At 44.6% G+C, this 261,346-nt stretch overlaps 22 protein-coding genes, 1 long non-coding RNA gene and 1 other non-coding gene across 58 annotated transcripts; 9 read left to right on the forward strand and 15 right to left on the reverse strand.

Moving 5' to 3' along the window:
* Positions 1–8,048: 8,048 nt before the first annotated feature.
* On the reverse strand, positions 8,049–13,599 carry cpsf2 (cleavage and polyadenylation specific factor 2). Its single transcript, XM_003971784.3, has 15 exons — positions 13,447–13,599; positions 12,821–12,987; positions 12,585–12,744; positions 12,394–12,499; positions 12,191–12,320; positions 11,991–12,106; positions 11,646–11,833; positions 11,269–11,559; positions 11,067–11,167; positions 10,779–10,982; positions 10,521–10,673; positions 10,086–10,308; positions 9,690–10,004; positions 9,265–9,399; positions 8,049–8,427 (listed from the first exon to the last, which is right to left on the reverse strand). Exons 2-15 carry the CDS (start codon positions 12,967–12,969, stop codon positions 8,335–8,337), a joined length of 2,364 nt encoding a protein of 787 aa, XP_003971833.1. The 5' UTR covers positions 12,970–12,987; positions 13,447–13,599; the 3' UTR covers positions 8,049–8,334.
* Positions 13,600–13,770: 171 nt separating this feature from the next.
* ndufb1 (NADH:ubiquinone oxidoreductase subunit B1) lies at positions 13,771–15,039 on the forward strand. The gene is made up of 3 exons (XM_029849699.1): positions 13,771–13,865; positions 14,524–14,668; positions 14,837–15,039. Exons 1-3 carry the CDS (start codon positions 13,784–13,786, stop codon positions 14,871–14,873), a joined length of 264 nt encoding a protein of 87 aa, XP_029705559.1. The 5' UTR covers positions 13,771–13,783; the 3' UTR covers positions 14,874–15,039.
* A 39-nt stretch (positions 15,040–15,078) lies between these two features.
* On the reverse strand, positions 15,079–18,012 carry riox1 (ribosomal oxygenase 1). Of its 4 annotated transcripts, XM_029849698.1 has the most exons (14): positions 17,896–18,012; positions 17,668–17,807; positions 17,480–17,579; positions 17,204–17,317; positions 16,970–17,076; positions 16,790–16,897; positions 16,673–16,707; positions 16,404–16,582; positions 16,148–16,252; positions 15,931–16,072; positions 15,701–15,821; positions 15,478–15,577; positions 15,313–15,399; positions 15,079–15,240 (listed from the first exon to the last, which is right to left on the reverse strand). In XM_029849698.1, the coding sequence occupies exons 2-14, from the start codon at positions 17,763–17,765 to the stop codon at positions 15,181–15,183; spliced, it is 1,356 nt and encodes a 451-aa protein (XP_029705558.1). In that variant the 5' UTR covers positions 17,766–17,807; positions 17,896–18,012; the 3' UTR covers positions 15,079–15,180. The 4 variants fall into 4 exon arrangements, with proteins under 4 accessions (XP_029705558.1, XP_029705557.1, XP_029705556.1 ...); XM_029849697.1 differs by having other exon boundaries at positions 15,080–15,399; XM_029849696.1 differs by having other exon boundaries at positions 15,080–15,240; positions 15,313–15,577.
* A 950-nt stretch (positions 18,013–18,962) lies between these two features.
* Positions 18,963–33,441, forward strand: extl3 (exostosin-like glycosyltransferase 3). Of its 2 annotated transcripts, none has more exons than XM_003971786.3 (6): positions 18,963–19,141; positions 27,420–30,022; positions 30,095–30,222; positions 30,297–30,441; positions 30,532–30,660; positions 30,974–33,441. In XM_003971786.3, exons 2-6 carry the CDS (start codon positions 27,884–27,886, stop codon positions 31,181–31,183), a joined length of 2,751 nt encoding a protein of 916 aa, XP_003971835.2. In that variant the 5' UTR covers positions 18,963–19,141; positions 27,420–27,883; the 3' UTR covers positions 31,184–33,441. The 2 variants fall into 2 exon arrangements, with proteins under 2 accessions (XP_003971835.2, XP_029705187.1); XM_029849327.1 differs by lacking the exon at positions 18,963–19,141 and adding an exon at positions 20,276–23,252.
* Positions 33,442–33,945: 504 nt separating this feature from the next.
* On the reverse strand, positions 33,946–41,965 carry syt14b (synaptotagmin XIVb). Of its 9 annotated transcripts, XM_029849329.1 has the most exons (10): positions 41,915–41,942; positions 40,460–40,507; positions 38,208–38,275; positions 37,104–38,020; positions 36,818–36,949; positions 36,463–36,719; positions 35,951–36,388; positions 35,684–35,864; positions 35,398–35,454; positions 33,946–35,081 (listed from the first exon to the last, which is right to left on the reverse strand). In XM_029849329.1, exons 4-10 carry the CDS (start codon positions 37,912–37,914, stop codon positions 34,765–34,767), a joined length of 2,193 nt encoding a protein of 730 aa, XP_029705189.1. In that variant the 5' UTR covers positions 37,915–38,020; positions 38,208–38,275; positions 40,460–40,507; positions 41,915–41,942; the 3' UTR covers positions 33,946–34,764. The 9 variants fall into 9 exon arrangements, with proteins under 9 accessions (XP_029705189.1, XP_029705195.1, XP_029705197.1 ...); XM_029849335.1 differs by lacking the exon at positions 37,104–38,020 and having other exon boundaries at positions 38,208–38,354; positions 41,915–41,965; XM_029849337.1 differs by lacking the exon at positions 37,104–38,020.
* Positions 41,966–42,378: 413 nt separating this feature from the next.
* On the forward strand, positions 42,379–45,650 carry LOC101069542 (cytosolic 5'-nucleotidase 1A-like). The gene is made up of 6 exons (XM_003971791.3): positions 42,379–42,588; positions 42,729–42,896; positions 43,542–43,671; positions 43,784–43,906; positions 44,274–44,458; positions 44,539–45,650. The coding sequence occupies exons 1-6, from the start codon at positions 42,478–42,480 to the stop codon at positions 44,908–44,910; spliced, it is 1,089 nt and encodes a 362-aa protein (XP_003971840.1). The 5' UTR covers positions 42,379–42,477; the 3' UTR covers positions 44,911–45,650.
* Positions 45,651–50,653: 5,003 nt separating this feature from the next.
* On the forward strand, positions 50,654–67,128 carry LOC101069771 (brain-enriched guanylate kinase-associated protein). Of its 4 annotated transcripts, none has more exons than XM_029849206.1 (8): positions 50,654–50,892; positions 52,446–52,483; positions 57,231–57,436; positions 60,523–60,684; positions 61,037–61,103; positions 62,324–62,431; positions 62,569–62,649; positions 64,835–67,127. In XM_029849206.1, the coding sequence occupies exons 3-8, from the start codon at positions 57,339–57,341 to the stop codon at positions 66,245–66,247; spliced, it is 1,929 nt and encodes a 642-aa protein (XP_029705066.1). In that variant the 5' UTR covers positions 50,654–50,892; positions 52,446–52,483; positions 57,231–57,338; the 3' UTR covers positions 66,248–67,127. The 4 variants fall into 4 exon arrangements, with proteins under 4 accessions (XP_029705066.1, XP_029705065.1, XP_029705067.1 ...); XM_029849207.1 differs by lacking the exons at positions 50,654–50,892; positions 52,446–52,483 and adding an exon at positions 52,586–52,899 and having other exon boundaries at positions 64,835–65,434; positions 65,552–67,128; XM_029849205.1 differs by lacking the exon at positions 50,654–50,892 and having other exon boundaries at positions 52,343–52,483.
* A 440-nt stretch (positions 67,129–67,568) lies between these two features.
* rdh14b (retinol dehydrogenase 14b) lies at positions 67,569–69,923 on the reverse strand. Its single transcript, XM_003971787.3, has 2 exons — positions 69,030–69,923; positions 67,569–68,447 (listed from the first exon to the last, which is right to left on the reverse strand). The coding sequence occupies exons 1-2, from the start codon at positions 69,381–69,383 to the stop codon at positions 67,830–67,832; spliced, it is 972 nt and encodes a 323-aa protein (XP_003971836.2). The 5' UTR covers positions 69,384–69,923; the 3' UTR covers positions 67,569–67,829.
* Positions 69,924–70,777: 854 nt separating this feature from the next.
* trnay-gua (transfer RNA tyrosine (anticodon GUA)) lies at positions 70,778–70,863 on the reverse strand. Its single transcript is given in 2 exon segments — positions 70,778–70,813; positions 70,827–70,863. It is a non-coding gene; the product is annotated as a tRNA-Tyr (tRNA).
* A 1,558-nt stretch (positions 70,864–72,421) lies between these two features.
* On the reverse strand, positions 72,422–90,400 carry LOC101070000 (sushi domain-containing protein 6). Its single transcript, XM_011612176.2, has 7 exons — positions 90,181–90,400; positions 87,106–87,274; positions 76,421–76,615; positions 76,122–76,316; positions 75,906–76,044; positions 74,980–75,446; positions 72,422–74,539 (listed from the first exon to the last, which is right to left on the reverse strand). Exons 2-7 carry the CDS (start codon positions 87,233–87,235, stop codon positions 74,514–74,516), a joined length of 1,152 nt encoding a protein of 383 aa, XP_011610478.1. The 5' UTR covers positions 87,236–87,274; positions 90,181–90,400; the 3' UTR covers positions 72,422–74,513.
* A 956-nt stretch (positions 90,401–91,356) lies between these two features.
* LOC101070226 (acyl-coenzyme A thioesterase 1-like) lies at positions 91,357–94,581 on the forward strand. Of its 6 annotated transcripts, XM_003971794.3 has the most exons (5): positions 91,357–91,455; positions 92,564–93,074; positions 93,147–93,349; positions 93,606–94,176; positions 94,326–94,581. In XM_003971794.3, exons 2-5 carry the CDS (start codon positions 92,618–92,620, stop codon positions 94,340–94,342), a joined length of 1,248 nt encoding a protein of 415 aa, XP_003971843.3. In that variant the 5' UTR covers positions 91,357–91,455; positions 92,564–92,617; the 3' UTR covers positions 94,343–94,581. The 6 variants fall into 6 exon arrangements, with proteins under 6 accessions (XP_003971843.3, XP_011610475.2, XP_011610477.2 ...); XM_011612173.2 differs by having other exon boundaries at positions 93,606–94,581; XM_011612175.2 differs by having other exon boundaries at positions 91,408–91,490; positions 93,606–94,581.
* A 1,925-nt stretch (positions 94,582–96,506) lies between these two features.
* Positions 96,507–102,172, reverse strand: slc35b2 (solute carrier family 35 member B2). 2 transcript variants are annotated; one of them, XM_029849195.1, is made up of 5 exons: positions 101,095–102,172; positions 100,096–100,207; positions 99,060–99,247; positions 98,782–98,942; positions 96,507–98,392 (listed from the first exon to the last, which is right to left on the reverse strand). In XM_029849195.1, the coding sequence occupies exons 3-5, from the start codon at positions 99,229–99,231 to the stop codon at positions 97,463–97,465; spliced, it is 1,263 nt and encodes a 420-aa protein (XP_029705055.1). In that variant the 5' UTR covers positions 99,232–99,247; positions 100,096–100,207; positions 101,095–102,172; the 3' UTR covers positions 96,507–97,462. The 2 variants fall into 2 exon arrangements, with proteins under 2 accessions (XP_029705055.1, XP_011610479.1); XM_011612177.2 differs by lacking the exon at positions 100,096–100,207.
* A 216-nt stretch (positions 102,173–102,388) lies between these two features.
* nfkbie (nuclear factor of kappa light polypeptide gene enhancer in B-cells inhibitor, epsilon) lies at positions 102,389–108,591 on the reverse strand. 2 transcript variants are annotated; one of them, XM_011612178.2, is made up of 7 exons: positions 108,432–108,591; positions 107,803–108,348; positions 105,840–105,942; positions 104,614–104,824; positions 104,452–104,540; positions 103,301–103,549; positions 102,389–102,996 (listed from the first exon to the last, which is right to left on the reverse strand). In XM_011612178.2, exons 2-7 carry the CDS (start codon positions 108,117–108,119, stop codon positions 102,928–102,930), a joined length of 1,038 nt encoding a protein of 345 aa, XP_011610480.1. In that variant the 5' UTR covers positions 108,120–108,348; positions 108,432–108,591; the 3' UTR covers positions 102,389–102,927. The 2 variants fall into 2 exon arrangements, with proteins under 2 accessions (XP_011610480.1, XP_003971845.1); XM_003971796.3 differs by having other exon boundaries at positions 107,803–108,582.
* A 1,567-nt stretch (positions 108,592–110,158) lies between these two features.
* Positions 110,159–114,170, forward strand: tmem151ba (transmembrane protein 151Ba). The gene is made up of 2 exons (XM_003971797.2): positions 110,159–110,630; positions 112,468–114,170. Exons 1-2 carry the CDS (start codon positions 110,541–110,543, stop codon positions 113,902–113,904), a joined length of 1,527 nt encoding a protein of 508 aa, XP_003971846.1. The 5' UTR covers positions 110,159–110,540; the 3' UTR covers positions 113,905–114,170.
* Positions 114,171–116,030: 1,860 nt separating this feature from the next.
* Positions 116,031–119,215, reverse strand: drc5 (dynein regulatory complex subunit 5). The gene is made up of 6 exons (XM_029849194.1): positions 119,154–119,215; positions 118,690–118,786; positions 118,285–118,458; positions 117,583–118,181; positions 116,797–117,246; positions 116,031–116,354 (listed from the first exon to the last, which is right to left on the reverse strand). The coding sequence occupies exons 1-6, from the start codon at positions 119,178–119,180 to the stop codon at positions 116,214–116,216; spliced, it is 1,488 nt and encodes a 495-aa protein (XP_029705054.1). The 5' UTR covers positions 119,181–119,215; the 3' UTR covers positions 116,031–116,213.
* Positions 119,216–120,037: 822 nt separating this feature from the next.
* rnf8 (ring finger protein 8, E3 ubiquitin protein ligase) lies at positions 120,038–123,485 on the reverse strand. Of its 3 annotated transcripts, none has more exons than XM_011612179.2 (9): positions 123,258–123,484; positions 122,938–123,066; positions 122,183–122,622; positions 121,895–122,102; positions 121,742–121,804; positions 121,528–121,617; positions 121,333–121,440; positions 121,051–121,255; positions 120,038–120,581 (listed from the first exon to the last, which is right to left on the reverse strand). In XM_011612179.2, the coding sequence occupies exons 1-9, from the start codon at positions 123,378–123,380 to the stop codon at positions 120,406–120,408; spliced, it is 1,542 nt and encodes a 513-aa protein (XP_011610481.1). In that variant the 5' UTR covers positions 123,381–123,484; the 3' UTR covers positions 120,038–120,405. The 3 variants fall into 3 exon arrangements, with proteins under 3 accessions (XP_011610481.1, XP_011610483.1, XP_029705806.1); XM_011612181.2 differs by having other exon boundaries at positions 120,445–120,581; positions 121,044–121,255; XM_029849946.1 differs by lacking the exon at positions 120,038–120,581 and adding an exon at positions 120,647–120,723 and having other exon boundaries at positions 123,258–123,485.
* A 332-nt stretch (positions 123,486–123,817) lies between these two features.
* Positions 123,818–127,602, forward strand: aida (axin interactor, dorsalization associated). 2 transcript variants are annotated; one of them, XR_003891195.1, is made up of 11 exons: positions 123,818–124,173; positions 124,866–124,929; positions 125,014–125,067; positions 125,295–125,349; positions 125,431–125,494; positions 125,603–125,709; positions 126,067–126,189; positions 126,264–126,386; positions 126,452–126,569; positions 126,649–126,837; positions 126,870–127,602. XR_003891195.1 is itself a non-coding variant. In XM_003971800.3 (10 exons), exons 1-10 carry the CDS (start codon positions 124,067–124,069, stop codon positions 126,746–126,748), a joined length of 915 nt encoding a protein of 304 aa, XP_003971849.1. In that variant the 5' UTR covers positions 123,818–124,066; the 3' UTR covers positions 126,749–127,602. The 2 variants fall into 2 exon arrangements, 1 of the variants encoding a protein (XP_003971849.1); XM_003971800.3 differs by having other exon boundaries at positions 126,649–127,602.
* Positions 127,603–128,111: 509 nt separating this feature from the next.
* mia3 (MIA SH3 domain ER export factor 3) lies at positions 128,112–140,342 on the reverse strand. 6 transcript variants are annotated; one of them, XM_011612182.2, is made up of 28 exons: positions 139,967–140,341; positions 138,972–139,105; positions 138,792–138,878; positions 136,587–138,702; positions 135,526–135,855; positions 135,300–135,409; positions 134,013–134,144; positions 133,895–133,916; positions 133,458–133,546; positions 133,287–133,364; positions 133,078–133,188; positions 132,923–132,994; positions 132,726–132,830; positions 132,509–132,631; positions 132,313–132,400; positions 132,139–132,191; positions 131,937–132,027; positions 131,685–131,823; positions 131,438–131,600; positions 131,318–131,353; positions 131,173–131,240; positions 130,997–131,082; positions 130,694–130,807; positions 130,177–130,230; positions 130,035–130,081; positions 129,892–129,960; positions 129,148–129,505; positions 128,112–128,853 (listed from the first exon to the last, which is right to left on the reverse strand). In XM_011612182.2, exons 1-28 carry the CDS (start codon positions 140,328–140,330, stop codon positions 128,597–128,599), a joined length of 5,496 nt encoding a protein of 1,831 aa, XP_011610484.2. In that variant the 5' UTR covers positions 140,331–140,341; the 3' UTR covers positions 128,112–128,596. The 6 variants fall into 6 exon arrangements, with proteins under 6 accessions (XP_011610484.2, XP_029705070.1, XP_011610485.2 ...); XM_029849210.1 differs by lacking the exon at positions 130,694–130,807 and having other exon boundaries at positions 139,967–140,342; XM_011612183.2 differs by lacking the exon at positions 130,177–130,230 and having other exon boundaries at positions 139,967–140,342.
* Positions 140,343–141,543: 1,201 nt separating this feature from the next.
* On the forward strand, positions 141,544–145,402 carry taf1a (TATA box binding protein (TBP)-associated factor, RNA polymerase I, A). 2 transcript variants are annotated; one of them, XM_029849212.1, is made up of 11 exons: positions 141,546–141,842; positions 142,020–142,183; positions 142,328–142,441; positions 142,517–142,715; positions 142,922–143,043; positions 143,273–143,431; positions 143,527–143,593; positions 143,803–143,926; positions 144,036–144,187; positions 144,283–145,176; positions 145,242–145,402. In XM_029849212.1, exons 1-10 carry the CDS (start codon positions 141,746–141,748, stop codon positions 144,324–144,326), a joined length of 1,242 nt encoding a protein of 413 aa, XP_029705072.1. In that variant the 5' UTR covers positions 141,546–141,745; the 3' UTR covers positions 144,327–145,176; positions 145,242–145,402. The 2 variants fall into 2 exon arrangements, with proteins under 2 accessions (XP_029705073.1, XP_029705072.1); XM_029849213.1 differs by lacking the exons at positions 142,517–142,715; positions 142,922–143,043 and having other exon boundaries at positions 141,544–141,842.
* A 9,766-nt stretch (positions 145,403–155,168) lies between these two features.
* On the forward strand, positions 155,169–164,094 carry dusp10 (dual specificity phosphatase 10). The gene is made up of 4 exons (XM_011612187.2): positions 155,169–155,481; positions 156,433–157,280; positions 160,338–160,706; positions 160,876–164,094. The coding sequence occupies exons 2-4, from the start codon at positions 156,479–156,481 to the stop codon at positions 161,139–161,141; spliced, it is 1,437 nt and encodes a 478-aa protein (XP_011610489.1). The 5' UTR covers positions 155,169–155,481; positions 156,433–156,478; the 3' UTR covers positions 161,142–164,094.
* A 32,865-nt stretch (positions 164,095–196,959) lies between these two features.
* Positions 196,960–200,601, reverse strand: LOC115253011 (uncharacterized). Of its 2 annotated transcripts, none has more exons than XR_003891332.1 (5): positions 200,379–200,601; positions 200,151–200,263; positions 199,919–200,054; positions 197,196–197,343; positions 196,960–197,118 (listed from the first exon to the last, which is right to left on the reverse strand). It is a non-coding gene; the product is annotated as an uncharacterized lncRNA (long non-coding RNA). The 2 variants fall into 2 exon arrangements; XR_003891331.1 differs by having other exon boundaries at positions 200,376–200,601.
* Positions 200,602–217,382: 16,781 nt separating this feature from the next.
* Positions 217,383–220,419, reverse strand: hlx1 (H2.0-like homeo box 1 (Drosophila)). 2 transcript variants are annotated; one of them, XM_003971803.3, is made up of 4 exons: positions 219,823–220,419; positions 219,325–219,516; positions 219,009–219,193; positions 217,383–218,213 (listed from the first exon to the last, which is right to left on the reverse strand). In XM_003971803.3, the coding sequence occupies exons 1-4, from the start codon at positions 220,265–220,267 to the stop codon at positions 217,884–217,886; spliced, it is 1,152 nt and encodes a 383-aa protein (XP_003971852.2). In that variant the 5' UTR covers positions 220,268–220,419; the 3' UTR covers positions 217,383–217,883. The 2 variants fall into 2 exon arrangements, with proteins under 2 accessions (XP_003971852.2, XP_011610490.1); XM_011612188.2 differs by lacking the exon at positions 219,325–219,516.
* A 5,180-nt stretch (positions 220,420–225,599) lies between these two features.
* Positions 225,600–230,027, reverse strand: slc35f6 (solute carrier family 35 member F6). The gene is made up of 6 exons (XM_003971804.3): positions 229,833–230,027; positions 228,450–228,522; positions 228,185–228,356; positions 227,875–228,087; positions 227,688–227,798; positions 225,600–226,792 (listed from the first exon to the last, which is right to left on the reverse strand). Exons 1-6 carry the CDS (start codon positions 229,907–229,909, stop codon positions 226,311–226,313), a joined length of 1,128 nt encoding a protein of 375 aa, XP_003971853.1. The 5' UTR covers positions 229,910–230,027; the 3' UTR covers positions 225,600–226,310.
* An 8,184-nt stretch (positions 230,028–238,211) lies between these two features.
* Positions 238,212–258,671, reverse strand: kcnk3a (potassium channel, subfamily K, member 3a). 2 transcript variants are annotated; one of them, XM_029850040.1, is made up of 2 exons: positions 258,201–258,312; positions 238,212–241,045 (listed from the first exon to the last, which is right to left on the reverse strand). In XM_029850040.1, exons 1-2 carry the CDS (start codon positions 258,244–258,246, stop codon positions 240,126–240,128), a joined length of 966 nt encoding a protein of 321 aa, XP_029705900.1. In that variant the 5' UTR covers positions 258,247–258,312; the 3' UTR covers positions 238,212–240,125. The 2 variants fall into 2 exon arrangements, with proteins under 2 accessions (XP_029705900.1, XP_003971854.1); XM_003971805.3 differs by having other exon boundaries at positions 238,214–241,045; positions 258,274–258,671.
* Between the last annotated feature and the right edge of the window lie 2,675 nt (positions 258,672–261,346).

The raw sequence follows: 261,346 nt of genomic DNA on the forward strand, positions 1-261,346 counted from the left end.
AGCGTCACATGTAGCACAAGAACACGCAGGTCTATGCGAGTCTTTTTATAAATCTGAGAGGGAAAGAGAATCAGCTCATTTACCAAATGTCAAACTACTCCTTCAGCCAATTTCACACAATCCTCACGCGTGTTTTGAGGGAACTTGTGACACTGCTGCGCAGAGGCGGCTCGCGCCGCCTTCAGGCTACTTTCAGGTCACCTTAACTGTCAAGATAACGGATAGGGAGCCGAGCAGAGCGGCACCGCCTGCACGGTGTTCAGCACGTGCAGGTTAAAGAGGGCGAAATCGGCCTTCCAATTTTTACGGCCAACGCTGCCGAGCAAACAAACAAATGGAGGAGTCACAGGCGTTGCGCTCCGATACAATCTTCCACAAACAAAGGTTACGTAACAGAGAGGCTGTCCACGTTGGCACAGCGCGAGGCAGGCCTCCAAACGCTCGCCGTCTCTGAAGGGCGGTCGCATTTCTGTGTCCAGGGTTGTTATTTAAACAGGGGGGAAAAAAACCTTGCAAGTTTCTGCCTCCGCCGCCAGGTCCCTTTCCTTATCCAGCGGTTTGAATCTTCGGCGTAATCACGCGCGCATGGACATGCATGACCAGTCCGTGCCAGAGGATTAGTCGCCTCCAAGCCCCGGTCCATACAGCGGGCGGCCAGTCGGGGAGCACTGCCAGTGCCTGCTTACGAAGATTTAGCCTCTGCTTTACGCTCCGGCGTGGTCAAACACGCACGCGCGGCCTCCCGCGCCGTCTGCTGGACCCTCAGGCACGGCCGCCGATCGGCAGTCAGGATAATGAAGTGTGTGAATTGTTTTTTTAGCTGCAGGGAGATGGTGAGAAATTGGCTTTGTAGGAGCGTTTTAATGCGGGGAGGTGTCACAGGGAGCAGCCAGCGTAATGTAAATGTGTTATTTCAAATAAATATCAAGCATGTTCCATGTCGTCGTGCTGCGGATCACTAATGAGTCCGTGTCAGGGGTGTGAGTGTTGTACAACTGTTGCTGGTTGGACTCAGCACTACACAGTGCACTCGCAGTTCCTAAAAGGGCCGAAATATAGTAGGTTGATGGTGGAACTATTTCTTCTTTTATCTTTCATGTCTTGGATCAGTCACTAATTTGTATCAAGGTTAGCAGGCGTGAAAGCAGACCTAATTTTGCTCTCTGGAACCTTTAAACTTCAAGATTTTCCACCTTCTCTTCTCAGCACCACAAATAACCTATTACTGGAATCTATTTCCGAGCATGTTGTGCCTATTTTTACGTCTGCTTGATCGTTGCTCATTTTTGTTGCAAAGCAACAAATCGTTAACAATGCTGACGTCCATCAGGAAGCTGGTGCATGACGAGGGGCTTTTTTGTTTGCTTGTTGCTTGTTTATTCTCAGAAACCAGATTTTCTACAGTCTGCCAGAGCAAAGTGGGGTTGTTTTCTTGTCACAACTCTCCTTCATGCTTCTGTTTCAAACAAGAATCTTGTAAAAGTAAAGTAAAAAAAAAAATCTTTGACCTCCAAAATCTTTACCTAGTTGCATGTTTGACCTTGACCTTTAACCAGTAAACGTGCTCAGGAGGAAGCAGAGTTGACATCTGTGCACTAAACGAGTTAAATTAAAACTCAAATTCTTCACTTCCAACATGCACTGTCCAATTGAATGTGACCTTTGACCCCCATGGTGCATCGTAGTACAGTTAATCCAACACTTTCCTTTCTCCCTTCATTGCTGATCAAAGCTCTCGTACCCACAAGCTCACATGACAGGGATCTTAAGAGGGCATCTGCATAATTACAAGTACACAAAGCAAAACCTAATTTGAAACCTTTTTTAATTAATACGATATTGAGCTCATTTCCCCTGAGGAGAGCAGTTGATTTGGACCAGACAGGTAGCCAGAAACTTGCCGATGAGCTTTTCCAAGTACTGGGAATGCAACTTGCTGCGTTTACGTAATGCCAATGGGTGACACATGAAATACAGTACGTCCGTGCGCTCCGCTGTGCACTGGGATATCCTATGAATGTGGGGACTTCCTGCTGAGGTGTGGGTTTATGACAAGGTGACGCTGATCTGGCACTCTGTCGGCATCGCTGCTAATATTTGACTAAAACGATCTCCTGCGGACCAGACAGATGGAGGAAGGGACGTCTCCAGCTCTGCAAACTTGTATCTCTAGCAACCTGCCAACTATCACCCAGGCCTCTTCTGCCAGCGTCTGGTACTGAGCGCAGCAGCCCCATCGCACGCTCGCACGCGTGCGCATGAGCATGCGCAGGAAGCGTCCCTGGAGAAATGCTGACTTTTTTTTCTGCTCCTTGCATAACCTCCTCTGCAGGGGGAAATATATATATATATATATATTAATCTTGAATTCCAAGCACTCCGTAGCCGTGCACGCTTGCTCAGGTGTGAAGAGTAAACAGGGCCAAGAGGAGAAACCGGGAGTGTGAACTGTGTCTTCTGGAGGCAGAAGTGGGCTCGTGTACTTATCACCCGCACCGCTGCTAACAACGCCAGACACGACAGGCAGCCGCCATCCATACCAAACACTTGCATCCACAGGGGATATTTACATTAAATGTAGGTAGCAGATGAAATATATACCTTCACTCCTGTTCATTTATGAAATTTTGCTGCAAAGCGGTTACATAACTTTTGTCACTGTGCTGAGTTAGCGTGTAGCGTCTGCCACATTCTTTATGTAACAAATGACAGCGTGGCTGTGGCTTAATTTTACCTTTCCCTCTGTAGGAAAGCTGAAGTTAGCCAACTCAGATATTTATATAGAGCTTTGGTACAAATGTAGTTGATTTTTTTTTTTAAAATTGATTCTAATCATTCCAGCGGTGTAGCTGTGCTGCAGTCATTTCTTCTGCTATTGGCACGTTCTATTTCAGCCTTTCTTCTGTCAAGCCTTGTTTTGCGCCTCATCAGTCACAACATCCTGGTATCAACATAATTAGCCAAAGATTGGGACAGTTTTGATTAACCTCCGCATCAAACGCGCTTGAAAAGGGATTAAGGCTCCGCCGCTCTGGGTCCTCAGCTGCCTACCAACAGGGGAAAAAAATCCAAGAAACCTGGCCTAACTTCATTTGCCCTCTTGTGTCTGCAGAGAAAAGGAAGCTCAGACATGCAAATAGGCCCCCTCAGGCTGACCGCAGAGGTTAGGACTGCAGGAGCGCGTGGTCCATTCATTCCACAAAGATAGCATTACAAGGGCAAAGCCAGGGAAGCCCAGATTAATAAACTCAGTGGCGCTCACTGGCGAGCACGAGCGAGATCTATGCTTTATTCACATGGATGGGAAGCTGCAGTGAAGATCTCATCACCCTGCAAACCTCCCCGCTGGGAACAAAACAAAAGCACTGGGTAGTGGGAGGAAGAGTGGGAGTAGATCATGTCATCATGCTATTATTCATAAACTGGCACAGAAAGTTGGGAGTGTGTGTGTGTGTGTGTGTGTGTGTGTGTGTCAGCCGTGGACCGTGGAAGACTGGGGCAACTGGAGAATAGTCTCCCCCAGCCCTTAAAGCCAAAACATTTGTTTTATATTTCAATTTTTTGGATTTGTATTTTTCCCTTTTAAAAAAAAAAAGTTCTGAATGTCCCAAAAATAAATTGATGAACCAAATTCAATGTAATAATATTAAGCTTCATTAGGCGACAGACCTCTTATTGTCCAAAGCTGTATTTTCTAAGAGCTCACTATCCATAAGCCTTTTCTTGTCCCGCCTCATTTGGGTTCTCGTGAACACAGAACAAAAGCTGTCTGAAGGGTCTTGTGATGCCACAAGGGCCTCGCCTTACGTGGCCACATTAAATGCGGCTAAATTAAACCACTTTATGAAGCTAAACCCCTAAAACCGCTGAGCTAATTTCCTAATCTTTAGAATCCTGCAGCACATACATGTGACAGACAGTCGTCGTTTGTACGCATTGGTGTCCGTGTGTGACTGTCTATAATGCTGTTAAAGCTGAAACAATCACACACACACACACACACACACACACACACACACACACACACACACACACACACACACAAACACCTCTGAAAACTGTAAAACTATAGAGTGATTATAAAGTGGTCCCAGAATAGAACCATGCAAGCACAACAACTGAGGTACAATTAACATGTTCTCACTGACTTTTTGAGTCCTAACCCTAACCCTACCTTACCTACACTACAGTTATAACCTACACTACAGTTATAACCTACACTACAGTTATAACCTACACTACAATTATAACCTACACTACAATTATAACCTACACTACAGTTATAACCTACACTACAGTTATAACCTACACTACAGTTATAACCTACACTACAATTATAACCTACACTACAGTTATAACCTACATTACAGTTATAACCTACATTACAGTTATAACCTACACTACAGTTATAACCTACACTACAATTATAACCTACACTACAATTATAACCTACACTACAGTTATAACCTACACTACAATTATAACCTACACTACAGTTATAACCTACACTACAGTTATAACCTACACTACAGTTATAACCTACATTACAGTTATAACCTACACTACAGTTATAACCTACATTACAGTTATAACCTACACTACAGTTATAACCTACACTACAATTATAACCTACACTACAATTATAACCTACACTACAGTTATAACCTACACTACAGTTATAACCTACACTACAGTTATAACCTACACTACAGTTCTAACCTACACTACAGTTATAACCTACACTACAATTATAACCTACACTACAGTTATAACCTACACTACAGTTATAACCTACACTACAGTTATAACCTACACTACAATTATAACCTACACTACAGTTATAACCTACACTACAATTCTAACCTACACTACAGTTATAACCTACACTACAATTATAACCTACACTACAGTTACAACCTACACTACAGTTATAACCTACACTACAATTATAACCTACACTACAGTTATAACCTACACTACAGTTATATATTAATCCACGTTTAGGCTGCTACTACAATTCAATGTCCCTACGGGGATGCATAAAGTAACTCTTGAATCTTAACTCTAACCCTTATCATACAATTAATAACTCTTTAAAAGGTTCAAATTGACAGACTGGTTAATGGAATCAACAGGCAGAATGTTCCAGTTGCTGCCCATCAGGTTCGAGGGAGCGGCATGATCTGCACGTTTGCCCCTGACAGACGACGGAGCGGAGTCACGTCCGCGGCTTCACACTCCACAGTCGGACCTCTGCCCGTTCCCACGCCCACATCAACCCCTGCTGGTGAATCAACTCGCCTGTTTCAGGGATCCTGACTTGGGAGGGCCGTCTGCAGGAGTAAACACTGACAGCTAAGCCTCATCGTGTTTCCCGTGCTTGGATTCGTCATCGGCAGGGTCCCCTCGCAGCTCTCTGGGCAGTGTCAACCGAGTCACATCAGATGAGGCCAGTTACCTCTGATGTACTTAGCAGAAAGAGCAAGCCAGCCAGGTTGGATTCTGCTGACTGGCTGCAGCCTCGCGTCAGCCCGACTACAGTTTGCTGAGGCTCACATAACCGCCATGTTGCCTAACTGTAGCCACGGCAGGGCGGCAAATTTAGGGAGAGTGTTTGTGTTGCTCTCAGCGAAGAGGAAGAATGTGCCATTTGTACTGAGCCTGAACAAAACAGTCTCATGTGACCTGTCCCGAATATCTCGTCACGTACGCATGATCCCTAAGTCATCCGAATGTCTCTGCCAGGGCGCCAGCCAGGATCAGGCGTAAATGCGTCCAATGGAGCGCATTGTTCCACCCGAAAAGAAAAATGGAAGCGCCGCTGTTGTGGTCAGTGGATAATTGGGCCTCGAGCACGAGGATCACCTCAACAATGCGGTAATTCAAGGTCCGTGCCTCACGATCAGAACCTTTGAGAGAAAACTGGTTCAATTACCAAAGAAGAGGTGGAGGTGGGACTACAATCATTAGAGCTTCATTGGGTGGGCGGCAACTCTAACGAATTTACTGCCAGTCTGGTGAAACAAAAGCACAGAAAGCTGTGGAAGCGGCGTCACGGCGCCCATTGCTCCAGAGCATTTTTGGAGTATCAAGGGATTTCGTGCCTTACGTTATGTTTGAATATTGTCAGGTTTCATAGAAATCCATCCCCTTTTCACGTTATTACATTGATGTCATTGGCATTAAGTGGTCTGCTTAGTGTGTCGGCCGGGAATCCAGAAGGGATTAAGCTCATTCATCCTCCAATCCACACAGATGAATGACTACACACGACCAAGACGCTCCTGCTAGAGTAGCGTTTCCTGACGGTGACGACGGTAAGGAAATACTCTAAAGTTAAGGTATAGTTCAGGATCTCAGGTTTGGATTTACAGACGAGTGGGGCACTTGTTGATGTACGGTCTTCATGCGGCCCCCAGGGGGCAGAGCAGCCTCCAGGGCCCTGCGTTCAATCTGGCCTCTGCTCTGCGCTTAGCCGCTCGTTACATTAAAACAGGGGCTTCTGTGACAGAGTCAGCATTATGAAAGCTAAGAGGATTAGCTGATGGACATTTCTGGCGTTGCCGGTCAATTATCAAAATGAAAAGCAGCGACTCGGGCAGGGCTGGCATGATCTGTGGCGGCGCGCCTCTCTGCAGCTCACAAGTTAGCTGCAAAAAACAAAGGGTCAACCACAAAGAGATAAATAAAAGTCTCAGCCAACCACCAAAGTATTGTGTGTTCGACACAGAGACAGATTTTTTTTTAAATGGAATTTAAAATTTAATGTTTCTAAAGTGCCAAACTATATGTTACGCAACTGTATAAAACAGAGCTGCACATCACATCAGCCAGCCATCCGTGCACAAGTCGACTGCATTCGTGTGTACCATCACCCCCACATACACTCAGCGCACGTAAACCGCGTCCACGTCTACGTCTCTCCCACCGGTGGCGGCCCCTCCCGCGTCCCTTCCACAGTATCAGCAACACACGCGCTCAGCAGCCAAATGTCCAACACAACAGTGCGGATAGTCACACATGCATGGAAAAGATAAGGAAATAGGCCCCCCAAACGCTTCATCCCATTGATTTTGGATCTGACACAAAGAGGGAGGTAGAGTGTGTGTGCGTGTGTGTGTGTAGGGGGGGGGGGCAGCGATTCTTCCGCGGGACCGAGTGATAGTCCCTCTCTGTTATCACTTGAGGGATAATGTCATCCCATCGCTGACTTACAGATGGTCCCGCCGCACGCGCGCACTCGATAGGATCATTTCAGAGGCCCGATAGTTCCAGCTGAAAAATGTCTCCATCTGCTGTTACTACAGCAACTAGTGGAGCGAGCGGGCACGGAGCTAAAGCACGAGGACACTCCACGGTGCCTGGACCCTTCCACTCTTCACACTGGTTCCAGCTGCCTGTGACATGTGAGAATGCACCATGCGGGAGGTGCACAGGCAACATGTCCCCCAACATTATATTGGCTCCTCTTCCTGTTCAGCCCAGTAGCCGACACCACCATGCAGAGCTGCCGTCTTGTGAGTGTACGCAATTACCAGGGCTGTCAAATTTAGCACACTAATTAATTTGCATGGTTAATCAGAGTAAATACTTTAAGGAAACCAGTGCAGAGAACATTAATTGGCAGAATCAACTCGACCATCTGTTGCAAACAACATACAGGCCCGTCTGGGTGGCAAGGCTGAGCACACAACCCCGACAGGAGCAACGCACCCCCACGAAGGAACGCAGGATTCTTCTCCGAGTTTCTACGGCAGCATCTGGCTGGTGCCAAAACACCCTCACAGAATGCGGTGGCTTCTGTATCCACATCTGACTGGCACGGACGCGGTGGTCTGCAGAATGCCTGATGCGGTCAAGAACGCTGGCTTTTTGGCATCTGAATCCCCCCCCATCAAAAAACTGAAATACATTATTAATCATAGCTGGGAATGAGTCAGCAGCCCTGATTAAAATCTTCTGGCGACGGCCCTAATAAGCATTAGTAAACAGGTGCGTGATGAGTTATTGTCCAAACGTGGTGGTGAAAACGGAAACCATCAAGCCCATCTGAAAAAAGGCTGCTTTAATGACAGAATCAGGGGTGAAAACATCCTTGAATCCAACCGCCTGTGGCAGAATGAAGCCCAGGAACAAGAAAGTCTGTTCCCACTGATCAGGCGACCCATCCATCCATCCATCCATCCGGTTGGCTCCATCTTCTTATCTCAGGTGTAAACAAAAATTGATATAAAAGGAACATGTACAGGGTTACAATCAAACAGCTGGAGCTGTCTGATCCATCTCCTCTGGGGAAAGTCTGTGAGTGTCGTCCTCTTCCTGCAGCAGCAGCAGCTACACCACAGCGTACTGCTGATAAAGCAGCTCCCGGATCTTGTAGTAGTCTTCACACAGGCAGCCCTCCAGGCCAATCCGCCCGGCCTCCGTCTGGACGAGGGAGCACAAACGTGCAAAGGGGTCACGGAGGTCCTCATAAAACATTCTGTGCAACATGGCTTCACCTTAAAAGGTTCTAAAAACCAAAACTCTCTTCCTGCTCGTTCCAATAGAGCATTTGCTGGCTGGGGATTTACATGTCTAATGAAGCACCAGCATTGCAGTATTAGAGAGTTTAATAACTCAAGCACACTTTTTATAATGCATCCCTCGCGTTTGATATCATGTTCTGGGTCGCTTCTATTTTAGGCTCTTGTCAATTATACATTCTGCAGCTGTTTTCTTTAAGTTCAGTCCTGGGTTGCCTTTTTTTGTGGGGTATTTTCCAGTGCCTTTTAATTTTGGAACCCGTTTCATTAAAATGTAACTATCCCCCCCGCTGACATCTGAACTCTTCCTCTTCAGAAAATTTAAAAAGGGCTTTAAAAAGCAGAGCTGCCTCGGGCAGCTGAGCGTCTGAAGCCATTTCTGAGGCAGCAGCAGGAGGTGCACCTGCAGGAAGACTACACAGAGGTCTGAGCAGCAAGGTGGGACAGAGACAGTTACAGCCATGTGGCCATAGCCCCGAGGGTCTCACTGTTGTGGTTCTAAATTTAAGGCCTTTAAATATAAAAATTAAGGCCACGTTCAAATGAACAATTTAAATGTCTAGAAACGCTAGGTGTCACCTCCAAACTGAGGTCGTTACGTGGCTTTAAAAATGCTTATCAGCTTGTAAATGAATTGTGACTTTGAAGGTAATGATTTTCATTACAAGCTTAAGGCGAGATCCATATGTCTCCATATGATGAATCGCCTTCTCTCTGTCCTGCTGGGACGGACACTCACCCTGCGGACGGCCACCATATTGTTGCACACCAGCACGCCTCCCACAAACTCGGCCTGGATGCCCTCTCTCAGGAGGACCTGCTTGAAATCCGACAGTCGCGGCTCGTTGATGAACACCGACTGATGACCTGGAACCTGAAGCCGGGGGGATAAAGCGGCAGTGAATGTGCTTTTCGAACATAAAGCCCCGTGAAGGTGGTTAAAATCAGCAGAAATTGTTTTCAATAAAATCACTTGGTCCAAAAATATTTAGACCCAGGTCGGAGAGCGAAGAACGGGATTAAAAGCAGAACGCAAAATTTTCTAATTAGGTTGGAATATGTGCAATTTTAAAGTCCGTCATCAATTTATTCTACAGAAAGTAAAACACTAATGATTGCTGTGATGTTAAAGGCTGTAGCGGTTTTATTGTAAAGCGGTCTGACCTCAGGTGTAGGCAGTGGCTCCAGCGTGGGAATGATGTCGCTCTCTTCAGACAGCTCCTTTTCCTCCTCCCCAAACAGGTTTTTCATGGCCCGCTGTGCCGCCACCGCGATGGCGCTAGGTTCTATACCCAGATCAGGGGTGACCTCCATTGACAGTTCGCTGTCCTCGCCCTCTTCCTTCACGCCGTCCTCCAGCATCACTCCTGTGTCCACTTTCACCACCCGCATGTCCAGCACGCCGTCGATCCAGGCCAGCTCCGTGTCTTTGGCCTTGCAGAACTGCAGAGAGCTGACCAAGGAGTCCTTCAAACGCACCTTTAAAGCAAGCAGACACAATTTATTGATCATAAAGTACAGAAATGAGACATAAAGGAGCAGGCCATTAGTGTAACGGACCTGGTAGATGTGCGTTTCACTCGTGGCGTCGATGGTCTCCTGCAGTTTGGGTGTGTAGACCTTGATGTCCTTGCTGAAGGCCTTACATGACTCGGCCAGGTCAAGGCTGGCTTCTGGGGGCCCGTGAACGATGACTAGCTGTCTGGGTTTCATCTGATTGATGATCTTTTTGATGGAGTCGCCATCAGAGCGGCCCTCATAATCTATGTATGTGACCCTTGCTCTGTAAGAAGAGGGAGGCAGGACAAAGATTTATACAGCCCTTAAAAACATTATTTAACCCAAGCGCAGAGAGGATTTCTAAGCTTTCTCGAGGACTGATGAGGTTTTGCTTCTCTTAGGCAAAACGATTGCTACAGTAGTCATTTCTACCCACACACAACATGCAGCAGCACACTGAGCAACTTTTGTGTTTCTGATTCCCATTTCACTGACCGGATCTCCAGACTTTCTACATTGGAGATGCATTTGGTGGGAAGAACAGAAAGATCCTGATCCATGGGCTCATCCCCGTTGGTCAGCCCTGAATCAAACTTGCTTTTCTCCTCCTCTGTGGCTTGCAATTCTGGAACCAGGAAATCTTCTAGCCTGTAAAAGCCCACAGACTTCTTAGCAGCGACAACATAAACACACCTGCATATTTTCTCAGTATCTCTCCACTAGCTACTCTGGATGCATTCAGTGTTAACGTACCTGATGATTTCCCCATATTCATCCCACTTTATCCTCTCTTCATGTGTCGGGAACATTGGATAAGACTTTTTGGCTTGCTTGAAAAAGCTGCCCTTTCGGCTTCCCTCGGATTTCATCATCAGGTCGTGGTGTTTAGATTTCACGATCGTCGGCTGCTCCAAGTCATCATCAATGTCGCTCTCATCACTGGAGTCCACATCTACTCTATAAAAGATAAATGACATAAGATTCACCAACTCTTCAAATCAACTCACCAAGGTCATCAAAGTTTTAAACAGTCAAGCTTACTCTTTTGCCTGTTCGAGCTTTTTGGCTGCTTCTTTTTTTACTCTGTCCTTTTCGAGGTATTCCTCCAGCTCCCTGCCTTCTAGCTTCACCCGTTTCCTCACCTGTCATGGCCAGAAGAGTGAAGGATGGATCAGAGAGGATTAAAAAAAAAAAAAAAAAAAAAAGAAAAAAGAATGGCACGGAAAGTAGCCGCTGCACTCACCTCCAGATCCAGGTGCTTTTCTCCAGGGTTGTCGATGAGGTATCGGGACAACGTTCCAGGAGTGGTGCGGTACGTGAGGATGATGGAGTTTTTGGCATCTTTGCTCCACTGAATGAAAAGTTCTCTGGAAAATCCAGACTCGAGGTCTGGCTGGCTGCAGAGGACCACTTTAGGGCTGGGCACCCGGGCCAGGTCCGCCAGGCTATGGCACAGGGTAAGGTGACGGAACTGGAACGGGTTGTTTCTCTTGTCTTCAAAACACCTCATGAGCTTATCACTCATCCACTCCACCTACAGGAAAGGGATCCGATATGATTGCTCAAAAGTAACTTTATACAGAGTAAATATTTGCAATTGGGAAACCCCTGAAATGATACCTGGGATTTAGAGAACTCCACTACATTGTAGCTGACATTGTTAAGAAGCGCTAATGGGTAAACCCCAAGTCCAGCATCCTTGGTTCTCCAAATCTGGTCCAGGAGCTGCGCGAGCTCCAGCACACGGCCAGCCGTATCAACAGCGATAAGAACATTGCCGTCACCACGAAGAGTCTCCATCACATTGGCTGTGAGAGAAAGAGAATTTCACAGATATTCAACTAAACAGCTGAAACACAAGGACCAAAGACAGATATTGAGGACCAGAGAGATAATTCAAAGATTAGGAACATTTTGTTAGAATGATTTGGAAAAATACGGTCGAGTCTTACGAAAACAACTTACTAAGCAGCATCTCGTCTCGTTGTTTGCGCCGCGGTTGCACATATGTTGCATTGAAGGAGTCTGTGATAAGTAAGGACGGACGACTGATGCTCTCCAACGTGCAGCCATTAAGGTGGCTAAAAAGGAGGACAGATGTCAAAAATTAAAACTTCACCAAAGTAAAGCAATCATAGCTGAAAAATTATAAAGTGCTTGCTCACATCTCTCTTTTGTGGTTAAAGTCAACAGCATACACAATCTCCTCCTCACCATCCTTCACAATTTTCCAAATAGTTCCTCCGATCATGTGACCAGCAGGAAGCGGAGTGATGGAGAGACCGTGCCCCTTTCCTGGTGCAGAAAAGGCCATTCCACATTTCGGTAGGTTTCACCGAGGTCTTAAAACTTTTTCATGCCCACTCACCTTTCAGATTGACAATCTGAGAATATTTCAGCTGTTGGATCTTATCAAAAGCAGAATCCACATCGTCAAGGGTGAACAGTGTGAAATCTTCACTATTGTTTCGAGACTACAGGAAAAAGAGAGAATAGCTGATGACAAACTCAATCTGTACTACCGTAACTGACATTTCTCACACTCTGCCTTACTCATACCTGGTAAAGATCATACATAAACATCTGACCCATCTTGTACACTGGAATTGTAGCATAGATGGTACAATTTAGACCCAGTTTCCCTACAGCATAAGGCAGGGCACCCAGATGTATTGGGTCAGGATGGGAAAGCAGCACAGCATCAACCTGATGAACATATCTGCAGAGGAAATGAACAGGCGCACTTGAATTTGATATTTTCCACAGTGGACTTGGACCACAAATCGAGAAAATACCGTTTCATCGCGTCGATGATGTCCATGGAGAAGTTTTCATCCCAGCCACAGTCCAGGAGGAAGCGGAATTCATCCACCTGCAGCAGGTAACAGAGCGCAGACTCCTCCTGAACTCCTGACACAGCTGTCAGCTTGATAATAGACGTCATTTTTCTTCACCTACAACGCTGAAAGTACAATATATTAGCATTGATTTAGGTTGTTCATAATACAGGGTGCAATCAAGATGACCGGACAAACGGCATGTCAACGTATTGGTGTTTAAATCTTCATCCAAAACCACTACAAATCTAGAGCAAGAACACATATATTGTTCATTATATTATATGTATTTTCATTGCACGCACCCCCATCTAAAATGATTCATTGATTACTGATTGTCTTGGCGGTATTTCACTTCTGGTTATCCAATTGTTCTCTTAAATGTCTATATATTTGGCTTTCATATAGCGTCGTATTTTGGATGTACATTTTCTACAATAAAATTGAATGCTGTTTAATATTTAACGCGTAAAAACAGTTACAATTGACCCATTGAGTCTAGCTATAGAGTTAGCATGCTAACGACAGTACACATTAGCTCGTAGTCACAAGTGTTTGGGGTGACAAAGGAAAGCGAAACTTACGGTTAAGTTTGAGATGATATGTACATGTGTTTTTTCCCGTTGTGATTAAACGTCAGCGCATAAGTGTACTATAATTTTACGATCAAGACATTTTCCAAGCATTTTAATCACACTAGCAAACACTTTAGCGGCATCCAGGGTGAAAGGTGAAAGGTTTGTACCAAATATCGTGGGGGGGTCGAGAACAACTTCAAAAATGAATTATCATTTTATCGTGTTATACTTTAACAATGGTGTTTTGTGTTTGGGGGAAAACGTTTTAGCAAATATTGAATAAATACAAACAAGGGTTACTGTTCTCAAAACCTATATGGTCTTCATTAGTACTGTGCACGTTATGTTTTCACAGTTGGTACAATCCAATGCCCTCTGTCTGGTGAATGAAGAGTTTAAGGCCACGGTTTTGCTGTCAACAGAAGGTAAAGCTTATTTGTATTACAGAATTGGGTCGTCTTATTGTTTTAAGTGTAGTTTCACGTCTTAACTGCACCAACCACTGGTATCACATGTTAACGCTGGAGAAAAGAAGTAAGATAAGATAACTTGACATAGAGTGCGACTGCTACCTCGTTAGCATAGAGCTAACAGATTGTTAGCAGCAATCCTCCAGTATTTAGTATACGAAGTGTGCCTTTAACGGGATATGTTTAAACATTTTTAGGGGGGCGGGGGTTAATAGCAAATATTTGGTCCTTAATTCAGAGTTCTTGCACTCGTGGTGGAAATAAGCTAACTAGATGACAGGTTTTGATTATAAATTGCTGCACCCAATACAGTATTATTCACTGTTCCTGGCAGTAAAAATAACAAGGACATTGTAATGGTGTTTTGCCCAAATGTCTGTCTGTTGTAATGGTCAGACTGGCTGTTTTCCTCTTTTTCTTGCCCGCTATGTCCCCATTAGTGTCAAGGAAAGGCAGGCAGTGTGTGTTTAAATAAATGTATGTACAGTATGTACACCTTTTAGGAGAGGAATTTAATTTGCTGCTACTTTCAATGATAGTGACGTCACTGATTTAGATGAAAAAGACAATCAGATAAATGCTTAATTCCTATATGTTTTGTTTATTTCTGCAGGAACCATGGTTAACTTTGCAGTGCTTGCTCGAGAGCATTGGATGCACATCTTGGTGCCCATGGGCTTTGTCATCGGATGGTATCTTGACAAACAACAGGACAAGAAGCTGACAGCTTTCAGGAACAAGAGTGCTTTGTACAGCAGGTATGAAACATATAAACTGCATGATTTAAAGGTAAACTACCTCCTGCAATAGTTATATTTCAAACCTCAAATGTGGTGATTGGAAGACACAATTCTCTTAGATTGTACTTGATTTAAACATTGACCTTATTTGAGTTTGATAACATTAGCATCTTAACTTTGTTTTAGGGAGCTGAAGCCCGGTGAGGAGGTGACTTGGAAATAGGAGACCTCTTCATCTCTGTCCAGTCAACTGTGTTGTGAACTAATGGGTGGCCCCTCAATTCAGCATATTCAAGAGGACTTCTATATGTTTCTTTGTGGGATTGACTATTAATCTTTAATATTTTTTGAGTTGTATCAACCGCTAATAAACATGCCCTTTCACCAAACCTGTGACACAAAATTTTAATCAAACAACCAACATAGAAATGGTGTTTCAGACGGTTTAATCAGGTCAAAATTTGTTTGGAAGAAGCAATTCTGAAGGTTGACGTGTGCAAGCTGAAAATACTGGATTCAGTCAGTTTGGACTACAGAGGTTCTGAAGTGTGGATAATCCCCTTTTCAAACAGCTGTTCAGCCAAAGCAATCTGCAGGGGAAAATGTATCTTTAATGATGACAAATCAATCACCGAAATGCATCTGGAACCAAAATAACCTACCCGCTGCGCTGTAGACGTACACGGGAGACTTCCTACTGTGACAAATTTCGGATAGGAATGAATCAGAAACTCGACAGCATCCGTGAGCTGGAAGAAACCACTTATTAGGACGGAAGAACAGAAGAAGCCCCCGTTATATCTATTCCCACAGCTCCTCCAATCTACCTCTGTGTTTACTTCAAAACTCTTAAGTTCCTCTTGGTGGTAAACTCTGGAGTTATCTGTCGTGTAGTAAAGGTGAACAGCTTCTCCATCGCTGCAGAGCCTTGGAAGATAATCCTTATGAGCTGTAGTCCCCATGTAAATATGTTTTTGAAATTTATAATCCTCACCTGTTTTACACCTGCAAATTAGGTGTGAACAGGTGGCAATTTCAAAGCTTTATTACCTGGCACATCCAGCACGCAGAAGTCTGATGCGAGTCCGGGTACTGATGTCTGAACTGTCATCCATCACTTGGTCACACTCCCATCTGGTTCGTGCGCCTTTTACACTGCTCGCCTGTTCAGCTGCAGAAGTTTGGAAGAAATAAAAAAAAAATTCACAATTAGAGCTCATTTCTCCTATTTCATGCCAGTTTAAAGTATGTCCAGTCAAACTGGTGCATCTGTCACACACCAGTCGTGAGCATGGGAGGAAGACAGTCGTGGAGGAAGTCTCTGGCTTTCTGATCCACAGCAGCATCAACTGGGCAGTAGGATGCTAGTTTCTTCATCAAAGTCTCAATTTGTGATAAGAATTTTGGCCTTCTTGGGTCATCCTATATGATACAGACACATATTTTGATTATTTATTTTGAGTTTTTAAAAGCCAATGAGGTAAATGACAGCATTACCAGATCAGAGTTCTGTACACCCATGTACGTCAGGTAGTCGAGAGGTAAACCCCGTCTGAACTCCACATCTTCTTCCATTGCTATTTCCAAGGCGGCAGGAAGCATCTGTTGGATTTTTAGAGTAGGGTGGTCAATGGTTGTTTTCCATGGTAAAATGAAAGTATTTGGACGCAGTATTTCCATAATTGTTCAACAAGCTTTAAGCCAATCAATGCTGGATTATAATGACACATATTAGGCAAACCCGATGAGTTACCCGCTGCAGCAGATCGCCCCAGCTGTTCTTCTGGTAGGAGGAGATGGTGATGTGCAGGGAGTGAGCGTCAGGGAGGCAGTCGCCCTGGTGGATGAACCCTCGGGGGAAATAAAGGAGATCTCCAGCTTCTAGGACCACTTCCAGGATCGGTTCCCCGATTTCCACCTCATCAAAGTTTGCTACAACGGGACGTTCAAAACAGTAATAGCTGATGTCACTGTCACCTGACAGGACAGCCTGTGAACTATCTTGAATATATTGTTACTCACGACTTGAAAGCACAGGCAAGATTTCGTCGTCCACTCTAAAAATATCAGAAAGACAGTTTAACAGTGGTTCCTCCTAAAAATGAACACACTAAAGAAAGGCTCCTCACTCCGTCTCACCTCGGCTTGTACACTCTCCAGTGTTTCTTCCCCTCTAGCTGGACCACAAATGCTTCAATATCATCATAATGTGGAGCAAAGCCTTGAGTTCCCGGTGGTGTCAGATATCTGGTTAAAAATAAAAACACATTTTAGGAGCTTTGAAGAGCCACAACGGTACTGACGTGTGCAAGTACTGACATGTTTGCTCCTGCCATGCTGCCAAAGTTCTCTTGGAGGATGGACAGAACATTCCACACTGTGGCCGAGAAAGCCTGGGGGTTGAGCAAGCGGAGGGAGCAGCCGCTCTGACAACACGAGACGAGGAGGATTAAATGATGCACACGTGTGGCACACCGTTACAAGTAACATATTTAAGACACCGGCTACACTGCATTATCTGTCGTATACAAAACAGCATCGGAGTGGCCTTACCTTATAAAAGCCCCACACAGTGTACGGCAGAGCCCTCCCTGGTGGATTATGAGTCTCCCGAGTGCCGTTAGTGTAACTTGTGACATCCAGGTTAACTCCATACTGAACATCCTCCTTACAATAGTGCACATGTAGTTAAGATTTATGCTAAACAACCAAAAAGACCAAATGACTAATGGACTTGCATATCCCTCACATGCCTTTCAATGAACTATAACGTTCTATAGCAATATGACACAAGTGGATGAGATTATACATTAATAAAGGATGGATTACCCCTCTCAAAATCCGGTCAAACTCAGCTGTGGAGAATAATCCTTTGTAATAATCGGGATTCTTCCGTTGCACAAGAATGGGCTTCTTTTCCCAAGTTTCCCTGTTGAAAGCAGAAAAATATATCCCTGCTCAAAACACACATGTGGCATCATTTGACATGTTTGTTAGGAGTCGCAGTCTGTAAGAACCTGAAGAAGGTCTCGGCAGGAATAGGGCTGATGAGCCATTGGAACAGTTTGCTCGCTCTCTCCCTGCTGTTGTCAACCGTCGCAAGGTCAGCAAGCATCACCGTTAGATCCTCACTGTCTCCATTCTCAGTCTGATTTACCTGCAAATGAATCATAGGTTCGATTAACCACAGTCAAACATGGCGAATGCTGCAATGCCAAAATAATAAATACTGCCAATACACTCACTTCTTCGGTTCCATTGTTCAGACTGTGTTTCTGTGTCTTCTTTTGCGCTTTTTTCTTTGCAGGTTTTAGCTGAGATTTAAGTGCAGTGACCTTTTTGGCACTATTCTCCTTTTTCCCAGGCGCCTACAACATGACACAATACAACACTGAGACAGTTTCGTGCTTGCAGAATTGTGAAATTATTATGTATAAATGAACACCCATGAAAAGCCTTGTTGTTGTTGTTTCTTAGGAGCTCTGGTCGTCTGCTAGATGTTCTACTGGTTTCTCTAATGTTAATCAGTGTAAATCACAGAGACAGTACGCCCTTTTTAATATAATAGTAAAATACCTGTACAAAACTTTTCTTTGAGGGGGGAGGAAGGTCTGCTGAAACCGTTTGGTACAAAGCAAATGCAGACATGTGTTTTCTCTCCATTTTCCCGTGTATACGTCATCACAATGCGACCACTATGTCCCTTCTTTTACAAGGAAATGCGTCTATTTGCGCTCATTTGGGCTCATCACTGCCCCCATACGGTGGTATTTGTACTTGAAAGAGATTTTGGTGTTTTTTTAATATTTGTACTTCACAACACTACAATTCAAAATGTTTTTATGTTTTGTTTTTTAAAAAATAATTTATTTCTTGAAAACTATGAATATTGTCTGCTACGACAAAGTTGCACATAGTAAAATATTAATTGTGTTTTATTGGTAATTAGGATTTGGAGGCGTTTGTGGCAAGATGTTCTATGCTGCTAACGTTTAATAAATTCAACAGCCATGCTTGTGTATACAAATATAGTTTATTTCTGTCTTTTCTTAATGAAAAATTTATATTGTGTGTCTGTGCATTTCTAATTTAGGCTGTTGTGCAAAATAAACTCCAAATAAACTCTACAGTAGATATGTTTAATCTTGACAACACGGGGAAAATGACCTCCCCCTGTGGTAGCGTGTAGTGCTCACATCGACCACTAGATGAGGCTCTACTTCAATACATAAAATAGAAAGGCGCCTAAAAGACCACGTTTCCCAGAGTGCTTTGCGGGCCGCCCGTCGCTGCTGTTTGTCCAGCCGTCGCTTCAACAATGCAGCTTTTAATGGTTCTCTGAGCGCTGCGAGCTGGAAACGCTGCACCACCGTCGGCTCGCCTCAAGCCTGTGGTCGTTCTGAAGAAACGCTGGCATATTTTTTCAGAGTGTGTCAATCCTGTCGGTCCAAGCCGTCTTCGTTTTAAGACGTCCCGGATATTTGTACTGGGGTAAGTAGGAGCTAACATTAGTCTTAAATGCAGTTGAAAACAGTGTGTTTGTTATTACCATCACTGGTTAGCAGGCTAGCTAATTTTCCAGATATGGCCCCCTGTCTTACTCTTAAAATCCTCGGATCCTTTCTCACAAAGCGCCGAGAGCTTTTCTTCTCATTTGGGCCTTTGTGTCTGCTGCAGCTGTCCAGTTGTTCGTAGTTTTGATGAAGCTTTTTTGTGTCCGCGGGGCAAATGTTTTCGGCTTTGACGTCGGCTGAGTCCGGGATTTGCGGTGATCTGGTCCAACAACTCTGCTGGTTCGACTGACAGATTTGGATCCGAGCGCGTTCCAGCTAAAATGATCCAACGCGCAACCATCAGATCTGCTGAGCTTCCGATTGTTGGGACTTTTGCCTCCATTAGAGCAAACCCACCATCTATCTTCGTGCACACTGTTGAGGGAAAATCAGGTTGAATTGTGGAGAGATTAAAACGTCGTGTTGCTCATCAACGTTCATAAATCCAGTATGGGTCGTCTTGGTGACGCGCACGTGTTTGAAGTGCATGAGGGTCAGCTAATCTGCGCAATCAAACACAATTACAGTGTGTGTGTGTCTCCTGGATACACGAGTCAGTCATTAAATCTGCAACAGTCAGATTTAAGGTCCAGACGAAGCTGGTTCTAAAACGCCATATAGTTTATAGCAACTATAACCTATAGATTAACAAATAATCCTCAGTATATGCAGCGTTGGAGGAATTTCCCCTGATCAGGTTTAGTATTTTGGTGTTTTCTGGAGGGCCAAAGGGTGCAAACTTTTCAGAGCAGAAGCTCTGACATATGTTTCCCCTGCATTAATCTGTATTTAAGGCGTTCCTGCAGGTGCATTGAAACATATGATCATAACAGCAGGCTGACGCTGACAATAGGTGTCATTGTACAACTCCAGCATCTCTGTAGAATGAGTGTCCACTGTGGTTTATACCCTCAGATTATGAACTCGGCCGTTTGTCTTCTGTGCTGACCTATAACCCCAAGAACAGTGGGTGTCAGTAACATTGGAGACGTGTTTCACCCGGATGCAACCTGGTTTGGTACAGTGTGGAATATTGGGGCGCGACCCCCATCAAAGGGGCCCCATTTTTCACACTCTTTCGGCCCCGGAGAGGCTGAAGACGTGGCCGGTGTAGAAGGGTCTGAGCTCTGTAGGAAAGGTCGGCCTCGTCAAATACTGACAAGAACTCGTTGAGGACACTTAAAGAGATTTCGAAAGACTCTCTTCCACACTTAGAGCTCGGTGTTTTAGCAAAAACTGCACCACTTTTGGTTCATTCTGGCCTCTCATGATTGTTTTTGATCACAGCAGAGAGGTTCATTCTTTCTGAACCACCTGTTTACCACCAGGCCAAAGAGGCTCATCACTGGAGACCAGCGGGTGCACGTGGGCGATACAGCTAGGATCATTTAGGGGGAGCAAACGATCACAAACGGTGTTGGGGGGAAAATGACCGCAGCTAAAATGTATTTTAAATGCACGTGGGTAAAACAAAATATCTTTTATAAAATGTTTGTTGTTTAGGTTGTGTAAATTCAGCTATACTGTAATGAGTCTTTGAGTCTAGTGTTAGCCAGAGGTGCAGGTTAATGAAAACGGCGCCATGTCTTGTTGTAAATGTGAAACTTTGTGACAAATGCACGTGTTTCGCAATTCAAGACAATGTCCAGAAAGAACATGACTAAACTACATAGCAACCCACAACACAGCTACAAACAACGGAGCGAGCTAAGAGTTCCAAAAAGTTAGCATCGGCTACCACAATGCTACTAATGCTTGCTCAGCAGAAGCAAAATGTGGTTGCTTTTGTCATACTGCACATTTAAGATTTAAGGTTCCATATCCTTTTTTTTCATGTGCGTTCTATCTCAATAGTGTTTTGGAAGAGGGAGGACCTTGAAAATCAGTCTAAAGAGATGAGTAGAATTGTGAAACTTTGACACTGTTCCGTGTTGAATAACAGCAGTAAGACACCGATGCCACAAAGCGAGCAGGATCGATACTGCAGCCCGATGCATTAGTTGTCGTTCCTCGCTGTCAGGGTTCGAGCCGCCGTCCACGTCTTCGCTTGACTTAAAGTAGCGCGAACGGGTCACGGTGCAATCTCTTACGAGGGCGGTGCGTCGCCATATATTCTCCCGTGTCAGAGGCTAATCACCCTGGCTTCCCTCCCACTGTCCATCAGCGTCTGGAGGACGAGGCTTGTGTGGCTCCAGCAGCTGTTGTCAGGTTGAGTTTGCGTGTTCACGTCCACATCAGCCTGCGCAGGAGGGCAGCCGGAGCGGCTGCAGCTGCTGCGCGGTCAAGATAGGAGGAGGATTCATTCGTTTGTCTTTACAAATGGTGCAATCTTGGCCCACAAATATTCATTTTTGCCTGACGCTGGCGGCCAGAAGCCATTTTGTCGGTGGGTTCAGTCAGCCTGGAACTTAAAAATGCCAGATATGATGTGGTGGGCGGAATAGCTTTTCTGTGTTTCTGCACTCTTTTTATGAATTAAATATCTGGGGTTTTTTTTTTTTTGCTGCCACTCAAACTAAGGAAGCCCGCAGGAGATGCCTCTTTGGGGAACGTGTGGGTTCGGCACTTTTATGGAAATTCACTGCCATCCTAAACAGAACAATCGTCTTGTGCATTGAAAGGTTGTTGACTTCCGTCAGCTACGGTTATTTCCAGTCCTTAACTGGAAACCCAAGCCGGCGCTTTCATCAGCGAAGCGGCTCTGTGCCCACAGAGGAGGGACCTGGCACGCAGTGATGGTCGACGCTTGGACTTGGCAGAGGACTCGCAATTAGATTCAGTCAGCACAGAAAATATTTAGTCATGCTCGCGTTCGTGTTCGGAGGGCGCAGCTGTTCCTGTGTTTTCCTTTTTAAAGGAGGAAATTTAGGAAACCCAAGTCGAGAGAAAATGATTGGGGCAGTTGTGTCCTGTACACCGCGAGGTGCGCCTTGGTACACCTTGGGGATACCTGCCCAGAATGGGTCTGTTAATGGCGCCACAGCTTCGGCTGATGGCAGCCAGACACCAGGAGAGTGTGGGAAACTTTCCTTTTGCCCATTAAAGTAGCCTCAAGGGAGCAGGACTAAATATAGAATCGTGCACCAGCTACCAGATGCTAATATTTCCTGACATAACGGGGCTTTATTGAAAGAATCGGTTTCTTAAATGCTCCTGTCAGACTGGTTTGCTTCCGTAGAAGGTGGTGATGGCCGACGCAGGTTTGGATGTGCGGTACGCTCGCAGCTGCTCTCTTCCCGCTCCGTTATTCCCAGTAGAAAGTTGTTTTCCTCCCATCTCTGAGCATCCGTTTCACAGGTGAAGGGGGTATTGGTGGGCGCCATCGCCTCGGGAGGCCTTTGGTCAGCCGGGTTCCTTTGGATGGTCACGGATCAACACACCGTGACCCGATGAGCCCGAGCAACTATTGTGTGCTTATGTAACTTTTTAAAGAGCATTTTTTTTAGTACTATTTGTTTCCTTTTCTTCCTGGGAGGACGGAGGAAACCCGTATTCCAGTTGGACCTTTTATCTCGTGTAAAGTGATTGAGAAGACGCTGGTTCCAGGAGGAGCACGCGGGAGTCTGTAATTAGGTTTTCTGTGGTAATGAATGGGTCAAATGCCAGTGGCAGGCATTCCGACATGGAAAATCCCCATGAAGCGGGGTTTGGCGCTCCATCAGAGGAGCGTAAACATGCCTCGTGTGACCTTCATGCATAGTTTATGAGCTTTGGTTTGCCAAAAATGTACTTTTAATGTCTTCCAGACAACATTATTGTTCAGAACGCACACACAAACACACATGGTTGAAGACATTAGCACATCTCCGAAGCCACCGCCACGGTCGCAAACTCCTTTTGAAGTGACAATTATTCCTGATGGAGCGAAATTTTCACCCGAGAATATCTATTTAAAGCAAAATCGGACCCTTTCGGACCCTTTTAATGAGTATCTGCCGTCGGCCCCGACTCCCTGGATAGGTCACGGTCATCGCCGGTGGATTCATCGCCACCTGGGACGCCTAACGTGCTCGTCTGCATGGCTCAGAAATGAGCTCTCACACCTGCAGGTAGGACCTGCCACTTCGGGGTCGGAGCAAGTTTTATTTTTAACTCGATTAAATTAGCGGGAGTGAATGGGCAAATACTTTAACGTCAAGAGCAATTAGTCGTGAGTGTCGCCTGAAGTCTGCTAGCTGGACTGTTCTCACGCAGTTAAATGCAGTTTAACTGTCTGAAAAAGTTCTCCCTTAATTACACTCTGAGTTTAGACTGGCTCGGATCTAGTTTTACTTTTGAATAGTTATTCGGTCGCTGTTGTGGGGATTTGATGTTACCTCGGTCCAGGATAACGAACAAAGACGAACCTGCTGTTTTTCCTAGCAAATAAGATAAAATGTCAGCGCGTCCCTGCAGAATCTTTTAGAAGTTGGAGCTCATTAGCAGCATAGGAGAGCCGTTTTCTGCTGAAATATTGGGGTGGTGGGGGGGTCGTGCAGGTCTGTGATCGTGCGTGTCTGCTCTGACTCTAATTGGCTGTCACAAACTTGGTTCACCAACACTGCGGGTCTCCTCCTGACTCACTGCCTTTGAAAAACCTCAACAATTCTAAATTCATAGCGCAGACTTTAATTGATTAACCCACGTGCAGATCTGCCAAAGGATGCGCCCGGTTGGCAGCACAGCGCTTCAATAATGACGCAATTGTTTGAAGACGATGGTCCTAATTTTTTATAGCAACTCTGGATGCAGAAAATCAGTATTCAGGCGTTTATTTCGTAGCACCGACCGTAAATAAACCAGTTCTTTGGAAGCTGAGGGAGGCTAATGCGGAGGGAGACATGGGCGCTAGAAGCTAATGGTGCACCGCAGGAGTTCTCAGGCTTTTATTCAGTTGAATTAGACGTCTTTGATCCAAGCAGCGAAACAAGCCGCACGCGTTTTATTACCTTTTTAAGCGCCAGTTGACAGCGCAGCCCTACGGCCACCTCTGCCATTTCCTGGTGAAAAGGGTGCTGGAGATGGCTCAGTCAGCCGTCTGCAGATGAGCTGTGATCCATGGCTGGAACAGCTGCTCCCCTCACACAGCCATATGACTGTTCTACCCCTGCAGCTGCCTCGGGCACTTCCTCTCTCCCATTTCCCTCCACGGGGAGTTCTCTACATCAAGCAAAAAGTCATGATTGGAAGCCAAGCAGAGTCACCCGGAGCCCCTCAAAGGCAGACGGCATCAGGGAAACGCCGAGTGCGTGTGGGGTTCGTCCGAGTGTCACCTTCCCTGACCTGTAGGGACGAGCACGGAAAACTGGGGAAACGCCCGCATCTAAACGTCTCAACGTTTCTGTGGTTGGGCTCCAGACCTTCTCAAGGAGGTGAGATAGGCAGCTCATTCTTGGCACGCCAGCGTGTGAAGCACGGCTGCTGTGGATGATTGGCAGCAGATCAGCCCATACACATTTTAATGGATTTATTTGTCCAAGTGCAGCTGCGTGGCAGAAAATGTTGTCCACATTGAAATAAAATCGGTCATCTGTGTTTTTTTAGCTGCTCCTGTAAATAACTTTGCTGCCCAGAGGCCTTATTAAATATCCAAGCTGTGTGATCTTCCCGTCAGCACTCGCTTCCATCTGTTTGTCTGACTTTGCCTGTCAAGAGTTCTGTCAGATGTCTGGGAAGCCAGCAGAACTCTCCAAATGTGCAGGACGACGCGCTCGCGGCGCCTTATTCACACATGAGCTGTTGGGACTGACAGCTGAGTCTCCTGTTGATGGTGCGCCGCCCTTCCTCTCCCGGTCTCACTTCTTCTTTAAGCAACACCCGCCTGTGTGGTTCTGGAGACCGAGATGTTCTGCCCGGACCTGCTCAGTGGCCATTGTGGCGTAACACCGCCACGAACGTTAGCGGTTTTCGCACTCTTTGATTGGAGGGGACCTGAGAAGTGGGTGCGTGTTACAGCCTGCTTTAGAAGCATCTCGGCTTTTAAAACTTCTCAGTCCAATTAAGAGCTGCTGCCAGATTAGTGCACCACTTGTCAACTGCACACCCCATAATTTGCTGACTAAGTCACTGATTGCAGCGGACACCAAACGTTCTCAGTCGGGGTCATCGGAGCGATTCTGTATTTGTCTGAGAAGCTTCCCACCACTTGATTTAAAAGTGTTTGCCAGAATGAGTAGCGGCAAAAATTCCTCTTTAATATACAGAGATTAGTCTTAATCTGCGAGGAAGTAATTGGACACGGCAAATCCTTCAAAACCACCATGTGCTGGTGTTAGAAGACCCAATGTACTCATGATAGGGCTGCAATGAAGCCGTTAACCAGTGTAATGGCTGATATTACACCTCCATTCCTGCAGGAAAAAATGTCAAGAAATAATCCCAAACTACACAGGAAGCTCTTAACCGAGTCAGTCGAGCTGCACAGTAATTGCAGAAGGAAGTAATCCCACCGCCGGCTGCTGTCAGGCCACATTTTCAGAGTTTTCATCAGCTTTGCCGTGGATGAAGTCTCAGACTCTTCCAATAACTCTCAAACCGAGCAGTCGGCGCCGGCTTTTTACTTTCAACACGTAACGTGGCGTGGGTGGGTGGATGGGTAGGTAGTTAGGTGGGTAGGTAGGTAGTTAGGTGGGTAGGTAGGTAGGTGGATGGGTAGGCAGTTAGGTGGGTGGGTAGATAGGTGGGTGGGTAGGTAGTTAGGTAGGTGGGTGGGTGGTTAGGTAGGTAGGTAGGTGGGTAGGTAGGTAGGTAGTTAGGTGGGTGGGTAGGTAGTTAGGTGGGTGGGTAAGTAGGTGGGTAGGTAGGTGGGTGGTTAAGTAGGTGGGTAGGTAGGTGGGTGGGTGGGTAAGTAGGTGGGTGGGTGGGTAGGTAGGTGGGTAGGTGGGTGAGACCCACTGGCTCAGAGACACCTGCCAAGTGCAGCTGCTGCTGGTGTTGAGCTCTAAACCACCTGCAGTCGTGTTTCCAGTGATTCCCCCAAAGGAATCCGTGCAACATTCAGTCCGTCAGCTGTAGAAGCACCATATTCTGGAGACAGAGGTTTGAGATTACTCCAGTACAGAAGTACAGAAGCTCTTAACCCCAATGTTTTGGGCTCCAGATTAGGCTTAGTGAAAGCTGCTGCCAACATCTGTCTGCCGTTGCCCTGCTGACTCTGCCAGCCATTAATCAGACTGTTTGCTGCTTTGCAACTTCAGACATCACTAACAGAAAGATGACAGTCGGAGGTCAAAGGTCAACGTCCTGAGCCTCTCTGCGCTCTGCCATTTGGATCTTTGCTTTCATCGCACACGGGAACGTGCACTTTACTGGAGGACGACATTAGGTCTGAAGGGGAATGTGGCATCAGTTGGGTGGAGTCGGGCACCTCGTGCCTTGACTGCAGTATCCATCCAGCCCTGGTCTGTACACGTCCTCATTCTTCGAAACAGACACGCACACACTTGCCAACTGTTATTTCAAGAGGCTTTTTTTTTCCTGGGAGCGCTAATGGCCTAAAAACCAGCGATGCCTAATGGAGACAGAAGAGAGCCGATGAGGGTGTGAAAGTTGTTTTTTTTCCCCTCCAAACATTGGATGTATTTATGATCCGGAAAGATTTGGAGTCGGCAGAGCCAAGTTTTCTAACCAGTATTGTTGAGTCTTGTTGGGAAAATGCTGTTAAAGGAGAGCTAGCACAGTCCCACATCTATTTTTGAATCGTTTTTATCAAGATCAAGCATAATTATGAAGTGCTGTAATGCTGAAGAGTTGCCCTGGAAACGGGGTTGCTTTATTCTTAATCTGTCAGAATAATTGGGAACCGTACCCAGAACTCGCTAGTTAAACACATATTTTAGTCCCAGCACAGACGGGAGAGCAGAGCAGCAGGTAGTTTCAGGCAAACCTCGATGGAGTGGAAGCAGCTGGTGAAAGCTTTCGTCATTTTCCACCTCTGAGCTCGTTCCAGTTCTCTCCCGTCACTTTCAGAAGTGTGTGATTACGGATGTTTGGTCATTTGAGTCAGTGGTGAGGTCAGGATGCAGGAGAGCATCTTTAATGAGATTTACCGGCGGTGCCGTCGGCTCCTGTACTGTGTGTAGTCTTTTAGTGATTACTAGATTTTTGCTTCAGCTTTGAGAAAGGAGGAAAAGTTGGATCAGAGAGGTGGTGGTAGTCAGTGTCTTAAATATTTCCTATTGTTTCACCAAGTTCTCTCATGAAGCATTTCTGGTTTTCCTCCCATTGTTCCCTCCTAGGTTTCCAGTCGGTGGAAGACAAGATTCCAGAAGCCTGATGACTTCCTTAGGAAGTTTCCGAACATGAGTCCCAGATAGACGCGGCCCCTCGCACCTCTCGCCAGTCATGCCCTCGTTGCTCTGCGCAGCGGGGGTCAATATGCTCCAGAGGCAGGGTTGTTTTTCCTCATTATAAACATCCCAAAGAAGAAGTGAAAACGAAATGGCATCAGGTATTGCGTGCTATGGCCATTTAAAGTGCGGACTAGATAACAGGTGAGGCTGAACCAGCAGTTGATACCGAAAGGACGCTTCAGAAGATGAAACCCACAAACGACCTTTAGAGGAAAAGTGGAACCCCAGCTTGACATTAATGATTTAGGCTCCGCCTCCATACCTTGCTGACAAGGTCCGACCATGGCTGCTCCTCATCCTCTCATCTACAGTTCTTTGGGGGCTCAAGGAGCCGACTGAGATCGCCAACAATGCAGCGTAGCGGTGGCGGGTTGGGTGCCAGCGGCCAGCCATGGGTGTTGCGGCGCGTGCGTCTGACGTGGCTCAGCTTCATGCTCTTCTTCATCCTGGTCTTTTTCCCCCTCATCGCTCACTACTACCTCACCACCATAGACGAGGCCGGCGGACCCGAGAAGCGCATCTTTGGGCCGCGGCCCGGCGGCGAACTGTGCGAGGCCAAACACGTGCAGGACCTGTGCCGGATCCGAGAGTCGGTCAGCGAGGAGCTGCTGCAGCTGGAGGCCAAGAGGCAGGAGCTGAACGGCGAGATCACCCGCCTCAACCTTCGAATCGAGGCCTGCAAACGCAGCATCGATAGCGCCAAACAGGATCTGCTGCAGCTGAAGAACGTCATCAGCCAGACGGAGCATTCCTATAAGGAACTGATGGCCCAGAACCAGCCTAAACTCTCCCTGCCCGTCAGGCTGCTGCCAGACAAGGAGGACCCGGGACTGCCACCACCAAAGTCCGCGCGCTCGTGTCGACTGCGGTCCTGCTTCGACTACGCTCGATGTCCTCTCACGTCCGGGTTCCCCGTGTATGTGTATGATACAGGTTCCTATACGTGGGGCAACTATATCGACCCGTTGGTGAGGCAGGCCTTTGCTGCAGCAGTAAAGAGCAACATTTACGTCACCGACAACCCGAACATCGCCTGTCTGTATTTGGTTCTGGTCGGAGAACTGCAGGAGTCGTCCTCCTCGGCTGTGCCATCTCCTTCAGAGCTGGAGAAGCAGCTGAAAGCTCTCCCTTACTGGAGGTCCGATGGGCACAATCATGTGCTGGTGCACCTCACCAGAAGGTCCATGACCCAGAACCTCCTTTATAATGTGAGCACGGGACGGGCAGCAGTCGCTCAGTCCACTTTCCTGGAGCAGCAGTACCGCGAGGGCTTCGATCTGGTGGTGTCCCCTCTGGTTCACGCACTCTCAGAACCAAACTTTTTGGAGATACCGCCCCAAGTTCCCGTAAAAAGGAAATACCTCTTCACCTTTCAAGGGGAGAGGGTGGAGTCACTGAAGAGCAGCTTACAGGAAGTTCCCCCTCAGTCTTTTGAAGAGGAAATTGAAGGAAACCCACCAGCAGACTATGATGATCGCATCATTGGTACCTTAAAGGCAGTGCAGGACAGCCATTTGGATCAGGTGCTGGTTGAGTTCACCTGTAAGAACCCTCAGCCAAGTTTACCAACTGAGTGGGCTCTTTGCGGAGAACGGGAGGACAGGATGGAGGTGCTGAAGGTTTCTACTTTTGCCCTGGTTATTTCTCCAGGTGACGGACAGCTGGTGGCCTCTGCGGGCTGTGGGATGAGGCTCTTTGAAGCCATGGAAGTAGGAACCATCCCAGTTGTGTTAGGGGATCACTCCACTCTGCCGTATCACCAGTTCATCCGATGGAGTGAAGCTGCTATTATAGTCCCCAAGCCCCGTGTCACAGAGCTCCACTTCCTGTTGCGCAGTCTGTCTGACAACGACATGCTAGCCATGAGACGGCAAGGCCGCTTCCTGTGGGAAACGTACTTCTCCACCTCGGAGAATGTTCTCAACACACTGTTGGCCAGTATCAGAACCAGCATCCAGGTTCCAGCTGCAGCCATCAAAGAGGAGCCGGCTCATGAGATCCCTCACAAAGCCGGGAAGCTGGCGGGCACAGACGCCAACCTGGCCGACAATGGGGACCTGGATCTGGGTCCTGTGGAGACGGAGCCCCCCTACGCCTCACCTCGCTTTCTCCGTAATTTCACCTACACCGCCGCAGACACGTACCGAGCGTGGAACCACGCCCCGGGCCCCTTTCATCTCTTTCCCCACACGCCTCTCGACCCCGTGTTGCCGTCAGAAGCCAAATTCCTTGGCTCGGGCACTGGCTTCAGGCCCATCGGCGGCGGCACCGGGGGCTCGGGGAAGGAGTTTCAGGCGGCCTTGGGAGGCAACGTGCCCCGAGAACAATTCACCGTGGTCATGCTGACATACGAGCGGGAGGAGGTGCTGATGAACTCTCTGGAGCGGCTCAACGGGCTGCCGTACCTCAACAAGGTCGTGGTGGTGTGGAATTCTCCCAAGCCCCCCTCGGACGACCTGCTGTGGCCTGACATCGGCCTGCCCGTCGTGGTGAGTGCTCATTAAAAACAATCCTCCAACCTGCTCACGCGTCTCTAAAAGCCCCCCGTCGTGTTCCCACAGGTTGTCCGCACGGAGAAAAACAGCCTGAACAACCGCTTCCTTCCCTGGGACGCCGTGGAAACCGAGGCCATCCTGTCAATCGACGACGACGCTCATCTCCGCCACGATGAGATCATGTTCGGATTCAGGTGAGCAACGACTGCAGAATCCGCCCCTCTGTGTGGGATTAATGTCATTGATGGGGCTCTCCGCGCCGTCTCAGAGTGTGGCGGGAGGCCAGAGATCGTATCGTGGGTTTCCCTGGACGCTATCACGCGTGGGACATCAACCATCAGTCCTGGCTGTATAACTCCAACTACTCCTGCGAGCTGTCCATGGTTCTGACAGGAGCGGCTTTCTTCCACAAGGTGAGACGTCGGGGGGCCTCAAACCTCCGTAACGACAACATCCTCATTAACATAACCCGCATATTCGTGTTTTCATCCCCCCCCCCCCAGTATTACGCCTACTTGTACTCGTACGTGATGCCGCAGCCCATCAGGGACATGGTGGATGAGTACATAAACTGCGAGGACATCGCTATGAACTTCCTGGTGTCTCACATCACTCGCAAGCCGCCCATCAAGGTCAGCGACAGCACTTACGCTAGCGCCATCAACGCTGCTCCCCCAACCCCGCATTTATCACCGCCTTTAAACAAATGACCGCGATCGTCTGGAGATTCTGGCGTAGGACGAGAATAATGTGCGATAGAAATGCGTGTTTGCTCTTTACTGATGATCTTTAGTCTCAAAACGCTGTTTTGCACGTCACGCCGGGAACGTATCGGGGCGATCGTTAGCCTCTGCAGCCCCACGCTAGAGAAACGTGTGTTCAAGTCGCGACTCGTACCGCTCGGATGTTGAATATAATGCAGCACGGTGTCTTTTTGTATGTTAGGTAACATCTCGCTGGACTTTCCGCTGCCCTGGCTGCCCTCAGGCTCTCTCGCACGATGACTCGCACTTCCACGAGCGCCACAAGTGCATCAACTTCTTCGTGAAAGTGTACGGCTACATGCCGCTGCTGTACACGCAGTTCCGCGTGGACTCCGTGCTGTTCAAGACCCGCTTGCCCCACGACAAGACCAAGTGCTTCAAATTCATCTAGAACGGGGCTGCGGAGAGCTCCAAAGACGAGCAGCGGGTTGAAGAAAACAGTGATTTAAAGAAAAGCACAGAAGGAGGAGTCGCGGATCAGGATTTGGTCCTTTCTATTTTATTTTTTTTAGAGAATTCTGACGGTTTATGGTCGATCCATAACCACACTGAAGCTGGAAGGAACCACTGCCAGCATGTTTGCCTTTTCAGTGGACACCACTCTGCATTTCACCTTCTTCCATCACTCTGTCATCAACCCCTTAAGATGATATTTGCACCTCTTAATGGCCTGCTGAGAAACAAAGCCCTTGTTACACCACTCACGTTCTCATCCCCTCCATAATGGATCCATCGTTTTCTGAATCACCGACAGGCTGATGTCAGGCTGCCTTCAGCAGCCCGTTCCGTATCCACGCCAGCCAGTGAGAGTGGCACAAATGCTCCTTTATTTTTCTTTCTTTTAGTTACGCGCTGTACTTCTTGTACATGAGAAGCACTGACAGAGGTATTTTATGAACATTCTTTTTTTTAAAACAAAGAACCTTTCAGATATGTACATCTTAATGTCCAATGACATGCTCGTCAGAGCAGGACAGAACCTCACAATCATGTTCCACACATCATAAAGAAGGAAATTGCTTCAACACTCACCATAATGCCTCAAAAAGCATCATTAAAACCAGCCTCCGTTGACATTTTGCTACACTACAGGATGTGAGCTGTTGGGTTTTTAATGCTGTACATTTACATGTTTGTAAAAATTGGTCCGCGTTAAAATATTCATGTTTTAAATGTAATGATATTTAAACAGTTAGTGGGTTGCTATGTAACAACAACCGAGACTCACAGCTGCCAAAACCAGCGATGCCGAAATAATGTTGCAATTCAAACGAAACAAAAAAAAACAACTTTCAGTGAAATTAAATCTGCCGTTAGAACCGTGGGGAATGTTGTAGGTTTAAAGTGAGGAAAAGGAAACGGCCGCTCTGTTTTGGAAGGATTCGCGTCGGCAAATCGTTAGTGAACAGCTAACGAGGCTTAGCTTAGCACAAGCACAGGGAATGGCTCAATTCGGCACAGGAAGGGAGCTCATTGTCTGCCTTTATTGATGCTCCCTAATAAACACAAGATATCTGTTTATTCCACATTAAAAGTGGGGAAAGAAGCTTTTTTCTGTTTTTGTGCTAAGCTAACGAGCTAACCCGGCTGGAGCTTTTGGAGATCCTCTCATCCCGAGAATCTATTTGTTTCAAAATGTTAAACCTGGTAATGTACAGCTGGTGGTTTGGAAGTACTGGACATGTCCTGCCTCCTGTAGAAGACCTTCCCAGCTCGGACTGAAATGTCACTTTAAGTGGAGACCATGTTGGTTTCACTTCTGTCTTTTATTTTTTGTAAAACCATTGCTCTGTGAATGTTTTCTTCACCAAATAGGTACGAGTTCTGCTGCTTTCCAGGCTCATTTCCAGTGCGAATGATTGCTAAAGAGATGCAGTTTGGTGCACCGGCACCGTCTGCCTGGTCCTCTGTTAGACGTCAGTCCATTGAAGCCCGTCACGTATTATAAATCCAAAATATTTTAACCATGTCAGATTTAATCCCCCTCATCTGAGCAGAACAATCTAGAAAATTCATTTGGAATTTTTCTTTTTTCCAAAGACGGTTCCTACTGTGAGGACGCTTTGGAATGACCTCAAATTCCTGGCTCTGTATTTATTGAATATATTAAAGCTTAAAAAAAACCCAACTAAGCAAACAATGACAAAACAATGTAACTATTCATTTCAGTTTGGTCCTGTTTCGAGTTTGTCCCGGCCAGGGAAAACCAGCTCCTGCCACAGAGTCAGATTGACGAGGAGGAAAAAGGGCCGAGCCTTTGGAAGTTTGACCTCCTGCAGACTGTCATAAGCGGAGGCCCTTCAGAGCTCAGCGGGCCTGCATGGACGCGCCTTTGAAACCAAAGCCCGGCCTGCTCCAGGTGTCCCCATGCCTGCGTTACTTTGGGCGGGTTAGCCAGACGCTGACACGTTACCTTCCAGTTGTTATGACCCAGTTTCTAGATCAAATTTGCTTGAACGTGTGGCAGGGCTGGTTTTTCTGTGTCCCAGGACAACTTTCCCCTAGAAGGCTGTAGTTCAGCCAGTTGACTGACTCCCCCCCCCCAGCTTTGGCCATCACTGTTCAAACTGTACCAGACTGACAGCAGAGTGAAGAGATCAACGCAGACCAGGAAAATGACAATAAACACTCACCATTGGGCAAACACGACCTGATTGTCGGCCTCTTGTTTTTCACTTTCAGAACTTTTTCATGTGGCGGGAAAACTGAACCCAGCTGCTAAAGACCGTTCGAACGTGGATGTGGCGGATTAGAGGATTTTAGTTTTTCTGATCTTCAGATAGTTTTAAGTATTCAGGTCATTTAACCTTCTAGTCTTCACTCGCGCCCAAAATATTGCGGCCAAAATGGCGGTCTGTCACATGGTGATTAGCAGGACGTGGTTCGTTATTTCTCGCCATTTTCTTCTGATCCATTTGTCCCCTCCCCCCCCCCACCGTTGAAGGTCAAACATCTCCTTGTAATGAGGACACCTTTACACCGTTACATTTTTATTGAATCTCCATTAACTTGGAACGAGGAATCGATTACCCGGTTACCGTAGCGGCGCTGGCTGTGGCGAAGAGCTGGATTTTTATTGCATACCCCCCCCCCCCCCCTCAGCAGGAAGCTCTGTGGTTCAGCATGAATGGACATGAGAATCTGTCTCACAGGACACATGCACAGTCCTGTCAACAAAACACTTTGATAAGTGACACTAAATGTAAAATGAATGAACAAATCAAGCATGACATCATGCTGGTCGGACCCTCCCCGACTTGTATTCGTCCTGTTTCAAGTAATGGAATTTATTTCTCTTTTTAAAATGCTACAGTAATCCGAATGAAATAAAAGTAATATAAAGTATGAAAAAGTTGTTTTTTTTAAATTAGTCCTACTTTCTTTTAAAGACTTTATTAATCACAGAATTATGACTTTGGGGAGGGGAATTTTTTAATTAAATCTTCAAAATCTCCTTTTGACTAAGAATTATCCCTTTTTACCAACTTCTAAGAAGAAAGACTTTTTTTGTTTTGTTGAACCACCCCCACTTCAATTATTCAAACGTGCACTCTAGTCGGCTGCGTGTAGCCTCGTTAGACTTGTATTCAAACGGAAGCCTTGATCTTGAGCCTTCATATGAATGGAGCAGTTTTGTGGGGGTGGGGGGGGGCTGTTTGGAAGCATAGCTGCAGCGCGTCGTCAGCCCTTAGTAACAGTCTCCGTGGTCTGCTGGTGGCAGCTGAAGCCCAGAAGAGTCTGCTGTTCCAGGATCAGACTTTTCTTTTTGGTCCCAGGAAAAGTGTGGAAGTGTTCTGTAAACGCTTGTGACATGCAGCACGACACAGTCCGACGGACGGCGTTGGTCGTCTCTGCGGGTGGGGTCCATCCATGGCGGGTTAAAGGGTAATCATGCAGCATGGCAGTGGACGCTGTCCTCGCACCTGCGCCCGACACGCTCGCGGTCGCGCGCTGATGTAAACGCTCGCCACCTTATGTGACGGCGAGCGTGTGCCAGTGGCAGACCTGCTGACCCTCGGCCTCCTTCATCTCTGTCCAGTGGGCCTGCTGCTCCTCGCTGGAGCTGTTGAGGCCCAGAGAGACCCAGCCCAGCCTCTCCCTGGGCCTCATGCTGCTGCGGGAGCAGAACACCGTCAGTACCAGCGACACCTCGGAGAGCTGGAAGAGCGCCACCTGGAACACGAACGTCTCCTTGTAGGTGGGGTTGGGCTGGCCGCGGCACACCGCCGTCTTACACTTGGACATCTCTTTGCCTTTGGAGTCCAACATTGTCAGCTTCACATAGGTGTCTGCAAATAAAGGGGACAAATAAAGGGAGATTTAGAGTGCCACCAAGTGGCAGGACGCGGGAACAGCAGCAGACGCTCCATTTTACCACATAAAGTATTTATTCATTTTGACATCAATTAGCATTAGCATGAAATGGACATCAGAATACTCTTATATATCTTAAAATACATTTATTTCGGTTATAGCAAATGAGAATATTTCATATTATCAAATGTGAGGTGCTATGAGATCAGTGCTTGGAATTTGTGCCTTTTTCTCTTAGAATGTGGATATTAACCCAGAAACCCAGTCGTCAGTGGATAATTGCCAACTTACCTCTTATGATATAAAGCTGCCCTCCTACAAAGTGTTTCACACAACAGAAAAGGCCGTCTGGGGCACACAGCACAGCACACAAGGGGGGAAGAGAGAGACGAGACAGGCGGAAAGGAGAAGTGGATTAGAAATGGAGGATTCACAGCAGATTTGCCATGTTTGGGGAAAAGCTGTGAGAGATTCATTTAGGTTTTTCACAGCGGTGACCCTGCAGGGTCTGCTGAAGGCCCCAGAATAAGCTGAGACGTGACACAGAGAAATAAAAACCGAAGCCGTTCGTACGTACTGACGGGTTTATCCGACACCGCTGTTTTGAAGTAGCTTCCCTTGATGACCTCGGCCGACAGCTGCCCGGTGGCGGAGTTGTAGATGAGACCCAGGAGGATTTCTGGTAATGAGGTGTCCTCCGAGGAGCGGTAGGACAGAGCTCCAGCACTGCGAGACACGCTCACCAGTGAGCCGCAACCCTGGCGAGGAAGATATTTGACTAGCTAACAGTGCTGACGCTCCAAAGGTGAAAATCACTATTTGTCATTCATGTTTAGACACTCACTGCCAGTTCTGAGCCCGGCTCCAGGGTCACGGGCAGCGCGATCTTGCCCTGCAGGTTGAGCTTGGTCAGGTAGAAGACCTTCTCACCCAGGACCTTCTCTTTCTTCATTCTCCTGATGCTGTACAGACGAAATCGAACGGCGTAGTCCCCCAGCGCCTCCTGCTCCACCCTGGAGAACTTGAACGTTTCCGTGAAGACGGGACAGGGGCCCTTCTGCACGCCGGTCTTGGCGCGTTGCTTCTTAGTGGGCAGCAGGACCAGGTGCACCTGCCAGGCGATGTTGCCCGTCTGTTTGAGAGCCGGGATGTCCGTGGCCGCCGTGACCGTGACGGCCAAATACTGCTCGCTGGAGTCGTACTCGAAGGCCACGTCCAGGGTGCCGTATTTCCCCAGCGGCTCCGGCTCGTAGGCCGTTGGAAGCTGAAGACCGGAACCATCCTGAGCGACACGCACAAGGTCAGAAGAAAAGAAGCCGAGCTGGAAAATATCAGCGCGCGTTCCACGGATCTGACCTCTGGTCCCACCACAGCCGTGCTGTCGCTGGGGATGTCCTCCTCACAGCCTTTGTTGAGGTAGCTCTCCGCGTCCTGGTCCACGCTGGCGCCGCTGGAGCAGCGCGGGCTGTCGCTGCCACGCGGGGACGACCCCCTCTTGACGCCTCCCCCCGAGCGGGAACGAGAAGCGCGCAGGGCGACGCCATCGTCCTGATAGGGGGGAGGCTGCGACTCATTGAGGGAGGGGCCCTTTCTAGTGGTCCGGATGCTGCTGGCTGATAGTTGTACAGAATTAGCATTAACGTATTGAGTAGTGAAAAATAGATTCAACCAGTAAAGTGAGGACATTTTTGGGAACTTTCTGTGGACTGACCATGCTCGCTGGACGCTTCACTGCTGTAGCCTCCCTGCTCAGCGGACTCCTTGCTGCTCCAGGCTGATGCCATGTCCTGCTGGACCGCAGCCTCGGGACCTTTGTCCTCCTCACTCTCCGACACGAGTCCCTCTGAGCAGAGAACGCAGAGACTTCAATGTTCGTGCACCGTGGAACAATTTAGGCTGCACAGCTGCAGATGCATGAAAGCGGCACGCAGGAAGATGAAGAGTTTAAATATTTGAGGAGGCCCAGATGGGGAAAGTGAAGCAGCACACCCTCTAACCTCTGATGTCCTTCTTCTTCTTACTCTTCTTCTTTCCTTTCCCCTTCTTTTTCTCCACATCAGATGACTCGTCTGACTTCTTTGAGCCCTTCTTCCTCTCTTTCTCCTTCTTCTTTTCTGACTTTTTCTTTTTAGATTTAGAAATCTCTTTGTCATGGTTTCCTCCCCCGGGATGCTTCTTCTTCACTTCCTCCTCCGCCTTCTCCTCCTCTTCATTTTCGGTCCTCTCTTGACATAAACGGTTGTCACTCTCAACACCAGGTGGCTGAGAAGCTTCTCTGCGGTCTCTGTCGTCCCTGCCATCGGTCGTCTCTCTCTCCTGGTCATCTTCACCCGCTGGATCTTCTGGTTGTCCCTCTTGGGATTCCTCTTTTGTTTTCTGTGACATGGCTTCTTTATCCAGCTGCTTCTGCCTCCTTTCTTTTCTCCTTTGCTCTCTCTTCTCCTGAAGCTCCATCTCTTCCTTCTTCCTTCTCTCCTCCTCGGCTAACTCGGCTTCGGTCTTCTTAACTCGCCAGCATCCGTCCCTCCACTCCCACTCCAGCTGACTGGGGGTGTGGTCTGCCTGGGCGCCGTCTTCAGCCGCGGTGGCGGTGCAAACGGCCTCCTGGGCGCCGCTGTGCTCCCCTTCCTCCTCATCTTGCACCTTGTTGATAATGGTGGTGACCTGCTCGGTGAGCTGATCACTGACAGCGTAGGTGACGTCACTGACGGCGTTGGCGAGGTCGTCCACCCGGCTGGAGACCGAGTCCAAGATTGAGGAAATGTTGACTGACGGGAGGTTGTTCTGGAAGCTCTTGAAGAAGGCCATGCCTCAGCAGGGGGCGCTGTCGTCGTGCCAATCAATAGATCGGCTCATCAGAGGCATTAAGACACGTGGGTCTTATGGCGAGTCACACACATCACAGCGCGACACTCTAAACATTATGAAGACAGTGCAGATTACATGATGTTTTATGATGACAGAGATCTCACTCCTCCCTCTTTCAGCACAGATAGCCCCATTGTCCCTGACTGTCACAACATCCTTCACAGTGAATGTATAACTTTCCTAACAGTGGCTTGTGGGTGGGTGTGTGTGGAGCCATGCTGGTGTGTGAGCACCTTGCTGGTTGTTGTTAAAGCTGCTGAGATGTGACAGCTCATCGGGAGTCTCCACTGACAGCTTGTTACTGAGGTAAAGAAAAAACAGAGCCATCAGCGCTATGAAGGCCGCAATGGAGGACAGGACGCCCAGAAGCTCAGGAGAGACTGGGGACGAGAAGAGGGGGAGGGAAGGCAAAAGGGGGAAAGAAAAACAGGTTGTTTTTTTTTTAGACTGGTTTATTTTGACACCAAAAATAACTTCAAATGATGATAGGAACCTTGTTAGAGAGTCAGGGGAACGTGAGCTGACGTGCTTTAAACCGCTGCTCTATTTTTCCATTTCAAAGGCGCACCAGAGAGCAGCGTATTTAGGCCAACCGTACATGCAAGCACGCTGAACTGAGATGATAATGTACTATTTTTATAAAGGCCTTAAAGCGACCGTACATTACTCGGAGGGGCCAAACCGCCCTCGGCAGAGGCCTATGGTTTTTAGAGAGTGTTTCACAGCAACGATGAAGCCAGTTGCCATAATCAGCACCAATATTCTGAGATGGTGGGTTTGCTCAGAAACTACCAGCCATCCTCAGCCTCCATGATCAAATCAGCATTGCACAGCAGCAACCAAATTTCCTGTTTTGACCCGTCAGTTGTGTCTTCCGGGGGGGAAATTTGACAGACCAGCAGTTTAAAATAATTAATGTAATTAATGTATTTCTATGATCTCTGCCTCTCCTCTCCTCTCCTCTCCTCTCCTCTCCTCTCCTCTCCTCTCTACCCAGCCCCCCATCAGCAGGAGGGTCCCCCTACATTAGCCTGGCCCTGCTCAAGGTTTCTTCCTGTTAAAGGGGAGGTTTTCCTTCCCACTGTTGCTTGTTGGGGGTCAGGCCCTGGAATTCTGGAAAGCACCTAGAAACAATTTTGATTGTAATAGACGCTAAATCACTGGGCCTTAGAAGCATTTATTTACCGCAACATTTGACCAAAATCTGACATCCCCTGACTGGAAATCGGCTTTTTTTCTTCTAATTGCTTCTTTGACGTCAGCCTGCACCTGAAAATTAGATTTTTCCTTCTATACCCTATCGTGCCTGTTTTTGTTATATGTGGACCGAGACGCGCATTTTTTTCCAACTGCAAATTCGTTAATTAGCTGATTGATGGTGAATAAATATGTCAGTCTTAAGGAAAGGAAAACATGCAGGGATGGGCAACATAAGCAGCCAACGTGTCTAATGAACCACACATGGGCCAAATGCTGTGACATGTGTTTGTTAGCATGTGTTCATTCTAAAAACAGCCATTGAAGACATGGTGGCTGGTCAGGCTGGTTAGAGGCTTGTAAACTTAGGATAAACGGAGGCGTCGCATCGGGAAGCATCCTGGAAACGGGCAGACTCCCCTGGAGACAACGGCGCCGCCGCCCGCTGCAACCTGCCAAAATGATGAATTCCACAGGACCTCCAAAAGCATAATAGGAAGGAGATAAGGGGAACGGACGAGGAGCAGAGGCTTACCTTCACAGAGCGAATAATCTCTTTCACACATTTAATATTAAAGGTTCTGCAGTAATCCCACATGTGATAAAACCCTTACGATGGATCTCACAGGCCCACGCAGCAACTGCCGACAGCTCGCTGAGCCCGAAGGACCTCTGGGGAAGCCTCGGGTCCAAACGGACAGCTTCAGCGCTCCGAACCTCACGGTGGGACGACACTTCCCTCACGGCGCTGCGTAGTAACTGTCAACACCGGCTGAATAATTCAAACACCTGAAGTAACTGGATCCTTGATCTCCAGACACTGGAGAGAGGAGCCGGCCTTTGAGAGACGGCTCGCTCTGTCTCATTTTAACTTTTCAAAGGAACTTTACATGGAAATCCCAGCCGACTGCCATTTGTAGGGCACGCTCGTTTAAAAAGTAGGTAGGCAATCAGGAAATGTTGCTTACACAAGGACCTCTGATACGCAACAATACCTCCACGCTGAATAAATCATGAACACACGGCTGCCTTCTTTTGCTGAAGTGAACCCAAAACCTGATATGGCGTGCATAATTCATAGGGACATGCTGCAGGTTCTGCAGCCTGCACAGAAACACTTCCTACGTGCCCAAATTCAGTGAACAGTCACAGCGATAATGGAAGTTTTAGTCAGTGCGGTGGAGCGCGTGCCGGTGCACATTTAATCCTGGCTCAAATTCAGGCTATGAAGATGAACAAAAAGGCAGCTATGAGTCCAGGTAGGGGGTCAGTTGTGGCGTGAACTTACCTCGCCTGGCACAGATGAGCTCATGAACACCGCAGTTCCTCCCCCCACCTGGGAGAGACAGAGAAGTTTGCAGTTAAAGTGTGACTCCACATGGTCGGACCTGAGCAGACGGCCAGTCAAACCTCACATGAACGTCAGAAGTTGGTTTTAATATGTGAAAGCATGTTGAGTTGATATGTCTGATATTTACTGGCTCATTCCACACTAGTTTTAAATCCAAAAATTGTTTTATATATATATATATATATATATTACAAGAAACATGTTTTATTAATGGCCATTGTGGGCCCCAGACATCCGATTTACTCCCACTTAAGACAATCTCCCTCTACTTTGGTAATAATATGAAACTCTGTTTAGGGGGAGAAATACTTCAGTCACTGACAACTCTCAACTAAATGCTGTTTTGGATTCTATTTTAAACATGCATACGGTGGCAATTTTTTAAAAAATTAGATATCAAATGAATTGAGTCCTACTGTTTTTAACCGCTCTTAAATTCCCTATTTGCCCTGTGGAGCAGCGACAGCAGCACTTCCCTCTGGAACAGGGTCAGAATATCTCCTGCAGACCCTCCACTCTGGCCCAGCACTACGCTCCCTCTGGTGCTGGTGGTTTCAGATGTTGATTTACACCACCATATGGCTAAAGGTCAGATGGCTGATGAGATGGCTCACATCTAATTGCATACAATGCCATTAAAGCAGCTCTATTCTATACTAGTGCTGCCGACCCGTTACTACGGTTTGTGAGAAGGTTTCATTCTATCTTCCACAATCTGCATAACTTTTCTTTCCCCTCTTAAAACGGAGCCTCCAGGCCGCCTGATGTTGACATCTGCTGCTCACGTCAGCCCACAGAGCCTCGCATCTGCAGCCGCCAGCGCGCGCTCACCGGCTCGTGACACGGCGCACCTTGTCCGCCCTGATGGGACGCCGACAGGGAGGCACGCGCCCCCTCTGCCCGACGTGTTCCGGTTCGTAAACTCGCGCACAGACGCCTTCGTCATCGATGGCTGCCCTGCGCACCGATCGATCACGCATCTGTATTCGCAGCTGGCCAACAATGGAGGCTGTTTCTGACCGTTTCTACTGTCGGTGAATTAAAACACCTGCTCCGCAGGATGGTGCACGCGGGGGCTGCAGCCAGGCTCATATAATTAGATCGATCTCGCGTATGCACGTTCGAATACTCTTACATCGTCGCTTCGGCATCACTTTTCAAAAAAAAGAGCACGTGACGGAATCACAACATTCCCGCATCGGTGCGGGTGTCAGCGTCAGCCCCAGCCCCCTCCACGCCTGGCTGTCCCGCCAACCGGAACACTGCGGTACTCACGGACGCATGAGAAAGGCGGCCCGGACGCCCGCTGAGCACAGGAGGCAAACGGCGGCGTTTTGTGATTCCGTCCGCGGTAAAGTTTCACGCACGTCCCGCAGAAACCCAAGAACTCACCGTCAATCGCCATGATGCTCCGTCCCGGACTCTACCAAGTGTGGGGGGAGGGGGGGTGGAGAGAGAGGTCATTCATGAGCCGGCGTGTGTGTGCTGATATTGACAATTAATTTAGCTTTATTTTATTTATAATCTTTGATGTCTGTACATGGGAATGCGCCATTTAAACTTTATTTTGTTGGTGTGGCGCACTCTACGTATAATACTTTAATTAAAAAGGGCGAAAGGGATCCCGGGGAGTTTATTTTCCTTCATCAAGTCCTAATCAAAAGAACACATTTTAACAATTTTACCGTATTGTACCCACTTAGCATAGTAATGTCTCCTCTCTGCGGACTAATAGAGGGTTCTAGCATCACTTGCGGACAGACATTTCAGTCATTTAATCAGCGACTTATTGACCCTTTAAAATTAAACAACCCGGCGCAACGTCAAGTTCGTTGCCTCTTACGTCACAGTGCGAGGACACGCCCACCAAAGTGGATCCGCGCCACACTTCCGGGAAACTTCAGGTTCTTGGTGTCACGTTCGAAGGCTGGTAAAGGTTTGAAACTTTTAGAAACATGAGCGACATCCAACCAAACGACGCGCCATCCGAAGACAGCGCTGACGAGCAAGACTGGGAGGCGGCCAAAGCTTTTTTCGACAACCTGAAAACACAAAAACCGCGACCCGTGCGTAATTTGCTGAACGCCTCACGTTAAAGTTCATGTGTAGCCGTCGCCTGTACTTTTGTGGTGTTGCGTCTTCTTGTGCACTTGTTTTTCTTTGTTTTATTCACAAGTTGGGCTTTTTTTCCCACACCTTGTTGCAGCCCAAACCCCGTTATGCCGTCACCATCGCCGTCTCGTCGCGCACCCTCTTCAACATGGTGCATGAGAGGAAGATCTATGAGGAAGAGGGGGTGGAGAAGTACGTGGCCTATCAGCTGGAGAATGAAAACGAACCCCTAAAACCAGGGGCCGCTTTCCCTTTCGTCAAGGTAGGACCCCTGAGATTTGGGGCGTGGTCCCTCAAGTATGGATCAGTCGTAACACACCCCAGAGGGAAAACACCCGAAAACACCACGTAGGGACAGGTACAGTGAGATTCAGCACAGTAACACAAAACTCCACTGTGGAAAAACCACAACCCGAAATGTTGACAGTGAAGTCTGGACCTGCTGCCACATATAAGAAATGTATATGATGTTCAAAGATGGCCGACAGGTGGTTGCCACTGCTGACTGGTAGGTTTTTTTGGCAGGTATGCAGTCACACGGGTCACGTGGTCGGTTTAAAAAAAAAAAAAAAATTCAGCAGGGCGCAAATGTGGAAACTCCCGTTAGACCAAACGTACACGCTGATGTTCAGACCTGGTGAGTTTTCAGTGCTGCTGCTTGATGGATGCTTCAAGTTTTTAGTTGTGAAACCGAGCTCAAGCACAGCGAGCAGCCCTCTCACCCCCTGGGGAGGAGCAGCTTCTTGTTCTTTACATTCCGAAGCACGCGTTGGCCCACTTCTCTTCTTTTTCGCTATGAAAACACTAGGAAACGTGTTGCTTCAGCGCGTTGTGCGGTTAGTCCTGCAACACCGCGTCTGAAGGCTCTGGGGCAACGTCCCGTCTTCCGCTCTCTCCTATCAAAAAGGCGCTGATGAACGTCAACACTCGGCTGCGGGAGTTCTACCCAGAGAGCGAGGAGCTGTTTGACATCGTCCTGATGACCAACAATCACGCCCAGGTGGGAGTGCGCCTCATAAACAGCATCAATCACTACGGTACGCCGCGCCAGACGCTCTTAACTGCAGTCGCACTGTGATGTTTCTGCCGTCTAATTAGAAACCATAAACCCAGAGGTTTGTTTTTTTTTGGTTTATTTGTACTTCGCAGATTTGACCATAGAGAGATTTTGTATGACTGGAGGGAAAAGTCCCATAGGTTACCTAAAGGCCTACATGACAAACCTGTACCTGTCCAAAGATTCCCAGAAAGTGACAGAGGCCATCGAGGAAGGTGAGACGCCTCATAAGCCTGCTTTGAAATATCTGGAGCCTCCAGCTGTGTTAACATCTGGCTGTGTTGTGTTTACTGTCTGTGGTTAATGGCACCTTGTTGTCCTTCTTAAGCCATAGAGGAGCACGGTTAATGTGACCATAGTTTAGAGCAGCGCTTCTCAAATAGTGGGGTGATGCCAGGGGGGGCGCGTGTGACCCCGGAGAACATGTTTTTTTGTTTTTTTGCCGTACTAGAATAAAGTGTAATTGCACATTACGCGGGGGGGGGGGGCGCAAAATGTTTTCTTCTTCCTAGGGGGGCGTAACAGAAAATAATTGAGAAGCACTGGTTTAGAGGGAACTAACCAAAGCTCCTGTCGTGTCAGGCATCGCCGCAGCCACGATGTTCATGCCTGAAACGGAGAACGAGCTGAGCGACACGCAGCTGCGCGTGGCCTTCGACGGCGACGCCGTTCTCTTCTCCGACGAGTCAGAGGTCATTGTGAAGCAGCACGGCCTGGACACGTTCTTCGAACACGAGAAGGAGTTTGAGAACAAACCCCTGGCTCAGGTAACTGGTTCGGTCCGGTTCGCTTTCCCTCTTTGTGACCATTGAGCTATTTCACCTGGCTAATTCGTCGGCTCTCTCAGGGCCCTTTAAAGTGTTTCTTGGAGGCTCTGGGGAAACTCCAGAGAAAGTTCTACATGAAAAACGAGCGCATCAACTGTCCCATCCGAACCTTCCTGGTCACGTCCCGCAGCGCCGCCAGTTCCGGCGCTCGCGTCCTGAAGACCCTGCGCAGCTGGGGCCTGGAGATCGACGAGGCGCTTTTCCTGGCCGGGGCTCCAAAGGGGCCTCTGCTGCAGAAGATCAAACCTCACATCTTCTTTGATGATCAGATGTTCCACATCGAGGGGGCCAAAGAGCTGGGAACCATATCTGCTCACGTGCCCTATGGCATCGGACAGAAGTACCATAGGGGGAAACTAATAGAGCAGCCGGCAAAAACAGAAAAAAAGTAGTGAAAATGTTAAAGAAACACTACACATTGCTGCCAATAGGAAATAAACACCACGGTATATAGTAATGTATAGCTTTTTAGGTAATAAATTAGAAATACAATCAAATATTAGCTTTTAATGTATCCGTTTACTTATTCAAGCCTCTATTTCACAGTTATGTTTAACTTTATATCATTTTCTTTACACTTTTTCTACACTAAGTGTGTTGCTCTCGGGGTGAGTTTTGGACACATCAGATGATCGCTGCTGTTTTAGCTGCTAAGTGGCTGAATTAGGTTTTTCACCCAGGAACAGCCTTCGTTTCTAAACTCTTGTGGCTTCTTGGATGCATTTTGCACGTTTGGGTTATACTGCGTGGATGGTTCCAGGCTCTGAAAGGGACATTTTTCACTCCTGTATTTGCCGCTGATGTGCACAAACTATATAACTTCAGAACGTAAATTGCACTGTATTCAAGCTGTTGATGAGGGTCGTCCCGGTTTCATCATATTTACAGACGTGTGCTGCACAAGGATGAGTCTGTATTACGCATGTATTACATTTCTTTACAGTAATTCGTGCCGCTTGCACCGTGTTTCCTGTAGCACATTGCAGCACAAGAATCTGTCATGGTATTTTTATACAATTCCTCTGTATATGTTTGCAGATTGTATTTTATATCACAGGACATTGTGGACATGCCACAGTGGATAACACAGTTTGCAATCATGTGGTAAAACAAATAAAATGTTCAACCCTCACTTCTTTGTTAGATCCCTGTAAATCACTTTTGAGGTACTTTTAAACGTTTCCACGTCTTAACGTTTAAATAGCCTCTCGGCAGTAGATGGCGCTGTTCGCCTGACTTTTTTTTTTTAATATCTTTGCTTTCTGTGTTTCGCGAGTGAACTGGGTGAACTCTAATCGGATGAAGCCCTACGTCAGCTTAACATGTACAAAGAAATCTGCCAGAGCGGCAGAAGGATGCAAAGTGGTGAAGACCCTCCATCGGCCCTAAAGAGGACAGTCTGACAGCGTTTCCTAGCGCTGACCAGCTGCTCCATCCTTGTCCTGCAGCAACGATCTAGCGGTGACCTCTGACCCCGCAGACACGTGCAGCTCCAGCGATCCATCGATCATTCGCACCATCGATCGTCTTCCCTGATATTTCAGAGCCACGACAGGAGCAAAACAGACTGGAAAGGTGCAGGCAACTTCACACTTACATTTCAATATAACAAAAAAAAAAAAGACATTTTAAACCTTTAATTACAACACAGATGACATCAACATCAAAATATGTTGTAATCTGTATACATATGTTGCAGTCATCTTAATGAACCCAATGCAAGCTGATGAGCTTAGTGGCCTGAACCTCACTTGCTTTATGTTTGCAGCAACAAACATAAAGCAAGTGCTTTATGCTTAACGAAGCAACATTCATCTGCTTCGTTAAATCCTGTTTGTGCGGGTTTTTGTGTGTTTTTTTTATTTAATTTTCACCTTATTTTGATATTTATGCTTCTTTCTGCTGTTTTTTGTTGTTGTTGTTGTCTCTGTCTGGCTTTGCAGGCTGCAGCATGTGGATGTGCATCCCTGAGAGTTGGGACCCACTGGCTGTTGCCATGGATACTTGGTGCTGATGCCACAAGAACCATGTAGGTTTGTAGGAAGGTATAATTAATATAGCAAAGGATTAGAGGCAAAGGTAGCATGAGCAATCTCATCACAGAGTTTCTATAATTGGCTGCCACTGGGTGTGTGCACGCGTGTGCATGAAGAAGCTACATAGAAATCTGCCAAAAATAACCATGGAAACTATGGTCTCTCCGCCTCTGCATTCATCTTCATGACACACTATTTGCTCTAAATATGTTTTCTTGCTTAGTGACCAGTAACTTGTAGGTAGACGCTCCCAAAAGTAATTTATTACCAAGTGGGAACCTTCTTTCATGTAATGTGGACATCTCGGGAGCATTTATTAAACATAATGAGATAATTGATATCCAGCTAATTAGCTGTGGCGTTCCACGTGGATGCACCGGAGACGTGTTCCTTCTCAGCTGTACCGTTTTCGTGATTGGCAGTCTAAAACATTTGAATCATAATTAAGAGGCAAATCGGAGTCATGCACAGAATGTTAACCAACATTTTTAAGAGGGAGCCATCTGACAGGCGTGCAGCAGATTTTATCGCTGTTGGCATTCTGAGGTTAGCATTTAACAATAGTTAGAGTAATCATTTAGCCACAACCTTTAATACTATAGGATATATGACAAGCAATTGCTATGTGCTGTTAGAGCGATGGAGAATTTTATAGGAGAATTCAGTTACATTAGTATAAGGAAAAGCTTCTTCTAGTCTTCTTCTAGCTTCTTCTAGTTAGAACCTCCAATTTCTCTCTTAGTGCAGGAAAAAAAACTGATGAACATTGGTCACTGATCATAAATTAGTTATCCCCATTGAAATATCAAAGCATGCAGTTGCTTTGATGTTTGATATTTTCCTGTCATGAGTTCCGGTGGAAGAAGTTTGGCAGACTCCTCCCCCTGTTCCACTGTGAACTCGCTCGCTCGCACAATGTTGCCATTTGCTGCGTGACTGAGCTGCGGTTAGACGCGGCGATGTGACAGGCTCCGTTGAAGAGGAGGCTGCGGTTGGTGCCATGATAATTACATGTATCGAGGTCGGCTGGTCCCCCTCCCCAGTGGGAGAAGCGTTCATGCTCGCTTCAAACACGGAGCTATGGAGTTGCATATTTACTGTACAGCAGTTAAAACAACCTGGATATGTTGTTGCAATAAGACAAAATACAGGAGTGGGTCCATAAACAACAAGTCTGCCACAAATTCACCAAGTTTACACTCTCTTGACCTTGTAGTTTTTCCTGTTTGCATCGTGTCCTTATCTCGGTAGAAAACACAACTTTGGAGTCTCCTCTAGTATCTCCCAGGATTTCTGTGCATTTTTGCTCTGTTGAAAATCCGTATTGGTAAACCCATGATGGCGGTGACTGGGTAGGGTGGAAGAGTACGGCAGCCAAATCCAGAGGGAAATCCAGAGGGAAAACCCATTTTCCCCCACTTGCAAAACCCTCCTGTTATTGATCGGTGCTGTTTCTGTGATAGCTGCCCAAATGGCTGCTCACTCCCTTTAAACCTCTGTGTCCATGAAGCCATGCGGATATACAGTACAGATACACTAAGATGTGATTAGACCAGTCTTTAAACACATCAGAGCAGAGGCGCACAGAGGAATACTTCCTCCTGTACTGAGCTGATCATCAGCATTTGCGCTCTCTTTTCCTCGGGCCTTCTGCAGGGCCTCGGGCCGACCAGCAGAAGCCAGGGAGACAAAGACTGGCGAAACCATTGAGCAAGCGAGCAACACCAATTATCTCCACCTCTGAGCTGGTAGCGTGAATCAATTTCAGCACCATTACCTCTGGCTGGCCGCGGGCTGACAGCCTCCCTTTAGGGTGATAGTTCTAAATTGGCTCCCACCCTTTTGCTCCTCTGGAGATTGAAAAGATATTATTAAACACATATATCATGGAAGAGGCCTGAGCCTCACTGGAAAACAGTGAGAAATGGTGGCACGGTGGAGAAGGGTCTGAAGAAAGTAGAAAAAGTGAACGGAACAAGCAAATTATGCGGAGAGATGGGTTGAAGATTTGGTGCTTTTCCCTGGTACCAGACTGGGTGCTCCCCGAGGGTCCCTGCGAGCCTGCCGGGCATTGGCAGGAAGCTGCATGTGGGGTCGCAAACGCATGCGCACGGCGCGTGGAATCCCTACATAATGGATGCAGCGCTAATGATGCCCCCGGAGACACGAACAGTCTGGCTCCTTTACGACATGATGCATGGACCGGTCTGCCATACCCGGATGATGCAAGTGGAGGGAAAATTCAGGACAAGTTGAAGGTCTCCTCTCCGGTCCTGACGCGCACAGACTTCAAATTAGATCACAATGGCTCGGAATGTTAAGCACATACGGCTGAAACATTTGCAGCAGTGCGTTTCTTTTTAGAACAGCACAGTCTGGAGGACTGGGAAACCAGTAAAATGCTGAATTTAGGGGGTTTCCCCTGATGCATATTCCATCATCCCGGCTTCAAAGGAGTCATCTCATGCGTTAGGATGTGTTGCTGCTGAAACTGTTGCCGCTCACTTACACGCCCGATCTGTTCCACTCCTGCCAGGCACAGACTAAGTACAGTTACGTAACCATCTGAATATTGATGAAGAGAGTTTACAGTTCGGGGTGTGAAAGTGTCTGACAGGCCGTGTGAAGAGAAGAGGGGGAAAAATGCATTTACAGGCAGTGACTGTAGTAAACAAGCTGATTAAACTGGACTGTATCCTTACATAATTCATAGCAATATTTGGAGTCATTTGGTCTGTGTGCCAGCTGCCATGTGGTGCTGGATCAATGCTCTCCTGCAGCCACTGACCCGGAAACAGCAGAAAGATCTTTGCTAGCTCAGCCATCGATACATGGACTAATTAAGAGCTGCGCTCTGAGAGTTAGCTCTGCTCGGCTAACAAAGGCGGTTGTTGGAGTTATTCTAACGCTCCTCTTAACCCAGAACTGACATTTCTGCAGATCAGCGCAGAATTTAGCTGTGCAGGGCAGCGTTTTGCCAACCGTGCTATAGCTTTTATTTTGGATCGATCCGAAGGAAACCACTCGTAGACTGTTCCACGAAGAAAACGAATCACATGAGAGTGTTGCCTCTGATCTATTAATGGTGATTTCTAATCTTTTTTGGAGTCAGCACATTTCTTTGCTAAACATTGCTGATCAAATTAGTGATATATTGACTGTCGGTCCATTTCCATCATTTACTTGATCAAAATTTTAATAAAGGATGTCCTTGTCAGTCCATTTGTCGTGCCTAGAGTGAAAGGTATTGGCTCGGTTCTAGGTCAGGGTCACACAATAATGACACTGGAATGGTGTAGAACTCTTGAAAATGAGGGCTGTTAAATAGACCATGAGTCATCTGCCGGCAGCCACTTTTAGGGAAACACATCCAGGATGGGATGGATGGATGGAACAAACAGCCCCGTGGTGGGTCGGCTGTGGCCAAACCCCTCGTACGGAGCTCCCTGCACCGTGCTGAGTGGTGATCAGGTATGGCTGGAGGAGCTGATAGGCCCTTTGTCTTGCCAGTCGTCCTCCAGCCGTGGTGACCTCAGCTACAGCGCAGGGGGAAACAGAAGCAGCAGCGAGAACAGCTGGAGCTCTGGAGCAACCTCTGTCCTGCACAGCTCCATCAAGCAGCAAAGCCAGAAAGCATTTCAGTCTCATCTCAGAGCGGGCAGATATCGGAGGAAAGCTGGACGTCCGTCTGTAGGACCTCATGCTGAAGCTAAGCCACAGGTGGAGCAGAGAGGAGCCACTGGGAAAAGGCCACTCCACACATGGCCAGAGAGGGTTGGGCTGAGTGATGGGAGGTACTCTGCACCGACACGCAGCAGCAGTAGTGGGGCAAAAGCACAGTGGCTGCTGGAGGGAAAGCTTGACGCCAGACTGAGGTTCTCCAAGTTCCTGGATGAGGTGACGTCCAATGTGTTTGACACAAACAGTTTGCAGGCATTGGGGAAAGCGGTATCTCAGTGCCGATTTATCCCAGGAGGCACAAAGAGGCCAGGAAAGAAGGTTGGAGAGTTGACAGAGTGGAGCCCCGGGCTGCTCTGCTCCATGGCCCTGCAGCCGGCCTCTTTACCTGAGCTGGAGATGACCAAAGAAGAGCAGACCCACCGTCTGCCACCTCAGAAAACGTACCTGGAGACGGATATCGACACTGTGAGGACACACGCCGACCTGGACGGTAAAGCAGAGGCCCCACACCAGCAGGAGAGCGACGAGAGACACATCATTCCACCTCCCCCACAGTTCTATCAAGGGTTCCAAATGAAGAGTCCCTTCCCGGAGTTTCACTGCCACTTCCCCAGATACCCCTACAAATCTGTTTCTCTGCCCCGGGGCATCAACATGGTGAGTAATAAAAGCCTTCCCAGGCAAAACCAGGCCTGGGAACATATGTTACGACCAGAGCAGACATTGCTTCAGCCGGGTAGATTGATGAAGAGATGGAGCCGTCTTTGCTTTCCTGCTCAATTTGTCAAAGCATAAAAAGGTGCCAGAAGAGACGAGAGAGTCTTAACGTTAGAATTCATAAAGTTTTGAGGTGCTCGCAGCACAATCGGTGCAGCTGGAACCTTATTATCAAACGAGCACAGGGGAAATGTTGCAACAGCCAACAAAGTATTGTTTAAAAAAATGCACATTTTTATATGTTTGAACTTTATTATTCTTAAGGAGTCCCAACTGGTGGTTTCTGCAGGCTTGTTTGTCTCGGCAGCAGGGTGGGTTTCGGTGGGTCTGACAGGCCTCAATCAGGGCTCAGTTGGTTAATTATTCCATCACTTTCCGTGCCAGCGTGACCTTCAGCGGCAGTGAGAATCCATCTGGCCTCTCTTCTCCTTCCAGAAATTCCTCAAAAGTATATCACGGAATGATTCGGCTCAGGCTTTGGCTTTCCCCTGGTTAGCGATTGTGCGTTTCCCCGTTGACATTTGCATTCCACCACTGTTTTGCCCTGCACCCAAAATACACCTCCCAGAGCTTTGAAAGCACCGCCGTTGTCATTTAATAATAAAGGAGACGATGACATTCCCTTATTTTATTGTCTGATTAAAATTCAGCCTTTTCCGTCACCCTGGCAACAGCTTGGAAAGAGGTGGGTGGTGAGGGGGCCGAGAGGCAAGCATGTGAGAGCTGTGTGTGTGTGTGAGTGTGTCTGTGTGTCTGTGTGTGTGTACCAAAGTTTTCATTTCCACAATGCCAGTCCTCACAGGCACAAATTGTTCTTCTGTGCTCTCTCTGAAGAGCCATGTTTCCGTGAGCATTAGCTGGCCTGAACACACAGCCCCTGCCCTATAGACCCTTTGCTATATGCTTAAAAAGGATGAGTTTTGTCCCAAATCAATTGGGAATCATGACGGATCTTTTATGTCCGTGCCCCTTAAATCCTGGTGGCTGGCTGAACCTTCTGGTCTGAATGTGAATGAAAACATGCGTAGTTGATTCTTATAAGTGTGTGTGTGGGTGTGTGTGGGTGGGGGGGGGGGGATGAGGGCACAGCTCGGGAGCCGAGATGCTGGATTCAACAGTTTGAACCACCTGTTCCCGTCTCACTTTCTCCCTCCTCTGCTTATCTGTCTCCCTCCCGCTCTGTCGCTTCGATCCGGCCCCTCGCCAAGGATATTGAGCCACCGCCAGAGTCCCCCATAGGGTTTGGGGGTGGGGGGGGGGGTTGCCATCTATCTGCAGTCTTATCTGCAGTCAGAAGGAGCCATGTGCAATGAAGGTTTGTTCAGGGATGGAGGGAGTAGAGAGAGAGAGAGAGAGAGAGCAGAGGGATGAGGAACATAAACAACACCTGAAAGACGAAGCGTGTCTGCTGAATCGTTTCTTTTTCTGGCAAATGTGCGTGTGTGGTCTTGGATAAAATAGGTGGTGGATAATGTGTTGTCATTTCTTTTCAGGTGGCTGATGAGGAGATAAACCACATAGACACCATCAGGTGAGCTGCCACCCCTCTCCCTCTTCTCTCTCTCTCTTTCTCTCTCTCTTTTTGCAAGCATCGTTCGGTGCTCCATCGTCACACCCCCACATTCTTCCTGTCTTCTCGCTTTAAGCTCCGTCCTCCCACTCTTCCTGCTGCTGCTGCTGCTGCTGCTGCTGCTGCTGCTGCTGCTGTCACTGGCGGAGCGGCGTGGTGCTGTTTGGAAGCTGCAGGGGCAGTGGCGGTGGTGGGGCGGCGTGCGTGTGCTGGGGTTTTCTCTGCGCTGGAGCTGGGGTGAGCCAGTCCAGATACTGTAGAGAGAGAGGAGGGAGGGAAGGGGGGGGTTCTCTTCCATCCTTACAGAGCATCGGAGCAGCAGGATCTTTTCTTTTTCTTTGGAATCCCTCTGGAATGGAGCTGTGCGTGAGCACAAGGTACCGTTGCAACCTTTGATGAGTGTGTGTGGGGACGTGTGAGTGTTTGCTCCTGTGATGCGGAGTGTCAGTTCGGCGTTGATGCAGCGCTGTTTGGACGGGGCTGCTTTTATTTTGTATAGGATGTACGGCTTTACTCTCACAGCTTCCTTGTTGAATGATGAATTAACAGGATGTCAGGATGACTGACTGGCTTTAAAATCCCTTCCACCTTTATCATTCGCATGTGTCCGCTTTTGAGGGATTTCTGAGAATCACCTGTCGGAGTGCCCCCACGGTTTTGATGAATTCCTCTGCATGTTAGCACTGCTGTAGCAGTACTCTGGGTCTTTTATACAGGTTTAGATGCTGCAAGCGTGAAGGTCTGGATGGAGACCACCTGTCACTCACAAGCTCATTTAAATGCCTTCACATTTAAATGAGCTCGTTTTCAAATGCACTCAAGTTGCATCACGCGGGAATTACACAAGGAAATCTCCCCCTCCTTCTCTAATTCTCTCTAAGTCATTCTCTTATAGATAATGTGTCTAATGAGCTATTAGGAATTGGCCACAGTTGCAAACACATGCAGCTTTCCCCTTTGTGTTCGATTATTATTACGATTTCAGGCGTATCACAGGCGAGGAGACAGCTAATCTGGTTCCTCCAATATCATCTTCAGCACAGCTTTAATTCAATTAAAGCCACTCTGCTTGGATATTTTCCCCCTTGTGGGGTGGGGGTGCCCTGCGGATTTTCCCATTTGACAGGAAGGAACTTCTCCTGTGGCGAGAGGAAGCTGAATTTGCAGGCCTGACCCAGTCACACTCACATCCTCAGCCTTCCAGGCTCAGTGATGAAATGTCTTGAAATCCCCCCACACACACACACACACACAAACACCATACCACCACCAACAACAGAGGAAGCAGACAAGAGAACAGAGACCTCTCTGTGTGATTAAAAAGCAAATGTCATACATCTTCTGCAGGGCAGACTGGTGCCACTGGATTGAACCAAAGAGCCGCTCCCCATCAGGGCTGATCGACAGTCTGGAAATGGGAATTTTTGTCTCTGACAGGGAGACATGGTTTCCCAGGGTGTGCGGCAAACAGAGTTTGACACAGTTTTCAGGACTGATAATGTATTTATCAATCATCCATAATGAACCCAAACAGGGCTCAGTTTAAAGAAGCCTCATCGTTAGCATCATCCATAGTACATGTTGACAAAATATCCTCAAACGGGTTTAATAACTGCAGCTTTTGATCATATTCTATCAGCTCCACCAGCGGATGAGTTTTCCTTTTTTGCCCGTTTATGAAAATAGAGCCATTTCACAAATCTTGCAAATTTTATTTTCCCATTTTTTCCCATTGAGATGGATACAGACACAGGCTTTTCTAACCATTCACTGCTTGTTGGATGTCAGGACAATCTGTTGCATCCAACATGCCCCCCCACCCCCACCCCCCCTACCCCCCAGATGAGGTCCCCAGCACCTCAGCGCACCAGTTTGGATCGTCGCACACTCACTTTTGCTACTGAGGTCCAACGCAGCAGCAGAGTTGTGAAGAAAAACTGCCCGTTTGATCTTTCCAACGTGTTGAAGTGGCGACGGAGACGAGCTGTCGTCCACAAACGGGAGAGTGATGTGGGAGGGAGGCCAGGCTGAAGAGGCTGGAGCCTCATTCGGAGTACGTCAAGTGGACCGTTCAGGTCTAACATCAATCTGCGGCCCCTCTCTCTCGCTCCGACACACGAGGCACTGACAGCTTCTCTGAAGTTCCCGAAGTCTTACCATCTCGTTCCAGTAGTGCTCGTCACCTTTGACCAGCCAGGCTGCCGCCGTTAGACTCTGACTCCCACTCAATATTTATAATGAGATGGAAACAGACGTCCATATTTTGGAAGGTAAATATAATTGGCTCAAAAAGGCATCAATATGCCACTCAAATGAGCCCGCAGGTCACGTTAACAGGAACCTGTTCGTATTGTATAACATTTTTGGTGGAGACACTTTTTGGTGGATGTAAAATATCATATGTGGCATAAATATGTGTTACTGTGTGAATGGTGGGGCAGAAAATCTGCTTTTTATATTTGTCATACTCGTGTCTTTTTATTAAAAGCTCCATCTCAGAGTTGAAGCTTTTTAGACCGCCTCTGGAGAGTTCCAGATGGAGCTGTGAGTACATCCACTACACGAATACGTGCACGCACGTGCACTTGCGAACACGCACATAGAAAGCGGCAGGATTTCAGTGGAGTAATGGACTGTCCATTTAGGCGCAACTTCAGAACATGCTCAGGCGGAGGTGGGCGGTGTGCTGTGCACGTGCGGGGTCTGTGCAGATGCGCGTCCACGCGTAGCTGCGTTTGAGGGCCCTATTTTAATGAGCCAAAGCGTTTGAAAAAGATCCTTCGTCATCAGTTCGTGTTGCTGCTCATAACTGAGACTGATGAGCGCAGTGTGCTCGTCCAGGTTTGAAATAACGGCATTTTAAATTTCAATTTCAGAAACTTGCATTTATTTCTCACATCCACAACCACAGGGTTGGAAATCATTGTGTTAAGCTCAAGGAAGCAAATTAAGGAGAAAAGAATTGGATTTTTTTTCCCCCTCCAAATGAAATCAAACAAAAAAGCAGCAGCGGCCCCCCTCGCGCAGCTGTTTGTCCGTCTGACCGGTTCTGCTGCAGAACCGTCGCTCTATGATTTGTGTTTGTTTTTGGATTCCAATTAACGTCCATCACCTCCTCCTCTCAATCCCACCCCCTACGGAACGGTGCCGTGATGACCCCCCCCCCCCCCCCCGTGCCGAATCACACCAGTGGCATGTGAAAAGAGCTCGGTGGGTCATTATCACCCCTAATGATTTCGCTGCTCGGTGCGTGAACGCGTTTGCTCGCAAATCCCAAGCGGAGTGAAGTGACGGGCCGCGGGGTTAGCCAGCAGTGGTATTACGCCGGCGTTTGGTGCAGAAAGAGCGTCCTCGCCGCCCCGTGAGGGTGCTGGATGAGTCAGCCACTCGGGGTCCCGTGAGCTGAGGTCTGCGCCTGCGATAAGGACTTTTCCTGTGAGGCTCCGGTGAGCACGGACACGGAAAGGCGAGAGGAAGGCGCATTCATGACTCTCCGCTCTCCAACTTGCAACCCTTCGTGCTTTGCCCCTGAAATAACTTTCCTCCATCTGAACCAGTGTGCACTGAGGAGACACAACCTCAACCGGCACCCCCTTCCCCATTTTTCAGAATTGATTTTATTGCAGAGAGAAGGCGACTCGGCGCAGCATGCAGACACACGAAAAGACACTCTCATACATAAATGCAACACAACCCACATGTTTTAACACACGCATTCCCGAGTGCACTGGAGCCACAGCACCTACACAGAGCTCACACGCGCACACACATGCACACACACTGGCGCTATGACTCAGAGGGGAGCAGCTGGAACGAAGGCCCGGGTGCTGGCGGTGAGCTCGTCACCATCTGGATTAGTGCACGTCTTCCTGCCTCTTCAGCCAGCAGCATAAATCAGCAGGGAGACTTTTGGGTCTTGATTTTTTTTGCTGCAAGCGTTTTGTCACAAAAGGGGTCAGGATAGTAGCCAAAATGTGAGTGTGAATGGAGAAGATGGTGATTCTAGCTGGTGAAAACTCTCCTCCCAGAAAAACAAGAAATTCTGGCTCTTCAACCAAAGAATATCCGCTGGATCCTTGTGTGGGATCACTGCCCCACCCCTCTGTCCACCCCGGCGTGCTGCTTCCCGTCTGCCCGGATGTTCCAGCTCACACCAGACAAAGTGACGTGTTTGACAGATGATTTGGCTGGAAACTGGCCCCTGGTTTGATTGTCCGCTGCGTATTTTGTATTCGGTGGGTGTCGACTCGCGCACACGAATGCAACTCGAATGACGTTTGTAAGACTTTTGGCCGGATTTGAATGAATGAAGTTGGATGTTCCTCGTCTCTGAGTTCTCCGTTTGTTGACTTGTCTTTTTCTGCATTTGATCGGAGGCCCGCGGGTGATTCATCTCCCAGTGTGCAGGGTTTGAGTCCCTCTGGTCACAGTGGAATTTCCTGCCCACGATGTTATTACATCGATTTATTGCACTTGGAATACTGAGGCCAGTGTTTACCGTAAAGCAGCAAACAGCCTCAGGTCAGAGATTGTAAACAGCTGCTCGCATTCATCTGCTCAGGTCTCCTATACTGCAACCTACCACTAGTCGGCTGACTGAGACACCTTTGCTTTCCCCTGTGGAGCCGCCATGTCGGTCATCTTTTTACAGTCTTTTTCTTTTGGGATCACTAACAGTTGCCGACTTCTATGTTTGTTTGTTTGACAGGGTCGACAAAGGCAGAACGCTCAGTCGTTCCACAATCCAGACTTAGCTGGTCTCCTTTCGGGAGCTAATGTGCTTGCCGGCCCCCTGGTGGTCAACTCTTGTAAACACATGAGAGGGAAGGAACATAGACAAACCATGAAAAAGATATACATTGGCAAAACCGCCTTAAAAGTTCCCCGAAATGGTGGCAAACATCCAAAAAAGAGGTAAGGGTGAAACTGTAACCAACCTTTCCCACTCGACCATCCATCCGCCCGTTGTTTTTATCTGTTTGTGCGCCCATCTGCCCCTGCGGTGTCTCCTCTCGCCGCCTCATCACGCCTCGTCATCCCATCCAACCGCGATGAAAGCTCTCATTATGTGCGACTCAGCTGCCAATTGTCGGAGGTCACTAATGGGGGGATTTTTCATCACTGGAGCTACTTTGCGTACCGTCATCCTGCATCATTCGCCAACCATCCGCATTCCAGAATGTCCGCCGTCTCTTTCGCTGACTCAGGAAACGTCTTTGATTAAATTTGAGAATGTATTTGTTTTTGTACCAACAATTTTAACAAATTAAAGATAAAACATGGTGCAAGAAGAACCACTAATACATCCAGGAATATTTATCAGGAGTTTATTTACCTGAGTAAAAAAATTCTTGAAAAATTTGTGGTTCTGCAGCTTTTTCTACGTTCCCAGATTTATTTCATTTCACTCCACTCGCTGTCGGCTTCTCTGCTGACCTCGTCCACTTCTTGTGCTTTTTTGGTTTTGCTCTGGGTTCAAAATGATAAAACCACAAAAGGAAGCTTGTAGAAATTAACCAAAGGCTGCCAGCGTGCAGAATCTCATTTTATGTAGTTTGCCACAGGTAATTTGGGTGGAAATACAATGAAATTTATAAAATCCTGTGTAAATAGTAGAAGCATTTGCAGAGGAAAAGAAGCTGGGTTTAATTATCAAGCACTTGGCGTATTTGCATATGCTGAACAGTATGCAACTCCCACTTGGTCACATATTAAGCCATGGTTTTGTTAACATTACCTAAATATCTTATCTTAGTTTAGTGGTAATTTCTTTGCAGGTGTGCTCATTTAACATGTAAGACTTCAAGTTTATCGTAGAGCTGTTAAAAAGAAGGAACAAGGACCACCTCAGGTACTAAAAAGGCTATTATATACCAAAGCTGAGCCTTCCTGACAAATAAATTTAAAAAAAGTTGACAAATTCCTTAAAAAATATAAAATCAAACCCTTCATATGTTACAGGTTTTTTGTTAGATCCCAGGCAAGTGAGACTGGCTCAGAACGACCAAAAAACTAAAAACAAAAGTGATTTATTCTTCGCTAAATACAAACAATAGGGCTCCACAAACAAAAGAATAACTGGAAAAAGCTAAAGAAGCCCCAAACACGTATCAGAATTTGAGCTTTCTCCACACAGTCCAAACAATGAAAACCCCGTCCTCTCTCTTCCCCATCTGTACCGGACTGGGATCATTCAGCTTATATGTGAGCCAACGCTTCCAGGGAAAGCTGATTATCCTCAAGTGAAATTCCTTTACAGTCTGCCAGAGATTCTCAGATGTAGACAGGTGGCTCACTCATCAGTAGAAACCAGCATCAAAAAACAAAGATCTCCTATAGTGTAAATTCTCCCTCTAATATACAGATATATGATTTAAATTAGGAATTTTAATGCAACGTTTTCTTACCAGGTGGTGATTTAGTATCATTTACTTTAAAGCACTACACAATTCCTCAATTCGACAAGTTTGATGCGTAACATGTTTAAGTGTTAGACTAAGGTGGAAATTTGATTTGCTAGCTTCAAGTGCTATGAGTTATAGTAGCTTTTACACCTCTCAAAGTTACACAGCCAAGCGAGGAGGCAATGCAAAACAGGCATCGATTTATGAAATTCAATTCCAATCTGACTTTTACTGATAGAAAAAAGTGGTCGTGCAAATCGCTGTGCCACTGTGTTTTTACAAAACAGAATAGAATCTGTGTCAGTCCCATGCTTGTTCTTGTCCCAGCACTAAAGTGGGTATTAATAATGAAAATGAATGGTTCTTCTCTGCTCCGGTGCCCTAATAATTCACCAAAGAGTTGGATGAGTTCTATTGTGTCCCATTATAACTGGCCTCCTTGATCTCCCGTTCCCAGATAAACCAGTTATTCCACTCCACCTTGGTAAAGTCGATTATCATCAGATTAAAAACAACCTTCTTGTGCCACTTCACTTTCAGCAGTATCTATTGTTAAACATATAAAATTAGGCGCACTTGCAATTCATCTATTTTCTTTTCTTCTTTAACAATAAATGGTAGTCAATTAAAAGTACAGGTTTTCATATTATGCTGCCTCAGCTTTGTCAAAGGTTACATCAGACCCCACAACGGTGCGATAAGCCATTTTTGGAAGGTATAGAAGTGTTTCATTCTGTCCCCAGTTTGAGATTTCTGCCTACAAATGGACCTTCCTGCAGCATGCATTTGCTCTCTTGCTGCCATGTGAATGAATTCTGCTGCACGAGCAGTTTACGTGGCACTACTTTCCTCACCTGGAGACCTAAAAGACCCCAGAATGGCAGCATTTTATTTAATCAGGAGCTAATTTCTGCATTTGCTTCATATTGCTAGAGACAATGGGACAGAGATTCTCCTCCATGTTAAAGAGCCGAGGGAACCTTTCCCGTCTCCGATGTTTAGATGAAAAGAGATAAAAACAGACATCCACCCACATCTTTACCCTCCTTCCTCCATCAATAGAGGCTCCATTAGGCTGAGCTGTACGCGCTGGTCGTCTTCTAGACAAGCAGACGTTTCCTCTTTTGATACTTGTCCGTTTGCGACCCTGAAGCTAAATAAATGCACTCGCTTTCAATAGTTGTCGCTGTCCTTTCTGGCTCAATTACATGCTGGAGGGTATTGACGACCCTTGACGGCCCATTCAAACGATGCATTGCAGTTTATCGGTGGACATTTCATCAAACGTCCCATTCTCTCTTTTTTGGGCCGGTCTCGCAGATCATTGAGTTGCTATAAGAGGGGTCATAATCAAAGATTCCACTGATGGACGGAGCTCTGTAACCCTGCCTGGCGTCCACGTCTTTGGGTGGAATTATTTCTTCATTCATAGCACTTCCTGGCACAGCTGTCCAGCTGTTATCGCCTCCTCATGATGCTCTCATCACTGTTGCATGGCTGTCTGAGGGCATATCAAAGGCATCTCATTGTGCATGCAAGGATTTGTTCACACCATTCGCTTTGAACACCATCGTGTGTGTGTGTGTGTGTGTGTAGCTCACTTCTGGAGCAGAAGGATGACTTAAGGAAAAGGCTCTCCTACACGACACACAAGCTGGAACTGCTGCAGAGCGAGTTCGACTCCACGCGCCAGTACCTGGAGACGGAGCTGCGGCGGGCCCAGGAGGAGCTGGACAAGTTCACCGATAAACTGCGCAGGTGGGCCAAGCGGTGAAACGGGTGCTCAGGTCACACCATCCACAGGCGAGCGGAGCGAGCAGAGCAGTATGGAATAAACAGGCCGTCATTCCCCAACAAAAGCCGGAGCAAAGAACTAATTTGCCTTCTGAATCACCAAATGTCAAGTTTATATGTGACGACTTCTATCATGGAGTCATGAAACGAAGCGAGTTGTTCAAACAGCCGACGAGTGCATTTCATGTCTGACTCATCACACTGAGCCGCTCCGCTCCGCTCCTCGTTCTCTCACTGAACTGTAGGTCTGTTGGTTTTGATTGTTTGTCTACCTAAATACTGTGATACACAAGTGAGCATGTCCCGTGTTGTCTAGAATACAAAGCAGCTACTCGGCACTGCAGAGGATCAACCAAGATCTGGAGGAAAAGATCCAAAGAGATGTAAGTGTGTGTTGCTTTAGCCTTCGCTTTGCAGATGACGCGCTGCATCAGTGATGATGCACAACATGTAAATAAGCCCAGAATAACATCAATTACCGAATATCTCAAAGGCTTTCTTCTTAAAAAATATTCACAAAGAATGCATGCATGCAAATGGACACACCGTATGTGTATTTTGTTGTGTAGATGTGACACAACAGCAGCGCGCACCGAGTCAGGGGGTGTAGACGCATGAGTTTTGTACTGCTGATGGTAATTGTGGCTTGTTGCCGTTAGCTGTCCTCCTTCCAGTGGCAGAACGAGAGCAGGACCGTTGTTCCTCGCTGCCGCTTGGGTCGGTTTGTCCAGAAATGTCTTCAGTTGGTAGAAAGATGCAATTAATTTGACCTAAAAAAAAAAAATTAAAATCCTTGCTCTAGACAAACCAGGTGGAAATTCCTTTGCTAGCGCTGGAGATCAGAACCGTTGTGGTCTGGAGGCCAATAAAAGGCTGCAGAAAACCCAGCTTTTGTGGCTGGTCATCAGCTTTTATTGATCTGTGTCCGCGGTGCTGAGTAAGACTCTCTAATCGTAGAGCTTGTTTACTCCTGAGGTGCTGAAGGCCCGTCTGACCCCCACGGCCCACCACGACCAGAGAGAGAGTGTAATTACATGCTGGGCAGATATTGATACAGCGATGCAACATAAAGGACGAAGCCCGCTCAAGAGAACCTTTTATTAATAATATAACTAACAAATAGTAAATAATTATGTCCTGCAAAAATGTCTCCCACGTCTGCTAGATGGGAAAAAGTCGGTTCGCTGACATTGTTGCCCATAGTAACCAAAATTTTCAGCTGCAGCCTTCTTTAACCCCCCTTAAACATTATCTCGATGTCACGCTGCGTTTTGTATCTTTAGACGGTCCTCTGTTTATATTTAGAGCCAGCGACTCCTACACAACTCTCACAGAGTCCCACACACACGCACACGGACGTGCAGTTCTTTTTCAGCTCACTATCATCATCCCATCATTTATTATTCAAATGCTTTGATTTTGCATTTAAGCAGAGGAATCTGAGCTGCTTTCTTCATTTGGAATAAGAACTGCCCAAACCTGCTGGTTAGTCCTAATAGACTAGGACAAGTGGGCTGTAGATGCATTCCAGATGGGGTTTGTAGATGTTTCCGAGTCTCCCGGTTGTGCCGAACACTCCTTAAATCTGCTCTCTCTCCATCAGTCTCAGCACCACGAGGATGAGAAGCGCGCGCTGAGCAGAGAGATCATCGTGCTCAACAACCACCTGATGGAGGCCAAGCTCACCATTGAGAAGCTGCAAGAGGACAATGTAGGACCTGTTTATCATTCTGAGCGCTGCTGCCAGTCAACTCACTCACCCATGCAGGCGACTGTCAGCGGTTGCCCGATTTGAGAGCCAAAGTGTTGCTCTGTAACCATAAACGCTATGATGCTGTGCGTCTGCAGGACCTCTACAGGAAGGACTGTAACCTGGCTGCTCAGCTCCTCCACTGTGACAAGTCTCTTTACAGGGCCCAGCTCTCCGAGGTGAGCCCTGAAGTGTCTGCCGCTCCACCAATCAGGATGTGTCTTATTTATTTAATGCTGTTTCTCCTCATACTGCAGCAACTCTCTCTCTCTCACACACACACACACACATACATACACACACATGTATAATAGGCAGCCCACTGCACTGAACAGTTTAATATCTTAAAGTAAAATAAAAGGTAATTTGGCACGTCCTCAGCTGTTTACTGTTTGTAATTGTCCTTCTGTGGCACACTTTCTTTTTCTCTGTTGTCATTTGTGGCACTATTTAACCCTAACCCTAACACCATCTGTTTTCTGCTTCCTAAAGGTCACAGGCAACCAAAGTTTGCTTGGGGGGTGGGGGGGTTGTGTTTATGCTAAGAGACAGATTTAATCAAATCGCTGTGATTTGCAGAAAAAAACTGGGAAATTCTTTTGGAGCTCTGGATTCATGCTTCCGTTGCGAGAGGAGATCAAGACAAGACATGAATCAAAAGACAGATTTGAGCAGAGTTGGGGGGGGGGGGGTTTCAATGGAAATTGCTGTTGGTAGTGGTACACAAGTTATTTCGGTGTCGTTCTGGGTGTCGTTCTGGGTGATTAGAAATTCTTTCCTTGGGTCTTTAAAACAGAAAAAGAACGGGGTTATAGTTTCAGCGTGAAAAAGCTGGCAATAATAACAATAATAATAACAATAAGCTCGTCTATGCTCAATCACCAACAGTGGCTGCAGCAATAAACGATGTCTGATAACTAACAATCCTAAAAATCACATCAGAGGCTAATTCAGCTACCTGTCTGCCTTTAATTGGTTTAAAGACCATAAAGCATTGCAATAGTTTGTTGTTTTTTGCATAGAGCTGGTTGATGAGGTGGAGCTCGAGTACAACTCCTGGAGCCTCTTACTTCCTCTCAGCAGGCAGCCGTAATGATCCTGCACCCGCTTTGACAGTTGTTGAGGAAGGTTTACAAGTGTGCTGCGGTGGTGTCAGCGCAATCACGGCGTTGTCTGAAAGTCATTAAATGCCTCGTGATTTGTGCACGTGACGCTGGGGGGACATCAAATGTGGCAAGTGTCCACGGGGTTAAAGTATGCCGCTCCGTGGTTTGCGTGTATGGCTAAATGGAAATATCAATGGAAAGCCTGGTTGATCCCCTAAGGTTAATGACCCCCCCCCCCCCACCACCACCACCACCACCCCTCCTGCGTGCACGCATACAAACTCAAGCACAACCTTACTCTACAGAATTGGTGGGAGAATGAAAACCCGGTCCTGTTGGCGCGCTGCCAAACATAATAGGGGGGGTCAAAGGTCACACGTGCACTCCATGAGTTTGCCGGTACTGTGGATGGGAGCTAATCGGGGAAGAAAAAAGGAATTGATAAATGGCGCTGCAGCATTTTGCAATGTGCCGCAGCTCTCCAGTGCCCACTGAGCTGCTTTGCTTCGCGGCAAAACAAGCGGAGGGTATGAACAGATCCGCGGATGCTTAAATAACAGGAGAACAGACAGGTGGTAATTCATGAGAAATGCATATTTGGAGATCTTATTTCTTCTTTAACACCAGCATATCCACAGAAAACCGCTCAACTTTAGATTTAGAAGACTGACTGATTACCGTAAGTATTTAGTGGTCGGCGTGCTCTTTTGATCCTGAAGGGTCACCTTTTCCCAACCGCTGCCATAAACCAGCGGCTGGTGCTTAAAATATAAAGTGGTCTAGTGGAAAGTGAAGACAGGCAGCGCGCCGCAGCTAAGGAGGATCACGCCTGGCTCATCGGGGCTGCAGAGGCTTGTCGGAGGTCTTTAGCAGAGCCACAAATGTCCCATTGCCTATATCGGGTTTGATGGTACTCCTCCGTTCTAGAGTTGTGGAGTTCTGAGAGCTACTCTTCCCCAATGTTATAATTAGCTTGACTCTAATTGTCAATTAGGAACAACTGGTTGGATTCCTGTTGATACTGTGCTGGTTTGTGCGTTGCCATGGAGATATTCTTTTTCTCTTTCTCTTTTCCGTGGTTGTTTGTTTACACGCCATTCAGATGATCATAGCACACAGAGTCATGAGATGGGTCAAAACGTGCATCAGCTGCTGTTGGAGTATTCATCTTCAGATCGTGTTTGATCTGATTCTGATTGTTAGTTTCGCTCTAGATTTACAAGAGCGGTGATATTTGTTCTCTCTTCCCCCCTTGTAGCTTCCAGCTGATTTCCAGGAGCGGCTGACCGTGCACATGGAGGAGGCCCCTCTCTGCTACTCGGATGCCGTCCCGGGCTCGCTTATCGGCAAAGTGCTGGAGAAGTCAGATGAGGTCTGCAGCAGCAGTCAAGCTTCCCGCTCCCCCAGCCCCCAGCGTCAGGAGCACACTTTTATTTTGGAGCGCTTGGGTCCAGGGGAGCGGCTGGGGCTCCGTGCAGCCTACAAATCAGACCTCTACAGCAGCGACACGGCCTTGTACTGCCCCGAGGACCGTCAGCGCGAGAGGAGGCCCAGCGTAGACCTTCATGGTCAAAGGCAGCTGCAATACAGGCCTCAAAACTCCACAGACAGCAACCCAGAGGAAGGATCGGTAGGGCTGAGGGCCGGATTTTCCCAGGAATGCTTCCCCAAGTTCCCTGCCACGCTGGGCGCTGGCTCCAGCTCCTACTCCAGCTTCAGCGCAGGGGGCTCAGAAGACAAAGGCAATGACCCGCCCAGCAGTGCAGCTTCTTCCCCACGCCACCACTCGCTCTACATGGACTGGAGGGATGCAGGGGACTATGAAAGAAAGAGTGACTCCTCTTGGGAGAGGGACAGCCCGAGAGGCTTCAGCAACGCCCACCCGTTCCAGCAAACGGAGCTGCGCCACCACCAGAACGGCAGCTCGCCTGTCTACAGCCGCACCATGTCCTCCTGTTTCAGCGAGCCTTACGAGCCGCTTCCGCCATCTTCGTCTCCTAGCGTTGCCTACGGAGACAGTCGTCGTGGCAGCACATTGGCCCCGGATGAAGAGGAGCTGACTGGTCGATGGAGACAGCTTAGCGTGGAGGATTTAAGCGCCCACAGCTACCACAGCCCCGGTCGGGCCTCCCCGTACAGTTTCTCAGAGCAGCACTTTTCTGTCCGCCCTGCCAAGATCAGACTCGGGCCGCTTTACAGTAGCTTCCAGGAGGGGGCCGACTATTATCACCACCACGGGGAGGGCGGCATGGAACAGTTGTGGATGCCTGCGAGCCCCAGTTCTGAATGTAGCCCAGGCCTGCAGCAGGCTCATAGCCAAGCCCATCTGTACAGAGCAGAGGGCAGCCAAGGGTCTGAGCACAGTCTCTACCACTCAGGGAGCTCCAAAGACAGAGAGGGCAATGTGGCGTCCGGTGGGCAGAACGCGGATTACATAGACCCCAGCCCCAACAGCTCCACCGAGTCGCTGAACCAGATCACCCCGGAGATGGCCGCGGAGCTGCAGCACTACCAAGCGGAGATGCACAGCTTGCCTGCACAGGTCTGCCCCTCGCCACCACCTGTCCTGCCTCCGCCCCCTCCGCCGTTCAACCAAAAATTCAGCTCTCTGGGACTTTCCAGGAAGGACAGTCTGACCAAGGCCCAGCTGTATGGAACACTTCTGAACTGACTTTCCAATCAAATCTTTTTTTTTTTTGAAACAAATCTAAAAGAAAAAGCCCCTGCAGATATATCCTCTGTGAACATGAATGGAAGGTGGTTGGAACAAAAGCCAAACAATCCAGTATTGTGAATGTTTATCTACGATTACTTTATATATACAGTATATGTATAAAAGTGGGTGGTACCAGTGTATGAATTTGTGGTATGAAATGAGCTGGCCGTTTAGGAGGGCAAATTACTTTGTAAGACTATTAATATATTCTAATATTTAAAAATGACAAATGTGTATATATCTATGCTTATAACTATATTTGAGTCATATATTTTGTATGTCGATGTAAGCAACAACTCAGAAAATGGAAAAATCAGATACAAATCCCAGTTATCCCAGATGTTGTATATAAATTGGATTTAATTGAGAATTGGTCCTAGTTTAAACTGCAAATCTGTTGGTTTGGGGGTTATTTTCCATTGATGGAAGCAGCATTTCAGGCTGGAGAGACGTCACATAACAGAACATTTGTTTTGAGTTCTGTCGGTTGAATTTGATATTATCACTGGTTGTGTTATATTGTAATGCCTTCATTGTTTTTAGATCTGTCCTGATAGTCTTATTTTGGTCAAGCTCTGCCCCCACCGGCCCCAGTTCTACCTCAGATTCGGACACCCATACCCCAATAAGCACTTGCAATCCTGTTTCTTTGACAAAAAAAAATTGCATGTTTAATATATTTTTGTTGTTTTGTTCATCAAATAAAGCACAAATTAAGCAACAGAGCCTCAAGCCTTTTGTTGCAAATGGATAGACGATAGAGCTGCATCGGAGAGATCCACAATAAAGATCCGGGGAACACTTAAACCTCTGAGGATGATAGAAAGGGCCCCTGTTTACATCAGGTTTAAGAGACTAGTCTGAAGACCAAAGGATGAAGAACCCCGTCCGGAGTGACCTTGGGTCTATCCTCCAGTGAACCCATCACCCTCAGGAGGAGGAACAGGGGTCTGGGTCTGTGTTGTTTCACAGGGAAAATCTAGGATACTGCATCTTAAATACCAGTCTGCAATGAAACCAGGACTCAATCTAATTAATGAGATTGTATTTTACGAGAGTATTTAACCTCCTGTGTGTAAAACCTCACTTCAGCACTCTTACCTATCTGCTGAGGCCTCCCCACCTTTTAAATAATAAATTCCAAGGCAGCCTGCACTGAAAGGTTGATTTTTTTTTTTTAGCTGCCGTTTTGACTAAACTCTAATACGCTGCACGTATGGGCAATTATGTTTACCCACCAGATGAGCCAAAGGGTTTAAGTAGAGATAATGACTGGTTTTCCCAAGATGACACAGAGGCATTTCTTTATTATCAGTTTATTTCATGCATGATGAATGTTTCTCCAATCAAATGGTCATTGTGGATTTCCTGGAAATCCTATAATGAGACCTGGGGGTCCACCCAGGTGATTTACGCACTCCAGGTGCACAATACACAGTATAATCACACCCAAAAAGCGACACGCCGGTGTCTGTGTCGAGTTCTTTATCTACAATATGTACTGCAAGTCCTCCCAGTGCTGTTCACCCAACCGGACTCAGTCAGTGAGTCCCACCATCCTCCTGCTTATGTCCCACAGTCTCTTGGCTGCCTGCTCATCTGTAGCTTTGGGCATCAGCTCCTCCTCCTCACAGTTCGCGAAGCACTTCCCGGACACACCCTCCACCTCTGGTGAGCAAGCCAGGTAGAGAGGAGTCTGTGCACCTTCCAACGGACTCTTGAAGAAGACCAGCGAAGCGAGGTGGAAGAGCGGTTTTGCCAGGAAAGGCATTTGGACATGCCTGCCTAATCTGGTCCTCACTATGCCAGGGGTTAGAGCATTGACGGTGACCCCCGTACCCTCCAGCTGGCGTGCCAGTTCCAGTGTGAACAGCAAGTTGGCCAACTTGCTCTGACTGTAGCAGAAAGCCTTGTCGTAGCTCTTTTCACTATTCAGGTCGTCAAAGTTGATGTCGCCGTACTTGTAAAGCTTAGAGGACACCACAACAATGCGGCTGGGAGACGATGCCTTCAAGAGATCCAGTAACAGGTGAGTCAGGAGGAAGTGACCAAGATGATTCACACCGAACTGCATCTCAAAACCGTCCTCGGTCTTTGAGTAAGGACACTGGTAGATACCAGCATTGTTGATGAGGACGTCGATCTTTTCTTCCTCCTGCAGAGTAAGAGAAATGTAAATAAGTTGTCATTTTAAAAAAGAAGCCATATAAACTTCTATCTGCAAACATCAACGTTTGCGTTATATTTTTTAAATACATTTAATCTGCATAAAGGTTGTGACATGGGCATCGTGCAACTCTGTTATCAGATTGAAATTTCACTACAATACAATTATATTTAGGAGTTACTTAAGAGATCGTAAGCTACTTATCTTTTTTCACTTTAAAATCAAATGAACTGCCAATCACATAAATAGAACGTAGAAAATGTCTCTCAGACAGACAGAATGTGAAGATTTCTAGTGGTAATTGACGGTAAATACGGGCTCATTTCATTTAGGTGTTAAGAAACTTAAACATGCATTTTATCTATATATCTCTCACATATATATAAGGTTCAGTCTTTGGGAGACGGCCAGACTAAAACGTTTGTAAAACTGCCCTTTAAACTGCACAATACGATGTGCGAAACAACTAGAAGTACTTTCTAAAGCTTATGCAACACAATAACAGAGCAGATACAGAAGCTGCCAGTGTCCATTAATGGACACTGACCTTCCAGGAAGGTCTGGACCTACCTCAATGATCTCCTCGCAGAACTTTCGGACCGACCTAAGAGAAGCGAGGTCCAGGTGCTTGATGACCACCTCCCCTTGTTCTGGTCCAGCTTCATTCTTGAGGTCCTGGGCCGCCTCCTGGGCGCTCTGCTGGTCTCTGCAGGCCATGACAACCCGGGCTTGGAGTTTCAGTAATTCCCCAGCCAGGGCTTTCCCGATGCCGCAGTTCGCCCCGGTTACAATGACCGTTTTTCCTCGCATGGTGTCTGCGGGATAACGAAGCAGTTTGACGGCTTTCTGTACCGGGAACAACCGGCGCATGAGGAGCAGGACCCCACCGCCAACAATAGCAGCTATAAGCAACGGAGTGGACATGTAAACCGAGGGAAAATAGCGTCGCAAAGAGTATTATATGTTCATGTTACAGGATTGCCCCAGAAGTACTTACTACATACTACGGAAGTACTTACTACGTACATTAGACAAAAAGAATATTAAAAAAAAATGCAATTTCATTATTGTGAAAAAAATATGGCTCAGATGTGCTAATAAATTAACAAAGGTGTAAAAGAATACACGTTTATACAGTAACAAAACAAGCAGCGCTAATTAACGGCACGAGCTGCAGAACTCATAAACACTTCCGGGGCGTAGTTGCTACATTAGCCGTCAGTCAAAATGTAGCGTTTATTATGTGTGATATACTGTTATTTTAAAAATGATAACGTATAAATGTCAAAAGCAAAACACTAATACTGTATCGATTACGCGTAACAAAAGCGATATGGAACCAGGTTATATTGACAAAAATACAAAAGTGTCCTTCGAGCCGGAACCAGCGACCTAAGGATGTCTGTGTAACCGCTACAGTCCTCCGCTCTACCCACTCCAGCCAGTCGCGTCGCCGATTCAGTAATTCGAAAGCCAATCGTCTGCGCGATTCAATCTTTCAACAGCCAATCGTCTGCGCGATTCAATCTTTCAACAGCCAATCGCCTGCGCTTTTCAATCGTTCAACAGCCAATCGCCTGCGCTTTTCAATCTTTCAACAGCCAATCATATGCGCGATTCAATCTTTCAACAGCCAATCATATGCGCGATTCAATCTTTCAACAGCCAATCGCCTGCGCTTTTCAATCTTTCAAAAGCCAATCGTCTGCGCGATTCAATCTTTCAACAGCCAATCATATGCGCGATTCAATCTTTCGACAGTGTTCCCCGGTTTAAATTAAACTGCGGTCTCAATCTTTGGAAAAGCCAATCGATCCTAGAGTTTATTTAGAATTTAAAAATCTGCCCGCGGTTTATTCGCCCCGGTTACAATGACCGTTTTTCCTCGCATGGTGTCGGCGGGATAACGAAGCAGTTTGACGGCTTTCTGTACCGGGAACAACCGGCGCATGAGGAGCAGGACCCCACCGCCAACAACAGCGGCTATAAGCAACGGAGTGGACATCGATTATTAACAGTGACGCAAATTAACAAAGGTGTAAAAGAATACACGTTTATACAGTAACAAAACAAGCAGCGCTAATTAACGGCACGAGCTGCAGAACTCATAAACACTTCCGGGGCGTAGTTGCTACATTAGCCGTCATTATTATGTGTGATATACTGTTTATTATAAAGAGTAAAAGAACATTTAAGTCCCTCCAGTCCCTGTTATTATCATAACGTATAAATGTCAAAAGCAAAACACTAATACTGTATCAATTACGCGTAACAAAAGCGATATGGAACCAGGCTATGTTGACAAAAATGCAAAAGTATCCTTCGAGCCGGATTTGAACCAGCGACCTAAGGATGCCTGTGTAACCGCTACAGTCCTCCGCTCTACCAACTGAGCTATCGAAGGCTCGACGAGCACCACTACATCGAGTCGCATTTCGAAAATAGAAGGATAAATAGAATAGGTGATTCGTGATTTTTATTTGCCGCAAACGTTGCCCCAAAACTAAACCATGTAAGCGGAACCAATTCACTGAAACGTCTCCTGCGTGTTTTTATTTTCGGACGGCAGCTTATACACATCGTTGCTGCTACCTCCTGGTAGAAGTGAAATGTAGCACAATCTGTCTCCTCAGCTCGCTTTATTAGGTTCTTTATTCACATAGTGCGTTTTTAGAGCAGACTTGTTTCTTTCCCAATAATTCAATCATAACGTTGACGATTTTGTTTTTGTAGAATCCAGGCAGATTAAATATTCTGAATAAATATTTTTATTTGTCGATATACGTCACGAAACATTTTGCAATAAATATTTTCTAGTATAATTTAATCTGGGTGGACATTTAAATTTGGCAAGTAATATTTGAGAGGAAATTTTGTTCATAGGCTTATTAGGCTAAATAAAACAAAATGATGGTCATATTCCAGGCTAAAGAATTTCTAATGGATTTCCAACAACAAAAAATATTTCAGCGGGGGGGAAAAACAAGAAAAGAGAGATTCAACTTCCTTGGAGTTTAAAACGTTCTTTTATACCACATAACAACACAGGTTGCCTTTATCTGGATTTAATATGCGATACAGGTTGTTATGAATAAATTAAACACTCTTATTCAGGTTGACACCCGAACAAAACTGCGCTCTACTGCCATCTGCAGGCAGACTTTAAGCATTACAGCGTTGTTTGCCTAAGACCCACATTGTGTGCGCGTGCGTGCGTGTGTGTATACTGCTAAGAAAGATCGCTACTGCTGTAGGATGATTCCCAGTTTCACCACAAGGTGCCACTCAGTCATTATTATTCAGCAAAAGGCCTCCAACACTTAAGGAGTCCCCAATTTGCCCGCAGTGCCCAGGTAGGGGGACATTTAAGCACCTCCTCAGCTGCTTTCCAGTAGCTCTTGGGCAGGTATGTTTGGTGCAAAGTTAAGCCAACCCACTGGAGAAGCTATCAGAATGGGAATCAGCAGCAGCAGACGATCCTGCCAGTCTCTGGATCAGGAGAGGAGATCCACGGAGCTTAATGCCACCTGAGCAGCCGTTGCAGGGTCATCTGGAAGAGTGTGCAGGAGGGTGCATGAGCTGAAGCACCAATGACAGCAGATTACATCACTGATGAGGTGTTCAGGGCATCCAAGAGACGTGATTTACCAAGCATGAATCTAACTCCGGACCTGTGTTGAGAAAGCCTGTTGCTTGAATGTGAGTCAGAAAAGAATTGCAATGTCCAAACTAAAATAAGTTCACAACTTGCATTTATAACTGGCAGCAGGAGAACAGTAATTAAGCAACCACTCGAGATGACTGACGCTGAAGAACCGACTCTAAAAAAAAGTCTACAAAATTTAAATGTTCCAGGATTTAAAAGGAAGTGAAATCAAAATAAGACTGCTTTAAAAAAAACAGACATGTCACGTGACATTTTTGACTGATACCCTGAAAAAACACACACTTCAATAGAGACATTGTCCACATTCAAAAGAAAACTTTAATTAGAAAGTTATATACACATTGTAAAATTAAATTAAACTTTGTACAAATATTAAATTACTATCTTCACACCCACTGCCATCGAACAGGGGGAAACCAAAAAGCTGAAAGCATTGACAGAAAAGGATCAGGTGTACTTTTTAAAGCCTGTGTTCTCTTTTTTTTGCAGGGAAGCGACACTGTACAACAGTGCTTCTGAACATAATTTAACTTGTTCCTTTCCTGGTGAATTTCAATGCCAGCTTGTAGCAGAAAAAGAAGTAAAGAAAATGAAACATGGGTGGTTGTAGGTTCATCATCGTCACAGTAGCTGGAGAAGCGGGGGGAAGACAGGAGGACGGACATTTGCCTTGTCATGTCCAAGAACACTCACAAAAACAAACATGATAAATAGGTTTATGCATAGGATAGAAAATAAGGCCTTTGGGAAAAAGGAATAATGTAAAGCAACAAATGTGGAGGCTTGAGACTACACATCCAATTAAATAAAAAATGTACAAGTCTAAGGCAACATTCCATTTGCATTATTAATGAAGCCACAGACACCAACAGCCACAAATGGCAAATCAATTGGAAATTTGAAAAGAAATCCGGTCTGCAGGCTTTCTTTTGTTTTTTTATATAAGCCTGTAAACCATTTCTCAGGAAGCCTTTGACTGCCGTTGTTTCCTGGGAAACCAGCTTAAAATTGCGAGGGATCGTTTGAAAGGAAATCACTCCTATGTCTCTTAACATTTGGCATAAAAAAGGCGTGCATGTCGCAGCGTTGTCGACAGAAAGTGGCGAGTCTCACTACAGCGTGAAAGTGGGAGCGACTTGGGGTTTTCCGTCCATTCAACAGAAGATAATTAACATTCTACCTGGAGAACAGATGGGTAATACACACACTGTGAAAAGGGCCCCCTGCCTGAAGTGATGCTACTTTGTTCACGACTCGTTCGGTGCTGGAGTGGTTACATTTCTGGAGGTGACAGACAGAGACAATGTGCAGCCAGACTGATGGGCGGAGAAGCGAATCAGATTGTGTCGAGGCCTACTACAATAGGACATGTCATTTCCTGTCTAGATGCGCGCATACCGAACACACACATGCACTCAGATTCAGCGGCTGAAAGCAGACCGAGCCACCCCACACCAGGCAATAAATACGGCGAGGAAAATACAATTAAACAACCCTTTCACGAGCCCTGTGGATGCGTTTCCCGACAGACCGTGACATCATGTCTCGATGTCGCTGGAATCAGAACGCCCGTCTAACCACACTCGTCGACAGTAGCAGCACCTCCCAGATGTGCTGTGTGCAGCTGGCAGCCCACAAAAAGCAAGTTCCTCCTACAGTTGTGATGTGGTTGTTCTACGACGCGGAGCGCTGCTTTTGGTTCCTTGAAATGATTCTCCATCTCACTCCACATGCAAGATACCATCAGACACAGCACAGCACGTGTGCAAAGGGGGGGGGGGTTCGTCATGCTTCCTACAGATGAGCCACCGTGCTGTGACAAGGAACTAAAAAAGACCCATGCACCATTCACAAAGTGGGCTGCAACGCAAAAAAGGGCCGCCACCGGCGACTTTTCAAGTACGAGTCGGAAGACTGTTCTGATTCTGATGGCATCGGGAGGTCATTTTACAAGTTATTTCATTTTTTTTCCTCAAGTGCTGCCAGCCACAGTTGTTTGAGCTCAATTGTTAAAAAGAAGCCATGAAAAGACAGAACCGCAGCTGGAAGGCAGGTTTATATTAAGACAAAGCCTATAGTACACAACCAGGACTCAGAACATATGTTTAACTCCTATACTTAGATTTGACAAGTTTGTCTGCAGTTTCCTCCAGTTGGGGAGGGGTCGTTTGGTGCCCCATCAGTGACGCGGTGAGCAATGGTCACTGGTTTTGCTCGTGTGACAATGATGTTGAAGATGTTTCATGAGGAATGGTGCAGTTGTAGTCTTTGCTGTGCTGGCCGCTGCTGGGAGGGCATCACTGATGTCAGATGACAGCGATAATCAGTCCAGACCAGCAGAGGAAACACAGAATGGGGCTCTCAAGCTGATAGCAGGCTGGCAGGCTTCATGCTTCCTTTAACAGGGGAATATCTGCAGGTCATAGAACAGACACAGTAAATCAGAGCAAAGTCTCCAGAGTCGGATGCCTACCTATCAACCATTAACACACTCCATTAATTCACCAAACCGGTTTCGGTGGAACTGCTGGGCGTTTCCCGAGCGTCTTTAACGAAATATCAGCAACCATTATCAAATTCTGTTTCTTTTTTCGACTGGATGCAAAGGCAAGAGCTTCAAACATATGAGACATTACTCCTTAGTTAACAGAATGCTAACATGCTACTAGAAATGCTATCTCCGGGAGATTGTCTTCCACGCTACAGTGATGAAACAAAAATGAAACATTCTAGTTAAAATACAGCAAATATGATAAGTTTTCAATGAGGTCATTGGTATCTGTGTTTAAATATTCCTGTACTAACAGGTTACAATCTAAAGGTTTTATTAGAGTAGAATGAGTGTCTTCTTACCGTCAGAAAACTCATCTGTGGAGGTGACAGAAAGCAGACTATGTTGGTCGCTACTCTCAGAGTCTCTACGAAGTGGCAGCGGGGCGGCGCATGCACCACCAGGGTGCTCTCTGGCCCATGCTGATGAAGAGGAGGAGCAGGAGGGGGCCTGATGGACGAGTACTGTCTCTGCGTGATGGTGGGAGGATGATGAGGAGGATGTGGATGGGAGACAGAAGTCTAAGTCTCTGTGATGGCGGGTTCTACTGGGGCCATGGCCCCCCGCAGCCCCTCGAGGAGGCCCCTCAGAGAAAACGATGGGGACGCGGGACTCGGAAGGATCCGGAGGAGGTGGCGGAGCAGGAGGTGGTCCAGAGGATTCCTGTAATCCACTGCTTCCGTATACGGCCTCTTCGTACGACGGCAGCGTCACCCGGATTCCTTCCACCATGACGGAGCTGGGCTGGCCGGAGACTCCCTGCTCCCTCCTGAGGGGACACCAAAGACTGAGTCTGCATTCCCATCAGGGCACTTTCTGCTCAATTCAGTTCATAATTATCTGCGTACACGTCGTCAAAAGACTTGAATGGTACCAGAGACCTCCGGCATTTTGTCATATTTATATAAGGGGCACCAAAAACAACAGCGTAATTTCAAAAATTGTGGAGAAGGAAAGACTGCAATGAGCTGATGGATCTATAGGGAGGAAGACTGAGCTTGTAAACAAGGGGACGCACAACACAGCAGGAACAGCAGTGGTGAGTGACAACCACTTTACAGGAAGTTGCACTTCAGATCAGATCAGATCAGGTCAGATCATTAGTGAGCTGCAACAACGCGCTAAAGACTGTGATGGGATTAGCTTCACTTTCATTTCTTAAGAAAGGCGAGTCAACACAAGAACCGTGCACTACACCAATAGATTACTAAATAACTACATATCTTACCTGCTCAGGTGAAAGGACTTGAGTTTGGGCTGTACAAGTACAAAGAGCACCACTAAAAGCAGGATAAGAGCCACTGAGCTGGCTGTCGATGCCACAATTGACAGAGCCGGTATTCCCAGTGGAGACGACGGCTCCTTGTCTGTGGACAAAGAAAAGAAAATGTCATAAAATGTGACGCGTGTCACCAAATGATGCTTAAGGCTGCGACCAACAGACCTTGTGTAAGTCGACAGGTGATCTGCATGGGACTGTCCCACTCGCCGTTCTGGCAGGTGAGGAACTTGTAATCTGCCTTCAGAGCGTAGCCCTCGTCACAGAAGTACTCGATGACTGTTTTATGGGTGAAGTGGTGACAGGGAGATGGGTGACAGCGGTAGCCCCCGTTCTCCGGTTCAGTGGGTGGCAAACAAGCTGAGATCAATCAAAGCCAAGAATTAATAATGCTACTGCTCGCTGAAGGACGCCATGTGAAAGGCATCTGCGCCATATCACATCCAAACCTTTCATTTACTCACTATTGCTTTTAATGCAGTGAGGAGGTTGATGGGACCAGGCCCCAGAACTAGTACAGATAATGCTGATAGATCCATCTGCAGTGTAGCCAGGGTCACATCCGTACATCAGCAGGGTCCCAGGTGGGAAAGACCCCCGGTTAGCTTCAGTCTGGTTGAGCAACTCTCCGTGCTGCACGCCGGGAGGCTGTCCGCAACCTAAAGACACAAAATTAAAGGTAGTTTTTAAACACGCGGACATCTTAATCTATGATGGCCCTACCAGTAAAACAAGAACAATCCATATGTAACATAAACGCTGTAAGTACCCTGCTAATGGTGCTCATTACCGATGCTTCCTCCCGGCAGCTGTTACAAGTTTCAGAAAAAAATCAGCTCTGATGTCTAATCTCCATTTTACACAGGTGAGAGAACAGCACTGCAGCAAAGGCTGCTGAGAGCCAGAAATCCCTGTGATGCAGCATAGAGAGTCTCTCACGTGCTCAAAGGTGTTCATATTTCTCTGGATTCTCTCCTGTTCATTCAAACCGACTTCATCTGCCAGTCGGACCTGTCTGTAGTGAGGCTCATTTACATGACTGTAACGGCAGATTTTAAGCTCTAAGCCAGCCAGTAAAGAAAGGCTGAAGCAGGAAACATCAAATGAGCAGCTCCACCTTCGTATATCCGCTCTATGGTCATGTGATGTCACGCAGCATTGTTTCCAGGACTAATTCTTGGCAAGATGCCGCAAACTCATACAGAAACATTGTGAGAAACATTGAATGCAGCAGATCTGCCATAACACAACGGCACCTGTGTAAACTGAGACTTGACAGTTGGCGGCTCACTAAGAAAAGCACTGTGAGACGGCTGTTCCCTCTGATCAATGCCACCACTTACACACGAAGCGTGTAGCTTAACAGTTACATATATTCTTAAATTAAATTGAAAAAAACAACAGAAATGACTTTGAGGCATCTAAATATTGCCAAGCCATAATAGTCAAATTACTTTTGCTTTCTGAGCCTTTAAAAAATCGAGAGCTACTTACTACCAGCACCTCTAATTTCCCAGTCATGTTACTCTAAACCGGCAGCTTAAGATTTAATTCAAATGCTCAAACACGTGAGAATATTTCATCTTTACCATTACTATTCCTACTACAAAATAGTATATAGGTAATAAAACTACGGTAATTTGGATAATAGCATATTAGCAATAGCATCAACCCGTCCCTGTCGGCCACATCTGCGATCTTCCCTCCACGTGCAGAAACCCTATCTGCACTTGCATATTTCAGGACGCCATCTGACACTATGACCTGTGCAGTTGTTGGGTTAGCTGCTCCAGGCCAACCAAAGGCCCTCTGTGAAGAAAACGTGTGTTAACGGTGTCCCCAGGCTGGGAGGCTCCAGCACCAGGGAACAGATAACCTATAGGTGGCAGTTGGAAACAATAGGCTGCAGCCAATGGCAACTGCAATGATCCTTTGTGCTGCCTCACACAGTGATCAATACAACTGCATTAAACTGATAAGTGTTAATGGCTTTCAAACTCACTTGGGTTTAAAAAGCTTTCTCGTCCAGATAATTGTCTACTAAATTCATGAATAGTACTTCTAACATTTATAGTTCAGTCTTTGAATTTATAGCATGTTAAGTAATTACGCAACACATTTATCAGACATTTTGTTTCTTGTATGTGGAAATTTTATACTGGAGTGGAAAATTACAGCTGTTGCCAAATGTTACCCGATGAATCACCAAGAATCTATGAAAACAAAGAGCTGGAAATAGAGAGTTCATTGGTGAGTCTAAACACGTCATGTATCTCACGTGAGCACAGGTCTAATGGACTCATGCTACACCAAAAGGTGTGACAGGTAGCATAATGCTAGTAGTATACACTTCCTGGGTACTGGTTTATACAGGTTAAAAGGAAAGCTATGTTGGAGGTTCAAAAAAATAATGGGAAAAGGATCACAAAATCAATGGGTAGCTTGAGAGATAGAGGCCGATGAATCAACAGAGCGTTGGGTAAACCTGAGCACAAGGTCCCTAAAGAGACACGTCACGACAGGTCGACCAAGATATCTGTGTGAGAGGGAAAACCTCTGGATTGCAACAACGGGAAGAAGATTCAGCCACAGGACATACCACAGTTAGGGCTGGCCTAGCACAAACGGAGAGAGGTTGGAGGAAAAAATGACTGTTGGTTTAGGAGCCACAGATGGCAAATATGATATATAACAGCGCTGTACCTCAGCCTCCCATCCTACATTAAATATTGGCAATGAAAACACACAGGGGGAAAAGGCTGATGAGAGAACGAAGCAATAATCGTGTGGATTTTAGCACACCATGTTTTGTGCTTAAGAGGAAGGGAATGAGTCACTGTTAAACACAAGCTGTTCTCCCACTGGTCTGACGTTGACTTTTCACAGGAAAATGGGCTTTTGGAAAATGGTGAAAAAAACATCTGACTCTTGTTTCAAAAGGGCTTAGTTAAAGCCACATGAGCCAAACAGTATACATGCATACAATATACATTACAAACAGTCATTAATCAAGTTCAATGATCATATGAAACGGTTAAATGGTTCTAAATCTCTAAAGCTTAATTACTCAAAGGTTGATGAAGCACTTCATTTAGTAGTAGGACTGGACCAGGACTGATCTTAAATGAGGCTGATCGCTAATCCTGGCATCCTAAAGCTGCGCTGGAGGAGACTCAGGCCGATGGGGGGTGTTAAAATCCTCTGCCTTGCTCTGAGGTGCCTTCCAGGCTGTGAATATCTCCCTTTCTCCATCTGTTGCTGCTGCGCCCCTGCTAAGAGCTGCTAGCTCTCTTAGCTGAGGAAATCAGTTGGAGGAAAACAGGATTTAGTCTTCTTTGTCCAAGCAAATTAAAGTTCCATTTGTCCTCTATCACAGGCTCTGAAGCAGATCAGATGCAGATAATTATAAACCAGCTGTTTGGTTGTTCGGTATAGAACAAAAGAGCATTTAACTGAGTGTGTCCCTGGGGACTCTGTGATGATGGTATTATGCAAATAGGGGTTGCACCCAGGATTAACCTACAGACCAAGAGGATGATGCTTCCTTTGGCCTGGTAAATATTTTTGCTTCTTAGCTGGTATCTAGTCAAGTCTTTTTTTGGGTGAAGCTTCTGTCATTCATGAGTTATGGGTGTTTTTGTTTTTCCATCACGGTCCTTTAATCCGCAGGGTTTTTATTTTAAGCTGTTGTTGTTAGAGTGCAGTCCAGTCCAGCAAAGCCAACGTGGAGAAAAGGGGAAAAAAGGGCTGGTGATTTTGTTATCATGCATGAATTCAATAGATCATATCACTGTTTCCGTTTTTATAGTGAATTGTTTGAACTTATCTAATTGTAATGTAATCTAAGCAGTTTTCACTAGGATAACGCTGTTAAATTAAAACCTCTCAGAGACTAAAGCATCAATAAAGAGATATTTTACATGGGGCTTGAATTTAACCATCACCCTGTAATTTGTGAATGAGTTTTGGGTCGAATTCTACAAGACTTCATTTTCTGGATTCACTTTTGTTCCTGGTCAACGACAAACATCAGGGATACGTTTTCAGGTGGAGACACTTTATGCAGGCTGGTGTTACTCTCATGCTCATCTGGGACTCTGATATAGGATCATAAAGGGGAGACTTTAGTTTCATGTTGTGCTGTGAGGGTGAGAGCCTGTCATGGTGTTACACTGACAACGTCTGACAAACTGACACATGCGGTGTCACTCCGACCGCTCACATTACCGAGGTGTACACACCGCAGTGAAATGTATCCTTCAAACAAGTCAGTTACTGGATTTTAATTATTTGGTTTTTTTTTAGTTTAGTTTCATTTAGTTCTCATGACAAGAAATATCATCATGGGACAAATTGCCACAGTTAGATTGTAGTTGGTGCTATAGAATGTGTTCCTACTGGGTCTAACTTCCATTACCGTGTAAAATTAATACTGACTCTCTTTTACAGACCCCCACTGGCCTGCATGGATATTGCTCCTGGCTCTATTCACATCTGCATAGTCATGCTTCTATTCCAGCCTTTCCAACCTTATGCCTGTGTGACTCCATTAATGAGATGGTTGATGCTTACAGTTAAAAAGACAATGACTTTAATTTCAGTTATAATACGTGGGTCCTATTCTAGGCTAACGTGATTTTACTGAACAAGGGGAAAATGGTGGACCTGTAATGCAGGAAGACAGAACAAAGCTGAGCCCTCAAAGCAACAAGCTATTTTTCTACCTCCAGGACTTTAGGGGGAGATTGTGGGATATAAATGAAGGCAGACATGGAGGGGGGTGATGAAGATGATTTCGGGGCAGATTTTTATTTGCAGCTCAAGTGGAGATTGGGGTCCTCACGAGACTTGGTAAACAGCAGGATCGGTATGTTCACATCCTGCTAATCAATGGTCAACAAGGCAACAATTTCTGTATTGTCATGTCTACAGTAAACAGAAAAGGTGTTAGAAAATGAGTCACTTGTGACGTGACACTTTTTCCTGCAGCTGCAAAACAAAAAAAACAAGCACATAGGCTGCATACGCCCAGGCTGAAGGAAGTCTCTGAGCGGACACATCCTCTCTTTCTCCACCCATTCCTCTCCTGCTGATATTTAGCGAGCCACGTGTGCTACCATTACATCCCATTGTCCTGGTTCACAGAGGGATGGGGCACAGTGACAGATTTAAGCAGCGTGCATAACAAAAGGACAACAGGCAACTTTGCATTTGAAGGATTAAATATGCATGAGAGGCCAAAATGGGTGAGGGCAAGGGGGCTGCCGTTATGTGACCCTCTTTTCAACTCCAACATGCATGAACAGACGTACCCTCTGCCCCAGAGTAACAGATGGAAGCGTGTTAGCAACAGCGCGTGGTGAGCTCCCATTCTCTTCTCTATCACCCTCTGTACTGAGGGACAGCTGGGAGGCAGACATTCCATCTTCTCAGCTTTCGCTGAAAAACAAAAGAGTGTGGGACCCCTCCTACACACACGTGCATGTGTGCATGTGACCCCCCTCCCCAACCATTACCACAAAAAACTGTCAATTCAACTACAGGCTGATCATTGTTCAGCAAGTCTGAAAGTGTGAAAGAATAAGATAAGAGAAGCAGAGACACCCCCCAACCCTCCCAAAAATAGGGTTGGTATTTCAAAATATGGATAATCCTACAATTAAGTATTAAGAGACAAGGCTCAATCTGCAACGGATTCAATTTATTAACACCCAGACTTCTAGTAGAATCCGATTTAGTAGCTGCTATGTGCAATTTCAGGGTGTTGATAATCATAAGAGGAAGGATTTTGACATATTATCTCATCAGTCCACAGCAAATTCCACCTGTCGCTTTAGTCACAGCATTAATGCGTCATCACCTTACAGAAGCTCAACTAAACTGTGAAAGAGCAACTGAGAACGTGATCGCACCAAATGCATAACCTCTCAACATATGGTCCGCTGAGTGAGCCGTTACGCCATTTCTTATCAGCGTGCCACCATGTCCCCACTAGCAGATAGTTTACCTTTCACTTTAATAGACACAACAGGCTTGGAAACGTTTCTGCACTACAAAGTGTTCAATATCATCACAGTAAAAATGTGAAACTGCTCTGTTTGATCAGGATAATATAGTCTAAGTGTCAATAGAAGGTCCTTCATTCTGGACAGGTTATGTTGAGGATAAAGTGGTCATGCCTGGATCGTGCCAAATATGCGATTAACTAATTTGGCTTCTGAATATTTGTCCTCTCTGGAAATTCCATCAGCAACGAGAGCGACCGCAAAGACAAATGCAAAAGCCCTTTGACCTAAATGCCCCACAGCAAACCCAATTCCAGTGAATTGTAGTTTCTGAACAATGTCCAAGTGGCCCTAAAACAATACAGGTGTAATAACTGGTTCAGTCAGCAAAATCAAAAACATCTGACAGCAGCATTTATGTAAAATGTTCTCCGACATGTCTTAATTCATCATTGGAACTCGGACATTGTAAATCCAAGCTGCTGCTGGATTAATATGGACAATATACACAATACACAAACAAATCATGACAAACAAATGGACATAAATTCAGATATGAGCTATTGCTTATTTGCCATAAATCCCTACACAATTAATGAAATGGACTCTTGTATTGGATACACAAATCCCCTCGGCATTTAGCCGTTGTTTGCCACAGAGCTGTTTACACATGATGCAATGTGAACAGAGGGCATTAGGCAGGAGCTCAGCCAACATCTCAACACGACATCTGATGCACTGATTAGAGTCGCATAGATAGGACAGACAGACATATACATGAGGACTACACAGAACAACGCAGGAAACATGTTCATTAGCTAATCCTATTGTCTAATATTTACCACCACGTACTGTCTGTACACAGTAAATAAAAATAGCAGTTCTGTCAACAGAGTAACAACAAGAGTGGCTTAAAGAGCAGCAGGATGTGCAAAGATGCACCGATGCACAAAACAGTTTAGCACCTCACAAAGCATTTTAGTTGAGAGTTGAAACTTCTACTCAGAGAGTCGATGTTACCCTGAAGCACACCGCCTCGCCACAGCTCTGCTTGAATCCCAGCAGGTAGTAACCACAAACACCACCTGCTACCACCCATCACCTAATGGAATTGGACATTGTGCTCAAGTTCTCATGCTGGAGTTGTATAGGGTGTGATTAATGTGTACTCAAGCGCAGTTAAAGGAAGATATGAATGCATTAGTATGATTAACTGGGGAAGGGAGCTACTAAATGCCACAAATTATGTAGAGTTGCAAAAGCGTCGTTCCTCAATGTCTCGTCTCTCGTTACAACTCATCATTGTGAAAACATCCACATTAAGGCTGAGTGATTGCTGCTTCCGGCACATTGGGATCCGGCTATGGGCATACAGCCACGCATTACATCATAACGCGTACACATGCATGTAAGTACATGGTTGGAACTGATGTAAAAGCAGGCCTGTATGGATGAGTAGATAGGTGAACAATCATGCACGGGCAAGACATTAACGGTGATTTATTTGATCATCTTGATCTTCAGCAGTACGTGTTATGACTTGGAGCTGTGTTTGCAGTTTTATGAGCGGTTAAAGTATAACGCTGCTGCGTATACCTTAAAATACTGCATGGAAAGATCCTGTATTGCCACTGCTTGTCATGTCAAAACTATCAATAAGACAACAATGTGTCACTGTTCACCCTTCGATGAATGTCAAACCAGATGCAATGCCAGCACCTTGAGCTGCAAGATAACTCCCCCCCACACACACACACACAGACACACACTCTGACACAGGCAAAAGGCTGGCGTCTGTTGATGTGGCGAAAACTGCCTGTGTGTAGGAAGCTTGGTGTTTTATGTGTAAGCTGATAAACGCGTTTGAACAGGATGATGCTGTTGACAAAGTGTCTGTTGAAGTGTCGGCCCACGCCGTTTCAGTGGGCACGAGAACAGATATCAAAGAGCTGCAGTGACAGGAGAAATAAAGTAAAGGAGGCAGGAAAAAAACAAAGCAAAGAGAAATGCAATACAAACCAAAACGAATGACTGCATACAGAAATAAATAAAAAAAACAACTGACAGAAATGAAGCTAATGCAACAGAAGACAGGAGAGGCTCTGGGATATATTTAGCAGCTCATTAGTCAGAGATGTTCTCTACTCAGCAGGCTGGTCCCTCAGATGAGGCCCTTTGGAAATCATTATGACTGCCTGCTGTTTCAGACAACCACGTTTCACTGAAAAACTACAAAATGCCTCTGTTCTCCTCATCCTAAATGTAGACCCAAAAATAATTCTCAGATTCGGAGCAGCGGCCCAAACAGAAAGGAAGAGCAGAGTCATAAATGCACATGCTAGTGCCACGTGTTACTTCAAGACTTATTAACCCAACTTCAACGCGCGTCACCAGCAGAGAAATAGAAAAGGGTGAGAAAATATGAAACAACAACCAAAAAGTGTAGATGAACAACTCTGATACGGTTCAGTCAGGTCTGTAATTAGAATAGAATGGTCAGGCATTGCCTTTCAGCAGTGCGGTATCAGACTCCATGGAGTCAATTTTTTGTCCGGTGATGCGTTTAAAGTTCCCTTTATGGCTTCACTGGGTGAGAAAGCTGTTAAATGACACGGAGCTGAGAGCTCAGATTGATGGTTCAAGTGATAAACACTCAGGTGATGAAAGAGAAAGGCCGAAGGATCGGTCCAGACTACCTCTAATGGACCGTAGTCTCACATTCTAGCACCTGATAATAAGAGAAAGATGGGGAGAGGAAAATTGGCGGACAAAAAAGGGACTGCCTCACGTGTTCGTGAGTGCAGATTCAAAGCTAGCGGTCCTAATTGCAGACCGATGATCTAGTAAAAATGCAGCTTGCTGTGGCTGCCCTGTGGCTTCAAACACCCCCCTGAAAGCCCTCTTTGTTCTCACATTTCAACAAGGAGCCAGTAGCCAACGTATTGCCTTACTCCAGCCTGTCTGCAAAACTCCTTACTAACAGGACTTCAGGGGACGACATTTTCGGGTTAATTGTACAGAATCACTCTCGTCCTGCTGTGGTGTTAAAAAAAAAAGTTGGTAAATTGAGCCAACTTTGCTCAATGAGAAGCACATGGGAGCGCACAGAAAATGGTGAAATCAAAAGACTACAGCTGTCTCAAGATGTAGGGTGTGGTTCATTCAGTCCTCTTCCCCTGTGGTTATCACAATGACATTCAGGAGCCACAAAAGGGGACTCTGTTATTTTCATCAAGCAATTTTTTACGAAAACGCCCCGATGTCCTTGGGAAGTCTCTGGTGCAAGGTCTGCCAAAAGCAGGGATCTGTCTGTACAATTGGCTCCGGTAGGCTAGTGAAAATGGATTTGACTTAAAAGAGTGAGCAGGACAAACATCAGAATGAACAAAATTTCTAAAACAGGCGTTTGTGCTGTTACTTGCCCTCAGTGCCTTTATCCAGGCTCCTTTCCTTAGCCTAGAACTCCAATTTTCTCCCAGGCCCATGGGAAGACCCGTTTCCTCTTCTCACGCATGAACATGCGTACATAAACATGACCACTGCACAGAGCGGCGTGTACTTGTTTGGCGAGGACCTCTTCCCCTCACTGGCATGTTCCTGTATTGATTTGACTCAACTTCACAGGACAATGGGGTTTCTGGGGGCATCATTTATCGTTTCAAGTAGAGCCACAAAAACAATCTGTGTCGCCTTCCTTCCAGGCTCGTAGTGTAAGAGAGGAAATCTCAACTTTTGATCATGTCAGTAGTTTGGCACGCTAAATTCACAAACTTACACTCAGTTTTGACTCAACGTCTGAGGCAACTTCCTCTGAAACAAACCCGAGGCTCAGAGAATTGAAGAATGAACAAATGAGATTGCTGCAAGCTCAACCTTCTTTTCTTAACCATCTTATTCACCAGTATTTAAGAGGAAAAGTAAATATAGATTTGTAATATTTATTTAAATAATCCATGCTTGAATTTGATACTAGCAGGCCAATAGGCCATATTTTATTCACTACCCATTTCTATTCATACCACACACCGCTATATGTTTGAGACCAGTACAAGCATGTCAGCGTTAATGAGATTTCATATTCATGAAAAATTCCAGAGCAATATCCATCCCTGGAACATGTCAGAGGATTACCTATGTGAATTATGTATTGTGAGCAGGAGACAGAGGGAGGTCGGTGAACACAACTGGGGAGAAGTGCAGCCAAGCTTTAAATTGGAACCTCACCTTTAATTATCTGATGCTGTACCAATTAAAAGATAGAGGATTTTTTTTGTTGACCAGAAGATGCATGATTCAGAAAAGAAAACATAAATGTCACATTGTGCTGTTGTTAAATCCACAAAAAACAAATGGAAAAAAGAGGCTAGACAGATTTGCACACATCTGCGCACGGGAACGCCATACACATGGTTTGGGGATTTGAAAACACGCGTTCCTTGTAATGTGTGAGTGTGTTTGGTGCAAAACGTGAGCGTGAAACCAGCCCCTCTTGGCTCTACAAGAATCATGTGGGTTACATAAGAGAGAGAGAGAGAGAGAGATAAAGCCAGGGAGATTTAGCCACAGCACACCCCACCGCATCATTCTTCAATCTTCCTGTTGTCATTTCTCACATATCCTTCCACACGACTTTAGTAAACAGGTTTCAGAGACACGAGCAGAAACAATATGACACCCCATTAAACAATCACATCAATTTTATAACCACAGGCTTCACATATTAAAATAATTGTGGGCTGAAACACACAAGTCAGTGTGGATGCTATAATACCTGAAGCTTGCTAGCAAAAAGCTCTCAAAGGACAGTAAATGTCACAGATGATGAAAACCTTATGACTGCAATGTGAGCGCAGACAACATCATCTCCGTTTTACTCAATAGAATCAAACAGTTCGGATTCATTAGCGTCTTGAATGGATTCACAGAGCGCATGTGACTGTGCACTAAGCTGCTGCTCCGTGCCAAAGCTACCTGACAGACCAAGGGTAAAAGAGGACAATTGCATCTAACTGAAATACAAGAAAAATGGCAAATCACATCAATTTGAAAATGTGCAGGTTCCGTTTAGATATATCATAAGGGAGCAGCACCAGGGGACGAGGGACAGAACGTGTCGGGGGGGTGGGGGTGTTTCTGTGCCTTACCTGAGGCGTCGACATGAGGGAGGAGGGTGAAGAGGAGAAGTGCTGAGGTAGCCAGGCTGTGAGCTGGTGACCAGGAGGAGGAGGAGGAGGACCGAGCGCTCGTCTGAATGGCTACCATTCCATCGCACATCTTTTCCTCTGGTGGCCAACAAGTCTTCTATGGCTTAACCTGTCCAAGCCACATTGAGAGGAGGGAGGGGGAGGACAGGGATTACTATCAACATCCTGCAAGGATTACGTAACCAGCGGCGACACAGATTGGAGACCAGCGTAAGAGAGAGCATGGCAGAGTTGCTTACTGTTAATAACATGTGGAAGCTGTACATGCATCTCCTCTTAGAACACTAAAGCGCATGTTTAATGCACCCCAGACAAACATTCCAGCTCAACTTTTCTTTTTACTGTTATTATTATTGACATCATTATGAACATGAATACTCCATAAAATATATAGCTGCAGTCGCGACACAGGGCTACATAAAACAGTAAGTTTCATTATGATCAAAGCCCCTTGACAATCATTTTATTGGATGATCAAAGGTTAAAGTCCCTCTGCTGTCACGTATGGCAATGAAGAAAGGATGCGGCACAAAACTAAGGGTGGCGCACTTGACTTTTGCAGAGGCAGTTGTGGTTAGCACAGGAACTTTATTATAGGCTGTATTTTTAAGTTGTAAGAGGATTTTTTTTAAAGTAGCTATAAAGTGATAACAGTGCAATGTGTTACAAATTGATAGATAAAATACCAGTAAGTTTAGCTGTCACATGACAGGTCATGTTCTGAAAACTGCTGCAAGCCTTATGTAAAAAATGTCTTTTTTAAGTATGCCAACTATTTTATTTAGAGACGTTGCTTCAGTTGTTGGATGTAAGTATCCACTTATTAAGACATTTAAACTGTTCTGCAGGAGTAAAGACAGACCTAATGGGACCAAGCCGGTGCATTTTTACACAAAAGCTTCTGAAACAGAACAAAATGCCACACTATTTCAGGACTAGGACCACACCAGTCCTGTTAGAACACAATCTGAAGTTGTGTTTAATGCATACCCAAGTATACCAGTAGTGACTGCAATCAAAAAATCTGTTTGGCAGGAAGAATGCCACCTACCTAACCTGTGGCTGCAGATATGCCAAGACAACACCCAAGACCGGTTCCTGCTTGATCTATTATACTAGAGCACAAATTCCATGAAATCGGTAAGCTATCAAACTGGTAGCAAGCAGAACACGGAAGGTGAACTAATGCAGCCTAAAATAAACAAGCAGTCACCAGTTTTCCCATTTAGTGATGTTGGGTTGAACAAAAAACATGTAAAAAATAAAAATAAAAAAGGTCTAACATTATTATAAAACATTACTGTGCTTAAATAATATAAGGGCCACAATTCAAATCTGTCTACTAGTTAAGAAGAGGGTTTTACAGTTAAAATACACGCTTTAACTAACTAGGAACTCTGCACTTCAGACAACAAGCCAGGCAGCCGCCTGCTACTGCAGGTTTTCAGCTGCCTGAGGCTCCTGGAATGCAAAGAGAGCCAAGGAGAGCAGCAGTGCAGGCATGTGTCTGAGAACAGAGAGCACTCAGTGTGCCAAAGACACAGCCAGGAGGAGACTTTCATCCAGCACGCCCAAATGCTTCTGCTGGACGCAAACCTTATTTGAGCTTAAAGCGATAGGACTCTGCAGATAGTTAAAAAAAATAGAATAAAATAAAAAGGACCACTGACAGGACAATAACAGAGTGTTAAGTCCAGGAGAATTAAGTATCACTTTGTGCATCACTGCAAAGAAGGTCAACTTATAGTATTAAATTCAAGAAGGGACAAGAAAATACACAGCAATACCCGTAATAGTACAAAAGCGGGGGGCAGTGTAGAGAAATTTGTGAATAGGGCTGAAGCCAAATGCGGTATTCTTATCTCTTTTCTCCCAGCTGTGTTTCTCAGCAAAAAAAAAACTCAAAGCAAAAGACTTGTGTGCTATAAAAACTGCAGCTTTGCAAGGGGCAGGATGGTTCAATTTGAATACCTCTGAAGTGGTTCAATGCACATCACCAAGTTCCTCTAAAACATTTTCACAATTTGTTAGAAACAAACCATGTTCAACAGCTGGCCACGTAATCTTGTACAAACAATATGCCAGCAAGTTATTCGGAATTTTGAAATAGCAATGAGGTTGGAGGTTTTGGGAAAGGAATATCATATGTCACTATAAGTTCAAGGGAAGAAGAGCTAAAGAAGACAAAATATCAAAGTTATTTTTCCATTCTCAGAGTGCGTGTAACACTGGAACTTCCTTGTCCCTCTTGACTCTAGTCCCTGGAATAAACGGAAACTTGGAACATGTGTCACGTTTAAAGTTAAAGGGGGAAGCTTAGCGGCTCCGTGGAAGCTCCAAACCCGTCTCCCCGGTGTCACACGCTGCAACACGTGCAACTGTACAGGCAGCTATTTAAACAAAGGGTGGGCTGCCAGCACGAGCGCTCGCGCGCCGCGCGTGCACACGGCGGACGAAAACAAAGACGAAACCCAAGGAAGAGCATTTCAATAACAGCCAATTCAATATTTTGTTTAGGCCTGTAAACACTATAATGCTTCTTTAACCACTGGGCTTAGAGTGATAAAGCTAAAAGCGTGTTATTACACTGTTGCGTTGTTATTAACTATTGATTAGCTACAAGAATAAGCGTTCTTTCTATTATATTTAGGCTATTGGAAATCCAACCGTGGTGTCAATGAAGAGGTTTCCAGCCGTTAAAAGCTTATTTCAAAAGGAATCAACAGACATGTCATAAATAGCCGGCTGGGAAACACTTCTGGGCTGGGAAATCGCCATTCTTGACTAGCTTAATGAAAAACACAGTTAGGTTAGCTTACTGTCGAGGCACTACATTGACAACTCAACACATAAATATAGATTAGTAAATGTTCCTATAGCGGATGTTTCTATTATCGGACGTTATTGCCATGTGTACTAAACATATACCAGAGGACGGATACTGAAAGACGGAAAAGAAGGCTCTTGTGCTGGCCTATCTGTGCTTGGCTGGCGAAAAAAGAACATAAGTCTTACGGTCAACCAGCAGAGAGACCTCCTCAGAGCTTCACGTTCGAGGCATTAAGCGGTCGTAAATATTGCCACGTTCATCCCAGAGTGTAGGACAAAATAACCGTGAAATAAAATGGTTTCTTCGTTTGCTTCCGTCACGGCCACTCCGCAGTTCCTTGTCCGCCGCTCCGGAGCTCTTTATTATAGGTGTGCGGAAACATTCGCTGTGAGAACCCTGCCAGCTGCCTTGCTCTCGCGCGGTCTCCATAGCGACCTTGTTAAAGGGGCGGGCCCTCATCTGTACAGCCAATCAGAATTGACGACGTCCAATCGACGACTCAGAGTCAGGAGAGACAAAAGAATTGAGGAATAAAAGAATAAAAACATCGACATTTGAGGCTGTTTTTGTGGATTACCTCAATTCTAGATTATTATAAAAAAAATGTATATTTTAAATATGGCTTGATATAATGCCGGTATGGTGTGTTTGTATTAGCGGAATGTAATGGAATCTCCATTTTGAGCGACATATTTTTATTTAAGCGACATATGACCAACCCAGCAGGAAATCGTGACCCTATATAAGTTTAATTTAACAACACCGTAGCATTTTGTGTGCGTGCGTTTGCGTTATACCACTGTTGATTCAAGATGTCTGTGTAAATTCTCAGTCATCCAGGTCATTGTATCCAAGGTAGTTTTCTCTGTCAACTGGACCGGGTTTCTTCTCTTGAAGACGTTTCGCCTTCTATCCAGAAGGCTTCTTCAGTTCTTCAGAAAACTACCTTGGATACAATGACCTGGATGACTGAGAATTTACACAGACATCTTGCATCACTTCAGAACTGAAGAAGCCTTCTGGATAGAAGGCGAAACGTCTTCAAGAGAAGAAACCCAGTCCAGTTGACAGAGAAAACTACCTTGGAACCACTGTTGATTATTTACCTAAAACATCCTGAAGCGTTAAAGTAACTAAACAAATGCTGACATCTAGTGGTAAAACCGTTCTTGTGTACGTGTCATCGTTTTCCAATGGTACAACTTTCAATTAGCGGGGGTGGTTTAAGTATTCTCATTATCCGAAACAAGAAATGTCTCTTTAAATTAATCCCAAACATAAATACTTTTATAATATAAATATTATTCTAATACAGGACGGCTGCAACTAATTTGACAGCAATTACAAAATACAAAAACCAAAACGTAACTAACAATCTCCCCCCATGTTGGTTAAAGTGCTTGCGTCCAGTTGCCGATCACCTAGCATAAGCGTTCAAAAATCTTCGTGATTTGTTGTGGGTAAGTGTCTACGTTGGTTGATGTCAACTACACAAGTATAAATTTCACTTGTATTCTAGTGAAGGATAAGTTTTATTAAAGAAAAGGTCGCCAACTTGACGAATTTCTAGCAAACCCTGGTCACTTTTCAAGGCGACCTCTATTGTCAAAAGCGACTCGCGATAAATCGAGTGACTTTTTCTAGCGAGACTGAAGTGAAAACATGCATCGTTCTCCTGGGAACTCCAAGAAGTTAATTTGAATGACCATGTGGCAAACTGCTATCGAAAAACTAAAGGAAGTTCAGTTTATCTATTAAGATGAGAGTACTTTTCGACCGAGATGATTGGGCACAGACATCGACGAATCGTTCTGCTGGCAGTCAGAGCAGAGTCGGTGAATGTTCTCAGTCATCCAGGTCGAAGTGGATCTTCAGTTCTGAAGAAGCCTCTTTGGAAAAGAGGTGAAAGGTCTTCGAAAAAACTAACAAAAGTCCGGTGGAATTGACTTACGCCAGCAGCGCAGCGGTGTGCGCCGCGCATGCGCAACGGCACTCGCCAGTAACGCGCCTGCGTCACGATGTAGGAAGCGGCTCTGCAGATTGTCTCACCACAGCAACATGCACCTTATGGACCCCGCACCTTATGGACCCCGCACATGATGGAACCTGCACCTTGTGAAACTCAAACGCGTTCCCCGCAACCTCACTTTGAAAGTTTCCTTACACTCTCACCGATAGAAACATCCGCTTTTTCCATGCCTAAGTTCACCCACAAATAATCACACGAGTGTGAAACCTCAAGATCTTTGATCTTTCAAGAGTTAGAGTTTTTTTTTTCCAAAGCAACATACCGTATTACAACTACAGTATGTTCCATTGTGTTGCGCCTGCCCTCTATACTGCTGGTGTAGAGTAATGTAAACCACAGTCAGCAACTATAGAAAACAATACAAGGTAAGATGTGGAATACAGAATTAAAATACACATTCGTAATGTGGGGTGGCCCACGGAGCAATCATAACTTTCACTCAACAGGACATTTGTGTGGATTTATATTTGCTTGTATGATGCAAGTCTATTCTCTCCTGTTCTTCCAATAGCTAGTACTTTTTTGTTATTTACATGCAGTGATGACAGTGCTGAAATAAAAGAGAAGACAGTTGGACAAGCCCAGGAGCAGAAATGGCTTGCGCACAAATTCGCCTGAAACTTCTCCCCAGCATTCACACTTTCTTCAATAAACTGGTGCGTGTCAAGGTGGAGGGGGTGGCTCCTCACAAGTCCGTCGAACTGAGGTCTAAAGTGGTGGATGACAGGGGGATGGTCTTCAAGGCGTCTGCCTTTTACAGAGCAGATGAAAACGGCAGCGTGGACGTCTGCAGCGCGCCTTCTCTGAGTGGAAGTTACACAGGAGTGGAGCCCATGGGTTTGTTTTGGTCTCTAGCGCCAGAGATTCAGCATAATAAGTTCACGAAGAAGAATGTCCTCAGCCCAACGTTGGTGGAAATACAAGCAGTTAATGGCGAGACTGGTGAGGTCCTGGTATCGGAAACTAACGAAAGACGATATATGATGGAGGGGATGAAGAGAATACCCGTCCAAGAAGGAAGAATCCGAGGAGTCCTCTTCATACCACCAGGTTAATTACTTATGCTTGTAAGGTTGATGAAGACTCAATTTTCCTTTCAATTTTTAAACTTGTTTTCTGCAGGAAAGGGTCCGTTCCCTGGAATAATGGACTTGTACACATTTGGTGGAGGTCTTTCTGAGCCCAGAGCGAGTCTCCTGGCAAATGAGGGTTATGTGGTTCTGGCGCTGGCATATTATGGCTACCAAGACTTACCAAAAAAGCCTAAAATGCTGGACTTGGAGTACTTTGAGGAGGCTGTGAAATATCTGAGGGACCATCCAGAGGTAAATATCGAAATCGAGAGCAGGGAAATATTTGGAGAGGGTTTTTTGATATTTGTCATTGTTCCTGATATTTGTACTTGCGTTTGTATCTGTACATTATTAAATTCTTGGCAGGCCAACACGTCATTTAAACAACCTTAGTGGAAGCTCAGGCACATTGAGCTGTTTGGATTTAAGCATGTTTGTCATATTCCTCTACAGTGTATTTGATGACATTTTAAACAATAATCGTATTATTTACTCAATAATTGTACAGGTCAAAGGTCCTGGGATAGGCCTTATATCCATCTCTTACAGTGGCGGTTTGGCTATGGCGATGTCTTCTTTCCTCCCTGGGATCACAGCGACTGTCTGCATTAATGGCTGCATCGGGAATACCGTCCTTCCTCTACGTTACAAAGATATTGTGATTCCGCCTCTTCCCCCTGACACTGCGAATGTTACATTCACTGATTCTGGGCTTGTAGACATCCGTGATGCCTTACCAGATCCTTCTTCAGAAGAGAGCAAAGCCTCAATATTTCCGATTGAACGCGCCAGCTGCCGCTTCCTGTTTGCAGCTTCTGAGGATGACCACAACTGGAACAGCGTGACCTCCGCAAAGCACGCCGCAGCGGTGCTGAGGGATCACGGCAACCAGGCGTTTGACGTGGTCACATATCCGAAAGCCGGGCACTTTTTAGAAGTCCCTCACATGCCTTTTTGCCCTTCGGGCTTTCATGCTGCAGTAGGAACTAATGTGGTGTTTGGTGGGGAACCAAAAGCCCACTGTGAGGCTCAACTGGACCTGTGGGAAAAAGTCCAAGAATTCTTCAGAACTTACTTGGGTAACAAGTCAAACATTGCCGCTTACCCTGATAACAATAATAATAAAATTTAGATTTGATAAGGATGCAAGTGTCCTAAAATGACCAGTCAAAAACATATTGCAAATGAACGTTATTGCCACTAACTCCCTGGTGATGTGTTGTCACAGGAAAAACTGAATTATGAAGACTTCACAAGTGAGTATAGTTTATGTAATTTGGCTACTTTAAGTAGTACTAATTAAAAATCTTTGAAATTTGGAACAATAAGGTTTCTAAATCGATCATAAATCTTTTTGTGGGACTAACGTGTAAATCCTGAGATCTGTTCTTGGTTTAATGTCTGACTCCCTTGATAATTTCTTCATTCTGACTGAATATGAATTAATTCCTTGGAAAAAAATAAAGTGAGCTTGAGTTTCTTTACTTCCTTTCAGACTACAGCTGCATTCTCCCTCTAATAGAAGGGAGATTATTTGATTCCGCTGAATATAGATTAATCTCTTACCAACGCCTGACCAGTAGTGTTGTAACGTAACGCTGCTGTGCTGTTATCGCCATCTAGCGGCGTGAGGGTGTAACTGCAGGCAGAGCCGCACGCACTTTTGGCAGTTACCCAAGTGCATTCAATGCTGAGCTGCACTTTTCTGTTTCTCCTTACAAATGTACATTGTGTAATGGTTTCCTGAATTCATGAAATAATTTCAGGAAATCTTAAAAAGCAGAACATTCCGTTGTTCTAGAAGACCACGCACTGCACAAATTATGGAGGATTGTTGTAAAGTGTGAGCCATCATCACCTGAAAACGGCAGGAAACGTTGATGTAGCTGATGATGTATGTTTTTTTAACCTGGAATTTGTGCATTTTGTACTAGACTGAGTGGGCAGCTGCCGGCGCTTTTTCTGCTTTCGTCAGTAAAATTAGTGGACGTCAGTTTTTCAATTCACACACCCTCATTCAAGTCATAGTGCTTAAGGGGAACTTCGGATGCGTCATACGGAACAGCATAACTGCCGTGACACTGCTGAATTAAACTTAGTGATGCTGATATTTTGTGTGCGCTCTCTTATATGTGAAAAAAGGTATTGTGAAATACCCGAGGCTTGAGATGAGATACGAAGGTCTCGTTTAACCGAATATGCTGCAACAACCCGACCTTTTATGTGATGGGGACGGACATTTCTGCAACTCCTGGTCTGATTCTGCTGCAAACGCGTAGTAGGACTTTTCATTTATGAAAGCACTGAACACTAGAGGCAGGAACTGGATAAACACCCACACGCAGAAAGACAGAAACGAGATGTGCTTATGTAGGGGGAAAAAAAGAAAGCCTAAATTAAACCTCGTGTAACATCCAGCAAATGACGACAACGACAACCTTTGTGACTCCAGACATCGAGGGTGGAAAGTTTGTTTCGTCACACACGGGAGGTGTCCATGCGTGGAGTCATGAGGGCTAGATGTGCTGTAAACTATTTTTGAATGAATAGTGAATACAGGACCTGGTGGGTTGCAGTTAAACGGTGGAGAATGTGCAGAAGTCTGTAGATGCATGGGCCATCTCTGAATTCACAACCACATTTGCAGCTTATCAAGTAAATAAAAAGCAAAAAACATCAATGCTTTAATCTTATTGATGGATTTTTCTATGTACAACCAGTTATAAAGAACATATCCCAAAACTATTATCGTCTAAGTGATTGAAGAGTCCAGACTAAAGGCCAAACACTCTGCCTCCCATCTTTAGTCAGATGTGGAGGCCAGATGTGAGTTTACAGCAGTGCTCTACATCTGTGGGCCTTCTGACTGCATCAATGCCGCCTTGTGAGCACTGGAGAGAGGAAGACCTCCATTGACGCACTACTGCTGGGCTAAAAAGACGTCTTGAGATTAAAATGCGTCCGGGGAAATTCCCCCAATCTGCCGGGTGCAACATCAACAGAGAGGGAGGAAATGTTAACACGCACTTTACAGTCAGAAGCCGGCCTTCAGTTTCAGGTTCACTGAATCCTGCAGAGCAGAATGCAACACACAGCAGGAAATGGAGGACTAAAATCCAATGTTTTGTAAAGAAACATTGGGTTGAGAAGAATACCAGTAAATAAAATGTAAATTAACCCAAAGTCAGAAAAGTCCACCAACTTTTTTGAAGATCTGCATCTTCAGCCAAACATCTGCCCACATGAGGCACGTCTCACTTCCCAGCCTCATATTTGCCCTCAGCAGGTGAGTCCCTCCCTTATCATCCTGCTCCAGGTTTCTCCCTGTTAAAAGCAACTTTTTCACTTGCTCTGTAAAGACTCCAGAGATCAAAACAGACGCCGTGTGTATAAAGGTGGATCAAATACAGCCTTTTCAGTGTACATTTTATTATTAATAGATAAAAACAAGGTAACAGTAGAATTGCATTTCCCTTGTATGCGTTAACGATGCTAATCTTCCCCTCGGCCAACAGTGTTTTCACATTGTTACGGCTGCGACGAGCATCTCCATCGTCCGTTCACTTTCCTCCAAACATTCACAGCCAAAGAAACACATGAAAAAGACATCCAAAAACACACAACGGGCTCGTAGGTGGAAAATAAACAATAAGTAACATTTTAAACATTAAGAAAAACCTATTCTGAGACAAAAAATAAGAAGAAAATGAACTAATGTAACATGTACCCACATTAGCGTCTGCCTCTGAGAGCAGATTATTTCTAATCAGTACACTCCAACAGTGCGCAACCGTAGCCTCTGCTAAAACAATATAAATTAAATAGTAATATAAACACCATTAGGTGAGTCTATGTTTACAGGTTTATAAAAATTGAATTCCACATTAAGACAAAGTGTTGTCTTCCTAGAAGGTGACTTTTTTTATATATATATTTGGGGAAATTTGGGAAAAGCCATTCAATGATCTTTGCACAACACACGTACAGTGGAGGGAATGAACAAACCATCCCGATCAACCTGTATTTAAGACAGTACAGTGCGTACTTTACAGAACAGTTGAAAACAGTTCTGATGATCGGAATGCCGCATCAAACAGCAGAAAGAAATGTTACGGTCAGGAGCCTTTTAAACTAGCAAAAAGGAAACGTGAAAGAAACAGTTTGAAGCTATTTGGAATTGGGAATCCGTGTAATCTTCCAGGCACTCAAAATATCTGCAACCCCTCATTTAACAAGTCACCCACGAAGAAATATTGGTGTTAGAGTAAAACCCGCCGCATTCCTTCCTGTACCACTGAGAGATACACAAAAATAGGCAAAAGGGACCACTGAAAACGTGGTCTCAGTTCATACCCCGGTGTAGTGCTACACCTTCTGAACGTGTGATTGCCCCGACCGATGGCCCGTCTTCTTGCGGCTGCGTGCGTACACCCGTAGGAAAAGTGCTAAGAAAACCACAGCCACGCCGATGCCGCCTACCGCAGTGATGGCGTGGCCGTAGAGGAAACAGGAGAGGAGGATGGCGAAGGCCTGCCGCAGCGTCATGATGATCGTAAAAACTGCGGCGCCAAACTGATTTATGGTGTAGAAGATAAATAGTTGGCCGCACGCCGAGCACACGGACAGCAAAACGGCGTGAAAGGCAAACTCGGAGTGGCGGGTCATGAAGGCAAGCGAGTCAAAGAAGGCGCCCTGCTCCAGCAGCGAGCCGACGGTGAAGAGACAGGAGAACATGTTTACCCCAAACATCATCTGCACCGACGACATCTTGTACTTGAACAGGTTGTCCTGCCAGTTAGAGGTGAAGCTGTCGAAGACGATGTAGCCCACGAGGATGACGAGCCCGCTGAAGGTGGTGACCGTGGACGGGTGTTTGCTGGCGTGGCTGGACAGCAAGAACATGCTGACGCCCATGGAGATCAGCACGGCGGTAAAATACTCCCAGTATTCGTAGCTCTTGTGAGAGATGATTTTACCCATCAGCATCACAGGAATGACTTTGGAGGCCTTGGCAAGCACCTGCGTGGGGAAACTGATGTATTTGAGGGCCTCGTACTGGCACCAGCTGCTGAGGATGTTGGAGAGGGACGCGAAGGAGTACTTGTACATGGGCGCTCCGTGGCGAGGTTGGTGGAACATGAGGCACCACAACCCGGACACGGTCAGAGCGAGGATCCGGTTCATGAAGACCAGGAACTGAGAGTCTGTGAACTTCTCCCCCGCCTCTTCTGGAGTCGCAGCGTAGGAGCGCGTCATCACCCTCTCCTGCAGGACCCCCCACGTCAGGTAGGACACCTGGACATGAAAAAGTTGGAACTGAAATCACTGCTTAAAAAGACACATTTGAACATCTTTCAATAAATTAAAAAAAACCTCCCCAAAACCAATTAGCATTACTTGGGTTTCATAGGTGACGGCTGCTGAATAATTGAACCCCCCCCCCCCAGCTGCACCTATGGAGAAGAAGTTGGTATGAAGAGTATGCAAGGAGCAGTTTGTTGACACAGTTAAACCCTGCACGTTGCTACCCAGGACCAGTCTTTCTAACCCAACAAGGACATCGCTCCTTCAAAGGGTTCCTGAAAAACACTGTTTAACCAGTGCACCAATAATGTGTTGGTAAATGGATTACAGAGGATTCCTTCTGCGTATGCAGGGACAGTATACACTGGGAGGATCCCCACCTGGAGTCCAGCGGCACAAAAGATCAATTTGATGGCCTGTTTGACCGATGATCCCGAATCCCCTTCGTTCCTGGGTAAAACCGGAACATCATCCAAAAGACCTGCTTTGGCCTCACTGCCGAACACACAGGCTTTTATGACAGTGTAACAAACGCCGCTACCTGTAATAAAGGCAGAAAACACACAGACAACCAGTAAGAATCAAATAAAGATGATCCACATGAATAGATTTTTCAGGTAAAAAGGAACTACCGCACATGGCAATATGGAAGTCAGACCTGTTTCCAAGTAGCTGGTGCGCTTAAAGTAGCGAATGAGGAGGTAGCCTGGTATGATGATGGTGGCGTATCCCAGCAGGTTGACCAGGAAGCGTAAGAGCCAGACGTCGCGCCAGCCTTCCAGCAGCGACAACTCTTCAGCGGCGCCGTGCGAAGGGAAAAAAAGCAACATGACTGCCAGCCCAAACCTGCAGGACAAGGAGTGAAAAGGTTTGAACAAACAAGATTTCAAGATTTCACAACGGAATCAAGCCCACTAACATGCCACCGCTCTTTTCCTTTTTTATGGCCTGTCAAAGTAAATCAAATGACTTGAAGAAGTCATATTTAGGCGGCTTGTTGTTCGTTGTGTACTCGCTAATAATGAGCAACACAGGAGCACATCCAGAGGTGGCAGGACGGTAGTTTTTAACCTGTCACTTATTCAGCTGGGTGCTGGTTAGTCTGGTTTCAAGTATGAACATCCATCCGCATTAAACGTTTGCTAATATATTAGAAAAAGAAAACATCATGGCCACCTCTTGTACACCTATTTTTGGTAATATATTGAAATGAACACTAAGAGCCCCGATCTCCATGTAGACTAACGTTATGTAAATGAAAACATTTTTAAATAAGGGGAAATAATGAATATTTGAAGGGTGTTACCTTGGAAAACAGCCCTGTAGCACTGACATCCTATTTGTTGATCCCACAGTGGTTGACTATTTTTAATCTTTATAGTGGCACCCTCAAGCAAAACAGTCATCCAAATGGAAAGACCTTTTTAACCATTTGTTTTTCAAATAAATTGTTCATTTACAGACAACTACATATTAGACAATTGTAAATGGAATTAGCATTATAACTGCTGTGTAACGCTAGATTTCATTTTATTAACTATATTTTAATATGTATGAAATATCTGATACTCTTTTCTTCTTCATTTACTTCAGATATTAGTTTCTGGGAGGCTTTTACTGGTGCTTGGCTACTAGACTTAATATGACATTAACTGTCCACCAGTTCCCACATTTATTTATTGGCAAACACTCACCACAACTTCTATTTTCCAAGACGAGCACCCCATTCTCACTCACACCAGACAGCGCACCACTGCTGAACACTGGAATGCCATAAGCTCAAGATACAGTGGCTGAGAGGATGATCTGTTGTGCAGGTTATAGATAACACAAGATATTCACCCTTGTAACGCCACCAAAATAAAAAAATATTTTTAAAAGCTACGGTCACGGCGAAGCGCCTCTGTAGGACTGTCCTCCCTGCAGTCGTGGTGCTGAGTGTGGATCATATTGAATGTGCAGGGAGGCCTCTTCCCTGGGGTCTGTGGATCGCACGCATACAGAGCCTCTTTGTGCAGGACTCCAGGCCAGCCAGCAGCCCACGGTGGACTGACCTGAACAAGCTATTTAACACATGGAGGAATTTGCTCCACCATAGGTGCTGAGACAGAAATATACCTGTTTTCTGAGTCCATATGACAGCAGCAGTAGATAGAAGCCACCTATTCATACTGATGCATAAGCTGTCAAATACAGTTCATAATGGGGTGGTTACTTATTATATAGTATAAGAGCTTGGTAAACAAATAAAACCCGTTACTACTGGAAGAACATCTCAGGTAAACACTTATTATTGAGAACAGTGGAATATATATGTGGAAACAAACTAACAACTGAAACATACAGAGGAACTACACGTAGGAATACTGCAAGGAATTCTGCACCCTTGCAATTAGCCATAATTAGCCAAAGATGATCGTACACATGCGTATGAACCTGTTTAAAGTTCAGGGTTTCCCCCCCCCCCCCCCCCTGTAAAACACACATTAAAAAGTCGAAATCAAGCAAAATCAGGATATCTGGAAAAAGCCATTTGCGTCATCAAACTCACAACGAGCAACACCGGGTCCACTAGCCAGAAAAACAATTATCATTACTCTGATGGACACTGACTGTAGTATACAGAATTATGACAATGCATCAGATATTTACATGCACTTATTTTTGCCGTCAGTCTAGCTGGATATCGTTACCTCCATGAAAAAGATGTCATTGTCCCACACTCGCCCGAAATCTGGCGTCGCACACAGGCCGACAGACTCAAACTACTCCGCTGGAACAACGCATGGAGCCTCGCCGGGGTGTCAGCAGACGTTCCCTAAACAAACCAAGTCTTTTGATGGGGTGTAGCCACCTTGTGCTTCCACTTCTTTCAATGGCCGAAGTGTTCAGCCAGGCAGGGAAAACACCAACGAAGGCCTGCAAAAAGAGAGGAACCTCGGGCTCGCCGTGGCAACACTGCCCCCAGCGCCACGGATGAGTAACTACAGATACAAAAAAAATCCTTTCCCCCCACCAACTGAGCTAAATAATATACACCTATGTAATAAATGTACACGAAATGCCACATAAATGCAAAAAAAAAAAAAAATCACAGTTACGATTTTTAAAAAAAAATGTATTGTTTAATTAGAAGAGCCTCTGCAGCTATCGAGATTAAGATTAAGATTAAGATTCTCATCGAAATTGTGGTTGAGGCCATTGAGAATACTCTATATATAAACGGGGTTTTCAGTGACATTAATATGCAACTGAGGCAACAATATTTATTCTGTGATCTCACCCTGACTGATTAATTTAACTTCGGTAGTGATGTCCTTAATAAAATGAACTCATTTTTCTAATTTAAACCTAGGTCTTTCTGTTGGATGGTAAGAAGTTAGTAAGTGTACTTATTTATTCCATCTTTATTGAAAGATGCATGGTTTGTCCAGCATGCTAGCACTACAATCCTGAGCCTATAACATAAAAAGAGCAGTAGACTCTCCATAGAAAAGTGTCCACTTCTTCATACTTTTTTCAGAAGCTGCAACAATGAGGTTCTATTTGTGATGAGTTAATTATTACAATTAAGTTTCTATGGCCTCGTACTGAATGTTCACAATGGGGAGTTTCTATTGTACAACCTGTCTTTCACTTGCAGCCGATTGGAATTTCCAATCCGCAGTTCTTTATCTGTCAAAGCAATCAGGAAGTCAATTACAGGAAAACAACTGACAAGAACAGTCTGTACAAAACGTGCCGGGAAAAACTGAAGTGACCCCAGCTGTTATTTTTCTGACGAATTGATGATCAGTTGATTTTAGTGATTAGCTGAGTCCATCCCCTTTCGCTCCAGGGAGGAAATAAACAAAACAAAGCTGTTTTCTGGTTCCATTAGTCAGATTTATTAGGTTAAATTCATGACCTCAAGTTTCAGGTGACATGTTCAATAACAGGTTTTGTTTTAATCCCAGCAACTGTTTACTTAAAAGAGCACGACAGACAGCAACTTTATGACATTTTTATTTTAATACAAAATAAATGAACTGCTTACATTAAGAAGCCGGGGCAGTATAATTCAGCGTCAAAGGCCAGTTGCAGTTGACTGCAGATTAACGATAAATAGAAAAAAAAAAAAAAATCAAGCAGCAAACCAACAACAAAATCCAAAGGCCCGAGCTGTATACTGTCTAATATTAAACATCAGACATTGAGAGGATGATTAGTTGGTGTTATTATGACTGCAGCTCTTTCCGGAGCAGTTTTATGTTGACTAAGTGGAACATCAGATTAAACTAATTCAAAGGACGAAGAGGTAGAGTTTAATCTGGAAACGCTAGAAGTTTGTTTGCAACCACTGCAGAGGCAGGTGAGAAGCAAAGAAAGCTGGCCGCTGTCTCATGTCCATCGACTCTTTGTGTTCATTCAAGCACAATTACAATTATGGTGCACATACATTTTGTCTACATTGAGGATAAATACAGATCAGGTTCAAATGTACTACAACACGACTGGTTGAATCCCTCAGCCTGTGATTCCATCAGTCAAAAATTCACGCCAACCACCGACCTACCGGAAATCTGGATGTCATCAAAGGGAAATACAGCCAAAATCTGGAGTTGAAAGAATTTCAGATAATCAGATTGAAATGTCTCATCAGGTGGAAAATACTGCTGACTGTCAGAATACGGCAGAAACGACCCTGTTTGGCAGCTTATCTGAAATTTACAATTCTTATTTAATATGTGTAAATCTTATTTTTCAATAAACTGGGGGTAAAGGATGGCACTTTCTCTATCATGCAATAAAATCCAAAGGGATGTTACAAAGAAAAAGCCTTCCCCAAGTGCCCCCAAACAGGGCCATGGATTCTAGCCTCAGCAACGGCCTAGAGATTTAGCCCTCGCCCTCACTTACGTCCTCGTTGCCATCGGCCAGATCCAGCGCCGTCTCATCCTCCATGTTGCGCAGCATTGTGTCAGCGCCAGACTGGCAGAGGATGGTGGCGATGGAAGCGTCCCGTCTCCCCACCGCGAGGTGCAGGGGGGTGCAGCCGTTAAACATGGCAGTGTCCACATTGGCCCCCCTGCTGAGCAGCAGCTTCACCGACGTGATGTCGCGCAGCTCGACGGCAAAATGGAGAGCCGTTTTCCCGCTCGTTCCTTCCTGTGATGGACACAGATGGAAAACAATGTGGTGAAATTCTACACCGGATGAGCAACACCGCGAGAAGACAATTTGAGACTGAAGGATCGCTGGTCGAGGTGGCAGATTATGGACTGTGGTTCTGGTTAGAGAATCAAGGCGGGTGGAGAGAGAGGTTTGAATTGGTCTGGTTGACGGGGTGAACAAAGGGATAGTAGTAAAGGCTGCACAGTGTAGGAGCTTTGTGATCAAAGCCTCTTGGCTCTGGTCTTTTGGAAATCAAGGAAGTCCTGCAGGTCCTTGACGATCAGTGTGCATGTCATCCTATTCCTGCAGGGGGCTGTGGGGCTTTCATACACATTTGCTGGCAGCAATTTGGTTTGCCTGGTTTTCTTGTATTCATTTTGCATCCTCTGACTCAAGTAGGAGGAGCTGAGGAAGAGGAAAAACAAGTAGAAGGCATGGCTGTGTCTGAGGCTGAGTGATATCTTTGGCCCGTGACTTAAACCAAGAGGAATGTCTGGGGTAGTTTCTGGTCTCACAACCCTGTTCCATCCTATCACTAGAACATTATGAGTGTCCAAAGTGCCTGGCCCTATCATAACTCAAATCTAATTATGACCCCATGATTCCCACAGGCAGCCATGAGGTCAGATCATACAGTATCACTATCAGCAATGCACAGGTGCAGATTTACAGTCAGAGACACAACTTTGGGACCAGTAAACACACTCTGAGTGGGAGGAACCTCACTGCAGCAACTCCATTATGCCCCGGGGCAGTCATACTAATTATTTGATTCCAAAAAAATGTTAGAAGAGACAGTTTGTGTTATCTCATGAGGGGTCAGTCAGGTGAGGTGAGTCAGAGTAGTGTCCAAAACGCAGGACAAAGCAGATGAGGGTCAGGTTTCCTGAACTGACCTGAATATTCAGGTTGGCTCCTTTTTTTGCCAGGTCAGATATAATCTGATGGTGCCTGTTCAGTGCAGCCAGGTGAAGACAGGCAAGACCTGCAAACAAGCCACAAACTCTTTAAATGACAAACTTTGGTTAGAGAGGTCCTTGAGCATTTAGTCTTCTCACCTTTCCAGTTCTGGGTCTCGAGGACTGGCGCCAGCTTGCTCGGGGACACGTGTTTGGTCATCTCGCTAGCCGTCTCTACCTGGCCTTGCTGACAGGCCACGTGGAGCGCTGTGTTCCCATCATGGTCCTGCAGCTCCAGGCTAGCCCCTTTCTCCACCAGCTCCCTCACCACCCGCGTCAGGTTCAGGTAGGTCGCCAGGTGCAAAGGGCTCTGCAGATCACCCAACAAAAACCTGTAATGTCTTCAGGACTTTAGAACAGATCTGCCTGATTTTGTTAGATATTTACGGAGGAAAATATCTTCTGCGTATAAGTGGGACTTAGAAAACCCTCACTACCGAATGTTCGAGATTCCGTAATGACAATTACAGTTTGTTGTTTTAACCCTGATGTTCTGCTTCACCCAGGCTTCTGGAGAACAGTGAACAGGCATTTACCTGTTGCATCCAGCGGTTGGCTCAACTCAGAGAAGGAAGGAAAAAAAATTTCAACAGAGAAAGTGGAAGCTACACTTTCCAAGACAAACAAGCCTTGCAGTCGCACCAAATTCCCCTATGTCGAGGGTTGTGTGGGTGAATAACTGGATTGTTTCATGGCGACACTCCTCGTTTTTAAATTTGACAGAATCAAAAAGAAAGCCAAACTGCGTCAGTCCAACGCACAACAATCTGGCCAAAAAAGGTCACAGGGATGCATCATCATTCAGTCTGATGGCAAATGAGTAAATCTGGGACGTGAATGAATCCAGTGGTGACATCTTAGAATGACTACAGCATGAAATTAAGACACAAAATGGAGTCAGATCTGACTCACAAGAGAAGTGCTGAGTCTGATACTCAGATTTTTACTTTCAACAGGTGTGACTGTGCTCAGTTTCACTTTGGTCTCTGCACACGCCAAAGAATTGGTCTGACCTGTCGAGAGGCTGAAACAATTCCTAGACCCACAGCCATACAAGGACCTCCTCTCTGTGATTCTATTTCTACAGGAGTTAGAGGAGGGGATTTTCCACTCAAAGCCCCCAAAAAGCTGCCACTGGAACTACCCACAGTGGCGTCTCTCCCAATCTGCACATAAAGAGGAACAACAATTCTCTAGAAGTACAAAGGTAAAATAATAATGGCAACGTTTCCAAAAACAAGCTAGCGACTGAGGGGAAGTCACTGTGGAGCAAGAAATTCCAATAGAAGCTGCTGTGTAGCGAGGAAGAGGCATGTCAGGCTCACCTGGTACAGGTTGTTTTGGATGTCCAAGACATTTTTTGGAAACAGCTGGATCAACTGTTGCGCAATGAACTCTTCTTCATGGATGATTGCTAAATGCAGGATTCTACAAATGTAAAAAAGGAAGACAGAGACCTTCAGCGTTAGTGTCTGCAAATGCTTGCAGCTGTGCATGATCTTAAATTGAGCAATCCCTCCTCCCGAAAAGCATCCGAGTTGAGTAACAAAGACAAAAAGCCCAGAACGTTGCTTCACAATTCTTCTGTATTTATCTTAGCACACTACCTCAAATTGTAATATTATGTGGGTGGAAAGCAGATGGTTGACATTGAGTAATATACTGTGCAGTTGTAGTGAAGGCGCAGCAGGTCACAGACACGAGCTGTGAAGACTGCCTCTCCGTAGAGGTCAACCCGGAACCCTTACGAAAACAGCACAACAAAAATACAAACCTCAAAACCCGTCTTACGAGTCGGGGCAGAGAGATGTGTACCAAGAGCAGGAAATGGAACGATGCAAACAACACTGGGTTTGTGCAAAGCTCATGCAGATTTGATTCAACCGGGGCTGCTAATACGGACGCCTCAAAGGGCAACGCTGCATTTTTGTCTCATCGCAGGACAGCCGCCACCGACCCCCTGCAGAGACAGACAGCGGGGGATCAAACGGCCCCACAGGCAGAACGCACAGCTGTCTGCCTCCGTGAAGTCAATCGCTGCTCATTTACATTCAAACCACCAAGTGTCCCTATATATTCTCATTTTTACGAGTCTCTCTTAAGACCGTAATCGCAGCAAAGGATTAGAATGACGCCATCACTGACATATACAGATGCGTGTGCCATACGCCCCAACAGAGGTGGATTTTTTACATTTTTCTGCACAGAAGTGAAAACATGTTCAACAATACATAAAAGGACACAAGTTCAAACAGATACATCAAGTCATTTCCCCGATCAAAGCTGGACTAAACAAAGCGCAACGTGTTTTGACTATAATGACAAGAGAATTTAAAGTATCTCGACGTTGGCAGAGCCCTCTCAGCTGAGATGCCCGCTGATGAATATCTTTGCCCTTTGGCTTACAGTTGCATTTTGATAATGAAGCCATGTGACCTTAAAAGATATCAGAGAGAAAACAACATGTTGGCATAATAAACCGCTGCGGTCCGTGTCAGAACACCCATGGCTCATACTGGATTTTTTTTTTTCTTCTTACACCAGACATGACTGAACACACTGGGCGGATAAGTGAGAAACTCCCAGTGGCAAGAAGCACTTGAGACAAATAATGACCATTTCTGAATGTGAGGTCAGAGAAACCTATAAACGAGAGTCATCAACTACAGGGCATCGTCAGGGTCAGCTCACATGTGCAAATACCCTCTGTCCAGAACAATAAGTGATTAAGAGCCGTGCAGGGTACCGCCTCACAGCATGCACTTTGTGCGGTGCGTGGGGAAGTCCAGGCCATATCTGTTTCACTTCTCTTTTCCAATACAGCAGCGCCATCCACATTCATGACAAGAACAAGGCTCATCAAATACAAGTGGCTGGTGTCACACCATCGTGAATTCCCCCTTAAAACCAGCATCATGGAGGAAAAGAAAACGACCCAAATTCAATGCCATTTAAAGTTCAGATCAGAGTAGGGTTAGTTAACTTCATACAAATTCCATTCTATAGATAAATAACTTTTTTTTTTTTTGTTCCATCTATAAAATGTCTCTGTTTTGAGTTTAAAACCTCAATTACATCCAATATGATGTTCGTTCATTACGACAGGCTCCAAATCTTCTGAAGTGGTACATTTGGGTTCTTTTCTTCCATGTTTGTAGGGAAACTATTTTTTTTTACTAACAGTGGAAAATAAAAGCAAGTCAAAACGGAGGAAGTTTAAGTCTTATCTGCACGCCTGAGCTGAGAGCGTGCAGAAGCAATAAGATACCATTAAAAGAAGCAACTTACGTGTCTCCGTCCTCGGTGATGGTGGTGAGCAGGTTTTCCTCCTGTTCTGACAGTTCGCAGTTCTGGGCTTGCTCCTCTTTAGGGCTGGAAAGCTTGCAGCCCCCCACGACGTCTGACAGACTGTCCACCGTGATGGACGAAGAGCCGTAGGATGAGTCCAAGCGCTCCTCCGCGGTGGAAAACTTGGCGTCCCCGGGCTCGGTGCCGAGACTCTCCCTGGGTTCTTCCGACTTCAGGATAGAGCGGTACGAGTCAATGCCCGAGTCTATGCGGTTCTCCTCCAACAATTCATCTTTCCTGCAGTTGTCGCTCGCCATGGCGGTGCTGGGTCTGCTGCTCCGGCCTGTTGCCGAGAGTTTACAGGATACGAGAGCGCCTCGTCGCCGCTTGGTGCTCGGCGAAACGACCGAAGAAGAGCCCGCTGACGCCTGAAGAAACCACCGCTCCTTCGTGAAACCAAAGGATAGAGCCGCCGCGTTTCATGCCACTGGCCGAGCGCACACCATCCAACAGCAACGGGCCTCTAGTGTCGTATCTGTTGGAGGGCTTTAAAAGAAAGTTTGACCTGAAGTTACTACAACACAGTGTGGCTCAGTTTTGTCAGAAATAGTCGTACAAAGGCGACCAACCGTCTACATATCCGGTTAGAGAATGCGCTCCGGGCTGAGAACATCTGAGCAATGTAAAGCGATAAGGGGAAGCGCTGACATTCTGTTTTTGTCACGCGGGGATTCCCCAGCGCGCGTGAAGACAACGCGCTCCCCTACCGGGTGTCAGGTTCCGGTAGCCTATTGCCAGAACGGAAGTCGAACCTTCAAAAGAAAACGATTTAAATCTAATATAAACGGATCATTTGGACTCTGATTCGCGATAACAATTCGAAATGTTGAAGTGGTTGGATGAATAAATAAAACGAAGCCTTTTAAAATTACATCCGAACCATGTTTGTTTTTTGTTATTTCAAAAAAAAAAAAAGTGATTTAAACGTAGTTCATATGCGGAGAATAAAATTCCATCCACTGCATCGATTTATTTTAGTGGATGTTATATTATGGTAGTGGTGTCACACAATAAAGCCCAAATTGTAACACACGACAAACAAAAATAACATAACAAAGTATGTTTAAGTTACTGTAAAAAATATTTGGGGAAATATATTTCAACTAATTACATTTTGCGTTTATAAAAAGGGTAATTAATAAACATTGTGAGAAGTATTTTACATTTGAAATGCACTGTAGCCCATTTAGACTGAAATTAAACATTCAGTGATTTCAGGATTGGATTTTGGCAGACCTAATATGGAAATGTTTCTTTTTTCCAATACATGCAAACCAAATGTGCATCAATATATATTTAAATCCTGCTCCCAAATTTGAATGTCAGGGAATTAGTGGTTAGATTAAAGAATGGATATACAGTTATTAACATAGTTATTATTCACTACCAGAGGCCACTTCCTGTGGAGCCGCAGAAGCTGAAGTTGTTTTATAGATTTTCATAATTCTATTCATCAGTTTTTCCAGTTCAGCTTTGTCTTTTATTGTAAAGTTCATATGGGCATTCAAGTTTCTAGATTGGGTCTCGATTTGATTGTTATAAAGACACGGTGAAGCTCCGACAGTGATTGTTCTGACTGGTGTTCTATGAATATGTAAAAACTAGAGTTCCTGCTCTAGTTTGTGGTAACCTGTGAGCAGAATGGCAGATCATTTATCAGGCCCCGAAGTTTGGCTTTGGTTTTGTACAGCTTGTGACGGGCTAGCTCTCAACCCAAAGCGACCATATGCTACACACTGAAGCAATAACCTCCTGTCCATGTCGTACCATGCCAGGCCACTTATCGCTACCCTCTGGATGGAATACCTAAAATAATATTGCATGCTACACCCAACGGGTCACCCTTTCTTAATGGAAATGACAAGTGTGCACAGCCCCATATAAAACTGAACTGTACTTTAGCTGAGGTAGCTAAGCTATTTAGCTCAACCCTTGTGGTTAGATCCTATTAGCTTCCCCTTTGCCCGCATACATTATCAACATATCAGGAAGTAAGTCACAAAGATTTGAATAAAATTGGGCACATGTTTGTAATCCAGTAATCAGTCTGGTTTGGATAGTTTGGATGTGATGTGACTGGAATGTGAGCACATTTTAAACCCGAGCCAAACCCAAAAGCTTAATTAATTTATAAAATGCATTGATTAAATTATGCATTTGTGCATCCATGCTTTAAACAAGGGTTGCCGTTCTTGATTACTATATAATTTCTGATGTGTGGGGGTGGAATTCCTCTCAGCAGCTCCTTGGTGCTCTCTCCTCTTTATTTAGGCTACATTGTTGTGATGGGGTGGGTGCTCACATGTCCCCCTGCCTGTCGTCTTTGTCCTGCCTCACAGCTTCACCGGCTGCCATGGACACTGCCTACAGGGAGAGCAGCTGACTGCCGCCTTTGTCATTTCCTATAACACCACATGCATCCCTTGCATCAGTTTTCGCAGCATCTCCAGACAATGCAAGGCGGACAGACCCAGTTTTGCGCGTTTTCATCATGCACAATGATTCAAATAGGCGATCCCCGGCGACGCCTGCCCACCTGGAGGATGCTGGGACGATTCTGAGCGTTTCCGAATGTAGTTTCTTCTGGATGTTTAACAAAGGGTTTTTTTGTGTTTTTATATCGCACTCTAAATTGGAGCTACCTGATCCCATGTCCCGGTTTGAACACTGTTGTCATCATGTCCCCGCCATCGGCTGCAACTGCCAGTGAAAGCAGCACCAGCCCCACCACCGTTCCCGAAGAGGAGTCGGAGAACCCCCGTGGGGAGGTGAGGACATTGTTTTCAGTGTGCAGGCTATATTTCCCCTTTCCTTATCCAGGCGCAACAACACTGTGATTATTAGTGCCCATTTTAGTTATGGCAATGGAAAATGTCAGCTTTCTGCATTGTTTTTCTGTGGTTGTGGTTGAAATTGAGGAAATTTCATCGCGATAGTTCTCCTGAATAAAAATTTAAAATATAAATACCAACCTGTTTGTCCAAGCGCGCCTCCGAGGACGTGAACGTGCATGGGTGTACTTTTCTTGTCTGAAGCGCTTGCAAAATGACGCCAACCTTTGTGGGGCCTGGGGAACAGACCTCAGGGGGAGAAGGCAAATCAAAATAAAAGCAGAGCATTTGTTGTGCTCTTTTATTTGTTTATTTATTTATTTATTTTATTTAAGTAATCTTGTTGCATGACTTTTAATTCTCCCTGCACTTCAGATATTGGATAAGTTACATATCTATTACACAAGAGGGGTTTTATGTAACCTGATCTTGTTATTCCAAGACGTGAGTGGCACATAGTCATAAGCACCACAACACAAAGTCATCATCTCTCAAGATGGGAAAAATAATGATGTAATATCAATTACATATCATGAGAGGATAATGGTGATTGAGGGGGTGTTGTCCTCTATCCCATTTGAAGGCCTATTATTAGCTGTTACTGTTGAACCTGGACTTTTCTCTCAACCACCAGGAAATACAGACATGCAGGTTGAAGCCCAACAAAGTAAAGATTTGTCAGTCACTTCCTTCCTTTCTTGCTAACATGGCTAATCTTTCACCAGGATTTCTGGTGGTCCATGGGTCGAATAAAGTGTGGCGGGCGGCTGCACATACATAATAGTTGCTGGGTACATTTCATAAATGTGTAGTTTTGTGTGTGCAGGACATAAAACTGAGTAAATGATCAGTCTGCTTTGTCCTAATTGGGGTATTTTAGCGTGAATCTCTTTTAGCCTGCAGAGTAGCTTCACATTAACAGGAAAACTGAGGGCCAAGGCAACCAAGGTGGTGAGGATCATTATGGAGATAAGACATCAATTATTCATGCTTGTCTGTCACTCATAGTGCACATACCCGCCATATGACACTCAATGCATCCCTGCAGTGATGCAGGTTGTTTGTGGTCGCTTGTTTGCAGGCTTTGATCGATGTAAGCGATGGAGAGGAGAACTCTTCAATTATCGCCATCAGCATGATCTTTAATGGGGATAAGTAGGCAGGGTGTGACACGTCCTTTAAACAACGATCTCTGAAAGCACTGTGGTTTTTCTAGGGGCTTCTGAATGCATGCCACCTTTGTGTGGTTGTGTTCCCAGTAGGCGTGACTAGCTCTCGCACGCGGACGCCGGCAGCATCCCGTGGTGATAAAAGATGGCCCCAGATTTATGCTGCCAGTCACACAACAGCTTTTTTTTTTTTTTTTTAAACCCTGGGAGGTTTGGCATTAATGGTGCCGTCTGTTATACCCATCTTGAATTAGTCCTGTTTTTGACATAAAATGTCCCATTATAAACAAACTGTCGCCACTGATTCACAACAACCGGTGAATTAATCACGTCCTGTAATCAAAACAGTGATTCTGTTGATTTTCCCAAGCACAGGCCAAGACACATGAAATTAGCTTCCAGCTCATGCATAAAGGATGCAGAAGCACTTAGAGTGCAGAATAATTCCGTCAATATTTTATATGCATGTGCCATTACTCCAAGCATAGATTTGGGACACTCCTAAGCTCAACAATTTAATTATCCAACAATATAGTTGTAATAATTCTATAAATAACCTGGTCGTTGTAAGTTTTCACGAGTTCGTTTTCTGTGTTATTTTGCAGCAGCGGCCTCAAAAACAAACCCTGAGCAAAACCTTGTGCCAGGAAACCCACTGGAAATGCCTGCTGCTCTCCCTGCTGATGTACAGCTGTATCGGGGTGATGGCCTGGTGCCAGCTGACCACCATCACCCGCCTCTCCTTCGACAGCGCTTACAAGGGGAAATCCATGATGTACCACGACAGTCCTTGCTCCAACGGCTACATCTACATCCCCCTGGCTTTCCTGGTCATGCTCTACGTGGTCTACCTGGTGGAGTGTTGGCACTGCCACACCAGGAACGAGCTGCAGTATAAGGTGGATGTGGACAGCGTGGCGGAGCGGATCCAGCGAATGCAGCAGGCCATGCCGTGCATCTGGTGGAAGGCCATTAGCTACCACTATGTCAGAAGGACGCGGCAGGTGACACGTTACCGCAATGGAGACGCTTACACCACCACACAGGTGTACCATGAGCGAGTCAACACCCACGTGGCTGAGGCAGAGTTTGATTATGGCAACTACGGCGTTAAGGACATCTCCAAGCTCCTGCTCGGCCTGGAGGAGTTCCCCATCACCAGGCTGAGGTTCACCAAGTGCTTCAGCTTCGCCAACGTGGAGTCAGAGAACTCCTATCTGACGCAGCGGGCTCGCTTCTTCACGGACAATGAGGGCCTGGATGACTACATGGAGGCCCGCGAGGGGATGCACTTGAAGAATGTAGACTTTAAGGAGTATATGATTGCCTTTTCTGATCCTACTCACCTACCCTGGTATGCATCAAACTCAACCTTCTGGGCGGCAGCTGCTTTCACCCTGTCCTGGCCTCTGCGTGTGCTAACAGAGTACCGCACTACCGTCGTACACTACCACATAGAGAAACTGTTTGGCTTTGACTACATACCAGTAACACCGTCTGAGGAGCGGCCATATTGCCGACGCATCCCTCGGGTCAACACGATTGACAGCACAGAACTGGAGTGGCACATCCGCTCCAATCAGCAGCTGGTTCCCAGCTACTCAGAGGCGGTCCTCATGGACCTGGCCCAGCTGTCAGGGACCTCGAACAGGTACTCAGGAGGCTTCAGCAGCTACAGGCAGAACTGTGAGCGCTGCCACCGTACCATCAGCAGCTCTTCCATCTTCTCACGCAGCGCCCTCAGCATCGGCAACACGGGGAGCCCGCGCATTCCCTTCAGCGCCAGTCGCTTCTCAATGGGGCGGCTGCACGGTTCCAGGCGCAGCTGCCTGTGGAGGAGCAGCGGCAGCCTGAACGAGCGGTCGTGCCCCTCAGAAAGCACGCGCTGTCTGTCAGATCAGCCAACCAGTGAGGAAAATCCTCCAGACTACCAGGACGCGCTCTATTTCCCGGTGATCATCGTACACCGCAACGAAGGCTGCGTCAACCACGATCACCGCTCCCTGCACAGAAACGGATCCTGCGTGGAAACTTCTCTGTGACCGATCGGATCATGGTACAGGAACCGAGGCTAGTATCAGGCCAGCACCGACATCTGCTTTTGCAGAGGGAGTTATGTCGGTGAGAATGGAGAACCACTCGACCTTCACGACTCGACCTGTTAGTGCCACAAGAGGCCTAAATGAATAAATATTGCAAAATTTAGACAAATGTCATGTGACTCTTTGGAAAATCCCAAATTGCTTATAAAGGGCAACAAACATTGGACTCTGTTAAACCTTTGCAAGTGACTGGGTGGTTTAAAGCTGACTGTGCAAGTCAGAGTTTACGAATACTCCGCTTACAAGCCTGTCACATGGAACGAAACATCAGATGGAGTCATATGAAGCGAGCTGAAATTAGCGTCACTACAGATATCACAACATAGTCAGTGAATAATTTATTACGGGGGTGGAAATGGACCTTCACGCGCTTTCGTATTTGCTGTCAACTGTACATTTTGTATAATGCCGAGATGACCACTCAGCAAACTCACTGTAATATCAGTAGACCCATGCCTGTTCTATAAACGTTTTTTTCATTTCATATTGGCCATATTTATAATCAGCCTACCTCGTTCTTCAAGTGCCTAGTGATCAACTGTCACTAATAAACTACTAGCATAACTAAAGTCATTTCATCTAGATGTTTCCTTTAGAAATGGTGAATTTAAGCCCTTGGTATTAACATTCAACACGCCGACTGCTGCTGCTGCTGCTGATGTATATCTAGAGACAGCCTGAGAGCCAGCCACCAAAGATGCTGGAAATAGTCGGAGGCCTGGATTCACTACTGATAATGTCAGATTTAATAGTATGACAGAATTAGTTTAAAGGAATTAAAAAAAAAAAAACAGGCCCCCTATGCACGTTAGATCCGAGGGGAATATTAACTAGAAAAAAAGGCAAAAAGTACTTTCCAAACCTTAACTCATACAAAATTACACTAACAGGCTAATGGATAGATGAAAGCAGTATATATTGGTCATCTAATTATGCAAATGAGAAGTAATAAAAGTCCCTATAATGGTAAATGTCAGTTACACAAATGAAACCACTGCAAACACAGTTGGATGCAGGGTAAAACAAATGTCTTTTTTTGGTCATTTTTTTTTAAGACTGCAAGTCATGACTGGTTCCCCGAATGCACGTGTTTGTGCACCGTGCATAAAATGTAAAAACGTCCCTAAATAAAGCCCAAAACTCCGCTCGAGTTTTAGGAGAATTGACGCAGCAGCCAGTTTCACACTGACACCACATTTCTCATTAGCTGCGCGGCATTTTGATGTGGCTGCAGTGTGAGAACCAAACTTAATAGTCATTTAGGAAGGAAAAGCCTTTCCCAGCACAAGGCCAAATGACGGTGACGAGAAAATGAAATCCTTCATTTCAGGCAAAGCGAATTCACGACTCGACAGTTTTATACTGTAATAATGGCCGTCGTCATGCAAAGCGCTGAGCCCTTCATCTTTCGTTTGCCACAGCCAAGAACGCTCTTTTTTTTAATTGTTTTTTTGAATTTTCCGGACAGTAGAAGGGATTCCTAATTTAGCTGGAGATGCTGTTGCCGTGTCTCCTGCTGATCTCGCACACTTGGAGTTAGGGAGCAAAATGAATGCAAAACCCTTTGACAGACTAAAGATCAGGAGCACAGAGCTACAAATGCAACACACAGCTGACTGTTAAATGTGATGGCTGATTTAAAGAAATTCAGTCTTGTCATATACTGTAGGTCATACTTGTATGGACTAGAAAAACGTAGCATTAGCTACACTACTCCTGTTCTTTAAATACCTTTAGCAGGTATGTGAAAAACAAAACACAGGTATGTATTCTCACAGCACCACAATGTTGCCTTGTTACATAAGACTGAATACCAAAACTGTGTATCAACCTGGCTCTTTAATAAACTGATTACTCACAAATATGTGTCAGCGGTCACTGTGATAGTTGTGCTTCATGGTATTTAAAACTATTACTGTAGTATCTTTCCTCCATGAGGGTTAACGGTGCTGTTGAACATTAAAAGCGGCGCCGTGGCTCAGAGCGAAGGGCGGAAGTGGGTGGGGTGGTTGTGTTTTGAGCCGACACCCCATCAGTTTGAATTAACTTACAGAAACTAGGAGATGTTGGGTTTATGTGCAGGTTTATGCCAAATTTGACTGCGCTTACGAGCTCCCAGGCTCCAAAGACTTGATATCGCAGCGACATCGACCTCTGTCCTCTGATACGTGACCAGTAATTGTGTATCACACGTGAAGCTTTTCTTCTGGTTTTAATTGCTGCTTAGTTGGAACGTCTGCAGTATTCCTCTACCCCTCCAAATGCTGGTTGGACCAAACCACCTGCTTTATGGAGGAGGCACTTTGATCTTCGATCTCCGTCAGACGAACATCGCACTCTGTTAGGATGGTGTTGCAAGACAGCGCCGCTTGTAGTGCTTTTCCCCCATCCTACATGGACACACACACACACACACACACACACACACACACACACACACAGCCTGAGTGATCTGTGATCGTCTATGGTTTATTCCAGTCAGTGAAACTAGAGCAGAGTGAAGCTCAGAGGAGAAAATCAACCTGATCCACAGCATCTCTCAGGGGGGACCAACACTTCCATTATTGCATGTTTTCCAGACACGCTTATGAATCATTGAAAATGTCTCTATCTTATTCTGTCTGCTTCTTTTATACCAAGCCTTATACAGACTCAGTCATTGCTGCATAATATAGATTAGTTTGTCTCAGGATTCTAGCTGCAGCCGGTTTCCAAACATTTCCCTGGCATTAGATTGTATTAAATGATCACAGTTTGAGGGGGATTCTGCAGTTATACAGATCCTGACATGAGAAACCAAAGGCTGGCAGTAAAGATGCTGGAGTTACTCACCACGCCCAGCTTGTTGAAGGAGAGATTGATGCTCCTCAGGGTCTTATTCTGACGCAGCGCTTTAGCCAGCATCGCTGCAGTGTGCCCCGTCAGCTCATTGGCTCCCAGGTGGAGGTGACAGAGGCTGTCGTTCCTCAGCAAAGCCCCGGCGATGGCCTCGCCGCCCTCATCCTGCAGACAGTTGAGTCGCAGGTTGAGCGAAAGCAGGGTGCCGTTGTGTGACAAGGCCTGGGCTATAGCTTTGGCTCCCGGGTCACCGATACAGTTGTTACACATTTTCAGTGTCTCCAGTCTGCTTTTGTTGAGCAGTTGGCTGATGGCTTTGGCTCCTTTGTCTCCAATTAGGTTGTAAGACAAGTCCAGCTCCCTCAGGGATGGGTGATCCGACAGGTGTTTCACCAGCCTGCAGCACTTGTTGTCGTCCATGTGGCTCAGACAGACATGAAGAGTCTAGAGAAATGACACAAGTCATGATTAGCCGCTCGAAGCCTTCTGGAGCACAAGACACACAGCAGAACGGTTCTCATCCTGGACCCAAACGGTTGGGTTCAGACACCATTTTCTTGTGAGGCAGACAAAAATGTAATGTACAAAAGTGACTTATTTAGGTTTAGCCAAGGGCTCTGCTGTCATTTTAATGTAAACAGACTGACTCCAAAGCTTGGACGGTGCCAGAAACGTTCAGCTTTTCGCGATAGGCTGTAAAATGGGTCAGAAGCAGGAGAAACCAGAGATGTTGAACAACAACAAAGAGAGAGGCTCCGCAGAATCAGAGCTAGCATTCACCTTCAACGTCAGGCAGGACTTCAGGGCCTTGCCGAGGGACTCGCAGTCTCTGTCAGTGATTTCGAACAAGCTCCATTCAAAATTCATCCCGCAGTTCTTCACCTGGTACACCAAGTGGAGCTCTTCCAGGTTCGGCAGCTTGTGAAGCACGATGTTGAAATCAAAGTGGTCGAGGTAGGGTCCATCATGGTCTGGCTCACTTTCCAAATCCAAGTACATTTCCTCCCCCTCCTCCTCTTCTCTCTTCACCTTTACCACCTCCTTCTGGGGGTTCTTGATGGGCGGCAGGAGCTGGGAGATGTTCAGCCTCTTGATGTAGTTGTTACAAAGAGGAACTATGTTGAGGACGGTCGCCGGCTCCGTAACACCGGGGACAAAAAACTCAATAACATGCGCCATGTGCCGCTCAAAGAACATCCTCTTCCAGCTGTGGCCATAACAAGAGACGTCGCAGAAGTCCCACCGCTGCTCGCAGCATCTCCTCCAGTAGGCCCCATCGCTGATCAAATTGGCCGTGATGTGCAGAGGCAGAGAAGTGGACAGTCTCTCGTGGACAAAGTCTTTGTGGACAGGCATCAGCTGGTCATAGACGGGCTTTTCTGTGACAGATCAAGATTGCACACTTTACAAGCAATACTAAATGGCCAATGCTGCTTCTAAAAAAAAAGTGCGTTGACGGTTTGATTGGACCAGAAATCACACCCTGATAATTTGCCACTATTGTTTCGAGGCAGATGTTTGATAAACAGGGAACCGTATCCAGGCACCAGTCTGGGTCCTCAGCAAAGATCCTCCGCTTCATCTTTTTTGAGTGTTCAACAGGGGCAACGCTGCCGGGTGGGTTACAGGGGTTGAGATTGGTTGAGGTTTCCGCCCCTAGAAAGCAGAAATATCAACATTTGCCATTAAAACCTATCAAAATATATTTTATTAAAATTCATATATTTTTCCGTTCGGCTTTAGCATATAACATTCTCGTGATATTTTGTATTTGACCGGTTTTTAATTTAAATTTGACTCAATTAAGGCATGCGTTTAAAGGAATAAAAGCCTCACTGGCGTGTTGCAATGAGCAGATATTTAAAGTTTCAAAATTCCGACGCAGACCTGGTTGCGCTGGGCTTGTTTCCTGCGTCTCCTTGGTAACATGAAGAGGCAACACTGGAGACGTTATTCCGTCCTGAACTTCATCAGGCCTCGGAAGCTGCGTGTGTCCAACAGAAATGAAGAGGAAATTGTCAATATTTACTGGGACTGTAACACAACGGAGAGACTTTAAAAGACTTTAAAACAATCGTTTCTGTCGGGTCTGGTTCAGATCGAGAGCCAAAAGTTCCTATAGTTTGGAACGCATCATTTGGGCGCACTCTTGCAGACATCTGCAGCCGTGGCGTCCTGCTTCTCCTCCTCATCTCCCGTCACCCTTTCCACCTCCTTCTGGGGGTTCTTGGTGGGCGGCAGAAGCTGGGAGATGTTCAGCCTCTTGTTGTTGTTACAAAGAGCCACTATGTTGAGGATGGTCGCCGGCTCCGTAACACCGAGTCAAATGTCCTTTGTCGATAATGTCTTACCTCGGGCTTTTCCGATTTATCTTCCATAGTCGCCGACTGGTTGAAGTCAAAACTAGAGGGCAGGTATAATGGATAATAAGTTGTAATAAGATGCATTGAATCAAAGCCCCTTTTATCTCTGATCAATGTAAAATCAAACGATAATGCTTCTATGGATTCTCCAAAAAAGTGTCAAGGATGGGGCCATGATTTATTTTGGATGAGAAAAAGTGGACTGATTTAATCTTTTTCCCCATTAAAAGAACAGTAAAGCAGGCGCATTGTACTAAAGAAAACTGTTCTACGAGGTTCCCTCACCTCCTGGTCGGTGTATGCAACCATCATAAATTATGCAGTACCTGGATTCACGTGGGTGACGCCAGGTACAGGATTGGCTGATGTATCCAAGGTCGCTCCAAATGTGCTATGATGACAGAAGGAGAGGCCCAAACTGTATCCCCCAAGGGCTCCATCTCGGCCCTCCTTGTGTAATCTGGTCTGACAGACATGCGCTTTCCCCGTCCTCTGTTTTAAGGGACTGGCGTGACATTAGCCGTCCAGGAGGTAATCTCCCCCTCCCTGAGCTGCACTACCACAGCAGACTGCAGAAAGAATACCAAGAGTCAGGGCACAATGAACCCTGACTGGCCTTGTAGTGCACTTCAGCTGTCTCGTCATGCACCCAACCAGTTTTCAGTTGTTCATCCCGAAATTCTAATATTTTGGAACAGATCAAAAATCAAATACAGAAGACCTCTCTGATATGAGACTGGAGTATTTCTCCAGATGAGTTTGACATGGTTTTGTTCTGAAAAGGTTCCCCAAACACTTTTTTCATTATGTCCCATTAAAGACTAATTTAAAATGATTTTTACAGAATCATACCAGATTGGTGCCACAAAAAGTTAGTTTTCTATCAAAATATTTATTTTTGAGTAAACAGAAGCAGCTTTCTTTTTTACAATGAAATGTAGACAATGAACAAGCTCCAAATAATCCCATTATTCAGAGAATAAGCCCATGCACCACTGGCCCTTGTGAGTTTTACCTGCACCCCCCATCATTCCTGCCATAAAGCTATTAAAAATTTGCATCACAATGACAAGATCGAATGTTAAAGAGGGAAAGATGACACTTTAGTCCTTTTGCTGATGATAAAGACAAAAGTACTTCACAAAAACCAACGACATAGAAACAGTTTCTGGAGCCAGTTGAGGATTTTCCGTGCTCTCACATGAAGCTCAATAAGTCCACTTCCTTTTCCTGCCCCGGACTAATCCTCTGACTCATCGCAGCTTTCAAGAGAACAGATGCTGAAGGGGCTGGAGTCCAGATGGATGCTGCTGTCGATGGTCACCAAGCTGTATTCGCTGTCGCTGCTCCAGCTGCTGTCCAGCGTGTCCTCGTTTTCGCCGTCACTGATCACCATCACCTCAGCGGAGTCAGGTTCTGCCCCACGACACACACGCGAGAACAGCGAGATCAGTAACACTGTTGGCCAACACCTCAAAACACACCTTCCCTCTAATTTAGCCTAAAATATTACCAAGTCCTACCTCGGTGCCGCACACTGTTGGATTTAGCTCCTTTGCTGAATACAATATTAGTTTTCCACAAAATGGGAGAGAAAGAGAACATGATTGAGCCACTGTGGTGCCCTCTTATGTCTGACCTGCTCCCAATGCTTCTCTGATGCACAACATACTATTTAGGAGTATTTATCTAATAGTCTCTGAACGTCATGGCAGCAGGAAGCTGCTGGTCTGGTTTTCAGACGGACCAAGGCTGCACGCCTTTAAGCCATCGTTAAGGCTTTCTTTTGCAGCCTCCTGACATCAGGATAATAAAGTAGCGATCCCTACAGTTTCTTTCCATTTCATTTAAAAAAAAAAGAGGTTGTATTTGACGCACCTCTCACCTTTCCGCTCAGCAATAAGTGTCTGCCGCCGCGCCTTCATGTCCAGGCTGAGGTTTTCCACCATGCTGTTGATGCAGTTGTCCAGAGCCAGGCAGCGGGTCTGAGAGAGGATGGCCTGTCGGCAGATGGGGCACTCGTCTTTCTTTTTCCGCCACTGCTTGATGCAATAACAGCAGAAGCTGTGAGCACAGTTCAGGATGACTGCCTGCATGGACACAGAATAAACACGTTGGTTTTCTGCTCTCCCGTGTGACTGTTCCCCAATCAGGCTTGTAGTCTCGCCTCAATGAAGAGCTCGGAACAGATGATGCACTGAAGCTCGTTTTCCAGAACTTCAGTCACTTGTGTCACCACCTCTTCCTTCTGGGCGCACGCCTTTTCTTTTTCCTCCTGGAAATATTACAAAAAGTAAATCAAAATGAATGCAAAAATAAAAGCGGCGGCCTCGGAGTAGTGCCGATCCAAGTACCAACGTACCTTTGTTACTTCAAGTTCTTTATTTTTGGCAAAGAGAATTTCTTCATAGGCTTGCCGGGAAAGGGCGAGTTCATCGATTACCTTTTTTTGCTAACAGAAAAAAAATATACATCACAAATTCTGACATGTGTTACATCACAGCTGCTGCAACATTCTGTGCTCTGGCTGTTTGCACTTGTGCTGGAACAAGAAATGAATAGTGTATGAGGCACACCTCTTGTAAGGCATCCTGTAGCTTTTTCTTCATCAGCTTCTCTTCTTGCTGCGTTTTCTGTGCCTAAAAATTGCGACCGCATTAGCTGAGGTGACGCTGAATCATCCAAACTGCATTTGGCCTGTTAGGCACCATTGTGTGACAATCGCTCACTTCTAGCTGCTGTTGAGTTTGGCTGAAAGACCTCTCCAGCGCCTCCATCTGGTGCATCTTAGATCTGAGGGTCTCGAGCTGAGCCTGCAGCTCCCTGACCTGCACTTCTCTGAGAGGGTCGGTCTGCTGAGGCTCCTCGCCCAGCGATTCTACCTGTTTCTGGGTACTGTCCACCTGCCGCCTCAGAATCAGGATGTTCTGGCTGTACCTGCACGCACAAAGTAGTTCAACTTAGAGATCATCACAGTATTTATACAACAGGTCATTGGTTCTATCAAACTGTCTTACGTCTGCAAGTTGTCTGTATCACACAGGATATGAGAGGGCTGGTCCACTTCCTGGGCTCCTCTGCTGGCTCCACATTGTTGTGTTTGGATGTGACCGAGCTTTTGTTTGCATTTCACCGGTGATAAAGGACACGCTTTTGCAAAGGTTTTGCCTGCCGAAGAGCACCGGTAAAGCTTGGGCTTTGAGGTGGATGGCTCAACTTCTTCCACCACTAACTTTCTCTTAGGTTTCTTTGGAAGGATGACTACTTTGGGGGAATCTTTCGGTCCCTTTAGGAAAAACTCTTTAATGTCTTTGAGAGGCCGTTTTACAAGAACGTAGTTAAACTCCACCTCAGAACCAATGATGGGAACCCCAAGTTGTATGGAGTCTCCAAGCTTCAGCTGATGGGCTTCCTCAGCAGGTATCCGGCTTCCGTTCACCCAAACTCCATTAAGACTCTGGTGAAATAAAAGATCTAAGTTTCATTTCCAAGCAGAGGTAATATTATGCTTGAATGATAGGGACTATTTGAGCATTTTAAAATCCAAATCAACCACCATCATTTCTGATTGGATGTTTAAAAGTTACTGAATAAATTCCAAAGGGGACAGATGAAGAACAGACCAAGATGAACTTGGTTTCACTGCTGATGCACACAGGTGAACCCAGGTAGGGAAGACATAAACTAGGCATAATAAAAATTAATATGTAATATATTTCCCACCTGTATTCATGGGTTTTTGTCATGCAATGCTGATCATAAATTTGACCACCTTCTTGTCCGTGACTGTCCACTGGCCATCGTCCCTTTGTCTGAAGGTGCAGTGGAGTCTGGAGATCATCAGAGGACAACTTGGGGACAACAACTGGTAGGTTACGTCCAATCCACGACCAACTGTTATCTGAACAGCCACAAAGTACAATTTTCATCGCTGTAGCTCTTCATATTTAATTAAAATTGTCATTCCCCAAGAACCTTCTCGGGAAATCCTCATACAATGTAAAATAAAACATTTCCCTCTCAAGACTTTAAGCAACTTTAAGTGCTAATTTCAACCGAAAGTCGCCAGCTAGCAATATTAGCATACTGCACCTCGGAGTTCTCGTAAAACCGGAGCCAGTCTGAATTTCTGCCGACTCTCATTAAACAAGACACATCCGAGTCTCCGTCGTCTTCCTCCTCAGCCACAGAAGAATTGGTCGCCACACTCTCCATCTTATTTTATGTTTTAGGGGTCTATTTACACCTGCAGCACCTAATGTTAAAGACCGTCCCCACATCCATATCCGAAATGGAAGGAGCAAACCGGAAACCCCTGGCTTGATTTCAAAATAAAATCACTAAAATAGTCGCCTAGATCGTTTTCAACTTTCATTTTTAGAAGATTCAGTTGCCACGAGAGTATTTTACGATACATGCACTTTTGAGTGATTTTTTGATTATTTTAATAAAATCATGACTATATGGAAATGAAAAGTAATATATGGTAAATAAATTAATTAAAAACTTTCTCTTTCTGGGTTCAATTGTAATATTTCAAATGGAACATCAACCTATTTTTAAAAAAATGTAATTGGTGAGTGTTCAAAAAATAAATTTTTGCCGTGAATATCTTAAAAACGAATATCGGTAACAGACATCCGGTGGTGGTCTCCAATCGTGCGGCACCGCGCACCAAAACGCGAGCACCTCGGACTCCAGGCGGGACTTCCTTTCTGTCGCGGATGCGAAATTAGGGTGATCAGGCAGAAAGGGCTTGGTCAGAGTGTCACTGTGCGCGTCTGGCTAACAGATAACCGCGTTGGCCAGACCACCGCTGCCGCCACAGCTGGAGCCCCGTAGATGAATCTCCTCGCCGGCTATGCTGCCCTGAGAGCGCCGCGTGTATCCGCCCTGCCAACATGTCTGATGTCAACAAGACCATCCAGAAGTGGCACGCCAGTTTCAAGAAAGGCACAGACTTTGACTCGTGGGGACAATTAGTGGAGGCTATTGATGAGTACCAAATGTAAGTTGCATTCAACATGTGTGTGCATGCGCGTTAGATCTCTTCACAGCTGGTTTTTAGCCACCCCAGCACCCCCCTCCCCCCCAGGGCAACATATTTCTCCCTCGCCTTGTCCTCGTCGTCCTGAACGCAAGGGGAATATGAGGCAGAGGGGGTGCGCGGTGCTTTCACAACTTCCCAGCCCCTGATGTGTCAGTCGCCACCGTAAACCAACCCGAGCCATCCATTACGTGATGTGGCAGTGGCTGCAGAGGGAGCAGGGTCGCTGCGTGTGCGTGTGCGTGTGCGCTTTGCGTCTGCCACATTCATCCACCGGTAGCCTGACCGCTGTTCTGTGGCTGCCTGGAAAAGTCTTATGCCGTGTGTTTCATTTGGGATCATGGACCATTACTCCCAAGAGAATTGAGAAATGTCCAGCCACACCCTCTTATTGTTAAGGGTGGGTTTGCATCTGTCCAGTGAGGAATGTTTCCTGCTTTCTCACGACATCAGTGTCTTGGCATATTCGCGAGGTCAAAATAGTTATCAGGAGAATATTTATGCGTTTTATCCTAAAACGAGCTTACACTGAGGAAGAGAATGCAACAACTGTAATTGTTCGATGTTTTCGTTTTATTGCCACCAGGGGGCGCGAATGTCCGGGTTTTACTCACCTCAAATTCAGCTTTCACGCACTTTTTGTTGTTCCCTAGTTTGGCCCGGCATCTGCAGAAGGTGCAGTCAGCCGCTTCCGCAGACTTCACAGAGGATCAGAAGGTATTTATTCATTCTGTTAACCTTTGCACCCATCAGTTTGGCTTTTTATGCCAACTGAAAGTATTTGACTGCTTCTTTTTATAGAAAACCATAGGAAAAATTGCAACATGCCTGGAAATGAGAAGTGCCAGTTTGCAGGTTTGTGTTTCCTTCTTATTCAATTTAAAATTTGAATGCACATGTAACAGTTTCACAAAAAATGCTTATAATTCCCTCATGTATTTATTAAACTGAGATGTACTTAATAATATAACCATATACACTGTTACTCAAAAGTAGCAAATTTCCAAAGACAGTTTTGACGATAAGAGTCGCTCTTGGTTTTGTATGTGCTGTATTATTAATGACCTCGGTACTCTCTGCAGTGCACGCAGTCAAAGGAAGAATTCAAGTTAGAAGAACTGAAGAAACTGGAAACTAGTGAGTGCACTGATTATTACTTATCCTGCTTGCTATTCCATTTGGAATAACACGGACCTCTGCTCGTCTCCTTTCACACAGTAATCCAAAACATACTGACCTACAACAAGGAATTCCCATTCGACGTCCAGCCAGTTCCCTTAAGGTAGATCTTATATGCACATTGTATTGCTACCATTAGGTAAACCTCCATTAGGTAACACATGCTAATTATTGTGTCTTTAACTCCACCTAAAACCTTCCTGGTCACCAGGAAAATCCTTGCTCCGGGCGAAGAAGAGAACCTGGAGTTGGAGGAGGATGAGGAAGATGGCGCAGGAGCGGCAGGTTCCACGGAAGTCCTTCCCTCTCGCTCCCCTGGTACTGCGCGCCTGACCATAAACGTTAGCCAAGCACACGCTCGGTTGTTGTGGGGCGGTTTGATTTGCATGTAGTTGTATCTTTGTCTTCTCTGTCGGTGCTGTGCATGGCTTTCTTGCTCATTCCTGTCGCAGCCTCCCAAGGTACGTGTCCACTGGGCAAAGGAATTCATTAGTTGTGGCCTGCAGATCCAAGTTTAAGACAATTATTCCTGTAGCTTCTTCATTGTTGTCACTGTTAATATTTAATCCTCCGCCCCTCCTCTGGCGGCCATTGCAGTATTTCTGTAAACTCCAGAAAAGCCTTGAGAGTGTTGTTCTGATAATAGTTAATACTCGTAACCTCTGTCCTCCTCAGGTACCTTGTTGCCACGGCTGCCCTCAGAACCCGGGATGTCGTTACTGACAATTAAGATAGAAAAAATTGGGCTGAAGGATGCGGGGCAGTGCATCGATCCTTACATGACTGTTAGCGTCAAAGGTAGCCACACCCACGTGGACAATCTCAGGAGTCGCACGTCGACTGTCGTTGACGTTTCCTGTTGGCCTTCGTAGATTTGAACGGCGTGGATATAAACCCAGTGCAGGACACCCCTGTGGCCACCAGGAAGGAAGATACCTACATTCACTTCAGTGTGGACGTGGAGATCCAGAGACACGTGGAGAAACTACCCAAAGGTAATATCGACGGTTCATCCCCAAGTCACGGACGACGTACTCTCTAACCCTGAGCGTTCTTCCAGGAGCAGCTATCTTCTTCGAATTCAAGCACTACAAACCCAAGAAGAAGTTTACCAGCACAAAATGTTTCGCCTTCATGGAGATGGACGAGATCAAGGCCGGGCCCATCGTTATCGAGCTGTGAGTGGACCCGTCCTCTCCGTCCCCGGTCCTTTTAGTTGCACGTCATCTGTCGTCACCTCGTCCCGTTTGTCTCCAGGTACAAGAAGCCCCCGGACTTCAAGAGAAAGAAACTGCAGCTGCTGACAAAGAAGCAGCTGTACCTCCACCTCCATCAGACGTTACACACGGACAGCTAAGGGCCCGCCGCCTCGAACTCTTAACCGCTGAGCCTCCTCTTTCATCCGCGTCCTGGCTAATTCTGCCCCTCCAGCTCGTCCCATCCAGCTGCCCAACGTCCGCGTCACCTCCGCACCTCCGTGCACCCCGACACCCGTTTGATATCAGTGGAGCGGATGTGGGTGCAGGTTCCACGCATTAAGACAGTCCAAGTTATCTTCGGTCTTCCGCAACTCCCTGAAACAGGAGCGTTGAGCCCGCCGGGACGTTTGTCCCATTAAATGGCCCCCGCCGTCGTGTCCTGAATATTCAGCACAGTAATTGCCAGAGTTTGTCCAATCAAAGGGTATCGTTAATGTTAATTTGCAGTTAGACTGACCAGTTCTTTTAAAAAGATGGTGATTAAACTCGCTGATTATAAATTTACAGTGTCATTGATTGACAACAGCGGTAGTTCTTTTCTTTTCCTGTTATTATTAGGGTGGCAAATTCAAATTCTTCCAAAATTATCCCATCATCGGGCTGCAAACGTGTCTTATTGGTAATGCACTTTTATTTAATTAGAATTCTTTAACTTTATTGGCCTTGACTAGAATGTACTAAAGAAACAAATTCAGTGAAATTCACACTACCTTGATTTGTGATGTTACCCTGCTAAAAGGGCTTTTTAAATATTAAATATAAACCACATGTACCTGTTTTTATTCCTCCCCTTAATCAACTACATTGTAATGTTTGAGTTTAGATTTTATTTTTGTAATGTGAAGCATTGAGGACTAAATTAACTAATACTGATGGATGCGCTCGTGATGTGATGACAGCAGAATGTATCAGACATTTTACATTTAATTTCTAATAAACTACAAACAAAGCAGCTTGGTGGGTAATTTGCCTGGAGTTTTGTACAAGAAGCTGGTGATTTTTTTCCCCTCATCACATCGAGTCAAACTGACTTCAGCTCCATTCTTTTCCAAATTAACCTGCACAATTGAACATGAAATACAAAATTCCATACACGTGCCTTTAAAAAGGCCTAGATTGTTTTTGAGCAGGTCCTGATATGAGTCTAAAATAATGCAGTTGTCCACACAATTTCCTGTGGGGTCATAGGTCAATTGAACTGACCTCTGACCTGTACCTGAATGCATCAGCCTGCATGTAAATGCACCCTGCAAACTCTTGAGTTTATAATAGAATTTAGCTTAAACATAACACATTTAAATGCACAGGAGAGCTAAACGTACATCACCATGATTGTCCTGCTCTCCATTTCAACCACATTGGATCAATTTATAGAAAACTGAACACGAGGAAAATGTTTCCATCTGGGCTAAATCTCTAAACAAAAGCTGCAACTGTCCCCATTTGATAACATAATGCCAACAGGGTTTACATTCTTTATTATTAAAACTTCTGCCCACATCGTAAAATAAGTTACACATCTGACCAGCGGTCCGTCCACGCTAAAGCAAGATTTGTAAAAATAATCACGTTTCTGAAATGCTAGATGCTGAGCCTCCTTGCGTCTCCTTTTTTAAAAACAATTTCCACAGGAAACGACATTAAAAAAAAATTGCCTGTTTTAAAAAAAAAAAAAAAAAAAATCATCGCTACTTTTGCAAAAGATTAACAGAAAGAAAATTCCTGGCTTATAATCAATTATTTTATTGCACAAGCTATCAAAGTGGTTACTCTCCAAACGTCTGATGTACAATTATTGATGATGCTGTGGACCATAATAGTTTTGTTTTTAAGTAAATGATTTATTCTTCAGAACTGAAATATGAAAATAAACATGACCTATGTTCGGACTGGGGGGGGGTTGTTTACGTGGTGTTCCAGTCCTCTCGCCACAGCTGACGGGGGTTTTAAGGCTCGACCATCTTTGGCCTCGCTGAGTCCTGAGGGCCTTCCTGTTTCAGGTGCCGGTCCTGCCTGGGGCTCGACGGACCCCCCGCTGAGTAATGGAGGCCATCGGGCGGAGCCTGACTGTAAATATCTCCCTGGGGAGGATGTGGGGGCATGCCTGGAGGCAAGTTCATGGGCTGTCCAGGTAGGCGCATGTCAGGAGGGATGGGGAGGCGAGGTCCCATAGGTCCCATAGGTCCCATAGGTCCACGTACGCCTGGAGATAATAAATGAAGAGAAGTTTAGGTTTGATTGATCTAGAGGTGCTTTTTACACAAATTCCACCTTAAAGCTGGAAGTGCTGCCGCTTTGTCCGCTCTACAATCAATAACTGCTAACATTAGTTCGTGCATCGTCTTTGCAAACGTCTCCCAGACTCTCACCATGGCTTCATAAAAACGTCTTCTGTGCCAACAGAAATGTGTCATTTAAGCTCGACCCATCATCATGGAAAACCACTAAAACCAGTGGTAAATGTCCTCTTACTCAGAGGAAGGAAAGTGCGACGTACCAGGCGGCGGAGGCCCAAAGTGGTGAGGCGGCGGGGGACGGAAGTGCGGTGGTAGCGGGGGACCCCGAGGATCTACGTGTCCTGGTCCAAGCCTGGGAGGGAATGTGTGTCCATTTGAGGATCTCTGTCCAAACTCTCCTCCCACCAATGGGTGGCCGTTAGCTGGAAGAGGTGGACCATGGAGAGGAGGAGGAGGACCGTGAGGACCCGGGGGTTGGTAGACCCCTGGTCGCAGAGGCCTGTAAGGCCCGGGAGGTGGCAGTCGACCAGGTGGTGGAGGCCCAGGAGGGAGGTGCTGGTCAAGGGCTCCAGGACCAGGAGAATCCCTGATTGGAGATGCTAGGAAGGATCCAGGGCCCTGAAAAGGCGAGACGGAAGCAAATGAGGGGGAGGATCTTCTACATTCTGTTTGGTCCTTTAGGTGCTACCAGCCATGCAGTGCAGACACCCACAAACCACAACATTGTCCCCAACAAACCGTGCTTTTACCAGGGCCTTAAATGATCAGAAACCAGTGTGGACGCGACCAAAAACCTTCCAAATCATATGAGCAGCATATTATTCTCAAACAAGTTTTGCTTAGTCAGTGTCGTGAAGGATGCGATACCACACTCTCAACCCCAAACTGTAATCAGTGAGCGAAGCAAAGGCCTCCATTCTGCTCCCAACTCCAGTCCAGCTCCAACAGCAGACGCTTGCATACACCCTCACACGGGCCTGGACCTGAACAGCCCAAATACTCACTGGCTCTGAACTCTCAGGGGAGACCTCAGCCTGGGTCTCTGCTTTTATGTGTGGATCTACTGCTTGTGTCTGTTTCAGGGCAACAATATACAACAGTTGGGAGGGCAATAAAACCAAGGAAGGAGGAAGAAGAAAAGACTTACAGATCCATCCATGTTGGCCGGCGATGAACTACGGGGGCCCGACATATCTGGAAGAGGAGAGACAACATGGTATGGATGACTTAAAAAAATAATTAAAGCCTTGGTGAAGTATTTAGAAGAAAGTATAGGACAGATGTTGTACCCATGTGTTTGTTTTCAGGATACCGGCCATGTGGCTCTGACGGAGGTCGAGGGCCTTAGAAGAAGAAAAAACCGAAATACCATGAAAATCTGGACTACCAAGACACTTAACCAGGAAAGACAAGAGTAGCACAACATATTAAGAGGTGGAAAGGTAACAATCCTGTTCCAGAGAGGGCAAGCTGACAGGAAGAAAGCCTTCCAGATGACTTTAAAGCCCCCATAATCTAGAAAAATTAAAAATAAAACTGTTTTTTATTGTTTCAATATTTCAATCTGTGACACAAACCACAAACTTAAACTGAAATGGGAGAAAAGTGAAGAGAAGCAAAAGGAGAGTTGAACAGAGGCACCAGGAGGATGCAGGACATAAGTGAAAGGGAAGGAAGAGAGTTCAAGAAACCCAAATGAGAGAAAAGAATAAATAAGTGGACAAGAGTGGGGGAAGAAAGGACGGAAAGAAGACAGGAGGAGGAGTGACGTCCGCTTGAAGGTGGAGTAATCCTACTGCGACTCACCATACGGATCAATTCTTCGCCCCACGGGGGCAGACGGAGGGCGCCTGGGACCCTCTATCATTGGTGGAGGGGAGGGTGCACCCCCACTCACAGGAGAGGGCCCATATGAATCACCTGTTACAATCAGACCACGCGTTTACTCAAATGACAGCAGCTCTATAATCTGGGCAGACCAGGTCCTCGTTCCACTTTAAAATGACCTCAACATCTTTCTCATTCAGTCAAAACTTCATATCAACGCGGCCTCATCGCCTCGGCTGTGTGGGATGAGAAGGAAAACTAGTTTGGTGTGTTTTCCATTACCTTGACGAGGGCCTGCGGCCTGTCCAGAATTAGGCCTGAAGAGAGGAGCCCGACGCTCGTTGAGCTGAGCCGTCAGCACAGCCAGCCTGGTGGTGGGAAAGACACCGGCATTAAGCTGCGTGGGTTTTAAAAAGAGCCAACCTGTTCTTGTCCGGCTCCAGAAGAACAAAACGTACTTTTCACGAAGCTTTGATGATTCCAGCTTTTCCTGATTCAGCGCTCGCTCAGCATTACGGGCATTGACCTGAAGATATAGAGAAATGTTAGCGAGGGTGGCTAACGACATCTTTGAACGGGGCTTTACTTTCCAGCTGAGCATACCCAGTTTGAATGAGTTTTGTTTTCTTGATCTTTTATCTAAAACAGAAGAAAAACATTCAATTGTGTTTCATCTGATATTCATTTAAAGAAAAGCCCAAACTGCATTAAACTTGGTCAGACCTGCTCCTTGTAGACCTCCTCGGTCTTCTTCATCTGCTCCTCCATCTCACCGATGCGCTGGCGCAGGACTTTCACCTGCTCTTCAGCCTCAAGCGCTTTTCCTCCCACCTCAGAGAGCATGTTCTCCTTACTGCGCCGCTCCAGCTCTTCCTTGGTGAGCCTCCTGCGGGCGCAGAGTTCGGACACACGTCGTCAGTACAAACGAGGAAACCGCAGATGTTCTGCGGCCCGTTTCAGCGTCGCTTACTGCTGCAAAGCGTTTTCCTTCTGCTGGTACATTTCGACCATGATCTCGTTTTTCTGCTGCAGGACCGTCAGCTGGTTTTCAACGTGACCTCTCTCGCGTTTGAGGGTGGCCAGTGCGTGCTCCAGCTCCTGGTGTTGTTCTGTGGGGAAATGACGTTGACATTGTTTGTGGAGGAGGACGAGCGCCGCCTCTAAAGGCTTTAATCTCGACTTGGAACTAGCAGATGTAGAGAAGGAAGAGGGGCCATCTGACCTTCCAGGGATTTTCTGGCCTTTTCTTCATTGAGCAGCTTGGTCATGAAACGATCCCGCTCTTCCTCAACGATGGTCAGTGTGGTCTGAACCTGGTTTGGGAGATTTGGAACGGTAAATGCATCATTGAAGAAGCCCATAAGAGCCATTTGGATTAATATTTCTTTTGGGTGTCACTGTGATGACTTCTCTAGACTTCCTACCCGTGAAACATCCATCATTTGTTTGATCCTGTTTTTGATGACTGTCTTCTTGTCTGAAAAAGACACACTCGTTGCTATAACCCAGTGCAGGGAACCACCTAAATCCATTGACACGTGTATCGCACGCTTCCTGAGCGGCTCGTTTTAATACATTAATGTCAGAGCTGAACTAACCCAGTGTGACTTCCCCATTGGCCACGATTGGGCTGTCGTCTTTTTGGGATTCACAGACATCCAGATCCGCCAGGAGCTGCGACAGAACCTGTCGAAATACATTTCATGCTGGTTAACTTCACAACTTGATACAGGTTCGGCAATAAATAACTGACTAATGCAGACAAAGTGGGAATTTTCTCGGAAGGTTTCCGACCTCCACGTTGTGGTCTTTGAGCACCGCTGAGTCCTCCAGCTCTTTCTGGGCCTTCTGATAGACTTTAATCTGGTCATTTAGTTCTTTATGTTTGTCCTCCCAGTGCTTTATGGCAGATTTAAACTACAAATAAACACAGAAAATTAGCAAGAACAATGAAAGAACTCCTTTAACAGCTCTCGGTAGCATGAGCAGACAGCTCTACAGTCTGCTGTACCTTTTTATTTTCTTCCTTCAGTGCCATGTGCTCTTTCTCCAGACATTTTTGCTGAACATTCCTAGCTTCTTCTCGAATCTTAGCTTCATCCAGGAGGACTGTAGACTGTTGAAAATAGATACAGTTGTAAAGAAATGCCAGAATATTCCTATTTAACGAATCCCACAAAGGGCAGGAAACTTTGCATGAGCTAGTACCTTAACGAGAGCTTCCTGGATCTTCTTCCTGCCAAGCTGCAGCTTCTCGTTTGCCTTTTCCAATTTCTCAATCTTTAGGATGAACGGGTACAGATCACACTTCAACGATGCCCAGAACTGGAAGAGGTTACATGAATTATCCAACTGCTACAGACCTTAGCTTCGTTTTGCACAGCAGTTTCCTTCACTTCTTCAAACAGCTGTGAGTATTTGTTCTTCTCCTCAGTGATGTTATCATTAAATGCTTTCGACGCCAAAAGTTTCTTCTGCAAAACGTAAGGAGAGAAGACCTTGTTAACTTTGAAGAATGAGTGGAAACACAAGAAACGACTTCAGTTGAAACCTCAGACTGCCCGGTCCTCACCTCCAGCTCTTGCATTCTTTTTGTTGTAGAGCTAACTTTCTCCTTTGACTGTTTTTGCTTTTCCTTTAGTTGTTCAGTCTTTAAGAATAAGAAAAAATGTTGTGTAAATTTACATGCAGGCTTCTAAAAATGTGGCTCTTGATATCAGTCAAGATTGAACTTGTGACAAACCTGTTTTTGGAGCTCCGACATTTTCGTGAGGGCTTCCTCCTTCTCTCTTTTAAGGGCCTGAATTTGCGCCGTCAGCTTATTTTCATCCACTGCATGAAAATAAGAAAATTGTACACAAACTTGGAAGACTTACATTAAGAGTAATGCGCTTGTCGTGGGGCTCGGTATGTAGATCAAAATAGCAATCAGCACAAAAACATAGAAGTTGGTAACAACACTGGAAAGGAGAATAAAAATGGGACTTGCATAGCTGAACTGGTAATGTAAAAGGAAACCAAATTCAATACGAGCCAGCTGTGAGCGTGTATCACCTGATATAGACCAGCGAGACCCTAGAACCTTTGTATCAGGAATGTCAGCCAATTATGTGCAAGGTTAACTACAAACACAGGCTGTATATAGACAAGGACCAGAAAATTAAAAAGAGAAACACTTACCAAGAAATTCTCTCTTTTTCACCTAAGGGTTTTGAAAACATTGTCAGTCTGGTTAGTAAAAATGAATTAAAAACTGAACCAAACTGTAATCCTAGTTCAAGGATTGTACCCAACTCACCGCCAACGCAGTCTTCCACAAAAATACAGTAAAGGTCACCAGCCCGACCAACGCAGTGATAATAACAGCTTCCCAAGGGCAGCCCCAAAAGGTCTCTCCTGGCTTCCATTCTTCTGGGAGTAAAGAAATAGCCTGTATCCACAGAGAGAGAAAAACATATTTCATAAGAGATGCACCAGCTTTCTGCATATTAAACCTCAAAACCACTTTTATTCTTTGCCATCAGCTACTGGTAAACAGAAATACTCTGCATCTATTTATTAAAGCTGGTCCACAGCTAAATGGGCTCAGTTATACCAAGAAAAGCTCCCCACAAAACAACCTTTGAACCGTGCACAGGGTTTAGCTGAGAACACGGGTTCTCTGGTAGATTAATCTGTATGGAGGCATTTATACTGCATCCAATTACATTTAGGCACTTTCTTGCTCTGTATAGGCGTCTCCTATTTAGTCCTGAGGCGAACATCTATGTTATCTGTTAATATCGACGTTCAGGGCCAGTTATACATATTGTTATTAGCACGTCAGCAGGCCTGATGGTAGTCAACTGTTAATCGAACCAAAGACTGACTCTGGCCACTTCATTTCACTTACACGTTGCAGATGCTTTAGAAAAAGCAAATAGACGTGTTCCGGTTCCAACACGGGTTTAGATACGGTGTCAAACTCCATGCTGGTCTTGAGAAATAAGGACGGAACTAGCACACAGCTGCTAATTTGACAGCTCTTGGGTTAGCTTGTTAGCCTGTTAACATTAACTCGGAAACTATCAAGTCACGGTAACGTCCGTCTTCAAGTCTGATGCGACTTAACAATGAAAGCTGCCCCTTAAAACGCCGCCGACGCCACGGATTTAAGACAAATAATCGCAGTATTAACGGTCGCGGTCGCCTTTACTTTCAATACTCAATCGATAAGACGTTAGCTTAGCCCGGGGTTCAAACACAACGGCTGAAACGACTAGAAACAGTGGTGCATATATAAATACATCAATTTTGCTGTCTAGTTGTGCTCATACGCCGGCTTCTTCCAACATCCAAGCGGCTGTTTGTAGCAACACAAGCAACATACGATCCGAGAGCGACAACTCAGCACAGGCAAGTTGAACTTTGGTCAACAAGACAAGGGGGCGGGCTGAGATGCGTTCAAGAACGCTCGGAGTTTTGAGCTTTATAAGACGAGGAGTCTGGGGATTCGCTCAGGGCATCCTAGGATGTGTAATTTCCTTTACAAATGTTCGTTACCACCGTAAAAAAATGCATAAAAATTTAAATAAATTCCACTTACCAGAATGGTCCACTCTACTATTTTGCTCTTTATGACTGAAAGGATGCAGCTTGTGTACAGTAATCCACTTGAGAGGAGCCCCACGTCTTTTGGAATCTCAGGCACTTGTTCTGGGAACCATGATATTAAAAAAAAAGTCATTAATCAGTTTGACAAATTAATAAAGTTACATTTTCATAAGTGTGTGAGCTTAATCTTCAAGCAAAAAACCCATTAAACTCCCAACCTGAGGACGGCTGCTCAGGCTCCCCATCAAGGCCCTGTCTAGTGTCCAAGCTGCTCTCTACGATGTCCTGCCTGGCTTGATGCATCTCTTCTGATGCGCTGAAGCTTGGCTGATTGTCTTTGTTTTTATTAAAATGTGCAGCATCTTCTTCCATGATGATGTCTGGTGTGCTGTGCACTTCCTCCAACACACTCGGTTCTTCTTCAGTCTCCGCTGGGCCTTCCTCCTTTGCCATCGTGAGATTGTCCACACTCTCTGCCTCAGGGACAGCAGCTCCTTCGCTTTCGACAAAGTGGTGACTGTCATCTTTAAGGTTTAAATCATTTGCATCTGCAACAAAAACATTTGGAAACGGTCACTGGTTTAAGTAAAGCATGGGGTTTTTTTTTCTCCAAGTCTGCACTTGATTTCATCCCAACTTGATGGCTAATAACAGGACACCTGTAGGTGTGGCTCTCTTATTTTCAGGAACAGGACTGTTTGTTTTCTGGGAGGTCAAATTACAGCAAGCGAAGAAAGCCAACAGTGAATACAAGGCAGCCTGAGGAAGACTTGAGGGAGAGCATACAGTTTTTAAAATCTGTATCCGGCTGACAGTAAATCAAAACCTCTCCTATATATCCCAAACGTCCTCGCTCGCTGTTGTCCTGCTTACACTTAAACGCATCATCTGCGTCACGAAGAGTTCGGCCAAAGCACAGCGAGGACACGGCGCTCAAATAACCCCCCGCGCATTACGAATCAGCTGCTCCGCTGGAATCCCACCAATTCAGACGTTCACCAACATACAAGAGGTTACAAGTGAACCAAGTTTTAAGTCTGACTGGTAGCTACAACACCCAGTGCGTCCTGTCCTACCTGTAGCAACAAGGTTCCATGTAGAACTAAGACACACTTTTAAAGTGTTACTACAGGGGGCATGTCTGCGGCGCTACAGTATCAATTTCTGTCAGCCCTTTCCTGCAGATCATACTCTGGTGCTTAAGTTGTTTGGGAAAGGTCAGTTAAAAAAAGAAACAAATCCAAACGGCGATCAACACCAACACAAGACACAGTCCAACCTTGAACAATATCCAGCTCTCTTGCCAACGGTGCGCTGTCACTCGCTGTGGAATACTTCTGCCGCAGGCTGAACGCGAGGTCCTGGAAATCATCAAGAATTTCAGTCTCTTCGTCCACGTTGCTTGAGTCCAGGTTCTGGTCGTCACTGGGTTTTGTTTCCCGGCTGTCCAGCATCCTCTCGATCTCATCCAGGATGGTGTTTTCAGAGATTTCCAGGATGCCCTCCAGGGCACTTTCAATGTCTTGCGTGGCACCCGTGTGTGTGCGGCGGGTGGCCTGTAGTTCCGTGTCCAGGTCGGAGAACATGGCTTCCACTTTGAAGAGGTTCTTGAGGCCCAGGAGCTTCTGAATCTGCACCATTTTCTCCTCTGTGAAGTGGTCTCGGAGCAGAGTGAGTCTCATCACACTGTCACTGTACTCTGGCTCCGGACTGGAGAAGCTAGGTGGTGGCACTTCCACCGAGAGGCCCTCAGAGTCTGTGATGTTTGATTGGAAGGAAGAAAGTGCATTTTCATCTTCTAGGAGATGTTGAATCTCCTCCTCTTCCTCATCTGCTGCACCGTCCAACTCATCAGAGAGACGTTCCTCAGTACCCTGGGGAGGTTCTACAGGTAACTCTGACTGACTCTCATTCTTCTCAAAATGGTCATGGCTTTGGTCAGGCAGAACTTCAGACACAAAGTTCTCGCTAAGTTTCCCATCTGGACTGTCTGCGTCCACCACCTCAGTCGATGGATACAGATGGACTTCACTATTATCCATTTCTTGATCGATTTCCATTTTATTGTCCTTCTCTTCATCAACTACAGCCTCAGGAGGGTCTATTACACCGTTTCTACTCTCCTGATTTGAATTTCTGTCATGAAGATCTGGATCTACTTCCTCTTCCTGTTTCTGTTCAGCCGGTTCCTCTGCTGAATTGAGATCCAAGACTTGACGCTCAGGAACAGCAGTAGCATCCTGTAATAGCAGATCCATCAGTCTTGTGCTTGTTCCTGTTGGTTTTGAAGTTTCTTCCCGACCTTCCTCAGGTCCAGTCCCGTCTCCATCATCCTCATCAGTGGGATCTTCTGACAGCTTCTCTGAGTCGTCAGTTTCCTTCTCATCGTTTGGTAGTGGGCTGGGAGGTGGTTCTTCATGTACTGCCTCTATAGTTTCTGGCTCATTTGGTAGCTCTGATGTCAGAGTTTCATCTTCTGGTGTTTCCTCAAAACTCTGTGTGATTTTTAAAGCTGTTTTTTCCTCCTCCTCTTCCTCATCTTCTTCTTCATCTGAGCTCAGATATTGTGCTGTCCTCTCCCCCCCGGTAACAACAGAAAAAACAGCATCTCCAAAAGTGCCCCACAGGTTCTTCTCCTCTGGGTTCTCTTTTTCATCCTGTGGTGCTGCTGGAGGACTTTCCTGCTGCCTGAGATCTTCAGATGCTGGAGTGGTGAAGGCTTCCTGTGAGAGGGACAGTAATGGAGTTTCACCTGGTAGTGTGAAATCCGCATCATCTTCAGGGGGCTTCTCCTCAAACTCCCTTTCCTCCTCTTCATACGGAGTAACATTCGTAGTGGTCTCTTCATCTGTAGCAACAGCGTCGAAAGTCGTCCCAAATGTCGTTTTTAACTCGGGGACCTGTGCCGCTTCTGAAATCGTGACTGGTTCCTTTTCTGAACTGTGTAGCTCAGCCACTGTTTCCTCTTCAGATGTCATGGATCCATCTTTGCTTTCATTGTTTTCTGACTTGTCCTCTTCAGGAAAGGACCCTACGATGGTTTCCTGCATCTCGTGTGCATCCCATTCGGGTCTCTCCTCAGGCTCAGAAGCTAGTTCAAACTCTACTTTGCTCACAGATGCTGGGTCAGTTTCCCCGTCAGGTCTAGGTTCAGGTTCGGAGGCACTTGGGTCATCTCTCATTAAATCCTCAGGGTTGTCACGGTGCTCCCTTTGTTCTTCATTCCCGGCCACCTCATCTGTTGCTGGCTGTGTTTCCTCAGTCACTCGTCTTTGGTCAGGTACTCCCTTCATTTCATCATCGCTATTCCCTTTCAACGATGAACTTAATAACACATCAACATCATAATTGTTGAATTTATCGTATCCAGTTTCAAAACAGACAAAATCAGTTTCCTGAAAAATAAGACAAGCGAAACAAATCAATGGATTCCAAGAATGACTAGTAACAGTTTTGATCATACTAATTTGGCTCAGTAATCTACCTCTGCACGAATTTCATGTTCTCGTTCAGTATAAAGGTGGTTGATTGCAAGAAGATCCTTTGGGAAGTAGCCAAAACTACTTCCAACCTATTGACAAACACAGGAGGACACATTCAGAAGACAGAACAAAGCAAGACATTACCTCAACTGATTAAACATTAACCAGAGTGGAATACTTACGCTTCCGGCCCACAGATCCGTCCTCCTGCCTGATAATTTGTAGTATACATAGACCGTTTCTGAGGTCTTGAACGACAGAAAGCGACAATCTGGTCCTGAGAAATCCTTTATGGCTTTCCCCCGACACAGAAGCACTACAAAAGTAAAAGCAGTAGTTAATTTTCAACCAGGGTGGGGACACATTTAACGGCAAAAGAAAACGGCAGAGATATCACGGGATCTCCCAATGACAATCTATTCCCTATCTTCAAAACAATGTCCCAACACCAGTTTTATTGTTCATGAGGAATAGACGGAGGTTGCTGACTAAATGGCAGCTTTTGGGGGTATATGTTGATCACTGCTGCACCTTCTTTGAGATGTTTTCTGACAGCTGCAAAACTCCCTCAGGCTGTGACTGATTATCTTAAATCTAGTAAAGCAAGCTGAATGCAAACGTGTCAAAGCTATAAACCGTGAACTGGTTCAATCTGTTACACAGCTCGCTGCTTGAAAACACAATATCTAAATTCTCGTTGTCAAAAATTATCAAATTAATGCTGCTAGTCTTTAGCTTTTAGCAACAGGGAGATAGAAAAATAAACACCCAAGCTAATGTTGATTAACAATAGAGGCAACGAGACTTGTACTTGGTGAGCTAGTGTTAACTATTGTTTATCCAGTGAATGTCATTTATTGTCCATTTATAAGGGTTTAATTAGCCGCTAGCATTAGCTCCCGGTATCCCCCAGCAGGGCAGGCCGGAGCCGGAACAGTAAACAGGGATTACTTCTCAACGAGCCGTTTCCCCGTCTTAAATATTGACGCCGATACATATTTTTTTTTAAATGGCATCAAACGGTTACACAGAGTCGGGACAAGTAAAGGATGCTGTCTGGGTCGCTGGTATCGATCGGCAACAGGTCTAGAGATAAGGCGCAGTTTATGGCTAGCTGCACTATCAGGATCGCGCATCCTTGAAATCCTGCCAATTTCACCAACAAACTAGCACTTACTGCTGCATTCCTCGTCCGCGCATCTTTTAAAGTCGGAGAAGCGCTTTTCCAAGGCTGCGGTCGAGATGAAATTAAATAAAAGTAGTAAAAATCCTTGTAGGTAAAAGTATTTTGCTGCCATGTTGGCAGATCTGTTGACGGCGCTCTGCTGGAGGATGAGGGCTGACGGAGGCGACACGTCAGCAGATCGCCTCCTTTCAGGAATCTGATCTCTCCAACCCGAAATGTGCTCAAGACTGTGGTGACTGATGATTCTTTGAAGATCTGACGGACATCTGACGATCTGACGGAACGCAAAACACAAAGAAAATGAAAGATTACAGTTTCTCATATTGTGACCAGTGCAATAAATAATGCTTTGCATAATGCAACATTCACTCACATAATGCATTTTAATATCCATTAAAATTAAATTAATTTTCATTGATTTAAAAAAAAATATATATCCCTAATATGAAATGTTTGAATCCTCTTTAACCTTGCAGTACACAGTGAATTGTATTACATTTTGACTCCCAAAGCATGGAATACCCTTTTATGCTTACATTAAATTACCTTTCTATAGTGGCTGAGGGTAAAAGCAGTGTAGAGGGCAGTTGCATAGCTTTGTAGTACAATGTAACATGTATTACAATGTTGCTATGAATCAAACTTTGGGAGTTGATAAATGATGAGAGACTGCAGCAACAACAACGGCAGACCCCATAGAGACTTCCACAGAGACCATGTGGAAACTGCCAGTCTGAGGATGGACTCAAATCTGGTTTTTGTCACTTTAGTTCTTTAGTTTAGTGACTTATATGAATTGCATCAATATATTTCGATATTTATTTGCTGTCTCAAAGGACACAATGTGGCATATTACATTGTTCTCTGCATAGAAAATGCAATCCTTTAAAAAATGCATCAATAAGGAACAATATAAAACACATTGGACCAAGAAATGATAAAGAAACTTATTTTTTTTCCCTTTGAAGAGCCACAAAATTGCATTTAATGTGCCTCGAAGACAACAAATCGGACTATAGGGACACCTTAATCAAATGTGAAATTAAATAAAATTGTATATTCAAGGGAATGTGCTGTGATTTTAAAAGCCAGATAGCCAGTTTGCAATAAAGTAGAACAGTGATCAATAAAACCAACACCAGGGCTGGTTTGTCACACATTTCTGCAATGCTTAATTCACACACTTGACTAGGTTTTGATGGGGTTGTTTTTGTTTGATGTCTGTGTAAATTCTCAGTCATCCAGGTCATTGTATCCAAGGTAGTTTTCTCTGTCAACTGGACTGTTTTTGTTTGTTTGTTCGTTTTAAAAAAGCTGCTACCACATTTTGCACTAGATGTACAGTTATAGTTTACTTAGTCCATTGTACCTTGTAGTTTCAGGCAATAGTTATTTTATGTTACCTAAAAATTACATACTTCGATTTCACTTTAAATTTAAACGAACTGTGTATTTTGATCAATTTTCACCATAAACGGGCAAAAAAAACTTGCGGGCAGTTGGTTCAGCCGCACCAACTACTATATCCGGTTGTAGCACCGCCTTTTCCGGTTAAACAACCAATAACAAACTTCTCCAGCGTTCAGGTTTCTCTGTCCGATCGTAGTGTTGTTGTTAGCATGTGGAGTTGACCAAACTGACCGAAGTAAACAAAATTCAGCCGACAATCTAAATGATTTGTGACATAGTTGAAACACGTGGATTGTTTTTAAAAAAAAATCTGTCAGCTGTAATATATAATTATAGGGCCGGGGTAATTAAAAGCACTGCATGGATGACTTGGAGAGCGAAGTTGAGCTCATTGATGACATTCCTAAAGCACAATGGAAGAAAAAACCTAAGCTCAGTTTGGGAATGCGAGTAAATGGTGAGATACAGACTTCTCGGTTATCTATGTGGCATACAACATTTTGTGCAAACCTTTTATTCTTTGAAAACAGCGAGTGCCTTTCTTACGTAAAAACGTGTAAACGTAAAAATGTTTTTGTAAACTTTCTTCCAAAACGTTTGTTTTGAATGTTGAATTTATTTATTGAATTTTCAGAGACACCCAAAGAAACTGGATTTCACCAGAGCACACGATTGTGCCTGGAACAGATCAGAGAAGCCATGCTGCACCATAGATGGCAGGAGGCAGCAGAATACATGGCGTGTTATCCACAGATTTTAGAGGCCACCACATTTGTTTCAGCACGGAGAGACAAGGAGGTATTTGCTGCCTTTTGGAAGTGTGTGTGTGTGTGTGTGTGTGTGTGTGTGTGTGTGTGTGTGTGTGTGTGTGTGTGTGTGTGTGTGTGTGTGTGTAGTTGTCCATATATTTGATTTTCACACTTTTTGCACCTTGCACTAAAGGTAATTTGGAGAATTGGCACCGAGATTCTTCACCATCATCCTAACTCAAAGCTTCAAGACTACAACATCATCTATGAACGGATGAAACACGCAGGATTTGGTCATTACCTGATGGTATGCTTGATCTGACTTCAAAGAGATGGTTTCACATTACCGACAGTCATTTGAGAACCGCTGTTTACTTCCCAGATCAGTCTCGAACACGCATTTCACCTAATGGTTAATGGTTACATTGAGGAGGCGAAGCGCCAGTTATCTATTGCTGAAAGTTGGAGGTATGGGAAGGAGACCGCAGTCCAGCATCAGAAGTCAAGTTTGATACAGGCATACAGAAGTTTACTGGATTACATCATCTGGTGTGACAAAAAGTACAAGCTTAGACACACAGGTAAAATGATACTGATCCCAACACATTAAACATTAAATGTTCTTGCACTTGTTTATGTTACACTGCCATCTATAGGTCAAAGCAGGAAGCTACTAATTGCAAATTAATTTGCTCATTTGTAGGAAATGTACATCATTTATGTGTTAAATGGTTCCAGTTCTAACACTTTATCTAATTTGTAATATCATGAATACATCTGTATTCAGAGTATGTTGAACCAGGTCAAAGCAAAGACATGAATAACTACTGCAGACAGGCCTCTGTGAACCTGAAGGAGATTTTGAAAATTCCTGGTGTTTGGGATCCCTTTATAATCAGCTATGTAGAGGTTTGTCACCGTTCCCATCTGTTTTGTGTAGTGAAAGAATCATTTGAACCTAAAATAATGCTAACTAATAAATAAATCAACAGGAACCCATGAACTACTTATTTGTTTAATGATTCTTCTGGATTAGAGAAAACTTCTTTGTTCTTATTTAAATGTTCAGTCATTGTTTAATTTTCGCCCTAACCTAGTGTCAATGTTTGCCTACTTTTTTTCCCCCAAAATTTAACAGATGCTGGTTTATTATGACAATCACGAGGAGGCCTTAACTGTCTTGACTAACTACGCTTATGATGCGACATTCCCACCCAATCCAAATGCATATGTCTACCTGTACAAATTCTTAAAGGAGCACGACCCATCAGCGAGGAACCTGATGAAAGTGTTGAAGGTAACACAACACACACCTTTCTTTTCGATCGATTATATTTTGCATTGTTTAGATGTGTGTGAGTAAATTAGTCCTTTCCTTTTATTCTGCCACAGAAACTTCGTGTATTAGTACCAAGCCACGAGTTAATGTTGGAGTACAGCTCCCTCCTACTTCAGACAGGTAAAAGCACATTTGTCGTAAAATTTTAACAATTTGGCAGAAATCATTCCTGAATTTTAAGTTGCATTTTCTGATTCTGAATATACTTAGCAGGGGAGCTTACTGACGTGTTTTAAACATGTGTTTTGGTGGAAAAAATGGGTTTCAAAGCCTTTAGAAACATCCATTTTTGAATTAAAGCAGGTCATTCCTTTTTTTTTTTCTTAAAGAGAAAACAAGTAACGTCCAGAAAGCTTTGAGAGTGGTTTTAGAAATGCTCGATTTTGCCTGTTGGAGAAGCAACCTTGACGTGTGGAAGCTTTTAAAAGCCATCATCCAAACATTGCAGTTACAGTATGTTTGACAATTTGTTCAATTTCCTCTTCCAATTCAAAGACCTGGCGCCACGCTTGGGCTTACAGACAGCAATGATCGATTTGCTTTGTGTTTTACATTAAAACAGAGACGACTGGGAGGATGTTGTCCTCAGAAACATGAGGGAAAGAAAAGACTGGTGGCCCATGCTGCACTTTACCAGCATGCACTCCATCAAGGACTCTGAGAACCCGAAGCTTTTGAAAATCAAATCATCGCTGGCCAAAATCCTCTGTCCTGGTAAATAACTGAATGAATTAACCTGCCAGATTCCATGTTTTTAGCATCATTGGGAAAGGCTGCTGTGATGTTAATTCCCGTGGTTCTTCTTCCAGACCTGCCGCTTCAGTACACGACAGAGACGGATGCAACGTTGTGACGATTTTGGTTGTAATTAAGATTTTCCCTTTATTGCGGTTTTCCATTTCTAGTTCCGGGAACCTCTGATTGCTTTCCTCCGTGTTTTGGTTTAAAACCACAGTTTTAGCCTCAGGTGCTGTAACAGATTGATTGTCCACAGTGTGGAGCTGCTGCTCCAGGGTTTGTGCTGTCTGCCTGTGAGGCTAGGCCAGCAATTTGAACCGAAATGTAGATCTGCAAGTCTATATCGATGATTGTTTCAGTGTTAATCAAGCGCATTGATGATTCAGTTCAGACACTCTTAGGGATTCACCTCTGTGGAATTATCTGTCAGATCAGAGAAAACAAGATTCTTTTTATTCAAGTGCAACCTGCACTCTAATTATTCCTTACAAGACTCGCAATATGATGCTCACAAAACTTGTACATTTACTATATGTTTATATTGATTTTGAGCCTCAATATTTAAAGTTTGAGTTTTGTTTATGTGGTTATTTTACTGTATATTTAAACCATTTGGTTAAAAAAATGCTCTTGTCATACAAATGCTTGTTCTTTTGGTTGAATTATGTAATAAATATTTGCATTTATATTACAATATAAAGATATTGTTTCATCATTTCACACTGTCAGCAGTTCAGCTGTGTGTGCGTGCATGTGTGCATGTGTGTTGCTTTGCAGTCGTTACATAAACTAAAGCCTAAAGCACTTGCCTGAACCACAAGAGCAGCTGCAGAGGGGATCTGGGAATACACAACACATGTCGCTTGAAAATTCAAAAACTCTGGAAGCAGTGGAGAGGATCGGGTTCAGATCTTATTTATGCTTGAGAGTTGTTGCTGTTCAGGACAACGCCATCCAAAGATTTGGTAATTCAGTGAATGTTTGTCTTTGTTAGAAAGTGCTGTGTTAAGAGCGTGTTTCTCTCCTCAAGGACGTCTTGACATTTCTTTTGTCCAGCCGGACAAAATGGAGACCACGTTCTTTGACCCTGACTTGGGTTGGACTTGGACCCTGACACGAACAATCTTATGCAACCGCCGCAACTGTTTTACATGTTGCTATGAGAAAAATAAAAATCTTTTGAGATGGCCACTCAGAAATCACTGATTTATTTGGAATTAACAGAATTTAAATATGACATTTTACACAGCATTTAAGACAAATGTAATGGTAGCCTTGACATTAAAGTATCTACCAATATCAGCCATTTAACATATAACATATTTATTTTTCAAAACACACACACACAATGAATAAAGGGACAGTGAAGAACATCTAAATAATGCAGCTACTTAGACAAGCGCCTGGTGAAATATTTACTGGTTTGATATCCCAGTTTTTCACATGAGAGAGTGTGAGGGCGGGGGTCCAGGTTTAAGCAAATTTAGGATTTCCTTCAAAGGAGCAATGTCAGAATTATGCCCATTTAAAGACAACAGTGAAGATTGGCGTGTGTAAGAGCCTTCTGACACCTCATTCCATCTCAAAAATGCCCGGACAGCTAAATGAACCCATAAATCTATACTCGGCTACACTGGTGCTGCAAATGACATCGGTCCAAGATGGCTGAGCCTGAATCCCAGGACTCATTAGCTTTGTGTACTCCAGTTTCCTCTCGCACACCAAGGTTGAATAAAGACACTAAACTGCTCCTCAGAGGGACTGGCGTGTGTGTTCTGTTCTTCTGTAAAAAAAAAAATTCTGCCCCACCATGACCAGGAATAAACATTGAAAGACAACCAATTAGGAATACAGAGTAAAGAATCCCACCAATATGGAAAACTGGACTCATCTCTGGGCGTAGCATTCATGGAACAATGTCAGGAAATAACTGATTATAGTGAGGCTGTTGAATACATCCAATAATTTGAATCGTGACCCACCCACCCCACCAATTCCACTAGTTAATGCAGTGATCCTTGGAAGAAAATTAAACTCTAACAGGTCATTAGTTCCTCCTAAAGCTCAGGGAGAGATTTCCCAACACATTTGTCTCACCGTCACATGACAAGCATAATAATTGTGTAATTAATCATCAGCGCAGGTTGTAGATTGACTCCTGGAAAAAAACAACAGGGGCGGGGGGGCTTAGTTCTTTGGCTGGTGCAGAAAGGGGCCGCATGATTTTATTGTGAGACGGTGATATGAATTGAGTTAGTTCCTTATTCCCATGAAGGCTCTGCTCTTAGCATACAAAATCCCTCTGCAGCTGGTGACTCAGGGTTTGGCTTGGTGGTTCTGCAGAGCTCTGAGGATTTATAACCCAAAACCCAGACGTGCTGTGACATTGTGACTTCCCCCACACACACACACACACCCCACACACACATACACAACTCTGTGTGACATTTGAGGATGGAATAGTTCAAATGTGGGGAGAAAAGAGGAGGAAAGTGCAAATCTGTGTTGAGAGTTATACAATTCGGACTTAATATATTGATGCGTTTGTCAGAGCTGCGTGCTTCATGTAGGAGGTAAGTAAAATAGGAAAACAGATCAAGCCGTGATCTTAGAAAGCTTGAACAGCCTTGTTCAAAATATTTAAAAAAAAACATATTCTTTCCATTCTAATATGATTTCATATGTGGAATTTACTGTAATTTTGATATTAAAACCAAAAGTCCAAGAAAAAAAACAATATGTCAAAATGAATTTGAAAGTGAATCCACTGTTTATCTGGCCAACTGCCTACCAAATTCTGGAGAATTACAACGCTGTTTGGGCTCTGATGCAGCATGTAATGTAAAAAGCTACAGCTATCTAAAGATAAAAAAATAAATAAAGTTAAGCTTCAAATATCAGAAAATGGAGTGACTCAGAGCTGCACTTTCTTTTTAAAAAAAAAAGTGTGTTGCTTTCCTCCGAGTCCTGAGGAGACAGTCCGTTGACTGCAAGGCCAGTAAAAAGGAGAGAACGATCTGGAAATTCAGGGCAAAAAGCAGAGGAGAACTCCAAGCATCAATTATTAAGAAAGGCGAGATAGCAGTGACAAAGCTCCAGAAGAAATCAACAGAGTATTGCTTCTGGAGGTGAATATCTGAACGAAGGCATGTTGAAAAGTTGTGTTGAATGAGCTTTTCGTTTTTCGTAACTTTTCACTTTAGCCTCAATAGAACAGAGTAAACACTCATCAATCCAGGTTACCTTTGCATCAAGTATTCATGAAGCATATTTCTGACTGTAACTGAGTTATTATAAGGATTTTCCACAATAAAATCAACAGCAGCACACAGTCTGTAAAATCATGTTCAATAGTGTTTAAGAAACCACCAGAATGAGCCGGTGCCCCCGTGCAATATTTTTGGTTGTTTTTAATGTTCTTTTCATTCAAGCCTCATCCCTCGGCCTGATGGAAGACGATGATGACAGTTGAGGTGACAAATAATCTTTAGAAACGAAGCTTAATGGATGTTTGTACCTTCTGAGCAGTGATGTGAACACGGAAAAATCATGCACGCCCACACATTTAGTTGTCAGCCAGGCTGCCTGCGAAGGAGCTGCGTCTCATTCAGTCCTCTGAAACTCTACAGGTACAATATTAAGTGGGATAATTTCTTTATCTAATCAACCCATTAGCAAAACGCTGACTCATAACAACATTGTCTGTACCCGCTGACTCACGTTGTCCACATCAATTTCCTGTGGCGCAGAAGCACTGATAAAACCACAAGTCGACCTGACCATTTATCTCCAAAGCGACGGAGGGGTGGGTGTTGTGGGACTGGAAAATTCGACAGGCGGCCAGGTGCCATTTGAATGAAGGCGTTGGCTGGAGGTCAAGGTCTCACCCACACCTTTCAGCAGAAAATCTATCTCTTGAGAGCAAAATAGGTTGATCAGGTATCTCTCCGTTTCCATTCAGACACTTAGCACCATGTAGGCGCATTTGGGGGGAGAAATGCTCTGTCGGTCTATCAGCTTGGTCCCGTTGTGGGTCAGCCATGGTGTGTTCCATTAGATCCCCAGAGTGAAGCCCTAAATTATGTCATCAGAAAGTTTGATGGTGGTAAAATCTCAAACATCCAGTTCATTGTGGTTGAGGTGCTCCAGTTTTTATCCCTCCTTGACCATCAGGTGAGTCATGACAGGGACTTGGTGGGATGTCCGTGAAGGTCATAACCCCACTGTGCCACCGTGCGGGTTGTTGAGAACATGCAGGTCATGAGTGGGGGCTGACTCATTCGGACTGGGGGTGAGGTTGTCTTCTGCACGTCACCTACATGGAAAATGTAGATTTCCCCTGCAAAGTTAAGACCAGCGAAGATGAATACATTGGCAAACCAGTGAAGTTTACTAAGGAAAATCAGTTTCTAACCCAGCAGCATTAAAGGTTTACTCAATTATCTGCAAAAGGTGCCAAAGTTCTACATTAGATAGGCACCAAAAAGTGAGCTAATTAATTCAGACTCTGCTTAACCTCCAGCAAATCTGTTTGCTACTGAACTTCCTTTGTCCGGCCTCAAAGAAACTGTGTGCTTCTGCTGTTTGCATTCAAAAAGCTGTGATGGTGTATTACAGCCTGACACTTTGCTGTCGGCCCTTTTTGGAGACTGGCCTTTAAATTTGCTGTTTGCGGGTCTTTGTCCCGTGTTTAACTGTGTGTTCGGTCAGATTAACAAATGGTAAGGCCGGTGGCAGGCTGAATAACAGCATTAACCAGAGAACAATGGGAGCGCGGAATCAAGCCCATTCACAACCTGTCTGACAGCTTGTTGCGTTGATGTCATCCTCTGACTCAGGCCGTTACCACCACCGCTGTCACCCTGGACGCTTGGATGCATGACATCACTAAACATCCCATGTCACTCCTCGCTCGGACGCTTTCGTTGCCCTTCTTTTGTCCGCCTCGGCCTACGTTTGCGTACTGATCAGCTTTCCCGCATTGTGAGCTCCCGCTGTCGCGCCGCGAACGAGGAGGAAAAGGGCACAAAGAGACGGCATTAGTCTTCCAAGGAGACTTAGACAAAAGAGAGGAAATTTAAGTGCCATGATGGCTCGGTCATGTGACGCGCTCTCACAAAAGCTTTGTTTTTGCCCTAATGGAGTGTAATATTTCATCTTCTTAACAGGATTGGTTCTGGGTGTTGGCCACAGACAATAAAAATCTATTCCAAAGACATCAGACTTTGTGAAGTCTGGACAGCTCTGATGTAAAACACAGGCACCAAATTATGAGACATTATTCTGTTGTGAAATTATATAAAATTACAATCAGAAATGATCTTTAATATCATGATACTTTTCGCTCCTTGAGTTAGTCCTCACCATCGAGTAAATGTGAAAAAAGATCGTTAACTCCCGCTGAAAGTCCCTGAAATGTGACGTCTCGGAGGTGAGTCAGACTTTTTTGTGTATTTAGATACTATAATATATAATAATATTATGTATTTAGTTATGAGATTTGAATTCACGGCTTCTTTTACTTGCAATCTGGCAACATAATGTATGAACGACCTCGGATCTTTCGGGACAAATAAAGATGAAGGACACTTCTCATGTGCATATAAATAAGAGTTATTAATCAGTTGATGATTCTACAACAAAATTCCTCTGTCAAATAGGAAGTGGCGCATTTCACAGTTGCACCTGCGTCATCAGGAATGCACAGAAGCGGCTCTCAGCTAGGCACCTCTATCATCTTTCCGCAGTGACAGAATCATCCTTTTTTTTTTAAAGTGGTGAAGCCGCACAGGGTGAAGTTGCCCCTGGATGCCCCTGCAGCAGGTGACCCCCTTTGTCCTGGAAACAGTTGCTATTTAGGCCTGATTAGCTGCGGTTGCAGAGAGAGTCAGTGTTATTTATATTGTCTTATGCATGTGTTTGTTTCCAAGGTCGAGGGTAGCGAATAGTCCCGATAAGTTGCTCCTCCTAAGGGGGTAGGAGGCATTGCTTGGTTTATAACTTCAGAGAATATGCAAACATTTAATAGATAGACACCTGATGTTTATTAATATCAGGGAACCTCATCAATTATGTAACACCAATTCTGTGTGTGTGCGCGTGTGTGTTTGACATGTTCTGGAATAAAATCAAAATTAAATTTGGCCTTTACTGCAGAGAGAATGACACTATTTTCTATTCTTGACATCATTATCTCAGATTTCACCAAATAACAAGGGGAGAAAAAAAAACACACACACATTACACATCGGGTGCTACAGTAGCCTGAGACCAGGAACTCTCTGGCACGGACAACGCTGCGGAACTGTAAATGTGAGCGAATGTTTAATTTTTTCAATTGTTAACTGAACAATATTTGGCTGTTGCTAGGTGACCGTGGGGATGATTCACCTCTCTGCAGGCGAAGGGGCCTGCCAACCTGAATGAATAATACTGAGCAGACCAACCCAACTAAGAGAAAATAGGGTTGTTATGAGTTCAGTGATGGAGCTGTTATTGTTATATATAAACGCTACTTCTGCTGCTAATCTGTCACAGCCGCCGGCTTCCATAACACTTGGGGGAAAAAAGAGGTGTATTATTTCTTTAAGTAAGGCATTTCTGTTTTTTTTTACAACGCCTCCCCGCAGGGTCCTGGGACGCTTTGCAAATAAGGTCGGTATCACAAGATGATCTATTCAAGACCTGACCATTTTCGCTGGGAAGAATCAAGCTACATTTAACAGTCCAGAACTACACAGACAGAATTTATCTCTCCAAAACAGATTTGGTTTCCCCTTTATTGATATTGCTTTATTTAGGGTTATACTTTGTGTTAAAGGGTTAAAAATGTCTGCTGAAGCGTGAAGATTATTTGCTCAACCTTTAAAACAAAGCCTGATCTGTTTTCTGGCTGTTCGATCAGAGAGTAGCCTAATATGGAGGAAACGGTTCTGTAAATGTCAGCTGAAGGAGGAAGTTAAACATGCAGTGGAAACCTGTCAGAGTCAAAACGCTGACACTCTGAGGTGTAGTTTCAGTTTAAGTGTCACCAGTAAAGGTGGTAAAGGTATGGTAAAGGTTTCAGCCAATTAAAAAGCTGAAATGTCAGCACAGACACAGGGTCACCGCTGAAACAAAGACATGTTTAACTTCAACGAGTCACAGAGTAAACAGTCAACATCGAATGAGCTCCAGTAGTAAGCCCTGTGGGATTCCCTCTCTGAATGATCTTTTAATTGCGTGTTTTTTCTACATTTCACCATCACTCGTTATTACAGGCACCCAAGTAAGGCTCTGTTCAGGCTGATTTTCAATATCTGCTTTAATACCTTCTGCCTTAAAGACAACCTCTGATGCTCGTGTTCCACATTCAGTCAGTACTTACAGAAGTAGGAGAACAAACTCCCATCAAGCACATAAATGCACTCATGGTGCTGAGGGTGTTTCAGATGGAGGCACCATAATGTGTTGACAGACTGGGCGCTGACAGCCTTTTTCTTTTTGGGCTCTCAGACAGTTGGTGCAATGATACGCGCTGCGCCGAGCTTCAGCGATGAACAAAACTCTATTCTGGAGAGCTATGTCAGTCCTCTGACCCTGAAGGTTTTTTTCTCATTCAATTAAATTATCCAGTGAAGCTAATCAAATAGATTTAAAATGTCAGGGAGCTAATCTGCCCGTTGTGTTTCAAGATGTTCGACCCTATTTGAACCTGCGTGTTATGTTACAGAGCAGGGACGGAAGAAGAATGGAAGCCGATAATTATGCAGATAAGAAACGGGTATTGGTTGACAGACTGTTGAGGTTTTGGCAGTGTCTCCGCTCACCATCGCTGGACATGTTGATTTTCAAGCTGTTTAGTCTGCAGTTGGCCCATCTGTGCCATTCCCTCTCTGAAACCATCACCAGCACCGTTTTTAAAACCCACATCGCTGAAGGGGAATGCAGTTAATGGCCAGATGGGATGAAACACTGAGAGCAAGGGGGCTGTTTCTTGCATATGAAGGTCTAAAATCAGTCATTAGTAAATAGGGTAATTTGTAATTCAAACACTCTCTCCTGGGTCTCTGTTAAATGAATACATGTATGGCAACTGGTGTTCAAGGTTACATAAAGTGGCGAGCCTGTGCTGCTCAAAACGCAACAGCAACACAAAACCTCCACCTTACTGAAGACAGGAAGTGGTTTTTGTCTATCAGCAAAGCAAAGGAGCGCCACAGCGCAATCACTCATTTTTTCCATGCAGAGTTGCTAAAAAAAGGCAAACCACTTGACTACATGTCAAAGTTTTATATTACTGGTTTGACATTATCTCGTCTTTTGTGTGCGCGATGCTGAGACAGACATGTGAAACCACACTTTGTCATGTTTTCCATGGCCTCGCATTTGCAAAAGAAGTAATCACCACCGCAGTCTATTGCAGAACAGCTCACAGAAGATGCCTGTTAGCACACAGAGCTACCGTGACTGCACTCCTGTCTGAAAGCGAGGCGCTTTATTGGACTTTCTGCACTTACAAAAACAGATGGAGAAAAGTTGGGTTTATTCAACAGACAGAAAGTCATTTTGCTGCATAGAAACCAGCCTACACGTATGATGCAGGGACGTGCAGCTTTGCACATGCCAGCCAACCTCCACCACCTTTTACAAACACAAATAAACGACCTACACACAATGCTGCAGGCTTAGACAACCTAAATAGCCACTACATGACTTTAATCAACATATTTAAAAGATGATTAGTACGCAGTGTAAAATCTAGGAGGCCATGTTGAGCTGACTCACCAAGAAAGGATCAATATGATCAAATATCTGCTCGTACAGTTATGATAAGATGAACATAGTCTGTTATTGTCTCAGAGCCCTTCTGTTATTATAAAACAAAACAAACTTTATGGCGTCACCTGACAAATGTTTAGACAGGTTAAACCAACATACAGGTAGAACTCGTTCCATTAACATAAAGGAGCTTTACTGAACGAGCATATAGAGAGCCTCGCTCCAAAGAGTGGGAGAGTATAAATGGCGCAGATATCAATATCTTGGATAAATGAAGACAGATGTTTGAAATGATGTCACCAACGTTCTGTTTTAGGTAAGCACTGCCGTCTCTGGGATGCTATCGTAGGAGTACTGACTGAGACGTCACATCATTCTTCTATTTTCTCCCAAACTGACTTCAAGATTTGACAATGACCCATGAATGACATTTTACATTTACTTTTGATTTTAATTCAAACTTAAAAAAAGCCATATATAGTTTTTAAAAATCATCGCAACCTTAAAGGTACGCTTTGCAGCTCAAAATGGAAGAAATTGCACTGTTTAAAGGTGTTTTTAACTTAAAAAATTAAATTTGCGAGGTGATGATTATTGAGCAGAAGAAGAAAAACAATGTAAAGTTGATCTAAATATATACCATTAGACAATTTTCTCTGGTCAAATATTTAAAATTAACACCATTCTTACCATATTACGTATTGCATTAATGAAAAGATTATATTTCAGATATATTATATATCTGTGTAAAACAATATACCAGTTAGAAAGGAAATTAAAATTTCATGAATGTCACGCTTGGCTTGATGAAATTGACCAATTTTAATTATTGACATTAATTTGCAAAAGAAGAAGTTATAGGCCTTTTATAAAAACAGTGTAGGCGCTGCTTTACAAAGCCTTTATCGCAAATGAAACTGGAGTAGTTGGAAAGACAATCCGACAGGACTTTGATCAGCTGTGTCCATGTATAAATAAATGGACAGGGGGCTAATAATAGAAGCAATAATACGTGCTCGGCATTGTTCCGGGTTGCCAGTGAGGGTAAATAGGGAGCACAGATTATATTTGTCGGTTGAAGCCTGTGAGATCCTTTTGCTGTGACACAGGTCCAGTCATATGAGACAGAACAGCCAGCCAACTTGGCAACTGCTTCACAGCACTCCAGCCAAAGACGCCTACTTATTATCACCAGCGACGTTACCTTCCTCACAGGTCACTTGTTGTTCTTCAAAAGCTAACAAGCTTGTCATTATTTTACTCTTACATTGCTGTTAGATTTGCACATGTGGCCGGGGTCTACCACACCAGACAAGACCCCAGGTGTATGCTGTGTGGAGACGCCCCTGAGTCCAGCAAGATGTTGGCAGGCAAGGCATACATGGAGCGGCATAACCAGGTGGCTGGCATAGTGTACAGGAACATCTGCACTGAGTATGGACTGGAGGTCCCAGGGTCCAGGTGGGAGACACCCCCAAAGTGCTGGAGAATAAGCAGGCCAAGATCCTGTGGGACTTCCAGATCCAGACTGACAAGATGGTGGTGGCCAATCAGCCTGATATAGTGGTGATAGATAAACACCAGAAGACAGTGGTGGTGATATCCCGAGTGATAGCAACATTAGAAAGAAAGAACACGAGAAGCTGGAGAAATACCAAGAGCTGAAGGAGGAGATAGATAGAGATAGAGAATGTGGGGCATGAAGGCAACAGTGGTCCCAGCAGTGACTGGGACACTAGGGGCAGTAACACCCAAGCTGAGTAGATGGCTCCAACAGATACCAGGAACCACATCAGAGATCTCTGTCCAGAAGAGCGCAGTCCTAGGAACAGCTAAGATCCTGCACAGAAGGAGCTTATATATGAAGATCAGCAACCTCACAGTACAGCTGGTTTCTGAGAGGTTTGACAAAAAAATGAACATTTGTCAGACTTAGAACTGGATAACTTTTATTGTGCTCAAAGATTCCTCTCCCTTAGCTAATCGTCTGTGATTGACTTTATTTGCTTTTGAACCTCTGAACTTTAAGTAGCTGTCCCCACATAGTGGGTTAAATGCTCTCATCTGGCTATTTGCTCCAGAGTTTTTCGAGCAACACGTGAAGGCAACGATTCGCGAGGCTCTAAGGGAGACTTTTGATTGGCTGCCAGTGACATCATCTCCGCACGTACGTGGCTTTGACGGTAGGTTAAAAGACTGCCTGCCCATTGACTGTACACGAGCCAGCCACAGAGGCACGCGCTTCGCCCAAGTCCCTCCCGCTCGTGGGCGGGGCCTCACTGTACCAGCGCCTCATGTTAATTTTTAATGACGCCGCTTATTGGCCGACGCTGCCGTCAGTCACGCTGCGTAACCCGTGTAGGCTGGCAGACTTCCTTTAATATTATTTGCGGTGGAGAGCAGGGTAAAAGTACTACTGAAAAATGTTGCCTCTCCACGGCAGCGGGACGGACTGAATGGAGGCAACGTTGGCAGCCAGCGGAGATAACAAATCCGTCTGCAACACAACGGTAAGGACAATTACAAGTTTTGCAAATGGTGTTTCCATGAGAAGTTGTGGCTGAAATGCGCAGTCGCTGAGAATTCAGATGTTTTTATAATTAATGAAGACAGTAGAAATGACTTTGTCAGCACTGCAGCCATTCGGTCACAGCGGCGTTGATTATACTTGCAGTTACTTTAAACATGAAGCGTTTTATTACGGTTGTCATGACACCCCATCAATGCGACAGAGTTACAATTTACACAAGATGCAAGCGTTGATTAAAAAAAATACCCCCAAAACTCTACATGATACGCGCCACATGTGAATTTCGAATGCATTTCATGCCTTGCACGGCTCATTTGATCAGTCCGTCTCCTCCTTGGAGCTATATTACATTCTAGGCACGTTCTCATGCCGGTTTCCTCAATGAATTTTGTCCATGAATGATTTCTGGCTTTTTGCTGAAGACTCACAGCGCACAAAGACGTCTTTACATAACATGCCGTGCTGACATGCTTTTAAAATCCTGGTGGCTGCTGAAAGAAAAAGAATAGCCATTAGGGTTTATTAGGAGTTTCTATTTGAGACCAAACTGCAGCACAGCATTGGATGCAGTATTTTATTTTTCTCATTTTTTTTGTCTACCTCTCTCTTCATAAAAGCTGTTGAACACCCAGCACGGACGGCATGAAAAATTCAGCATTACATGCACATGAGCAATGTTTGATTCGGTTAAAGGATGCTCTGTGTCTTTATTTGGTCTTTATTATTAGTGGCCAGTCTGTCACGCCTAAATTGGGTGTAGCCCTGCAGGTGTTGACTTTGCTAATATTTGGCTCCAGTAGGCATTTGCATATCAATCAGACAGACAGGAGGTCATCATTTGTACTTTCAGGTTCAGTTACTGCCCACCAATGGGTTTTTGCAAAGATTCCCCCTCACACCTCACGCTCTCGAATGTTTTTTTTCGCCACAGAGCGGTTTGTTGACTTCTCCGTAAACGTGCAGCCTTCAGCCTCCCCATGCCTCCATCTCCCCTCGACGACAGAATTGTGGTGGCTCTGCCAAGGCCGATCCGACCTCAGGAACTCCATTTGCGCCTGGACACCAGCTACCTGGACGCCATCACCAGCAGCGGCAGCAACAGCAGCAGTAGCAGCAGCGACGCAGTCATCAGCACCACCGTGGTGAAGATCCAGGCGACAGCCAATATTGTAACGTATATGCCCTCATCCAAAGGCTCCACGCGCTCTTTGTCGTGTGGATGCAGCAGTGCGAGCTGTTGCTCTGTGACTACCTATGAGCGGGACAGCCAGAGCCTCAGCCACAGCCCGGTGAGCGCAAGCAGCCCCAACCTCAGCTATGGCGGACCCCCAACGCCCATGGTCAGCAACCACGAAGCATTAAGCACCTCCAGTCTCACTCCAGGTACTTCTAAGGCCCCGTCAACCGTGAGAGTCATTCATCCCAATGAGCTGGCCAAACGGATGACCTGCTGCCCCATGGGACACCCCGTGGGGCCGGTGCCGGTCATCATCGACTGCCGGACCTTCATGGATTACAACAAAAGCCACATCCGTGGGGCGGTGCACATCAACTGCTCCGACAAAATCAGCCGACGGCGATTGCAGCAGGGCAAAATCACTGTGCTGGACCTCATCTCCTGCCGCGAGGGCAAAGACTCATATAAGGGCATCTTCTCCAAAGAGATCGTGGTTTACGACGAAAGCACTGCGGATCCCAACAGGCTGACGTTCTCCCAGCCTTTGTATGTAGTCCTGGAGTCACTGAGGCGGGAGGGCAAAGACCCCATCATCCTCAAAGGTACAGTCGAAGCAGGCGGTGTAGTGCCAGCGTAAGTTAATGGTAGGGTTGTCAAGGCTCACGGCAGATGAAAATAAAACGTTTCCTTTACAGAAAGAGCAAATTGCATCAGCTTTAGTTTGACCCTGGAGGGCATAAATCAGACAAGACATCCTAAAGCAATGTTCATCATCGCTACAGTGGCATCTTAGCAACAACTGATACGTATTGATACAATACGAGTGTGGCCACATGATGGTGTGTGTGTGTGTGTGTGAGAGAGAGAGATAGGCCTTTTAATCCTTCCTTTGTATTGTTTTGGTCAGCTGGTTTTGGCTCTGTTTTCATCACTGCTTCAGCACCCCCAACCTCGCTCGCTGTATATCCGATCCATGTGTGTCCAGGACTCCTCACACATGTGCGCACACGCCTCACCTGACTCCTATATGGCATCTTGAGAGGCTTGTAGGCAGCGAGCCGCAGCGGTTAGTAAATAAAGAGGCTGACTAAGATAACATCCCTGCGTCGCTGCCATGTTTTCTATCTTTGGTGTGCGTGTTTGAAGTTGCGTGTTCAATCGAGGGGGGGGGGGGGGGCGCAGGGCTGGGAGGGCTTGCCGAATGCCCCCGAGCCACATTCTCGCCACAAGATCACAGCACCTTCATCTCCTCTTTTCCTTTAGTCTTCGCGTCCTCTTGAGTCTGCTTTGATGGCCTCTCCAGCCTCTCATCCTGAACCAATGTGCTTGTCAGGAAGCCTGCTTCATCTGGTTTTTCTAAAATTCCCGTAAAGTCTAAGCCATCACTTCATTTGAGGGAACCAAACACAACCACAGTTGATTGAGTTTTCTTAAAGGAATAACCCTTATCTCCCACAGGTCTTCATTTATGTGTGATGCTTGGCCACATAATCAAAAAGCATACTTTGGAATACGAACTGACTAACTCTGGAAGCATGTTGATGGGAACTGCATGATTTGTTTGAAAAGGTTAATGATATTTATGTTGACAGATATTTCTGACCTTGGCTAAAACATCAGAAATCCTATTGAAATAATATTGAAATAGCTTTTAGGACATTTTCAGATTTTTTTTACTTACTTTTTCTCTGTAAATTTACAGTTGCTGTATTTCTCTATTGCACCAGTCACTGACGTGATGTTGGCTTTGGTTATGATGGAAAAGCCGTATTGATTTACTTTTATTAATTTGTGATAGATACAGATAAACAAATCTGACTGGACTGGCAGGAATTTTAACACTTGTATTATAGGTTTTAATTAAGTGGTTGGCGCACTAGGGGATTTTTGTAGTTCCCCATTGAAGTATGAAAGTTAACTCACTGTAGCCCAAACTTGTAATAACAGTGACATATGTGGAACGTGTGCATGTAATTAATAATTTACTCACGTTTACTTGGTTACCGCCATGTTTTGCTGGTGCTTTTAGTCAGAACATTTTTTGTTTTCAGTATGTCACAGTACATTTAATCCATCTGAAATGCAACACAAGGGTCAGAAAGGTGTAGAGAAAGCAATGGAAACGACAGCTCTGTGGGGTGACAGGCAGAAACGGTGCTTTCTAAGCAGGAACTGAGCCTGCGGCTGGTGTATGCGGTAACCACTGTTTTCATGTGTTCCTCCTTGAGCTCATTTTAGACATAATAACAGGCGGTCACACTACATTTCATCTTACCCTGATGTGCTCCTTCTGGAGATTCTGTTATTGCCTGTCTGTTATTGTGAAGGGTCACATGAAAAGATGAAATTTGGTTTGAGCAGAATACAGGTTTTACATTTCAGGGTGTGCTACACTTAGCTAATCGACTGTTGGAAAAAAGTGACTTTGTAAAAACATGATTTCACTGTGGTGAAAGGTTCGATTGTATAACCTAGACATTTGGTTGGATCCACTTGGTGGATTGAAGTTCATATTGATTTTTTTTTCCTGTTCCCCCAAGTACCCTCCAATACAACAACACATTTAAACAGGTAGTGTGTTAAAATCTTTGTAAGTTTCCCCAAACAAAAGACTGAAGTCGCATTGACCTGAAATAGAATAGGCATTGTAAATTAAATTTATTAAGGATCTCTGGAATGGAACTAAGCTCAGAAGATCACTGGAACATACATAATCGTTATTTGAGGAAGGATGCTGTAAAAATAATGGCTTGTTTATCACCTTAACATAGCTGTAGCATGTGAAGAAGCTACTGAGATCAAGGTGTCAAGGAAACAGTTGAATGAATGACGATATTTCAGTGTAATAGCTCTTTTAGGTTAATCAATAAAAGTGCCTGGCATAAACATGTACGAGTGCAGCAATATTATAGTAATTCATCCATTTGATGACTAATTGTAGCAGACATTAGATGCCAGTAAGTGCTTCATTTATTTTATTTACTACAGTGTAATTATTACTGAGATGAGGGCAACATCAAGGTAACGAGCGGCTTGTTTTATCATGGAAAGACTGTTGCAGCCGTTGACCAGAGATCCTCCCCCGGTCGCCAAAGAGGAAGCTGCATGATGACCTCACATGGCATGATGTCAGCTCTTCCATTATGAACAATGCAACAGTTTATTCTGCGTGCGTGTGAGTGTGTGTGTGTGTGTGCGTGTGTGAGAGAGTGTGTGAAACCACAACAACTGCTAAAGGGAAACTTTGGCACACTGGCAACAGGTGCAAACTGTTATTTGGAGAAGTGCAAATGTCCAATGGGAAGTATTTGTAACTCCAATGTCATGCATTTACCTACAGATTAACGGAGGGGATTTCTCACACAGTCGAAACTGTCTTTGCAGCTATTTCAGTACTTGGTGGATATTTTTTACTAAAAATGGTATTATTTTGCCATCAGGACTCCTTTTGGTTTCAAGATTGGTTTAGTTGCCTTTTTACACCATTTTGAATTGATTAAACTGCATTAGTGTAGCATACCTCAGTACGCTTGGCCTCCACAGCATTAGCGTTAGCTGTCTGAAAAGACAAGGTTTCAAGTAAGGTTGGCTGGGATGTTGGAGGGGAGAATAAAGAAGTTCTCAGTTATCTACAGTCTTTTGCTGCTGTTTGTGTGCAGGAGGCCTTAGCTGCTTTAGACAAAGCCATGAGAACCTGTGTGAGCACTCTCTGCACCTCCACGAGGGTTTGGACACTGGTGCAGCTGCCGGCCTGACTGGGGCACTACCTCACTCCCTCCCCTCCACCCCGGACATAGAGAACGCAGAGCTGACTCCCATCCTGCCCTTCCTGTACCTGGGGAACGAGCACGACGCTCAGGATTTCAACCTGCTGCAGCGATTTCACGTCGGCTACATCCTGAACGTGACCACCCACCTGCCGCTCTACCACTATGACACGGGCCTCTTTGTCTACAAGCGCCTCCCTGTCACGGACAGCAACAAGCAGAACCTGCGCCAGTACTTTGAGGAGGCCTTTGAATTTATCGGTACGGCATTTGTTGGTATAGTTGAATAAGACTCAAAATATAAGACAGCGTCACTTATCTCAAATGTCCTCTCTTTGAAGCTTTCGGGTCACACCTGGCACCTCCAGGTTGTTCGAGTTTAAACAGATCAACCTGTTATTGTGTTCTGATTTGACGTTTGTCTCTGCAGAGGAAGCACATCAGGCTGGTATGGGCCTTCTGATCCACTGCCAGGCAGGCGTGTCTCGTTCAGCCACCATCGTGATCGCCTACCTGATGAAGCACACCTGGATGACCATGACGGACGCCTACAAGTTTGTCAAAACCAGGAGGCCCATCATCTCCCCCAACCTCAACTTCATGGGTCAGCTGCTGGAGTTTGAGGAGGACCTCAACAACGGAATAACGCCACGAATCCTCACACCAAAGCTGATCGGTGTAGAAACTGTCGTCTGAGCGGACACTTGGACTCGCACTCTGACTCTCTTTCTTCTCTCACCTCTTACTTTGAGAGAAAGCCGCTCCTCGAGGTGCTCTGGAGCACTAGAGCCGCCGAGCTCCTCTCGAATCTCCCTGGGTTCGCTTCAGACTCTCCAGAGTGCCGCAGCTCTGGGTCGGCGGTAATGAGAAATGCCAAAAATCCCAGTTGTTGGACCTGGCCACGCTCCCGGAGGAGGCACAGTATGTGAGACATGGGGATGGAGAGGGAGAGAGGGAAGATGGTCGACAGAGAAGCAAATGGGAGAGTAAAGGAAATCCATTTGGAATAGATACTCTGTTTGCTATGAAGCAATTATAGAGATGGTTTATGTATGCAGACTAGTGCGTTTGGCCATGGCAGTGCCTGTCCTTCAAACACATTTTAAAAAAGAATGGTGAAGAGTTGCGTAGTGCTATTGTTCTATTTTTATACAGGGGCCTGTGGGAGCCGAGCCCATGGTGGCTATCTGTGCAATAATTTCACAGTGGAATGCAAATGATACATGTACATACTGGTAATGATGAAAAACCTCCAGCCCTTCGCTGGAATGCCATTTTGTTGTCAATATAATTACAGTTGTTCAGTTCTGTATGTTTATAATGCAGTTACGCTAATAGATTTTGTGTGTACAGGCAGAAGAGGGTTTATTTTAAGTGCAGCTTGTTGGGTAAGGCCAGTCGTCCGCATATTTCCAAAATATGCAGAAAAACAAACCCATATTTTGTGTTTGCTTCTTCATTTCTGCCATTCCTGCATCCTCTTTGGCAATATCTGTCTGACAGCCATACGCGACAGCCATTTTTTTAATGCATGACTGCCGGCAGATAAATCAACACTTATATAGGTTAAAATAGGTGAAACTTAATAAACAGGGCTCCCAGGTTGCTGTATTGCGACAGACCAGAGGGCTTTCCCTGCCTGCTTGAACTGCCCCCCCCCCCCCGTTATCCTTGATCCCATTTGTGCATGACTCCAGTCTGTCATTATGCACTTAACTCGGCGTCACACGCCCTGAATTTGGAGCCATTATTTTGTCCATCACAAGGTAGCAAAATTGAGATTTCGGCTGAAAACACCGACTGTGTGAGCCGGTGGCAAAGTAGAGCAGTGTCGCTCTTATCAAATCGCCGGCAACCCCCCCCGCCACTGACATGAAGCCACAGTGAAGTGGGCTCGCCTGCCTTGCATAGGCAAGCACTGCCGTCACGTGCTGCTCTAGTGCCTCTGCCGATGCCTTAATTCATGTGTCATCACCGGGCCTGTGCTGGGTGCAGCATCACGTGCGGGAGAATACAGAAGCAGGTCAGATTTGTACTCCTAGAAACCCCCCCGGCTGTTGCACAACACACAGATATCACTTGAGGAAAGCAGTTGCTTCTTATTTACATTCAAGAACAAAAAAATGCCCTTTTAATGTGGTGTGTGGAGTCCTCACAACTCTTCATACACCTGGATTTTTGGTAACAAAGTGTAGGTTTTGTCATTGCATCAGTGTTTCCAGTTTTTTTTTTAATGAATTGCTTTAGTGGAAAAGATAAGCATGACGGTTACGATCACCCAGTAGAGAAGCATGCACGTTCCCTCCTTTACCTTTGCGGATGGAAAAAAAAGTTTGGAGACTAACAGCAGCTGAAATAATAAATATTACTTTAGCGCCACAAACGCATCTTTGAACACGTTGGTTTTGATATAATAAAAAGGGCTGTAATCATTTGAATGGGCAAGTCCTTGTTAGAAAGTATCATTGTTATTGTTATTTGCTCCGCTCCATCGTGTGCTACGGTTGTTCTGCTTTGTGTTCACGCAAAAATAAAGCACAGGGCTAATATCTTGTTAAAAGCATGCCAGAGTCTATTTTAGTTTCTACAAACCTTCAACGTACACCTGTCAGTAGGACGTTTGGGAGGGGGGGGGGGGGGGGGGTCGCCAAACCCACCACACAGTGCACATGCTACAGCTTTGCGGCACTCACAAACAACAATAAGCTTCAAAGAAAAGAAAAAAAATTCATGCTATGCAAACAAAAAAGAAATTGTAACGGACCCTCATGTCCTTAATGGCGCGTCCGGCCAGGTGTCTGCGGAACAATCCGCGCATGATTAACAGTTTGCAGCCTCAGATTGATGTGAGAATCTCTTTTTTTTTCTTTCCCCAAGTGTGACAAAGATGTGTCAGGTGTTTGTGTGGCGACGTGTCCTGACCTGTATTTGCGTTGCTGTTCTTGTTGGTGTTGAATGGTGCTCCGTGATGTATATATAAGGAGAGTGCTTATCATCTGAGCCAATATATATATTCAGTATATTAAAACTGTACCTTTTTGTCCCATTGCTGTTTCCTACAGCACACGGCTTTTGTATGTAACAATTTCTTTGACTAAAAATGCAACCGTCATACTGTACTGGGGGGGGGGGGGGCAGCATGCCATGTGGTCCCGGTGTCTGTGAGGGACTCTCGCAGTTATGGTGCTGTCCGTCTTTACCACACTGATCATTCTGTGGAGGCCATATCTTAATGGAAAGCGCCAAAAAAGATTCGCTGTCATGTTGTAACAGTCCTCTTAATTCTTGAATTAAGGACATCCCCTCGTTTGGGCTCAGAGGCATCACTCTCCGCTCTGTCCTTCCACATCCTTCTCTGTGTCTGTAGTCCACAGTTGCGTATATTCAGTGTATACTGTAAAATATATCTATTTTCTTTATATGCATATATTCATTACTATTTTTGCACTGACATGGACAAATGGGTTCATTTTTTTTCCACAAAGGGTGCTATAATCATGGAGGCCTTCTCCCACACCTCTTTTGCATGTCTTGCTCAAAATTGGTTTGTCCCACACTTCTTATACCAAGACTCTTGTTATGGTCGCAGCACTGTACTTTTGTAATCCTGACTTCTCAGCTTTGAAATAAACAGGGGAGGCTTCAAGTTTTGGTTGTTTTGGCTTCTCAGGGTTCATTTTCGCTTGCTTCCGACATGCAGGAACTGCAGATGCAGCCCGAGCCGGTCTTTGTTCTGTGATCACAATAGGAAGTGTTTTACCAGGCAGGGAGTCCTTGAAGGCCACGTGTTTATTAAAAGTGATGCTTGTGTCAATTCTGGAGAAAGACTAGAAGAACAGAGGGATGGTGAGGGTTACCTCTGCAGAATATTAAAGAAAGGGAGATGGTTTGGAGGCATATGGATGGGGAATCTGATGGATTTGTGATCGTGCTTCTGGATCTAAACATATTAGCATCAGTAAACATCCACTCCGATGCCTGCTGAACGCCTCCCTCTCCCGAGGCACCATCGCCGTCTTGCTTTTGTTTTATTGCACACGGGATTGACGTTATCCATCTCCCTGGCAGCTGTAATCACATCTGTTGTTTTTTCTTTTTAAAACACCACCTGCTCTGTGCCAGAGTATCACACATGGGGGGATTAATGAGAAGACTGCGGGAATTATATGTATTATAAATTGAAGCATTAAGTGACTTCAGACTCAACTGTTTCCCTCAGGCTTCTTCATGGAATTTAAGGAAGCAGCACCTCAAAGGTAAATAAAAACTGTACATAAAAACAATCCTGTCAGCATGTGACAACATTTGGTAATAGCTCCAAAAATACCAGATGCGAATATGTAATTCAATGTGCTTCATATTTGAATATTCCAATGTCATTTTTGCATGTGCTGCTCTGCGGTGGGTGTAGTGCTCTGTCATTGGCAAAACCATTTAAAGAGCTGAGTTAAGTTACAGCATGTTTGGTGCTATGACTCTGCTCTGGAAATTCCCGGCTTCTCCGCCTACCTTCCTGGAGCTAAGGCGGATGTTAATGCTACGCAGCAAAGGCCCAGCCTGCATGAGGAAATGGATGGATAATAACAGACACCAATATTTAATGATCAAGATCCCAGAACAAAAGTAGGTTATTGGGCATTTTTTCATAAGTTCATGGTGGAGTTTACAACCATAGTTGTGAATTCTTTGCACTTGTGTCAATTCAGCCACGTGTCACATGGCTGCAGGAGTTATAAATCTAAATTTACTTCAGGTCTGCAGCGTCTGCTGCCTCGTGGCAATGTGTGTGTGTGTGCCTGTGTTTAGATGGGGGATGGGGGTTGGCCTGAGGGTCAAGATCTCTCCATAGGAACATGCTCAAAAATAGTTTTTAGCGTTGTTTCTAATTACAAGTGATGAGTGCCCGGCCTCATTAATCCTTTCCTATCAGCACTGGGCAGGCTGGTAGCACCAGAATAGCCCTGATCTCTGTGCTGCCGCACTCCAACGAGACCTTCATGGACGTATTAGGCAACGCAGTAGAGGAGAGAAGGAGGACTTACCTTGTCCCCAAGTGCACACACAAACACAAACACACACACACACACACACACACACACACACACACACACACGTACGCAGAGGATAGTGATGGTGAAATAAAGCAGAGTATCTCTGAGCCTGCACTGGTCACCATCAGAGATGGGCACTTTGTCACACAAAGATATGTTCATATGTCACCACAGTAACACATCGCTGTAGAAAGGCTTCAATAAATACCAGCTCGTGCTTATAAAACGATGCATTAATGCAGTGAGTCTGAATGAATTCAGACACACAGAGTTATATCTAGGTTATAACACACATTTGTGTCATATATGTTTTTATGCTGTGTGTTTTCTTCATCTAATGCATCTAATATTTCAGCTCAGGACCCCTGAGATGACCTCTGACTCCATCCACTACCAGAACACCTTCCATGTTTTTGTCCATACCATGTCTTCAACCGAGAACCCTCCGCTTCTCAGCCTATCTATATATCGAAAGAACAGAACGTCGTGGTGGTGGTGGGGAGGCAGTAGCCCGAGAACCGAACACGCTCTACTAAACTCCACAGTTTTCCTGCATCAGTGTAACCCACAGTCCCACTCACACGCACACGTCTGCAGCCCAAAGGCTGGAGCGTGATGAGACACAACGCAGCAGTGTCCTAATGCATTTGGCCCGACGTCACCGGTGTAGATCAGTCAGGATGAGCCGTGTCTGCTGTCCCACACAATGTGATGCATTCTCGCTGTAAATGAGTTCTGGCCACAGTATAAATCACCTCACAGCATCACAGAGACGCGCTGCAGTGTTTGACAGAGAAAGGAGCGGAGCGGCGAGGGACACGGGGAGGACGTGCGACAGATACGAAGAAAGATTAGAAGTCGCGGCCCATTTCACACAGATTACAGGAAGCCCACAGACGCAGTGCAGTGTTTCTGCAAATAACCCCACGCCGATAAAGCACCTGCAGAAAATGATATCGAATAAACCTCGCGGTGATGAAAGAAGACGCCTCCATCGAACAAAGTAAATGTTCTGCACTTTTTGTTCACTGAGGACGGCCCCAACTGAGATCTGATGTCTCGTAGAGCAATGAGGCTGCAGAAACAACCTGAGAACCAGGGATGCAAATAACAGCTCCCCAACAGGAAAATAGCCGCGCTTCAGTCCAATTACCCAAGAGACACACTCAGATATGACTAATGGGAGTTGATTCTGACAGAGCCGTCTCTCAGCCCACTGACCTATTGGCATTTCTCCTCCCGTCCTACATGTGTCAGCAGACGTTTTGACTTTGCAAAGATAGCCGTGGTCCCGCCGCATTTAGCTGCAGAGTCACTCATCCAGTTTGGGTTCAGGTTGTTGTCTGAGGTCACGACACGGGGTTTGATTCCCCGCGGCCTGTCTGAGTTAGCGCCTTTAATTTGCTGCCCTCATCGCACCATGACTATGATTGTACAGCAGAGCTGGAGTGTTTTTATGGCAACTTTATTTGCAGAGTTTGAACAGTTGTAACCAGGAAGTGGAGCAAAGTGATCAAATGTTCGAACGAAGCTGTCAATCATGATGACTTAAACCACCGGTACTTAAAATAATGATAACAAATTCATAACAAACATCATTTAAGAGCTATTCCATACCGACTGTGTCTTTAATATCCATCCATCCATCCATCCATCCATCCATCCATCCATCCATCCATCCATCCATCCATCCATCTATCATCCATCGAGCCATCTATCATCCATCCATCCATCCATCCATCCATCCATCCATCCATCCATCCATCCATCCATCCATCCATCTATCATCCATCGAGGCATCTATCATCCATCCATCATCCATCCATCCATCCATCCATCCATCCATCCATCCATCCATCCATCCATCCATCCATCCATCCATCCATCCATCCATCCATCCAGCCAGCCAGCCAGCCAGCCAGCCATCCATCCAGCCATCTATCATCCATCGAGCCATCCATCCATCCATCCATCTATCATCCATCCATCCATCCATCCATCCATCCATCCATCCATCCATCCATCCATCCATCCATCCATCCATCCATCCAGCCAGCCAGCCACCCAGCCAGCCAGCCAGCCAGCCAGCTTGCCAGCCAGCCAGCCATCCATCCAGCCATCTATCATCCATCCATCCATCCATCCATCCATCCATCCATCCATCCATCCATCCATCCATCCATCCATCCATCCATCCAGCCAGCCAGCCAGCCAGCCATCCATCCAGCCAGCCAGCCAGCCAGCCAGCCAGCCAGCCAGCCATCTATCATCCATCGAGCCTTCCATCATCCATCCATTTATACATCCATCATCCACAATCCATCCAGTCATCCATCATCCATTCATCCATCCATCATCCATCCATTGTGATTTTGAGGTCACATAAAAGAGCTACTTAATAAACTTTGCTTCACTCAGCTGCCGCTCTAAGAGCCGCCTGCACTAATTCCTTAAGCAGCCAAATTAGAATTTCTTGTCAAACACAGGCAGTAAAACATTTGGCAGCGTGTGCTCAAAAATTCAGGACGCGTGAATGAATTTAGGCAGCGTGTGCAGCTTATTTCCACCCTGCTTCGTCTGCTCCAGATAAGTTCCTGCCACAAAGTGCACATGAAGAATGGCATCTCCTCTCACGGCATGGCACTAACAGCACATGGCAGGTTTTCCTGTTCTTCAACAGATGCCAAACTTTCTTTCTCTTTTTTGGTTTCTCAAAAACAGGTTCCTCAGAGTTTATTTCACTTTCTTGGATCAGCATCAAAGAAACAACAAGGCTGAATAGAAACTGCCCTGGTAGCCCTATTTAAGGACACTGTATTTCTTGGGTACGTTTCCTGCTTTGGGACATTGGATTTTATTTTCTGTTTAGTTCTGTGAGGTCGTATTTGACACTGCTGGCCCATGTGTTTGTTTAATACTGAATAAATGATGGGCTTCAGGCCCACAGCTACCATTCTTGAATGTAATTGGAGGGGAATTCCTTTCCCGCCTGGGAGGCTGGTTAGCCTTTTAATAGACATAAATGTCACATCTACATATTTTCTAAATTTATTGTCACTATAATTTGTAGAGATTTTAAAGATTGGGGATCTGTTCAAAGAGCAAAACGCCTAAATCCTAAAGAAAACTTGTATAAACGATTATGAAGGATTCTGTGGGTAACGAGTTAAGAGTAGTGCTAGTTCATATCTGCAGCATTAGACATGTAGCCAGATGTTCTTGGACTGCTGTTCTTTGCATCCTGGTAGAAAAGACCCCCTTCTTCTGCATCTTTCCAGCTACTTAAAAAAAAGACCCAGGGAAACCCCCCGCCACACTCTCAACCCACCTATTATATTGCACTGTGGGAGGTCTGGCAAACCCAAACAATAATTTGAACTCCCTTTTTCTCATTTTATCCTCTGAGGGCTTTCACAAGAAGTCAAACTCTGATATTTTGAAAAATTTCCTCCACTCTTACATTTCGGAAAAGGGGGCTGGGGGGGTGGGGGGAATACAAAAATCACTGACACATCTGCTCTGATACACATGGAGTTCATGAACTGTATCTTTTCTCCATCCGTACAGTGTTGCTCTGAAAATAATCATAATACAGAAGCCATGGGGTTCTGAGGGCATCGATATCAGAAATGAACCCTCTCATAAACAGTCACCAAAGTAGAAAAATCAGACCCAAAGCAAGAAAATGACCCTGGTGAAAGGGGCGGGGCTTAAGATAAGACAAGCGATAAAACACTTGTAATACTGTTGTGTCTTTTGAAAGGCAACATTTGGCTCTTCCTCTTCTTCCAGTGTCAGTGACACCGGTTCCAGACTGTTGTTCAGTGTCGGAGGGCAGCTCCATTAGGAGGCAAACATGCAGGCAAGCTCCAGCTGCAGGTGGCAGGCAGTGGGTTGGAACTAATACAGATCCGTAAATAGGCTTAGTCATGGTGGATGTTTTTGTTAAAGGAAAATGTTGGCTTCATGAAAAGCTGGAGGCTGATCTTAATATTAACCTGATATTTAAAAAAAAAAAAGACACAAAAGAACCAGTGATCTGAAATAAGGCCTGACCTCTAATCAGTAAATAACCCAAATGCTTCAGATCAGTCCTGATTGTCAGATGTGACTGAGTCTAGTGTTATTTTTGTTCACAGACTTTCGTGAAAATGTCAGGTGTGTGTCTGTGTGTGGAGAGCACCATACCATGGGCCAACATTTGAGTATTAATAGAGTCTGACCTTTCCAGCCAGACATACCAGAGTTCATGTATGTGCAGCGAAACCCATGTAGAAAGTCATGAAACCCGGTCGTATCTCTGCTGACCGCTCGCCCTCCCACCTGTGGACGTCGCACAAGGCTGCAGAGGGGAGCTCATATTAGTTGGCTCTCGAGTGTAACCGGATAGGTCCATCAATTGCCTCCGTTTCCAAGGTGCCTTCACAAAACAACAGCTGCAGAGGTCAATAAACCAGCAACCCAGCCCCAGAGGCCTGGACTGATGGCTTCTTTCATGACACACAAATTTGTCAGGTAATTTTTACAAATTCGCACTGCTTTTATCATCTATGTAGATATTTTTTTGAGGCTGTGGCTCTTTTTGTCCTGATAACTGGATCCTCACTCGAGTTCATTCATCATTCAACACGTGACTCACTTGATTGGACACGTGCGATGACTCTTGCTGCGATTTATTTTATTTAGCTGCGTAATAGTGATTAAAAAAAAGAAGAAACAATGATACAAATGGCCAAATGCTTTGTAGGACAACCTGGGTCAGTCCCCGTTTATGACTTTAAGACAGTAAGGCAAACAGCCGCAATCAAATAAGGGAAAGTATTTGTTAGTGAAAGTATGACTGTATGCGCTCCAGCGTGTGGGCAAGGGAAGGTATGAGGAGGAGGCACAGAAGGGCATGATGAAGGCCAGAGAAAGTCGAGGGTGTCGAAACATAGACAGAGATGCAAAAGATAAGATGCACCTCTAAATGCTTTTTAAGGGACTAAAGGCAGAATCAGCCCAGAGAGGTAGGAATAAATCAGAAAATGTTAAATAACATCCTTTTGTGGCGAGAGATCAGATGATCTGGAGGAACGCTGAGTCATTGTTTAAATTCGAAACTCCTATTGTTCCACATTGAACAACAGCTCAGATGTATGGTTGTGGGTGAACGTTTCACTTCACAATATCGATGATGGTCGTTTAAATATCAAGTACTCTCCCCACCCGTTGGACAATATGAGTAGCTTTTGACAGAAATAAACAAAAAAAGGGCCTCGCATACAAATTTGGGGTTGATCAGAACCCCAAATTTGATTTTCTTCAGAGGCTTTACTGATAATAAGAAATCTGTTGAAGATCATCCACCCTGGAGCTGTGGTGGAAAGAGAGTGCCTGACAGGTAATGTTACTTCGTGTGGTTTAAGTTTATGTTTCCTTGTCAAATCAGAAACTTAGAAAACTTCCATAAAAGTTCTCCTTACCACTTTATTTTGTCCAGATTGAAACAGCAGCTCCACCCTTTTCACCTCACCGTGACCTACGACCTCTGAGTGTATGACACGCAGAGCAAAATGGGTCTCTGTTCATCTCATTCCTGCTGCAGTGTCAGATTCATTCAGTTCTCCTTTATTCACTCATTAAACTGAAGGAACTCATTTCATCCGGTTTCTCCCTCATTTTTCCCCCTTTAGAATGGGAACAGGCGGTGAAGCTGATTCAGGCCTTTTATAAATAGCGCAGACTGTGATAACATAGCAGAGCTTGTCAGTGCTGCTGCAGCTTCTTGCAGCCTCGACGCGAGAGCAGCTGCATGTGCGCGTGCTGCCCCCTGCTGGGAGAACAATGCATCGACCCCCCCGGTGCTGCAGAAACCTGCAAGCGTTGCAAGTACGCGGTGTAAATAATCCTTAATCTGGTTGTTCATAATGAGAAAAAACTCGAATGAGTTCGACAGCTGCGCTACTGTCTGACTTAAGATCCATTTAATTGCATTTTAAGTATTTGAACATTTAGACAATTGCTTTATAAGAGAAGAGAGAAGATCTGGAAGACCCATTATCAGCACAGTGTAAGTTTTATATTAGTGAATATTATTCATGTGTGTTTGGGGGTTCAGAGGTCACAGATGCAAAAGATGATGCTCATGTTGACTTTAATTTTTTTTTTTTAAAGATTGACGATAATAATGCAGTTATCATATCTGGACAAATCCAATTAAGAAGAACTGAAAATTAGCTGGATTGCTGAAAGAAAAAAACAAAAAAACCCAACAACAACAGGACTGTTTTGCTGCCCCAAACTGAACCAACTTCACCATTTTCTTCCCCATCATGTCCGAGGGACCAGGGAAGGGGGGGGGGGCTGACATTTGGACTCGTGCATGTGGTGCTGACACTCTGTGACAGTGAAGCAGACACAAGCTGAAGTGTGAATCATCCCTGCCGTCCCCGCTCCCTCCTGATTTGTGTTGGGCAGCAGGTATACCAGCCTTCTGCCCTGATTAATGCATGTTTATCTGATGCAGCCCTAAACCTGCCACCGACTCTGTTGTGCGTGTGTGTTTATCTCCCCGTGTCTCCTTGGCTTACTCGCTCCCAGAGGTGTTCCGCGGATGTGACGGCACACGACAGGCCAGGTCACAGCAGGACAGAGGAGGCTGGGGCGGCGTGGCAATAAAAGTGTCATTTTTCACCCCGTTCATAAACAAGTCATGATTTTGAGATGAGCCATTGCCTATTATGGGCTCTGTCCAGCCTGTGACATCAGTAAACAGATGAGGACAGCTCTCTGCGAGTGCCTGGCCTGGACCAGTGGGGAGTGTGTTTTAACAAGCTGACACAGGCTAAAGGGAGTCTGGACTAGCTCCCCCCATGGTAACCCAGGTAGACAGTGCACTTGTTATGATTGAGCCTGGGAACAGACTCAGGTCGAATGCATATCAAGCTGTCAGCCGAGGCCCAAACTTTGGATCATGAATATTACAGAGGTTATGGGGTTATGGGACAGCTTTATTGCTTTGACAAACAGAATTTCTCAAGAGGACCGAGGCGGGGGGATGAGACAGGCGACCTATTTTGCCTTGCAAACGAGACTGCTGAACTTTTTAACTCGGCTCTCTGACTTTTGAGTCACCTTTATCCTGGACAGTTGGGCGCACACTCTTGTGCTAAATGAGGATCTATCTTTAGAGGAGGTGATTCATTGTGTGGCCCGCTGGCAGGACACCACTGGGGTTGGAGGAATAGGGGGGAAAGTGTGTGTACTGACTCAGCTTTCACCAAAGTCACAGGCTTCTGTTCATAAACCAGGTGGGTGGATTCCACGGGAAGGTGGGGTAATTGGAATTGATGTTGAGAGCTCAGAATTTTGCACATGCACAGACCACAGGAATGGCGTCTGTATACAAATGCTTCCCTTTATCTCATTAATTAATTCCTACCTCAAACAGGCTTGTTTGAATACCGGTAGTCATCTTATTAGCGCGCACACTGCTCCCTGTGGACAGATGAGTGTACTACATGTACATCAACCTCTTATTCAGGAATTTTGCTATTCTTGGGAAAACCCGTAGATAAAGGATAAAACACAGTAATTTGGACAAATTTTCTCACGTATTGATCACATCCCTCCATTCAGTCCAGTCCGTGGACGGGGATTAAACTAATCTCCCAGAGATTAGTTTCTCCCAGAGATTAGTTTATGAAGGCTTCCTGTGTAATTTGAAAAGGTTGGGGAAATTTGAAGTTATCTATCAGGGAATGAGTATAAAATTAGTTTCAAGCTGCAAATAAATGCCTTGGTATTAAAATAATGATTTAATAATCAATGCAAGTCCTTAATTTTTACCAGTTTATATCCAACTCATTAATCTGAGCAGTTGTGGTGGCTTTGACTCCACTAAACCTCCTTCATAAAAATAATCAGAAACATGTAATTGAATTACATGTTTTACCCCTTGCTGCACTTTGTTTAAATTTTAAAAGAATTGCAGCAATGCAGTTATTATTGCAGTGGTAAGATGACCTCTCCTCCATCTGTTCAATGTCCACTGTAATTTTGTCTTAGTTGTGGTTATTTAAAAATCCCAAACCTGCTTCAAAACTTTAAAATCCCCACAGCTTAGCGTGCACATCCATGACAGAATTCTCTTTTAACACGCGGGATGCATCCCTACCCTGACTTGCCTCTGAGGTGGCAGATCAACAGGTGAACTGACACTGACGTGCACTTATCTTCCTGACACTCTGTCATTTATTAAACTGTTGGTGTCTGTCTCACTTCTGATTTTCATTTCATGTTTCTCCCCATATGTTTCCTGCTCTCTCTCTCTCTCTCTCTCTCTCTCTCTCTCTCTCTCTCTCTCTCTCTCCAAGCTTGTGAAGGAACTTTAGATATAAATCTGCATGTGACAACCTCAGGTGGGGGGTTGGTGTCTGTCAGACTACGACCTCCAAGTTTTTTATTCCACCTGTGAAGCCGTACTGGCAGCACTGTGAGACCACCTCCTTAACGCCATTATCACCGGGGTACTTTGGCTCTGCAGTGACCATTTTCAGGAGACCAAGGACAATTTTGCTGCACTTCCCTTTGTTTGTTCATTCCTTTCCTCATTCCTTATACAAACCAAATCCTGGATCGAGTGGAAGGTTTAATCAGTTGTTGATGAGGCTTAAAAAGCCGGATTACTCTACTGTGAGCTACGTCAGTGTATTTCTCTATAAAGAACAACATTTTCCAAGACAGACGAATCTGATGATGAAATTGCGCATTTGCCGCCCTCTAGTGGCAACAACCATAAATGACGGCGGTCAGTCTCCAAATAATGGGCACCTCCAGTTTTTAATGTTACATAGTAATCCTTACATTCAAAGGTGTTGATGATGTAATCATTTTTAGAAACTTTTTAAAAAACCCCAAAGTCCTTTACTTTACTGTATGAAGCTCTTACTACTTTTATCAATTTATTACTGGGCTGACTCAATTCATAAAAACAATTCCATTAAAATAGCCACGATACAACAAAAAACCCTACTATTAACAGTGAAAAGCAGTGCACTTGTTACGATTGAGTCTGGGAACAGACCCAGGTCAAAAGCAGAGTTTTGATATTTTTGCCAATTTGTCTGTTGTGCTTCTATACAGTTAATGAATAATAAAATAACCTGATTAGCAGAGACATAAACAAATGTTAAACATTTGTCGTATTGTTTCGTCCGAGGAAAATGTTTTTAGAAGAGATGGATTTGACACTGAAACACTGTAAAATTCAACTCACTGTTCTTTGATGCGTGTAAATGTTCTGTCAGAACCACATTTCCACGCAGAATAAAGAAAGCCCCTTTGAACACCCGGACCAGGTCACTGGCAGCAGAACTGCAGGCTACAAATATCCTTTAAATTTCTGTTAGAATAATGGAAGGATAGATTTAACGGGCCCAGGTCCCAAATTAATAATTCTGCTCCACATTGCGGAGTGTATCGTATCTGTCAGATCGCTTTTACGGCTCCCCCAGCTTTGCTCGGGCTCCTCGTCTTCTGTGGCCCCTGCAGCTGCGCTTTGAGTCATTTACAGCTCAGCTGACATCGCTGCTCTGTATAACGGATTAGGGGACAATGAAATCGTTTTTTTTTGTGAAGGCTCCTTGGGGAAATTCTGGATTTTAGTGGATACAACAGCTGATAAAAACAAATCTTTGACTGTGTGTTGAGACTCTATCCAGAGATCGGATAGGTGCAGAAGTCACAACTTTTTAACTCAACTTGGATTAATTGCAGGAAAAAAGGTCAAATTCAGAATTCCAGAAGCAGAGTTTTTGACATTACCCCCCCAACCCCTCTTTTCTTTTTTCTTTTACATATATATTTATCTATAAAACTACCTTGAAATCCCTCTTTTGCAACAGCAAACACTCTTTCCTCTTGATAACTAGATCTAAATAGTATTTTTTTTAGTCTCACATTATGTTGTCAGCAACTGCAGTATAAAACCTGCAGGAAATATTCCCCCAGTGTCTCCTTGCTTGATCATACTGGGTGGCAGGGCTGGCACGGCACTGGAACACATTACTTCTGCATAGTGTTAATGGACTTACTTAACTCCTGGGTCCTGACTAGTGTTTTCCAATGAATTAAAGTGTCAAGAGTCACAAATCAGCACCTGGGATAGGACATGTGGGTACTGGAGGAGGAGTGTTGGCTCTCGACTGGTCTCAATGCTCTTTCTTAATGGTTTGTTCCCTGGATGCATGAAACTGGAGCCTGAAACCTGTTGATACTCCCCATTTGTTCTCTCACCTACCTGTAACACACGCGCACGGAGGACCGAGAGCAAACGTGATTACAGGCTCAAACGCGGTCATTTCCAGCATAAAGGCTAGCCCTCTGTGTTTCTGCAGACCGGTAACATTTACTCAGCTAAATGACTTAAGTAATCTCAAAATCCCGCAGCCTCTGCATTACCGAGGAATTTCCATATTACAGCATCTGATACTCCCTGTTCACAGCGCTCCTACACCACTAATGCAAGCTCCTGGCCAGGCAGGCCGTAACCGGATAGCTGATGGGATTCTGCCACAGCAGATGCAGCGAAGCAGTGGAGAGTGTGTGTGTGTGTGTGTGTGTGATCGTCCACGTTATATGGGCCCTGCTTTTTTTATTACAGCTCATTAGGGCAGCGAATAACTCACTGCTCCCTTTTCATTTAAGCAGTAAGCCACTGGAGGCCGAGTGTGGCTTGCAGTGATTTAGAGGAGGTCCGAGGCGTTGTCAGGCACAACACACAACAGTGGAAAGTCATGCTAAAATTATAACTACCCGCACGGCTTTAACTTTAATAAACAAGCTGTTGCACAAGCGGACTGCCTTTGTGAAGCAGATGGATGCAGCAGAAACCAGGATAATATTGTCAGACCCTTTGTGGGATGGTTTATCTGGAAAGGAATGTGAGGTTTAAACTGATTCATCTCAAAGGAGCTGGAATCTTAGGTGAATATTCTTTTTCATAGTCTTTCTTTGCAAAACATATATTTTTCAGTATGATTCATAGATATGATGGATTAAAAAAAAAAGAAATATCAATAGTTACCCATAGCCTACATAGGTCTGACTAGCCTAATCCCCTGCCTCTCCTCTCCCGTGTTCCGGGATAATGAACCAGCTGGGAGACCCGGCAGGGGACCGAGGGCCACACACGGCTGCTGGGACTCCTGCCTGATGATGGATACTTGTACATTTTGCACAGAGAAGAGGTGGAAAAGTCGAGTCCGACAGTTAAACTGTCAAAATGGCGCTGTTGGAAATCAAAAGCACTTCCCTCCATGGAAAAATACTCTTCCCGACTGCGCACAAGCATCGGCATTGTATTCCTCAGTTACTTCCTAATGTATTTTGGACATTCTTAAACTTTAGGTAAACCATGTTCAGGCGCCCAGGGGATGTGGAATTCACCCAACACCTGATATTAAGAGGGTATTTTATGCAGCGAGGTATAAAAGGCCCAAACAGCAATGCAGTCAGGTGTCCTGGAACACGACAATGTGAGAGCAAAAAGTCACTCAGTCAGCATTCATTTTTACTCACCCTTTAAATCTCTTTCGTTTCCTCTCCCCTGCTCCCGAATCATGTTTCAGGAGCTCTCTGCAATTGTAATCAACTGGATTTTTTTATTTTTTTTTTTTAAATTCACTTCATTTTAACATTACATTTATATTTACTGTGATACTTAGTCCTCAGATTTCTTACAAAATATGATAAAATTAAGACTTCTGCCTTATTTAATGATCACTTCTGCTGCTTATTTACAGATGCACTACATATTGTATCCACTAGAAGTCGGGTATTTTCAAAGGAAATCCAGTAAAATCTTTTGACCACTAGCAGGATAAGGATGGTCCTTGGCCAGAGGAAGAGACTGTATCAACATGACTTTATGCACTCACTCAGTAAATTATCTCAACATCTGCTTGGCAATTAGATGCTGTGCAAACAGGCTCAAAGGGACTGAAAAACAACATGTTATTTTCCTGTTTGTTGATACCGAGGAACGTCCAGCAGTGTTAGATGAGGTGTAGCTGGCTAATCCTCAATGAAGGCTACACAAAATATGTTTATTCTCATTTCTCAAAGTTCATTTCTATTTATTTCAAGAGGACTTTTGTTGCCGGGCCCCACAAAGATATCTCATTTGTCTAAATGTGGAGCTTCAACCTTTAGAGTGTCAACTATGATGACCTCAAACTAAAGTTAGCATCTAAAACCCAACAGAGGTTTTTCATACAAGTCATTCAGCCCCGAATAGCACAGCCGATAAAGTGTCCAGGCTCTGTCAATGCAGCTGTTTGTGCGCCGTCCACAGATAATAATTAGCCATGTTTATTTGAATCCGTGTTGTGCAGTTGACTCATACGAGCTCAAAATACGGCGCGGCAGCCATTAGCATGTCTGTGGTGGGAAAGGTCCTTGTCATGGGGCTCTATTACTGTCATTATTATACTCCATCAAATTCTAAAGGCCAAACTGGAGACGTTGTTTCATCCCAGCAGAATCACTGAGCCTCCAGCCAAAGTGAGGTTAACAAAGACAGGAAGATTAAATAATACATTCATCACATTCTGAGAGGCCGGGGGCCAAGTTCATGTCAAATCCATAACAAGAGAAGTATCCTCAGACCAGCTCATTTCCCCACACGCACGTCACACTCTGCTGGAAATCTACGCAGAGGATGTATTGATCTTACTGGTGCTTCCTTTCTCACAAAGCGCACAAACAGGGCCGCCGTATCGCAGGCGGCGCTGCAAAACAAGCCCCCGCGCCTCCTCCCTGCCCCATAAAACACAATAATAAACTCGGTGCTTGCCAAAATAAGCCAAGCACCTTTGTGTGTGCAGATGTTTTTGTGTGCACGCAGCCTGTGATAATGCACTGTTATTTGCTTCCTTTCACTACGGAGGATGAAAATAGCCCGTGCGTGTGTAGAGGTGCATGTGCTCGAGGTGAAATGTCAGAAGATTAAAGGCGACGTGACATGGGTCGAGTAGAAGGTGGTGTCGGTCTCAAACAACAACAGCGATTTGTCAACAGCTAGAAGGAAGGCGGAGGTAAATAAATAGGTAAATAAACATGTTCACGAATACACTCATGATATCGGGATGAAATGCTCTGTTTTCAGTTCAGATATATGTGAAAATGTACGCTAAATGTTTCCAGAATGAGATTTTAAATAATTGTACTTAATGTCGTGATGTTTTGAGATCCCGAAACAACGGCCTGGTACAAAATCCAGAGAGACCAAAATAAAGACTGCAGTCTAATGGAGTATTAACCAGTTTAGAGGAATTAACTGGAGGAAACTGGACTCGGTTTAAATAACTGAGGTTGTATAATTTGGGAACCAGCAGCAGGTTTTTTTTTCTTTGTCTTGATCTCTTTATCCCAGCTACATATAGGTGAAATCAGTCTCCAGCTAATCGAAGGGCCCTATCTGAGCATATTTGGGTTCGGTGCCTGGCTCAAGAGCACCCTGGCAGTGCTCTGAAGTTTCCTCCTCACCGGGGATTGCACCGATAACCCTCCATCACATATTTTTCCATTGCTGCTCATGGATCCATGCAGTCCAGCAAATATGTGTCAAAAAACAATGGAAAACATCAAATCCTCAATATAAGATAATTGTCACATCGCTCCACAAAAGCTGACACAACGTCTGAAGTGAGTCAGTGGATGCCTAAAGAAGCTGCTGACCAGGGTCTCGCTGCAGCTCTCAATGCTCAGAGGCTTCAAGCAGCTAAAAATAGATGCAATTGCAGTAGCTGCAGAGAAGACAAGGCCAGTTTTGTTCAGAGGGGTGTTTGGACACATGGACGATGAAGAGGTCGATCTCAGAGCTTTCAGAGGTCTAAACTTTGGGAAATGATGCTGCCTGTCCTGATATTGTAAGAAGTGCAGTAGGAATAAAAGGTTCAACACTTGTGGGCTTGTGGGAAAATTTGGAAAATATGGCTTTTGGAGCTGAGTTGGATGTGGAAAGCTGAGGTTGACACATCATCAACAGCTGCATGCAAGTTAATACTGTATTTATATAATGAGGTTCAAACGGCTCAGCATTTCTGTTAATGAAGTGGAAATGTGTTTACACCTAGAAAAGGACTTCACAACTGCTGCCAATAAATTTAACGGTGGCATTTTGGGTGTTTTTAATAACTTCCACATGTAAACGTGGTGCATACAACATGTTTGTGTGGTTCAGACAGAAAGGTTGTTCTGTAGTGCTCCTGTATAAACTTAATGGGATCATCAGAATTCTAACACCTCATTAGTTCTTGGTCACAGAATCACAATAACCGTGTTTTACTTCTAAGCCTATTATGGGCAATTAATCATCCTTTAATTTGGGACAAAATCAAAAAGTTCCAATTGAAATTGACAATTCACAAACGGCTCCTGAAAGAAATACGGTTGACTGAAACTACGACAAACTGTATCCATACGAAATAAAGCAATATATACATACATATATATTGTTGTTGCCGTCATATGCTTCCCCTTAAGGCCCGTTTGCATGCTCCCCTCTAAAGTCTGTCCTGACCTGGAGCCGCTGAACCCGACTCTGATGCCAACAAACCGAGACAAAACGCCCTCAAACAATCCGACAAAGAGGAGAGGGGCATTTTTGGGCAGGCAGTTTAAACAACACGACACTAAAAATTCTGACCAAAGCCTCCGTCTGTTAACAAAAGCCTCCGGTGGCAGGAATACGACCTGCTGTCAGCTGCAGCAGGCAATCGCACAAATATAGAGCGTCATTATGAAGCGAGTCCGGCCAGAAGGACTAGATGTCGCCACTGTCCTCGCCTTCATATATAAGGATTCTTTTGCATAGCTTCTGCCAATTTTCCAATCATAAAAGTAGCTTTTTTACATCTCTGGTGGCGGCAATGTGATAAAAAAAAATAAAAATCTGGTCAGCAGGCGCGAGTATTAAATGGATTTCTGAACCATCTCCTGCGATCACTCATCAACAAATCACCTCCTTGCGCTGATAATCACGCATCCCCTCTGGATGGACTGTCTGGATTAAAAAGACATTTGCTGGAGGAAAACGAGCATTGTCTCCTGGCTCGAATCTGTTCCACACACCTCTGGGAAGGCAGTAAATCTCAATACGTGCATCAATTTTTTTCCCCCTGGTTCTTTATGCCCCAAATGATCCATTATATTGCAGCGGATCAGGAGCCTGGAGTTGACTGGTCTCCAATGCCTCTTCACATGCATACCTCAACAGCACAGCTGCCCACCCCACACACCCCCCCGGCACAGGATACAAGAGATTTGTTCGTGGAGAGCTGAGCTCAGCCCCTGATGTCAGAGATGACTCAATCCAGAAACCTTTAACTCTAAAACACAGCGCGGAGCTCCTCAATGCAGGCAAACTCGGAGGAACTTGTTTCCATGCCTCCGTAAACATGTTTTCACCAACTATTCTCATACGCGTCAGTCAAAAAGTCCAGAACAGCGTCGGACATTTCCAGAACTTTGGGAGGAGGAACGTCTTTAACAGCACCGCTTCTCTATTTAAGAGGGGTGTCAGCTTTCCTCCGCATCCGCTAAAGCCCACTTGAGTTCAACACGTCGATGTGTTTGTTTTTTACTCTCTGTGAGGCAGCGCCTCATTTCGGGGGACTCGGGGGAAACTGAGATTAGCCAGAAAGTGATGAGATGGTGACAAATATCCAGCACACCCCGGCATCAACAGCACTAAATGCAACCACAGCAGGGGAGCGCGCGGCTCCCATTGGCCCGCAAAACAAAACAAAAAAAGGAGACCCGGCCAGGAAACGAGGTATCTATTTCATGCCCCCCCGTCTGTTTGCCTACCACCTGTTAGACATGATCATTACCACGAGGCAAGGCATAGGGGGCTAAGCCGGCCACATTTATATCAACAAGCTGGGATAAAACTGTCTAATTATCCCCCACGGCCCCTGACCTGGCCCTGGACCCGGGTCCCATTTGCCAGGCTGGCCTGCAGCCAAATGCAGCGGGCTGGTATGTGAAAGCACATCCTAATGACAGTTCTCTTTCAATCCCAGGTCTTTGTAATTGCCCCGGGTAGCTTATACACATTAGGTGGCTCCAGCCAAACTCACAGGCTGGAAGGTCACGGAGAGATTTAAAGGAATAAATGAGTAAACGTATCGCTGTTCCTGGCGAGGGGAGAGCGCAAGACAACCGCGTCGCTGTGAAAGAAAACCCAGGTTTGCTGGCAACAACTGCATCTGATGTCTCCGTAGAGATTAGCTGCTTGGAAAATAATTAGGATTTTCAACTCAAAACAGTTGCACTTGTCAAATAAACTCCAGGCCCATTTGCCAGTTACGTGCAAATGCTCAAGTTGGGGAGCGTTAAGCGTCGATGATCGCCCGTGATTGAGAGCAAATGTAGCCCAAATGTAAGCAGTTTGCACCTGTGTAATGCTGACTATTAACATAACAGTTTAGAGGGCTATAGAGGGGGTGCGGTGGGTAGGAGCAGCAGAGCGAAATCCCCACGGGAGGTAGCATTAAGGTCTTAATTAGGACGCAAGGGGAAAGATTCAAAGTACTCAAAGATGGCGAAGGGATGCAGCACAGGGAAATTGGAGCTGATCGTCTTTCCCAGTTCAGGACTAATTGCTGAAAGGGATCTGACATGGATGTAGAGGGAAACACAGACGGTATGTAATAGAATGATGTGAGGTCATTGCTAAAAGCTGGTGCACTTAATAGGTTATTTATTAAGACATCAGGCATCAGAGACACTGACGCGTCACGCCGAACGCATCATTTGACATTTGTCAGTTAACCTCCGACTGTACACTTTATATATTACTGGGCTAGAAACCATCACAAAGCTGCCACGGACTTTGTTTTATCTCCCAAAATCAATTTGTCCCTCACATCTCTGATGAAGCGGCAGCTGGGGTAGATATGATTACTACAACTGTGCAGAAACTGGAGGCCAAACTGCAGATCTGGTCCAAAAACCTCCGCCAAGATTGCTTCAAGTGACAGCTGGAGGTCAGATCATTTCATAAAAATTAATGTTTTTCAAAATCTGACCTGCCATGCTGTCTTATTTGAAGATTTTACTACATCAACGGCTTGAAGAACTGGTACAAACCCAATTTTTGTGTTTACATTATAAGGATGACGCATTCTGTTCCGTTTCTGTCTGCAAATGAATTAGACATCATTAAAAAGTGATTTTGCCCAATGATGATTTCACATTGTATCACATTTGCTTTTGTTGACAAAAGCTAATGAAAGATATTCATCTTTTTGTCACATCCCTATTATTAATAGGTTGAGGAGCTGGGAATGCAGATGAGAAGGATTTATTGACTCCATCAGCACCTGAACAGTAAATGGTAAAATTTATACACTGTAACCTGATCCAATGTTTGTAAAAAAGTTAAAAATTAGTTGACCATATGATTAAAAAACAACATGCTCCGGCTGGGATGCTAGCAAGCGATTTGCTTTGGGCAGGACTATGGTTCTATCATAGATTGACTGACTATACACCCTTGATCTAGCAAAGGAAGCAAAACCATTTTTACTCTAGCCTATAAATTATTTACATTCTTGCTCCTATAAAAATATAACTATTCATATACAGAACTTTGCCTGTATTTTTTTCCACTTTCTGCCAACTAGTGGCCAAGTAACGAACTGCACAATGATGTTCCTTTATATAACCCATGTTTGTATTTTGAGGATTTTGCCTCAGAAGACTTGACACGGAGGATTCAGCGTTGACGTCTATCTATTTTTATGAATAATGTCAGCATGCAATGTAGCATGGGTGACTCAGGGAGGTCTTCCTGGGTGTCATGTTCTTCATTAAAGTTGTTGGCTAGCCACTCTGTGTCATGATGCCGTGTTGTCATCCTATTTACGCAGTCGCCACCGTCATCCGCCTTTCACGGCTCACACGCCACAGCGGCCGGCTCAGCTCAGAAAGGAGGAGCGCTGTGGAAACCTGGCTGATGTTCTATAAAACATGAGCTTGAATACTCCAAATACACCTCAAATAAAATGTTCCCAGTAATGTTTTCTGTCATGTAAGTTAGGCCTTGTCAGACTGATGAACGCCATGCTCGCGATTGGGTGGGTGTTTGCACGGGTGGGAAGATGATACCGTAGATCAGCAGCGCTTGTGTCCGGGATATCTTGGCTTGATTTTCACACAGTGGGAGGAAAGGGGACCAGGTCATCCATCATTATTTATGCAAATGGTTTAACCATAAATATGGATTAAGTTGTTATTCCAGATAATGGATTTAAACCAAAGCCACTTATTTAGTAGCTGCATTTGACACTTTGTGGCCTTTTAGTGTCATGACAGAAGGAATGTGAAGATTTATCGATGCCCCAGTACACATAGGTTGTCTGGCTGAGCTATAAGGAAACATAAGAAAAGGCGGCTGACAGCACGACATGGCTGTGTTGAATTGACATTATTCCCTTCCTGCTTGGTTGGGTGATAGCGCCCACTTGGGACAGCTAAGCAGTTAAAACACATGCTGCAGTTCGCACATTTCAAAGCGATTCCGCGTGTCTTTTTTATCAAAGGGTCACTGCAGAGGTTTTCTGTGAAATAAAATAACTGGTCCTAATTGACCATTCAAATAAATCCTTTATCCTTTTCACTGGCTCAGCTTTTTTTCTTTTTTTTTTTGGCTGTTCTGTTTGATTCCCGGCCTTGAGGAGAAACTTTATGTGAAGTAATGCGGCGCTGCTGTTCTAAAGATCAGCAGGAATGATTCCTGCGACAGTGTCCTTTATGGACTTAAGGAGCCTTATTAAAAATGCAGGTGTTTTCTGTGAGACTTTTCCAGACTCCCCGTCAATTGCAGCTAAACAGAGACGCATCATCAGTGCGCTTCTTGCTGTCTTCTTCCCGAGACAGCCCTAGGACATCCACCGCAGGACTTTCCCTTACTGTTTATGAATGATACTCCAGTCCTGAACGAACATTCGTGCTCTCACTCCCAGGTGGACCCAGGAAAAAAAGAAAAAGATCCCAGATCTTAAACAGCTGAAACTGCACAGGGAGGAAAAACTATACAATTTCCATGTGATATAGGAAGACAGAGGTCCACTGGGAGACACTAAATTGAAACTAAGGCTGCGCCTGATGGACCACAGGATACGTCTGCAAAATTTAGACACATCAAAAATGGTGAAAAAGTCTGTTAGTGCCCATTTATATAAAGTGAACGGCTCGTAATGTTCTCAGGTCCTTGGAGGATACGTGCAAGGTTGTGGAAAGACGTCAGGAAGAGGAGAATGGTTTTGACATAACTTTATTTTAGTGCGCTACAGGTTTTCTCCCCTCCCTGCAGTTTAATGTTGTATTCCGCTGGGTCCTGGAAGGAAGCAGGCCAGTATATCCCTTCTGCTTGACTTGAAAAGGAAACGGTATCTGAGGACAGGTGAAAAACTGGAAGATAAATACCCCCAGGCCCCTCGCCTATGCTGTTCCTCTCCCTGGGGTCATCTCCCAGTCATACATTATAACGGCAAATAAGAGGGAAGGAAGCTATAACAATGAAATGACACTTATTCACCTCTGAAAGCTCAATTTACTTTTATTAAAAGCACTTAAATATTGCTGTTTTATTTTTTTGATCAGAAGATTGTGATTCAAGGCCACACATACTGTAGAACACTCTGGGGGATTTTGGGCTCCTCTGGGTCAATTGGGAAATCTTCACTTAGCCTGGTGTAATGAAGTGAGCTGATGTGCCCCCCCTTCCCGCCAAAACTTTAACATTTTACCTTTTCTATACGTAAAGGAAGCAGATGGGGGCAGAAAGGTAAACAACGGGAAGCCCCACAGTCGCCTCAGCAGCTCCCACTGCTCTTCAAAGGGATCCCCATATGTTTTTGAGATTTGAAGCAAACTCCGGTATTGCCATTTAAACTCTGGTGCGCTTAAATCCCCGTACATTTGTTTTCACTTCAGACCTCCCCAAGCTGTGTGAACACATGAGGAAAACGCATGGGTTTGAACCGAATTTCTAATATTATTCTTGACAACCAAACATTAGGAAGTATATTGCTAGCGTTTTAGTTTTTAAGAATCAGGTCTCAGGAGGTTTCCCTGCAGCTACGTGTTATTGCTGTAGCTTAGGAGTCACTATCAGGGCGTTTCTGTTGGAGGGATAAAACATCCACCATGTGTTCTGCTCCAAGTGCTTGTCATGCTAAGATGAATGCTAGTGCAGCAGCGTCTAGATGGTATCCAAAACATCGGTGAGAATTCAGCAGCACAGAGTAATAAACAGATACTAGTTGGATAATAGACCATCTATTACCAGAAGGACTCTGTTGGTCCAACGGTCGTTTACCAATGAGGCGTTTAGTTGTATGGCTGAGCTGAGCTATCGAAGCTTTGGTTCCATTTAAGAAAAAAAAAAGTCTATTTTTACAAATGGAAACACACGGTTTTCTTTATGGACATCAAATGCATTAAGAGAATAGTTTTGTTGCCATCTCAACATTAGTTCATCATTCATAAATTAAATGTAATCAGTGAGGCGCCCTGTTCCGTGAGTTGCACAACACAAAATTTACACATCTCCTTTAATCACTGCCATTCTTTTATTTTTTATCCTAATACAATAAACATGCTGAAGTATTAACAGCTGCTCAACACAGCAAGAGCTAAAAAAAAAGAGAAAGAAATCCTGAGTATAAACTACATTAAATGGCTCTCGAACATAGTCAGATGCTCTTCAGGCAGATGTTACAGGTCATCAGGTTTACGGGGGTCAATAGGTTATGATATGGGGGTCTCCCAGAAACATTATAGCAATATATATTTAGCATGCTGAATAACAGAAGGAAGCAGACCGTCATCTCAGAACCAATCTAAAGCAAATGTGAAGAGGAGCCTTCAAAAAAAGGCGCAATGAAACGTAAGTGTTTCAATGTCCGAACGTGCCACGACCGCAGCCCATCTGTTTTTCCCCTTGTTACATGTGGACGCAACTGGAGAGGCGCACAGTGATGCGTAACCTCAAGAAAAGTCCCAAAAGAACAGAGGCCCCCCCACCCCACACCCCCCTCAATTTAATCTGGGAACTAATAGTTTAAGACAATAATCACCGAGAGGAACCATCTGAAAGACATCAGTAAATATGTTCGTAAATCACACAGAAACAAAATAGTTGGTCGGAAAAGTCAGTCCACATAATTATCATGTGGTTAGATGAGTCCTGGGTCAGTGGCAGCTGAGTGATTCCCAATTCTTTTCCAAATCCGCCTCAATTGGTTGTTAAGAACTTTCCTCTCGGTGAACTTAGAAATTATTCTCAAACAGGCAAGAACTCGGTAGGCATGAGTCTTTAACCAAGTGCACAGTTCCAATTCACCTGCTGCACATCTGGATTCGGTTTGGAGCTTATGTGACTGTCCCAGCATTATAATGCACACATGGATGTAGGGTCAACGAAATGTTACATATTTTCCTTCTCTTTTAGCACAGATTGAATGATTCATAACTGTCAGTCCACAGAGATGTCTTCTTAGGTTGCTGTCTAACTGGAGACAGGAAAAAGTCACTGGCTTCAACAACTACAGCTGTCATTGGTTTTCTCAACCACAAATTACATCAAATGTTAGAAAGAAAACCAGTTGAAGTGAATATTGTATTGGAAAAACATAGCTGAGCACCAGCCAATGTAAATGTTTCATTTTGGCAGCGTCAGAGAAATCATAGATGTGAATAACGGGGGGGGGGGGGAAAAATCCTTGTCTTGATCATGATGTAAATACATAAATACATTTATTTTTGAACAAAAGTCGACCCTTTTGGAACAGGAGCCAATGAAATTTGCCTTGTCGATTTTTGCTCACTCGCCATCTAGCGGCCGAAATAAGAACTACACGTTAAAGACCTTCACTTTGGGTTGAGCCACAGAAAAAATAGGTCGAAGATTATGATTATTGCACTAGATAAGGGTGGACCCAGCAGTCAACTACCAATCTTAACTCTGTCGACCTTATCACATATGGCTGACAGGGAAAAGCGTTACCACTCATACAAACGGTGAATATCGGTGGTATTTGTTTAGTTTGGAACAGAAGAAAATTATTGAATATGATGTTATCACTTCTGGCCTTGGAATGGCAATAAAAATCTTTCCCCTGTCTGATAAAATTCCAAATGTTACTAGAAATCATATCCGGACTGAATTTACTTGTAAACAAGTAGAAGATTGCGACAGCCAACATACAGATTGGCAACTATTTGTAAAAAATATGTTAAATGAGGGTCGAATGAGTCATTTGAAGTCATAGTTGTCCTCATTTGGCAGCAGACATATTTACAATTAGCTGTAAACACTCGTGCAGGTGAAAAATACCATGCCCATATATCAACATTGAATAAATCCGCATGCAGTGACAATTTTATTGTGCTCATAAAATGCTCGCAACTGCCTTTAAGCACATTGTATTTTCAGCAGGCATTTCGAAAAAGGCTTAAATTACGCTCAAACAGCATGAAGATGAATGGATTGGCAGTGCTGATGTGAGCTCCCCCACCCCCCCAGCTCCTCTCCACAGAGCTGCCAAGAGAGGAAAATCAACTCCAGTCAACTATTTGTCAACTCCCCTTAGAAACATTTAATAGTAATAAAATTTATGAGTCCATTTTCCAAAGGATACTGCCAGTGAGGTTTATCTCTAGAAAAGTAGTTGTAAATGCTACCATTGTTTCATGGGTTGATTTATGAGCCAAACCTTTCACCGGGGCTTTAGAATATAAATACTAAAGCCTTTAGGTAGAGTATGAACATAATGTTTATGCCCATTTATGCGTCCATTCATGTGTCTAATCTGCCCGTCTGTCTCCGGAGCCATTCCCCTGCTGTACAGAGAGGCCGGGAGGATGCACACGCGAGCAACGATAGTAACAGACCACTTTCAGGAATCCGCTCTTCCAAAATCGAGTTAACATATGGCAGCGCTGCCTCAGTGTTTCCCAACGAAAGTTGACATCATTAACTCATGTCATGTCTGTCAAGCAGCATTGAATTACCATTAATCTCTGACAAAAATACAGCAATCAGCTGCAGAACCTTTGAGAGGCGACATTTGGCGATATTTCGCTCCATTTCTATGTTATTCCATTACTGAGCGATTTATTAAACTATTGCAAATGATGTTAGTCACGGCGTGGCCCACGGTTCAAAGTGTCGACTTTTTATTGGACAGTGTAGAGTTGCTTATAATAAGGTCATTAAAACACGGCGCATGCGGAGGCTGAATCCGACGGTATGAAGGGGGAAGAGGGAATCACGGTCAGGGTGAGTTATGGATCATGGAGGAGCAGTAAAATCAGAGATGGATTAGGATCCATCCTGACGCAGGGAAGGATGTGCGCTCTGTTTTCTTACGGATGTGCAATTTTCTTCTCTTCATCCCATTCGAATCCTCAAGTCTTCAGATGGAGGATTTAGAATTCCTCTGGCAGTCGTTACGGCCTCCCTCCACAGAAGCCGCCCCGCCATGTTGAGGGGGCGACTCCATGAGCTGGAAAAGGGGAAAACTGAACGAATAGAGGCAGAGAGAGAGAGCGAGAGAGAGAGAGAGAGAGAGAGAGAGAGAGAGAGAGAGAGCATGTTCCAGAAAGGCTGCAACAAAGTCTGCAATTCAGCTTCACGTGGAGCATCAATCAAACTGCTTGCTCTTGTAGTAATTACCATGTAGTGATATAAATTTGGTGCAGGCCGTAAATAAAACCACATGAAGTGCTTCTTTCATTCCAGGAGACTTGGAGTCATTGAATTAGAGGAATTCTTTGGCCATAATTATGAAAAAAAGTATCATTTATAACGGCAATTTGCTTAATTCATGCACTCATTTGCTCGGCGCGTTACTGATATTTTCAGTGCACCATCAAATAAACAGATCTCAGTAAAATATGTGAAGTACTCAGGATGGTCTTGGTTTGAACAGGAAAGCTCCATTTTCAGGGGCAACGGATTTGTCCCCTATCTTGGAAGTGAAGTTCATTTCCAAAACATAAAAAAAACTCCAAGGAAGACAAAAAACAGACCTCAGCTTCATCCTCAACACAACGTCTTCTTCTCTAACTTCTCTCATGAGCTTTGGCTGTTAATATTAAACACTGAGTGGCTTCGGGCCCGCTCAGGACCGCTCCGTGTTAGCATCGGCATTAAATCACGCATCTGTCATGTCCCCCAGTGGGTGGGTGGGGGGGTGGGGGGGGGTGAATTTGTGCGCCAAGTTGAGATGCTGATGGTGCTCAGCTGACAGGTGGCTGAAGTGCTGATGGAGTTGTGGGAGCCACATGCAAAACAGAGGACTGCCACACAGCACACTCCAAGGCTTTAAACCGGCTGACAGGTTGAGTTTATTTTAGTGTTAAGCACTCTTCTGGTCAGTGTTCAGGGGGGAATTTATGCAGCTTTAAGGTCTTTCACTGCGAATCACAAACATAATGCAGGACAGAAGACCACATCATCATTCCTTTATTCCTACAGTCTCTTAGCAGGTTTAACTGAGGAAATATTGTGGAACATAGGAGGTTAAACCCAGCCAGTATGTCTTTCAGGATATGGAGATAATATTCTTCCAATTTTCTCTGCTTTTCCTCCTAATGTATGCTGCGTCCCACCTAATTTCTTCTGAAATTGCCTTCAGCTGCTAGGTTGCGCAAGACCACCATTTGCTGCCAGTGTGGCGTTACAGTTCATCCTCAAATGATTCCAGTGATCCGGGTTGTTGCATCCAGCTGTAAGCAGTTGACCAGGTTAAGTTTTATGCTTCCTCCAGTTGAGCAGCAGAAGGTGTGATTGCCTGCGTTGGTCTGAAGGGAAAATCCAGGAAAATCCCAGATGCGTGTGCTGCACCAGGCTGAAATATTGGGCTCCTTTTCCAATTCCCACACTGCAGAACTTCTAAGACGGGAAAGATCAACAGGCAGTTCCGCACTTAACAGAACGCATTGACTGAAATTAAGTCATTACTTGTAATGGAGATGATGAGGTCACACCTGACAGGAAAGCCTGAGGCTCAGCAGCTACAACAAAAGGGCCTGCGGCTGCGCTCCCGGCGGCGTCTGCCCGTTTGATTTTCATTTCATCCTTGACATTTGTTTTTTAAGCACTTCAAAAAGCTCTGAGACAATCGGTGTTTGTGCAGTGGGATATGTCCTAAACGTGGATTTAAATTAGCTTCCGACAGCATTCACACACAGAAGAATCAGGGTGATGAAAAGGCTGTTTTCTCAGTCAGATGACTCACAAGTAATCTTTTCTCTCACCTTTTTCTACCTTTGCCAGAGCGGCTGATTTATGCTCCCAACTAATCCCTGTGTGAGTCTTGTACCACAGAATCCAAACAGCCAGAGAAGTGTTGCTCCTGGCCTGCAGAGGGTCATTTACTCAATGGTGAATGAATCTCTAATCCTGCGTAAACGTCAGCTCCGTGTAGCGCCGGCAGCCGGTGGACGTTTCTGCCGCCCAAAAACATCTGAGCTGTTCCTCAAGCGGGAGACAAGGTCAAGGAAATAATGTTTGATCTGTTATGGCACTCTTATAATTATTTGGACCCAGGAGGAGAACCTTTTCTTTGGCTTGGCTGCTGCCATCTAATATTTCACTTGAAAGATGTGAAAGCCATATCGCTGCTTGTGGCGCGAGCGCACTGCAGGAAATTCCTAAATTTCCTTTTAAAGTTATTTTGCAGCAGCTCCCCCCTGGACTTTTGCTAATTTTAGATTCATTTAGCTTCAGTTCATTGGTTTATAACTTATATAAATTGGGATTTTTACATGGTGTGTTTTGTTGCTTCTCAGAGGTTATTTTGTCTGGCAATTTGTGGAATCTTCATGCATTCAACTTTCTAATAAATCAGGACTTACTGCAGAAAAACTGTAGAAATTACACACCCCAGCTCATTTATTACTATTAAAGTAAGTTTTATTCTAAGTTAAATTCTTACACATATTATATATGAAGTTTTTGCTGCCCAGTAAGATGTCCTGTGTGGCCGGAGGAGCTGAAATCCATCTGTGCCAACCGCTGAGTTTTATTTGTTTTGAATTCAACTGGTTTTCAGGGGGGAAGAAAAGATGATAAAATAGAGAGCTGGACTCAAACTGCTCTGGAGGGAATATCTGACATCCATCGGTGACTCTTTAGATCTGACACAGGTTTTAATAATCAATTCATGCTCTGGAATTATACCAGAGTGGCGCCATTTACAGCCGTTAATCTTCACAGCTGCGTAAAGGCCTTTACTTGCAGCTGACAGCCTATTTGCATGCAAAAATCCATGAAGACATCCAACATTTAACAGATATTGGCACAAATGGGTAAACAAATGCTCAGAGATGTAGAGTAACATGGTAACAGACTGCAGGAGTGGCATGAGACGGGGTGATATCTTATTATATAGTGTTGGCACTCTTGTCAAAAGGGTGTAAAATGAAGTCCAACTGTCAAAAGCCAGTGTTGTTATTGGCCTGCAGGCCCAGCACAACCAGTATTTTTAAGATAACAAACACCACAGCGGGTACAGTAAATCACCATGGCGCGAAAGCAAATGTAACAAGTTGCAGCGGATGCTAAGGACCCGAGCGTTGAGTTCACGTCTCCGAAATTGCTTCAAAATGTTTGGATGTGTTTGATTTCGGGGCAGAGAATTGATGAGCTGCCTCCACAAATCACAGGAGATGGGAACTACCTATTATAGTTACCCACGCTTGTTTGAACTCAAAACAGAAGCGCACAGAAAGAAAGCAAACATGGCGACGGCACAATGAGGTATCACTCAGTGCCAGTGGCTCGCTGTTTTCTTTCCTTCCAATTTTTCTTTTTTTCCCCCGGCTCGGTTTCTCCTCTTCTCTTCCCCTCAGTCGCTCCCTCGGAATGCCGCGCATTCCTCTTTGTTTGCTCATGCTGAGCCCTCCCTGCGGATCCACCGCTTGACTTTCCCAAAGCCGATATTAATATCACAGGCCATTGTGATGGAGTTATTTTCATGGAAGCCCCAGAGGAAGTCACGTGGCCATGATTAGTCCCCAGAGGGCCCGGAGTCTCCATTAAGCCCGTTGTTTTAGCTCACATAAGCATCAATGAAGTGGAAAAGCTGAGGAAGTAGCGATCACTCTGGGCCGGCTGGGGTGTTTTCTGAGCACCTATTTTGTTAATGGGGCCAGACTATTTTCCCTCTCGTAGTTTTTGGGGGTGTGGAATTATTCTTCAACTGCGGCTCTCAGAAATAGCCTACACATGTATGCGTTTACTCTGACCCACCACCGTAAAGATTGATAGTGATGGGATCTGGTGGTTAACACACAGCTTAGGCCCAGAGAGAGGAAAAAATGGGAGGGGGGGAAAAATCAACATCAGGGAGAGGAAAAGAAAAAGAAAAAGCACAAGGACTCACGCATGTTCAGCAGCTACACGCAAGGGTTAGCACCGATGCATCTGCCATCAGGAAGACAGCATGAATTAGGATGGAGGGGGGGAGCCTGGAACACATTCACTCTGTCAGACTATGACCTAAACACACGACTGAGAAAAGCAGACACATGCACGCTTCCTCCCATAATTCTGTTCACCTCTCTGTGTGACCTAAGAGCCACTGGGCCACTTCCAAAGAAACAGGAAGAACTAGGCCAGACAGGCGGCTGACAGCTTTCAGAAGGACCCCCGTGTGGTGATATCTGCCATGTTCCGAGGCTAAAGGCGAGAGAGCGAGGGTCGCTCCGGCTCGCCACAACGTCGTTTCCTAGACGCGGGTCTCCTCGCTGTCAGAGCGGATTTTTCTTGCTGTCTGCTGGTAGCAGCCGTGAAGGAGGAACTAAAAGACGTTGCCACAGCAAACTAATAACTGACCTTTAACAACAAATGTAGAATTTGTGTTTGTTAGAAGTTTGAATTTAAAAAAAAATGATAACACCCATGATTTGCAGAACTACATTGGAGCCATTTCTGTGGATGGAAATTGTTGAATAAACAGATCATATTTTCTTGCCTGGTCTTCCCCTCAACAAAGTGACTTCCAAAGTAACATAAACTTAAAAAAAAAAAACTTGCTGCAAGGAGTTCCTGATAATTTCGGTAGCATTTTTTTCCAAGTATGTTTAATAGTAAAATGTGACTCCGCCCCCACTGTGTCTCTCACAGGACACTGGAGACAAGTACACCCTGGACATGTCACCAGCTCATCTAAGGGTCAACATACGACCATCCACATCTACAGCATGTCTTTTGGCTTTTGGAAGAAGCTGAAGTACCAGTAAAAGGTCCCACAAAGACACGTGAGAACAACCAAACTCCCCTGAGCCCAGGGAGATCTGAACTCAGGATGTACCTGTGAGAGAAAAATGAATTGCACTGAGTTAAAATTCCAAAGAGACTTTAAATGGTGATGCTATAATTGTATCTAAAGCCACTTCAGTCCTTCAGCTGCTAGTCATATGATCATTTGCCTGGCCTTTATCCTCATTTGCCCAGTTGTTCCTTTGTCTTTATTTCTGCATTTATTCTTTCCTCATGACCCAGGGGAGGACTATACAGTTTAAAAAAAAAACCTCCTGTCATAGCAGTTTTAGGATTGCAAAATCCCACAGTGGCAAAAAAGTGTTCTAAAAACCACATAAACGTAATAAATCGGGCGTTATTTTGTCGTTATAAATGCCAAAGCAGGTCTTGCGTCCACTCACACCTGCACGTCACCCCGAATGAAGTGAGAAGTTCTCATCGTTTCCCCATATTAACGTCAGCTCCACGTTGGGTGTTGAGCTCCAAAACACCCACACACATGTGAATAACACGCAGCAAGACTCTATGTGGGGCCCGTTTGACCTGGGTGTGTTAAACTGACACACATTTGTATATACATGTATAATACACGATCTCCCCCCTCCCTGCTGCACCCTGCGTGGTCCCAGCTGGGCTAGATGGGGGGAAAATGGAACATCCACATGGAGCTTGTGACACTGCTGCCCTCTGCTTTCCCCCCAGTGGACGAGACCAGAGGAGGCTGACCGGCCCGCTGCACATTAACTGGAACAGGTGCAGTGAGAGGGAGGCCTTGTTTTTCTTCATAGGCTCCTCAGGAAATCATAAAGCAAATATATTGCTGAGGACGGTTTTTCGGGGTGCCCTGTGAGCAAACTGAGAGGGGAAATGGATCAACAAGCAGCCACCGGGGACGGTAAATCAACAGGCTAAAAGGAGAGCTGAATGTACTGCAGAGGCCCCGGGAGCCCAACCCAAGGCCAGGGCCTCTGTCAGTCAGAGGCTGGTGTTAATGTCAAAGCCAGCTGGAGCTGGCAGCACAAGCCTATAAGGGAATGATTGAGCTGCCTGTGTCAATCGCCACAGCACCACTAGAGGCCATCATGTCACAGACCAGCATTTTTGGGGAACTACAAAGTTGAGGTCCCCCCCACAAGCTAAATTTCCGTTTCATGTCTCACTACGGTGCGGATCAGGTTTTTGTTGCCCGTTCCGAAGCATTCCAGGAGCTCTTTAATTTCTTTATTTTTTCACGACACCCACAGAAAGTGATTCGTCCTTCAGCGTGCACATTGAGATTCATGCACGTCCGTGTCAAGAGCATTAGGAGAGATGAGTGTAGCTGAAAGTGGAGAAGCTTTTCCACACACTCTTTGGTGTAATGGCTCGTCACTAATCGATTTGTCCTGCCCCTTTAGGTCCCACAGCGATCTCCCTGTCCCTCTTTTAAGTCCCCGGGATCCTGCCTGACAGGGAAGACATTTTCTCTCTGCTACTGCGCTTCAGGTGAACATGTGCTGTCTTTTCACCGAGTGACATCTCCTTTACGGCGATCGACCAATGCCACACACACTTGCTCTTCTACCCCTGGCTTATTTTACAAATTAGAGCAGCTGAGATTTACTGCCAGCACTGCTGGTCATGGGAGGCCTGGTCCAGGCTGGTTGTGAATGGAGAATTATGAGCAGGAGACACGAGCTGGTTCCAGGCCTTTTTTTCTCCCCTGGTTGAGTGTTTCAACACATCATAGAGAAAAACAGCTGGGGTACAAATTAGCAAGCTCTCTGACTTTGACTAATGTGCTGCTCCGGACTACAAAGCAACCTGCCCGTTCGGCGACTCGGCTGTCCTGCCGATCTTCGCCGACACTCATCCACGAATGCATTCAGGAGAAGAAGCTGCAGCTTCCCAGAGGTTCGGTTTGTCATCTTTCTGCTAATCTGACCGGCTGCTGGAGCACAAATGCAGAAAAATGTGTGACAACAGAGTTTTTGTGCTGACGTCTTAAAAATTTGGTAAATTTTGCAATCAACCCTGGTGGGGAAAGTGCAGAATTTCTGCAAAATGAACAAAAGCAGTTGTTATTGTGGAAATATGTTGACACGTTAACCTCGATGCCGAAATTGAATGGCTGAGATCTGTTCATGTCATGTTATGACGAAGTGTTCAATACACAGAAGGCAATAGAAACATGCCTTTTTTTTTAAATCTCCAAAATACCAGGAAATTTCTTCTGATGAATGCATTTATTGTGGACGTATTTGTGCACACTCCCGCGGAATGTTGACAAATGTTGATCTGCACTTCGAAGGAGATAAAAGAGGTCATGTTTGTAATGTTCGGAGATATCGTCCACCTCAAAGGGCCCAAAGTCGAAGTTTAACTTCATCGAGGAAAAATCTGTAAGGGAAAACAACAGCTAATGACGGTTTTTCAGGGAGGAATAAAAACAAACCTCAACACACAAATGGAGATTTTCACAATCTAAAGTAGAGCAATAAAAGCTTCCTTCAGAAATCCAGTGAGCTTGATCCTTGGTGTCAGGTCGTGCACTCGGTACGTGCAGCTCAAGTGCGATTGAGTGTATCATCAGGATTTCTGTGTATTTTGCAACTAAAAACAAAAAAAGCCAAAAACTTGAGTCATAGAGAACTGAAACTACATTTGGCGTTGAGCTGCAAGGGCAGATTGAAGACCGTATGTTCCAAAGCTCTTGTAACAGGAAAATAAAAACTGTACTTCCCCATTTTTATAGTACTTGTAATTTAATGAAGGAAAAAGTTAGATGGGGCTTTCATGATCTCCAGTAAACCAAGAGGAGAGCGATGGTGTGTTGGGGAATAAATAGCACATGCGTTGGTGAAAAAAGAGGATCATTTCAGCTAACAGGTCACAAGTAACTCATAATTTCTCCAGAAAACTTATTAATACTACAGTGGCTTTAGTTCCTCATTTACACAAAGACACATTGTCTCTTCTTCCTCTTTTATCATCACCACATGCAGCCCCAAAACCGACAAGAATTCAAGTGAATACCCCCCCACCCCACCCCCCCCCCCCACCCCCACCCCCCCCACACACACACACACCACCACCAAAAAAGACAATAACAATTGGCAGCACTAATATTACATCCAAAACCTCAGACCTTTAAACTCAACTGGTTGAAGGCTGATGATAATGTGAGTTTGTTTGCCACAAGTTTGCTTTGAAGACGGCGCAGATGGAGTGTTTTTGACATTTTCAATTTTCCCTCAGCAGGTCTCTGACTCCCAGCCAGGCTGGTTCTTCTGAAGGGAAACATCACCAGGCCCTGAAGGGTGGCCAGAAACGACGCACGATGTTATTCTTTCTGCCCCGCAGAGTGGCAGAGACAAGCTAAATACCCACCTATAAATTTGACCTGGTGCAGTTCAGGCTGCTGGCTGAGCATCAGTAACTAAGGCAGCCAGGAAGCCAAGCCCGCTCGACCACAGGACCGTTCAGATATCCGACTCCTCGCATCGTTCCGAGCTGCTCTCTGGTGCAGTTACGGCACCTGAAATTTAAATTATGAAGTGTATTTTAGGATTGTGGTGAAATGCTGAAAACATAACATTTCAACATGCTTTTGTCAAATAACTAACAGTTATTACTGTTGCTGCACTCGCCAGGACGTGAAAGATGCTGAAACCGCAGATGGGAAAGTTTAGGCCTTGTGCAGCTTTATGTTTCTGTCAGAAACTTGCTTTTTACATTCCTCAAGTCTGACATTTCTATCACGAGTTCCCACTGAAGGGCTAATATGTGTAAAATCTGGCATTTATCAACATCGCATACATGTGTTTCACATTTTCACTTATTCTGTGTCTTACAGATTTACTGACAGATAAAAGCCGTTGATCTCAGCCAATAACCGAGCCCATAGCTTCTCTTTGATTTGCATTTACAGCAGATACCTGAATCCTATTGCAACTGTTTGGGTCGATTGTGCATAATTCTAAAGAGACAAACCAGGAGTTGATGAAAGTGAACAGACAAGCCACAATTTCAGCGCTATCTCGCTAAAAATGTGGACTTTTATTACTTTAATCAGCATTAGCTTACCAGTCTGTCAAATATGAAATGATCTTAATGGGGAAAAGATGCTTGTCTGCACTAAAGGTTGGCTCTTACATGCTGCTTTTCAGTTCAGTGTATCCATTTTCTTTTTGGATTCTGTTTAAAAGCTGTTTTACATTCTGAAACAGACACATTTGCTGTCTGGACACAGTTAAGTAACCACCTAAATGACAGAGGAAACTTCAGTCAGAATCCTCTCTAAGAAAAGCAAAACGGCCTTTTAAAATTGCCAGAATGGAACCTGAGCAAACTCAACCCGAATACATTGGGACAGATATTCCTGTAGCCAAGCAAATCGGAGTGGTGAACTGATTCAGACGGTCCACAATGAAAACATTTAGATTTGTTAGGGAAGAGAAGGGAAGTAACAGGACCGGCCGCCATAACAGGAATAATTCATTTGCATCACCAACGACAAGATACAATAGACTTTGTCCTGTTGTCAGTGGCACTGGGACAGCTGGAAAAAGTTCAGAATTTTACAGTCTAAATTGAAATGCCAGAAAAAAAAAACCCTTGGCCCTATAAACGGCCCCCACAGTTAGTTTACTATCATGGCAGTAACAACATTATACAGCCTAATTGCTACTGGAATGTGTTTTGACTACTCCGAAAGGTCAATTGGCAACAAACTGCTGACAAAATTACAACCTCCTCTCTGTGGAAATGCCTGTAATTGTCTTCACTCAACAGTATCCGTCATATTTTGAATTTGACTGGGCCTTTAATTGCTGTATTTAGTGCCTGCCACTTGTAGACAAGCTCACAAAGGAACAGCTTAGACGTCTCTAGGTTTTAGCTAAATATGACTGAAGCATGTGCCTAACTTCAGAAGTGACCAATGCTAAGTGCACATGGTACATATAAAGCATGAATGCTCATTATGGTGCATCTGAGGTACTTTCTGACAATTTTTAAGGTTAATCTGGCGTCCTGTGAAAACTGGCAACCCATTAGATCCTTCGGGCTGCAGTTTATAAGAGAACATGAGTACTTGTGCAGGTTTTAATCTCAAGATAAGAATCATTTATGATTTACTTTGGTGACGTGGCTGTCGAATACTCTGGTCAGAAAAAAATGTTTATTGTATCCTTGGAAGCTTCTTTTATTATTGGAATAAAAATACTACAGTGAAAACAAGGCTGTTTGTTTCCAGGAAACTGTATAACTGTGTGTCTTCCTTCATCCCAGTGGCCAACAGAGGAGATAAAGGAGGAGAGGAGATACAGCTATTTATCCATCTGAGCCGATGACTGTCACCATGTGGGAAGATCCGGGAGGCCTTCATCATCTTCCTAAGCTACTGATCATAACATAATGCTCCTCAGCCCTCTGTTATCCTCATCAGTGACAAAGAGAAGGAGTCTGAAGGGATATCCTGTTGGTGATGTAAGCACATTCATCCTGCTTGTGGCAGTTTTGGTGACAAATTATTTGCAAAATGTTCCACCCGCCTACTCTCGAAATACTCTCTGCGTGCAGTAATGGACCTTCGATCTTCTGTTGCTTTGCAAAAGACTCATTTTTGAAACGGTGCCAACCTGGGCAGCGTTAATCTCAAAACCAGCGGCTTGTTGGTGCAGGCTTTGACAAGCGATATATTATTCTATATTATCTCCTGCTCAGTTTCATTGGATTCATTTCCCAGAAGCATAACAACGAAGGGAACAAGCGCTCCGCTTCAATGCGAAGGCCAGTTTAAAAAGCTGATTACTCAACATCCAAAGAAATGTTTTAAGCAAACTCTTAAAACCACAATGAAACAATTCTGCGGACAGGGTAAGGAGGAACACTTAAGCAGCTGAAGTAATTCAGAATGTCCACTAACCCTAATACACCATGTGGTTTGTGATCTCTGGAAAAGTGAAGCACTTGAAAACAGTCAGATTTGAATATAACCATCCCCCCTCCCATTCCTTCCTACTCTGTGGGAACAAACTCAGTGGGACGAGAGACCCTTGCATTTATTTTCTTTCAAAAATCTGAGTTATGGACTGTAATAATGCTGTCACCTCTTGTTCTTTTTGTCTGATCCAAGCTGTGTTTGTGGTAAATCTCCTGTCATACCAGCGGACGCAATGGCATTAACATTAGAAACCAGAGGAAGCCTGGTTGCAGGCCACCCAGGTTTTCCTGGGATCCAGAGAGCTAGGAAATATATATTTTGGACAAGTCACAGGAATACCCTTGCATTTCCTATTATTAATTTTGCGCAGGCGACCAACCCTGCTCTATAAATCATACCTGTGGTTTATAAAAGGCCAGTCAGTTTCTCCTCTCTGACTCCTCTGGTCTGCCTATTGTCTGTCTTCCTACCTGCTAATCTGCCTTCTTACCCCAACAAGTATGAATGTCACCTATAATGCAACACATACGCACGATATACTGGAGACTTTAAACGCTATTATGAGTCCAGCATGTTAGAAAATAAGTCTGGACAAGTGGAAACTGGAACATTTGTGTTATTACAACATCAGAGCTTCTTAGCAGAGGAAACTGCGGTGAGAGCTGGCAACTCAAAACATCCTTCGCCCTTCATCCTAATCAGACCAGGCTCGTGGATTATTTCTCCATGAATGTGGATGGAAGACAGACGCAGGGACTCAAACAGCAGGGTCAGACAGGCTGTTAACAGAATACTTTAAGACTATGCTTCTGAGTTGACAATAAACCAAGAAGTGGTTGCAACAGCTAAAGAAATTAAAACCCCTTTGATCCTTTGATGTTTTCTGTCTTCGTTTTCAGTTTTGAAATACCTGTTTATCTTTTTCTCCAAGCACATTGTACAGAACACACTGGTTTTTATCAGGGTGTGTCTTGGCTAGGTTTAGATTTATTGCTTTTACTGCCTTATTTACCACTTTGAACTTTATAAGTTGAAACTTTGCGCAGCTCCCAGCATCCTGAGAGAGGATGGGGCCGAAGGAACGAAGGAAGGAAAAGGAACCTTATTCTGGATGTCAAATCTGGATCTGTCTGAGCACCAACAACTGATTTGGTATCAACACGCACCTATTTGTAGTCAAACTCTTTCATTTCTGCGTATTACCAGCAGACTGGAAACGCCTCTAAACAATGTTAAACAGTAGCTTGGGTCAAACTAAACCTCCTTAAGGTTGAAATTGATCTGCAGTCAAGATATCTGTAAACTTTCTACCAGAAAGCACTCAGGGACTATCAAGTTCATCTATTGTTTAACACAGCAGGCCATTCCACCCCCACCCCCCTCTGTTACTGCATGGACCTTAATCCCATTTGTAAAAAAATTTTTGATTTTTATCTCTCTGGTGATTTCAGTGCTGGAAACACAGGAGAGGAACTGCTTGTGAAACCTTGAGCGATTACTAGAGTAATTTATTTTCGTGCCTGTGGCATTGACAGTGCGAGGAAGTGGCAGCTCCTGCTGTGATGCATGGCTTGAACATGAATGGGCATGAGCAGAGCTGTTGGCCATTGTATAGAGACAATGGCAGGCCCAGCTTATTTTACGCCCTGCGACGAACAGCCCCCCTCTGCCCCCCAAAGGAAATGAATAATATAAAGAGTAAAATAAATTGCTCAGATCCAGAACAATGAATTACTAAGATTCCACTATCCACTGGCTGTTGTAGTAAAGCTTCTTCTTAATAATGAAATAATGGTCTATACTTTTTTTGATTGACTAATTACGTGACATGGTGCCTTAAATTCAAATAGTTGCTAACTCAGCAAGACTAAAAGCCAAACACCATCCTATGTATAAGCAGCAGCAACAGAGAAAGACGCTAACAGACACACGAATTTACATTAGGCTATGAAACTAACTGCAGATACAGGTGGTGAACATTGTTCTTAGAGAAACAAGAGCAAAAGTAATATTTATTTTTATTATTATTTTATTATTTATTAATGCCCCTACATTGCCCATGTCAAAAAAAGTTGTTTTGGTTCATTTATGTATATGATTCATTCTAGATACGAAATAAAGGGTGGTGGTAAATAGTTCATTTATTGTTTAGAAATGTATTACTCATGGTTACGAAATAGCCCAATTATGTGACCTTACAAAAGAAGACACAAGACAGAAATGGAAAACAAGTTTAGATTCTGATCATCAGTTATTAACAACAGCATGCAAGTGTCTGTGGTTACTCTGTGCAATGTTTGATTGAAGAAAATAGATTTGAAGACCTTAATAAGTCACTGACCTTAGTTACACACCAGATTGGTCACAAATAGAGTCATCGACGGTGCAGTTGTGTTGCGTTATCTCCAACTATATGAGCACCTTTACAGCTAAAGTTGTAATAAAGTCAGAAGGTCCTTGTAATGACTTGCTATTATTAGTAATTTATTTGTCAATGGATCAATTGTGTTTTGTTTTCTTTTTATACAGCAATATGAAGTAAGAGCAGGAGACACTGGAGGGATGTTGTGGTGGTTCTTTCACTAGTAGTAACAGAGTAAATGTGCTGAGGAAACATATTTACTCAGAAATATTGCACAACTCAGTCATTTATTTTTCTGCACATAGATTAGTCAATTCCTTAATTTCTTAAAAAAAAAGGTCCACCTCTCCAGATTTAAGTAAACACAATGCTACACTTCTATAATTATACTAGCATGTTTGATCCAGGTCTTGACTAATTTAATGTTGTAAAAAAACCCAAAAAAAACACATCAACTGGGGCCAAATACTCAAACAATAAAAATTCCTCCCTTTAAAACTGAGCATAATTCAAATCTTTGTTGATTTAGTGAGTGTCTGTCTGGCCGTGTTTACGTGCTGAGCGGTGAGAAACTTTGTCTTTCAGACAGCTGGACTCATAAAGAAGGACCTACATGGAATGTGCCAGTAAAGATGAGCGGTGGAGACTCTCTGTGTGAATGTGTTTAGATTCTGTGTCATCCAAGTGCATTAGGTTGAATGTAAACACCCGCCGCAGACATTTACTGAAACTGGTCTGCATACTTGCTCCCGGACCAAACAGACGGCACCCGGTGCCACGTGCTAATGCCGTATCTGTTCAGCTGTATTGATTTAAACCCGCAAAGGTGCTTTTGTATGAGGTGGTCCGACATGTCCTCTCATCATCTTCTTCCAAATCCAGACTGATCATTTGAAGAATGTCTAAACAAAGTGGAGGAAATTCATCATATCAAAACTGCTCTAGGTTTTATTTGGGCCTCTGGTATCTCTCATCTCTTTTGGAACATGACAGTAATTACTGCCATCAACGTGCTCGTCTGGAGCCATCAGCCAAGAGTGTGTAGGCTGCTTCTCCTCAGCTGATCGGACAAAGACTTCTGACATCAGCTCTGCTTTTGTTTAAACAGAGCCTGAAGTATAATGAAGATAATCGCAGACGAGGCCAGATTTATTCCTGCTTGTCACATTGGTCTAATTCATACATTAAGTTAATGGTTACTGGGAGGATAATCTTATAAACACGGTAAAGTATTAGCCACAGTAAAGAATGTGTGGCTAAAGCCAAGCTGAAATGGTCATAAAGAGACCTTTCTATTTGTTATATACCAGGGAGTCTGTTTAATGTCAACGGGGCCGTCTTCATTTATGTTAACATAAGCAGAAATGAAGGTTGTTAGCTGTAGACCGTTGGTTTGTAATCCTGTGTTGTGACTGGCTCGCAGTGCTAACAGCTAAAGGCTGACCTTGCATCAGTGTTTTACAGCAGCAGCATGCATGTGAGCTGCACATTTGTAAATGTTATCGACTTGTATGCCAGTGCAACCATGCCGCTACACTGAGCTCCTTTCTTCTTCCACTCGAGTTGCCAGCAACACTGGCGGGGAAAATAGGGCGCATTGCGGCAGTCAACAGAAGTCAAAGAAAAGTCAATTTTATAGAAAACATTGCAACACATTTCTGCCAGAGGTTCTTCCACTTGCTCAGGCACTTTCATAGACTTCCTTCCACAAAATAGCAGCCATCTGGCATCCTCAAAATGCAGTGACAAAAGAATAAAGGCATGCGTTTCCATTCTAGAATGGAGGAGTAAAACATCCCTCACAGTCTTCTGCTACTCTGCAGTGAAAGATTTGCCTCTAATATGGTTGTTCGATCCAGGGCTGCTGCTACAACAGAGGTAGAACAATTTAGATTCCAGGACCTTTGCAAGTGGGATGTTCAAAGACAGTGACAGACACCCTTTGTGTTGAAGAATACAGCTTTTCTGTGTCTGACCTGCTAACATTTTCCAACTTGACTGCACCATTTACGTCAAAGCTGACATTTTACAATGGGTCGTATATTGTAGCTAAAGTTTACAGTAACTTTTTAAAAGCCAAACACACCCACAAACAATCCTTCATCCTCAAATGTGCCTGACGATCTATAATAGGGTAGTCATGCAGAGTTTTGATATGAGTGTCCAGTGCAGCTGGATGCTGGAGGTTAAGTGCTTTGCTCAAGAGCACACTGATGTCATCACTGCAGGCAGGACAAAGAAGGAATCGTTCCTCTCTCACTCTGTCAGACGTTCTGAGCCAAACTGGAGTTTTCACCTGGCGCCCAGCCAGTTCCAACCATGCTGATATACAGTAGTATGTAAAATTTGTAGTTGTCTTGTGTCAATGCATAGAAGCAACATCACGATTTATATCTGTTTTAGTTAAGTTAATAAAAAAAACCATCGACTCAAAAGACATAGACTGCTCTGTTGTGTGGGTCAGAAAAGTCTGTAGAGAGAATTAATATATGTGATAAATGTTGGGTACAATAAGACAAAAAACCACAGTCCAGCAGGAGTTGGCAGTTTGTCTTTACAATGTTCCATGAGCTGTGAACTGTGCTCCAATTTCATGCTTGTTTGACAATGTTGTCACCCTTTTCCCCCTTAAACATAAACCACTAAGCACACTTGTAAAAATTATGGCTATTAAATGAAAATACAAATCATCTTTCTGCATTAAAAGCGCTGACTGATTTGCAATTCTCATTAGGCGCTACTCGATAAGGTTTCACGCCGTTATGTCTTATGATGTCAGCTTTTCCCTTGTAGCAACGGGCTCCGACACGTATTCACTCAAAGGGAACTGGCGTAGCTAAATCAAGCATAAAATCTTTATAATACCCCAATAAAACACAGGCGGGGAGAGAAAACAGGCACCTCTGGAGAGAGAAATGTGCATAACATCAACAATCGCCGGCAAAACGTGAAATAAAGACAGTGACCTCTGGTCCCGCCACTCTAGCCTCGCTCTCATTCATCAGCTGCGAGTCTCCACTAAAAGCAGCCTTAAAACTCGTTGGCACTCGTGCTCTAAAATATGTCCTACTGGATGGACACAAGTGTCAATGAGGTGGTATTTCTCAGGCCCCTCGTCTTTCCGTTATCACAGGATGTGGAGTCAGGGAGAGTGAGGGAGCAGAGAGGGGAGGACTGGAGCCCTAAAGCATGATTTACTTGACCTTGCAGTGCTGGAACTCACAGCCAGAGCCTCATTAATTCCCAGGGTCATTCCTTTTGGACATAAATTGGTTAGAAATGGGAACGTGTGGATGACTTCCAGACATACACAAAGAGTTATGAAATCTCTGGCCTTACCCAGCTCCTCCCCGGGTCTACTCACTCCTGGTCCGAAACGTTTCTAAATCTTCAGGCCTAAATGCTCAAAGGAGGGAGACTACTCCTAATTCTGGGAGGAGGCTGATGGACCGTTTTGTGCTTATTAGGCAGCAAATATGCTGTTGTTTTAAGAGATGATCAACTGTGAATGGTTCTTCACTCCCATCCATTCTGAAGCCTTGGTCTGTCTTTTGTTTGGGGAAAAAGGAGCGCAAGGAGCAGCAGGGCTGAGAGAGAAGCCCAATAAATTACACTAATGCACACATTTAAAGGAGCTCATATTCCCCCTGGCCTGTTATCAAGACTCCTCCAGTGAGAATGTAAACTACCTCTTTCTGTCCCACTCCCCAGGCCCAATATTTAATGTTATCATGCTTTACAACAAGTCCACTGTTTATGTTATGACTAATAAAGGGCAGATTATTTCAACTTTTTCTCACTATATCATATTGGCTTAGTCATTAGTCAGGCAAATAGTTGTCTAATGGTGCTGGAGGGCTCATTAATTCAAGTAGATAGACCCAGATTTGTGTAAACACTGTGAAGTCAGGGTGGGTGAATCACACCTTGGGTTTATAGACAGAGACAGAGGGGGAGGACGGGCTATATGAGCCCACACAAGAAAGCCGTGGAAAGGAAAACAAGCGTAATCCTGCTGATAAAAGCTGGATTGTTTCAAAGTTTATTTGGACACGCGGTGCCTAGCTGAGGTTAACCCTAATGAGACAGCAGCCTGTCCAGAGTGGATTCATCACCCCGGGATTGGGGTTATCACCTTCTGTCGTGCTCCACTACTTTTAATCAGGCTCCTCTCTGGTCGCTCCCTATCAGCAGCCGTCCATCTCCAGAGCTGTCGGCATCCATCAGGAGCTGCAGACAGGCCCGGCGAGCACGTCTGAGGAGTGCATTAGTGAATTATTACCATTTGGTTAAGCCTCAGTGTCTGTCACGTCAGAAAACGTGAACACACTTTTATGTGCATGCACTTACCTCCTTGAGAAGTCATGGAAAAGTTGGTAGATGGGGCGAGGCAGTCGTGGGACCAGTGCTGTGATGCTGTAGAAGGTCAAGGCACTTCCATAGTGCAGATCCTTAGAAGTATAATGGTTTCAACTGGATCCAGCAAATGCTTTTTCAGACAAAGATCTATGAAGAATCCTTTGAGTCAAAAGGTTTCCAGGAGGAAGCCTTGTTCCACAGAGCACATTTACAGCCTAATTTGTACAAACCCCATCCAAAGCAGAGCAGCCTTAGTGGAACACCTTAAAGATCTTGATCTCATTCCTGCAGAACTATTTTGTTTTCGGAACTCCAGAAATCAAACCTGTTGAATGTTTAAATCAGCTAAAGATCCATCACTCTAAATAATAATAATAATAATGCTTGTTTGGTGGATCTAAATTAATAAAACATTAAAGGTTAATGGAAATACCCACATGGGTTTCGGATGACAGTGGTATTCTACAAATAAATACGAGTATCTGTGATTTGGAGCAAACACAAATGAGGGTGGGGATAGATTATTTTCATGGTGAGGGTGATTTACTGATGTTGGGGTTGCTCACCACCATGACACGACCCACTCCCACCTAATCAACACGCCCCCACAGCAGCAAACAAATCACAGTTACATCCATTTTGGTGTTGTTCTGCAGAGGCGAGGTGACGCGTTCCTGCAGATCTTCATCTGCATCCTTGTCCTAAAAGAATAAATAAAGCTATCTAAGTCTGCAGTGAAGTAAAATACACAAACCTTAGATGCTTGAGAGGGAACCTTAAATCACTCATTGTTGATGTTTAGACCAGTTAAGTCAATAATGTCCATCTTGTGCAGTGATAAGCGATATTGCAGGGTGACTCCTTACCATTACTTCTCTGTGGCAGGTGGAGTTTTCTTATAGCAAAAACATCACATGTTCTGGCTAATCGCCCCTGTGGGAAAGCAGCCGCGAAGGTAAAGGAATAATAAGATTGTAGTTTAGGACACTTTTTTGTGACAGTGCCTGTGGGCAAAGAAGCATCGGGGTTGTGAGTGTTTGGTCAAGGTGATAATGAAGAGAAAAGCTTTCACTGTTTCGCTCTTCACTCCATAGGAGAGAAAAGAAAGAAATATTGAATTCCCCTCAGATTCTGCATGTAGAGAGTTAGAGCATGAGGAGAAATGTGTTACCGGAAGCAAACAACATGTAATGACACAAACAAAGGAGGAGGGGGGGGTTCAGACCAGGGTCATAGCCATAATTTTAGTACTGAGGTCAAGCATGAGTCAAAGGGCCCCCAGTGCAACCACAACAGCCTCAGTGAAACAACAGTTTTTGCTGAATGAATTGCTAAATTGGGGGAGGGGGCATGTTTTGATGGCGCAAAAGAAGAAAGGGTTTCCATTGTTGTCAAGGTGTTAAGAAGTTCACTTTACATGATTTCCTGTAAACTACAATCATTTAGGTTCATAGGAGTTCGATGATGAATTTATCAAAAAAACACGGAATACTCTCAGCAGATATTATATTCTATCCTATTGTTTCTATTATACCGGTGAGCTTTTTTTTAACATGCATTTTAGGAGGTGATCATAAACCGCTGGCCATTTCAAACCAAATCCTTTCCTTTCAGCTTCTCAAGAGTTATTTATCTTAGATTTAGGCTGTTATCCATCAAAAATCCGTTGGCTTTGCGTAGCTGCAGGAGCAGCAGGAGCAATATGGAGATGTCATTTTTTGACTGGAAATCTGAGATGAGCATAATTTTGAAATGTCCGACATTTGCAGTGCAAATCTGCTACAGCGGACGGATTGATGACTGAAATAAGTTTTAGTTGTCATCCTGTAAAAATACGCAGCTGCGTTTCAACGATTGAGCCATTCGGCGGCGTGACAGCTCGAGATGAATTGAACGCTCGACCTCGCCGAATAATGGAAAATTTACACTAAACCTGTTTCAGCTTTAGATGACATACTCCTCTTCCCCCACAACATCCCATAGGCAATAATTACAGGCAGTGTAGCATGTGCACGTCGTGTGGCCCGCACTCGTGGCTGCGTACAGCCCTGTATTCCATCACAGACTTTAATGGAAGCCAGATGTTTCCTCGTCTTTTGAAGGCTTATAATCAATAGCCTCTCTCCGACTTTCTCTGCCTTTGACGACTTGTTGCGTGTCAAAGGCTTGTGCGTGTCTGCGCTGCAAACAAGTGCGTCAAAAGTGAGATTAACTTATTGGATTCCCCCCGTGGGATGTTGTTTGGAGGAGGAGGGGGTTTTGGGTGCAAGAGGCGAGAGCTGATCCCTCCCTGTAGCCTCGACGAGCTACATGACACTGAAGCACTTTTTTTTTCTTGTTTTTTTTCCCCCCAGCGCTCACACATCATCACTGGGATACCAAGAGAAATCCTGGGGAGGGGATTCCCAGAGAAAAAAAGGGAAAATCTGTCCAAATAAATAACCTAAAGTGGTACTCGTGGTGACACAGTGCATCTCCATTTCCTGTGACTGTTTCCTGCAGTCAGGACCAGACTGACAGGATTGCTTTATATCTCAATGAACTAAGGTGCACCGGGGGAGCGCTACGAAGCAGATGCCCTTTGATTTCCAGTGTGAGTGGAAGCCAGGGGTACATGTAGCACCGGGTAACTGCGGGGTCCGACCTCCAACCTGTAACATGACCTGATGGATGTTACGAGCCTCAGGTCAAACGTGCACCGGAAACAAGGTGTCGCATGTGTGCAGCCAGGATGTTGGGTTCTTCAATTGAGTGAAATTCAACGGTTGGATTGTTGTTGTTTGTCAAAATTTTGTCTCCCCCCCACACACATACAGGACACAGGCGAACGAGATGACCGAGTAAACCACATTGTCTAGAACGTGGATTCAAACCTTCTGTTTGGTTTTACTGTGCAGGCATGTGGAAGCAATGCGATAAATTAGCTGCAAACTAAACAAATGAGCAAATGGCAAATGCACTTATCTTTTTGCATCGCTGCAGTCCCACATACATTTGCTGAAGACATTGAAGCTGTTAAGCCAAAAAAATCCACCCCAGAAATTTGAGTTACTGCAGCTACTGGTGTCCTCATCCTATAAAAAAAAAAAGAAAAGACATGCAGGGCGCAGCAGAGAGATTTCAGATTAATGACAGTTTGGATCGCACTTTTGCAGCTTTTGTTGTCCTCTTTAATTCAGCTGGTGTTGCCAGATTGTTTAAACTTTGATTTGGACACAAACTGGAATTCTGTCAGCAGCAAATCATGGATGCTTGTGATTTACAGTGCGGGTAATAATTTCTGTGTGTTTTCAGCTTTCAAAGGCTGGGCGAGCTCGTGGCAGGAAAAGTGATCTCTTGGGGTGAACTGTCTGTCACTTTTCAGCTCGTCACCAGTCATTTGGTGTGTGTCATGCTTCCTGCATTTCATTTAACAGTACGGACAATAAATTAGACTGAAACACAACCCCTCTGCTGAGCTAATGAGAAATATGATTGTAATTCAGTTATATATGGGCAGGAATGTATTTATTTTTCATTTAAGGAATTCCAGAAGATATGTATTTTAGTGGTTTTTCTAAAACTTGACTATATTGTCTATAACTGACTACTTGACTAAGTTATGTAATATGGTGATGTCACAATAGGCTTCGGGTTAAAAGGTAAATTTCTACTTGTACAAACTGTTTGAGTGACTATCAAATATTTGTCATAATCTGAAAAATGTTTTATGAAATGTTTTATCACACTAATGGTGTGTGACCGTGTGCAGTAAGAAAAGAGTCTGTCGCAGGCTCCAGGTCGTCGTAAATGATCCTGCCGCTTGATCTGACGTGACCGTTTCTCCATCTGCCCGTGCGTGAGCGCAAACTGCCCTTTAATGTTCCTCGTGCGCTGGGGCAGGGGCTGTTCCTGATGAGCGCCGCAGAGAAAGTGAGCGCCAGATCTGCCTCGGCATTTGTCCCAAGTGGGAAGAACTCCATCCCCACTGATAGAGGCAGCTGGCTGTGGCGACGCTCAGTAAAGTTTTACAGTCAGATATGCACAGATGATCGGACCAGCTGTGCAGTGTGATGTATATTACTAAACAAACCCTGCAGGAACTGAACTCTCACCCTTGCACATATGGGTTACAGGACTTGCACTCTTGCTCTTTTTCATGCACTTAAGTATGTGCAAACATTACCCATGCATTCACACACACACACACACACACACACACACACACACACACACACATACACACACACACACACACACGCACACACATGCCGGCCTTTGGGTCAGAAAAGGAAGGTCACTATGCAACCGTTTGTGTTGAAATTATACTGAAGACACGTTACTGTTACAGTGACCACATTAATGCAAAGAGGGGCACTAATAATGATACCTCACCCGTGTCCAAATCTGTCTGCTAAATCAGTTAAAAGGAAGTGTGGAGGAAGTGAAACAATGCAACTTTCTATAAATCACCTGTTGACTCTCACTTGTGTGTCTCCTCTCTGGTTGCTGAGGTAACGAACATGTGGTGCATGCACAGACCAATTTGCTTCGATCAGAAGGAGCTGTGTGATACTTAGCAGCACCCGCAAAGCCCCCACGGTTCTCTCCTCCAATCGCTGTGTTTATTTTGGAACAAGAACAAGATAAACCGAAGTGACGTGTTATTTATTTCCCTCGCTCTTGCCCTCGCCTCCCCTTTACAAGCCGAGTTGGAACGGAGAATTCCTTAATAATCCATCAATATCAGTCCATAGTATGTGTTCGCTGGAGTGTCAGCACCAAACACACACACACACACACACACACACACACACACACGCACACACACACACACACACACACACACACACACACACTAACAAACATGTGCATAATGGAGTGTGACCAGGTCCAATGCTACAACATGGGTAGATAATAAGAGGGCACTATCAGATAAAAGCCCATGAGCAATGAGCCGGCTGACAAGCTGATTGTGACTGTTGCCCGGGGTGGTCTTCCGGTGGAAAGTAAACAATCATGGTTTCCTGCATGGCTTTAAGGTGTGAAATTCAGTATTAAACTGCACTAAATTTCTTCAACTGTCAATGCACAGCTGTTCTATAGAAGACGACAGCTAAAAACAAATGTTACAGATCAAAGGTTACAGATTAAGTTTATTATTTTTTTCTTTGCGTCATAGCATCTGACTTCTTCTATAGCTTTTCATGTGACTTCAGCAAATGACTTGACATTACTTTGGCTCCCATGATATGCACTTTGCCTCTTTTTTTTTTTTTTTTTTTTAAACAGTGTCGTTTCATTTTAGCTGTTCTCCATAAAACACCATCTGTGAACCGTGATAAGAACCAAAAACGGGAAATGAACAAACCTCAATCTATACTCAGCAGAGTTAGAATGCATCTCCAGAGAGGCCACGCAGGTGACCTGAGCTGCAGCGCATCAGACTGTAACAAAATGACTTTCAGATTTTCATTCTCATTACAGGTTTCTTGTATTTTATACAGTATGTCATAATGACGTTGCTTGATATTTTTTCAGATAATTTAAAATATGGTAAAGTCACTGTTGGAACAGTTTCACTTCATCTTCAGTTGCAGGTATATCACAGCACTACTGGTTCTCTGACTTGCTTTTAGTTCCACTGTTATGGACAGTTACTTGACAACTATAGGGAATTTATTTGTCCATGAACCACACGCAGTGGGAGGTGTAGCTAAGGTAAGTTAGAGGTGGTTTTGTGTTATGATTTCATTTTCAGGCACAAAACCTTGAGAGGTTAGGAAAAAGCAATGAAGACAATGTATTTTGTTACTTGAAACATGTGATTGACAGAAGCAAGCTGTAATTCTTGTGAATTTGGAAGCCTTAAAACAACAATTTGTGAGGGGAGAATCGTTCAGCCACTAGACAACAGAGAGTACAAATTAAAAGTAGAGTGACGATGGATTAATAACAAAAACCTTTAATTGGGGCATTGTAAAATATGACTTTTACAGGTGAGGACATATTGAAGGGTGATTACTGGAGGGAAGTTAAGGCCAAACATGAGTTTACAAAGGGGGGAAGTGACTTTTGTTCACAACAGTTCTGTTTTTATGATTTGCTCTGTATTAGAAAGTCATGCGTGTATATTCAGAGCATGCACTTAAATAATTAGAAACTCAAATCCTCAATCTGGTGCCCTCACCAAGAGAAATAATAATTCCGTGCTCCTGAAAGCAGCGTTTCTCTCTCTCATTTGCAAGCGCGTAAAACATCAAGTGGATCTGATGTTTGGACTGAACCCACGGTTGGTTTGCAAGCCGCAAGCGTTTGCTGAGAGCCGAGTGAAAATTTGCTGCCGATGACAGGCCATGTGAAATAAATGTGCTTTTTACATCCTCCCTTTTGTGTTTGCGTCTCGGCGGGTGACCAGAGATCGGCCATAACCCCCGCCCCCCCCCTTGTGCTTCGCTCAATGAATTTGGCCTCTGCAGACGTGAGCAGTCGGCCGGACCGCCGCCATTTCACAGCCCTAATTAATACCAAACCTCTGCGCCCTTCACAAATTATAGCATATACCACACAGAGTTGGCTCAAGACTGCAGTCTGCAGTCTGCAATAAAATGTTTCCTTCATGGCCACATTAAAACCAGGGCGGTCGGTGGGAGGACTGGAAGCTCCTGACTGGTTACTGTTGGCCATCCACTCTGACTTTTCAGGCTGTGCATTATTTGTGAAGGGTGGTAACTTGCTGTCCAGATGGTGAATCCTCCATTGTCGGAGCCATCCAAGGTCAAGCAGCAGAGCTTAAAGGGAGAACTTCTCTCCCAGGCTCTGAAGGGTGGATGGCCACCCCGCAATGCCCTGCAGGCCGTGGTCTGCAGCCAGTGCAGCAGTAGGTAACAGTGGAGCCAAGGTGGAGGGAGAAAGGAAGGGAGGAAACTCGGAGAGAAACCATGAAAAATGTGGAGCATGAAAATGTCTCCCTTGGTTTATGGCAGCACGGCCAGGCTTCCAAAAGAAACACATCTTTAAATTTAACTTGAGATGTCGTTTTTTGGGTTTTTTTTTTTTGCTTCATCCACTCCCAACTGTTGGCAAGGGCATGGATCTGGAAGCTGTGCCAAGATGCTTGGAAACTGCGACCATGTTAAAAAAGCACTCAATAATGTGGCTTTTTTGGAAATGTGGTGACAGCTCCTGTAAGAGGGGCTCGGCTTTCAGCGCCGGCGAACATGTTTTGTACGTGTGCAGCTGCAGAACTGGCCTCAAGAAAAAAACCCTCCTCAAGGCATTTTCACCAGGGTTTAAGATGAAGTGTAAGGGAATATATCACTGAAATATGCAGATTATTTTGCTGATATTTCAGTTTCACGTGCAGTATATCTGAGTGTCTCGTGGCTTTTACAGTTTTTCCATATCAAATTCAGGCAAGCTCTTATTTCAGGGGGAAAACTTCTGGAATGGATGCCCATAAATAAAAGATTTGATACCGGTTATTCCAACAAACTGGGCTAAAATGATAGGGCTGTCTGGAAACACTTTGGCCTGTTATCAAATTAAAAGTTCTTCCCATGTAGTATTTTTCTGTTCTCGGGAGACAGTCACCTCTCACGCCAGCAGTTCACTGCTCATTTAGGAAAAGAGCATCCAGTCGATGCCATAAATCAGTGTCTGATGGAACAAACACACCAGTGGAGGAACCAGAGGCACCTCCAGAGCGCTGAGCTGATACAGCGTCTGTATAAAACGCTCCACTGATGGTGAACACATTTGCAGCGTAGCTCATAATAACCCAGAGTTAACACCTCCGATCGCTGCAGGCACCATGAGCATTGATTTGTGCCGCAGCGGTTGAAAAATGTTGAATCACCTGTAATTGAAAGTGATATTGTGTTTCAGGTCAGAGGTTACTTGCGATACGTTTGCAAGCTAACCCACTACAATAATCTGCAGGTTGTTTGTTATTTTACAAGGTAAAAATAGAAATGCCTGCAAAAAAAACCCCATATGTTAACCAGGTTAAAATATTTAGTGTAATATATTTTATTTGTTTTCTTATTTGTGGAAGGTGTTTCATAAAAACTCTTATTATTTCCTGTATCAACCCACAGCAATATCAATTATTTTAAATATCAATCTTTTAAAATCTTTTTTTTGTCTATTTCTGTTTTTTAGTAAACTAATATTTCCATTTGTCTAACAACAACATTACTAGTTGTAACTGATCTCGACCAAATTCAGCATGAATCCAAAACTTAAGCTAAATTTTAACCCAATAATGTAAAGGAAATTACATTTAGTTCATCACCAAGCATGCTTGTTCTAATATTACAGAAAGATTTGATTTTTGGAAGGATTATTGGTACAAAACTTAAACTTCAAGGTGGTACATTCAGCTTAATAGGAAGTGGAATTATTTTCATTTTCATTTACACAACAAGTCCATCCTGATCCAATGAAACCACATGATTAATCATTTTGAAATAGATGTGTGTGTCACAGATTTGAGGTGTTTCCAACCTAAGTACCATCAGAAGATTATATCATCATCGCCACGTCATTAACGGAGTGAGGATGAAGAGTCGTGCGCTGGATTAGAGTTTTTTGATTAGACCAGCGTTCTTCCTTTTCCTCCTCGAGGCCTCCATGTTGACACTGGAGAGGAAATCTCTATCAGGCTACAAAACAGCCCCACAAATAATGTTTCCAAGCTCGAGATACGTCAAAGGCTTCAGTCACGTTAATCCCACGGCCTCCCCTCTTCTCTCGGACGCAATTTGTTTTACGCAGTCGCTCTTTCAAAGCGTCAAGCCACGGCCAAACCTGGAGAGGCTGGTGTGTTTTACGGGTTGCCCTGCGCTGGGCTGCCAAAAGGGAAGAATAGGACAGCTTTTAATGGAAGGGGGGAAAGGCTGACATTAAATACAGGCCAGATGGACTTTCTCCGATCCTGCTCATAAAAAGTTCAGAAGACAGTTCACAAATCAAGGCCTCTCGGTATTATGTTAAGCGTTTGGATTGTTATTGTTATTGTACATTTGCAAATACTAATGTAATTTATGGATTTTTCGAGCATACCTCCAGACTCATCCAGCTGAGCAATTTAATATGTGAATGTTTTACAGTTAATATTAGCTTAATAAAGTGCCCGCTGCTTTTACAACCTTCCATGGAAACTGTGGCAACTATGACACCTTTTTCCTCAGCATTCAGCAAAGGTCGCGGATTAAAATGGCGGCTGGCGCTCGCCCCGTAAGCCGCCACGAGGCCCGTGTCTGTCCACCGAAACGTCTCTTGCTCACGGAAATATGTGGCAGCAGGTAAATCGTAGATCAGCGTGAAGGGAAAAGTGAAATTCAAGATGCTGAGATGGAAAAAATTCAGAGCTCTCTGGGGCTTGTTCCCCTTTCCGGACGAGGAGAAAGCGGACCCCATGGTGGCGAGATTCTGTGGTGGTCTGTATGTTTGGGTCATTCACTAGGATATTAATAGTTTTATGACAAAAAGTATGATTGAGACACCAACCTGAGACATAGAGTGATGCCATGAGTTAGATGGACTCTCTTACACTTTGATTACCGTCGATTTAGGAAGGACTTTTAAATTTTGAAGCTATTTTCCACATTAAAATAAAAAAAAACATGTGAATGATAGAATATTTGAATACAGTTCAAAAGACTTGCATACACATAGATGCAGTAATATTAGAGTAATTATAATTCTTCCTGCAATAAAAAAAAGTCTCACAATTTTAGTTTTGGAAGTGGTGTGGATATGCATTTGATTTATTCTTTATGGAAAAATACTGTTATTAATGAAATTTTTAAAAAGTATGACTGTAGAAACTGCAGGAGAGTGGCCAATAAAGGCAAACTGAGGAAGTGCAAAGATGTAAAACATTTACTTGTTTTAAATCCGAGTGGAAGCGTCACCAGCAGACGTCTTCTCCCAGCGACCGAGCCTCCGATGGTCCAGGCCAAACAGCCTAAAATGATGCCCGAGCGCTGGACCCAAGCAGCGTGACTCAAAGCTCTCGTCTTACACAACCAGCTGACACTGAGCTGCAGCTGCGTATGAAAAACACTTATTCAGTAGGAATTTTCTGGAGAGGTCATCACGCATTAGCACCAAAAATCCTTTTTTTAGAGTATTTGACAGTTTTGACAGAGAACTGATGCTTAAAGTCACAGCCTCAGCACATTCTGTTTTTTAACGGAATCGCAATGAATTTTGCAGTTAACAGGGGAAAGTGTGGTTTATTTAAGATTTACAGGACTCTTTTAAATTATGATTCATCTGACAGAGGCAGGTGGACGTAAATGGACACGTGAAGGGAGGGAGTGTGAGATTACATCACATCATTAAACATCCTTAAACATGTTTAATGGGTCTCTGAGTGCAGTTGCAGGGAAAAGGTGAAATTCTTTTATCTTAAATCTTGAAAAGTCATCACTGACTGTCATGATGATGCTGTTTGAGAGACACGACTTTCCTCTGAATCTGTGAGTGGCGTAATAACCTTTATTAAAACAGAAGTGCAGCTCTGAGGTCAGCAGGGAGGTTATGAGCACCGCTATCAATGGAGGAGATTGTTGATTGTATCTTGAGTCTGGCACATAAAATATATTGACCCTATAGCTATCTGGAGCCAGTAAATATACACAAACTATAAATTAGCCCCTTCTTCTTCTTTAGGATTAATATTGAGTAAATATTTGTTACTTAAAGGAAGAGATTTTACAAGAGGAAGTACAATCAGTATATCTTGTACTTAATCTATTATTAATTTAACAACATTGCGTTAACCTACTCTTTTATTTACTGTATCTGTATATAGTTCCACATGTCTTTCAATTATTGATTACATTTTACTGTTATTGTTCTGTCTATTTATTCTAGTTATAATAATAATAATAATAATAATAATAATAATAATTGTTCCGTTTTATAAGAAATACTTTATTTACATCACTTTCAGTGCAAATTATTACAAATTATTATTAACAAAAATAGCACAACTATATATGCAAGAGCGAAATAAACAAGAAGACGTGAGCCAAGTGCTCTTAACCTTCAATTCACAACTGCAGCTTTCCTTCAGACGAAGAAAAGAGACGCATGCAGAAGCTCTTGAGAAGAGCCCGACAGTGAGTGGAGGAGGCCAAGAGTCCATTTTATTAGAAATGTAAATAGTCTCTGCCGTCATCATCACAGCGACGGTTCGAAAGGAAGAAACACATTCATAAATTAAATCGGGCGTTTTTCTCTTGGGTTAAAGTAATGCTTAAACAGTAACAGCGTCGCTGCAGCTCCACTTCCTTGCAGGATTCAACCGGGGCCTTCGTAGCCCCGCTCCGGGGGAAGGGGAGCGTTGAAATCAGCGGCTCCTCCTGTCAGGATATTCAGACCTCGTTGCTGTAGTTCGTGGATCTCACCGTTTCCTTCATATCAGCACCTGGGAGGCCGCTGTGTCCGTGACACTGACCGCTGTCTGCGCGCTGCCCCCCGGCGCGCTCCCCGTCATGATCACGCTGGCTTTGTTCAGGTCAGAAACGTCCAAGTGCTCCTCGGAGTTGTCCTCCGGCGTCCCCTCGTCGGACTCACACTCGCTTCTTTCGTCGCTCTCACACTCCGAGTCTAGCGGCTCTTTGGCCTCCCTGTTGCCGGACTCTGACGCACTGGTGTCGGGCTGCTCCTTCTCCTTGTCCTTCTGAGCCTGGGCCTCTTTGGAGTGTCTCCACTTCATGCGCCTGTTCTGGAACCAGACCTTCACCTGAAAACGCAGGTGCAGACGACCACAGCTATAAACCGCTGTTATTATAATATAGTCTTCCCGTAAAAATGAGAGAGACTCAATGACCAAAATAATGGCTGACCCTTTTTATTTTTATATCCATATTAAAAATGAACGAAAACGCCTCCGTTGTGGCAGGTTCACGTACATTAACCTTTTTTTTTTTTTTAATTCAAGCGTTTTGTTTGCTTGCTTGTAATATTTACAGCTGCTGCCGTGCGTGATAAACAGTTCAGATCACTTGCTCAATATGTAGAAAATTGCTATCTTTTTTTTAGCTTGAATTAATATGATATTAACATGATATTAATTTAATAAAAGTGTCAATCCTCTCCTGGATCTTTCTTAGACCTTTTGCGATGTTATAACTGATGCTCAAAAATAAATTTCTCGCAATCTAGTCTTTGATATATAAGAGGAATTTTAAAGGATTTTTTTTTCCAAACTCATGGAAAAGGTGGCTGTATTGCATAAGGGAAAAAAAATCCCAAACACATAGCAGCTGTTTAACTTCAAAAGGGTGAATATTTGCCTCAAAACCACTGAAAATAAAAATAAAATAAACTGGTGAGAAAAGTCACATCTTGGACCTATTTTCTTCTCTAATCAAGGAATATTGTAAATAAAAACAAAACCTCAGGAAAGATGTTGCTAGATCATCTACATCAAAGGTTTTGCATGCAGAGCGTGTAATATTTATTTATTGTGTTTTTTTTAATTGCATTCGTGGACATTTTACGCGCCAGGTTTCTCTTCTCTCTCCTCATGTCCTACCTGCGCGTCTGTCAGGCCGAGCATGGCAGCCAGCTGTTTTCTGTCCGGTTTGGTGACGTATTTCTGGATCTCAAATCTCTTCTCCAGCCCCTTCCTCTGCAGGTTAGAGAAGACGGCCCTGGACCATGACCTTTTCCTCTTGTACGTCTGCGGCATGGTGTCCTTGGTCAGGACTGCGTAAGGCCCTGGAAGACACAAGGAGGAGGCAGTGGTGAGAGGAAAGAAGAACAGAAAGCTGGAGCCATCTTTCAGGTGTCATCAAACTGCGCTGTTCCAGCCTCCTGCCTGCTCCAGCCCCCAGCAGCCATGTCTCTACCTGGGAAGGTGTCCTGAAACTGATGCTGGCCTGTTTGCCTGCCGCTGCCGCCGGTGCTGCTGCCTAGTGCGCTCATCATGGAGGCCGCGTCACTCATCCCGGAGTCTATGGAGGAGAAGTACTGGCTGGCCGATGGTTGGACTGGGATGTGCATCCCTGACTGACGATTCGAGCTAACGATGGATGTGAGATCTGTTGCAGAGCGAGAGTTAAAAATTGGACTATTTATTTTTATTTGTTGATTTATTTTTTGCGTGTCTGCCAGTGTTTTTGAACAAACGCCCCGCCGCTGCTGTTTGTAACTGATTTCTGACCTTTGACCTCTCTGATTTAGGAGCTAAAGAGGACTCAGGGCATGGGACGCTGAGGCCGTTTAAATTCTGCCTGCTTTCGTACGGGGTTAATTGGATTCCCTCGTAATACCAGTGAGAAGAAGTAGTCCCACTCTAATCTGTTCTCCCTTTTTACTTGGAACACTTGATAAAAACCCACTCTCACCTCTCAATGATGACTTTTCTCTGCCTTTTGGATCAAAGTCCGTCGATAATATCCGGTCAATTCCGAATTTAAGGTCTTTGCTGGAAGGCGGAGGGGCTTGCTGGGAGTTATAAGGCGTTCTGGAGACTGATGTGAGCTGTAGTCCGTGTCTGTGGTAAGGGGAGCCCGGGCTCATCCGCGGACCGTACACCGACGGCTCCGGTGCGACAGGAGAAGGACGCAGCGGCGAACTGCCGGGGTGCCCCTGTTGCGATCGGTGGTGCGCTACATGCACCATGAGGGCCGACGACCCCGGGATGTTCTCGACGTCTCCCGCCTGCAGAATATCGGCGATGCAAAACGACGGTTTCTTCACGGTATCCACGGCGAATCCCCCTGCGCAGTACGCGGACCACAGGCTAAAGTTTGACGCGTAAAACGGATTGAGCCCAGCCGTGTACATCATGCAGCCGCGAGTGTGCCCGAGAGTTTGTCGGTGGACTTTAAGAAAGCTCAGGCACGCAAAGGCAGAGAATAAAGCGCGTTTACAGCGAGGACAGACCACCGTCCTCTTTGCGCCAGTGCCAAAATCGTTCTCTTGACTCTGAAATCCAAACCCTGCAGTTCCACCCTGAGCGACTACCGACGCAGCGATTGGCTGCTCCCACCACCAATGGGATGGGCAGGATTAGCCGATGGCACGCCCTTGTAATTGAGATGAAGCGTAAAATACACGCACACACACACACTCACGCACGCACGCACACGCAAACGAGCGAGAACACTCCAAGTAATTCTGATCCCGAGGTGATGGATGGATCACTTAAAGAGATGCTTCACTCCTCACTGCTTAAAAACAGACACCAACTTTTGTCTTATATATATTTAGTCTTTCGTAGAAATTGCCGTTAATATTATCCCCCAGTTTCCACATTCCCCTGCTTCATAAAAACCATTAAAAAGCCCAAAGCTTAAACTGTAGAAATGGAATAATACAGAACTAATAATGAAGCGTTCTCGGGCATTCATTATAACCCAGGAGAGCGACTATTAGCTCCGTCTCATCCTGTTTTTGATGGGCTGGGGTTCGTGTTAAATGAGCGGATATTCCTGCTAGATTTGCCCCCCAAAATAGAACCTGTATTAGTATTTTAGGATACAGAAGAAATCCTTATTTCTTCCGGAGCGGGGCTGCTGGTGGGGGGTGGACTTTATAATGACTGTTAGAACTTCCCTTTTTCAATATTTGTGCAACTTTATCTCGACCGGCAAGTTGCACGGTGACGCAAATCCGTCCCCACGCTCATAATAAACAGAGGAAACGTATTCTCCTCTAAAACGAAAACACAATTAACTTCAGAGGTGATACTTTATCCGCAAGGCCCCTCAAGATTCACACGTTGGTTCTTTTCTAAATGGGATTTTTTTTATCGTTTAGGATGAATAAGATGTCACTCTGCACAGATCGGGCATTGCGCCCTTTCTTACCCACGCGCGCTCCCGCGCAGCTCCCGATTCCCTTGCATCTTTAGAAACAATGGCCTCTGGATTCGGTTCCATGCGGTTTGGATCCATGCAGGCGGAAGGGCCGATGACCCTGGCTGCCTCCTATCATGCTGTTTTCGAGTGACACTTTTCCGGGTTAAATTTAGAAATAAGCTTGTTTTAACGTTTGCCCTCCATCACGCAGTCAAAACAATCCAGGGAAGAGGATGTAGCGGCGCGCAGCACGCTCGAGTTATTTCAGGTGCAGATCAGCTTTTTCAATGGGAAGTGTTGAAGCCCCCAACAGAACCAGGGCGGACTGAAGGGCCCAGATCAGCAGATGTGTTCACTTACAATGAAATAATGCCGAATGTTATAGTTGTTTTAAAAAAAACCAAAAAAAAAACCAAAAACATACATACATTTGTCCTATAATACGTTCAAATTTGAAGCATTTATCAATCGTAAAATGAAACACAAAAAAGAAGTAAACAAACAAAGTAATAAAATAAAATAAAATAGATAACCAATAACGCAATAGAAGTCTGTTTTACCCCCAGCTGCGGGTCCAGCAGGTCTGTCAACAGATTTAAAAATGAAACTACTTTCCATGAAAAAGAATTTTAAAAACAGACCTCGAATCTTGTATGCATCGAAAATAAAGGTTTGTTCCTGATGTCAAATGGGCCTCAAGTAAAGTGACTTTTAACGGATATTAAAGGAAATAATTTTTGTCTCTCGAAATGATTAATAACATTACCACATGCACGTGCACGTTGTCAAAACAAAGACAAATCTTTCTAAAATTTGGTTAATTTCGCAGCCCTTCTCACCTCGTTTGGGCGTGCGTCTCTCTCTCGCGCGCGTGCTGACGTGACCGTCCCAGCTCGTCCTCATCCTGCCGCCCCGCGCACGGGATCGGCCCGGACCGCACTTCCTTAGACGTCAGTGATCTTATAGAAGGTGTAACATAAGTGGAATCACATTGTATACAGCTGCTGATTTTACCAAACCGATCTATTTTTGCACTTAATTTGAATCGTTGCATTCAGATAATCAACTGAGCAAACTCACCCCCCAATAAATGAGTTCATTGGAATGATTAGAATCAAGTATTCTGACATAAATGAAAGATTTGTGGTGGACTCATAATCACTGACATTCATGCCAGCAGTGGTTTGAACTTGTGATTATTTGTTAGTGTTTCAGACGGCCGAGCCGAGCTGCTGCTGCTGCCCACCTGAGGCTGAGGCTCACCCCCGTCTGCCCGGGCCCATTGTTGTCTCTTGATTGCTCCCTGTGTGTTTTTCAGGAAGTCTTATCAGCCAGGAGGAAACGTGAACGAGCACCTCGGAGCGTAGCTGTGCGGGATCACAGGACAGAATTAAACGATCTCCATTATTATACCGAGAATTATTGCTCCACCTCCGTAAGGCTGCGCCTCTAAACCAAGATTACTATTTCTGGCAATGTTTGTCTCAGGAAGGAACCTTCGCAGATTTAATGGGACCTGGGCTATTGTGCGGCCTTCTGTATGGCACCCTGCCATCATTTCCACAGGGAGGGAAAAAAGCAGCCGAGGATGTTGTCTAAAGTGAATTTCAAACAAGAGAGTTGTGTTTGAGTGATCCTGAATGCAGCCAATATATTTCCCACAGTCATGTCTCTGTAGGAGGAGATGAGTTTAATTTGTGCCAGGGCAATTTAAGATAAAGTAATGTTGAGCAATTTGCATGCTTTTATCTGACAAAAATGGGTGTTGTGATCAGCATAATGTCCAGGATGGATAAAACTGGAAATATAGCACGAAAATACATGTTACAGCTGCACCGGGATGAAAACTATTCAAGTTAATTAAATAAGTAACGCAGAAACTATTATATTAAAAACCCAAGTAATTATTCACAAAATAAGTGATAATACAAAGCAAATAAAACAAAGAAGCTTCTCAAGTATCGATCATTGCCAAAGGGTTTTATAGTTTGGTTTTATATTTAGTGAGACTGCCTTAAATAAACTGTGCCAAACGTGAAATAGACACGATTACAACAAAGCTGCTGGAACAGGAAGCATTTAATTCTATTTTTGCTCGCAGCAGCACAGGCAGATTTATTTCAAATCTCTTTTTCTAAAGAAAAAATAAAAGGGTTTTGGTTAGCGTGACCTTTGACCTCTGACCACCAATATCAAATCATTTTTCGATGGGATCCCTGAGACGCCGCAGTCGCAGCGCCTCCTCAGATAGCTGCTCCGGGGAGACGCAATTAATAACTGCAGCTGTCAGGAGGACGTGCACAAACGCAGCATCGCAACAAAACGCTGTTAAATGGCCGAAAATGGACGGTGAAGAGAGAGAACCTCATAATTATATTTCAGGAGTCTGAATATGAGCTCGGTGTATGTGTGTGTGTGTGTGTGTGTGTAGAAGAAAGAATTTCTTCAGGGTTGATGGTTGAAACGGCTTATATAAAATAACAGATCTTGAGGTCACTGGATGCAGGTCATGTGATTAAAAGAAGAGAAAAATTCCACTGCAGCAGTTTGGGTAGGGGTTTGGGTGGGGGGGTAGGGGGGTAAACATGACGGGTTCATTAACTGGACACTGGAGTGGGGCACTAATCACACTCTCCCTCAGCTATAAACAGCCTAAAGGAGCCGCTTTAATGGAACCTTTTTAAATACGACCGTGACTCTTGTCCCCCGTGTTTATGTTCCAACAGATTAAAGTTGCCTCTTGTGCCACAGGTCGGGGGCCTTTCTGCGGCTCCGGCGTGCGAGCGTACACACACTTAAATCATGTACAGTTATCTAAATACTGCAGGAGGGGAACTAATGGAAACACAAAAGGTCTTTATAACAAACTGCTAAGAGTTGCTGCTGCTGCCGTGTTTCTAATGAGCTGCCACCAGGAAGCATAAACCTCCACATAAATAAATATGTTTATATTGAACGTGGGCTTTTAATTCAACACCACAAGTTGCAGCTCTTGCCATGTGCTGCCTTTTCGTGGTTGGTTGTCGAGATGTCACTCAAAGGGCTGTTATTTCTCTTTTGATTTAGTGTTTAAAAGATGGCAAATGAAGGGTTCTAATAGATTTCTAAATGCTGTTAAATGTGTTGGGCCATGAGTCAGTCACGGTGCACAGTGGCAGCAGGCTGACGCAAAGCAGAGCGTCCCTCTAATAGTTCACGTCTCGGTCAATCTGCTGCTGTATGACTGCAGCAGTGGAAAAATATGATTCATCAGAGAGGAAAGTGCACAACAGCAGGTCTGAATGTAATCTATCCATCTATCTATCTATCTATCTATCTATCTATCTATCTATCTATCTATCTATCTATCTATCTATCTATCTATCTATCTATCTATCTATCTATCTATCTATCTATCTATCTATCTATCTCTCTCTCTATCTCTCTATCTGTCTATCTCTCTCTATCTGTCTATCTCTCTCTATCTATCTATCTATCTATCTATCTATCTATCTATCTATCTATCTCTCTCTATCTGTCTATCTCTCTCTATCTATCTATCTATCTATCTGTCTATCTCTCTCTCTCTCTATCTATCTATCTTGGGCTTATTCTGACTGTTATTTTATGGGAATTATTTTGTGCTCATGGGAGGAAAATCTTGACTACTGGAAATGTTTTCCACAGTCCCCGTGGGAGCTTCTGCCCTGGCTTGTTATTATATCCAATTTTATTTATTTATTTCAACGTCAGAGGCTGTAGGTTCCCCTGCAGCTGCACTTAATCGTAGCTTTTATGGAAACTATAAATGGACACTCTTGTGTTTTCTACTTGCACGTGTGTTTCAAGTCATTTTGGTTATTGTGATCAGCTCCTATAAAGACCTTGATTAGATTCGCAGTAGTATTTACATTTTATGGCTAAATGCTGCCACCTAGTCGCCAAAAATATTATTAGCTGTGACTAACGTGAGGCACGTGCGCAGAAAACCATTAGTATGATGATGTAGCGTAAGAGGATTTACATATTTAATAGTTTGAAATTCTATTATTGTTTCTCATACATCTATCCATTTTAATCAGTAAAGTAAATCCAAGGTAACCATGTTGATAAATGCAGCCGGATGCGTGTTGTATATTAACCAACATGTATGTACTCAATTAACACATTTCCCTTCACCCAGATCCTGTTCCTGGACAGGGTCAGGTGTGCAGATCCCAGGGGGCTTCTGGGCTTCACCTTTGACCCCGTGGTTGTGCATGCATGCGGCCTTCAGGGAGGGTAAAGAGGAAGCGAGGACAGGTGTCAGCTGCTGTTCACATTAGTGAGACTCCTGCATGTATAAGTACTGTAATACTTTCCTTTAATTTGTCCACTTAACTGTTTTTTTCCCATCTATTACATCATATCTACTGCTGTTTTCTGCAGTGCAACAGTGAGTGAAACTTTGATTACACCATCCAAATGTGATTTATTGACGATTCCCTTTCTTCCCTATTTTATAGCCAACGCAGCAAACCAGAGGTCTGACAATGATGTGCTAACATGTGCACAATGTAATGTATGAGTTGTAAAAAAAAAAAAAAAAACCACAGATGAAACTGCTGACCTCCACATCAGACAAAAGGGAAGCTTTTTTTTTAAAAAAAAATAAAAAAACTATTTTAAAGTTAGAACTATGCAGATATTGTCCACAGTACACAGCCTGGTGTAACTGCTGTGTGAATTAAAATAAGTGACAATTAAAAAAATAACATTTCAAAATGTGCATCTGGTCAAGAAAATTGGAAAAACGAATTTAAAAGCTGTTTTTATAAGATGTTATTTAGTGAATCCATACTACATCAGTTCAAGTCCTTAAAAAAAATCATAAAATGACCTGAGGCCAACGAGATGAGATTAAGGTTTTGTTGTGCACATGGTGACGACTGTGAAGTACTTCCTTTGACGTATTTGTCATTCAGATTGAAACGTGTTGAGGTATGATTAAAACGGAGTATGGCTGACAGTGTGAAAGAAAGGTGACAGAGTCCAGAACACTGAGCCACCCTTTAGCTGTTGTCTGCACCCTGCACTCCTCCGTCACCCAACAGTCTCTCTCTTTCCTCTGCACTGTCCTCTGCGTTCGTCAGCGTGTTGCAGCACGGCAGCTTGGCCAGCAGGGGGCGGTGGAGTCCATTGTAAAGCGCCGTGCCCGCCAGCAGGACCAAGAAACCCAGCACCTGCAGGCCGTGAAACTGCTCCCACCCCAGCGCCAGGCTCACCACCCAGATGACCAGCGTGCGCAAGCTGTCCAGCACCATGCGGGTGGTGGCACTGATCTCTTTAGTGACACTGATCCCGGCGAAGTTGAAGAAGGCGATGCTGACGGTGTTGCCCAGCAGAGCCAACAAGATGAGGGGCTGGTTGCCGATCTGACAGAAGGCATCGATTGCATCCTCCAGGACTTGACGCGGGTTGTCACCGAAGCTCCCGACGGGAATAAAATACATGGGGATGAGGAGCAGCGACAGGACAACAAACCCAAAAAAACCTGGGAAGACACAACATTTACACAAGTTGTAACATCAGTTTTAACTTAGAACCTGCTCATGGAAGCTTTCAAAGAAAACTTGAATTGTTTACTGAAGTAAGAACACATTTTCTAGTCCGGCAGCATTCCAGTAGCAAATATACCAGAGCAAGATAGAAGGGAATGTGTTCACTTTTGCTTTCAGAATCGATTTTCTAAACACAAACACACATAGATACACATAAAAACCACAAAAAAACGTGTTCCTGTTGGAAGTAAAACAGCTACAGTTGTGCAATTTAGAAATCAATCTGCACGAGAGGTGAAGAAAATGAAAATGTTTGGGAAACTGAAGGCAAATGTAGCAGAGTTGGAGGTTTTAGTTTCTGCAGCTCGTGTATTCACTTGCAAGTGGCTTGATAAGAAGTATTGACTTCCAAGGGTGTGTTTAGGTTTTCATCTGTCTGTCGTGACTTGAAACAGCAGATCGTCAATGAGTTCAGGGTTGTGGCCTGATAAAAGGATTGACCTTCTAGACCTTCTATCTGCAAGTGGAAACGCTGATAATCATTAACTGACAACAACCACATCCTCTTTTCAGGCATAAATAAGAATATTGCTTCATAAAGCATCTAGAGCAGACAGGGTTGTCTTAAAGGGGTTTACAGGCACCTAAACCAACAGTGAAAAAGGGCATTTTCAGCAGCATCAGGGTCACTAAAAGATATTTATCAGCATTAGTACGTAGTATAATTATGTAGTTTATACTGCATTAATGGACAAAACTAATAAAAAAAAATGATTTCCTGATATGTGACAATGACTTTTGCAGTTGTCACTATTGAGTTCTTCAGCTGTTCTGTAAAGGTCATGACCCTCGAACCCCTGGAATACCCATATTAAATTGCTGCTGTACCTTCCGTGCCGACAGCCCGGAGAGGATGGACGTCATGTTTGTAGACAAACTTCTCCTCCAGGACCATCTGGACCGAAACGATGATCTGAGCCATGATGATTAGAAGGTCTCCTGCAGGAAAGAGAGGACATCAGCTACTTGGATTAGGTCCGGTTCCATCGGATAACACAAGGGCGGGAGAACAAACCTGTGATGACTTCGCTGATTTTGTGCGAGTCATCGTGCCTGCTGAAGAGGTCGGCGAGCCCCACGATCACCAGCCCTAGGATGGTGATGAAGATGCCGATCCACTGACTGGGCGCCAGGCGTCGGCCCAGGAAGGCGACCGAGAGCAGGCCGGTGAAGATAATGACAGCCCCACGCAACATCTGGAAACTGGAGGCACTGGTCATGTTGAGAGCTACAACCAGAGACAAAAGGAAACAACATATCTAAAACACAAAAAAGTTAAAGAGTCCGGGGCCGATGGTGTCCACGTTCCTTCCTGAGGTACTTACCGACATACATGATGGAGGTGGCCATCATGTCACACATGGCAGGTGGGAAAAAGAGGAGCGGATTGAAGCTCTGGCCCGGGTTCATCTTGGGTTCTGGGCTTTGTCTGTCACGACAAATTAAGATGTAGAAGACGACAAGACAGCTCAACTCGCCCAGAAACATCCCCACTGCCTGTGGAGGAACAGAGGGGGGGGGAAACCTACGTTTATGCCTCACTTTAATCAGCCGATGCGTCAATCTCATAGTTTCACTTTCATACTTCACCTGGAGAAATGGGTGAGAGAACTTATGTTCAGGGTCGTCATGGCAACCCTTGGCTGAAAACATGTCGGCCCATCTGTCAGACAGAAAGACATCATTACAACGTAGTTACAGGAATAATTAACGATCGTTTTCAGAGGTAGACATGGATCATTTCACCCACATCTGCATGACCAAACCTGATATCAAACTGAACTCAAACGCAAAGTGGAGAACTTTGATGACAACTTCTGCTTGATTTACCGTCTAGTGGAAAATCAGTAATACTGCAAAGTCATATGACGTGATTAAGCTACTGTCAAAGTTAATGAGTACGCATCCTGATGACTTTCAGTCAGATTGTCAGGGGAAGCATGACCAGCATGTGAGCAGACTGTCTGCAAAAAAAAATGCAAGACAAGGGAATGAGGGCTGCAGAAGTGATGGCACAGCACTCGAAACACGACTAGTTTAAAGCTTATAAAAATGGGCTCCGTGCCTCTAATGTAGCCTGTTATTTTTAGAGCATGTATTTCTTGATTGGACTAATGCATATAAGATACAGAACCTTAATTTTGACAGCAACATTTTTCCATGAAGTTGATTTCTTTGGATATGAACATGCGTGAGCTTGTGTGTGTGAGGACCAAATTGCACATTTTTGGGAAGTGAGAACATTTGGCTGGATTTCACATCTATGAAAGGCTGCCCAGGGTTGGTTTAAAGGTTAAAATGTGGGTGAAGGTTAGAACCAGGTTAGGCTTTTGGTTAGTGTGATGGGATGGAGAACGTAAAGTCAATGAAAGTCCTCACAAAGATAGAAGCATAACATACGCGTGTCAGCTCATTAGATTTAACCAGTAATTCAGCTACACTTATTATTAGGAAGAATCTACTTCCTGTTCTGAATTTGTGGACGGTCAATGGTTTCGTTTTGTATTGTTAAATAGTGGGTGAGAAACACTGAATCGACTCAAAATACAGGACAGTTTTTGATCTAAGATAAAAATGACTAACTGTAGATAAGTATCTGCTTCCTGGCATCATCAATCAGATCATCAATCGATCGGTTTCACTAACGTTGGGATTTCTATCTCCTTAGGCAATTTCAAGAATTTATCACGATGTTGATGGTTTAATGAGCTCTCTTGAAGCCCCCATACTAAATAGCCACTTAGCTCCTTATGTAGCAAGTTAGCGTTTGCAACGTGAACTACACATGTAAGTATACGGTGACAAGCTAATCGTTTGAACGTAATAAGCCACACAGCTTTGCAAATTACCTAAAGATCTTGTTTATTAATCATACATACGCAATTAAGTATTTTTAACTAACCTTCAGTACAGCCGACCTACATTGTAATAACGTAAACACATGACACTAATTGAAATACTGAAGTCACTCACTTTGCTGATAACGTATTAATTGAGCCCGTGGTGAGCATAAGTCCAGCCAGGAACAGTTGATAATTTGTCCAAGCCATGCTGGACGTTTGACGGGACAAACAGAGGAAGGAAAGCAACAACAGAAGTGGTTTTATTCACAAAGACCCAGGTCGGCATTGACACTCTCTCCTCCCTCGACCGTAAACGCCACATGACAACTCAGAGTCAGCTGACCACGGTGCTGCATTCAGGAGCATCGGAAATAACAAAGCCGACAGGGGTGCGACCGAAAGTGAAGGTAGAAACTTTTTTTTGATGATTAATTTGAACAATGATTAATTGAACCCAATCTTAATGATTAGTTGATTTGGATAGTTTAATTTGATACTTTTTACAACCGTTTTAAAACGCGGGTGTTAGAATCACAAAACGATTCAAGACCTGGAAAAAGTCGCTCAGCTTAAAATGTACCGGTATTAGTTAATCATTTACCATCATTCTCATATCATCTTGTACAATCGCCTAATAAAGCACAAAAGGTTTTATTTTCGGTGAGGCTTTTGATGAACGAGCAGATCCCAGCAACGAAATGTTACATTTTTGCTCAAAAAATGAAGGTAAACGAAATATTTGCATTTAATTTTCTCCATGAATAAAAGAAAATCCGGTTGAAATCATCATTGTTTGCATAGTGCAATTTGTCTGAAACAAAATAATTTGGGAGCAATAACACTTAGCTATCCAAAGTTACAGTCCTCCAGACCATCAATCAACCAAGTGCCAAACTGGTCAGACTGGAGAATGTTGACACGAAACATGAAAAGAACCCAGGAAACCAGCAGGGGGCGACAAAGTCCAGAAAGAAATAGAGGATTTAAGCGCAGCAGCAGTAAATTTCTTCCCCGTGTGGCCTCGAGTTATTTAAAAATAGGCCATGCACTCCATCATCCATGAGATTACTGTTCTTTGAAAACTGGAGGCCAAAAGCTAAAAATAAATGATCTAGCAGTCAAAAGTTAAGATATCAATAAACCTGATGAGCCAGCATCACATGAGATAACTCCTGGGAAAGCTTCAATACCTTCAAAACATTTGCGAGCTCAAACGTTTCATGATAAACACACACCAATTGTTATCAGGAATATGCTCTTGTCTACTGATTTCTTTTCTTTGTAAGCCCTGGAGACCGAACAGAGAGAATTGCTCTGGGATTCCTACAGAGGAAAGCTGGGTGGTCCACTTAATGAATTCAGAAAGAAAAAAAAAGTGATTGTAAAACATTACATAGTGGATTTGAACAATCCTCTTTTATCGAGTCATCTCCAAAACCGATTACCACCAAAAGCCTGATTCCTTTAACAAAAGAAGAAATTGGCATTTTGTGTGAACTTATTAAGAAAAACCCTGACATAACATTGGCCCTAATGTGCCACAATTCCATGCGTGATGAAAGCAGCTACCCTCCAGCGATGCGAGGAAGGACCTGCGGAAGCACAGAGGTATCGGTGGGGGGGGGGGGATCACTCAGCCAAGGCCGTGGAGGTGTGCCATGGTAAGCTGAGCAGCAGTTCACAGCTTCTTTTGCGGCGCCACGTCCACCTTTTATGCACTGAAGCTCAAAAGACCAAACTGAGGTGAGTTCAGGATCACTGGGCTTCGCTCACCTGTGGCCACAGAGCAGACGCCTGCAGCCTCTGGGGTTATATAACACGTCCATCAGCAATCAGAGACCATTTGCATCAAACATCACCTGCTGGCAGCGAAACCATTAACTGCCTGACTCTAATCTCCCACAAGTCTTTTGAATGCATTTAGTTTGTCGTCACGTCATTTTTGCTGCTTTTGTTTTTCATTCCACTGAGAGATAAGAAACACTTTAGCTGGAGGTCACTCAAGAGCCACATTGATTGAGAGAAAAACGTGTTAATTGACCATTACAACCCGCTGACCTGTGCTTGCTCAATAGTCTCCAGGTGGATCGATAAACTTGGATGTGGTGAGCAGATGCAGTCCTGACCAGTGACGCCAGACCATGTTATCAAGCCTCAGAGCAGGGTTTAATGTCATGTTCAAGTGGCTTGAGTGGATGTTGATCATGAAGTTATTTTTTTTCATGACGGTCTTCATCTCGCAAGACAATAATATTTGGATATTTAAGATAGCCGCTTTAAAAGAAGCCTATCTTAGGCGCATTAAAAGGGACGATAATCTGGTTTATTGTAACATTTTTATCACTTATACTGTATATGAGCAATATGCCACTTTAGGACTTGGGAGAAGGAAGAAAATAGTTCATGTTCAATCTGTAGCCAAACAAAACTGCAATGAATGTTTCAAAAGCATGATCATACCAGAAATATGAAACTATAACAGCTGTAACACGTGTGCATGCAATATATGAAGATAATGTCATAAGTTTGCAAAAGAATGAAGAATTAAAGAAATAATAGGAAGGATCAGAATCACATTCGGCCCAGAAATGACAGGATTGTATTTCACACAGAACAGGTTTGAACTACTGCTTAGCTGCACCTGACCTGTGACCCATTGTCTTCCCTGTCCTGTCGCCTCGTCCGTGTCACACTCTCACTGTATCATCAGCAAACCACTACTGTTGTCGTGACGATGCGTCAGCCACTGAGGGCTGTCATCAGTTATGCAATTGCTCTCCAGTGGTCCTCAATGCTCCTCGTGTGGCCTTGAAAGCCCCTGGAAAGCGCAGGAAATTTTAAATAAATGATCTATTTAAGTGGTATCGTGACTTTTATCGCTCTCTTTAGATCTGAATGAGTGCCAACGTGACCTTAGACAAGTAGAAAAGTGTGTGTGTCTTTTTAGAACATCTATTGCTGTTGGTACAGGAAGTGCCGTGATACATCATGAGGTCATCAAGGACAAAGTATTTTTCTTTCTTTGCTCATGCTGATAATTACATCATACCCTCGTGTCATTGTCCATTTACTAAAGTTCAGCACTGAAGATCATGAACAAGTTGGAAATAAAGAAGAAAGATTTACTGCTTAAGAAAAACCGAGAGGCTGTGGGTTCCTGAGGGAATGTTCCTGTGATGGTAAAGCTTATGCTTTTCTTCTGAGCACATACTGAGCACATGCTTCCATAATTAAAGTTGTTAAAGGTGTTAAATCCTGATGATAGTTTATTATTCTGACTTGAATGTGTCGTTTTTGGATCAAAACAATTAAATCTCATGTGTAACAGTATTAGCAAGCTAATGCAAACACCAATAATCACTCAAAAATAAAGATTATTTGACTACCACCACAAAAAAATGTAAAAAAAAATCAATCAAATCCATTCATGGAACTAAAATTGGAACCTATTAGAATTTTATGATGCTGTCATTATTCACACCTGAGCCGTCCAGGAGCCATGTCACATTCCGCGCTGTTCTTACACAAGCCATGTGTATGAATTTCACAACGGTCACTTCCACTCACGTCTGCGCTGATTATCTAACCTTCGAGGAGCTCCGCTACAGTGCTGGGGCGTGCGATGGGGTGCGGAGGGCCTGGCAAATATTCCTGCGGATGTTCTTAGAGGACACCTAATCACAAGTGACACGGAGACAGCGCGGCAGTCCTGATAGTAATTCAAGCTGAAGCCAGAAACATTTCTGAGGCCCTCAGCAGTTCTTTCTGGATATGAGGGCATGTGCACGGTGGTGTCACAAAGATGCGGGCTGATACCTATTTCAGTCATTTACTGGTCGCACACTTTAGGCGGATTGTAACGTGATAAAAATAGGCTCTTTTTTTTGCATGTATTCCACCATTTTTAAGTTGTTTAATGCTCTTTTTAAAATGAAATTGAAATAAACGGGTGTCAAAGCAGACACTCCGAGACTCTGACTCTCCGAGGTTGACGCGCTGCTTTTAAGGCTTGAAAATCAATGCACTGTGGCCTCAAAGAGAGAAAAAAGAAGTGGCCGAGGAGGGCAGAGAAGATGAAACGTCACATCTATATCAGAAAAAGAAAAGGCGCATTATGATGTGCTGTTTGAGCTCTTCCACCAGCTCCTCCTTCAGGGATGGATTAATAATTGGCACAGCTCGTTTGGGCACCGGTAGGTCACCTCTCTCTGTCGGTCTCTTTTTCCCTCCTCACAGTTTCTGATGTCAGATCACGCTGGCAGACGCCCCCCGTTAGTCACGTCCACCCTTGCAGACCCACTGATGATCCAACACCAGATACTTCAATCAGCAGGTCTCTGGCCCAGAGCTCAGATATGGCCTGTAAAAGCGCTTGATGTTCCTGCATCAGAAGACAGACCAGAGCTTAGGGAGGGTGGAGGGAGAGGTCACACGCAGAGCCCGGATGATCAAGACAATCTGCCACCCTGGGCTTTTTTTTATTAAGTAATCTGAACGTAAGCACCACTTATATGTACAGTATATGGTTGTTCAGGCTCCAGGAGGATCCTGCAGCTTGCAGCAACAGAGGTGAAAAGTGGGGGTAGTGGGGGTTGGAGTGGCATTAGGAGGCAGCAGAGCTTCGCCCGAGGTCACGCTTATGTAAGACCGCTAATGTCACACCGTCACATACTGTATGAGGAGACCCGCCCGGTCGCCGGCTGCCACTTCCCCTTTACGTCAGTGTGCAGAGGCCCAGTGATGTTTCCAAGTGGACGCCGTCTGAAGCAAGTGATGCGTAGGGCGCATCAGTCAGGGCGGACTAACGCAGAAAGTCAAGGATTTTTGCAAGAATGGCGTGCGGAAAAGCTTTTGGAGAAGGGAGAATGACAGGAGGAGAAGAGGAAGCAAAATGGTGGTAGGAACTAGCAAAAGAAAGAACGGTGGGGGTCAGTGATTGGATCAAGATTGAAGCGGTAGCAGCTTTCATTGCAATGAAGTCACAGAACTCGTTGAACTTTTATTTAGATCCATTCTTGCCACTGATCCATCAATGCCTTCTGGTTTTGGATGCATGTGTACAAAGTCCTTTGGTAAAAGGATTTCCTGTTGCCACTAACATAGAGAGCAGGTGAGAGAAGGGCACTATCCAGTGATGCTGATATTTAGAAAGGCCATCAGGTGCTTCACTGACAACACATTCCCCTTCACTTATTAGATTTGAACTTTGTAAATGCTGATGAGGCATACTTTAACATAATGGGGTGATGTTGAGAGTCCTGCTGGTCTGTTAGAACTTGTTGACTATCAATAAATACTCAACTGTACTTGCATCACATGTGACCAACAGGTGACAGGGCTGCAAGAGACACCCGGCAAACTGAAACTGGAATTAAGGGTGAGCTATATACTGTATTTTACCATTAACATTTCTAATGGCAGTTGGATGTTTGTCACAATTTGCCTCCAAATTCCTGTTTGTGATTGAGGAAAATGCTTGTTGCTATGAACCTGCAGCTTCTGCAGCATCACTCTGATGCTAAAGGTTAGACGACCCTGGTCATTGAGCATTAGCTTACCTAGCACAGAGAGTACAGATTTACTGACTGCCAGCTCTCTCAATGACAAAGGCTTTCAGCTGAATCTTAAAAATAGGGAGTCAGCCTCCCTGGGGGGCTGAACACTGGAGGCTCAGCCACCCATTTGAGAGCAGACCACATACATCACTGCTTAGCTTTCCTACCCCAAAAATGTTTCTAGATTCTTTTGGTGTGGGGACACTTCAGGGGTTCTTTCCTTCGCCATTATTACATAACAGACTCAGCAACAACATGCAGGCAGCGGGCCGATAATTGTCATTTTTGATTTTGCATGATTTAATCTGGCTTTGGGAGGTGGCGTTGCATCAACATCTGGACACCATCAAAATGTTACAGCAATGCCAGCATGAGTTAACTGTCTGAGCTTGCAGTCAGACAGTAAAGTGGAAATAGCTTTTGATCGTGGCACAGCAGTGCAGAATAAAAGATTCAACTGAAGTTAAATAGAAAGTTGGGTGAATATGCATTTATTTGCCCTTTTGAAATGGACATGAAACTGGCGGCAACATTTCAAGAAGCAGCATTTAAATATCAGCTTGCCACGGAAATTAGAATGAATAAAAAGTCCTTTCTTGGTTTAAAATGGGCTCCTTGTTTGTGCATCATGGGACAAAGGACAAGCAAATAATATAAACAGGGGACTGTAAAAATTGGGACTTTTTAACAGCTTTTTTTAGGTGACAAAGATCCTCGGGACTCTTCAAAAATGTTTCTGTTTTTGCAAGGAAGCTTCATCAGTGGGGAAAAAACAGGAAAGAAGGATTTGTGCAATATGCTGTTGCTGACAATGACATGCTAGCTGATAATATGTGATATGATGTTAGTTTCCTCCCGGAGAGACGGTTCTCAGCACATAAAAAGACATTTCCTCCCCGTGTGATTAACAACAGAGTGGAACGGGCCATTAACGGCATTCTCCGCTCATGAGATAAAGCTCCTGGCAGACAGCCGCTTTTTCAGTTCCCAGTGAAAAATGAGTTCCTTCAATGCAGAGAAATGCTGTTGAAATGTGAGGGGAACTCCATACTGAGCATTCCAAGCAGGGAAAAATTCAGCATCCACCAAGCAACTGCTGGCATCCTTCTCTGGTGACTTTGCTTCACCACCTCTGAAAGAGAAGAGTCTGAAGATTATTCTGAGCAGCAACGACGCGGCCAAAGAAGCAGGAAAAGCTGGGAGAGAGTGAAAGAACGCCGCTGTTTTAATAGTTTTCTTGTTTTTGAAGGATCAGGTTAACTAACATTAACTAACATTTGGAAAGATGTTTTTTTTTCTGATGAGGACATCGTTGTGGGCACAGTTGTGGAAATAAATAACAAGGACACACACACACACACACACTTCACTCTGTTTACAACTAATTTTAATTTCAAAATCACTTTAACGATCTTGAACTGAATAGTCTTGATTGCCACAATTAGACTGGAAGGTTATGACTTGAGTTGTTCTTGTGAACCCAGAAATTACTTTCGAGGCGCACAGCGGTCATGCCCCCCCCCCCCCCCCCCCGAAACCCTATTGTTAATTTTCGAACTCTTGATTAGACATCGTGTTGATTGGTCAGTGTTCCACTTTAAGAGGCCCTTTCATTTCTGTGATCATCATCAATTCTGTGGGCCTCGTTTGTAGAAGCTGAACACGAAACAGTGGGGGGGAGTTCCATACTTACATACTTAAAAACTCAATTTTGTGTAGCGACGCGCATAATTTTTCCATCTCTGTTGTGAAAGTTTATTGCCGACACAAATGTAGGATTTTTAGTCATCCGTTCGTAACCTTTTTAGGTTAATAGTACGGAAAATGGGTTTAGTTCAGACTGAAGTATTAGTCCGTTCATTTGTCATGTCTAAACACACAGATCCTGCAGGGATACACACAGGAGACATGTTTTGTGAAAGCAAGATGCAAAGTTTTGGTTGGTAGAACTATTGATTCAACTTAATTTCCAAGTCTGGATTTGCTTATGGTAACCTAAAATGAAATAAACCAGTTTTATATTGAATAAAGGACAATTCACTGTTAACAATGGTACAAGCATCCAGATCCAGCAGGATCCACGCCACCATGTCACCATCACTGGGTCTGCTGGATGAAACAAACACGGAATCACATCTCAATTGCACAGTACAAATCAAGTGAAACCGAATTCAAACTGAAAGGTGTGGCAGTTATATAAAGGATATCATGCACAGGGATGACGAAACTCGGTCCTAATTTAAGGTTATGTAACTCTAAACCTCGCCGGGACATTTTCCCGTGATTAAACTGATGCGACACGGAGAAATATAAAGAATATTCAACATTTGCTGCGTCCAAACAGGCGAGCTCGTATGAGGGCCCACTGACTAATTTATACTTTGTCTTACACACACCATCATAAACTTGCATATACATCACTATACTTACGCACACTCACTATTAAACTCCCTTTACACGAGTGCATAGTCGTGTACATGAGAGTGTAGTAGCGTGTATGAGAATAATTTGAGAAAAATTCTCAGTTCTTGAATGGTTGTCCCTTAAGAGGCAGGAGTTTCATGAGGGTTCACAGATATGACCCGTCTGCACAAGCATGACTGAGAGGGGAATCGGCAGAGTGGGAGAGATTCCTGGGAGCGTCATTACTGCGATAGTCTCTCACATACACAACTGTACACTTTCATATTTACATATATAAGGAGTATAATAGTGAGTTTGTGTAAGTAAAGTGGTGTATATGCAAGATTATGATAGTGTGTGTAAGAAAAGTTTGAATTACTTCATAGGCAGCCCCTAATAGAATATAGAACCACAGCAACACACACACACACACACACACACACACACACACACACACACACACACACACACACACACACATACACACCAGAGCCATAAGGATGGGCCAGTGATGTTTTTACATTTTAACTGTCAATGGTAATTTGCATCACTCCAGTTTGTACATCAAATGACTCATTTCCTACTGAAATAAAATAATAAGATGCATACAAAAAAATGGAAAAATCTGCCACTCACGTTGAACAATTACTTTAATGTTTTAAGACATGGGCACACAGTTACATGTCCAAATGATCATGTATAGACTTAAGTTACCAGGGAGAAACAAAAGTCCACCGGTCGTTGTGATCTTTGTCCCTTGAAGTGAAGTAACAGAGTGGAGGTAGCGCTATCATTGAAGATTATGGTCCGGGGAGCCATCCTTGTGTCCGAAACAACCACAGCGGTGTGTACCTGGAGCCTTAAATTAGCAAGCTGAGGTGGAGGTTGCTCAGTGTGTGTGTGTGTGTGTGTGTGTGTGTGTGTGTGTGTGCGTGCGTGCGTGCGTGCGTGCGTGCGTGCGTGCGTGCGTGTGTGTGTGTGTGTGTGTGTGTGTAAAGTGCAATATCAAGGGAATCAGATTTTGTTTCTCATAACACCAATAGTCACGAGTAGCTATCGGTACGTTTCGAAAATCAAGTCTCTAAATGAGAAAATATTGAATATGAGACTTTCCCTTGGATATTTTTGGAATTTTGGCCTTATTTACACACATTGCTTAAAAAAAAACCTCATTCGATAATCTGTCAACAGTAAATCACGATGAAGGGGTGAAAAAATTATAGACAACTAGAGATTTCAACATTAACAAGATCAAAACTATTATAGTCAACACTTAAATACTAAATGACCCTATAAATTAAACCATATTCCATTCTGATGAATCAGAAGCTAAATAAAACTACAAAGAAGTCACCTGACTGTGTAACGTTCAGAGACACTTCTTTAACTCAGGTGGCTAAAGATCAAGTGTCCTTTGGTAGAAATGGAGCAAAGGTGTAAAAAAGTGCATGAGGTGCAAATGCTGAGGCCATTTATTAGTGAGGTGTAGTGCTCGGTCAACCATTAGTAACACAAAAAGTATAAAGTCAAAGATCTCGAACTGAAAAGAAAGAATAATATAGGTGAATCATTTACACAAAACAGAACTCGGTTTTATTACATTTAAATTAAAATAGTGCACTGAAATCCAGTGTCCTGAAGCAACCGTCTCTCTGCGGTGCAGCAGTAAATAAGACATGACTCCTAACTAAGCGCGAAGTGAGCGTGCATGCTCTCAGAACAGAGTTACACCATGTGAAGACGTAATGGGTGGTGGGGTCTGATACGGGCAGCAGGGAGGATTTACAGAGATGTCCTCTAACAAGACGGTCAAGTCCTGCCTGCGAGCTCCTTCCCAATCAAAACAATCTCTCATTAAACCCGATACCACAGCTGATGCAACAAAGCCAAACAGTTGGGTCAAACCCGATCCTTAGTCACAGAAAAAAAACATAAAAGCATGTAAAATTACTGAAAAAATAGGATTTTTGACCCCCCTACTGGTGTCAAAGTGTCCGCGTGTATACACATTTACATTTATTTGAATTAAATGTTTTGTACAACCAAAATCGTCCCAACAACATGAAATACACCCCCAAACCCCTCTTTTTCTATTAACACATTTAACACATAATGTGTGTGGAGAGAACATCCTTCAACATGTCATTTAACTTCCAATGTATGGAAAGAGAGCAACGCAACTCTGGCGGTTACAGTCCCGGAGTCTGTAAGGAACAGTCCTCAAACAAGCGTCTCTGAAGACGTTTGGGGGTTTTTGATCACTTAAACAGTTTGGTCTACGGATGGAAACCAGCTGGAATCCAGAGTCCCTTCCCCGGCAGAAGAGCGAGGCCAGCTTCAGGAGGAGCGTGACTCCAGGAGGTCCTTGTATCCACCAGAGACCATCAGCTAAGTCAATGCTGTAACAGACGCTCTCTGCATCACTGCACGTCCACACCAGGGACCTTTCTGTGTCTCCTGCTGGATTAGATGGAGCTTCTGCGTTTGTTGAGCCGCCTGTAGTTGCTGATGCTGTGCAGACCGGTGGACACCGAGCTGATGCCTGAGTGACGTTGCAGGCTGCACACACAGCCGTTAGAGTGCAGAGGGTTGGAAAAAGCCTCCCCCTGCTCCATGTACGTGTCAGAGGTGGAGAGGTCACGCGGGATAATCATGGGGATGGAGTATTGCAGCTTCTCTCTGCTCTTGTACCAAAGGCAGGAGCACATGGATTGGAAGTGCAGCACCTCAGCGTAAACGTTGCGCAGGCCGCGGCTCGCCGCCCCTCCTCCGCTCCCACCGACTGCGCTCACCCCGCCGCATCCGGACGGCGTGGAGGGCGAGGAGGTTGGGTCCGTGGAACAGTGGATGTGTCCGCCCGCCTGGCCGTTGTGAGCGAGCAGTGCTCTCTGCTCAGCATCCCGCTTCTCGTCCTCAGCGTTCATGGTCATGAAGCGCAGCACTGCCAAGTTGAGGAAGGCTCCGATCACGGCCAGTCCCGTCAGGATGTAGATGAAGCTGAAGGCCACGTATTTGGGCTTGGTCTGCAGAGCTTGTTCATTCTGCAGGGCCACGTAGTCCCCAAAGCCGATGGTGGTGAGCGTGATGAAGCAGTAGTAATAAGCGTGGAAGAAACTCCATCCTTCAAAGTGGGAAAAGGCCAGTGCCCCTATGCACAGCGTGCTCATGCAGGATATGACACCGATAATCAGCATGTTGACCATGGACACCTCGGTGCGCCTCATTCCCAGGCACTTTTTCAGGCGGTGAAGCAGATATCTGACACAAGTGTTGATGCGCTCACCAACGCTCTGGAACATGACCAAAGTGAGAGGGATGCCCAGAAGTGCGTACACCATACAGAATATCTTCCCTCCATCTGTGCTGGGTGCTGCATGGCCGTATCCTAGGAGGAGAGGGAGAAAGGAGCATGGTTACCGGAGCAGAATTTATTAAATCTGCAGAGGACAGGGGTCTTAGAACAAAAGGCTGCAGGCTGGGAAGGGTAGTCAAACCTGGAATTGACAGATAAATGACTGATTTCTATTCTTCAGGGAGCAGCGCTGATAAATTCAGAGACTCTTCAGTTCACGTTCTGTAATTAAAGATGATAATGCACAGCAGCCACTGGTATTGATCTTGCTCGTGGAGAGAGAGCCTGAATAATTCATTCGCAATCGGTCTGCTGTGGGGTACATTCACTGCTAATTAATCAAAGCAAACCAAAATAACAAGGTAGCCCGTTGCAAATATCAGTCAGAGCCACGAGTGAAGGATCTGAGACTACCTGCAACGAGGAGGCAGTCACTAATGGAAAATACAGAGGAGAAGATTACTGAACTGGTAGGAGACCACAAAAGAGCAGTGGAGGTTGAAAAGCACACAGGTGAGCTATGTTAGGCAACCAATCACACGAGAGACAGCATCCATCCTGAGGAAGAGGCAATCTGAAGTAAACTAATGGCCGATGTTGATGCGTGTTCATGGTTTCATTTTTGTTTTAAACTGTCATTTTAATGACATAATTGTTCAGCTCAGCTATATGGCCTGCAGAAAAAAAACGTCGGTGGCCGCCTTCTTGGAGAAACTGCAACAGCCCGGGCAGCAAATAAAGTCTTCTGGCCTCACTTTAGTACAGTTGCAGTAAGTGATGACACACTACCCACTCTTTATTTTTTAAATCACTTTGTCAGGTTGTGACAAACCTTGAGAACAACATTCGAGCTCAAGACTTGAAGCACTCTTATCTGAAAAGACTTCCCGTGGAATATATCGTAAAATGACAGTCGCACTGACTTCCATGACTGTTTAACTACCGTACCAATTTACTATCTCAGATTTATGCTCCTGTTTTTTAAACATTCATTCCATTCATACCATTGACTCAGTACAGTTTCATGCCAGTATTGCCGGTTGTGATTGTGATGCTACAGAAAACACTTCAGAAAAGCTTTCACACTTAAAATGCTGTGTGTTTCACAGGGATTTTCACAGTAGGTGTGCTATGTGCTAGGATTTTCATGGTTCATGATGCATGTTCTCAGCGTATGTACTCAGTGCCTTTCAAACAACCTACAATGGCAGGATGCTAATCTCACAAAAGCAAAAAAGAAAGTCGAAACTTCTTAACAATTCAGAGGAGGAAAAAGCTGGACGCATCTTCAGGTGAGGACAGAGACTGGAGCTGCAGGCCTTTCAAAGCTGTCAGCAGCTGGGAGCATCTTTCTGACGCAAGAGGATGACTGAGATGACAGTGGAACCCGTCACCCGTGGACGCGAGCGCTGGAATGGACATGACCAGCAGCCCCACTGCAGACTGAGGACACACACTCATGACATAGGCTCATTCTTCCTTCTCCTCCCCCCACTTGACACCCACCCCCCCCAACCTCACATGTGACATAACATGCTGGCACACAGAATAAAGCCGCTGGGAGCACTTTTACTGTTTGTGTTGATCAGAATCATTTTGCAGCTCTGGGAGTGGTGACAGGACCAAAAGGTTGGATTGCATTGACGTGGAAATGTTGTTTCCAGTTACCCTGGTGACTCTGGTGACCCTGGCTAAAACATTTACCATATGAAAGGCTAAATGAAAATCACCCAGCAAAACACCGAGCCTTAAAAAGACAGACAGCAGGACCATCATCAACAGAACACAGGTGCACCAGCACATAGATTCCCTCCTTCATGTTGCTTCTCTTTACAGAATTTAAAGGCAGAATTAATTCCACGCAAAAAAGAAATATCCACTAGAATTAGTAGAAAGAATGATCTATTTGATACTGTAGTCATAGATGAAAAGTGATTGGTCAGATAATTGATTTTAGAGTTGAATCATCTGACATTCACTTTAATTTGCTTCAAATTATAATGTTTACCCTGCTCAGATGTGCTGAATGAAATTTCTGACGTGCGTGACTCCACCTTGTCAGGAACGGTATGTATCATAATCATTTCACCTTCGGGTCCGCTGATCTCTCTAAAGAAGACAGCTCACTTGTGTGGCACCTGTCTCGAAAGCACATCACCAACTGCATCCCGAGTCTTCATCAGCCTGATTAATTATGTAGCAAGACAAACAGCTTTTGAAAATACATCAAAGACTGGCATAATGTGCCTGGTAGGGCTCCAGTTCTCTGTCAGCCAATTAAATTTTCAATGATTACCAGGAACAATGTGTTGGGTGTATTCTTTAAACACATCATTGCACATTATGGGCACAATTCACAAAGATGTGCAGCAGGTCACTATTGGAAAAAATTGTATACGAGCCAAAGTGCCATTAATGAAGAGCCAAGATATTCAATATGTGCTTAGCTGGCCAATCAATGGGAAGGCAAGTGCTTTATAATACAATATATTGGCATGTGGTGTTTGTAACAAGATGGAGAATCTTCACACGTGTGGTCTCTGGAGAGGAGACGCTCGGACTGCAGATTCGGGAACAGAAACGCTCCCGGCAGCGCTGCTCTCCAGGGTTCAGTACGGACTTGATAATGTCCTCAGACATCTTTGTACCCCGGAGAACAGCTACTGCCATGATGTATAATGCACACACCAGTGCAGGTCTCCAGTTCAGCTTGAAAATTTTTAAAGAGAAAAAGCCCCTTTCTGGATTGTTCTGAACACATCTAGTCCTCTTTAGCTCTACTCTACATTTATGTTAAAAAATGAACAGTGACACTGACTCTCGAAGAAACATCCCATATTTATCTGTGCATCGCCGTGGTCAGTGACGTCACTCCTCCTGCAGGGTTCAGAGGTGTCACACTCACAATAGTCACCAGAACATCGTCGTCCTAGTCCTCCAACGTCCATTTCACCTTCATCTATGCTGGCGCCGTTAGCAACATGCTGCACATATCTGAGAATGTTCTGAGTAACCACGCAAATAAACACAGATCCGGTTGTCCTCTTGGTACGCGCTGTCCACCCCCTGCTTCCCAGCACCGCTCACTTTGGTCCACAGCTGTGTCGGGCCAAACAAACCACCAGAATCCCCTCAGCTTCATGCAGTGACGCGGCGTGAGACGTCAAAAGCACTCTTCGATTTCTCCCATATTATGTTTCGTCAGACAGAACCTCGTCAATTCCCACTCGCAGACGCCTCAAACTCCGGGCGACCCCATGGATGTTTATTCAGGCAGTAAAACACAGTGCTGGTCCTCCCACCTCCCTCAATTACTCTGTCCAGCATTTGACCCACAAGGCCTTACTGACAACTGCTGGGCAGCCATGCATGTGAAAGCAACGAGTTCTAGGAACAGGTTTTATCAACGTTCTGTCCCCGTCGGACGTCAGAGACTTCTTTTGGTGATTATTTTGGCCAAAGGATTTTTGTTTTTCTCCCCCCCTCTTTTCTGTGTTAGTTTTATTTCTTCTCTGCATTTATCTTTGATTTAGAGTGAATATGATCTTGACTCCTCCTAAACTCAGACAAACCCTCTTTTCTGATATTAAAGACCAACAAAGCATAATCTGACAGAAACATCTGCTCTTGTAATTTGCACCTAAGAAACAATTGGAGAATTGTTTCTTGAGTTAATTTAGATTTAATATCCAAGGAAAAGCACCATCACTGAGGCAGACTAAAGGGACTCTATCTCTTTTATTATGTGTAAAATGGCCGTGGTCCTGTAAGGATGTTTGCCCGACCAGAACAAATGTCATCAGTCTACTGTGGTTTAAACTCGCTGGTGTCTCTGAAACATCAGTCACACTGTTAAGGCAACTATTCAGAATTCCGGATTATAATTCCAGGCAGTTTCATGTTGCTGAGCAATTTATCATCCATTCATTTAGGTGCCAGAGAAAAGGATCAGAGATATAACAAATTTCCAGTTAAGAACTTTAGAAATTCCATTATTTTCAGACCAGTTCACTAAATTGTGTCTCCTCTTTGAGGGTGGAATCTTTCTGGTAACATATATGCAGTATATTGTCATTAAATCATGTCCTCTCACTAAAAATGACCACATGATCTCCTTTAAATGCCTTTTGGGTTCCAACAATTAAATCCGAGATTTAAGATTAGCATCATCATGCTTGAACAAGTACTTCAGTGTTGTGTTTGGCTGGAATTTGAAGTCTTCTAGGTTAAAAGTTTGTTTCTTTTTTTGATTCTTTTAGACATTAAAAAAATCTAGTGGGAAAAGACCATTTTAATGAATTCCTGTTGGAAAAACTAACTTCATTGGATTTAGGTAACATTTGAATGAAGAATAGAGCAATTAAGCATTCCAATCATTGCTTTTTATCTTGGACCAGACCCATTGGAAGGAGTTAGTATGTTATGTTCACTGCCTGTCAGTCTTATCTTCTACATTATCCTGCCACTGCTTTCAGCTGAGTGTACAATATTAAGACTAATCTCTCAAATCAGACTTTCATTATATTCACGGCAGCAAACAATGGGCCTGTCGAGTCTGTACAAGACAAAGCCAGACAAACACGCGGGAAAGAAGCGGAGGATATGGGATATATTCATCACAACGTGATCTGATGGGATGCCAGAGGAGACAGCACATTGGCAAAGCGTCTGTCTGGGTTCACTTTTAACTTGGTTACCACTGTGTGGGCTCCAAACCGGGCCTGGGAGCATGTGGTCTTACTCATCTCACAGCTGGGGCCCAAACACTAAAACATCACAAGCCTGAAGTCCAAAGTGACAAGAGGGTAAATCTGAGAGCTGTGAATCTGCTGCCTCTGCCCTGTTAAAGCACCTGTGGTGTAGTAAAACCCTCTTGTCATCATGCAATACACCCACAACATTCACAGATTATGTGCAGAAGCACTTTATCCTCCATCAAAAGCACTACTCTACCATCTGTCTGCAGCGGAACATTCCACTCCTCTGTTTTGCTTCTGCTGTGAAAGAAAAAAAGAACCTTGCATCATGGTTTATATCCAAAAAAAGACTCTTTAGGTTCCTTTTTAGGGGATATGAAAAGCAACCTTGGCAGACCACATTTTTTTCCATGAGGTCAGTTTGCAAGGCCTTCTAAGAAGAATGTCAGCTCCCAGAGAGCATCGACTAATTGACCCAATATACAACTGATACTGATATGCAGCGGAGAGCAACATGCAGCTGGACAAACTAGGAATACCATTTTGTGCAACAAGTAATGCGCGTGGCTGCCATGAGGAGACAGCGCTAGGTTAGTTCGAGGCATGACAGCAGACAAAAAGAGAGATGAATGATCTAACAATGTATGTGTTGCTGCAATGATTGACAGCCAATCCGACCAATCAGATGGGAGACGTGGCGGCAGGAGAGCTACCGGTGATAAGAAGGGTTGTCGCTCCGCTAACATCAATATGAATCAAGAGGAGAAAAAGGTCAGAACGAGAGCAGGCTCGTGCTCCGCTTGATGGCTTCTATGTTGTAAAAAAGAGAAGAATTTTTTTTTTAATCCCTCTTTCCAGAACAAGCCAGTCACGTAACTTCATTCATTATTTCAACCTGACAACTCGTAATCCTGCCCAACATTAATTTGTGCCACAAATTAATCACAAGCGTACAAGCAGAGTCCAGAATTTATTGATGCTTAAACTCCGTCCTGCTGCACTGCTGTGCCTGTTATAACATGTATTATCAGTTCACTGCTCCTGTGTGATTGCTGTGATTACCTCATTCAGTGATTGACGAGAGACTTCTTCATGTTAGAGATAACAGTAATTCAATTTTTACACAAACAGAATATCTTCACACTATGAAAGGGGCCAATTGCAGAATGAATTTAGACACAACCTTTATACACATAAATGGATTATATCGACTAGCTCACAACAAAATAGACCATCATATTAAAATAAGCATGAAACAGCAAGTCTGACTATCTGATTATTGTGTATTTTTTTTATAAGGGTAAAGAGAAATATTAAACCTAAATAAGCTGGCTTACTTAAGCAGTTTGGTTACCTAAAAGGATCAGACCGCTGATAACTCGCTGATAACTGGTTTTAAAAGCCAGTATGTGTTTATATAATTAATAACTACGCATAAACATTTGGAATCATTGAGGCTAAAAAGCCTGGCTAGCAGTGGGCTAATGAATAAAGGGCTTCAATGTCTAATGGGACACATCAACAGTTTAAAATAACTGATGCTAATGTATAAATGTTTGAAATGACAGAATATAATGGGTAAATGTTTACATAGCTGAAAGTGGTGTACAAGCACTTAAAATATATACTGGGTCTACATGGACACATGGTGAAATATCCAGATTCTGCAGTTTCAAGAGGAGCTGCTGGTTGGGAAAAAAAATGTACGGAGGCATTAGCTGCTGACATGTGGTTAAAATATCTGCAGTTATGTAACAGAAAACCAAGTTCAGGTAAAATTACAGTCAAAAATTTGACTTCACCTCAGTGAAGAGGATCCGTGCCGCGCAGCAGGTGTTGGAACACGCTGGGGTCTGAATAACTGGATGCGTGTCACCGCCGGGGACGAGGATCATTTTCTCCAGAATATAAAAAGAGCAGAGACACACTTACATCTAGGCTAGGAACTGGGCCAACTGTGAATCATGAAAATTCACACTCTATTAGCAACATTTGAGTCATTTGCTCTCCAGACAGCTCCTGCTTTTTTTGCCACACCTGGAGGTGTCAAGACAGCTGATCCATCAGAGTGTAAACAACCGTTCTCCAGTCCAGCCCAGGAAAACTGCACATGAAAATAAGGAACGCGTCTTTCCGAATGCAGCTGCAAATGTGACGAGTAATTCGTGGTAGTTTGGTCTGCAGCTTGGTCATGTTTTATTCAGTCGGATGCTCCGTTAATAAATATCTGCCGTTGTGTTGCCAGGTTGCTCTTCACATTTGTTTTCCTCCCAGCTCTGACCGTCTCCAGGTCTCTATATCCACTCCTCGTGCACAGCTTTGTCACCTGGACTGTCACCTGGCTCCATGCACGCCTCGCTGCAGCTTGGATAAGGTGCTCTCCTGAACATGACGTCTGCTGGCTTACTTGTGCATTGAGCCTTCCTTCCCCAGCAAAATGGAGACCATATAGAAAACAAACAGTGTTATTAATGCAAGCAATAAACATTCTCTGCCTTCCTGCTTGAAGGAAGATGAGGCCACAAATTGCCTTTGCCACATGCACAGCGCTTCAGCCTCATCAATATTACAGTGTTGCTGCAACATTAGGCTTTTTATTGTTACACATAAGTTGAGCCTTTTTATGGAGGTAACTCTGCTGAAGAGATATTCATACAGGTGCATCAAACTATGGACTATCTAAATATTTTATGCCTCTAGTTGCTGGACTGAAGGTGAAAAAGCCCTAGAAATTAGGCCCAGTTGTCTTGTAGGCTCTATTCTGGTGGGCTACAGTTCTTCCTCCCACCATCGAGTAAAGGAAAAATCAGGCCAAACCAGAATCCTCTTTGTTTAATTAATTCCTTCTTTTGAGGTGTTGATCCTGATTTGGATTCACATGACAACAGGGATGAGGCATCCATGGCAGTAGCTCTTTAAAGTCCTGACTTTGTCTGCACTGGCTTCAGCAGCATGGGGGTGTTAGAGACATGAACACACACGGAGGAGCGAGCAGACAGCAATGTTCTGCTGGAGACACTGTTGCCACAGTGGAAAGCTATCACATATCATGTCACGTGACCGTGTGGCGACCGTATGCAATTAAACCAAGGATCAGATCTTATTATGGTGTTATATGAACCTTTATAAGTGCTGCTGTGTCAGATCCTTGTCTGTGGTGTACTCAACAGAATGACTCCTATCGATCAATTGATGCTAATCTGAACAAAAGGGTGGGGTGGGGGGGGGGGGGGGGGGGGGGGTTATTAGGGACATAATGCTATTTTATTTTGGCTTCCACTAAGTGACAAATGGTGGCTAAAGACTTAGCAATCAAACACTTTTGCTCTTTCATTAAGGGTACGTTCTAACCTGTAAAATACATACAGTACACAGACACACATCCTTGTATCTTTGCGAGGACTTTTGTGGAAATAATGCATTCCCCAGCTCCTTACACTGCCCGTAACATCCCACCTAACTCCTTAACCTTAATCTTTACCTGTAACCCTAACCAAAACCCAATTCTAACCTCAATTTTAAAAACAATGTCTTAATCTTCAGAGTCCCTAAGAATTATGAGGACCAGCTAAAATATTTTCACATCCTGAAAATGTTTTCACTAGTAGCATGGCTGATGTTATTTCTTTCTTTCCATATCCCACTTTAAATACTGGGTGAAGTCACTAGTATTGAACTGACCTTAATCCTGCCCTCCTTTTGGTCAGCCACATGACCAACAAACATGCTGTCCTTGGACGACTGAGCGACCACCCAGATATAAGTGTGCTGGGTCTCCTTGTCACCTTGGAGAGCTTAACCACCGCTTCGGGCTGCCCATATGGCGGACACGGACAGACAAGGAGCTGTGACTCAGCTCCACCTCCACTCAAGCTGCAGCCTCACCTCAACAGACTTGGGTCCCACCATACCTGAACATGTCTTTAATTTACGACAGCTCTTACTTGGAGATAATTAGCTCTAATTTTAAAGGACAGGGACATGAACATGTAATTTCACTGAAGGTAGGATTCCAGTAATAATAAAATGTGTAGGTGTAGGTACTTCTTTGAGAAAAAAGGATCAAATCTAAACTCAAAGTATTCTTTGGTTTTAAAAGCCACATTTTACTGTATGGACCACTGTATGGATCAGTTCCTGTTTCTGTTCCCATAATCCAGTGTCTCCCAAAATGAAGCATTTGATTTGTAATATTTGATTTATACTATAATCTTAGATCTCAACAGGAGTGTGAAGTGTTGATAATTATCCCTCGTACTGGGAAATAAAAGACTGATGAACATATCCATCACTTCCGCTAGATGCCGATGTGATTTCCTTATCAGAAAATGTAAAACAGATTGTTTTAAACTGCATCTCATGCAAACAGCTGGCCTGAAATCAAAGGAGGGAAAGATTTTACTTGAAGTGATAATTAAAGATTTTAAAAATGATGGAAAAGGTGACTTGTTTCTATTGATGACAGCACGACTTCAATCTGTGCTCAAGTCAGAATCAGGACAGGCTCGTGACTCTGATACAGGAAATAACTCACCGGTGAAGCACCATGACTCCTAAACTGCGTCTGCATGTGCAGTCCAGTAAATGAGTGTTGTGACACAGAGAGCAGTAACCAAACACCGTAAATATCAGCCGACATCACCTCTACTTTTACAGTGTCGGCAGGCAGGTTTACAGGAAAGCTATACATGTCTTTTTGTGATGTGGAGTTTTTTTTCCACTCCAAAGAAGGAGTTCAAATGCTCCCAGCTTTATGTTTGGATTTCCTCAAACTGGGAGGCGCAGGCGGTCTCATTAGTACCGCGCAGTGAAGGCAGAAAGCAGATTACTGGCACATCTGTTACAGCTGTGGTGATCCCACATATTTCCAAATAAATCGTTTTGCAGCTCACCAGGATCTATGATGGGATCTCCTTCTGCTTGGCTTAAATCATTCATGTTTGTTTCCCTAACAACAGTTATGCAGAAGGAAATGTTGTTTTAAGTTCTGAGGCTATAAACTGCACGGCAGAGAGGCCTGAAGGTGACAGGCTGATGCAGCTAGCATGTCCTATCTTCCTGTTCCCACTCTATGGGCCAGCTTTTTGAAAGCGAGACAAAAGATCTAGAGTGTCAGAATTCTATAAAAGCACTGGTTTAGACTGGGTACACATTTTCTTATTGTTTCTAATGCAAGGTAATCTCCAGAAATTAGGTTCAGCGTTAGCCCTCACACGCACTGGGGCTCGGGAACGTGGCTACTCTAAATCGAGACAAGAGCTGATCAAGCAACCCTGCTATGGGATGAAGTGATAAAAGATGGATCCATGGGTGTCAGCCTTAAAAACTAATCATATTATGTGATAGTAATGTCAGAGAAAAGATCATTATTGAAGTACTTTTTTGGAAGCCTCCGAATTTAAGCTGCCCCCTCTTGCAAAGAGCACAGGCGTGAAGAGGAAGCACGCTGCTGCTGACGGCTGTGATATTGGGATTATTCAGGAGAAAATAGGTTAGCAGCCAGCCCTTTTCTTTTTTTGTCCTTCAGTATGGATATTAAATGTGTACTCCTAAGCTCATAAGCTTGCGCTCTGATTGCAGCCCTCAGGGGTAAACATGACTCACCTATCACTGTTATTGTTATTATCATTAGGCCCCATTGTGTGACAGTCCACTTCATCCAGGTTGGCTTGTTGTGAGATTAAACAGATGCTGGAAACAAATTGGAAAATGAATTCCCCCAGGAGACAGTGCAGAGGCAGGTGAGCAACAGTCACCCCGAGATGTCAGGCGGGATCATTCCAGGGCTCTGAGCCAGTCGGGCTATAGCTCAAAGCTAACACAACATCCCAGCCCGCTGAAGCCTCCAAAAACAGCCCCTCGCCGCAGAGCTGGAGCCAGCCACAGCCGTCAGGAGGGGAGTGAGTTGTGAGAAAATCACTACAGGTTGTTATGACGAGGACTGTGATGCAAGTGCTTCGCAACCGTAAACACGAGGAGTTAGCCTCTCACCTTTCTCTGCTGTGTTTACACAATGCTGCACAGCGATCCCGTCTGATGTGGAAAATTTGACTTCTTTGGCACGTGCATGCTGCAAAGACAGCTCGGAGCTTCAGGAGTATAATCAACTGTTAGCTGACTGGTCCGAGTCCCGGAGAAATATGTGTGAGTCAGGTTTCGTGACTCTCTGTCCTCTGTGGGGACAATTTCTCTGGCTGTGTGGCAAAAGCTGCATATCAGCCGAGATGTAAATCTAATTTCCGTGGCCTCTGGTGCCACTAATAGTTCCAAAGAAAAAGCAGCTTTGATTTTTAAGGCAACTAAGTGATAATGCTTGAGAGGCATTAGTGAGACAGAAGAATTTGTCCGCATTAGGGTTTTGGGAGGTTCATCTTTAATGTAGAAAGAAGAGGTCAAGCACAGTACAACTTGTTCTAATTGTTATGAGCTTGACAGTACAGTACAAATTTCTCAATACATTTGAAACCTTTTTACAGTGAAATAATCAGGCAGCCACTGTAGAATAGAATGATTGTGAGTCTTTGTGAACACCGTTAGTGCCTAATGGCCACAACTTCATTATAGGCTTAAAATTGCCCCTTTAGTTTCCCCAAGTTGATGTACCTTGGCAATCAGACACTAACTCTCTTCAGTGCAATCTGAGGAAAATATATAGCACAAAGGTAATTCACCTTTCATTATAATGACAAGCTTTCCTTTGAAAAGAGTTTATAGTTTCAGGATTGTTTTAATCGGAAAATTAGATAAATGGCAACATCAGATTTTGTAAATTTCCTCCCTTTGTTAAAGCTGCCAGTACAAAAGGTTAACGCTTCCAGTAAAACCATCATTTTTATTACGTCTGACCAGCATTGTTCCGGGAATCATACCCCAACCAAAGCATCTTCACAAGTTTCCAATACTTTTCCTTTTCGGGTCAGCGAAGGGGAAACGCACGGTGGCGCCGCTAAATTCAGAGACAGATTCACCGAACGTGTTGCGCAAACGTGACCCTGTCAAGAGCTGTGATGAGATTGAACCTAGATGTCATGTAACTGTCAGCAGTGGAGAATGAAAAAAGGAGGTGAAACGCTCTCTGAATATACGTGCATATGAAAACAGGAATTATGAATCCCAACTCATAGGCAGGAAGCTCCGGTGACCAGGGCTTTGTGCTCAGGCCTCTGCACTACCACAGATAACAATAGAATATTCAGCAGCGACAGCACCGATGTGACACGTAGCTGTGAAGGTGTGAAGCACTGGGGCGCATCGCAGTTAATCTCACACTTTCACTGTAAGGATTAGGGCATTAATAGAGCAGCCCTCACTAAAAGCTCAGAGTCACATAGTCCAGGACATGAGATTATAGTCATTCTTCTGTTCAGAGGGGGGAAAAGAGGACAAATAGCTCTTATTTGTACTAAAATTAATCTTTTTTTAAAGAGAGAATGAATCAAGGGCTGCAGATATACCAGATTCGCTGCTTCACAAAGCCAAATAAATACCAAGTCATATTTTCCTTTGTGAGCCAGGCAAGCGCTCAACTTTCCATTGAGGCAGCGTAGCATAAAGCAGACGTACAATAGATAAACATTCAGCGGCCATGTGAACAGAACAGCAGCCACAACTCGAGCACTTTCTCAGACATTACTCTTTCAGACAGAGCAGCAACAAGTTCACTCAGCCAAACACTTTTAACTCTTTAACCTTCTGCTGCAGCAACACAAAGCTAAAATATCAGCAGTGCTGCTAAAATACTGAAGTTTGCCAATGCAAATTTAACTGGTTTTAGTTAGCCGAGTAAAGTACAGTAAAGGTGGGTTTAAAGTGAGTACAGATCACATTAAATCTTTTTGTTCTTCTTTCCTTTGAGGTAAACACATTTGAGAAGCTGCGGTTGTGATTTCACTTGACACGATTTAAAAAGGTCACACGGAAAAAGGTCACGTACAGTAAGCAGCAGAACGGCCACGTGCGCTCTCTGTCGTGACACGATACCGTTACAAGTAATCATGTGACCTGACAAGATGCTTCCATGAAATAAGAGTTCTCTTTTTTTGGGCCTGAGCTTTCAGAGTGGTTGCGGCGCTAATTAGCATGGCGCTAATGTTCACATTCAGACCTCTGGGAAGACCTTTAAAAAGAGAAAAGAAGCTTAGTGATTCAGAAACAGAGGGCATTTCTTTTGTTTTGCATCGCTGTGTCACGTTACATCTGCGCGTGCAGTGTGGTGACTGAGGAGGAGCGCACGTCACTGCGAACCGCGATAAGGATCTGTGCGAGGTGATTTACTTTTTTGTTTGGCCCCTTTCATGCGAGCGTCAGGGAGAGTTCCAGGTACCTTATCTCCAGCACCGCCTGAATTACAGCAGCAGTGTTGCAGCAGGCCTGGTGATTCATTCACTCCCAGTGTTTGACCGTAAAACGAAACATGGATCTCCATACATTTGCTCTTCTACATCTGCACCACAGAACAGGTCACACTGGATTCTTTTTTTGCCAGAAGGCAACAGGACAAACATGGACGAGGACTCAAGTGTCAATCCCTGTTAGCAGGACAGAAACCTCAAACACAGCGGCGCTCTGAGCACAATAGATGGCTTGTTGATAAACCCATAAAGAAGGCAATGCTGAGAAAGGTGTGACGAGCCTCTGACAACCAAAAAAGGAGTACTCTTGCGTGTCTCGCAGCTCCACCACTGATCCTGGTGGGCCACGACTTTAGCAGAAGATGGTAGAACTCTTAAGAATTAGAATCTCAGCTCCGTTTTCTTCTGTGCCTGAGCTGGTGGCAGATGTGCCCCAGCAAGAACATCAGACCTGGGTTAATCATTTCCAATTAAGACCAATCAGTGTTGCTCTGCCTATTTTATTATTATTATTCCTGTGAGAATAATTGATCATAATTAAGAGCCGACCACACACCTGTAGTCCAGGCGGGGATGCAGCCAAGACGTAATGGCAAAGTAACAGCGAAGACACTAATGGAAGTGATTATCGTTAAGATCTCAGGAGGCATCCTGTAATGATGAAGTCCCAACTGACATCGCATAAAGGTGGATAAAGAATTAAATATTTAAAGTTTTGTTGTCACACTTATACAAAGATTAGAATCATTGCTCCACAGAGGGCAGGATGAACAGGTCTGCCTGTTTTCAGGGGCAGCTGCTTTACTTTCACTCATTAATGTGCTGCCATATTTGGTAGCTTCCCTGCACATTAAGAGCTGATGGAGCGGAGCTGGAAGGGCATCTGCTCTCTCACTGCTGCCTGGAAAGCATATTTTCCTCACCAGACCGGAGCTTTGGATGTTTTTTTCCCCCCCTGACCCTCAGAGTTTGCACATCCTGAATGCATTTGCTCTCCATCCACAGATACCACGATCTCATTGACCACAGATGATCGGAGAAGCACTGAGCTCATGTCTGCGACGAAAAACTGCCAATAGCCTTTGAAGAAGTGAATCACAATAACAAAATTCCTTGCAGGTGATTTGGAAAGAATGTTTTTTTAAAGTGCAACCATATGGTGGCAGTCCTATTCCTGGAGAGTTGTTGTTTGGTGGCAGAAGAAAAAGATTAATGACCTCAGACATTAGAAATTAGATGAGAAGACACAAATGAGAAGGCAGTTGCTCTCAGTGACCTCAAAACAAACCAAAAAAATGAAATGATACATATGATACGAACAATATCCATTACCAATTTCACCAAATAAAATAGTGACATAATTACTTGGATTACTGTCACCAGGAGGGCACCATTAATGCAGTTGTACAAACTCATTGAAGGTTAGTGAAGGTTAGTGCGTGCAATTTCCCCGATGTGGGATCAATAAAGTCTTTTATCCTTATCCTTATCCTTAGTGGCTTACATGACCACAACTGCATTAATGCATTAGTTCAAAACTAAAACTCACGGCTTCTCCGCTGACCCGTAAGCATATAAAAATGCATTTTTGAATATGTATATGTCTTCTGTAGATTTGACTTCAGGTCTGTGTGTGTGTGTTCTTGTACAGGCCACAAACTGAGGACCAGAATTTGCCTTTCACTACCTCAGTGGGGACCTTTTGGCTGGTTCTCACAACTTTAAAGGTCAATTTTAGAGGTAGGAGTAAGATTGAGGTTAGAATTTGGGTTACGTTTCGGGTCAGGCTTGCAGATGTGTCTAATAAAGTCCGTGTAAGGTTCTAGAGAATGATTTATGTTATGAATGTCATCACAAAGCTAGTGTGTGCATATCGTATCACGTGTCATCAGGACTATTCTGTTTAAACAATGGATAAAAATAAAGAAATGAGATGGAAAAAACCAACAGATGACATGGGGATGACCCACTATTGGGTTTCACCTGAGGGTTCAGACAGTGAGGATAAGCATTTCCACTGCCCCCTGGTGGTAGGTTGCTGTAAATAATTAAATAAAGTCAGATTTCTTATTTGTCCAATCACAGGCGAGCTGTGCTTGCCAGGTCCCTTTTTGTTGTTAAAAACTAGCTTGTTTCAAAATTGCCAGTTCTTAACTGCTTTATTGTGCACATTTGTCTTTGGCGGAACATATCTTGCCCTTAAACTCCTGCATTAATCTCGTTTTTATTCCTCAGTAGATGAAGGAGGTTTGGCTTGTTTTTACTGTAAATGTTCCTCCATATAGATAATTAGATGTGCTCATTTAGAGGATTAGCTGTTGTCCCCATTAGTGTTTGGATATTGAATGTACAGTGCAGAAGCTGCGGTGTTAATGTTGTGTACCAGAAGGCCAATGGAGCCGAGAGGATCTGCTGTTGTCATTAATACTTAATAAGAGGCTGTGGAGCCAATCACTGTGTGTCTAGCAGCCTCTGGACTCACAATTACAGGACGCGGCCACTAACACCCGGGGTTGGGTTAGCATACAGATAGCATCTGATAGCGTTACAAGTCACAGGTCACAACACAACAGCCCCAGTCACCAAATACACGGGGGAAGGCTCAAATAAGAGAGGCGGACAAAGAAGGCTAGTAAATAAATGAGAGGAATTAGTTAAAGGAGGTGGTATTGCTGCAAAAGTCGGAAAAGAAGATGCGGTCCGCTCACGTGCTCTGTCACCGCGGCCTTATTTGGTCGGGTTCATAGATTGTATATAAAGAAGGATTACACGTCTTCCCTTCCTCTCTCTGTCTGAACTAAATGTGAATTTCAAAGCTGCTCAGATATGACAGCTGTTGATATCTTGAAGCGGGTAAGTGACCCTGCGGTGGAGCGGCACCACCGACTTCCAGCCCAAACCTGTCTGAGTCGTGGTGGCGACTGTCAGTCGGAGGACATTTTTGTCTGCTCTACAGCAGCGATCTTCAGACCTAGGCTCCAAGGGTGCATCTCTGCGTCTATAGCAGGTTCAGGTCAGCAGGTGACGCCTTCAAAAGAATGGATTCCAAAATAAGCGGCGCGTACGTGAGCAGAATGTTAAACTCAATTTGTCCTCTTAAAGTGTTTCCAGCTTCGATTGGTGCAACTGGTGCAAAACAAAATGAGAAACTCCTGAGTTCTCCTGAGTTAAGAGTTATGGCCTGATTTAAGATAAGCGTGGAAAAGAAAGATTTATAGGAGCGCAATCTGAACGTCAGGGGTGTCATTACTCTCTTCCATTTACATTTTGCAACAAGCTCAACTCAGATTGATGAGCTGGGAGAGAATCATATTTCCTATTGCCAGTTCAAATAAAGTTTAATTTAAGGTTGTTGTTATAAGGTTGTTATGCAACCAGAGGAGCAAACAGGCCGTGTGAGTAAAGAGCTGGGAGCTTTGTGATCTTGGAGGGCCTTTAAGATCACTCCTAACTCCTAAAGTGAGAGCGCACGAACGTCTCATCTGGAATTTCCAGGAGCATCATTTTAATGACAACTTTTGGTTCTGGATAAGAGAATTTCATTTGGAGTGATGTCCGTCCTTAATCGTCCTCGGCTCAACTTCCACAGATTTGAATTTTAGGACAAACATTTTAAAAAAAAAAAGGAGAAGCTCAGATGACAACTTCATTTGAAAAACCAAACAGTGGGAACTCTGTCTCTTCAATTCAGTTTGATGAATTTAAACAAAGAATTTCAACCATCTCTGACTTGGGAGAAGACTAATAAATAATAATTAACTAGTTAATTAGCAACTAATAATTTACATACATGAGACATACTTGTGTGATACTCACTGTGCGCTTTTCATATGATATCAATGTATAATCTTACCCCAAAAAATGTATGTTATTATTATAGTTTAATAGCATTTAAAAATAATATCAATGTTACATGGCCCAATATTTATTTATAAGTCAAAAGTGATGTGTTTCTAAGTCTTTTGGGGTAATATAGTTGTATTTACTGTAATAGATAGATAGATAGATAGATAGATAGATAGATAGATAGATAGATAGATAGATAGATAGATAGATAGATAGATAGATAGATAGATAGATAGATAGATAGATAGATAGAGACGATATTTCAGGCTTTTTTGCGTAATTCCAGCGTTTTACCTGCCGTAAGTAAGACAAGCAAGAAGCTTGAACTTATTATCTCCATTCAAAGTTGGCCGTGAAGCGCTCTTACCGATGGTTGTGATCACCGTGATAGCGAAGTAAAAGGAGCCGGCGAATTTCCACTGCATGCCGGCTTTGTGCGGCTTCAGCTGCAGGACCACCTTCTCCAGCCGGTCAAAGTCCGCCTCGGTCAAGTTAAACGCGCTGAGCAGTTCCCTCTTCTTCCTGTCCAGCGCATTCCTCTGGGTCGTCTCCGTCCGGGACTCCAGCGCGTCGAAGATCGCCGCTCCAACTATCAGGTAGGTGAAGGTGCAGATGATGAGGGCCAGGGTCCTCACGTTTTGCCTCTTCATGGTGTGTGCGGTGCGTCAGGGGGACGAGCTGAGTGTCTGCGCGGCTCTGGAGGACGGAGAGCTCGGCTGGTTCATGACTGTCCGCGCTGCTCTAGCGGCGCTGAGAGGCTCTGATGACTTTATGAGGACAGGAGCTGTTCATTCAGCACCACCCCTCCGTCCCTCCCTCCATCCATCCCTCCCTCCCTCCCTCCTCCATCCTTTCATCCAGGCAGGGCTCATTCACTGTTCAGTAAGCAGAACATTTTCTGCAGAGCAATACCTCAAGGGAGCACTGCGAGAACTTTTCAACAAGAAAAATGACACAAACTGGCTTCGACAGCCCTAATTATTCTTTAAAATCGAACCAAGCAAGATTGAAATGTGCATATACGTCCCTGAAAGCCATTATTTATGTATCTATATATTTGTTTATTTATTGCAAACTAACAAATGAGTTGACAAAGTTTGGCTATAATGTCAGTGTTCGACCAGAGAACAGATTTAATCAAAATTATGATTTTTTTTATTGTATTTTTTTTAACACTTTTCACCCTGGTGGCCTATAGGCCTCCTTAACTGTGGCTTGTGGGTTCAAGCCCAATCTTACATGTTTTGTCCAAACACATGTGAAGTTTTGATGGAGCACCATTTGCAGGTATCAACTTTGAGCTTTCTCCCTTTGATGCTTCACTCTTCTTCATTCTGATTTACCTTTTATTACCTTTTATTATCCAGGCAGACTCCACCACTGAACTCACTACTTGTCTGTAGACATTAGCATCCCAGGAGACTACAACAATGGCTAACCTCAACATTTGGTGGTGTTTTTTCCTTCAACAAGCCGACCACCACAATCGACAGAGCGCCCGCTGTATCGGGGAATGAAGCATCATCTTTAACGTCAGCAACGGCCACGCCTCCTCTAGAGGCTGAAATCTACTGGAGTCAGTAAGCATCACAACAGGGGTTAAACTCTGTCGACTTCAATACCTTAAGCTAAGAGGTCAAAATAAACCAGAAAACTGAGACCTAAAATTCGTTGTTTGTCTTCTCCCTTTGGGGGCTGGGGGTGAAATCCTTCCGAACTCGCGTCCATGCTGTGAGAGGATGTCACATGAAAGCAAACGACTGCGTTCATATGATACATGAAATGTCTCCCAACAAAGCCTCTCCGCCATCCAGCTGTGACGTTTCCTCTGGGGTAAAGTAAAATGTTTTGCTCTCCGAGCATATCCATCCCACTCCAGGGTAAATAAATTCAATTATTGTGTGTTTACACTGAGCAACGACGTTTTTTGTTTTTTTTAAGCTGAAAAAGAAACATGTGATGACGATTATTTGGCGCTGGGACCCGAAATGTCAAGTGAAAACATAACTGGAACTCAATGTGATGACCCCGAGTGTCACATGTTTCCAGCCTGCAGTTCCCTGATGTGCTATACGTCTTTGAGATGGAGACAATTCCGGCGAATATGTTACGTCCAAGATTTCGTGCATCATTAAGCTTGTTTTTTCTCACAGATTTTCTTCTGAGTGCGGACAGATTTGTGTTTCCTTAAAGCAGTTTTACACTTCCTGTTCCTCTTCCTGTGACCACCTGCTCTGCCATTAACTGACAGAGCCTGGCTAATCTTAAGGTTGTGATCCTGTGGCCAAAAATAGCTCTGGCTTCAATAACCAGGTCGATCTGGTCACCAGCGACTGAGCGTGTTTAAATCCTCGCAAACCCAGATGCTGCATGCATCCGACTCATCAATACGTCAATTAATCCATGACAATTTGCTAGAAATTGTGGCCTTTAGGGGGAATGATCGTCTCTTCAATTCTCTTCAGTTATCTACTATCGCCTCTCATCATATGCAGACAGATGTGTGGGCGGAGCCTAAGCCAACAATTGACAAGTCGTTTGTTCATCGCAAGGTTGTTCCAGTGACGATATATCGGCGTGTATCTTGTTAAATGTTAAATATGACTCATAGGTGAGTTTAAAAGTGCCCTTCGTCAGGGTGTCTTTCCAGTTGAATGGAAAGTGGATTAAAGTCAAACAATGACACGGCAACCAGTGTGATTCATTGTCCACTGTCTGTTGGAATTCTACTCTCATCATTCTAGCTGCAACCTCTCATAATCGGTTGCAGGCTGCCTCCATGATGACTTCTTACCCGTGTGTGACAGGGTAGGCCTGAGATGCCTGCGACACCGGCAGACCAATGTTGCAATTTCCCAGCTTAGGATCAATGCAGAGCATCTCTTCTATCCGACAGCATGTGTGCAGCTGACACGGGCTGCGCTCCTCACGACAGCACAGATAACATTACATAATGCCATCATATGAGGACATCATTAAGGCAACACCACGGAGACAAAAGTCATAACAACACCCCAGAGCATTCTGGGAGGGGGTCCCCTCAGCTGCCAGTATCTCGTTGTGCGGCGGTTCGGCGTGCCCGCAGCTCCCCGCTGACATTCAATTAGATCCCTTCATTTTGTCTTTGTTTGTTTCGCTCCCGTGACTCCGCTGCAGCTCCTGCTGCCATTTGTCAATTATTCCAAACAGCTCTTCAGTTACAGTTATGGGCTCAGGAGCTCTGTCGCACCAGTGCGACACACCCGTGCACCTGCTCCTTAACCTGCTTCGATATGTGAGTCTTCATTCATTGGAAACCATGGCTAGTTTCTCTAAATATGGCTTCGATATAATGATGGCTTGCACAAAAAGACCTCATTGAGGTGGTTTGACCCTAGTGCAGCCGTGCAGCTTCATTTGTGTAAAGTCTGCACAATTGACATGAAACGTGCTTTGCTGGT

The sequence above is a fragment of the Takifugu rubripes genome, chromosome 16, assembly GCF_901000725.2.
Source record: "Takifugu rubripes chromosome 16, fTakRub1.2, whole genome shotgun sequence".
NCBI classification, from domain to species: Eukaryota; Metazoa; Chordata; class Actinopteri; order Tetraodontiformes; family Tetraodontidae; genus Takifugu; species Takifugu rubripes.

Coding starts and splice junctions, on each gene's coding strand:
- cpsf2 (XM_003971784.3), bottom strand. CDS start 12,969: ATGACGTCTATTATCAAGCTGACAGCTGTGTCAGGAGTTCAGGAGGAG. Junction 10,309..10,520: donor GTAGAAAGTCTGGAGATCCG/GTCAGTGAAATG, acceptor CTCTTCTTACAG/AGCAAGGGTCACATACATAG. Junction 10,005..10,085: donor GTGAAACGCACATCTACCAG/GTCCGTTACACT, acceptor CTTGCTTTAAAG/GTGCGTTTGAAGGACTCCTT.
- ndufb1 (XM_029849699.1), top strand. CDS start 13,784: ATGTTTTCACAGTTGGTACAATCCAATGCCCTCTGTCTGGTGAATGAA. Junction 13,866..14,523: donor GGTTTTGCTGTCAACAGAAG/GTAAAGCTTATT, acceptor TTATTTCTGCAG/GAACCATGGTTAACTTTGCA. Junction 14,669..14,836: donor AAGAGTGCTTTGTACAGCAG/GTATGAAACATA, acceptor ACTTTGTTTTAG/GGAGCTGAAGCCCGGTGAGG.
- riox1 (XM_029849695.1), bottom strand. CDS start 17,765: ATGCTTGCTGACCTTGCGACGGTTGACAACAGCAGGGAGAGAGCGAGC. Junction 17,077..17,203: donor CTGTGTGGGGCTTTTATAAG/GTAAGGCCACTC, acceptor TCGTGTTGTCAG/AGCGGCTGCTCCCTCCGCTT. Junction 16,073..16,147: donor GTGTACAGAACTCTGATCTG/GTAATGCTGTCA, acceptor TGTATCATATAG/GATGACCCAAGAAGGCCAAA.
- extl3 (XM_003971786.3), top strand. CDS start 27,884: ATGCAGCGTAGCGGTGGCGGGTTGGGTGCCAGCGGCCAGCCATGGGTG. Junction 30,223..30,296: donor GAGATCATGTTCGGATTCAG/GTGAGCAACGAC, acceptor GCGCCGTCTCAG/AGTGTGGCGGGAGGCCAGAG. Junction 30,442..30,531: donor GAGCGGCTTTCTTCCACAAG/GTGAGACGTCGG, acceptor CCCCCCCCCCAG/TATTACGCCTACTTGTACTC.
- syt14b (XM_029849329.1), bottom strand. CDS start 37,914: ATGGCCTTCTTCAAGAGCTTCCAGAACAACCTCCCGTCAGTCAACATT. Junction 35,865..35,950: donor AGCCGGGCTCAGAACTGGCA/GTGAGTGTCTAA, acceptor CTTCCTCGCCAG/GGTTGCGGCTCACTGGTGAG. Junction 35,455..35,683: donor GGTGTCGGATAAACCCGTCA/GTACGTACGAAC, acceptor TGTGTGCCCCAG/ACGGCCTTTTCTGTTGTGTG.
- LOC101069542 (XM_003971791.3), top strand. CDS start 42,478: ATGAGCGACATCCAACCAAACGACGCGCCATCCGAAGACAGCGCTGAC. Junction 43,907..44,273: donor GACAGAGGCCATCGAGGAAG/GTGAGACGCCTC, acceptor CTGTCGTGTCAG/GCATCGCCGCAGCCACGATG. Junction 44,459..44,538: donor AGAACAAACCCCTGGCTCAG/GTAACTGGTTCG, acceptor CGGCTCTCTCAG/GGCCCTTTAAAGTGTTTCTT.
- LOC101069771 (XM_029849206.1), top strand. CDS start 57,339: ATGAGAGGGAAGGAACATAGACAAACCATGAAAAAGATATACATTGGC. Junction 57,437..60,522: donor GGCAAACATCCAAAAAAGAG/GTAAGGGTGAAA, acceptor GTGTGTGTGTAG/CTCACTTCTGGAGCAGAAGG. Junction 62,432..62,568: donor AGAAGCTGCAAGAGGACAAT/GTAGGACCTGTT, acceptor GTGCGTCTGCAG/GACCTCTACAGGAAGGACTG.
- rdh14b (XM_003971787.3), bottom strand. CDS start 69,383: ATGTCCACTCCGTTGCTTATAGCTGCTATTGTTGGCGGTGGGGTCCTG. Junction 68,448..69,029: donor TCTGCGAGGAGATCATTGAG/GTAGGTCCAGAC, acceptor CTTACTCTGCAG/GAGGAAGAAAAGATCGACGT.
- LOC101070000 (XM_011612176.2), bottom strand. CDS start 87,235: ATGTGCGATGGAATGGTAGCCATTCAGACGAGCGCTCGGTCCTCCTCC. Junction 76,616..87,105: donor CCCTCATGTCGACGCCTCAG/GTAAGGCACAGA, acceptor TTGTGTCTTTAG/GTTGCGGACAGCCTCCCGGC. Junction 76,317..76,420: donor TCACTGCATTAAAAGCAATA/GTGAGTAAATGA, acceptor GATTGATCTCAG/CTTGTTTGCCACCCACTGAA.
- LOC101070226 (XM_011612173.2), top strand. CDS start 92,618: ATGGCTTGCGCACAAATTCGCCTGAAACTTCTCCCCAGCATTCACACT. Junction 93,075..93,146: donor AGTCCTCTTCATACCACCAG/GTTAATTACTTA, acceptor TGTTTTCTGCAG/GAAAGGGTCCGTTCCCTGGA. Junction 93,350..93,605: donor ATCTGAGGGACCATCCAGAG/GTAAATATCGAA, acceptor ATAATTGTACAG/GTCAAAGGTCCTGGGATAGG.
- slc35b2 (XM_011612177.2), bottom strand. CDS start 101,114: ATGACATCTTTTTCATGGAG. Junction 99,248..101,094: donor ATGACATCTTTTTCATGGAG/GTAACGATATCC, acceptor CTTGTCCTGCAG/GTTTGGGCTGGCAGTCATGT. Junction 98,943..99,059: donor CACCAGCTACTTGGAAACAG/GTCTGACTTCCA, acceptor CCTTTATTACAG/GTAGCGGCGTTTGTTACACT.
- nfkbie (XM_011612178.2), bottom strand. CDS start 108,119: ATGGCGAGCGACAACTGCAGGAAAGATGAATTGTTGGAGGAGAACCGC. Junction 105,943..107,802: donor ATCACCGAGGACGGAGACAC/GTAAGTTGCTTC, acceptor TTACATTTGTAG/AATCCTGCATTTAGCAATCA. Junction 102,997..103,300: donor TGGCCGATGGCAACGAGGAC/GTAAGTGAGGGC, acceptor TTTCAACTCCAG/ATTTTGGCTGTATTTCCCTT.
- tmem151ba (XM_003971797.2), top strand. CDS start 110,541: ATGTCCCCGCCATCGGCTGCAACTGCCAGTGAAAGCAGCACCAGCCCC. Junction 110,631..112,467: donor CGGAGAACCCCCGTGGGGAG/GTGAGGACATTG, acceptor GTTATTTTGCAG/CAGCGGCCTCAAAAACAAAC.
- drc5 (XM_029849194.1), bottom strand. CDS start 119,180: ATGGAAGATAAATCGGAAAAGCCCGAG. Junction 117,247..117,582: donor AGTCCTGCCTGACGTTGAAG/GTGAATGCTAGC, acceptor TCATTTCTCTAG/ACTCTTCATGTCTGTCTGAG. Junction 116,355..116,796: donor CCTTCAACAAGCTGGGCGTG/GTGAGTAACTCC, acceptor GTGTCCATGTAG/GATGGGGGAAAAGCACTACA.
- rnf8 (XM_011612179.2), bottom strand. CDS start 123,380: ATGGAGAGTGTGGCGACCAATTCTTCTGTGGCTGAGGAGGAAGACGAC. Junction 123,067..123,257: donor GGTTTTACGAGAACTCCGAG/GTGCAGTATGCT, acceptor GTGGCTGTTCAG/ATAACAGTTGGTCGTGGATT. Junction 121,256..121,332: donor GTTCCGAGCTCTTCATTGAG/GCGAGACTACAA, acceptor GTGTCCATGCAG/GCAGTCATCCTGAACTGTGC.
- aida (XM_003971800.3), top strand. CDS start 124,067: ATGTCTGATGTCAACAAGACCATCCAGAAGTGGCACGCCAGTTTCAAG. Junction 124,930..125,013: donor ACTTCACAGAGGATCAGAAG/GTATTTATTCAT, acceptor TTCTTTTTATAG/AAAACCATAGGAAAAATTGC. Junction 125,710..126,066: donor CCTTCCCTCTCGCTCCCCTG/GTACTGCGCGCC, acceptor TGTCCTCCTCAG/GTACCTTGTTGCCACGGCTG.
- mia3 (XM_011612182.2), bottom strand. CDS start 140,330: ATGCAAAGCATTATTTATTGCACTGGTCACAATATGAGAAACTGTAAT. Junction 133,917..134,012: donor TGTGGAAGACTGCGTTGGCG/GTGAGTTGGGTA, acceptor CAAAACCCTTAG/GTGAAAAAGAGAGAATTTCT. Junction 129,961..130,034: donor CGGCCAACATGGATGGATCT/GTAAGTCTTTTC, acceptor GCCCTGAAACAG/ACACAAGCAGTAGATCCACA.
- taf1a (XM_029849212.1), top strand. CDS start 141,746: ATGGATGACTTGGAGAGCGAAGTTGAGCTCATTGATGACATTCCTAAA. Junction 142,184..142,327: donor CAGCACGGAGAGACAAGGAG/GTATTTGCTGCC, acceptor CTTGCACTAAAG/GTAATTTGGAGAATTGGCAC. Junction 142,442..142,516: donor GATTTGGTCATTACCTGATG/GTATGCTTGATC, acceptor TTTACTTCCCAG/ATCAGTCTCGAACACGCATT.
- dusp10 (XM_011612187.2), top strand. CDS start 156,479: ATGCCTCCATCTCCCCTCGACGACAGAATTGTGGTGGCTCTGCCAAGG. Junction 157,281..160,337: donor AGACCCCATCATCCTCAAAG/GTACAGTCGAAG, acceptor GTTTGTGTGCAG/GAGGCCTTAGCTGCTTTAGA. Junction 160,707..160,875: donor GGAGGCCTTTGAATTTATCG/GTACGGCATTTG, acceptor TTGTCTCTGCAG/AGGAAGCACATCAGGCTGGT.
- hlx1 (XM_003971803.3), bottom strand. CDS start 220,267: ATGATGTACACGGCTGGGCTCAATCCGTTTTACGCGTCAAACTTTAGC. Junction 219,517..219,822: donor AGAAAAGTCATCATTGAGAG/GTGAGAGTGGGT, acceptor GCTCTGCAACAG/ATCTCACATCCATCGTTAGC. Junction 218,214..219,008: donor TCGGCCTGACAGACGCGCAG/GTAGGACATGAG, acceptor CTGCGTTTTCAG/GTGAAGGTCTGGTTCCAGAA.
- slc35f6 (XM_003971804.3), bottom strand. CDS start 229,909: ATGGCTTGGACAAATTATCAACTGTTCCTGGCTGGACTTATGCTCACC. Junction 228,088..228,184: donor CACCTCCATCATGTATGTCG/GTAAGTACCTCA, acceptor CTCTGGTTGTAG/CTCTCAACATGACCAGTGCC. Junction 227,799..227,874: donor AATCAGCGAAGTCATCACAG/GTTTGTTCTCCC, acceptor TCTTTCCTGCAG/GAGACCTTCTAATCATCATG.
- kcnk3a (XM_003971805.3), bottom strand. CDS start 258,556: ATGAAGAGGCAAAACGTGAGGACCCTGGCCCTCATCATCTGCACCTTC. Junction 241,046..258,273: donor CACGGTGATCACAACCATCG/GTAAGAGCGCTT, acceptor CTCTCCTCCTAG/GATACGGCCATGCAGCACCC.